The sequence below is a fragment of the Pleurodeles waltl genome, chromosome 7, assembly GCF_031143425.1.
Source record: "Pleurodeles waltl isolate 20211129_DDA chromosome 7, aPleWal1.hap1.20221129, whole genome shotgun sequence".
Lineage (NCBI taxonomy): Eukaryota > Metazoa > Chordata > Amphibia > Caudata > Salamandridae > Pleurodeles > Pleurodeles waltl.
Genome location: NC_090446.1, coordinates 424,087,118 through 424,375,475, shown reverse-complemented (window position 1 = coordinate 424,375,475; position 288,358 = coordinate 424,087,118). Strand labels below are relative to the sequence as shown.

The following is a 288,358-nucleotide window of genomic DNA, read 5'->3' as shown; positions in this document are numbered from 1 at the left end:
GTCTAGTAATGGGCAGGCTAGGAAGTTTCTTTCCTGAATCTTTTCCTGGGGGAGTCCCTGGATCAGATTGGGAACCATTAGCTACTTTTTCAACAGATGGGGCACTTTTAGCCTTATCTTGTTCTCTAAGCATGTTAAGTAACAGTTCCAAGGAAGGATTCTTCCCTACACTCAAACCTCTCTCTATGCAGAGACTCCTTGCTCCTTTCCAGCTAAGGTGATCATATGCAAGTTTGGACAGATCAACATTTTGGCCTGTGCCAGACATTTTTAGAGAGAGTTAAAGTGATAGAAAAAGAGAAAAAAGTTTGTCAGAGCTTTTAGAAAGACAGAGAAAAAAACTTTTAAAACTTTTTAGAACTTTTTAGAAAGTTTAGAAGTACTTTTCAGCACTTAGAAAAGAGTGAAAAGAGGAAATGCAAAACTTTTTGGTTATGTGTATATACACTGAACTTGTTTTGTATATTTTTCTCTTGTGAAAAGTACAATGACAAGAGTGGTAAGTAGTCTCAAAGCACTTATCCCACCGCTGCACAACCAATGTAGGAGGCTGGACTGGCTTGTAGTGAGTACCAAGGGGTACTTGCACCTTGCACCAGGCCCAGTTATCCCTTATTAGTGTATAGGGTGTCTAGCAGCTTAGGCTGATAGATAATGGTAGCTTAGCAGAGCAGCTTAGGCTGAACTAGGAGACGTGTGAAGCTACTACAGTACCACTTAGTGTCATATGCACAATATCATAAGAAAACACAATACACAGTTATACTAAAAATAAAGGTACTTTATTTTTATGACAATATGCCAAAGTATCTTAGAGTGTACCCTCAGTGAGAGGATAGGAAATATACACAAGATATATATACACAATACCAAAAATATGCAGTATAGTCTTAGAAAACAGTGCAAACAATGTATAGTTACAATAGGATGCGATGGGGACACATAGGGATAGGGGCAACACAAACCATATACTCCAAAAGTGGAATGCGAACCACGAATGGACCCCAAACCTATGTGACCTTGTAGAGGGTCGCTGGGACTATTAGAAAATAGTGAGAGTTAGAAAAATAACCCTCCCCAAGACCCTGAAAAGTGAGTGCAAAGTGCACTAAAGTTCCCCTAAGGACAAAGAAGTCGTGTTAGAGGAATAATGCAGGAAAGACACAAACCAACAATGCAACAACAATGGATTTCCAATCTTGGGTACCTGTGGAACAAGGGGACCAAGTCCAAAAGTCACAAGCAAGTCGGAGATGGGCAGATGCCCAGGAAATGCCAGCTGCGGGTGCAAAGAAGCTTCTACTGGACAGAAGAAGCTGAGGTTTCTGCAAGAACAAAAAGGGCTAGAGACTTCCCCTTTGGTGGACGGATCCCACTCGCAGTGGAGAGTTGTGCAGAAGGGACCAGGAGGTCGCAAATTGGACCAGGCGGTAGAGGGGACGTCGAGCAAGACAAGGAGCCCTCTTAGCAGCAGGTAGCACCCGGAGAAGTGCCAGAAACAGGCACTACGAGGATGCGTGAAACGGTACTCACCCGAAGTCGCACAAAGAAGTCCCACGTCACCGGAGAACAGCTTAGGAGGTCGTGCAATGCAGGTTAGAGTGCCGTGGACCCAGGCTGGACTGTGCACAAAGGATTTCCGCCGGAAGTGCACGGAGGCCGGAGTAGCTGCAAAAGTCGCGGTTCCCAGCAATGCAGTCTAGCGAGGTGAGGCAAGGACTTACCTCCACCAAACTTGGACTGAAGAGTCACTGGACTGTGGGGGCCACTTGGACAGAGTTGCTGGAATCGAGGGACCACGCTCGTCGTGCTGAGAGGAGACCCAAGGGACTGGTAATGCAGCTTTTTGGTGCCTGCGGTTGCAGGGGGAAGATTCCGTCGACCCACGGGAGATTTCTTCGGAGCTTCTAGTGCAGAGAGGAGGCAGACTACCCCCACAGCATGCACCACCAGGAAAACAGTCGAGAAGGCGGCAGGATCAGCGTTACAGAGTTGCAGAGTTGCAGTAGTTTTGCAGGCTTCCAGCGCGGTCAGCAGTCGATTCCTTGGCAGAAGGTGAAGAGGGAGATGCAGAGGAACTCGGATGAGCTCTTGCATTCGTTATCTAAAGTTTCCCCAGAGACAGAGACCCTAAATAGCCAGAAAAGAGGGTTTGGCTACCTAGGAGAGAGGATAGGCTAGCAACACGTGAAGGAGCCTATCACAAGGAGTCTCTGACGTCACCTGGTGGCACTGGCCACTCAGAGCAGTCCAGTGTGCCAGCAGCACCTCTGTTTCCAAGATGGCAGAGGTCTGGAGCACACTGGAGGAGCTCTGGACACCTCCCAGGGGAGGTGCAGGTCAGGGGAGTAGTCACTCCCCTTTCCTTTGTCCAGTTTCGCGCCAGAGCAGGGCTAAGGGGTCCCCTGAACCGGTGTAGACTGGCTTATGCAGAATTGGGCACATCTGTGACCAAGAAAGCATTTCCAGAGGCTGGGGGAGGCTACTCCTCCCCTGCCTTCACACCATTTTTCAAAGGGAGAGGGTGTAACACCCTCTCTCAGAGGAAGTCCTTTGTTCTGCCATCCTGGGCCAGGCCTGGCTGGACCCCAGGAGGGCAGATGCCTGTCTGAGGGGTTGGCAGCAGCAGCAGCTGCAGTGAAACCCCAGGAAGGGCAGTTTGGCAGTACCAGGGTCTGTGCTACAGACCACTGGGATCATGGGATTGTGCCAACTATGCCAGGATGGCATAGAGGGGGCAATTCCATGATCATAGACATGTTACATGGCCATATTCGGAGTTACCATTGTGAAGCTACATATAGGTAGTGACCTATATGTAGTGCATGCGTGTAATGGTGTCCCCGCACTCACAAAGTCCGGGGAATTGGCCCTGAACAATGTGGGGGCACCCTGGCTAGTGCCAGGGTGCCATCACACTAAGTAACTTTGCACCTAACCTTTACCAGGTAAAGGTTAGACATATAGATGACTTATAAGTTACTTAAGTGCAGTGTAAAATGGCTGTGAAATAACGTGGACGTTATTTCACTCAGGCTGCAGTGGCAGGCCTGTGTAAGAATTGTCAGAGCTCCCTATGGGTGGCAAAAGAATTGCTGCAGCCCATAGGGATCTCCTGGAACCCCAATACCCTGGGTACCTCAGTACCATATACTAGGGAATTATAAGGGTGTTCCAGTAAGCCAATGTAAATTGGTAAAATTGGTCACTTAGCCTGTCAGTGACAATGTGAAAGAAATGAGAGAGCATAACCACTGAGGTTCTGATTAGCAGAGCCTCAGTGAGACAGTTACTCACTACACAGGTAACACATTCAGGCACACTTATGAGCACTGGGGCCCTGGAGAACAGGGTCCCACTGACACATACAACTAAAACAACATATATACAGTGAAAAATGGGGGTAACATGCCAGGCAAGATGGTACTTTCCTACAGTCTTCCTTGAAGAATTCCCCTATCACGACTTCTGTGCTCTCTGGGGAACTTAGGTGCACTTTACACCTACTTTTCAGGGTCTTGGGGGGGGCTATTTTTCTAACCCTCACTGTTTTCTTACAGTCCCAGCGACCCTCTACAAGCTCACATAGGTTTGGGGTCCATTCGTGGTTCGCATTCCACTTCTAGAGTATATGGTTTGTGTTGCCCCTATACCTATGTGCTCTCATTGCAATCTATTGTGACTGTACATTGCTTGCATTGCTTTCTATTGCTATTACTGCATATTTTTGGTATTGTGTACATATATCTTGTGTATATTTGCTATCCTCATACTGAGGGTACTCACTGAGATACTTTTGGCATATTGTCATAAAAAGAAAGTACCTTTATTTTTAGTATATCTGTGTATTGTGTTTTCTTATGATATTGTGCATATGACACTAGTGGTATAGTGGGAGCTTTGCATGTCTCCTAGTTCAGCCTAAGCTTCTCTGCTAAGCTACCCTTTTCTATCAGCCAAAGCTGCTGGACACCTCTTCTACACTAATAAGGGATACCTGGACCTGGTGCAGAGTGTAAGTACCCTTTGGTACTCACTACAAACCAGGCCAGCCTCCTACATTGGTTGTGCAGCGGTGGGATAAGTACTTGCAATTACTTACCACTTTGTCATTTTGTACATTTCATAAGAGAAAAATACACAAAACAAGTTCAGTGTATGTAAACCTAACCAAAAAATGTTGCTTTTCTTCTCTTACTCTATTGCTAAGTGCTGAAAAGTACCTCTAAACTTTCAAAAAGTTTCTTAAAAGTTGAAAAAGTTTTTTTCTGTTCCTTAAACAGTTCTGAAACTTTTTCTTTCTTTTTCTGTCCCTTAAACCTTTTCTATCATGTCTGGTACAGGTCAAACTCTGGACCTGGCCAGCACAGCTTATGACCACCTTAATTGGAAAGGTGTAAGGAGTCTCTGCATTGAAAGAGGTTTAGGGGTAGGGAAGAATCCCTCTAGAGAATTGTTGGTTAATATGCTCATTGAAAATGATAAGGCCATAGCTGGCACATCAGGTGACAGATTAGCTGATGTTTCACACTCTGATTCTGGGGTAGCCCCAGCAAAGGTTTTAGATGGGAACCTTCCCAACCTGCCCCTTAGCAGGCCACCTAGCATGGCTGTTACTAATGTGAGCTCTCTTCACAGTAGGGATGTCACTCCTTTAGGACAGGTTGTTAGAGTGCCATCTGTTAGGGACAGGTCTCCCTCTGTCCATTCACACCATTCTTCTGTGTCTAAGCATGCCCAACCCACCCACCCTGATGACAGAGTGTTAGAAAGGGAACTCAATAGATTGAGAGTGGAAGAGTCCAGGCTGAAGCTTAAAAAGCAACAGCTGGATCTAGACAGGGAAGCATTTGACTTAGAAAAAGAAAGGCAGAGGTTGGGGTTTGGACCCCATGGTGGCAGCAGCAGTATTCCAGATGGTAATCCTGTGAAAGAGCATGATTCTAGGAATCTGCATAAGATAGTTCCCCCTTACAAGGAGGGGGATGACATTAACAAGTGGTTTGCTGCACTTGAGAGGGCCTGTGTTGTACAGGGGGTCCCTCAAAGGCAGTGGGCTGCTATCCTATGGCTATCTTTCAGTGGAAAGGGTAGGGATAGGCTCCTTACTGTGAAGGAAAGTGATGCCAATAATTTTACAGTTTTAAAGAATGCACTCCTAGATGGTTATGGCTTAACCACTGAACAGTACAGGATCAAGTTCAGAGAAACCAAAAAGGAGGCTTCACAAGACTGGGTAGACTTTGTTGACCATTCAGTGAAGGCCTTGGAGGGGTGGTTACATGGCAGTAAAGTTTCTGACTATGAAAGCCTGTATAACTTAATCCTGAGAGAGCATATTCTTAATAACTGTGTGTCTGATTTGTTACACCAATATCTAGAGACTCCTGCTGATAGGCTCCTTCAGGTGTTAGTAGCCTTTCCTCTCTCCTAGGTAGCCAAACCCTCTTTTCTGGCTATTTAGGGTCTCTGTCTCTGGGGAAACTTTAGATAACGAATGCATGAGCTCAGCCGAGTTCCTCTGCATCTCCCTCTTCACCTTCTGATAAGGAATCGACCGCTGACCGCGCTGGAAGCCTGCAAACCTGCAACATAGTAGCAAAGACGACTACTGCAACTCTGTAACGCTGATCCTGCCGCCTTCTCGACTGTTTTCCTGCTTGTGCATGCTGTGGGGGTAGTCTGCCTCCTCTCTGCACCAGAAGCTCCGAAGAAATCTCCCGTGGGTCGACGGAATCTTCCCCCTGCAACCGCAGGCACCAAAAAGCTGCATTACCGGTCCCTTGGGTCTCCTCTCAGCACAACGAGCGAGGTCCCTCGAATCCAGCGACACCGTCCAAGTGACCCCCACAGTCCAGTGACTCTTCAGCCCAAATTTGGTGGAGGTAAGTCCTTGCCTCACCTCGCTGGGCTGCATTGCTGGGAACCGCGACTTTGCAGCTACTCCGGCCCCTGTGCACTTCCGGCGGAAATCCTTTGTGCACAGCCAAGCCTGGGTCCACGGCACTCTAACCTACATTGCACGACTTTCTAAGTTGGTCTCCGGTGACGTGGGACTCCTTTGTGCAACTTCGTCGAGCACCGTTTCATGCATCCTCGTAGTGCCTGTTTCTGGCACTTCTCCGGGTGCTACCTGCTTCAGTGAGGGCTCTTTGTCTTGCTCGACGTCCCCTCTCTCTGCAGGTCCAATTTGCGACCTCCTGGTCCCTCCTGGGCCCCAGCAGCGTCCAAAAACGCCAAACGCACGATTTGCGTGTAGCAAGGCTTGTTGGCGTCCATCCGGCGGGAAAACACTTCTGCACGACTCTCCAAGGCGTGGGGGATCCATCCTCCAAAGGGGAAGTCTCTAGCCCTTGTCGTTCCTGCAGTATTCACAGTTCTTCAGCCTAGTAAGAGCTTCTTTGCACCAACCGTTGGCATTTCTTGGGCATCTGCCCATCTCCGAGTTGCTTGTGACTTTTGGACTTGGTCCCCTTGTTCCACAGGTACCCTCAGTCAGGAATCCATCGTTGTTGCATTGCTGATTTGTGTTTTCCTTGCATTTTCCCTCTAACACGACTATTTTGTCCTTAGGGGAACTTTAGTGCACTTTGCACTCACTTTTCAGGGTCTTGGGGAGGGTTATTTTTCTAACTCTCACTATTTTCTAATAGTCCCAGCGACCCTCTACAAGGTCACATAGGTTTGGGGTCCATTCGTGGTTCGCATTCCACTTTTGGAGTATATGGTTTGTGTTGCCCCTATCCCTATGTTTCCCCATTGCATCCTATTGTAACTATACATTGTTTGCACTGTTTTCTAAGACTATACTGCATATTTTTGCTATTGTGTATATATATCTTGTGTATATTTCCTATCCTCTCACTGAGGGTACACTCTAAGATACTTTGGCATATTGTCATAAAAATAAAGTACCTTTATTTTTAGTATAACTGTGTATTGTGTTTTCTTATGATATTGTGCATATGACACTAAGTGGTACTGTAGTAGCTTCACACGTCTCCTAGTTCAGCCTAAGCTGCTCTGCTAAGCTACCATTATCTATCAGCCTAAGCTGCTAGACACCCTATACACTAATAAGGGATAACTGGGCCTGGTGCAAGGTGCAAGTACCCCTTGGTACTCACTACAAGCCAGTCCAGCCTCCTACATTGGTTGTGCAGTGGTGGGATAAGTGCTTGAGACTAGTTACCACTCTTGTCATTCTACTTTTCATAAGAGAAAAATATACAAAACAAGGTCAGTGTATATACACATAGCCAAAAAGTTTTGCATTTCCTCTTTTCACTCTTTTCTAAGTGCTGAAAAGTACTTCTAAACTTTCAAAAAGTTCTTAAAAGTTTAAAAAGTTTTTTCTGTCTTTCCAAAAAGTTCTGAAAACTTTTTTCTCTTTTTCTATCACTTTAACTCTCTCTAAAAAATGTCTGGCACAGGAAAAAATGTTGAACTGTCCAAACTTGCATATGATCACCTTAGCTGGAAAGGAGCAAGGAGTCTCTGCATAGAGAGAGGTTTGAGTGTAGGGAAGAATCCTTCCTTAGAACTGTTAATTAATATGCTTAGAGTACAGGATAAGGCCATAAGTGCCCAATCTGTAGAAAAAGTAGCTAATGGTTCTCAATCTGATCCAGGGACTCCCCCAGGAAAAGGTTCAGGAAAGAAACTTCTCAGCCTGCCCATTACTAGACAGTCTAGCATAGTTGGTACAGAGGTTGAATCACACCATACTGATGGTGTGCTCTCACATTATGCTGGTAGCCAAGCTGTTAGGGTGCCCTCTGTAAGGGACAGGTCTCCTTCTGTTCATTCCCATCATACCTCTGTATCTAGAAATGTCCCTCCCACCCACCCTGATGACAGATTGTTAGAAAGGGAGCTCAATAGATTGAGAGTGGAACAAACCAGACTGAAGCTCAAGAAGCAACAGCTGGATTTGGATAGACAGTCTTTAGAAATAGAGAGGGAAAGACAGAAGTTGGGTTTAGATACCCATGGTGGCAGCAGCAGTATTCCCCATAGTCATCCTGCAAAAGAGCATGATTCCAGGAATCTGCACAAGATAGTTCCCCCTTATAAGGAGGGGGATGACATTAACAAGTGGTTTGCTGCACTTGAGAGGGCCTGTGCTGTACAGGATGTCCCTCAAAAGCAGTGGGCTGCTATCCTATGGCTATCATTTAGTGGAAAAGGTAGGGATAGGCTCCTTACAGTGAAAGAAAATGATGCCAATAATTTCCAAGTTCTTAAGAATGCACTCCTGGATGGTTATGGCTTAACCACTGAACAGTACAGGATAAAGTTCAGAGAGACCAAAAAGGAGTCTTCACAAGACTGGGTTGATTTCATTGACCAGGCAGTGAAGGCCTTGGAGGGGTGGTTACATGGCAGTAAAGTTACTGATTATGACAGCCTGTATAACTTGATCCTGAGAGAGCATATTCTTAATAATTGTGTGTCTGATTTGTTGCACCAGTAATTGGTGGACTCTGATCTGACCTCTCCCCAAGAATTGGGAAAGAAGGCAGACAAATGGGTCAGAACAAGAGTGAACAGAAAAGTTCATACAGGGGGTGACAAAGATGGCAACAAAAAGAAGGATGGTAAGTCTTCTGACAAGGGTGGGGACAAATCTAAAAATGAGTCTTCATCAGGCCCACAAAAACACTCTGGTGGGGGTGGTGGGTCCAAATCCTCCTTTAATCAGAACAAGGAAAAGAAACCATGGTGCTATTTATGTAAAATAAAAGGCCATTGGACAACAGATCCCAGTTGTCCAAAGAAAGGCACCACAGCTCCTACCACTACAACCCCTACTGCTACACCTAGTGTCCCTACTAATAGCAGTGGTGGTGGTAGCAAACCTACTAATAGCCAATCCAAGGGAGTAGCTGGGCTCACTTTTGGTAATTTAGTTGGGGTTGGTCTGATTAGGGAGACCACAGAGGCTACTTTAGTCTCTGAAGGGGCTATTGATTTAGCCACTTTGGTTGCTTGCCCCCATAACTTGGAGAAGTACAAGCAACTAACCCTAATAAATGGTGTTGAGGTCCAAGCCTACAGGGACACAGGTGCCAGTGTCACAATGGTGATTGAGAAACTGGTGCACCCTGAACAACACATACTTGGACACCAGTACCAAGTAACCGATGCTCACAACATAACACAAAGCCACCCCATGGCTGTTGTAAATCTCAACTGGGGGGGGTATCTGGTCCAAAGAAAGTTGTGGTAGCTTCAGATTTACCTGTAGACTGTCTATTAGGGAATGATTTGGAGACATCAGCTTGGTCAGATGTGGAGTTGGAGGCCCATGCAGCAATGCTGGGCATCCCAGGGCATATTTTTGCTTTGACAAGGGCTCAGGCCAAAAAGCAAAAAGGACAGGGAAGCTTGGATCCTGGAACAATGGACCAAGTGCTCCCTAAAGCTAGGGCTAGTAGAAGCAAACCACTTCCTACTATCCCTCCCTCTACAGTGGATTCAACTTCTGAGGAAGAAGAATTCCCTCCCTGTGCAGAACCTACACCAGAGGAGCTGGAAGCAGACACTGCTGAGCTTTTGGGTGAAGGGGGGCCTGCCAGAGAGGAGCTGAGTGTGGCACAGCAAACCTGTCCCACATTAGAGGGTCTCAGACAGCAAGCTGTCAAACAAGCAAATGGGGATGTCAGTGACTCTCACAGAGTTTACTGGGAGGACAACCTCTTGTACACTGAGCATAGGGATCCTAATACTGGAGCTGCCAGGAGATTAGTGATTCCTCAGGAGTACAGAAAGTTCCTCCTAACACTGGCACATGACATTCCCTTAGCTGGGCACCTGGGTCAAATGAAAACTTGGGACAGATTGGTACCATTGTTTCATTGGCCTAGGATGTCTGAGGACACAAAGGAATTTTGCAAGTCCTGTGAAACCTGTCAAGCCAGTGGCAAGACAGGTGGCACTCCAAAGGCACCCCTTATCCCACTGCCTGTGGTTGGGGTTCCCTTTGAAAGGGTAGGGGTTGACATAGTTGGCCCCCTTGACCCTCCTACTGCTTCAGGCAATAGGTTTATCTTGGTGGTAGTGGACCATGCCACAAGATATCCTGAAGCTATTCCTTTAAGGACCACTACAGCACCTGCAGTGGCAAAGGCCCTGCTGGGAATATTTTCCAGAGTGGGCTTCCCAAAGGAAGTGGTATCAGACAGGGGAAGCAATTTCATGTCTGCATACTTAAAGGCCATGTGGAAGGAGTGTGGTGTAACGTACAAGTTCACAACACCCTATCATCCACAAACAAATGGACTGGTGGAGAGATTTAATAAAACTCTCAAAGGCATGATTATGGGTCTCCCTGAAAAACTCCGCAGGAGATGGGATATCCTTCTACCATGCCTCCTTTTTGCCTACAGGGTGGTACCCCAGAAAGGAGTGGGCTTCAGCCCCTTTGAACTTCTTTTTGGACACCCTGTTAGGGGTCCACTCACACTTGTAAAGGAGGGTTGGGAACAACCTTTAAAAGCTCCTAAGCAGGATATTGTGGATTATGTACTTGGCCTCAGATCAAGGATGGCTGAGTACATGAAAAAGGCCAGTAAAAACCTTCAGGCCAGCCAAGAGCTCCAGAAGCAATGGCATGATCAGAAGGCTGTTTTGGTTCAGTACCAACCAGGGCAGAAAGTGTGGGTCTTGGAGCCTGTGGCCCCAAGAGCACTCCAAGATAAATGGAGTGGACCCCACACAATTGTTGAAAAGAAGGGTGAAGTCACCTACTTGGTTGACTTAGGCACTGCCAGGAGTCCCCTTAGGGTGCTCCATGTCAACCGCCTGAAACCCTACTATGACAGGGCTGATCTCACCCTGCTCATGGCAACAGATGAGGGACAGGAAGAAGACAGTGATCCTCTACCTGATCTCTTCTCTTCCACAGATCAAGATGCTCTTGTGGAAGGGGTAGTTTTGGCAGATTGTCTTACTGCTGAGCAGAAAGACAATTGCATAAATCTCCTAGGACAATTTTCAGAACTCTTCTCTACTGTGCCAGGCACCACTTCTTGGTGTGAGCACACTATAGATACTGGAGACAGTTTACCTGTCAAAAGTAAGATCTATAGGCAGCCTGACCATGTCAGGGACTGCATAAAGCAAGAAGTTCAGAAAATGTTGGAACTAGGAGTGGTTGAGCACTCTGACAGTCCATGGGCTTCTCCTGTGGTACTGGTACCAAAAACCAATTCTAAAGATGGAAAGAAGGAAATGCGGTTTTGTGTAGACTATAGAGGTCTCAACTTGGTAACCAAAACTGATGCTCACCCTATACCCAGGGCAGATGAGCTCATAGATACACTGGCATCTGCCAAGTATCTAAGCACTTTTGATTTGACTGCAGGGTATTGGCAGATCAAATTGTCAGAAGATGCTAAACCTAAGACTGCATTTTCTACCATTGGAGGACATTACCACTTTACTGTAATGCCTTTTGGTTTGAAAAATGCACCTGCCACTTTTCAGAGGTTGGTGAACACAGTCCTGCAAGGGCTGGAAGCTTTCAGTGCAGCATATTTGGATGATATAGCTGTCTTTAGCTCCAGCTGGGATGATCACCTGGTCCACCTATGGAAAGTTTTGGAGGCCCTGCAAAAGGCAGGCCTCACTATCAAGGCTTCAAAGTGCCAGATAGGGCAGGGTAAGGTGGTTTATCTGGGACACCTTGTTGGTGGGGAACAGATTGCACCACTTCAGGGGAAAATCCAAACTATTATTGATTGGGTTCCCCCTACCACTCAGACTCAGGTGAGAGCCTTCCTAGGCCTCACTGGGTATTACAGGAGGTTCATTAAGAACTATGGCTCCATTGCAGCCCCTCTTAATGACCTCACATCCAAGAAAATGCCTAAAAAGGTATTATGGACAGCAAGCTGTCAGAAAGCTTTTGAGGAGCTGAAGCAGGCCATGTGCTCTGCACCTGTCCTGAAAAGCCCTTGTTACTCTAAAAAATTCTATGTCCAAACTGATGCATCTGAATTAGGAGTAGGGGCAGTCCTATCACAACTTAATTCTGAGGGCCAGGATCAACCTGTTGCTTTTATTAGTAGAAGGTTGACCCCTAGAGAAAAGCGTTGGTCTGCCATTGAGAGGGAGGCCTTTGCTGTGGTCTGGGCTCTGAAGAAGTTGAGGCCATACCTGTTTGGCACTCACTTCATTGTTCAGACAGACCACAAACCTCTACTTTGGCTAAAACAAATGAAAGGTGAAAATCCTAAATTATTGAGGTGGTCCATATCCCTACAGGGAATGGACTATACAGTGGAACATAGACCTGGGAGTAGCCACTCCAATGCAGATGGACTCTCCAGATATTTCCACTTAGACAATGAAGACTCATCAGGTAATGGCTAGTCTTATTGTCCTTCGTTTGGGGGGGGGTTGTGTAGGAAAGTACCATCTTGCCTGGCATGTTACCCCCATTTTTCACTGTATATATGTTGTTTTAGTTGTATGTGTCACTGGGACCCTGGTAAACCAGGGCCCCAGTGCTCATAAGTGTGCCTGAATGTGTTACCTGTGTAGTGACTACTGTCTCACTGAGGCTCTGCTAATCAGAACCTCAGTGGTTATGCTCTCTCATTTCTTTCCAAATTGTCACTGACAGGCTAGTGACCATTTTTACCAATTTACATTGGCTTACTGGAACACCCTTATAATTCCCTAGTATATGGTACTGAGGTACCCAGGGTATTGGGGTTCCAGGAGATCCCTATGGGCTGCAGCATTTCTTTTGCCACCCATAGGGAGCTCTGACAATTCTTACACAGGCCTGCCACTGCAGCCTGAGTGAAATAACGTCCACGTTATTTCACAGCCATTTTACACTGCACTTAAGTAACTTATAAGTCACCTATATGTCTAACCTTTACCTGGTAAAGGTTAGGTGCAAAGTTACTTAGTGTGAGGGCACCCTGGCACTAGCCAAGGTGCCCCCACATTGTTCAGAGCCAATTCACTGAACTTTGTGAGTGCAGGGACACCATTACACGCGTGCACTACATATAGGTCACTACCTATATGTAGCTTCACCATGGTAACTCCGAATATGGCCATGTAACATGTCTATGATCATGGAATTGCCCCCTCTATGCCATCCTGGCATTGTTGGTACAATTCCATGATCCCAGTGGTCTGTAGCACAGACCCTGGTACTGCCAGACTGCCCTTCCTGGGGTTTCACTGCAGCTGCTGCTGCTGCCAACCCCTCAGACAGGCAGCTGCCCTCCTGGGGTCCAGCCAGGCCTGGCCCAGGATGGCAGAACAAAGAACTTCCTCTGAGAGAGGGTGTGACACCCTCTCCCTTTGGAAAATGGTGTGAAGGCAGGGGAGGAGTAGCCTCCCCCAGCCTCTGGAAATGCTTTGTTGGGCACAGATGTGCCCAATTCTGCATAAGCCAGTCTACACCGGTTCAGGGACCCCTTAGCCCCTGCTCTGGCGCGAAACTGGACAAAGGAAAGGGGAGTGACCACTCCCCTGACCTGCACCTCCCCTGGGAGGTGTCCAGAGCTCCTCCAGTGTGCTCCAGACCTCTGCCATCTTGGAAACAGAGGTGCTGCTGGCACACTGGACTGCTCTGAGTGGCCAGTGCCACCAGGTGACGTCAGAGACTCCTGCTGATAGGCTCCTTCAGGTGTTAGTAGCCTTTCCTCTCTCCTAGGTAGCCAAACCCTCTTTTCTGGCTATTTAGGGTCTCTGTCTCTGGGGAAACTTTAGATAACGAAAGCATGAGCTCAGCCGAGTTCCTCTGCATCTCCCTCTTCACCTTCTGATAAGGAATCGACCGCTGACCGAGCTGGAAGCCTGCAAACCTGCAACATAGTAGCAAAGACGACTACTGCAACTCTGTAACGCTGATCCTGCCGCCTTCTCGACTGTTTTCCTGCTTGTGCATGCTGTGGGGGTAGTCTGCCTCCTCTCTGCACCAGAAGCTCCGAAGAAATCTCTCGTGGGTCGACGGAATCTTCCCCCTGCAACCGCAGGCACCAAAAAGCTGCATTACCGGTCCCTTGGGTCTCCTCTCAGCACGACGAGCGAGGTCCCTCGAATCCAGCGACACCGTCCAAGTGACCCCCACAGTCCAGTGACTCTTCAGCCCAAGTTTGGTGGAGGTAAGTCCTTGCCTCACCTCGCTGGGCTGCATTGCTGGGAACCGCAACTTTGCAGCTACTCCGGCCCCTGTGCACTTCCGGCGGAAATCCTTTGTGCACAGCCAAGCCTAGGTCCACGGCACTCTAACCTGCATTGCACGACTTTCTAAGTTGGTCTCCGGCGACGTGGGACTCCTTTGTGCAACTTCGGCGAGCACCGTTTCACGCATCCTCGTAGTGCCTGTTTCTGGCACTTCTCCGGGTGCTACCTGCTTCAGTGAGGGCTCTTTGTCTTGCTCGACGTCCCCTCTCTCTGCAGGTCCAATTTGCGACCTCCTGGTCCCTCCTGGGCCCCAGCAGCGTCCAAAAACGCCAAACGCACGATTTGCGTGTAGCAAGGCTTGTTGGCATCCATCCGGCGGGAAAACACTTCTGCACGACTCTCCAAGGTGTGGGGGATCCATCCTCCAAAGGGGAAGTCTCTAGCCCTTGTCGTTCCTGCAGTATTCACAGTTCTTCAGCCTAGTAAGAGCTTCTTTGCACCAACCGTTGGCATTTCTTGGGCATCTGCCCATCTCCGAGTTGCTTGTGACTTTTGGACTTGGTCCCCTTGTTCCACAGGTACCCTCAGTCAGGAATCCATCGTTGTTGCATTGCTGATTTGTGTTTTCCTTGCATTTTCCCTCTAACACGACTATTTTGTCCTTAGGGGAACTTTAGTGCACTTTGCACTCACTTTTCAGGGTCTTGGGGAGGGTTATTTTTCTAACTCTCACTATTTTCTAATAGTCCCAGCGACCCTCTACAAGGTCACATAGGTTTGGGGTCCATTCGTGGTTCGCATTCCACTATTGGAATATATGGTTTGTGTTGCCCCTATCCCTATGTTTCCCCATTGCATCCTATTGTAACTATACATTGTTTGCACTGTTTTCTAAGACTATACTGCATATTTTTGCTATTGTGTATATATATCTTGTGTATATTTCCTATCCTCTCACTGAGGGTACACTCTAAGATACTTTGGCATATTGTCATAAAAATAAAGTACCTTTATTTTTAGTATAACTGTGTATTGTGTTTTCTTATGATATTGTGCATATGACACTAAGTGGTACTGTAGTAGCTTCACACGTCTCCTAGTTCAGCCTAAGCTGCTCTGCTAAGCTACCATTATCTATCAGCCTAAGCTGCTAGACACCCTATACACTAATAAGGGATAACTGGGCCTGGTGCAAGGTGCAAGTACCCCTTGGTACTCACTACAAGCCAGTCCAGCCTCCTACAATGATAAAGGGAGTAACCAGTCTATTGCAGAGCTACTCTCTACTTATCACCACTTAGACAATAAAGTCTCAACTGGCCAAGGTTAGCCTTATTGTCCTTCATTTGGGGGGGGTTGTGTGAGAAAGTAGCCTCTTTCTAGCCTTGATACCCCCACTTTTGGCCTGTTTGTGAGTGTATGTAGTAGTGAATCCTAGTTTGTTTTAACGGGATAACAGGAGTTAGCTTAGCCGTAGGCTTGTAAACTCGTGCCCCCGTCACCCAGTGACTTTTAACCTACTTAGCTTGCTCTGTCTTAGTCCATTTAATTATTTATTTCTTTTAAGATGGCGGCCTTGTTTATAGTTAGGCCACTTGTTATGGGTTCTATTATCAGTATCACTGCGCCAAGGCGTCAAGATCAAGCACGAAAGACAAACATACAGTAGGTATTCACACTTAGGGATTTTCCCTCTCTATACTTTCGAGGGATTGATGATATTAATTGCCGTCCCAAGCATGCCTGTTATCTATTGTTATGAATAACACTTATGTCAGGGGACCTTGTAGATCTGTATAAATACAACACACTTTAGATAGATAATCAGAGGGATTCCGACCAGAGGGCATCGCCACCATCGCTGATACCAATGCTGCAGTCATCTTGACGCTGACCCAGTCTTCGTGTCCCTGCAGAGTCTGAGATAAAGACCTCTTTCCAAGGTAACGAGGGTTGGGGGCTCCTCTCATGGACACGACTTTGGCAGATTAGGTTTAACGAACCCAGCTCTCCTTTAGGTAGGAGGTTAGACCTATTCTCCTTAGGGTAATAGGGCTTATTCCATCTTTTACATATACATATATTTCTTTCATATATTGCACAATGGTGGGGGTCTTTATAACAATGACTCTCTTCTTCACAATATTGTTGCTTGGTATATTCATTATCCTAATCATTGTAGTTCATGCAACTTATCACAAATTGCAGTTATGTTGAATAAAAACTATTATAACTTCACTGCATCTGTGTTATTGCCTTTGTTTGTATGAGACATAATAAATCTGTGAGAAAAGGGTAATCTCCGTTTAACCACGACAACCCTGAGATATCGTACTTTGAGTCCATGCGTAAGCGACTTCTACAAATCAGCTTTTACTATTGTGTTTTTGGTGAGGTACTGCTAGTAAGCCGGTAAGGTTTGGACAACAGTTACAACTAGTTGTAGGAAGAGACTTAGTCACCTACAAATTAAAGTACTGTCAGCCTGAGACCAGCAGTCTTGCTCAGAGCAAGAGTCCAAACTACGGTGCTCATAGTGAAAACCCTATGTTTTCAGTATGTTTGTTATGTGTCACTGGGACCTTGCTAGCCAGGACCCCAGTGCTCATAAATTTGTGACCTATGTGTGTGTGTTCCCTGTGTGATGCCTAACTGTCTCAATGAGGCTCTGCTAACCAGAACCTCAGTGGTTATGCTCTCTCTGTACAAATTGTCACTAACAGGTTAGTGACCAATTTCACCAATTAACATTGGCATACTGGAACACCCTTATAATTCCCTAGTATATGGTACTGAGGTACCCAGGGTATTGGGGTTCCAGGAGATCCCTATGGGCTGCAGCATTTATTTTGCCACCCATAGGGAGCTCTGACAATTCTTACACAGGCCTGCCATTGCAGCCTGAGTGAAATAACGTCCATGTTATTTCACAGCCATTTACCACTGCACTTAAGTAACTTATAAGTCACCTATATGTCTAACCTTTACCTGGTAAAGGTTGGGTGCTAAGTTACTTAGTGTGTGGGCACCCTGGCACTAGCCAAGCTGCCCCCACATTGTTCAGGGCAAATTCCCCGGACTTTGAGAGTGCGGGGACACCCATTACACGCGTGCACTATTCATAGGTCACTACATATGTATAGCGTCACAATGGTAACTCCGAACATGGCCATGTAACATGTCTAAGATCATGGAATTGTCACCCCAATGCCATTCTGGCATTGGGGTGACAATTCCATGATCCCCCGAGTCTCTAGCACAGACCCGGGTACTGCCAAACTACCTTTCCTGGGGTTTCACTGCAGCTGCTGCTGCTGCCAACCCCTCAGACAGGTTTCTGCCCTCCTGGGGTCCAGCCAGGCTTGGCCCAGGAAGGCAGAACAAAGGAATTCCTCAGAGAGAGGGTGTTACACCCTCTCCCTTTGGAAAAAGGTGTCAGGGCTGGGGAGGAGTAGCCTCCCCCAGCCTCTGGAAATGCTTTGATGGGCACAGATGGTGCCCATCTCTGCATAAGCCAGTCTGCACCGGTTCAGGGATCCCCCAGCCCTGCTCTGGCACGAAACTGGACAAAGGAAAGGGGAGTGACCACTCCCCTGACCTGCACCTCCCCTGGGAGGTGCCCAGAGCTCCTCCAGTGTGCTCCAGACCTCTGCCATCTTGGAAACAGAGGTGCTGCTGGCACACTGGACTGCCAGTGGCCAGTGCCAGCAGGTGACGTCAGAGACTCTTTCTGATAGGCTCTTACCTGTGTTGCTAGACTATCCTCCTTCCTAAGTAGCCAAACCTCCTTTACCGGCTATTTAGGGTCTCTGCTTTGGGGAATTCTTTAGATAACGAATGCAAGAGCTCATCAGAGTTCCTCTGCATCTCTCTCTTCACCTTCTGCCAAGGAATCGACCGCTGACTGCTCTGGACGCCTGCAAAACTGCAACAAAGTAGCAAAGACGACTACTGCAACCTTGTATCGCTGATCTAGCCGCCTTCTCGACTGTTTTCCTGGTGGTGCATGCTGTGGGGGTATTCTGCCTCCTCTCTGCACTAGAAGCTCCGAAGAAATCTCCCGTGGGTCGACGGAATCTTCCCCCTGCAACCGCAGGCACCAAAAGACTGCATCACCGGTCTTCTGGGTCCCCTCTCAGCACGATGAGCGTGGTCCCTGGAACTCAGCAACTCTGTCCAAGTGACTCCCACAGTCCAGTGACTCTTCAGTCCAAGTTTGGAGGATGTAAGTCCTTGCCTCCCCACGCTAGACTGTAATGCTGGGTACCGTGTGATTTGCAGCTACTGCGGCTCCTGTGCACTCTTCCAGGATTTCCTTTGTGCACAGCCAAGCCTGGGTCCCCGACACTCCAACCTGCAGTGCACAACCTCCTGAGTTGTCCTCCAGCGTCGTGGGACCTTCTTTTGTGACTTCGGGTGAGCTCCGGTTCACTCTCCTTTGTAGTGCCTGTTCCGGCACTTCTGCGGGTGCTGCTTGCTTTTGAGTGGGCTCTTTGTCTTGCTGGACGCCCCCTCTGTCTCCTCACACAATTGGCGACATCCTGGTCCCTCCTGGGCCACAGCAGCATCCAAAAACCCTAACCGCAACCCTTGCAGCTAGCAAGGCTTGTTTGTGGTCTTTCTGCATGGGAATACCTCTGCAAGCCTCTTCACGACGTGGGACACCCAACCTCCAAAGGGGAAGTTCCTAGTCCTCTTCGTTCTTGCAGACTCCACAGCTTCTACCATCCAGTGGCAGCTTCTTTGCAACCTCAGCTGGCATTTCTTGGGCACCTGCCCACTCCCGACTTGAGTGTGACTCTTGGACTTGGTCCCCTTGTTCCACAGGTACTCTCGCCTGGAAATCCATTGTTGTTGCATCGCTGGTGTTGGTCTTCCTTGCAGAAGTCCCCTATCACGACTTCTGTGCTCTCTCTGGAACTTAGGTGCTCTTTACACCTACTTTTCAGGGTCTTGGGGTGGGCTATTTTTCTAACCCTCACTGTTTTCTTACAGTCCCAGCGACCCTCTACAAGCTCACATAGGTTTGGGGTCCATTCGTGGTTCGCATTTCACTTCTAGAGTATATGGTTTGTGTTGCCCCTATACCTATGTGCTCTCATTGCAATCTATTGTGACTGTACATTGCTTGCATTGCTTTCTATTGCTATTACTGCATATTTTTGGTATTGTTTACATATATCTTGTGTATATTTGCTATCCTCATACTGAGGGTACCCACTGAGATACTTTTGGCATATTGTCATAAAAATAAGGTACCTTTATTTTTAGTATATCTGTGTATTGTGTTTTCTTATGATATTGTGCATATGACACTAGTGGTATAGTGGGAGCTTTGCATGTCTCCTAGTTCAGCCTAAGCTGCTCTGCTAAGCTACCCTTTTCAATCAGCCAAAGCTGCGAGACACCTCTTCTACACTAATAAGGGATACCTGGACCTGGTGCAGAGTGTAAGTACCCCTTGGTACTCACTACAAACCAGGCCAGCCTCCTACATTGGTTGTGCAGCGGTGGGATAAGTACTTGCAACTACTTACCACTTTGTCATTTTGTACTTTTCATAAGAGAAAAATATACAAAACAAGTTCAGTGTATGTACACCTAACCAAGAATTTTTGCTTTTCTTCTCTTACTCTATTGCTAAGTGCTGAAAAGTACCTCTAAACTTTCAAAAAGTTTCTTAAAAGTTGAAAAAGATTTTTTCTGTTCCTTAAAAAGTTCTGAAACTTTGTCTTTCTTTTTCTGTCCCTTAAACCTTTTCTATCATGTCTGGTACAGGTCAAACTCTGGACCTGGCCAGCACAGCTTATGACCACCTTAACTGGAAAGGTGTAAGGAGTCTCTGCATTGATAGAGGTTTCGGGGTAGGGAAGAATCCCTCTGGAGAATTGTTGGTTAACATGCTCATTGAAAATGATAAGGCCATAGCTGGCACATCAGGTGACACATTAGCTGATGGTTCACACTCTGATTCTGGGGTAGCCCCAGCAAAAGTGTTAGATGGGAACCTTCCCAACCTGCCCCTTAGCAGGCCACCTAGCATGGCTGGTACTAATGTGAGCTCTCATCACAGTAGGGATGTCACTCCTTTAGGACAGGTTGTTAGAGTGCCATCTGTTAGGGACAGGTCTCCCTCTGTCCATTCACACCATTCTTCTGTGTCTAAGCATGCCCAACCCACCCACCCTGATGACAGAGTGTTAGAAAGGGAACTCAATAGATTGAGAGTGGAAGAGTCCAGGCTGAAGCTTAAAAAGCAACAGCTGGATCTAGACAGGGAAGCATTTGACTTAGAAAAAGAAAGGCAGAGGTTGGGGTTTGGACCCCATGGTGGCAGCAGCAGTATTACAGATAGTAATCCTGTAAAAGAGCATGATTCTAGGAATCTGCACAAGATAGTTCCCCCTTACAAGGAGGGGGATGACATTAACAAGTGGTTTGCTGCACTTGAGAGGGCCTGTGTTGTACAGGGGGTCCCTCAAAGGCAGTGGGCTGCTATCCTATGGCTATCTTTCAGTGGAAAGGGTAGGGATAGGCTCTTTACTGTGAAGGAAAGTGATGCCAATAATGTTACCATTTTAAAGAATGCACTCCTAGATGGTTATGGCTTAACCACTGAACAGTACAGGATCAAGTTCAGAGAAACCAAAAAGGATTCTTCACAAGACTGGGTAGACTTTGTTGACCATTCAGTGAAGGCCTTGGAGGGGTGCTTACATGGCAGTAAAGTTTCTGACTATGAAAGCCTGTATAACTTAATCCTGAAAGAGCATATTCTTAATAACTGTGTGTCTGATTTGTTACACCAATATCTAGTGGACTCAGATCTGACCTCTCTCCAAGAATTGGGAAAGAAGGCAGACAAATGGGTCAGAACAAGAGTGAACAGAAAAGTTCATACAGGTGGTGACAAGGATAGCAAGAAGAAAGATAGTGATAAATCTCAGGATAAGCATGGGGATAAGGGTAAAACCAAAGATCCTTCTTCAAATCTTAAACACTCTTCAGGGGGTGGGGATAAAACAAATTCTTCCTCTTCTTCTCAACCCACACACATTAAAAAGCCTTGGTGCTTTGTGTGTAAAAACAGAGGCCATAGGCCAGGGGATAAGTCCTGTCCAGGTAAACCCCGTGAGCCTACCACCACTGATACATCAAGCTCTAGTGCCCCTAGCAGTAGTGGTACTAGTGGTGGGACTGCTGGCAACAGTCAAACTAAGGGTGTAGTTGGGTTCACTTATGGGTCCATCATAGAAACTGGGGTAGTCAGTCCCAAGACAGTTTCTGTCACACCTAGTGGCATTGGTCTTGCCACACTGGCTGCTTGTCCCCTTACAATGGATAAGTACAGGCAGACAGTTTCAATAAATGGTGTTGAGGCCCAGGCCTACAGGGACACAGGTACCAGTATCACTTTGGTGACTGAAAACCTAGTAGCTCCTGAACAACACATCATTGGACAACAGTATAAGATTATTGATGTCCATAACTCCACTAAGTTTCTTCCCTTAGCTATAGTTCAACTTATTTGGGGTGGAGTTACTGGCCCTAAGCAGGTGGTAGTGTCACCTAGCTTACCTGTAGACTGTCTCTTAGGTAATGACCTAGAGGCCTCAGGTTGGGCTGATGTAGAGTTTTATACCCATGCAGCCATGCTGGGTATCCCTGAGGAATTGTTCCCTCTCATTTCTACTGAAATGAAAAAGCAAACGAGAGAAATCCTAAAAACTCAGGATCCCTCTCCAACAACAGGTAACAAGGGTATCACTGTATCCCCTAACCACCCTGCCATTCAGGATACCATTCCTGTGGTGGGAGAAGCCTCTCCTGGGGTGGCACCTGTTCCAAGGGAATCACCAGCTGGCATAGCTATACTCCCTGAGGTGGAAATACCTCTCTGTGGGATAACTAACATTGGTGAGAAAAAGAGCACCATTTTAGTTAACATGGAGCATCCCTCCAACCCTCCCAGAGAAACTTTACTGCAGAAACCCTGCACTACCTCACACCACTTAGGACAGCATCCCTGCCCTAGTGTGGAGCTCATAGTACAGCATCCCTGCCCTGCTCCAAATAAAGAGAAACAGCATCCCTGTTCTCTCTTCCAGCCATATAGACAAAGTTTTTGCCCAGCTATGGCTTTACTGAGACAGCTTCCCTTTCTGGCATTCTCATCACTAGAAATAGGTTCAGTGGATAATTCCCACTGCTCTAAACTAAAACTTACTGATAGAAACTCTGAAAATATATCTTTACATTGTTGCTTAGCTAAAAAACTTCAAACAGGGTGGTTTACATCCCCACAGGGAAGTAACCATATAGTGGATGATAAAGGGAGTAACCAGTCTATTGCAGAGCTACTCTCTACTTATCATCACTTAGACAATAAAGTCTCAACTGGCCAAGGTTAGCCTTATTGTCCTACGTTTCGGGGGGGGGGGGTTGTGTGAGAAAGTAGCCTCTTTCTAGCCTTGTTACCCCCACTTTTGGCCTGTTTGTGAGTGTATGTCAGGGTGTTTTCACTGTCTCACTGGGATCCTGCTAGCAAGGGCCCGGTGCTCATAGTGAAAAGCCTATGTTTTCAGTATGTTTGTTATGTGTCACTGGGAACCTGCTAGCCAGGACCCCAGTGCTCATAAGTTTGTGACCTATATGTATGTGTTCCCTGTGTGATGCCTAACTGTCTCACTGAGGCTCTGCTAACCAGAACCTCAGTGGTTATGCTCTCTCTGTACAAATTGTCACTAACAGGCTAGTGACCAATTTCACCAATTAACATTGGCATACTGGAACACCCTTATAATTCCCTAGTATATGGTACTGAGGTACCCAGGGTATTGGGGTTCCAGGAGATCCCTATGGGCTGCAGCATTTCTTTTGCCACCCATAGGGAGCTCTGACAATTCTTACACAGGCCTGCCATTGCAGCCTGAGTGAAATAACGTCCACGTTATTTCACAGCCATTTACCACTGCACTTAAGTAACTTATAAGTCACCTATATGTCTAACCTTTACCTGGTAAAGGTTGGGTGCTAAGTTACTTAGTGTGTGGGCACCCTGGCACTAGCCAAGGTGCCCCCACATTGTTCAGGGCAAATTCCCCGGACTTTGTGAGTGCGGGGACACCATTACACGTGTGCACTATACATAGGTCACTACATATGTATAGCGTCACAATGGTAACTCCGAACATGGCCATGTAACATGTCTAAGATCATGGAATTGTCACCACAATGCCATTCTGGCATTGGGGAGACAATTCAATGATCCCCTGAGTCTCTAGCACAGACCCGGGTACTGCCAAACTACCTTTCCCGGGGTTTCACTGCAGCTGCTGCTGCTGCCAACCCCTCAGACAGGTTTCTGCCCTCCTGGGGTCCAGCCAGGTTTGGCCCAGGAAGGCAGAACAAAGGACTTCCTCAGAGAGAGGGTGTTACACCCTCTCCCTTTGGAAAAAGGTGTCAGGGCTGGGGAGGAGTAGCCTCCCCCAGCCTCTGGAAATGCTTTGATGGGCACAGATGGTGCCCATCTCTGCATAAGCCAGTCTGCACCGGTTCAGGGATCCCCCAGCCCTGCTCTGGCGTGAAACTGGACAAAGGAAAGGGGAGTGACCACTCCCCTGACCTGCACCTCCCCTGGGAGGTGCCCAGAGCTCCTCCAGTGTGCTCCAGACCTCTGCCATCTTGGAAACAGAGGTGCTGCTGGCACACTGGACTGCTCGGAGTGGCCAGTGCCAGCAGGTGACGTCAGAGACTCTTTCTGATAGGCTCTTACCTGTGTTGCTAGCCTATCCTCCTTCCTAAGTAGCCAAACCTCCTTTTCTGGCTATTTAGGGTCTCTGCTTTGGGGAACTTTTTAGATAACGAATGCAAGAGCTCATCAGAATTCCTCTGCATCTCTCTCTTCACCTTCTGCTAAGGAATCGACCGCTGACTGCTCTGGACGCCTGCAAAACCGCAACAAAGTAGCAAAGACGACTACTGCAACCTTGTATCGCTGATCCGGCCGCCTTCTCGACTGTTTTCCTGGTGGTGCATGCTGTGGGGGTATTCTGCCTCCTCTCTGCACTAGAAGTTCCGAAGAAATCTCCCGTGGGTCGACGGAATCTTCCCCCTGCAACCGCAGGCACCAAAAGACTGCATCACCGGTCCCCTGGGTCCCCTGGGTCCCCTCTCAGCATGACGAGAGTGGTCCCTGGAACTCAGCAACTCTGTCCAAGTGACTCCCACAGTCCAGTGACTCTTCAGTCCAAGTTTGGTGGAGGTAAGTCCTTGCCTCCCCACGCTAGACTGTATTGCTGGGTACCGCGTGATTTGCAGCTGCTCCGGCTCCTGTGCACTCTTCCAGGATTTCCTTTGTGCACAGCCAAGCCTGGGTCCCCAACACCCTAACCTGCAGTGCACAACCTCCTGAGTTGTCCTCCGGTGTCGTGGGACCTTCTTTTGTGACTTTGGGTGAGCTCCGGTTCACTGTTCTTCATAGTGCCTGTTCCGGCACTTCTGCGGGTGCTGCTTGCTTCTGAGTGGGCTCTTTGTCTTGCTGGATGCCCCCTCTGTCTCCTCACGCAATTGGCGATATCCTGGTCCCTCCTGGGCCACAGCAGCATCCAAAAACCCTAACCGCGACCCTTGCAGCTAGCAAGGCTAGTTTGCGGTCTTTCTGCACGGGAACCCCTCTGCAAGCTTCTTCACGATGTGGGACACCCATCCTCCAGAGGGGAAGTTCCTAGTCCTCTTCGTTCTTGCAGAATCCACAGCTTCTACCATCCGGTGGCAGCTTCTTTGCAACCTCAGCTGGCATTTCTTGGGCATCTGCCCACTCCCGACTTGAGTGTGACTCTTGGACTTGGTCCCCTTGTTCCACAGGTACTCTCGCCTGGAAATCCATCGTTGTTGCAGTGCTGGTGTTGGTCTTCCTTGCAGAATTCCCCTATCACGACTTCTGTGCTCTCTGGGGAACTTAGGTGCACTTTACACCTACTTTTCAGGGTCTTGGGGTGGGCTATTTTTCTAACCCTCACTGTTTTCTTACAGTCCCAGCGACCCTCTACAAGCTCACATAGGTTTGGGGTCCATTTGTGCTTCGCATTTCACTTCTAGAGTATATGGTTTGTGTTGCCCCTATACCTCTGTGCTCTCATTGCAATCTATTGTGACTGTACATTGCTTGTATTGCTTTCTATTGCTATTACTGCATATTTTTGGTATTGTGTAGATATATCTTGTGTATATTTGCAATCTTCATACTGAGGGTACTCACTGAGATACTTTTGGCATATTGTCATAAAAATAAAGTACCTTTATTTTTAGTATATCTGTGTATTGTGTTTTCTTATGATATTGTGCATATGACACTAGTGGTATAGTGGGAGCTTTGCATGTCTCCTAGTTCAGCCTAAGCTGCCCTGCTAAGCTACCCTTTTCTATCAGCCAAAGCTGCTTGACACCTCTTCTACACTAATAAGGGATACCTGGACCTGGTGCAGAGTGTAAGTACCCCTTGGTACTCACTACAAGCCAGGCCAGCCTCCTGCACCTAGAGAAAAGCGTTGGTCTGCCATAGAGAGGGAGGCCTTTGCTGTGGTCTGGGCACTGAAAAAGTTGAGGCCATACCTGTTTGGCACTCACTTTATTGTTCAGACAGATCACAAACCTCTACTTTGGCTAAAACAAATGAAAGGTGAAAACCCTAAATTGTTGAGGTGGTCCATATCTCTTCAGGGAAAGGACTATACAGTGGAACATAGACCTGGGAGTACCCACTCCAATGCTGATGGACTCTCCAGATATTTCCACTTAGACAATGAAAACTCATCAGGTCATGGCTAGTCTTATTGTCCCTCGTTGGGGGGGGGGGGGTTGTGTAGGAAAGTACCATCTTGCCTGGCATGTTACCCCCATATTTCACTGTATATATGTTGTTTTAGTCTATGTGTCACTGGGATCCTGCCAGGCAGGGCCCCAGTGCTCATAAGTATGTGCCCTGTATGTCTTCCCTGTGTGATGCCTAAATGTCTCACTGAGGTTCTGCTAACCAGAACCTCAGTGGTTATGCTCTCTCTGCTTTCCAAATTTGTCTCTAACAGGCTTGTGACTAAATTTATCAATTCACATTGGAATACTGGTACACCCATATAATTCCCTAGTATATGTTACTGAGGTACCCAGGGTATTGGGGTTCCAGGAGATCCCTATGGGCTGCAGCATTTCTTTTGCCGCCCATAGGGAGCTCTGACAATTCTTACACAGGCCTGCAACTGCAGCCTGCGTGAAATAACGTCCACGTTATTTCACAGACATTTACCACTGCACTTAAGTAACTTAAAAGTCACCTAAATGTCTAACCTTCACCTGGTGAATGTTGGGAGCAAAGTTACTTAGTGTGTGGGCACCCTGGCACTAGCCAAGGTGCCCCCACATCATTCAGGGCAAATTCCCCAGACTTTGTGAGTGCGGGGACACCATTACACGTGTGCACTATACATAGGTCACTACCTATGTGTAGCGTCACAATGGTAACTCCGAACATGGCCATGTAACATGTCTAAGATCATGGAATTGTCACCCGAATGCCATTCTGGCATTGGGGGGCAATTCCATGATCCCCCAGGTCTCTAGCACAGAACCCGGGTACTGCCAACTGCCTTTCCGGGGTCTCCACTGCAGCTGCTGCTGCTGCCAACCCCTCAGACAGGTTTCTGCCCTCCAGGGGTCCAGGCAGCCCTGGCCCAGGAAGGCAAAACAAAGGACTTCCTCTGAGAGAGGGTGTAACACCCTCTCCCTTTGGAAATAGGTGTGAGGGCTGGGAAGGAGTAGCCTCCCCCAGCCTCTGGAAATGCTTTGATGGGCAGAGATGGTGCCCATCTCTGCATAGGCCAGTCTACACCGGTTGAGGGATCCCCCAGCCCTGCTCTGGCGTGAAACTGGACAAAGGAAAGGGGAGTGACCACTCCACTGACCTGCACCTCCCAGGGGAGTTGCCCAGAGCTCCTCCAGTGTGTCCCAGACCTCTGCCGTCTTGGAAACAGAGGTGTTGGGGGCATACTAGACTGCTCTGAGTGCCCAGTGCCAGCAGGTGACGTCAGAGACCCCCTCTGATAGGCTCTTACCTTTCTTGGTAGCCAATCCTCCTGTCTTGGTAGCCAAACCTCCTTTTCTGGCTATTTAGGGTCTCTGCTTTGGGGAATTCTTCAGATAACGAATGCAAGAGCTCACCAGAGTTGCTCTGCATCTCCCTCTTCGACTTCTACCAAGGATCGACCGCTGACTGCTCCAGGATGCCTGCAAAACCGCAACAAAGTAGCAAGACGACTACCAGCAACATTGTAGCGCCTAATCCTGCCGGCTTTCTCAAATGTTCCCTCGAACACATGAACTCTATCCAAGTGACTTCCAGAGTCGAGTGACACTTCAGTCCAAGTTTGGTGGAGGTAAGTCTTTGCCTCCCCAAGCTAGACTGCAAACCTGTGTACTGCGTGATTTGCAGCTGCTCTGGCTTCTGTGCACTCTTCCGGGATTTCCTTCGTGCACAGCTTAGCCTGGGTCCCCAGCACTTCGTCCTGCAGTGCTCAAACCGCTGAGTTGGCCTCCGATGTCGTGGGACCCTCTTTTGTAACTCTGCGTGGACTCCGGTTCACAAATCTTCCAGATGCCTGCTCAGGTACTTCTGCGGGTGCTGCCAGCTTCTGTGAAGGCTCTCTGAGTTGCTGAGCGCCCCCTCTGTCTCCTCCTCCAAGGGGCGACATCCTGGTCCTTCCTGGTCCTCAGCAGCACCCAAAAACATTTATTGCAACCCTCGCAGCTAGCAAGGCTTGTTTGTGGTATTTCTGTGTGGGAACACCTCTGCAAGCTTCACCGCGACGTGGGACATCTTCCATCCAAAGGAGGAGTTCCTAGTCCTCTCCTGTCTTGCAGAAGTCCAAGCTTCCATCCGGAGGCAGCTTCCTTGCACCTTCATGTGGGGTTTTCTGGGCTCCTGCCCCACCGGACACTGTCACAACTATTGGACTTGGTCCCCTTGCTTTGCAGTTCCTCAGGTCCAGGAATCCGTTTTCAGTGCACTGCTGGTGTTTGTTGTTCTTCCAGAATCCCCCTATCACAACTGTTGTGCTCTTTTGGGGTAGTAGGTGTACTTTACTCCTACTTTTCAGGGTCTTGGGATGGGGTATCTTGGACACCCTGACTGTTTTCTTACAGTCCCAGCGAACCTCTACAAGCTCCCATAGGTTTGGGGTCCATTCGTGATTCGCATTCCACTTTTGGAGTATATGGTTTGTGTTGCCCCTAGACCTATGCTTGCCTATTGCAAACTATTGTAATTCCACACTGTTTGCATTACTTTTCTGACTCTTACTTACCTATTTTGGGTTTCTGTACATTAACTTGGTTACATTACTTACCTTCTTACTGAGGGTATTCACTGAGATACTTGTGGCATATTGCCATAACAATAAAGTACCTTTAATTTTAGTAACTCTGTGTATTGTGTTTTCTTATGATATTGTGCATATGATATAAGTGGTATAGTAGGAGCTTTGCATGACTCCTAGTTCAGCCTAAGCTGCTTTGCCATAGCTACCTTCTATCAGCCTAAGCTGCTAGAAACACCTCTATTCTACTAATAAGGGGTAACTGGACCTGGCACAAGGTGTAAGTACCTTTGGTACCCACTACAAGCCAGGCCAGCCTCCTACACAGCCATGCTGTCTCCAGTGTCAATTGTATGTTCACACCAGGATGTTGTACCTGGTACAAGTGAAAAGAGGTCTGAAAACTGGCTTAAGAGATTGATGCAGTTCTCTTTCTGTTCTGCAGTCAGACAATCTGCTAAGACTACTCCCTCCACTAAGGCATCTGCTTCAGTGGTGGAAAAGAGATCAGGGAGAGGGTCACTCTCTTCTTCCTGTCCCTCATCTGTTGCCATGAGCAGGGTGAGATCAGCCCTGTCATAGTAGGGTTTTAGGCGGTTGACATGAATCACCCTAAGGGGACTCCTGGCAGTGCCCAGGTCCACCAAATAGGTAACCTCACCCTTTTTTTCAACAATGAGATGGGGTCCACTCCATTTGTCCTGGAGTGCTCTTGGGGCCACAGGCTCCAATACCCACACCTTATGTCCTGGTTGGTACTGAGTCAGGACAGCCTTCTGGTCATGCCATTGATTTTGCATGTCCTGGCTGGCCTGAAGGTTTTTACTGGCCTTTTTCATATACTCAGCCTTTCTGGATCTTAGGCCAAGTACATATGGGGGTAATTACAACATTGGCGTGAAAAGCCGGTTACCGTCGTGCAGAAGACCGCCAACACACCGCCGAGGCTGCGGAATTCTGCCATGGCCATTATGACCCACAGCTCGGAATTTGCCAAAATTCAGACAACCACACAAGTCCGCCACACCAAAGGTCAGTGATAAACTGGTGAAAACAAAACCTCCACCGTCACGCCAACAGGAATACGCCCACACTATCACGACCCACGAAACCACGCGACGGTCTTTCAACCGCGGTATTCCATTGGCGGTACACACCGCCGCGCTCAAAATACACACACACTTTCAAAACACATCCACATTGGACAAATCGAAATACACACACCTGATACACATACACACACTCAATACAAAATAAAACACACACACACACATCACCCACAAACCCCTACAACCAAAATCCCGAAAGAAGGCCAGAGAGAGAGAGACACTACAATGTACAACCAAGCATCCACAGGCACACAACACCATCACCCACATAACATCCACGCACCCCACACAACACACCACTAAATATCACCCCACATATCACAACACACTTTCCCCACACATCACCCACACCACCCCATGGCACGGCAAAGACACCCCAGGTTCTCTGAGGAGGAGCTCAGGGTCATGGTGGAGGAAATCCTCCGGGTAGAGCCACAGTGTAAGAGGCTGGCCTGGCTTGTAGTGGGTACCAGAGGTACTTTCACCTTGTGCCAGGTCCAGTTATCCCTTATTAGTGTAGAAGAGGTGTTTCTAGCAGCCTAGACTGATAGAAGGTAGCTATGGCAAAGCAGCTTAGGCTGAACTAGGAGACATGTAAAGCTCCTATTATACCATTGGTGTCACATGCACCATTTAATAAGAAAACACAACACACAGAGTTACTAAAAATAAAGGTACTTTATTTTTATGACACTATCCCAAAAGTATCTCAGTAAGTACCCTCAGTATGAGGATAAGATATATATACACAAGATATATGTACACAAACCAAAATAAGGTAAATAATAGCAAGAAAAGTAATGCAAACAGTGTAGGATTACAGTAGATTGCAATAGGAGCACATAGGTATAGTGGCAACACAAACCATGTACACCAAAAGTAGAATGCGAACCATGAATGGACCCCAGACCTATGTGAGCTTGTAGAGGGTCGCTGGGACTGTAAGAAAACAGTGAGGGTTAGAAAAATAGCCCACCCCAAGACCCTGAAAGGTAGGTGTAAAGTGCACCTACTACACCCAGAGAGCACAGAAGTCCTGATAGGGGGATTCTGCAGGAAGAACAAACACCAGCAATGCAACAACAGTGGATTTCCGGACCTGAGTACCTGTAAGACAAGGGGACAAAGTCCAATAGTCACGACAGTCTCGAGAGTGGGCAGGAACCGAGGAAATGCCAGCTGAGGGTGCAAGGAAGCTGCCACTGGATAAAAGAAGCTTGGAGTTCTGCAAGAAAGAAGAGAGCTAGGGACTTCTCCTTTGGGAGACGGATGTCCCACGTCGCGGTGAAGCTTGTAGAGGTGTTCCCACGCAGAAAGACCGCAAACAAGCCTTGCTAGCTGCACGGTTCGCGGTTAGGGTTTTTGGATGCTGCTGTGGCCCAGGAGGGACCAGGATGTTGCCACTTGGATGAGGAGTCAGAGGGGGCGCCCAGTAAGTCAGGGAGCCCTCATAGAAGCAGCCAGCACCCGCAGAAATACCTGAACAGGCACTTAGAAGAAAAGTGAACTGGAGTCCACCCAAAGTTACAAAAGGGAGTCCCATGACGCCGGAGGACAACTCAGAAGGTTGTGCACTGCAGGTTAGAGTGTCGGGACCCAGGCTTGGCTGTGCACGAAGGAAATCCTGGAAGAGTGCACAGGAGCCGGAGCAGCTGCAAATCACGCGGCACCCAGCAATGCAGTCTAGCATGGGGAGGCAAGGACTTACCTCCACCAAACTTGGACTGAAGAGTCACTGGACTGTGGGAGTCACTTAGACAGAGTTGCTGAGTTCCAGGCACCACGATCGTCGGGGTGAGAGGGAACCCAGTGGACCAGTGATGCAGTCTGCGTTAGCAGGGGGAAGATTCTGTCGACCCACAGGAGATTTCTTCAGAGCTCCTGGTGTAGGGAGGAGGCAGGCTACCCCCAGAGCATGCATCACCTGGAAACAGTAGAGAAAGCCGGCAGGATGAGGCGATACAAGGTTGCTAGTAGTCATCTTGCTACTTTGTTGCAGTTTTGCAGGCGTCCTGAGCAGTCAGCGGTCAATCCTTTGGCAGAAGGTGAAGAGGGAGATGCAGAGGAACTCTGGTGAGCTCTTGCATTCATTATCTGAAGAATTCCCCAAAGCAGAGACCCTAAATAGCCAGAAAAGGAGGTTTGGCTACTAAGGAAGGAGGATTAGCTACCAAGAGAGGTAAGAGCCAATCAGAAGAAGTCTCTGACGTCACCTGCTGGCACTGGCCACTCAGAGCAGTCCAGTGTGTCCCCAGCACCTCTAAATCCAAGATGGCAGAGGTCTGGGACACACTGGAGGAGCTCTGGGCACCTCCCCTGGGAGGTGCAGGTCATTGGAGTGATCACTCCCCTTTCCTTTGTCCAGTTTCGCGCCAAAGAAGGGCTGGGGGATCCCTGAACCGGTGTAGACTGCCTTATGCAGAGATGGGCACCATCTGTGCCCATCAAAGCATTTCCAGAGGCTGGGGGAGGCTACTCCTCCCAGCCCTCACACCTATTCCCAAAGGGAGAGGGTGTTACACCCTCTCTCAGAGGAAGTCCTTTGTTCTGCCTTCCTGGGCCAGGGCTGCCTGGACCCCAGGAGAGCAGAAACCTGTCTGAGGGGTTGGCAGCAGCTGCAGTGGAGACCCCGGAAAGGCAGTTTGGCAGTACCCGGGTACTATGCTAGAGACCCGGGGGATCCTGGCATTGGGGAGACAATTCCATGATCTTAGACATGTTACATGGCCATGTTCGGAGTTACCATTGTGACGCTATACATAGGTAGTGACCTATGTATAGTGCATGCGTGTAATGTTGTCCCCGCACTCACAAAGTCCGGGGAATTTGCCCTGAACGATGTGGGGGCACCTTGGCTAGTGCCAGGGTGCCCACACACTAAGTAACTTTGCACCCAACCTTCACCAGGTGAAGGTTAGACATATAGGTGACTTATAAGTTACTTAAGTGCAGTGGTAAATGGCTGTGAAATAACGTGGACGTTATTTCACACAGGCTGCAGTGGCAGGCCTGTGTAAGAATTGTCAGAGCTCCCTATGGGTGGCAAAAGAAATGCTGCAGCCCATAGGGATCTCCTGGAACCCCAATACCCTGGGTACCTCACTACCATATACTATGGAATTATATGGGTGTACCAGTATGCCAATGTGAATTGGTAAATTTAGTCACTAGCCTGTTAGTGACAAATTTGGAAAGCAGAGAGAGCATAACCACTGAGGTTCTGGTTAGCAGAGCCTCCGTGAGACAGGCATCACACAGGGAACACATACAGGGCACATACTTATGAGCACTGGGGCCCTGTGACACATAGACTAAAACAACATATATACAGTGAAAAAGGGGGGTAACATGCCAGGCAATGTGGTACTTTCCTACACTGGGGTCCTGCCTAGCAGGATCCCAGTGACATAAGGGCAAAAACAAACATACATACAGTGAAAATGGGGGTAACATGCCAGGCAAGATGGTACTTTCCTACAATAACATTCAGTGAGAATCAATAGGTTGAACACACCATGACCTTCTAGTCATCAATAACCACACCAATTTAGTTAAACGTTAGGATATTTATTTACCTATTAGTTACAATCTAATGTCATTTCTGTTAATCTCATTAGCAATTCATCTCATTAGTAAGTCTTCAGATTTGCAAATAGAACGCATTTAATCAATGCATAGAGAATATTCATTCAGTATTAACACGCCATTAATAAGAAGCAACTTAGCAAAGTCTCAGTAGTACATGATTCAACAAAACAAGAACTCAGTCATTTGTCTATTTGCGTAGAATATTTGTGAACACCTTAACTAACCTCAAATTAGCATTAGCATGTTGGGCTTCATGCAAAACATTTTAGCAAACACAAATTTGGAAAACATCTAAACTATGGCCTCTATCAAAATAGCAGTTGGTACCTAGAAAGAGAAGGCAAACAGACAATTACAATTTTGCATCAGATAGCTACCAATCCAACAGCGTCAGTCTTCTTCCTCAGGACATCAGTCGATTCACCCTCAGCAGAGATAGGACGGGGCAAAGTCTCGATATAGCATAGCTAAGGAATAGGATCTTCTCTCATATGGAGGAGAAATTAGCATCAAGCAAAGAATGGGTAGAGGATGGTTCAAAGTATCAGGAAGAATAAACTGCAAAGTCTCAAAAGAATGGCCTGATTTCTCCTTGGGTCATGCGGTTAAATCAAAACTGCCTAATTAGCCCTTAACTCCTCATTGGATAATAATTGGTGCATCGTTATCTCTGTCCAATAATCCTTCATGCACTTCACCAGAATTTTCCACAAACCACAGTTCTCATGTCGAGGATTGGTCCATGTTATTGACGTCTTCATCGGTTGGAATGTCAGGTAAGAAAAGTTACACTTTGCGCTCCAGTCAGTGTCTCCATTGTTTTTCTCTTTACACCAGTAACCTTGCACCTGTTACGAATTACACTGTTGCATTCAGCAAGAACGTCTCCTTGAACAAGTCGATTCTCATGAGAAAGAATTTACTATGGCTACACACACATAACATCTGGAAAAGTACAGCTTTGTGCCCTTCAGGAAAACAGCACATTACACGTTAGAAAAATACAGTTTAACATGAGACCAGGCAGCTAGGCCCAGACCCTCGCTAAGCTAAGGCCTATCAATTAATAAGCAACTTCTTACTACATAACTCTAATTATGATGTGCTAATACAAATTCAAAACATTAGTACATAATTAATTATGAATTAGCAACTTTCATTAGTCTTCGTATACATTGGTAGCCACTCCCCGTGGGCACATTTCAAACATGTGCATTATTTTCTATGTTAACACTTTTTCTATGCAGCATTATCACACAATATTTTGCAAGCTTTTCATGGTAATATTGCTTTTTAAAGACACACTCCAACAACTAAACAGGTAGGCAATTTTCTCCAAAAGGAGTTTCTTTTCTAATATCTACGAGGACTAAGAACAATTCCAGAATGGTGTCATATCCAGCTTCTACAGATAATCTAAGTTATGTGTTGTTCAGTGTTTGAAAGCATATGAGGCCAGTACAGCAGAATTTTGATCTGGTATGCAGGGTCAATTATTGATTGTATTGCAGAGACCGTGACCACAGTTACATTGGCAAGATGGGTGAAATGGCTTCTTAATGAAGCAGGCATCGATACTTCAATTTTTGGAGCGCATTCTGCAAGGGGAGCTATGGCTTCCAAATCATTTGCTTTAGAATCTCGTTTAGAGGACATTTTGAAGGTGGCGGATTGGTCCTCTGAGTTTACGTTAAAGAGTTTTTACTATAAACCAATACTAGATGTGGCCTCAATTGTAACGAATCAGCTTTAAACTAGCATAATCAGAGCCTCCAGTCCTGACATAGAAAAAAAAGATTTCTAGCATTTGTGACAAAGATTTTTTTATTCTATTAAGAACACGGAGGCGAGGATTATCCCGGTGCTCCGGAGCGACTCTTCGTCAAGACTTAGGGGGTCATTATGACCCTGGTGGAAGGCGGAGAAGCGGCGGTAAGACCGCCAACAGGCTGGCGGTCTTTTTTTTTGTATTATGACCATGCCGGTTACCGCCATGGTCATCCGCCGGTTCTCCGTTCTGCCCGCTGGGCTGGAGATGACCGCCGGGCTAGAGACCTGGGTCTCCAGCCCGGCGGCCGTCACTATACCGCCGGCGGTATTTTGACCCGGCTTACCGCAGTGGATTTCCTGCGGTTGGAACCGCCATGAAATCCATGGCGGTAAGCATGATCAGTGCCAGGGAATTCCTTCCCTGGCACTGATAGGGGTCCCCCTCCACCCCCACCCCGACTCCCTCCCCTACACCCCCCACCACCCCTGCCACCCCCAAAAGGTGGCAGGGCCCCCCACCCCAACCCCCAACATCACAGAACTCACACACACACGCACGCAGGCACCACCAACACACACACACCGACATACATGCCTACATCCACACACACAGTCAGACACGCACACCCACATACACGCACACATCCATACAGACATACCCACAGGCATACACGCACTCATTCCCAAAGCACGCATCACCCCCGCAAGCATACACGCACTCACACACCCCCTCTACATACACAGACGCACACCCCCATGCACCCACACAACACACAACACCCCCCCCCAACGGACGATCGACTTACCTGTTCCGTTGATCCTCCGGGAGGGGACGGGAGCCATGGGGGCTGCTCCGCCGACACCACACCGCCAACAGAACACCGCCACGCCGAATCACAGGACGTGATTCGGTGGGCGGTGTTCTGTTGGCGTGGCGGTGAAGGTGGAGCAACCTCCACTTCCCCGCCGCCTGCCAGTATGGCTGTTGGCGGCTCTCCGCCGGAAAAAGGACGGAGAGCAGCCAACAGTCATAATACGCCGAGTGGCAAACTGCCACTACTGGCGGTCTTCCGCACGGCGGTCCCTATGCGGTCTTGTAAAAAGACCACCGAGGTTGTAATGACCACCTTTGTCTTTCTTGGATCGTTCACCCGATTTCATCTAGCAGAGACACTTCATCCGGTGGAGCTTGTTGCTACTTCGATTCCGTTTCTGCTCCTGTAACCTAGAGACGCTCCTTTCCACGTCGTACCGGAACTGTTGCTTCCTTAGCAACCAACGGCATGCCATTTTGCCGCACACAATGTAAATTCAACGTTGTTGCTTCCTTAGCAACCAACGAGACGCCATTTTGCCTCATACAACGCCAACTCAGCGTTTCAGTCTCCTAGCAACCAGGAGACGCATTTCCTCGCCAGATCGGCTATTTCTTTCATAGCGTATCTGTCTGTGATACGGTATTGTTAATTTAACAATTTAACAAACAGTTTTTCTCTGTTTCAAGTGTGTGTTAATAAGATGCAATGTTAGGTTTTTTTTCTTTCTCTCTTTCTTTTCTCTTCTAAAAATATTCACAAATGTTTCTTTTAAGAAATAGTCTTACATGGGTACATATGTATTTCAAATAAATAATGCCCCTCTATAACTTATAGCTTATAATTTAAGTGTCATTGAGAGAAATTGTTCCTGTTTTTGCAATATTTTAGTGTCTTCTGTGAAACAGTCAGTGCCAACTCTTATCTACAAGAAAGCAGAATGTTTCTTCTCCGCCTTTCTTTCTTTCCACTCCTGGTGAACCCCCGATCAAGTGGGCAAAGTGGAATTTTTTTTTCAAGAGATACTCCAGAGGGTGCGGTACTTCTTTGAGCAATGAGAGGAGAACTGCATTATTTCTTCACTGTTTGGGAACGGAAGGTCAGGAGGTTTTCGACCATCTTCCTGATCTTCCAGACAATGAAGCAATTAATCTGAATGAGTATGAGATATGTATTAGGAAACTAGATCTACATTATCTCCCTAAAGTGAGTACAATCTTGGAGAGATATTACTTCGGGAAGTGTTTTCAAACTGAAGGAGAATCTGTTGAAGATTATGTCACAGAATTAAGGCGTTTAGCCTCATCATGTAAATTTGGGTCCACGGTGGAAGAGAGGATCCGTGACCAATTCATGCTAGGGTGCAATATTGAAAAGGTACGAAATTAATTATGGCTTTTGGATGATCCTCAAATTGACCAAGTTATTTCTCTGGCCAAGAGGATTGAGCACTCTCTCAAGTGTGTTGATGTGGTGAAACGCTATGATTCCAAGGATGTAAATGTAGTTAGCAGTACTAAGCCCAGAATGACCAAGCCTTCTGACAAAGAAATGTTCTCCAACACTTCTGGCAGGAAATGTTTTAGATGTGGAAGAGGGGGACATCTTGCTAATAGTAAGCTTTGTCCAGCTGTTAATAGTTTTTGTTTATATTGCAAAAAGAAGGGTCACTTTTCGGTTGTGTGTAACCTCAAGAAGGGAAAACAGTCCGTGAGTGCGATTCATGATAATTTTGATGCCAACAATTTTGAGTCTGACTTTGCCTGTGGTCAAATTGTGCTTCAAATTTCTAGTGATAATGTGTGTGGGCCTCTGGATTATATCTCCCCTCGACCCTCTCTCTCCCCTCCCCCTGTTTTCCCTCCCTTCTTCCTTTGTCTTTTCCTTTTTCCCTTTTTTTCCCCCCTCCCTAGAACCTCTATTTCCCCTCCCCACCTCGAGTTTTGCTCCCATTCCCCCTTCCTCATCTTTGGCCTTCTTTGTCCCCTTCTTTCTCCCTTCCCTTCTCTCTCTTTTCCCCCCCCCTCTTGTTTTGCCTCCCTTTCTCTCTCTTTTCTTTCTCTCCCCCTCTTTTTCTTTTTCCCTTCTTTCCCTCCTTCTCTGTATTGCCTCTTGCCCGCTTTTGTTCCTCTTCTCCTTTCGTATTTCCCTTTTTCTCCCCCCTTTGTTTTTTCCCCCTTCATGTTTCCTCTTGTTTCTCTCCCCTCCTCTCTCCCAACATCCCTCCCTCTTTTTTGTCCGACCCCCCTCTGCCCCGTAGGCATTAAACTATTGGGGATTATCCCCTGCAGAGCTTGCCGGGCACTACCACTCCCGGCAGCCCCCGCGGGGACCGCATCCCATGTAACGCGGCCCCTCGCGAGGGCGCTGACTCTTGGTCTCGTTGGCCGCCGGGAGAACTACTTCTCCTGGTGTCCTCCGCGGGGACCGCGCCCACTATGACGCTGTCCCCTGCGATGGCGCTCCTTCTCTGCCATTCCGGCCGCCCGGGGCACAACGCCCCCGGAGCACACCAGCGAATGTTCTTCCGGGCATGCGTTTACACTTCGTTTGCACAACGTTGGAGCTCTTTGTCACTGGACATACCCACTTCCGCCCGTCATATCCAATCAGAGCCTGGACCACGGGCTACGACGGTGAGCACCAACACCTGATTCCCATTTACAGCAATCTATGGTACTATATCATCCCGTCTCACGCAGGCCACTTTATCCAAGCGGTCCTGTGAGAGGTCGGTTTAGGCGCACAGAGAGCGCCCACCTTTGATGCAGTGAGTGAGCTGACCACCATTGGACATACAGATAAGAATTTTCTTCCCCTCTCCCTCCCCCTTCTATCCCCCCTTTCTCTCCCCAACTATTGTCCACTGCTACACTTTCTAGGCTCTGTTGCGGTGTTCTTGATCTTCTCCTGCCTATATCATTATTAACCCTCTCTGCTACCCTACTTCCACCTTTTTCCTCCCCCTCTCATCCTTCCCTCTTTTCACTACCAGCCCCCACCTTTACTTCTACTTATTCTTCTTGTCCATGTCTCTGCCCCTTTATTTAGGGCCTGGACCCAACTAGGTTTCAATAATTCCAGGGCATTGCCCTCGCTGGTCTAGCGATCTTCTCTTTTCTTGTTTCTCTTTTCTTTTTACGTTTTTCTTTTTTGCTTTCTACTCTATTTTCCTCTCACATGGCTTCTCCCCCTTTGTTTCCCCTTTTTTCATCCTTCCCTCACCTGAGAGTCTGACTATAAGGGGACGCTCCCTCTCCTGGACACCGGAGGCTATTAGCCTCTTGTGATAGGGTAAGATACTCTCCCCGTCTTTGTTGTCCGTCACGCCCAGACGTGTTATATAATTTTTTATGTGAAATATGCCTTACGCACCCAGTATTGTTGCGTTGTGCATGCTTCCTCTCACGTGTGTTGTGGATTGCTGTGTATTGCTGTGCCACTTTGTCATCCTTAGTACCGGACTGATTTGTCTTACTTCTTTTAGGTACTCCCCAGGTATTTCCTCGGCAAGGTAGGCCCTCCGCCCTTCCGGGTGCCACTAGTTTCTACTTAATTGTCACCATCTATACATCGCTTACTAAACATGTACAGCAGGGATCCCGCGCCCTGATGAATGCCCCGAGACCTTCCATACCTCTATTTTGAGGGCAGAAACATGTTGGCTTTTTCATTTTAGATAGGAGACCCAGTGAGTCATTGCTCTCACCTTGGCGTCCCAGTCTTCTTTTTAATCACATCAAACAGAACCTCCTATTAAAATACCTACATAGGTAACTGTTTAGGTGTTTTTATTTCTTAGTCTAGCTGGATCCCGTTCCAGAATCAGAATTGATTTACGCACTCCCTCCTGTTCCTTTAACAGTGAGGTCGAGTCCGCCCAGGTGGCATTGTCCTACCTGGGTGGGGCTAGGTGGTCATATGTTGAAGCATGACACCATTGAGTGTGTGAGACCACCTAGTCCGTAAAGGAAATTCCCCTCCCACCCCATACACCTCAGTCCACACCTTTTCCCGCCTCGAGTTGAGGCCCACGAGGGGCTTAGTACTACAAATGATGCACTACTGATCGGCCCCTGACACAAGAACCCCATACTCCCAATTGTGCTCCTCTGGATTATATCACAGTAGAGGGTAAAAGAACCAAGGTGCTTTTTGACTCAGGGGCCAAGATTTCTATAGTTTCTTATACGTTCTGTCAAAAAGACTTAAAGGGTAAAGTCAACCTGTTAAAACCTGATATTAAACCTTGTGGTTATGGTGGTGAACCCATTGACTTACATGGTTATTTTGCTGGAATGATTGAATATGATCAACGATTCACTTCTGGAAAAGTCTATGTATCGAAAAGAGGTGATAGCATCATTAGTTGGTGGCATCACAAAGACCTTGGTGTGATGCTTGATCCCAACAGTTCACCTACTATTATAGTGAAACAACTGGGAGATGGAGGTAGTGTGAGCGTTCTATCCACAACTGATCTCACAGAGAAACTGCATAACGAATTTCCTAATGTTTTCAGTGGCAAAATAGGATGCATGAAGGGGTATTCTCATAAAATTAAATTGCTTCCTGATGCTATACCGTTCTGTAGCAAAGTGCAGAATGTTCTCTTTGCAGTGAGGGATGAGTTACGATCTGAACTTAAAAAATTAGAGGATCAAGGTATAATAGAGGAAGTGGAGGGAACAGATTGGTTGTCTCCCATAGTCATAGCTAAGAAGGCAAATGGCAATATCAGACTTTGTGTTGATCTTCGTAAGCTTAATAAATGTGTAATGGTGGACAGATATCCTCTTCCCAACATATCTGAGTTACTAACTATGGTGTCAGGTGCTAAGGTTTTCTCTACCATAGATTTAACGTCAGCCTATCATCAGATAATCTTAGATAAATCTTCCAGGAATTTGACGGTTTTTGTTACGCCTTTCGGTACGTTTAGATTCATTTGTCTACCTTTTGGTCTAATCTCGGCCGCATCTGTGTTTCAAAGAGCTATGGAACGTATATTAAGAGGGATCAATGGTGTGTGTGTCTATCAAGATGACATCCTGATCTATGGGAAGAACAATGGTGATCATGATGATACCCTCGGAAGAGTGTTATCGAAGATATCTGAGCATGGTTTAACTATTAAAGCAGAGAAATGCAAGTTTGCAGTGGAGAATATTGACTACCTCGGGGACACTATTACTGGAGGTGGTTTAGTTCCCAAGAAAGATCTTGTTGACACAATTAGGAGTCTAGCTTCGCCAACTTCCGAGGAGGAGCTGATGAGATTTCTAGGCATGGCTGAATATTATAACAAATTTGTTAAAGATTTTGCTAGTTCATGCTACAATATGAGACTTTTATTAAAGAAAGGCAAAGAGTTCTTTTGGGATGAAGAGTGTGAAAAGGAATTCATCATGTTGAAAAATTGTCTATGTAATGCTCCCAAACTGAAGAATTTTAATCCCAATTTACAGTCGATTCTGACAACTGATGCCAGTGGGAAAGGGTTAGGCGCGGCTCTACAACAAGGTTTTCGTAGTGCTGAGAACACTATTGCTTTCATCTCCAGAAGTCTGAAAGAAACTGAGACAAAATACTCTGTAATAGAGAGAGAGGACCTTGCAGTTTATTGGGCAGTTAAGAAATTTAAAACGTTTTTGTGGGGAAGACCTTTTGTTGTTAAAACTGATCACAAACCTTTGTGTGAAGTTTTTAAGTCTAAAGGTGTTGATGCTGTCTCGAGCAGCATTACCAAATGGATCATTGCTTTGCAAGCATATGATTATGTGGTGGAATATGTTCCTGGGTCTGACAATTACTCTGCAGATGTGCTATCGAGACTATTATCACCTAATATGTCAGATTTGGGTGAGATTGAAGATTTCGAGCAATTTGACAGAGTGTGTGGAGTGGATTTTGAAATGATTTCGGAAGAGAAGTGGCGTGAAGATACCAAGTCTGACGGAGTGTTACATGAATTGGTGAATTTTTCGCGTTCTGGATGGAAGAGCAAAAATCAATGCAGTGCGGAGTGCAGGGAGTTCTGGAGTGTAAGAGATCAATTGACTGTTGATCGGGATTTGTTACTTAGAGGGATGAGGCTAATTCCACCATCTAGTGTGAGAGGGCTACTTATTGGTCAGGCACATAACAGTCACATGGGAATATCCAAAACTAAGGAGAGGTTAAGATCATCGTATTGGTTGCCTGGCATGGATACTCATGTAGAAAGGGTTGTTCGTGACTGTGTACAGTGCGCTCTTAGTGAAAAAGCTATGAAGCCTAGAATTCAACCGATGGTAATTAGGGACAAACCGAAGGGACCTTGGGAGGATATATCACTAGATATATTGAACCCTATATATAGTGATGGTTCAGTTGAGTATGTTATCGTGGTCATGGACATGTATTCTAGATGGCCTGAAGTGTCTTTCACCAAGGGGATAGAAACACGGAAGGTAATAGATTTTCTTAAAAGTCTCATTACTAGGGAGGGTATTCCTTCCTCAATGCTTACTGATAATGGCGTGCAACTGACTTTGAGAGAGATGGAGGAATTTCTCAAGGGGTGTGACATAAGACATAAGTTGTGTGCGGTATATCATCCTGAGTGTAATGGGTTAATTGAAAGGTTCAACCGGGTTTTAAAGGAAACTATCTCTTTAGCCAAAGAAAATCATCTCAACTGGAAACAAGAAGTAATTAAAAAGGTGGCGGTATATAGGCATACTCCACACTCAACTACAGGCCAAACCCCTTTTGTCTTGTTTCGTGGGAGACGAGGGAATACTATTCTTGAGCCAAATTGGGTCAATGAATTTTTGGGAGTGAAAGGGAAAGAGGTTATTAATGAGGGTCGGATATTCAGGGAACAAAAGAAATCTCTAATGAGCAAAAGTAATTTTGATAAAAGGAATGTAGTGATGAAGACCATTGTAAATGTTGGTGATTGGGTTATGGTCAAGAATCCTGTTTTGAGGAGTTGTGGGAAGAGACTCTCTTCTCCCATGAAGGTTGTGAAACTTTTTACTAATGCTGTGAAACTTTGTGATGGTCGAATATGGAACCTAAATAGAATTGTTAAATTTAATGGTAACACTTCAAGTTTGGAAACTTTTAAGGGTCAGCAAGATGGAAACTCTTGTTCTGCTGATAACATGGAACCGAGGAAATCAGAGAGGAACATTAAGACTCCTTCACATTTGAAAGACTACATTTTAAAAGGACGGAAGGAAGGAAATTAAAAAGCTGTGGATGACAAGGAATTTCAGAGACCGAGGAGAAACATCAAGACTCCTTCTCGTCTGGAGAACTTTGCGTTGAAGTGACTATCATCATTGTACTTTTATTAATCCTTTTGTCTTTATGATTTTTTTTAAGAATGTTTCAAGATATAAGAAAGTAGGTTTTTAAAGTAGTTGTTATTCGCTTTATTTTTTTTGGGGTTATTTTTTGCTCATTATGCTTATCAATGGAAAGGGGGAGATGTGTTGTATTCCTATGGTTGTAGAATTGGAATCTGGAGAGGTTCTGGAATGTAGAGTGATAGAGCGGTCCGTACTAATAATTTACCTGTATCCGGACGCTCTTTAGGCCGATGAATCTTTTGACTAAGTGGAACTCTCCGTACTCTTATATCGATCAATTACATCAAATCAATAATCAATAACGAACATAATCAATACCCTGAACAACGTAACACTTAACAATTAATCCAGAATACATTTCGGCGAACCCTGACCTTTCAGTCAGGAATAACCACACCAGTTTATTCAAAGTTAGTGAATTTTATTTCCCTATATTAACAAAGCTAACACAATATAGATGTGTCTCAACACCAAATGATAAACATAAATGAACATTAATAGCTGTCCATAGCGACGAAACAAGTGCAATCTATGCAGCATTTGAATCACAAGGCATTCGATATTAGCAATGCAAATCACTAATACGATAATCTGTAATGAACTAATTGCATACATTTAGTCAGCATAACAAGATCTCAAATTGCATCGTGCGACATATGGAATCCTCGTCTAACCTCAAATTAGCATCGGCATGTGGGACTTCATGCAAAAACAATTTAGTAACATAAATTTAGAAAACTCCTAACTAGGGCTCTTATCAAAATCAGCAGTTGGTTACCTAAAGGAAACACAATGCAATTTTACAATTTTCCTTTCATATTTACCAATTACGATCAGCATACAAGGAAGTCTTCGTCTCACAGGTACCGTTTCTCGATCAGCATGGGTACCGTTTCGATCGGCATGGGACGGGGCAAAGGGGCAGGGGTGGACGGGACAATTGCCTCACGGCGGCAAGGTAAAACTACTACTTCATGCAAAGGGATCAAATCAAAGTTAAAGTCTCTAGGGCAAGAATCATTTAAAGTCTCTTTCTCTCGATTAGAGAAAGCATCAAAGTATCTTTCAAAATGGCGTCGCAGTAAGGTGGGCCATAATAGCTGCAATGTCCTGCAAAATGGCGGGTATCGAGCTGGTAATGGCTGGTAATAGCGCAATGGCTACCTTCTTCTCGTGCACCTGGTTTTTTATAGCCAACAGTTCAAATCCAGTAGGGTCTTCCATTGGAGGGTTCATAGGTTAGCTTCAAATTGTCCAATCAAAAACGACAGTTCTCAAGCTTTTACTTAAGCATACATTATCCTTGGAGATGGGTACGCAAGTTGCAACATTTTATACCAATTAGCTCACTTTCAGAGCCTCCATTGTCCGCACCTGCAGATCGACCTTGGAGTAAAGAGAAAAATGCCAAGCTGGCACGAAACTTTAAGATAAGCATGTGAACAGTCTCAGTGGAAAAGTACAGCTTCAAGCAAAAATACACGTTTAATAGCACATTGGAAAAATACGAGCATCTAAACCGTGAGACCAGGCAACTAGGCCAAAGCCTCCACTAAAGTAATGCTAAGCTAAAACATTTCAAACAAGCAAATCATAGCACACGTTTATGATTATGTCGGATTAGTGCAATTCTAATACACCACGTTATATAAAGCACGCTTATAAATGTTGGCAAACTACTCTGAGGGCACATTTTGTCCCCGTACAATCTTTATTAGTTCGGTTAAAGTCACACATGATTATTTCACACTACGTTTACGTGTTAATAAATGTAAAACCTTCATTTTCTGCTTCATCAATCCCTCCTCTGATGACTACTTGTCATCACACCAAATCATGCCCACAAATTTTATTCCATTAAAATTCTGTCAGTTCTCTTTTCCTTTTAGTTCCCCTAGTTTGCGCTTTGTATTCTTCTGCCATTCTTTTCATAATTTTCTCTTCTTTTCTTCTCTTAATTCTTTCCATAATCATTATTATTCCCCTTTTTATTCCCCAAATTCCAAATATGCAAATTATAACTATTAAAATTCCTTCTATTATTTTCAACAATATTCCATTCCAAATTCCCCCAATCCAATGTCCCACTGAAACAATCCCTTTTCCAACCTTCTCCCACACTCCTGGTTCTTTGAATTCCTTCAAATCTGCACTTTCTTTTGTTAGATTAGCAAGCATAGTTTTAATCTTCACACTATTGTCAGGAATATATGTACAACAGTGTCGTGCACCAAGCATTTTGCAAGCGCCACCATCCTTTGCTAAAAGAATGTCTAAAGCAAGCCTATTTTGAAGAGTCACAGCTCTTTCCGCTGCAAGTTCAGCATCTATCAGGATTATAGCACCTGAAAACTTCGTCAACATGTTATCCACTATAGTAGACAACTTTCTTATTTTGATGGAATTCAACACGACTCCCAATGAAGGAATCATGGCTCCAAATATATCTCCTACCACAGCAGCTGCGGTCCCTCTTTTCTGGATACGATGGGATCCAGATGTCTTTTGAATCATCGATAGGTCATCCAGTTGATAAACCTTTGGGAACACTATACCCAAATAACATCTCCCCCACCATCCCTTTGGAAGACGATAATAGGCATTATACCCACAAATGTAATATACACCTGGAATGACAGGGTCAAGTCCGTCCATCATGAATGTCCATTTGGCCTTAAAGATAAACGTATGTTTACACTCACTCGCTCCTACAAAAATGTTATCATAATAAGATTCACCTCGATATATACAAAATTTCCCTACATGCCAAGCATCTAAAGCTATTTTCCCTTGTGTCTTTATTGCAGCAAAATCATAATTATCTACTGAAGTCCTCTTATGTAGCTCCTTTTCTAATTTCGCATTCATTTGTGCCCTTCTATCATCTGTGCGATCTAAAAAGCTTATCTCTACTGCAGAGAGCGAGCAGGTAAGATTTTCCCTATGAGCGTGAGCCGTTTCAAAAGGTTGCATTGGCTCGAAAAATTCCCTCATTATTTTAGCATCCCAACCTTTAGCAATCTGACTTAGCTGCGCTATTATAGGAACATATGCAAAGGTAACATCATAATTTGAGTAAAAATACTGTATGTTAGTTTGACCATAAAATCTAGACATTACTATACTACATGTAATCCCGTATGTAAGAGGCATGTGGTGATATGTCACCCCTTCCTTCACTGATGTCGGTATCTGTGTACACACATAACAATCTTTCGCATCCATAGTCTCAACATATTCTGTTAGCAAGCGATAGAAAACGTTATACGAAAGCTCTTTCTTATCGTGCAAGAGTCTCTCATCCAATGCTAGTCTTTTCAATGCGGTTAGTTCGGTGACAGTAACAGGAGCAAAAGTAGAAGCGTCAATTTTCTCATTCTCACCCTTTCCATGCATTCCAAGCACTATTGCCATTATTATTAGTACACATGCAATTATCAAGCCTATACACACATATTTACAATATTTCTTTCTACTGTTTTGCGTCATGATCTGTATAGAATCAGAGAGCTAGAAGCACCTATAAATGAAACTATTTAGCAATTCAGTTACAAAGCTGAACGAGCACAATGTTCACACCGTCTTCTTCAGGAGGCCAGTCACTTATCGGTTAGCAGCATTTGACTCAATTCGGCAATGACTCAGTCTTTATCAGTTCAGCAAGTGTCTCATCCGGTTTAGCAATGTCTCATCTGGTTGTTTGTTTTCACGTTAGATTGTAGCAAGCAATATCATTTATCACCCTTTCAATCAACAGAGTCCATAAAACTTTTCTTTTCTATTGGTATCTCTTCTTCTTCGTTCTCGATGCTTAGAGATACAAACTCGTCAGTCCAATCGTCATTGACTACATATGCCCATTCAGGACCGGAATATCTCCTGTTTGGTATCCTTTTCCTTTTCAATTTTGCTTCTCTTTTCGATTCTGCTTCGCTGGTACTTTCCTCTTTTGTCAAGTCTTTTTCTTCACTCGAGGTTGGTACCACGACAGACACTTCCTTTCTTTTCTCTTTAACTTTTGGCCTTTCTCCGTCGTTCAAACCCTCTCCAGTCCTTTGTTTTACTGGTGATATACTTAGTCTCCTCTTTGCACCGTGTCCATTTGACGGACCTGCGACCTTTTCTGTAGAAGTTTGAACTTTTTCGTTCTGTTCTTCCTTGTCCCCTTCTTCTGGGGAATCAATCACGTTCTCTTTTCTTTTTTCTGTATCGTCTGCTTCTGGGAAAGCCCTCCTCTGATCAGGCTCTCCTGCTCTTTCACCCTTTTCGAGCCCTTCGTCACCGTTACTTTCGTCAGGCTCTGTATCACTTTCAGCTGCTTCAGGTTCTTTGTCACCTTCAGCTGCTTCAGGCTTTTTGCTACCCTCAGCTGCTTCAGGTTCTTTGTCACCTTCAGCTTCTTCGTCGCTGTCTGAACTTTCTCCTTGGTCTTCCCCAAGTGAGTCGGACTCTTCGCCCTCCAATAATATCCCTCTCTCTCCTGCTTCTGCCTGTTCGCTTTCAATTCGGTTTTGTTCTGTCTCAGCACTCAGCACTGTTTTATCAGGCACTGGCAGTTTCAGCGCTTCAACTTCCTCATCTGTGGGACACAACACCTTCTTTGTGTGACTGGCGTGGATCCAGTTGGGAACCCCCGCACACTTCACAGCGGTAGTTGTCGTCAGGATCACTTGGAAAGGGCCTTTCCAACGGGGTTCCAGACACGACTTTCTCACGTGCTTCTTTACCACGACCCAGTCACCTGCTTTCAGTGCGTGTCCTGGACCTTGGATCGGTGGCAAGGTGGTTGCTTCCACCTGGTGAGAGAAAGAGCGAACCACGTCAGCTAGACCCTTGCAGTAGTCTAACACCATATCATTTGTAATATTCAAAAGCGCGTTTGCGGGAACTGCAGGAAGTCTCATAGCCCTGCCCATGAGAATTTTGTGCGGAGACAATCCAGTCTTTCTATCAGGGGTGTTTCTCATTGACATTAGCACTAAGGGCAATGCGTCAGGCCATTTCAAATTTGTCGATGCACATATTTTCGCCATTCTTGATTTCAGTGTACCATTCATTTGCTCCACCAGTCCTGATGCTTCAGGGCGATAGCTACAATGCAGTTTTTGCTCAATGTTCAGCGCTTCGCAAAGTAACTTTATCACCTCGTTATTGAAGTGACTTCCCCTATCTGATTCTAAAGAGATCGGGAATCCGAAACGTGGTATTAACTCTCTCAACAATAGCTTTGCAACTGTAAGGCTGTCATTTCTACGTGTGGGGTATGCCTCAATCCAATGACTAAAAATGCACACAATCACCAACACGTACTTCAGACCTCCATGCACAGGCATCTCAATGAAGTCCATCTGCATACGACTAAAAGGCCCGCTTGCTCTACCAATGTGGCTCGCGTTCACAACTGTTCCCTTTCCTGGGTTCATCTGCTGGCAAGTGACACATCGATGGCAAACTGCTTCTGCAGCTTGACGAAATCTGGGGTTAAACCAATCAGTTTTGAACAATCTTATCATGGCATCTCTCCCTAGGTGAGCCTGCCCATGATAGAACCGCGCAAGCTGTGATAAGAGACTGTTTGGCAAAACAAATTTTCCCTCATTTGAAACCCATAACTCGTCTGGTCTCTTTATACATTGTGATTTAATCCAGGAATCTCTTTCATCCTCCCTGACATTATTCTGCAATGCTTTTAGTTCATCTATTGTATCTACGACCTTTAAGGCAAATGCTTCAGCTGGTTCGAGTTCTGGTTCACTTATCGAATTCCATTCATCCCTGAGTAATATACAGTTCAAGGCACAAAATCTCGCAACTTGATCCGCATATGCATTTCCCAGAGAAACATAGTCCTGTCCTTTCGTATGAGCACTACACTTTACCACTGCAACTTCGGCTGGCATTTGAATGGCGTGTAACAATTCCCTTTTCCTCTCCCCGTTCTTCACTGGGGATCCTGAAGAAGTCAGGAAACCTCTCTGTGACCATAGTTGTCCAAAGTCATGCACAATCCCAAACCCGTATTGACTCTCAGTGTAAATGGTGACTTTCATCAATGCAGACAGTTGACATGCTCTGGTAAGGGCTACAAGTTCTGCTACTTGTGCAGAATAGACTCCTTGAAGCCATCCCGCTTCCAAGACACCTGTTACAGTACATACAGCATATCCTGCTTTCAAAATCCCCATCCCGTCTCTTAGACATGAACCATCAACAAAAAGAATTTGGTCATTTTCATCAAGCTTAGTATCCTTAATGTCCGGTGGAGGTTTTGTGCAAAATTCAGTCACCTGAAGGCAGTCATGCTCGACGTCTTCAGCGTTCTCAATTTCAGCATTTTCTCCAGGGAGCAAGGTTGCTGGATTCAACGTAGTGCACCTTTTCAGCTGCACATTCGGTGAACCCAGAATTATCGTTTCATACCTTGTGAGTCTTGCTCCAGTCATGTGCTGCGTTCGGCAGCGGGTCAAAAGTATCTCAACTGAGTGAGGGACCATGACTGTTACTGGGTGTCCCATCACTATTCCTTCACTCTGAGTGAGGCTGATACCAACTGCTGCTACGGCGCGCAAACACCCTGGGAGTGCTGCTGCGACCGGATCCAAAGTAGCTGAAAAATACGCTACTGGTCTGTTTACGCCACCATGGGCTTGAGTCAAGACAGACAAAGAACATGCATCACGTTCGTGGCAAAACAATGTGAAAGGCTTTGTGTAATCAGGCATACCTAAAGCTGGAGCCCTGCACATGCACTCTTTCAATTCAACAAAAGCATCCATCTCATCTCCTTTCAACTCAATTTGATCCAAAGCATCCTTCTGGGTCAGCTTCAGTAAAGGCTTTGCTATAGTCGAGAAGTTGGGAATCCACTGGCGACAATAACCCACCATTCCCAAAAACTTCCTCACCTCCCTCCTTGTCTTTGGTGGACTCATTTGAAGTACGCTTGTTATTCTTTCCTTCATTATTCTCCGTGACCCTTTCTCTATTTGGTGACCCAAGTATTTCACTTTCTTCTGACAGAACTGCAATTTGGAAGGAGACACCTTATGTCCATTCCTTCCCAAATGATTCAACAGAGCAATGGTATCGGCTGTGCAGCCACTTTCTGTCTTTGATGCAACCAGTAAGTCATCAATGTACTGTACTAGGGTTGACTCGAATGGCAATTCTAATGCTTCCAAATCTTTCTTTAGAATCTGATTGAAGATTGACGGTATTTGAAACAAAAGAGAAATTGGCTGTCCTCATGAAGAGGCACCGAGAAGAACGCTTGTGACAAATCGATGACTGAGAACCACTCAGCATCGCAAGGGACTTGAAACATTATCACAGCTGGATTCGGTACGACAGGGCAGCACTTGACTATGATGTCATTTATTTTTCTCAAGTCCTGCACAAGTCGGACCTTTCCACTTGGCTTTATTAGTCCCATTATTGGTGAATTACATGGACTGCTTAACACTTCTTTCAGTACCCCCTGTTTTACAAATTCGTCAATAAGTTGAGCAACTTTCATGAGGGTGTCTTGTGCCATGTGGTATTGTGAGGTCTGGGGAAAGATTGCATTGGGCTTTACAGTCACTTTCACTGGTTCCACTCCTTTCATCAATCCCACCTCTTTCCCTGTCATATCCCACACTTCCTTTCCGACTGTTTCCCGTAATTCAGCTGGAATATCTTCTTCAGTTATCATCTGGAAAAGACAAATCAGAGGATACTCTTCATCTACAGTTTCCATCTCATCCCCCTCTACGCTGTCCTCTTCTTCCCCATCACTGCTCGTCTGGATTGTTATTCCTTCGTTCGAACACATGATCGAACAACCCAATTTGCACAATAGGTCTCTTCCTAACAGTGCTATCGGGCTTGAGTCACATACCACAAACTGATGCACCCCTTGATAGTTACCGATGCTGACTGGTACCGGATCTGTTATTGGGTTCGTCAGGTGCCTGTTTGCTACTCCCACCACTTGAACTGTCCTCCCTGAGAGTGGCAAATTTGGTACTTCACTGCTCTTAACAGTTGAACGTGTGGCTCCCGTGTCAACCAAGAACGAGACACGATGACCCATTACTCTTCCCTCTACGTACGGACCCTTTTGATCAACTTCCAAGGATGCTGCAAGCACACAATCTCCTTCTTCTTCTGAGCTTTCACTCTCCCATACATTGTTTATTCCACTCTCACTGTGTAGTGGGAACTGTTGCACGGTGCCATTTGTACTCATTACCTGACCCGAGACCTGTGGAGGAACCATCACTTGCTGCTGACTCATTGGTGCCAAGGGTATTTGCATTTGCTGATTAGGTACCATGGGTAACTGCTGTTGCATTGGCTGCATTTGCGTCATCTGCACACGGGGCATCTGCATCTGCTGCGGCTGCATAGGTTGTAATCCCTGCAACTGATTTACGGTCTGAAAATTTGGGTTTGGACCTCTCATTTTCGGTCCCCTCATTGTCTGAAATGCATTGACATCATTGTTTTGCTGACCAACACCTGCACCTGCACCTTCCTGCACCACCATCGGGCACTCGCGTTTCCAATGACCGACAATTCCGCACACGTGACACGGCATCACCTTCTTCATTGCCTGCACACCAGTCACAACAGTGTTCAAATCCGGACCATTATTCACAAAACCTCCTCTGCCTCTGCCTCTGGCCTGTGGCTGAAACATCATATTTCCCTGCAACTGCGGCTGCGGTTGCGGTACCTGCTGTTGGAACCCTTGCATCCCTTGCAAACCTTGCAGACCTGTCTGAGCTGCCTTAAGCTGCATCATCATCACCTTCTCTTTCAACCTTTTCTGTTTCACTTCAATTTCGTCGCTACAGTATTTAGCATAATTCGACACCTCATCAATCGGTTTCGACTGCCAGCAAATCAAATGCGACTTTATCATCTGACTTATCTCTGGTCTCAGCCCTTCCACAAATCTAAACACAAAATGAAGCATGTCCTTCGCCTCTATTGTTTCTGTGCCACTGTAGTTCTTAAACGCCTTCAACAACCTCTCATAGTAACTATGAATCGATTCTTTAGCCTCTTGGGCAGTTCGATCAATCTTCTGCCAATCCACATTTTTCGCGGCAACCTTCGTCTTCAAATGCTCAATCACCTTATAGTACAAGCTCATCACCATAGGTGATGGTGCACCCGTCTCCCTGTCTCTCTCTGGTTCACTTGTCGGCCAACCTACAGCTCTTTTGCAATCCTCCCACAAATCTGCCGGAACCACAATCTCAAAGAGAGTGTTCAGGTCTTCCCAGAGACATTTTGCAAGCTTCACAAACCTATCAGTCTGTTGATACCATTCGATCGGTTTCTCTCTCAGTTTGGGAAAATCGTCCGTAAAAGACTGAATATTGCTTCTGTGCCATGGTACATGTATTAATTTTCCCCCTGCTGTCTCCCTCATTGGTAACATGGTTACTGTCTCGCTGCTTTGTGGTCTTTTCTCATTATGCTCTGTAGCACTGTCCCTCCTCTTTTCCTTTCTCTTTACCCACCTGCTTTCCCACTTGTCTAAGCACCTCCACACTTGTGCACTCTGCAGCAATTCTCTAAGGTGCGCCTTCATGCCTGCTGACCTCATGTGTTTAAAATCTGTGGCCCCAAAATCCAGCCTGTAGCTCCTGCTCAAATGTTTTGTCTTGTCTATGTCAACCCCATTTTTGTCGGCTATTTCCTGCAAGCTCTTATGTACCTTGTTCACTTCCTTCGTAATCTTTGGACATAGATACCTCAACTCTTCTTCCGAGTAGGACTCTAACCTATTCACACCCATAGTCCCTTCCACCAATTCTTGTGCTTCCATGTTTAACCTCATCCTATTCAGATAATCGTCTCCTTTCCCACTGGCTGAGCCCTGTGTGGAATTCAAACTGTTGAACCACTGTGTCAGCTGTTGCGCATTTACCCCCATCAGTGTAGCGTTCACATCGACTGCCATTGATGGTTGCGGCAACTTTTCAGTGTTCGATGTTAGAGGTATTATCAGGGGGGGGCTCGACCTCACCAGTGTTGACTGAGCACACATGGGACTAAACTCCATCAAGGACCCAGATCCATTTGGCTGAGCCGCTATCAGAGTTATCCCTGGAGTGTTTTCTATGCACCTCCTTTCGGTCCCATTCTGCAGCATTGATCCCTGACCGCTCATACCTAAGTTAGGCTGACTATACAAAGGTACCGGTGGACCTACAGTAATGGGTAGTGATATCGCATCTGGGTTTTGTCCATTTCCCATGTTCTGAGGCATGTTCATTCCCACACCATGGGTCATCATTGCCGGCATGCCCATCTGACTCCCCGTCATTTGAGCATGTGCGTTTCCCCCCTGCATCTGCTTTTGGGGCATCAAAAACTGAGTTGATTCAGCTTGTGCCAATGTCTGGTTGTGACCATTCTGTACTCCCCTTACGGTTTGTTCTAGAATCATTCCTCCACTGTTGTCACTGCTGTAGTACCCTGGCATCTGCGGCTGATAATTTTCTGCTGGTTTCAACATGGGCACATCTGGATATATTCTCCTAACTTGCGGTATCTGCGGGGTGAACAATAAACTCGGGTCCTTAGATCCCGATGACGCTCCTGAACTCTGGGTTTCACTGTTCCGTACCGGTGCCGGAGGGGCAGAACTGGTACTTGGACCTTGTCCATTCTCCGCATAAGGTGGTGGACGGTCGTTCAGCAATTGCATTATTAACTCCTCATCCTCTAACTCCTCTTCTCTTCTCAACTTTTCCTCGTCCTCTCTATCCTTGGAACACTTCCTGTCTGTCTTACAGGTAGCTTTCTTACCTGCCTCCCCTTCTTCCTTAGTAATTGCGGGAAACAATTTTATCCCCTGCAATACATCTGACCTCCACACCTTCTGTGCATTATCCCACCTAGAATCCGCTAGTGTCGTTTCTACCTTTCTCATCCTGGTCTCAAACTTCTTCTGCTGTTGCTGTCTGGCCATTAGTTCCCAAATCGCTAGAGCCTCAAACTGGGCTGGCCTTGGAGGCACCTTCATGTCGTACATCGTGAATCTCAAATTCTCTAGGATCCTTATATTGAATGTCCCATGTATCGGGAACGCTACTCTCCCATGTTTCTCTGTCAGTTTGTGCCATTGCTTTAGCCAAAGACACGGAGCTACCCCCTTCTCTTCCATTACAATGTAAGCTGGTGTGCCCTCGGGCGGCGTCTCCTCTCCTACGCTCGCTTTAATGTAAGACTCCCCCTTCATCGCACTCCTAAATGCTTTAAAGAATTTCATTTTCTCGTCTTTTATTTCACAAAGTTTGTAATCAATAGGTGACTTTAATTCCCGGAATACTCTTCGCTTGCCTTTCCCCTTCCAATCGAGTCCCACGGACTGCGTCCAATCCGTGCGCGACCCTTCTCTGCAACCAACCTATCCCAGCGCGGCTCCTAGTGACGTCACACTCACACACACTGCGGCTGACAAAGCCTCGCGGCTAGTCTTCCTTCACTCAGCTCCTCTCGTAACAACTTCTTGCATGTATCGCGAGCTACAAAAACTAAAACAGATCTGTCGGTTTACTACAGGAAGGGTAACACAGTCGCTTCAGGACCTTAGGGACTTTTCACTAGCCTCGGCCGCTATTCCGTCTTTCTCGATCCCCACGTTCGCAAGCAAATCTGACCCGCAGACCTACTCTCAACTTGTCAATGATCTGTTCTAGTGCACTTAGAATCTTGTCAAAGCCCGAAGTCGAAGTTTCTTTCACTCCCTTACACACGTACCGACTCGTTGACCACGCCCGATCAACCTACTAAACCGCCCAGACCACAACATAGAACAACATACTCCGGAGTCTCTTGACCTCGCAGGGCCCGTCTCAACAACAACAACCACGTGGACCTTTTTATGCACCAAGCGCCACATGCACATGAAGTTCGACGACTTCCCTACTCTCACACTCGGAGTCGCACCTCCGCTATTTCTATGAAGTTCGACGACTTCTCTACTTCTACACTCGGAGTCGCACCTCCGCTATCTTCTAAAAAGAAAAATCCTCGCAACCTTTTCACACACCCTGCGGCAATAAGCTGTGCAAGCGCAAAACCCTAACTTCACTCATACCATCACTAGTACCGCCAACGCCGAATCCACACCTCCATTCTCTCCATTCGCAGGCTCCGAGATCCCGGGAAAGTCGCGGTGGACCTAGCCCATCATCATTCTGTCAATCTATTTTATCCAAGAAAAAATCTAATTCAACTTCTCGAGTGGGGTCTCAAAATGCGTAACCGTTAATTCAACACCATGTACTTTAAGAGTACAGGGTCCCAAAAGACGAAACCATCCTCTGCTACCATCTACTGATAGAGCGGTCCGTACTAATAATTTACCTGTATCCGGACGCTCTTTAGGCCGATGAATCTTTTGACTAAGTGGAACTCTCCGTACTCTTATATCGATCAATTACATCAAATCAATAATCAATAACGAACATAAGCAATACCCTGAACAACGTAACACTTAACAATTAATCCAGAATACATTTCGGCGAACCCTGACCTTTCAGTCAGGAATAACCACACCAGTTTATTCAAAGTTAGTGAATTTTATTTCCCTATATTAACAAAGCTAGCACAATATAGATGTGTCTCAACACCAAATGATAAACATAAATGAACATTAATAGCTGTCCATAGCGACGAAACAAGTGCAATCTATGCAGCATTTGAATCACAAGGCATTCGATAATAGCAATGCAAATCACTAATACGATAATCTGTAATGAACTAATTGCATACATTTAGTCAGCATAACAAGATCTCAAATTGCATTGTGCGACATATGGAATCCTCGTCTAACCTCAAATTAGCATCGGCATGTGGGACTTCATGCAAAAACAATTTAGTAACATAAATTTAGAAAACTCCTAACTAGGGCTCTTATCAAAATCAGCAGTTGGTTACCTAAAGGAAACACAATGCAATTTTACAATTTTCTTTTCATATTTACCAATTACGATCATCATACAAGGAAGTCTTCGTCTCACAGGTACCGTTTCTCGATCAGCATGGGTACCGTTTCGATCGGCATGGGACGGGGCAAAGGGGCAGGGGTGGACGGGACAATTGCCTCACGGCGGCAAGGTAAAACTACTACTTCATGCAAAGGGATCAAATCAAAGTTAAAGTCTCTAGGGCAAGAATAATTTAAAGTCTCTTTCTCTCGCAGCAGACGGTTGTGGTGTGTGAGGAGGCTGGGATGTTATTTACGGAGACTTCATCTAACCAGGAATAAATGTAATGAAATCCTCCAACACTCCCTTTGGAGTCATTATTCTTTACAACACTGTTCCCTTCCTCGTGCAGAAGTATATTATTGCGCATTGTGGCTTTTCATTGCGGGTAGACTGTGAATACCTCAACTTTGTTTTTTCTCATTCCTTTAAGGACCAGAAGATAAGTGATCTAGGATACTTCCTGGATGTATTGATGCCACTGGAGTGCTTGCCACTCAGATTGTTTTAACAGGATCAGTTGCAGGACAGTTCTTCTGGTTTGGATGTCTTCAGGTCACTTGTGAAATGATTTTTCGTTACTGTGTTGAATATGACTCTAATTGTAAGGTTTTGTCCAATGCTATTGCTTTGGATTGCAAAGAAAGAGGAAGTGTTATGAGGGCAAGAGTATTTATAGCCCCTTCTCTATGGTTATCAATGGCTGTTTGTTTACTTTTACTATTGGCTGCTGAAATATTAAAGCATAGAAAGAGAAGCATAATCCTTCCCTCCGTGTCCTTATTAGAATTGAAAATTCTTTGTCGCGAATGCTAGAAATGTTTTTATTGTCACGTCTGTATGCCCAGATGTGTAATGCCAGTCTGTTTTCTTTGTCCATCACGTTCGATTCTTGTCCCTCCTCTATACTGCTCGTTAATCGCCGCTTCTTTACTTTACTATGCGCGCGCAGACTACATAACGTAAGCAAGCTTGATTCCGAACGAATTTGCTGCGAAGTCATGTCTACGCGCCGGCTGTTGAGCACGTTTTTGTACACTATGAACACACTGCTGCAGCAGAAGAAATACCAAGCGGCACTATCCGTGATCAAGGGCTTCCGGAACGGAGCAGTGTAAGAACGAATGGAGTAGAGAGCGAAGGACCGAGCAGGTCGCTATTCTCTTCTCAGCTGCCCCAGTAACAGTGCTGTCGCACGCCCCTACCACTACGTTCAGTATCGACGTCAGTTGCACTCTGATCGTTTTAGTTTGTTCTGCGCCCTCTCAACTCCCTCGCGTAATCACTACACACCCTGCCCCGCTCTGCATTCTGACTAGAATTGAGTGCAGCACCCAGTTCTCTACCCGGAGCTACCACTTTAGTCTGCATATTATTCCAGATTCGCCCCATTACAGAAAGCACAGCATTTTGCGAATGTGTGCCCCTTTGTTGTATTTGGCCCTAGGTTGTGTCCTCAATCGACTCCTGTCCGTGCCCTCCTGCACTGGATTTTTCCGGACCTATTGCATTGCACGTCAGCTGGAACCCTTAGCCTCCATATTCCTAGGGCTACCCTATATTTAGGCGTCCCGGATTTTCCTGGTACTCCTTTTTTTCCACTAGCTGGCCAAGCAGATTTTGACAAATTTGTCTCATATCCTGGTTTTTAGAGAGGATTGGAGGAAAACGGATGGAGTTATTTTTTATGTGCGCAAAGTCAGGACGAGTTAGCAGCTCTTATCAGAACACAATTTAATTACAAGGAGGCAGGGTTTAAAATGTGCTTTTAATTTAGTTCCTTAGTGCCTTGTCTGTGTTTGTATGTTGATGCGCAGTCATTTAAGTTGTTCTGTGCCCCTCGGCTGGTGTAAAAGTGTAGCCTCTCTTGTCGGTTTGCTAAAAGCCCCTGGTTTTTGGTTTTCAAAATCTAGTCACCCTTCTAGGACGTCTACGTATTCTAGCACTTTATCGCAACAACAACCAAATGTTCCCTCAGAGCACCTGTAAATATGCCCCTTTACAGCAAAACTAACAGTAATTAAAATATATAAAGCCACCGTCAGGCAGTTCTTAAACATGAAAATAGTTTACGTTACTTTTACAAACATTATGGTGTTCAGGATAGTGAACTGAGTCTATCATCCCCTAATTTGAACTATGGAAATAGATTTGGATTTGGAGGGAAACCCACCGTGCAGCCCACTACCCCAAGGTACTCCTTGTCACTCCCAAGGTCCATTTACAAGTAGAGAACCATCCTTTTCTGTTCTTTAATGCTTCATGTGGGCTTGCAGCCTTGCTTTTTTTGGCCTAATTGTTTAACTTTCAAGAATATCACCAAACCCTTTGGATAATTGAAGTGTCTGGGGACCAGTGTAAAGTCGGAGGGGATGTGGCTATTATCATGGACATGTGAAACGCAGATGACAAGGGCTGCCAAGTTTTCAGTTTGCTTATATGTGATATTTTGATGATTTCAGGGTACCTATGTGTGACACTTGAACGCCTTATGTATGGCATTTTGAGTGACACTTCATTAATGAGTAAATTAAAGTAGTTAAGTTCCTGTAATGACAAAAATATCAGAAATTACCCCATTTACCTACTTTTCTATTGGCTGTTTCTAAATCACTGTAATGGTTCAGAAACTGTCATAGAAAATCTACAACTCTCCTGAAGTGCTGGTACCAGGCCACAAACCAATCCCTTTTGGAGCATTCACCAGGCATATAGCAACTACCATACCAACATGTTCTTCCTGTTGTGTACTCCTGTGCTAGGGAAAGATTTTAGACCAAAATTCTGAATGTCAGTCACACCCTTTCCAAATAAACATCTGCAGTAAATGACTGATTGCTGTAATTGGCCCTGACTTGCAGTTGCACACCGTTACCTGCCCCCCCCCCCCATCCATGGTGTCCCTCAGCTCAGCCCTGGCAAACAGAGTTATGCCCTTACGACTGTCATAGCATGCTAGCCCTTCTTCTACTATCAATATATATATATATATTTTTTTATTTAAGCCCCCCCCCACACCTCCTCCTGTTATTGTTCCTATTGTGCGGCCATGCATGCCGGCCTCAGGTACTTTGGGTGAGAGTTACCTAGGTTTCTGTTTTTGAACGTTTCCGATGACTGTTTCTCTTTTAATGCTGCCTTCCGCCTCGCTGCAGCGGATGGAGCGCGTTGTGCGCCAGCTGTGGTTCGCAATCCTTGTTCATGTGCTGACATCGGGCAGGGAGACTTTTGTGCGACTAATGGCTGGACATTTTGGGAACCACTTGTGAGGCGTCCTGAGCCCCTGCCAGGTGTTCATGGTTATGCGATGCACAGGGGTTGACTGCACTGATTTCTATTTTTTTGCTCTCGTGTGGTGAGATTTTGGTTGCCTGGCTACGCTATAAACAGGAAGCATGATGCTGCTATAGCACGTTGCTGCTTCCTGGTATCATGTGTATGATTCCAGTTGTGCTCCTGCCCAAAGGGATGCGGAGGAGCTCCTCCATATTTCTAGGGGCGATTTGCAGGCCCTCACTAAGGATGCAGTGGACACTGCTATTCAGGAGAGGGTGATTCTTCCTAAGGGTCCTCATCTTGATGATGATGATGCTGATGAGTCAAACAGCAGATATATTAAAGGTGAGCACCCCAAAGAGGTTTTGGCCCATGTTAGAGTCCTTTTGAAGTCTGCTATTCCGGATCTGGTGGAAGAGGACTTTATGGCTCAATATCATTCTGTGTCTAAGGACGGCCAGCCCCTTCATGATGTGATCTAGTCTTTGCTTTAGAAAGAATGGAAGAACATTGATAAGTCTTCTGTATCCCGTTTTATTTCCAAGAGTTACTTGCTGGAGGGGTTTGATGAGCAGTTCCCTCAGGCACCTAAGGTGAATACTGATCTGGCCTCCATGTCTTCGTCGTCCTTGGCCTCAGAGGATGCTATCCTCTGTGATCCAGTTTATAAGCAAGTTGAATCCGCTTTGAAATGGGCGTATACTGCTTCCAAGTATGGCATTTCGGCGGCCACATATTCTGCCTATGATATTCTCAAGGACTTCCTTGCTCTCTTTGACTGTCTTCAAAGCTAGGGTGATCCCACAGCTCTTCTTTCCAATATGGAAATGCTGTCCCAGTTCTTATCTGATTCTATTTTTGATTGTCTTTTGGCTTCCACAGTGGCAGCCGTAGCATCCATTTCTGGTTGTCAGTCCATGTGGTTAAAGTCCTGGAAGTTTGAGGCGTCCCAGTTCTCTGCGATTCATAAACTTTCTTTTTGGGTCAGAAGCTGTTGGGCCTGAACTGACTGATATGTTGGAGAAGGCAGCAGAGGAGAAGAAGATCCTGAGGCCTTTCCAGCAGGTTCAGAAAAAGAAGTAGCTTGGGTTCAAGCGGCCTGCTTTTCAGCCATCTGGGGGGGGGGGAGGGGGGCTGCCTTTTATAACAAATCCCAGCCTTCATCCTCCTGTGCAGCAACAGCAGAAGTGACTGTATGGTCGTGGGAGGTCGTCTTCAGCTGTTTCTCCCTCCTTGGAAGAAAGAGGTGACAGATGCTTGGGTCCTTTTGATAGTCAAACATGGTTACCATATTCCATTCAAAGGTCTTGCTCCACTGCCTCGTTTCACACCTACTCCTTCTCCAAGGGACCCTGTCAGGCTTCAGTGGCTCCGGACATGGGTTCAGTCTCTGCTTCTCAAAGGGGCAATTGTTCCTGTCGGCCAGGAGGGTTTGGGGGCCCCTTGGTCCCTGTAGTAGTGTCAACAGTCCACAAATTGGAGGTAATTGATGGCTGTCCGGAACACATTGGTGGGGTTCCAAGCCAGTCTGCGGGTCATCAATATTGTAGTCTGTACCAACAATGAAGTGGCAAGGGCGTACTTGACCAGGCAGAGGGGTACAAAGTGCAGGTCCCTGAATCAGATTGCGTCCCTGATCTTTCTTTGGGCAGAAGAGTATGTTCTGGATCTGACTGCAGTTTAAATTAAGGATGAGTTGATTTTTTGGGGGCATACAGCAGTGACCTCCCTTCCTTTGTGACGCGCCATCTGTGTCTTCCCCTCTTCCATCGTCTGTCAGAAGTTCGGGGAACCTTGGCTAGACTTGTTTGCCTCCCAAGACAATGTTCAATCCCTGGCTTTTTGCATGAGTCTTTCACTGCTGGCGTGGGCGGTGGATGACCTGTCAGTCCCATGGCCCCAGGGGCTGCTGTATACCTTCCATCCGATTTCCCCTCCTGCCTCAGGTCCTCCAGAAGATTAGACAAAAGAAGGTTCATGTGATCCTCATTGCCCCAGACGACATTGGTTTCCTCTCCTTCTGACTCTGTCTCGGGATCAGGTGCTCCATCTCCTTTGCTGTCTCGCTCCTCTTCAGTTTTCATTTCTGTCTATTCAAATATTCGTCAGGTGGAATCTGACAGCTTGGCACTTGAGCACTTAGGGTTGGAGTCTCTGGGTTGTTCCTTTTTGCGACGTGACTCTTGTTCTCATGGGGCTGCAGGTTGCTTCTTTTAAACCTTTGGAGAAAGTGGAGTTGGTGTGGCTTTCCGCCAAAGTGGACTTCTTCGTGGCCATTACTTCTGCGAAACGCCTTGGTGAGAGCAGGGCTCTCGTGGTAGTTTTTCCTTATCTGAAGTTCTTACCTGAGCGGATGGCGCTTTGCCTGGACCCTATGTTTATTCTTTTAAAGTGGTTTGTTCCTTTCATTTAGCTCAGGAGGTAATTTTACATATTTTGTGGATTCTTCTTCTATGCTCCCTTCCACTCTGGATGTCAGGAGGGCCCTTCTGATTTATTTGGAGCACTGTCTAGGGTGTCCAACTCTTTGTCTATTGCTTACTGGTCTGTCGCAAGAGGTAAGAAGGTCTCTACTGAGACTCCCAGTCGATGGGCCCGTCAGGTCATTGCCCATGCCTATGAAGTTGTTGGAGAGGGACTTCCTTCTGATATTCAGGGCAGATCCACTAGGGTGGTTTGTACCTCTTGGGCAGAGGCTGGGGTTGTGTCCCTCTGGGACATCTGGAGTGTGGCCACTTGGTCTTCCCCTAATACGTTTCTTCATCATTACAGTCTTTCTGTTGGTGCTGACTTAGAGGGTAGTTTTGAGTCATAAGTTTTGGCTACTGCTGCAGGAGTGGGGGATTTAAGGGAATAAATAATATTTAAAAAAAGAAAATCAAACTTACGTGGCTTGCGATCCTCCTGCCAGCCACCTCCGTCGCTTCTCGCTTCCTGTCGGTCACTGGGGCACAGGCTCCCAATCCAGATGCTGCTCTCATGCTAAAGCATGAAAGCGTTCCCTCTCCCCCGCATTCATGCCATGTTTCCTCTCCTCACAATCTTTTCACTCCATTTCTTTCCTCATTTGCCTTTTTTTTTCTCTCCATTTCTGTGCTTGTCTCAATCTCTTCTCCCTCTTTTATCTTTCTAACCTCCTCCCTCTGTCCTTCTCTGAAATTATCTTTGTGTATCTCTCCTTTACTCTCACTTAACCCATTGCACGCCGCTCAGTCTTTTTCTTTCCTCCTCTCGCCTTATTTATTTTCTTCTTTCTTCAACTGAATCTTTGATTTTACATCTAAGTAACATTGAGATAATCTCCATCACGTGTGGACTACATCCAATATCTTTTACATCTCTAACTGCTTACACATATCAGTGTGACCCCTTCTTGTTTGTTGAACGTCAACTTTGGCAACGGGGCCCAACTTCATGCATGAAAGGGCATGAAGCTACGTAGGTTTGGTCTTATGATTGTCAGGCCTGATTTTTTTGAAGTTTCCCATGATGCCTGGGGGATCATTCAGAGTTTATCTGTGTGTGGGTGGGGGGGGGGAGTTTATGTTAGAGGATTCTCCCCTATGGGGATGCATGTTCTGGGGTCTAATTTTTATGGTGGGAATCTGGAGTGCTTCGTGCTACCGACTTTACTCTCACCTATCTCCTTCCTCTCTATTTCTCTTTCCTCTCTTTCTCTTATTCTTCCAAGTCGCTCTGCCTTCCTCCCTTTGTCCTGCCCCCTCTGTGGTCCTTCTGTTTCTCTCTCTGGGGCTTATTTACAAAGAGCTTGCACTGCAGTTGCATCTTTTTTTGTTTTTTTGGCGCAGCGGCAGGGCTGTGTTACCTCCATATTTTCAACATGACACATTTGGCCAAATGCATCACTTTTCCTGGCCCTGTGTCAAAAAAACTTGCAGTGGATATTGCTGCGCCACATAGATTTTTATCTATGCAGAGTGGGTGTACTGTCGTAAAAGGTCACTTAAAAATGACGCAGTGATATCTACATTTTCGTCTTTTGATGCTGCTTTGAGATGCATCACATGTAGCCTGCAGTGCGTCGGAATTCCTACGCCTCCAAAGCCCAGGCGCAGGGACTGACACAGTGGCTTTCACACAGGAATCTGGCCATTTGAAGTCACTTTACACCCTGGAAGAGAATGATCTGTTTTTTCACATTCCCACTAGTTGTAGTAGGGCTACACTTGTGAAACTCGTGTTGTAGGACCCATTGACCAACCTGTGAGCATAGTACCTGATTTCATCATCCACGCAGCAAGGCTATGTGACATTATGTACTGTTTCTAAGAGACAGGCCAGAATTGTCACTTCTCCATGGAGGAGGGGATTCCCACGTCCAGGTCTGTGTACTCCAAAGGATAACAGGTAACTACACACGAAAGGTAGGTAATACATGTATTGCTACTTCACATTCCAACGCATACTTGTATTCACTTACATTATACTGTCACTCACTATGTCACATATGCTCAGACTCTACATAAACATATGAAGACTACGCCCACTGTAATGTGACACAGACATACTACATACATTACCTCTTACATCCAGGACCAGTGTAGAAGAAGGTGATATTCAGTCATTTTAAAGTTATTTACATTGGTCCTCACACATTGGGCTCCATGCGTCAGTCTGAACGGACGCATCACCTCTGATTTTTGATGCATTGCTGAAGTAGCGTCAGTTCTGACACAAACTTCAGCAATCCTCAGTTTTTGAGTGGATGCGTTGCCGCATCCTTCCCTCGTATGCGTCAGTATTTGACACATCCTGGAACCCTATGCCCTGGAGCGCTGTATTGTAAATACGACACATCCATAGCGTTGTAGACTTTTTTTGACGCATCACATGTTATAACTGCCACAACGCAGAAATACGTCAGTTCTTGTAAATGAAGCCCTCTGTTCTCAAATTTAACTCCTCTTTGTTTTCCCCTTTCGCTTTCCTTGGAATCTCTTATCCTCTTACCTCTTGTTTATCTCCTCCCTCTCCCCTCTTTCATCCCCCCTTCTTTCTCCTCTGCAATTCCTCTCCTATTTCCTCTCTCATCACTCTCTCTCCTCACTGTCCATTCGACTAACATCACATGACAACAAACATACATTTGGATGGAGCATTACTCATTTGCACTATTTATGTTGGCCAATTTACCCCAAAGATATATCTCGTTTGCACAAATAATATTAATTTGTGAAAAGAGTGATTGTGAATCGGAAATAAAACGTCTGGTAGTCTTTACTCGTATTAGTTTTGGAAAACAAAGTTCAGACCAAGAACGTTGCTGGGTTAGGACAGGAATAAATTTGACTAAACGTCTTTTTAATTTGTGTTATTTCGGTGACGCTTAGTGTTCAGTTCACTACTGTTACAATCAGTATAGACCGACGTTTTCTTGTGCGAGTAAAATATATGAATATACATACACACAACAGCACTCCAAAAGCCTCCATCCAGTAGGGCAACCATAGAGGAAGTTTAAATGCGTGACTAATGCATTTCAGTGCGGATATGCAGGGGCAAGCCCTGAAATGCTTTAGTTTAACCCTCGATGCGCGAAGTTTGGTAGGGCTGATGACCCTGTATGTCATGCATCCTTCGGCTCCCTTTATACAGCGCGTAAGAGGAAGCATATTGTAGAAACATCAGATTTTGCCAACTCCAGAGAAGTAAGGGAAAATGCATACAACCAGAATTTATATCTTAGTAGAGGTGTGCTTTGATTTGTTTGTGCAGGGATACTAGTCTTAATTTGGGGCGCTGGATGAAAAACACTGCGAGTGGCAAACTTTTTCACTTCTCTGACTTGAAAAGACTTGTGCCAAGTTTCAATAATGTATCATGGACAGGGACATCGTTAGTTTCCACTATAGAAAAGGCAGCACTGGCGCCTCTCCTGTGGCATCTATACGGTCCTACCTACTCAGTCTCCTGAGGTGCTCGCAGAAGGCTGAGCCTGTTACTAAATTACAAGGAACTTAAAGCACAGACACCACACTTTGGGGCCCTAGTGGTTGTGCAATTATTCTCTCCCATCAGGTTCTCTCTTGATGGTACATGAGTGGATAAATAGATGATAGCGCCGCGTACTCCCTAGGTTGCTAAACTGCTAACATATAGCATAATACACTTGCTGCTGGCTGCTGTGACATTTCTGCAGTCTGTGGCTTTGCAGGCTTCTGTCTTACAACTTAGTCTTTCATTTCTGACACGAGTGGGACTGCAAGTGTTCTAAAAAAACTTTTATGGCCTGCCATTCAGTGTAATAATTATGAGCTGCTAGGTGACCCTGATTTGGAAAACAAACTTGTTTAAACGTAAGGTAACTGAGGTTTGGAGAATTTTGAAAAGTAAAGTGAATTACTCGCTTTGACCATTAATTTTATTAGCTGTTAATTAACATTGTGTGCATGTCTTAGTCTTTTTGCAATAGAAGTCCAAAAAAAGCTACAGTTTTCACAACTGTGGCTCTAACGGGTAACGAATACGATAAAAAACTATAATCAAGGCGAGAAGATAGTTATGGAGTACAGAGATGTGAAATGAAGGGTGAATACATAACAGCATGAATATAAAAAAGGTGAGAAAAAGGAAGGATAAAGCAAAAGAATAGTAAGGAAAGGTGGCTGAATCGAGAGTAAAAGAGTGAATAGAAAGGAAGAGAAGAAAATGACAGTGTTAATTAGGAATAGGAGGGTGATGGTTGTCATAACAGAGAACTTGACGAAGATGGTGTGTGAGGTGGATGAAAGTAGTTGAGGAAGTAAAACATGTTATAAGCGTTTTGGCAAATTCAGCAGCTAAATATCGCAAAACTATACACCCACGCCAAGATCACAACTCATGCTTACAGTTTCAAGATCAAACCCATAATGAATCCCACAGAACTAGTAGTTCCAAAATACAAATTGGTATTGCTTGAAAAAGTCATTAGTCAAGAGAACAGCATCAGGATTGTGGCTGAGGTGTGTGATTGCCTGCTTCGGACACCCTGCCAAACATTTTTTCTGAGACTGCTGCACATGTCGTGTCACAACCTGAGTATAGAGTTGCCTGTCTGAAGGATGGGTCCTTGGTCACTTGTTGGCAACCCACTGGCACAGATGGCTGCTACCTGAGCATGAAGCTTCCTGTCTGAAGGCAGGGTAGTCACGCTGAGCTTTGTCAGCAAGAGGGGTTGTTGGGGAATTCAGCTTCTGTGAGAGGCCTGTGTTCCATTGGGGCTTGCACATATTCTGTCTGTCATGACATTCAGATTGTGAAGGTAGTAGGAGGGACTGTGAAAGGTGTGTACAAGAGCTATCATAAGCACATAGATTGATTTGGGCCTGCAGTAGTACCTTTTAGGCACTTGCACTGAAAGGTTCATAGATTCGCCCATAGTAACTGAAGGCTTCAATAATATTATATATGCAATTGATGAGACAGTGGAGAAGAGTTAGACCTGCATTGACGAGCTGTAATTTGAGTAAAATGAACTATTATAGTCCTGAGAAATCGTAAGGCTTAATCTGCTCAGTATTTGCCTGATGTGAGAAACTCAAAATCAGCTCCTGAAGAGACAACACATGAATAAAAGACCTGGTTGGGAGATAGCTACAAGTTGTAAGGACATGGAGCCATTCATCATGGGTCTTTTCTTCTCCATCCCAGGTACGAAAACCCGGTGGCGTGTCTGGAAAGGGTTAATGGGTTGGGGAAGTGAAGGGGCTCCTGAGGTCAAGCAGAGGTAACTAGCAATGTAGGGAACATCATGCTAAATTTCATCATTTCAAAGTTAAAGAGAATTGATGCTGATCTAGGGACCCAAGGCTAAGAAAGTGAAGGGCAAGGGATCTTCTGTATACTTAGTGTAAGATGTCTATGTGGCAACTCTCAAGCAACAACTTTTGCCTTGTAATGGAGCAGCTGCACTAGGACATCACCCATTACAGAGGGATGTATTAGTTGAACTCAGTTAAGAGCCAAAACTGCTGTCATTAAGTGAGGCTGCAAGATTGCTACCTAATCCTCGCAAAGTTGACCACTAAGATGAGTGGAGTACAGATTTGAAATTCATGGATCAGAAACCAGATATCTTCCTGGATGTTAGATGAAGACAATGTGGAAAAAATGGTGTTCAGTAAAAGACAATAGTTTATAGTATGGAAGATAAGTTGCTTTTATATTCCCGGGAGATACACATGGCGAAGACATGGACTCCCATGATATTTATGTTTACTATATGGTTTTCTTCACTCTGTGTTGGGTCCCTAAGGATTGTTTGGCCTACCTTGAGTGCTTCATGTTATACCATCGGGATAGTTTTTAAGAGTCTGGGTTTGGTGTTTTTACAATTTACAGGGCTTAATGCCAAACTTAGTACATCAAGTGCTTATTAGTGTGTTTAACTGTTCTTCTGATCTGGAAATTCTTATTAGAGCAGGGGGGTAATAAATTGAAATTTGGAATTCACGCATTACAATCTTCTTCTGCTCGTATGGAGTGAGCGTCCTTACTTCGGTCAAGTGGATGAGGATCACAGCCGGATGATTGCCCGATCCCTATTTTTCAAATTACTGTTAAAACTATAATGGGCTTCAACCCCCTCCTCAACAATCAGCTAAAGGTGTGGGGTTGCCTTTGGGATTTTTAAAACTAACTATTTAGGTAGAAACCATTTAAAGTGCTCTTATAATGCTAGATTTAGACCTCAAGTCCATCTTCGTCATACCCTCTGCCTGCAAAACACAGTAGATAGCCAAAATACCACTTTGCTTGTTGAGGAGAAGTAGAAGACGCAAGATGGGAACCCTGGACATCAGGGAAATGACTGTTGCCATAGTGTGTAGTGAAAATGTCAGTCAGGATGCTTTCTTGGCCACTTTTCCAAGGACACTGGATGAATTCTCCACATATGAGATTCGGATTTGACTTTAACCTGGTGTTGGGTTGCTCTGCTAGCTAGATCTGCCTCTGGGATACCCCACAAATAACAGTGTGACTTGGGTCTCAGGAGTGTAGGAAGGGACCATAATCTTAGGCGTAAAACACAGATTTTCTCCCCTGCCCAGGCGAGTTTTGAAAAATCTGGTTGAAAGTTTTATGCAATAATGTGGGAGTTTGCTGCTTCATATAGCCGTCCTTTTTTAGGTCGAACGTAAGCATACAACCTCTTGTATACTTTTGAGTATACGTCTTCTGTAGGCTTTCAGGTATTGCATTTGTTATTTTCATTGTAATTTAAAAATCCTTGCTTGCTAGTGGTCAGTCATGCCTCTTTGTCCCTCCTTCTTCTGTGTGGGAGCAGGGACTAACTACTGTATAATTACGCTTTGATCTGTTTATCTGGTCTGTAGGGTACTTTTTTAAACTTTGTTTCCTGCTCCTGTCCAAGGAGCTTCCCTTTTCATTTGCAGAGCATTCGTCTTCTGAGCTTAGCCGTAAACAAAGTTATAAATCAGGGTGTCTTGGCCAAATGTGGTCTTTGTGGCTCTCAGTACCCTCTCTTAGCTGCCTGGCTTCCACCGTTCCTTAGCTTGAATTTTCTTTAACAAGAATGCCTTCCTGTGTACTGATAGCAATGGCGGAGGATCGCTTGTAATTGCTTATACCCTAGGCACGCAGCTCTACAAGGACTCCGCAATCCTTAGAGACAGTGCCCACTTCTGCTCCCTACTGGGATCCCACTCGCAGCTCCATCAGTGCACTGCAGTTCACACCTCTGAGCCATCAGTGTGCCAGTGCCAGGAACCCCACACGAGCTGTCTGCTAGAGCACCTCAGTTTTTGCAGTCAGTACACTCTGCTGCTCCAGGACTGGGACCTCTTGCGCAGCTAAATCAGTGCACCTCTGTTCACACGATCCAAGCCCTCAGCTGTGCCCGTGCCAGAACAACACACATGCTGTCTGCCAGAACACCTCCGTTTTGGAGCTTAGCTGTAAAACAAAGCTATAAATCAGACTGTTATCTTTGTCACATTTGGCCTGCCTGCCTGTGGTCCCTGGTGCTGAGAGCAAGGGAGGATGGTTTGTAATTGCCTATAGCCTAGCCCCCCAGGGTCTGCAACAAAATTAGCAGTGTTATATGCACACCACAAAATTGTTTTCATGAACTTTGGAATAAAGTGTGACTGCTTGACCTTTCCTACCTTCTTAGTCAGATGTGCTGACCTCTCCTGATTTAAGTAATTCAGTGGCATTGTAAATTAACCTGCTACCTCCAATTGTGTTCCAACAAGCATACAGGAATGTTCCCCCATCCAGAGGCCCTGCTCCCAGATGTAACCTGATGTCACCTAGGAAACCTTTGTATGGTGTCCTTGCCCTTTTAGCTGTGCTACCCACATGCAGCTCAGCCAAAGCACCTCCTTCCAAGCACTCATTTCCCACTGCTGTTCCAGTAAGGGGACCCCTCACCCAGCTCTACCAGGGCTCCTTAATCCTTATAGACAGTGCCCACTTCTGCTCCATACTGGGATCCCACTTGCAGATCTATCAACTCTATTAGTGCACCTCAGTTCTTACAGTCAGTACACACTGCTATTCCTGTACTGGGATCTTGGGTGCAGCTCCATCAGTGCACCTCAGTTCACACACTCCAAGCCCCTCCGCCATGCCCGAACCCCACACTCGCTGTCTGCCAGAGCACCTCAGTTCTTACAGTCATTACACACTGCTGTTCCAGTACTGGGACCTCGGGCGCAGCCCCATCAGTGAACCTCAGTTCACACACTCCAACACCCTCAGCTATGCCTGAACCTCACATTCGCTGTCTGCCAGAGCTCCTCAGTTCTTAAAGTCTGCACACATAGCTGTTCCTGTACTGGGACGTCAGGCGCAGCTCCATCAGTGCACCTCAGTTCACACACTCCAAGTCTCTCAGCTATGCCAGTGCCAGAACCCCACACATGGTGTCTGCCAGAGCACCCCAGTACTTACAGTCAGTACACTCTGCTGTTCCAGTACTAGGACCTCGGGTGCAGCTCATCTCTGCACCTCAGTTGTACCCCTGCAAGTTCACTTCCTTTGCTATACTGGGACCCCGCTCACATACTGTTCCCCTACAGCAGCTCCATTCTAATATTCAGTCCCACGGCCAAGCCAATACTGGACCCAAAAGAAGAAAACAAAGCTCAGCCAGTGCACCTCAAGTCTAACATCCAACGCCACTGTTGATGAGAACCACCAAGAGCTCTGCCAGAATCCATCAATTCTAACATTCAGTGCACATTTCTTCTCAGTACTAGGGCTCAAACACATGCTTTTCAGGACTCCTCCCTTCTGTGGTTCAGAGACAATGCCACTCCCATTCTGGGCCCTACTCACAGCTTCACCAGGGCACCTCCAGGCTAACACTCGGCAACACTGGCACGCCAGTACTAGCTTCCACACAGAGCCCCCTTAACATACCTCACTTCTGACCTTGTGTGACCATTACTATTCCAGTACTTCAGCCCTCACACAACTCTGTCAGTGCACCTCACCCCTAACCTGTATCTCCCCATTATTCCAATACCAGGAATTACACAGTGCTCCGTTTCTCATTCCTCACCTGCTGCCTTTGTTATTCCAGCACTGGGCCGGGACACAGGTCTGTCTATACCCCCAATCCTGATCTGAAGCGCCCCATTTTTGCTGTATTGGGGTTCACATACAACTTTGCTCATGCACCTCCTGCTGTTCTGCAGTGCCCCCTGCTGTTCCACACTCTTCTGTTTGAGGACTTTGGAGAGCCGACTAAATCTATTCTTAGCTGCCACCTTTATTTGGGTGGGTCTGTTTCACCTATCTCACTCCGTTCTTTCCTTTACTCTGTTTACTCTCAATGTTTTCTTTCTCCCCCTTTTTTCTCGTTTCAGCTCTTAAAATCCATTTGTTAACAGTTTCGATCTTTCTTTCAACTGTTTATTTCTACTCCTCTTCCTTTTTTAAAATGTCCCTCTTCTTGCTACCTCCTCTTTCAAACTCGCAAAAACGTGGTTATTTCTTTCCTAATTTCGTTCCTCTCTTGTTTCTTCATCAGGCATTCATTCTTTCGCAATTTTTTTCTCTTCCCTTCATTCTTTCTTTTTTTATTTGCTCTTTCCTTTGACTTGGTATGCGTCCTTTCACTTTTTTTTTTGTAAATCTTTTTTTCCTTCCTTTCTCTAGTGTGTTCTTTAATCTTTATCTGTCTATTCACGTTTTACTATAAATTCCTCTTTTTAACCTGTATGGAAGCCACAAGTTACTTGTCGGGACCCGAAGTGCCAAAGTGGTTTTTCCATTCTTTGTCTGTGGGAAATGTCAGTACATACATTTCCTGGTTCTTTGGCTGCTTGTTTCTCTTACCATCTCTCTTTGTTTCCTAATGTTCATTTTTCTCTTTCTTTTCACACTTCTTTTATTATTGTTTCCTCTTTATCTTTCGTTCGCTAGCTTTCTTTCCCTTCTTTCTTTTATTTCTTTGCGAACGCTCCTCTTTTTTCCTTTTTTCTGTTGTATCTTTTGCTTCTCTTTTTCTGCCCCATCCGCTTTCTCTCCTGAGACCTAGTAATCAATGGAGCAACAGGTGCAGTGGCACCGGGACCCAGAGACCTATGGACCTCACTCAACTCTAATTACTGCTCTATTTTCCTACTGAAATTGCAGTCAACCATTGTCCTTTCTTACTCCAGGGTTTATGACACCGTTAGTACGCCACTTGTCCTCTCCATCTTTACTCAAGACTCTCTCTTTCCTTTCACCCTCCAATCCGTCCCAAATGATATTTTTATTATGGTGTTTTGAGCATTACCCTCTAATGCCAAAAGTTTATTTCAGATAAAGGTTTATATGATAATGGTACATGTTTTAATATAGAGGAAGAAGGCAAATTGAAGTGTTTAGTTAAATACGGTGCCACTGGAATACGGCCAGAAAATATGAAATTATGAGGCAGGGTTGACCGAATTGTATGGCAAGAAAAGTCAGGTTAAGAATTGACAGTGCCAATAGCTCTAACTCATTAAAATGCGAGACCTATTGTGTAACAAATGCTTGTTGTTTGTACTGTTTTGCATCAGACAGCAGCACTTTTTAATGTCTGTTTTTCATATTTTTACTTTTTATTGTATTTCCATATAGATTTTACACGTTATATATCTACCAAAGCAGGTTTGCTTTTAAAGCTTAGTTCTCACTTAAGTCTGAGAAAAATTGCTTCAAAAAAATCTGCAGAGCAATCATCCAAGTATTGGTCATTTTGCGTATTAATGATGGAAGTTGCCACTAAGCAGCCATAAGAACTATTTGCTGTCTTTGCAGTTTGCTATCTTTGCAGTGTGTTCAACTGTAATCACGGTTCAAAATAGTTGAAATGAAAGATCTGAATCTGCTAAGCAATCGTGGGCTGCTCTAAGTGGGATCAGAGCTATTTTTCGTATGACAGAAGTATCGTTTCACATTGACCACATAAGTGATGCCCATTGCAAGCAAGGCAGCAAAACAGAAACCCGAAGTCCATGTCTACCACCGTTTTGGAGTAATAATCAATTGATTATGTTCAGTCTCTGGATTTAACATACCTGTTTACAAACATAAAAGACCATAGGCTTAAACTTTGTTTTCATTCACATAATATATTTGATATAGTAAATTATTTGTGATGTGGGTAAAAGATAAATAATACTTTTACTAAGCGAATAACTGACTAGTCAGTCAGAATTTTGTTTTGTGAAGAAAAACTATTTATATCATTTCATTGTACCTTAGTTGTATTGTGATGTAAAGGATGTATTTCATTAGCAAGGCAAAGTTCTCTGAATGGCACATCAGAGTTATATACTTTGATAAGGGAATCTCACCACAGCATGATGTATATTTAATATGGGTGTACAACAGTCGATTAATAATTTATTGCATAATTAGTTACAGTAGTGCTCGTTTCATGATTAACCAAGTAAACTATGAGAATATAATACACTTTTCTAGATATGTTTTATACTAATTAAAATCTCGACAGTTGTATAGGCTTCTGAGTGCTAACACTTTATTTTTTTACAATAGTTATTGTGTCCAGTGAAAGTTTATTCCCGATTTTGTTCTTCTGTTACTTCATCTTCAATGAAGGAGGCTTGAATGATGTGAAGTGCTATTTGCATATATTTTAAAAAGTAGCTTGTTAGTGGAGCGTCTTCACCTGCTAAGTAAGCATGCATCACCTCTTGCCACGATCCTGTCTGCAGCAAAGAATATTGGCCTTAGGAGGGCCCTTCTTTCTGTTACTAAGTATTTACAGGTGCATCAAATGTGTAGCAGTGATTCTTTAGACTGGCGGAACAGACGATATTTCGTTGATGTCTCTCATCCTTTAGTGTTCTCTATCGAAAGTATTTGATCACTATCTGATAAAATCTGTACCCAACCAGGAAGCACTTCTGGTTGAGGGTGTAGCCTGGAATAGTTGTTTGATGTTGTGTTCATATGTGGCGCTCCCCATCCAGAAATGTCTCAGTTTATCTTAGTTAGGTCCTTGTAAAAGGAGGATAGTTTCATGCTTCATTGCTAATTGCTTTGTCTGTACCGCCAGCATTGTTTTCCCTCAGATCTCAGTGAGATCCATATTTACCTTGTCAGCTCAGGGTCATAACTCAAGAGCAGCAGTTTCTGGCTCATTACAAAACTGAGGCAGAGGCAAGTATTCCACCAATCGGGGAGAGAAGGTCTCCGAATGGTCCTCAATTGTCAGCTTCCTTCCTCCACACCAGGAGGTAACCTAATCCAGTGGACCTCCCTTAGCTGGGGAGAGGGACCGGTTGTTCTTCTCGCCCCTGCATCCTGGGGCAGTTGGGTAGCCCATAGGCTTCACATTACCACCCCATCCTCAAACACCCCTACCCTAACAGCAGTGTGGGAATAATCTGGGGAAGCCTTAAAGCCTCAGCGGGTCCATCCATCCTATTCTGGGTGTGCCAGTTGCACGCCATATGGCAGAGGGACAGCAGCATGATGGAACAGGTACTCTGCCATGGCTTAGCAGTCCTCGAAAATTCTACTTGCCACAGTCATATTTATTTTACCAGGTTGAGCTATTTTTAGGACTTATTTGGCCCCTTCTGGTGAGTTGACATAGAACAGGTGTTCTGTTCAGTCAAACAGTGATGGAGTCCTTTAAATCTTGTTATTGTCACATTTGCTCTGATTTCAGAGACAGAGGTCAAAAGTTAGTTTGTCTTGCAAATAATTTTCATTCTGACTGCACAGTTGCTGGATTTTGTCAGTTTTTACCTAACTCACAACATTTAAATACCTAAGTCATCTGTACAAACATTTCAAAATATATTTCAGTAGTTGTGAAAGCCCATTGTTTGTACTTCTGTGTGATGAAAAATATATTTGAATAGGTCGAAAACAGTTTAGAACACTTGGTGATGTACAGAGAATAAATATGTTTTCTGAAACCAGATTTTCCCAAATTTGTTAAAACATTATATAGGTGGTCATTACAACCTCTGCGGTCTTTTTCCAAGACCGACGAGGGACCGCCGTGCGGAAGACCGCCAGTGGTGGCGGTTTGCCGCTCGGCCTATTATGACCGTTGGCAGCTCTCCGTCCTTTTACGGATGGAGAGCCGCCCACAGCCATACTGGCGGGAGGCGGGGAAGTGGAGGTTGCTCCACCTCCACCGCCACGCCAACAGAACACCACCCAGCGAATCACGTCCTGTGATTCGCCGTGGTGGTGTTCTGTTGGCGGTGTGGTGTCGGCGGAGCAGCCCCCATGGCTCCCGTCCCCTCCCGGAGGATCGACGGAACAGGTAAGTCGATCGTCTGTTAGGGGAGGGGGTGAGGGGGTGTTGTGTGGGTGCATGGGGGTGTGCATCTGTGTATGTAGAGGGGGTGTGTGAGTGCGTGTATCTATGTGTGGGTGTTGTGTGTTTTGGGAATTAGTGCGTGTATGTCTGTGGGTATGTCTGTATGGATGTGTGCGTGTATGTATGTGGGTGTGCGTGTCTGACTGTGTGTGTGGATGTAGGCATGTATGTCGGCATTTGTGCGTGTAAGTGTGTAGGTGGTGCCTGCGTGCGTGTCGTGTGGGTATGGGTGATGTGATTTTGGGGGCGGGGAGGGGGCCCTGCCACCTTTGGGGGGTGGCAGGGGTGGGGTGTAGGGGAGGGATTCGGGGTGGGGGAGACCCCTATCAGTGTCAGGGAAGGAATTCCCTGGCACTGATAGTGCTTACCGCCATGGATTTCATGGCGGTTCAGACCGCAGGAAATCCACGGCGGTAAGCCGCGTCCAAATAGCGCCAGCGGGATAGTGACGGCCGCCGGGCTGGAGAGCCAGGTCTCCTGGCGGGCGGAACGGAGAACCGGCGGATGACCATGGCGGTAACCGCCATGGTCATAATACACAATAAAAAGACCGCTAGCCTGTTGGCGGTCTTACCGCCGCTTCTCCGCCTTCCGCCAGGGTCATAATGACCTCCAGAGTCTTATCAGTAAAGCTGCAAATTATTTGGAAGGATTTTGGACATTTCTTGGAAATTTTCCACCAAAGACACCATTACATAATGTCCTGTACTGCTATCTGATGTCACTTGCAGTGTTTTCAGCGGCATCAGATGTTATATTAATGCCGAATCGACCTGTCCCATCTGTTATCTTGCACCTCCTAACCCTCCACCTCCCCATAAATGTTTTTCTTCAACATCAAATACCTATCAGACCAACCCCAATCTTAGCTCTACAATATTGCTATATTGTTACATGTGTAGTTCATATATTCCTTGTATAGTTTGAAATTGTAAGGATGCAGTCATGTCGGAGAGATGCAGTTGTGCTTTTGGAGCATTTTTTAATAAAGAACAGAGCTCCATTTTCAGGTTATTATTTCAGCTGACCTATTCAAATTCATTGACCAACAATTCATCCAGAAAGCTTGCTTTCTTAAATATATGCACTCAGCACATGTTGCAGTCTCAGGATCTTTAAAGAACATCATCTGGAATTAAGTAACGTCCTGCAGCCCACAGGCTCATTACCCCCAGTCAAAAGCCCTCACAGAAGGCTTTGAAATGAAAGGCTCCAATATCCTGTGGAACCAGCATCTCCCTCACCACCAGTGTAAAGCAGCTTTTAATAAGGAGGTGCATACAGTGTCCTTTATGATGGATCGACACGGTTTTAAGAGAAGGCGGCATGCTCACCTTGTCTTTGACAGCTATGCGCAAAGAGGAATTCAAAAGTACCTCATTGAACCATTCTCTGTCTCCTGCAAACTGAGGTTTTGCCAACTACGGATGGGATTATTTTCTTCATTAAATCTTCTGCCACATTGGGCATCCCAGCCACCTTCTAACAAGTGCCTTTTATGCAATGTGCACCAGGAGACGTTGCCACACATTCTTTGCATTTGACCCCAATTAATAAATGAACGAAGAAGAAGAATACAGTAGAAAAAGAATTAAGGAACACTGCGTCATTAATTGTATCCCCCAGGAATTTAGTCCAATCCAGTGCTGATGTCATACGAGAACAAAGGACTTTCTAAGGCTGTAGCAGTCGGGCTACTATTTGGAAGGTTTTCATTTTATCGTGATTGTATTCATAATCAATATCTGATTATTGTTTTAAAGCTGACAACCCTAACTATCCTGCCGCCATTAGTAACATAATTAAGGATCAGCAATTTTTCTATACATTAATAGCCCATATTGCTCTGCTCTGCTCTGACCAAAGAAAGTTTCAAGTGTAAGGGGTTTAGTAATTTTACTCACATGACCAGGTCAGTGGTGGACAAGACACAAATAAAAACCTTGATGCTGAGTCTGTTTCTGTAGTTTATTAAACTCTTTAGTCATCATTTACCTAGAACAGTTATTTGGCCTCCAAAATGTTTTCCTACGCTTTTCGATTTTCACTAGAATTAGCACTATACCTTTTCAGAGCACAGTACTTTATATAGTATTGTAGTATTTTAAATTTAGGGTCGACTTGTGCAGTTTGTTTGGTAGGCATCAACAAATGCAATCAAATGTTGTCACTTAGCATTAAAAACACTAGGCCAAAAACTATTGAATCTTCCTTTGATCAATGATTCATGATAATCATGCTATTATAAACAGAGATTTGAACTCTATACTGGTAATTGTATTGTGGTTAATTTTTTACCATATTTGAAACAATAAGCACACTTGATTTGTACATCTTTGTAAAAAAAAAAAAAAAAAATGTGTGCTTGCACTTTAATGGACTGTGTTTTCTAAAGTAATCTTCTTCTTTACAGTTCTGCTATACCATAATATCTAATAACAATTCGGGATCTAATGCATGCTCAGTTGCAGATGTAACCTATTCTGAAATAATGCAAAACAAGCCATTATTTCCCAGAACCATATGGTAATAATTGTTTTATTTTATCTTTGAGCTTGCATACAGCTAAGTAATTATTAAATAACTAAAACTGCTGCCAAATATTGTGTACCAAAGAAAAACAAAATGAAAGTCACACTAACTCCCCATAACATTACTTCCTAACTGCTCCCAAGATAGTGAAATGCTTGAAATATTTAAGCCTATTGAATTTGTAAATGCTTGTGTTTTCTGTGCCGTGGACAGTCATAGAAGAAACTCTTTTAACACCTTTTCTTCTTTTGGCATTGGGCTAAGTCTTTAGAGTTCCCCTTTCATTTTCAATGAAAAAGAAATCAGATGTGTGGTACTAAATCCAGGGTGCTATTGCTCTAGACGTTTTTGGATTAGTTCAGGATAAGTCTTTGTTTCCCATCACTGATGAACTCTCTTTTCATGTTGTAGTTTATTTTGTGCCCCTGGTTGGTTTCTGTTTGTATTTTTGTAAAGGAGCAATCATACCAGAATTTAGATATCAACATGTAGATTACTTTTTTTTGTATTTGTATGAAAGTTCCATTTTGCAGTAGGTAGGTTTTTAAAATTGATACTCATTCCTTTTATTTTTTCCTCTTGGGGCTCCATCTTGTTCTAGATTTGAGAGGCAGCCAGATCTGCACAACCAGGCATATCCTGTTTGTTTTATCCTAAGTGTAAGACCTGGCATCCTTGACATGGGTTCCCCTAACATTTTTGCCTTCAGACCTCCTGTTCATGCTGACATTGTTTTTTGCTGGCCTTAGGATTCTGCACACTTTACCACTGCTAACCATTACTTAAGTGCTTGTGCTGTTTCCCTAAAACCTGGTAACATTGCCTTATCCCAAATTGGCATATTTAATTTACCTATAAAGCCCTAGTAAAATGCACTATGTGTGCCCAGGGCCTGTAAATTAAATGCTACTTGTCAGCCTGCAGCACTGATTACGCCACCCACTACAGTAGCCTTTTAAACATGTCTCAGGCCAGCCACTGCAGAGCCTGTGTGTGCATTTTTAAACTGTCATGTCGACCTGGCAAAGTAAACCTTTGGCCAGGTCCAAACCTTCCTTTTTAGGTCGAGACTAGGCAGCCCGCATGCGCTGTCTGCAAGACCTGCTGTATTCAGTAAAAGGACTTTGATCCCGCCTGCTGCTTACCATAGGTTGACTGCAGTGACACCCAATACTGAACTTAAATGAAGGGATTGTCAGTTTAATTTGTTTCTGTGTGAGATATTCTGCTGCACATTTACTCATCTTTGTGTAGCCAAGCTTTTCACATACTTTTTTCCTTCATTACCATATAATTCCGGGCTCTATTTATGCCTCAGACAAATTAGCGTTTCTCTGATTTAAAAGACTTTAAAGGCGCAACACACCCAAGCCAGAGTATTTCAGAATGTAAGTTTCTCTGCCCTTCTCGTTCTCAACCAGATTGTCACGTGGAACTCTGGTTGAGGTCAAACATATGCGTTAGTGATTTGTGTTCCAAGATGACAGACGCCATCAGATCTGGTTTTGTTTTGTCTTAATCATAAGTGTCTTCACTCACATTGTTTTCATTCTGCTATCCTTTCCAGATGAGAAGGAATATTGTTTCATTCATTTCACGTTAGCTTAGGATATTATTTTTAGAGTTCCAGCTTAAAATGTTTGCTTCTAGTCAGTTTTGTTGCTATTCCCTCTTAATATGCACACCAGTCTAACTAACAAATTTCTACTGCAAATTTGTACGTGTTCACCAAATACCCTTATGGTTTTTAATTTATTTTTTAAATGTCTCCATATTACATTTCTATTCCCAGTGTCATACTGCATTAGACTCTTTCTGTCTCTGTGTCCTCCGGACGTATTGCTGAGTCTTCCATTTCTCTTAATACACTATAAAATGTCAGAAACACCTTTACATGTCCAGATTGAGACTTGCAGACATATGTGAAACCTCATTTGTTCTTGTATTGTCTCTTGTACTTGGCTAGCCACACCTGACGAATGAAGCACATATTGCCATTCGGTTTCTCCATTTACATGCATGGTTCATATTGCCCCGTGAAGTCTTAAATCTATGTGGGCTATTTCTGTTTCATGATGTACAGTTTTCTGCTATTAAGTAAGATGATGAAGTTATGAGTCGGGCTTTAGAATTTACAAAGCAATGCTAGAAATATAACATGTGATGCAGAGATGGTCTGTACAACATTGACAGCTTTTGGCATTTAGCATAACCTCCCAAGGACTCATTGTGATATTAGCTGTATATAAATATAATAAAATTACCTTGTCTTTAGGGAATCTCTCAGTGAAATGAATCTAGACTTTTACAACATGCATATTTGTTATAACAGAACTCATAACAAACACTGCAGTAACTGGGCAGATTGATATTTTTGCATATTGCAGGGTGTTTCTCTGCATCTGCGCAAGCGCTTCCACGCACACCCATTGACTTACAGCCGTGTAGTCTCAGTACAATCCATGTAACCATTAATACTTTTGCAGCAGATCCTTTGAAGCGCTCCTTTCTGCCTCCCCTCACAGCCTCTATGTCAGGCTTCGCAAACCAGTAGCTCGTTAACTACTGTAGCTTTCCAGCTACCTGTGAGTAGTTCTTCTGTATGCAGCCCAGCCTATTAAATTAGAAACTTTTGTTTGGTTGAATTAGTATGTATGTATATCAAAATAGAAAAGTGCTTTTTCAAGATGAAAATGTGTGCATTTTTTAAGATCTCATAATTGTAAAAAAATATTTAAATCTAATATTTGGCTGATGAAAATACAACACTGGAGACTAATTATTAATAATATTACCTTGGTGTCACTTTTGTTGCAGCTATTGCTGTTATCTATTACCCATCTAGAGGCACCTCAAACTTACAAAGCCATTTATTCGCATCACTGCTAGCAACCCTGCACTGAGGTGGTCACTGCTGCTAGTCCTGTCTATGTTGGCCACTAATTTATTCTTGTCTGATGGAGTCAACACTAATAGTATTAGTAGCTTGGGGTGATTTCCATTGAACAGAAGTAGTTCTTGATACTTAGGTTGGAGACCACTGCTCTATGTGTTTATATACATGTGATAAATATCAGTTAATCTTCCTCCTAATCGGGATATATCTACTCTAGGACTGACCCAAAGACTTTATCCTGACTGTATTGATGTTTTTCTAATTAGCACGTGCTCCAGATGGCACTCAAGCAAAGGGCCGTTTGCTAATTAGAGAGTGCGGCAAACGCCTAAGTTCGGCAGAGGTACAGAGTGCCTCACTCCAGTGGAAAACATTCTCCCCACTGTATCACTGAGGCTCTGCTAACAAGAACCTCAGTGTTTCTGCTGTTTCTGCTTTTAAAATGGTCACTGCAGGCTAGAGACTAATGTTACCAATTCTTATTGGCACATTGGAACACCCTTATAATTACCTAGTATATGGTACCTAGGTACCCAGGGTATTGGGGTTCCAGGAGATCCCTATGGGCTGCAGCATTTCTTTTGCCACCCATAGGGAGCTCAGACAATTCTTACACAGGACTGCCACTGCAGTCTGAGTGAAATAACGTCCACGTTATTTCACAGCCATTTTTCACTGCACATGAGTAACTTATAAGTCACCTATATGTCTAACTCTCACTTGGTGAAGGTTACGTGGCAAGTTACTTAGTGTGTGGGCACCCTGGCAATAGCCAAGGTGCCCCCACATTGTTCAGGGCAAATTCCCCGGACATTGTAAGTGCGGGGACACCATTACACGTGTGAACTACATATAGGTCAATACCTATATGTAGCGTCACCATGGTAACTCCGAACATGGCCATGTAACATGTCTAGGATCATGGAATTTTCACCCCAATACTATTCTGGTGTTGGGGGGACAATTCCATGCATCTACTGCCAAACAAACTCTCTGGGGTCTTCTCTGCAGCTACTGCTGGCTGCCAGCCCTCAGACAGGTTTCTGCCCCCCTGGGGCCTGGGCAGCCCAGTCCCAGGAAGGCAGAATAAAGGATTTCCTCTGAGAGAGGGTGTTACACCCTCTCCCTTTTGAAATAGGTGTTAAGGGCCTGAGAGGAGTAGCTTCTCCTGGCCTCTGGAAATGCTTTGAAGGGCACAGATGGTGCCCTCCTTGCATAAGCCAGTCTACACCGGTTCAGGGATCCCTCCAGCCCTGCTCTGGCGCGAAACTGGACAAAGGAAAAGGGAGTGACCACCCCCCCTGACCAGCACCTCCCAAGGGGAGGTGCCCAGAGCTCCCCCAGTGTGTCCCAGACCTCTGCCATCTTGAATGCAGAGGTGTGAGGGCACAATGGACAGCTCTGAGTGGCCAGTGCCAGCAGGTGACGTCAGAGACCCCTCCTGATAGGTGCTTACCTCTCTCTGTAGCCAATCCTCCTCTGAGGGCTATTTAGGGTCTCTCCTGTGGATTTCTCACCAGAGAACGAATGCAAGAGCTCACCAGAATTCCTCTGCACTTCTCTCTTCGATGTCAGGACGCCTGCAAAACTGCAACAAAGTATCAAGAAGACTACCAGCAACATTGTAGCGCCTCATCCTGCCGGCTTTCTCGACTGTTTCCAGGTGATGCATGCTTTGAGGGCTGTCTGCCTTCACCCTGCACTGCAAGCCAAGAAGAAATCTCCAGTGGGTCGACGGAACCTTCCCCCTGCTAACGCAGGCACCAAACTTCTGCATCACTGGTCCTCTGGGTCCCCTCTCATCTTGACGAGCTTGGTCCCTGGAACACAGGAGCTGGATCCAAGTGTCCCGACAGTCCAGTGGCCCTTCTGTCCAAATTTGGTGGAGGTAAGTCCTTGCTGCTTCGGCTTCTGTGCACTTCTTCAAGGATTCTTTTGTGCACAGCCTAGCCTGGGTCCCCAGCACTCGTCCTACAGTGCTCAACCCGTTGAGTTGAACTCTGACGTCGTGGGACCCTCCTTTTGGGACTCTTAGTTCACAGAAATTCCAAGTGCCTGCTCCAGTACTTCTGCGGGTGCTGCCTGCTTCTGCGGGGGCTCTCTGAGTTGCTGAACGCCCCCCGTCTCCTACTCCAAGGGGCGACATCCTGGTCCTTCCTGGTCCTCAGCAGCACCCAAAAACCTCTAAAGCGACCCTTGCAGCTAGCAAGGCTTGTTTGCGGTATTTCTGAGTGGAAACACTTCTGCAACATCCAGCACGCCGTGGGACATCTTCCATCCATAGGAGAAGGTCCTAGCCCTTTTCGTTGTTGCAGAATCTTCGGCTTCTTCCACCCGGAGGCAGCCCTTTTGCACATTCATCCGGGGTTTCCTGGGCTCCTGCCCCCCCTGGACACTATTGCAACTCTTGGACTTGGTCCCCTTCCTTTTCAGGTCCTCAGGTCCAGGAATCCGTCTTCAGTGTTTTGCTGGTGCTTGTGGTTCTTGCAGAATCCCCCTATCACGACTATTGTGTCATTCTGGGGTAGTAGGGTAACTTTACTCCTACTTTCTAGGGTCTTGGGGTGGGGTATCTTGGACACCCTTAGTGTTTTCTTACACTCCCAGCGACCCTCAACACACTACACTAGGCCTGGGGTCCATTTATGGTTTGCATTCCACTTTTGTAGTATATGGTTTGTGTTGCCCCTAGGCCTATTGTCTCCTATTGCATTCTATTGTGTTCTACAGTGTTTGCACTACTTTTCTAAGTGTTTTACATACCTGATTTTGGTTTGTGTGAATATTTTGTGTATTTTACTTATCTCCTAAGGGAGTATATCCTCTGAGATACTTTTGGCATATTGTCACCAAAATAAAGTATCTTTTTTTTTTTTAGTAACTCTGAGTATTGCTTTTCTTATGATCTAGCACTATATGATATCAGTGGTATAGTAGGAGCTTTGCATGTCTCCTAGTTCAGCCTAAGCTGGTCTGCTATAGCTACCTCTATCAGCCTAAGCTGCTAGAACACTACTAATCTATTAATAAGGGATAACTGGACCTGGCACAAGGTGTTAGTACCACAAGGTACCCACTATAAGCCAGGCCAGCCTCCTACATCCACCGCACTCCACGCTACTCTGACACTGCACACTGACACTGCAGTCTGACACTGTATTCTACAACACTCTCTGGCACTCAGCTCTGCTCAGCTCCACTCAACTCTGACACTCTACTCCCCCCTACTCCACTCTACAACACTCTTCTCCAACAAATCCGGTCCACAACAGTCTAGTCCTCCCACTCCACTTTATGACACTGGCAACTGCCACATAGCAACAATCCACGTAAATACACGTCACATCATGGCACATAATTTCAATCAGCATAATTTCATGCAATGCCACACAGTTTCACGCAACACAGTTACACTCTACACATTTCCATTCCAACCCACATATTTCGGCAACAAACCACATGATTCAACTCAGCAACACATTTACACAATACACCACATACATAAAATCCACACCACAGAATACCACATCATGCCCTACAATTTAGCCGCACAACACAGAATTAAACTCCACACCCCACAAAATACCTTTCCACATAATTACTCATTATACACAGTCCCACTCCACATAACTCAGTACATTTAAAACCACATAATTACTATCCACATAATTCCACTACACACCAAGTCACATAATTCCACTACATACATTCACTCCACACAATTCCACGCCACCCAGTTCCACAAATAACAATTCCACTCCACACCACATACATCCACTCCACTCCATAACACATGGCAATGGCTCTAAATCCTGCAAATGCCTCACACTGCCACTCCCCCCCTCATCTTGCGATCCCATTGCCCCCTCTCATCCCTCCCTCACACTCCATATTTCCTCTCTATACTTCCTGCTCACACATACTAAGTACAGTTTATTTCTGTGCCTTTTCAATTTCTGTCCCTCAAACACATGCTCTCCTCTCCTTCTTAATGTGTTTTCTGCATACACAGGCCCCCCCTTTATCCGTCTGTGGACTGCTCTCCCCTTCTCACACACTCTTTCTGCTACTCTGTCTTGAGTTCATTCACCAATTCCTGCATATACTACCTATCCTTGTCTTTCTCCCTTTCTATCTATAATGTGCAGCTTTCACCCCTATCTATTCACCATGGCACATAATTCCACTACACAAATACACACGACACCACACAATTCTACCCCATACAATTCCACCATTAACCATTCCAGTACAACCTACATAATTCCTCTCTACACCACATACCTCCAGTGCACTCCAAACCCATACAAATAGGTAAAAGATATTGTCATTTACAACGCCAATAGCTCTTACTCTCGCAAATGCGAGACCTGTTGCATTGCAAATGCTTCTTAATACATATGCCACCCCTAAGGTGGGACCTAGACAGCTCCCAGGGGCAGGGTACAGTGTATTTAAAATGTTAGACATGTTCCTTTAAGTTTTACCTGTCCCGGTAGTGAAAAACGTAAATTTGTTTTTCACTGCTGCAAGGCTTATCTCTCCCATGGGATAACATTGGAGTTGCTTTATAATCTTTTATAAGTATAACTTCCAATTGGGAAGAGAGAGATTTTCCGAGTTTGGTGCCTCTGGAGTCACAATTTAAAATTGCAATTTAAGGTGAAGTTGGATTTTAAATTGCAATTCTGAAAATATCACTTTTTGGAAGTTGCCATTTTTTTTTTTTACTTTAGCCACTTGTTGCCTGTCTCTGCTCTCAGCTAGGGCCCAACTGGGTAGAAGTACTGGACCTCTGACACCACCACCTCAGTACTCTTCTGAACCTGTTGATGCTCTGTCAGGTAGAAGGACAAGGCTGCTGCTGAAGGAGTGCCACTCTGCAGGACTCCTGCTTTGCTGTGCTGACTTGCTGCCCTCTTGCCTGGGAGTGAGAAGGACTGGAGCTACAGCTCTCCAACCTAGAACGCATAGTGACTCCAAGGTCTAGCTGACTAGCCTCACTAGCTGAAGTCTCGGGGACATAAAAGTTTTCCAACCACTCTGCTCCTGCACCTGAATTCTGCCATCTGTGAGTCTGCCCTACCAAATGGTGCCACCCCAGTCCTAGACCCTTGGAAGTGGGCCCAAGGTGTTTGCTCCAGCGGAACCAATGCATCTTCTGCTCCGTGAAGCAGAAACTGGTGCATCACTGCTACTGCGTGGGTCTTTACTGACTCAACACACTTGAACTGCCGCTACACCCCACATCTTGGGACTGATGCATCACCTTTGGAACTGCCACTGCGCGACCCCCTTCACCTGGCAAGCACCTTGCACCCCTCCTCGACGGCAGCCTCAATGACGATGCTACAGCTCTGCATCGCAGCCACAGCATTCATCAGAACTGGAGCGTTGCCTCAGCTATGCTATACATCCCGAAACTGGCCTTCATATCACAAGCCCTGTCAACGGGATCCTCAATAAAGACTCAACAGGACCTCGCACCACAGCCTTGCATCATCTTGGAACCATTGCATCGACTGTGTGCGATGCATCTTCGCCTTGAATCAATGCAACTCTCTGTAACCAGGACTCGGTTTTGGTTCAGCAGGTCTAACTGGGTCCCTGTAGATGGCCTGCGCTCCATTGGGGTCAACGTAAACTTTTGACTTTGTCCTGGTCTGGCGTGATCAAATATGCCTGGTTGGTGCTTCTTTCTTCTAAGAACTATTTTACAGTTTATTCTTTAAAAATTCATAACTCAAGTTCTACTTATTGGATGTTTATCGGTTTGGTCTTGTTTTATTTATTAAATTAAGTTCTATTTTTCTAACCTGGTGTGGGATCCTTTTTGTATGGTGTTTTCACTAATATACTGTTCCACAAATACTCTACACATTGCCTTCAAGTTAAGCCTGACTTCTCTGTGCCAAGCTACCAGAGGGTGAGAACAGGCTAATTTGGGGTTAATGCGGGGTTTGCTTGTACCTTACCCTGACGAGAACTGTGGTTGTTGCTTGATCAGTGCTCACACACCTGTCAACGAACAACCCAATTTCCCATAACAAACTTAAGTGAAAATGCACATCTCACTCTTTATTTACCCTTCTGTTTAAAAGTAGTATTATTTGATGATATTAACTGATAATATTTTTGTTGTAGGTATGGAGCAAAAATACGTGCACCCCATGCCCTGGTTATGACATTCCTGTTTAAAAGCGGAAGGTACAGTACTGTTTGTTATTTTTATCTCATATCTTCTATCCAGTACTTTGGGTACATAAATAAAGCTTTTTCCACTAGTACTTGTGTCCTTCTCATCGAAATTGAGTGAATCACACCCGTTCACCAAAAAAATCTTACTGACTTGGACCCATGATGTCTGCTCTGGGCTCTGCACTACTGTATATGTTTGTAGTTCATGCAGTCTGTACAGTGAGCTGATTATTTTATCAACTTTATTGGCGCTTTGGTGACATGACTGAATTATGGAGAATATAGTACATTATAAAGTTAGGTTATACTGATAGTACATGCAGTTCATTAAGGGTTTTAGTAAAACACTACAAACCTCTGGGTGGCCCCATAGCTCTATGAATCGTTCATATCGGTACAGATTAGTCAACAAAAGTGTGCCAATGGCAAAGAGCGCGTTGTACCAAGAGATCTAATAGAGAATGTGTAAAAGCCTTGTGGGGTCAGCAGTATAGTCCTCGGGTGAGATCTTTGGTTTAGGTATCTGTAGGAGGCTGGCCCTCTATGTAGTGTGAAAAACTTTGAACATTGCGCAGAGGGTGCGGGCAACCACACATTGGTTTACAGAGATAAAAACTAGACCACCTAATGCTCTAAATTTTATGGCAGCTTGGTCGGGCAGTTAAACTAATCTTGGGAAAGTGCAAAGCATTTGTTGTACTCACAGTATCAATAAATGAGAACACAGACTCGAAAGAATAACTCGAGACCAATTTACAAAAATACTTCAGATTTTTATCAATTTTTAATACCAAGATCATGAAAATCGGGTAAGTACTCTTAAGTTATGAATTTTCAAAGTTTCGAAAATGTCTCAGCTCTGTGTATAATAACTCCCCAATTGAGAAATATTTAAAAATGCATATAAAATCAGTCAGTGCGTTTACCAATGTCTCCTCTCGGTTGTTGGTCGAGGTTGTCGGTGTGCCCTGTGGACCAGCTGGAGAAGTTTGGGCGACTCCCGGTTTCGGTGGGAGCAGCTACAGAAAGCACGGTTCAGCTACTGGCGGCTGCAGTGCCACCAAACTTGGCACACTTGCAGGTTTTGCCCACAAGGTCAGTTGGGTGACATTTGTTCCTGCTGCAGTGCCTAGTTCTTTGGTCAGCAGCTGGTCGGACTTCACTGGTCTTTTGGTCTTTGTTGCAGGAGAGTGATGCTTTCATTCTGAAGAGAGATCTTTGGCTATTTTTTAGAAGAGTGGAGGTCCTCTGGGGGGTTTGTAGGGTCCGTCCGATGTCTGAGCAACCCCTCAGCAGCGATTGTCAAGTCCTGGGTGCAGCAGGCAGGGTTTTGCGCCTTTTTCTGGGTGCAGCAGTGCTTCATTTATTGAGCCTTGGGTCTTCTTAGGTCCTTGGAATCTGAATCTCTGGTCTACGGGTGCCCACTAAATACTGTACTTAGTGGGCTTTTACGGGTTTACCTTATAGTGACCAATGGGTCATCTACCTTAGGGTGGCTACACCCACTATGTCACCACTTCCTGTGGGCGGAGGTCACTTTCTTATCCCTGATAGGCTATTTTCCTACCAGGCAAGATGGAGGAAAATGTAATGGAGCGCTCACCTCGCATGCAGCACCTTGGGGGTGGTGCAAGCTGGTTGTGGCTATACCTCCTAACCTCTGTGCGTTTTCCTGATGTTGCTTCCACCAAAAGTTGGGGTTTGCAATGGAGGCAGACATCTGCTGCTAGCAGCAGGCCAGGGGGTCGAGTTTCAAAGGAAGTAAGCCCTTTGAAGCTCACTAGAAAGGCAGTGCACATTTCTGAGCAGTGAGGTGTGACACATTTACCCAGGAAGGGCTTTGTTCTAGGACCCAGAGAGGAGTAGCTCCCACCCCAGGGTTCCGGAATCTTGTTTGGTGGTGGCAGGCTGGTTGTGACTGGCCAGCAGCCATGCCAGTATTGGGTAGCTTTGCGGGGTTCACCTCTAAGGTGGCCTCTGGGTATATTTTGCAATAAATCCAATACTGGTACCAGATTGGATTTATCATTCTGATTTGTTTGATACCAGACAACCTAGGGTTCAGAGTAGCCATCATGTAGCTGTGAAACTCATTCTAACCAGTGTCTAGCACATGCATTTAAAATGTTTGCTCTGTTCACTTACTATGTCCCAAGTTTGGCAAGGACACAGTAGGGGCATATTGCTCATGCATCTTTGCCCACACATACAGTATAGTGCATCCTGCCTTAGAATTGGAAGGCCTGCCCGAGGGGTGACTTACCTATATTGTATGTAGTAGACAAGGCATACAGGCTGTGTGCCATGTCTCGAGTTTGCATTTTAGGAGTGCACCAGGGTACTGCAGTGGCAGTGCTGGGTGCATTTGGATGTATGGCCCATGAGGGTGGCACAATCTGTGCTTCTGCCCTAAGTGGCCTACCCTTAGTACCCCAAGCTCTGGGTACCTAAGTACCATTTACTAGGGACTTATAGTGGCAGATAAAGGTGTTGCCAATTTTAACAATACCTTTGCAATTTTAGGCAAGGAACACTGGTGCTGGGGACCTGCTTAGCAGGATCCCTGTGCATTCCAGTTCAAGTAGCATCCAGAAACCAGCCAAAAAGTGTGTGTGTGGGGGGGGGGGGCGGTACTGCAAAAGGGTGCCGGTTTCCCACACAACTCATCACCCCACCCCCCCCCAGTCCCACAGGCCAGGAGACTCAGCCAATATCTGGGAGAGCCTTCCTAGTCTGGCAGGGAAGAGAAACAGGCTGGTTAGTTGCAGTGCGTACTCTGCCTTACATCCTACTGTCCAGTTCATCCGCCCTGGGGATCTGACCCACCTAAACAGCTATTGGACCCAATCGGAAATGTCTTACACCTTTACCACCAGTGTCTGCACTTTTCTCTTCTGTCTTGGGGTCAGAGGTGTCCACTTCTGCTATCCTTATTTTAGCCAAGGCAACCCCTAGCTTACTCAAAGATGTCACCCATAACTTGAGTAACCCCAACATGACCATCAGGGTCAGGGGACCTAACTTAATATTTGATATGGGGTCAGACCACCATGCCAAGGGCAGAGCAACCATAAAGGCTAACACCCATCAGAGGCCACTGACAGCTGTCAGTCCCCAGAACTACACCTTTAGCTCCACAGCCTCTGGGGACAGGGATAACTTACAGAATTCTTTGGGTTCAGGGTGTTTGTTCGTTGTAATGGAGTGGGGGTTCTCTACACCCTGCAGAGAACACCCTTCTTCCACTCTCTTGTCTGCCAGCTGAGAAGCCACCAACTCAGGTGGAACAGGTGCCTGACTAGTCAGGGCTTCTTGGGGATCAAGCTGGGCTTCACCAATTCCAACAGGGGCTTCTTCCCTAATTAAGCAATGACTCCTAGGCTATCTGGTGCCTTAGTGAAAGGTTGCCGACCTTTCCTTTTTCTTTTTCTTTTTCATTTTCTTTTGGGGCCTACGTGTACTCACTGCAGGGGCATCACCTCCAGAATCCCTGGAAGAGGTCTGTCACTGGACCAGTCCCTTTCTTGGGCTCTGACCAACCTCTGGGTGGTCATTTCCAAGGAGACCGTCAAGGGGGAGGTCTGTACTGACTACCACCCTTTCCAGCTAGGGGAACCAGCCATCTCTAGAGGCACCACAGCAACTGGCCTATCAGTGATCTTTCCCTGGTACACCCCTTACCCTGGCAGTCTGTCCTGGGATATACTGGTTCGGGAGCACCAGCCTGTCATGCACAACTGTGTGACTGGCAAAGGTGTCTCTCAAGGCAGTGGCTGGGATTCCATTCACCAGTGAGTGGTGGAAGTGTCTACTCGCGTCTGGAATCGCCAACTCACCTGTGGGGCCCACTTTCCAGTTAAAGGCAACAAGGACCTTCTCATCTGAGGAGTCATTCCCAATGGCTACCCCTGGGGGTTTATTAGTGGGTTAGGTTTTAAGACAAGAAGTGCCTTTGGTGTGATGCCCAGTCTGTTGACAGTTATGGCATCATGCCTTAGTGGCATCCCAGTTTTTAACCTAGTACCCACCTTTGTTTTGTGAAGTGTCTTTGGTCCCACCCTCCTGGACAGATTTGTGAGGGCCTAAAGGCTCCTTTTCTTTATTTCTAAGGTGATCCCAGTTTTTCTTTTGGGGGGGGGGGGCTTCCCTGACTTTCTTTTGGTCACCCCTTCCAGTTCTGGTTTTGGACACCCTAGTTCTCACCCAGTGATCCGTCTTCCTCCCACACTCTTCGGGGGAGACTGACCCTAAATCTAGTAGGTACTGGTGCAACCTTTCTTGGACACAATTACCCAAGAGGTGTTCTTTCATTATCAACATAGGCAGCCTTTCATAATTATGTACCTTGTTGCCCTCCCTCCAACCAAACACCTAGCATCTTTACTGAAAAGTCCACAAAATTCTACCCAGGACTGACTGCGGTTTTAGAGCCCCCCCTAAATTTTATTTGGTAATCCTCAGAGGTAACTCCAGAGCCCTCAATCAGGGTACCCTTCATGAGGCCATAGGATTTAGCATCTGTTTCACTCAGTGTCAGGTGCCTTTCCTTGCAGTTTCCTGATAATAATTCCTGAGTACCCCAGTGCCTCTTTTGGATTTCCTTCTTAATGCAATCTCTTTCAAAGGCAATGAACCATTTCTGGATATCATCTCTTTCTTGGTAGGGAGTACAACTTCCTTTGGAAGTCGTAGGTTGAAAGGACTTTCTTCCTCCCAATTTATTAGTATGCTGCCACCAGAGATGGGTGGTAAGCCTAGCTGTCTTCTTTTCATTTCAATTTCCAAAAGTTGAGGCCCTAAGGCTAACCTTTGGGAAAACTTCTCTAGCGCCACATCCTCCTCTGAGGCGGCTCTTGGACTTAGGGCAGAGGAGTTACCTTCTCCCCCATTGTCTACAGCTTCTGTGGAGTGGTCTTGCCCATACTGCGCCACGAGAAGTCTAAGTTTATCTGTGTTGGCTTTTTTCCTATTACGAATCTGGTACAGTTTGCAGAGTTTCCTAAACTGGTCTTGGGTATATGCCTGGGCTCAGGTTCTCTGAATCTGTCATGTTTACTTTACTAAAGCTGGGACGTTTTTATACATTTGGAACCCCTTTTTGGATAAGGCCAACTAAAATAAGGACGTCTAAATTCTAACAATTGTTGTAGGGACCTAACCAGGGCCCCAGTAATTGCAAAAATGTTAACCATTTGGAAAATATCCAATTAAGCTAAAGACAATTTGGAGAGTTATTTGTGTGGTCACAAATTGACAAAGTGGTATCAGCAAAGTCTTTATCCCACCGCTGAGGCACCAAATGTAGGAGGCTGGCCCTCTATGTAGTGTGCAAACCGTTGTACACTGTGTAGAGGGTCCGGGCAACCACACGTTGGTTTACAGAGGTTAAAACTAGACCACCTAATGCTCTAATTTTTATGGTAGCTTGGTTGAGCAGTTTGGCTAATCTTGGAGAAGTGCAAAGCTTTTTTTGAACTTGCAGTATCAATAAATGAGAACACACAGAATAACTTGAGGCCAATTTACAAAAATACTTCAGATTAATTTAAAAAAAAAAATGAAGGACCAAGATCATCAAAATCGGGTAAGTACTTTTAAAGTTATGAATTTTCAAAGTTTAGAAAATGTCTCAGTTCTGTGTGTAGTTACGCACCATAGGAATCAATGGAGAAATAATTTAAAAATGCATATAAAATCAGGCAGTGCGTTTACCATTGTCTCCTCTCATTGGTTTTTGAGGTCATCGGTGGGCCCTGTGAGCCAGCTGGAGAAGTTTGGGCAACTCTCTGTTTCAGCAGGAGCATATGCAGAAAGTCTTTGGAGCTGGTGCAAGGCCACTGCGGGGGACCACTTGGAAAAGCTCTGCGCAGGTGGACTTCAAGGTGTGCCAGTGGGGTCCCCTTGGAGTGTTGAGGTCGCAAGGGGTGAGGGACCCTTAGAGCACAGCTGGTTCTTTGGTGTAGGGCACAAGGCGGCCGGGTGTAGAGTGAATCGGTGAGCCAGGAGCTGTGCGCAAAGGTACCCCTGAAAGCAGGAGGTAAGCCACTTTGAGGGTCGCTTGCAGGTCAGCAGGGGCACTGTGTGGGAGGTCCTGGTGTTTTCTGCAGTCCTTCGACTGTAGCTTCCTCCTGGCCCTTTTGCAGTCCGGAGTGGACTGTCCTGGTTGTCTGTGAGTGACCAGTACCTGGGGCTATTGCATGGTTCGACAACTAGAAGTCACAGTGCCACCAAACTTGGCAGACTTGGAGTTTTTGTCCTCGCTGCCAAGTGGAATTTCTGTGGCACCCGGTTCCTTGGTCAGCAGCTGGTCAGTGAACTGGACTTCATTGGCCCTTTGGTCTTTGTTGCAGAAGGGTGATGCCTTCACTCTGAAGGGAGATCTTCGGCTATTTGTAGAAGAGTGGAGGTCCTCTGGGGGTTTGTAGAGTCTGTCCTATGTCTGAGCAACCCCTCAGCAGCGATTGTCGAGTCCTGGGTGCAGCAGGCAGAGTTTGGCACCTTTTTCTGGGTGCAGCAGAGCCTTGGATCTTCTTCCAGGACCCAGTGAGCAGGATCTCTCGCAACGCGGTTCCAGAATCTTGTCTGGGTGTGGAAGGCTGGTTGTGACCGGCCAGCAACCATTCCAGTGTTAGTTAGCTTTGCAGAGGGGCGCCTCTAAGGTGGCCCCAGTGTACATTTTTCCCTAAATTCAGTGCTGGTACCAGATTGGATTTATCATTCTGAGTTGTTTGATACCAACCAACAAAGGGTTCAGAGTAGTCATCATATAGCTGTGAAACTCATATTGACCAGTGATCAGCACATGCATTTAAAATGGCTGCTCTGGTCACTTACTATTTCCCAGGTTTGGCAAGGACACAGTAGAGACATGTTGCTCATGCATCTGTGCCCACACATACAGTATAGTGCACCCTGCCTTAGGGCTGGAGGGCCTGCCAGAGGGGTGACTTACTTATATTGCGTGAAGTGTGTAGTGGACAGGGCACACAGACTGTGTCATGTCCAGTTTGCATTTTAGGATTGTACGAGGACACTCAACCTGCAATGGAAGTGCTGAGTGCATCTGGATGCATGGCCCATGATGGTGGCACAATCTGTTCTGTTGTCCCCAGGGGCCTACCCTTAGTTCCCCATGCCTGGGTACCTAAGTACCATTTACTAGGGACTTGTAGTGGCAGCTAAAGGTGTTGCCAATTGTATCAATGCCTTTGCAAATTTAGGGAAAAGAAATTGGCACTGTGAACCTAGTTAGCACGATCCCAGTGCACACCAGTCCAAGTTGCATCCAGGCAAAAAGTGGGTGTGGAGGGGGGGATACTGTAACATGGTGCCAGTTTCCCACAATATCTAACCAGCAACCCTAATCATAAATGTCATGTGGCTAATTGTCAGGGATGCTATGCAGCCTCCAGCCTGGTTGCTAGCCATAGGTCTGGCAGAAACGATGGGGTTTATAAAAGTTTCCTGAATCTCATCTACCATTCTTAGATGAGATTGAAGAGTGTTCAATAAGGCTGATCCATGTGTGTGGTGTCACTTTCAATCATCCTGAGGTGGAATGAGTGAACCAAGAGTAGATTCTGCTAACCTGGAATTTAGACTTCTGGGTGAATAGTATAGGGCAAATGCAGTAAACAGGTTGTCATTTCATGAGAGGCTTAAGAAACGAACAAAAACATTATGGCTTTTACTCTATTCTTTTTAGAGAGCTAGTCGTTGGCTTTCAATGCAGGAATGCGGCGGTCATGTCAATTCTTTCTAATAAGAAGGCAGGCTGCATGACTTTGAACCACTTTTAGTTTAGTGGCTGATTTGTTGGACAGGCCGATCTACATACTGTTTTAATAATCCATGCAGTAGATTACAAAAGGTGTCACCAGGGAGTCTTGCAGGAGTCATGTTAAGATGCAGTTTGGTTGTATTGTTTCCAGAATGTCCAGAGTATTCTACAACTTGGTCTTCATATTGAATTTCCTAAAACTGTCAGTTATTAGGTAGGTCAGGTGGTTGCTTGAAGGTTATATAAGAAGTAGATTCTTGCTTCTATTGGCATCCAGTATGAAATGATCAGTATGGACCCTGCTGATAAACTGGCTACTGCATGTAAGATAGCATTAAATGAAGAACTGGAGCTTTTGGGGCAGACCGGTCAGGATAGCATTCTCAATACAATGGTGAGACAAACCTAGCAAACCTAGCAAGTTTGGTTATTTTTGCAATAAATGCCTATAGATTTAAGAGATGCTTTAGGTGAGCCAGAGAGAGTTGCCAATGGTGAAATAATTTGTGTAATTCATTTAGATTTTATTATTTCATGCTTTTTTTGGATCTCTGCTGGATGTGCTGCCTCACAGAGTAGTGAAAATGCAGCCATTGCTTCCTTAGACCTCAGTTATTATTATACCATCCAATTTTCTAGCATAAGACTCATTGTCAACACAATATCATGGCCATCACAGGGATGTAGAATTCAATAACATACCCACTTGTCTGTGGGACAATTTTTTTTTTTTAAAGTATTTTTATTGAGTTTTCAATGTAGGTCCAAACAGCATAAATATGTGGTTACATTCTTAGGATTTTGTGGATCTGTTATGGCTTTACTTCCTCACTTAATAACAACTGAAAGAAAAATACAACAGGACAAAGAAAAGAAAAAAAGTATATGTGCAATAAGAAAAACAAAAGAAAACCCCATCACACTTATTACATAACTTAGGTCTTATTATTGCTTACAGTGCGTATATTTATCTGCCATGCATAGTTGAGGGAGTCTGCTTTATGGCATCTGATGGACCCATCTCAGGGCTCCTGGTTGATTTATACCCTGAGAACACTTATTGGTTGTATTGGGAGGAGGGAAGCTGAGCTTGTATCTGGTTATTAAGTGTGGTGTGTTAGTGTACATTGTGCGCGTGCTGCTTGTGCGTACCTCATTGATTGCTCGTTATGAGTGACGCCTCTTCCGCATGACGCTCTGGGGATATTATATAGGTAAGCTGCCACTAAGTGAGTGCTGGCCAGGACAACCCCCACACCAGATCTCTATCTGGTTCATGGCGGCCTCTCGTCATTTTTTGCCTCTAGTCGGGCTGCCAGTGTTTCCCAGGTTTCCTCCCCCTGTGTTGTTGTCCCCCGCGTGCTAATTTGCCCAGAGCCTGGGATTCTGTCCGAGTCCAGCACAAAGTAAGGGAGTGCCAAGATTTCAGGTCGGGTGCCCTGGGCGCTTTCCAATTCATCGCAATCAGCCTTTTGTACATCACATATGCTAGGTCTACAAACTTGTGTAAATACCTATGTTTCTTTTCTCTGGTTCTCAGCCCTAGCAAGCAGGATTTAGGGTCCACTACAAGTGTCAGACCTGTCAGTTTCGAGACCTCTTCTACCACTCCACTCCATTCCCTGTGTATATGTGCACACTCCCATACCATATGGTAGAAGTGTGCCTCTGAGGCATCACACCGCGGACAGGCAGACGTCGAGCCAGGGAACATGCAGTGATTCCTGGCTGGAGACAGGTACGTTTGGTGCATGTAGTTAAATTGCGTGTAGCGAAACCTGGGATTTCTGGATACCCCTCGGGTGTGATGGAGGGCTTTCAGCCAGACTGTTTGCGATATTGGATCAGTAAGTACTGCGTTCCATCTATCCCTTGTTCTCTCCAAATTAAGCTCCGGGGGTTTATTCAGGGTTTTGTACAAATTTGTCACTACTTTTGTTTGGTCATCGAATTGCAGCATGTGGTGCATTGTGGGAGAAATCAAGGGTTCCTTATCTCCAGCCGCCCATGTCTTTTTAATTAGATGGCATATGGCCTAGTAGGACAGGACGTGCCCGGGGTTCACTGCCGTTAGGGCTTGGATGGATTCAAATGACATTAGTTTCCCCTCTTCGAAGCAGTCCCCAACCATTGCTATTCCCGCCTCGTTCCAAGTCTTGAGTGCGTGAGCTCCCACTGTGTTAGACCAGACCGGGATCAATCCGAGTGGGAGGAGTGGCGAGTATGGGAGTGCTTTATAGCCCTTTTGTATATACCTTTGCCAACACGTGTGCGCCACTGCCATTAACGGGCTGCCAGGTTCCCCCCTCGGTATTTTATTAGTTAGCCATGTAATCAAGGGTGCCCCATTTAGCCGTGCCAGAAGCCACATGGACTCCGCCTGTGTTGGCCTGTGCAACCAGTTCAGTATCCACTGTAGCTGTGCGGCAGCATAATAGAGTTCAAAGTTGGGAGCTCCCAGCCCTCCCGCAACGAGCGGGCGCTGCAGTGTGGTGAGTGCGACCCTTATCCTGCCACTGCCCCATATAAGTTGCAGTAAGACTGCGTTCAGATCTCTGAAGAAGCTTCTGGGGACCCAGAGTGGCAGCGCCGTGAAGTAATATAATAACCTAGGCAGCAGCAACATATTGGCCACCGCCACTCTGCCCAGGGGCGACAATGGAAGTTTGGTCCAGAACCATAGCGAACCCTTCATAGAGGCTAGTGCTCTCCCTAGGTTCCCATCTCGAAGATCTTCATTTCCGTGGTATATGGGCACCCCAAAGTATTTGAACGTGTCAAAACACCATTTCAAACGTCCGACCGGTGCATTCTCTTTTTTTGCCGGGGACCATCTAGTTAGCGGAAATATACACGATTTATCACAGTTCACCACGAGCCCTGATAGGTCCCATACTTGGGTAGGAGTGACATTACTAAGGGTATTGTCTCGTTTCCATTGCATACATATATTAGGGCATCATATGCCTACAGTGATATGCTGTGGAGAAGCCCACTCCCCATCTCTCTTACATAGCGCATATTCGGGTAGCCAAAGGTTCCATTGCTATGGCAAATAGCAAGGGGGACAAGGGACAGCCCTGTCTAGTGCCTCTTGTGATCAGAAAACTCTCGGATATGACCCCACCCGTTTTTATCCTGGCTTGTGGCTTGGCGTACAATGTCTGGACCCATTGTATATAGTTAGGCCCTATTCCCATGCTCTGCATAGTGGCAAACAGGAAATCCCACTCCAGGGTATCAAATGCCTTCTCAATATCCAACGACAGTACCATCTTGTTATGAGCCTCCGGGGGTGGGGGGTGTCCCCCATGACCCCCAACAGCCTACGGATATTTAAGAAAGTATTACGTTTTGGGATGAAGCCATTTTGGTCTTCATGTATCCCAGTATGTATAAGGGGGGCCAACCTGTTGGCCAAGATTTTGCCTAATATTTTGCAGTCTAGATTCAGGAGGGATAATGGTCTGTAGGATTTAACGTCTGTGGGGTCGCGCCCTTGCTTAGGGAGGACCACTACCATTGCCTCTCTTAATGTTGGAGGCAGAATTTTGCTAGACCATGCCTCCTCAAACACTTTCAGCAAGTGAAGCTTCAAGTTTGTCAAGTGAGTGGAGTAGTATTCTATTGGGATTCCATCTGTTCCTGGGGCTTTATTCCTAGGCATCTGCGATACTGCTCTGTCTATTTCTTCCAGTGTTAGTGGAGCCTCTAGTGTCTGCCTGTCTGTCCGCGATAGTTTCGATATGGGGAGCCCTCTAAAAAAGACCCCAGCTGTAGGGGTGTGCATGTTGTACGTTTGGTGTAAAGGTTTGTGTAGTATTCCCTGAACGCCCCATTAATCTCTTCCTGTGTGTTGGACATTTTGCCTGCGTCTCCCCTTATGATCCCAATAGGGGAGTGCTGCCGGTTTTCGCGGAGGAGCCACACCAGCAACCTGCCCGACCTGTCACCCTCTGTATGTAGGCGCATTAAGCGGTATTTATGGTCGTGTCTCCGAAGGCGAAAATCCGCTTTGTTGTATTTTGATCGTACCTCTTTTAGTGCTGTGTATGGAGTCTTGCTGCTTGCCACCGCTTTTTCCATTTCTCTCAATTCCTTTTCTAATTTATTTATCTCCGCGTGTAACGTGCGCCTGACTCCCCAGCTGGTTGAAATACAATGCCCTCTCACTACAACCATGTGTGCCTCCCATTCTAATGCTCTGGAGCTAGTTGATTCCTTGTTAATTTCCCAATACTGTTTCACTACTGCGTTCAAACCTTCACTGAACGCTTGATCCTGGAGAGCCTTCCCCTGCATTCGCCAGGTGGGGATCTGTGAGCGTCTCCTGCCCCAGTTCAATGTTATTCTAAGTGGAGAGTGATCGGATAGTGTTTTGGCCAGGTATTCTGACTTATTTGTCAGATCGCAGATATCCCGGGTCCCCCACATTATGTCTATTCTTGTGTATACTTTGTGCGGTATTGAGTAAAATGAGTATTCCCTCTGCTGCTGGTGTTTTGTACACCATAAGTCAAATATTCTCATGTCTGCCGCCCAGGCGAGCAAGGGGCTTCTGGCAGTTCTATTTAGTGTTGCTTTCGGGGTAATGTTTGACCTGTCTGATTCTGCATTTGGTACGCTATTGAAATCGCCACCTCAAATAGCTGGGGCTTTGGGGTTTGCTAATAGTGCTGGGGTGAGTATGCCCAGGAATACACCTATCGCACTATTGGGAGCATAGATACCGATTATTGACAGTTGTTTCCCGTCTAGGTGCCCCTCTATTACCACATATCTACCACATATCTACCCCCCTGATCTATTCTCTGTGAGGCTTGGACAAAGGGTACCCCGTCTGCTATCCATATCAACACTCCCCTGGCGAATGCCGAGTACGTTGTGCCCACCACCTGTCCGCCCCATCTTTCCCGTAGTTCCCATAAGTCAGTTTTAAGGCAGTTTGTCTCCCGTAGAATGGCGAAGTGTGCGCCCAGACATCTGAGGCGGTCATGTACCTGGATTTTTTTGCTTGGTGCACCCAGGCCTCTCACATTCCATGTTATTATATCATATTGATGCACTGAGGGGTTTACGTTTAACGCAATTTAGCATTGTATGGAGCACCTGCCCGCAACGCTGTTCTGTTGTCTATGTCCTCACGAGTCCCATCCAACCCAATTTGGTGTGGCCTTGTGTATCAGCATTAGCAGAATTACCTGTGTATTCTGGGCATGAGTTTCAGCCCCATAAGTGTTTCTGTAAGCTTGGAGACCGAGCTGACCGAGTCTGAGTCTGGACTGTCCACTGGTGCTTCCTGCAGAGCCTCAAAGGTGTTTTGCGTGTACAAAGGAGTTTCTTTCAAGGCTTTTGCCCTTTCCTCAGCTGCCTGCTGTTCAGTAGGCTGACCCTTGGTTCTTTTCTTGGTGCGCTTCCACAGAGGAGTGGTGAGCCATTCCTCTCCTTCATCTGTTCTGGTTTGGGGTTGCGCCAGACCATTTGCATGCAGCCACATCCAGGCATCCTCAGGAGAAGTGAATACATGGGTACGTTCGTCTGATATTACTCTCAGCTTAGCAGGGAACAGCAGGGCATATTTGATGTTATGCTCACGGAGGCGTTGTTTGATTTTCACGTAGGAATTGCGCTGTCTCTGTACTTCCTGAGTGAAGTCTGGGTAAGCATTAACTTCTGAGTCCTCGTGTCGAAATGGGCCTTTGCTGCGGAATTGCTGTAAAATTAGGTCACGGTCCCTGTAGTTGTAGCGGTCTAGGTGGGTGACCTGGGGCTGGGGGCCTCCCCGGTACCCTGTGTGCCCTTTCCACAGAGAAGAACTTCGACGGGGCCCCATTTAGCACCTCCTTGATCAGCCATTGCTCTAAGAATATTTCTGTATTCTGCTCTGTTAGCTTTTCGGGAAATCCTAAGAAGCGTACATTATTCCGCCGGGATCTACCTTCCGCCTCCTCGGCACGGCGCCATATTGTTTTTACCTCTGCATCCAGCCGTTGTATTTGTGTTTGGTTAGCCAAGACCGATGGGTTCAAATCTTTTAGCTCCGCTTCCGTTGACTTCACTCTCTCCGCCAAGTTACGATGATCCACTCTAAGCAAGTTCAGGTCTTGTGATACTGAATCTATCCTGTTCTCCAGGAAGGTTTTAGTGTCCATTATCGCTTTTAATACTTTTTCGAATTGGGTGGAGTGGGCCTGCAGTGTACTTTCCAGTGCTTGCAGAGTCGGTGCTAGCTGCTGGTCGCTTGTTGGCTGACCCTGCGTGAGTCGGTCTTGATTTTTCGCGGATTTAGTTCTTCTGGCCATGATGTACTGTGGGTGGGTGAGTTGCAGTAGGCAGGGCGAAGTAACGGTGCGCCGGCCGGCCGGTAGGTTCCTCAATTAATGCACTTGTGTGCCGACAGTCTGCGTCCCCCCCCCTACGCCACAGCCAGCTCAGTTCGTAGTCCTCACCGCACAAAAGAGGGGGGGCGGTGGTTCAGCACGGCCCAGGGGCACTTCTTGTCTGCAATACTTCTAGGCCTCCCTTTGGCCCACTCGGGGATCCTTGGTCTGTCCACTCTCCCCGCTGCCGCAGTTTACCCCGCCCCTCGGTAGGTGTAGGGGGGGGAGCCAGAGCTACTCACAATGCCACCTAGACAGCGGGGCGGTGGGGGAGGACACAACTCCACGAAGCCTGCCCCCCCTCCCTCGACCAGCCGCAGCAGTCACCTTCGCCCCCGCCGGGGGGGTGGAAGAAAGTGCCCCCCGATGGCAGTCTCCGGCCACCTCCACGTCACCACCTCAATGTTGCAAGGTCCAGGTGGATTTTTAGGATGAGCCTCTGGGGTCGACCCCACGCCTCCTCTGCTTCACTTTAGGCTTCAAGGAGGGTGCCTCGGACACCTCCAGGGCGCCTCAGCCTCTCGTAACCTGGGACAATTCGGGGCCGCCGGGACACTCCGCCGCTCTGGCAGCAGTGCGACGGCAGCCGCCGGATCACAGAGCAAGCAAAGAGAACGGGGGGAGGGGTGGGAAGCACGCGGGCCTCCTCTCCAAGTCCGGCTCCGTCAACAGGGTGGCACCCTCAAAGCCTCGCCCCTCTCCTCGATGCGGGACCCTCCGCGAGCGTGCCGCAGCATCACCTGCGCCGATCGCGCCTTCAGAGCGCCGCCAGGGGAGGGTTACGAGGCCGCGGTCACCGGCTTCTCCAAAGCCCGCACAACATCTATCCTCGTGCGTCGCCTCGCACAAACTCACCTGGCTCCTGAGAACCGCTGAGCGCCCGTACCGGCTTTCCCCTTCTTGTATGCTCCGCCCGACAGCCCGGGAGCGCCTTCCAGGATATTTTGTGTGGGCTCGGATCAGAGCTCTGATTTAGGCTTCCGTCCCGGCCGCCATTTTGGCTCCTCCGGCCTCTTGTCTGTGGAACATGTTGCTTCATGAATCCACTTGTCCCTTTGGTGCCACATAGTGAGTCGACAAATTATGGCAGCAATCTCATTATATGTAGGAGCTTTGATAATAGCCTCTGATTATGCAGGGCTCATACTACAGTATGGTTTGAATACTAGCAATTCCCTTATTTTACCACCTTTCAGCAGATCTACATAATGGGGCTTGAGGTTTGGCTAAGCAATAGTTCCAGGACCGGAATGCCCTTTTGAGTCTGTGCAAACCTACTTGCATGTTTTAGGGGTATCACCAGGTCTTTTCAAATATTTTCTCATACTGGGAAATGTTGGAAATGTACTCCTGCACAAGGCAGAAGTATAACTTCTTCCAGGATTGGGGCAAGAAACTGGAAAGAGATAAAGGTAACCAGGCCTCCAGAAATCTACTGCTCCACTCGCAATGACAGTCAGATTTTAGTAGGGTGAGCTATATTTAGGATCTTCTTGTCTGTTCTGGGGAGCTGACAAAGAACAGGTGTTCAGTTCATTCAGAAAGTGAAGGAGCACTAAAGATGCCTTTGAACACGGAGCAGATGTGACAAGATAAAAACAAGATTTAGAGATCAAGGTCAGAAGTCAGTTTAAATCTTCTTACAATTTTCTTTTTCTGACTGCAGACTTCTGGAATTTTGTAAATTGAACTGTCAAGTGCTGTACAAAGAGTGTGAAATGACAGGCTGTAAGGTGTCAGGTTTTTTCCTAACAGCACAACTTTTAAATACCTAGTAAGTGGAGTGTACAAGCATTCCAAAATACAGTTAAGTGGTCATGAAAGCCGTTGTGAAAAAAATATATTTTAATAGGATGAAAACAAATCTAAAAAAATGATGTGCAAATAATAAATATGTTTGCTGAAACCCAATGTTCACAGGTTATTCAATTTCAGCTTTATTTCGGTAAAACAATACCATAAAAGCATACCGACACAATTCATACATTTCTAAAAGAAAACAAAAGCAATTTGGTTAAAACAGTAAAACCAGACCCATCATAAGATTAAAAAAAATAATAATCCAGGACTCCCCCAAGGTCATACAGTACAGTTAGATAAAAGAAAAGAATAAGCAAATGATCGATTAAAACACTGTAGAAATACACAGTACACATCACTTTACAAAACACCAAGAATATTATAGAATAACCATAAATACAATCTGTGTGCACAAAACAAATGGGATTGATATCTGACTGTTAATAGCAATGGCACTTATTTTGCTTTGGTAGGGGAGGACTATTTAAAATAAAATGAATAAATAACTGAATCCTAGAGCCTTAGGCCCGCCTTGTCTCTAATAAATGAAATTGCTAGTAAAAACCGGCTTAAACCAAAAACAACATATGGTATCGTACTAGATCTCACAGGTTATTGTTCATACACTATATAGTTTTATCAATCAAGCTACACACTAGTTGAAAAGATTTTTGGCCATTTCAGTGAGAAATGTAGTGTCTGTAAATGACACTGCGCTACCACATTGTTCTTTAGAAATATATTTATTAAAAGTGAGTTTTTAAACGTGAACTAAGATACACTTTTGCCCCTGCCCTGATGGCAATGCTGTTAGTGTACTAAGAGGCAAGTCTGGGGTCATGTGTACCCTAAAAGAGGGCTAGTTTTTTATTACACATGGAGCAAATGTTTAGTCTATTTAATCAAACAAGTTTTTTTTGCTCAGAATGAGCTCTTATAATTAAAGGTGCTTTCAAATGTGACAGTGAAGACAAATGTGACTGTGAAATAAAATATTTGCTTATCCTTATGAGACTACTGGATTTTTGGGTGGCAGGATCGTTCACAGTGTGGGGGAATAAGTCTAACCCACGGTGAAGGACCCTTGTCACCCCCAATCCGGTTTTGCTCCGTCTAACTAGCAGTGCCTCATCTCTCCCAGAGGGAAGAGGTAATTGGGCTGCCGAGCGCATGACATCTTAGTGCTTTCCAGGGAAGTCGTGGTCCCTCAGATCCCAACCAGTTCTCTCATACACAGTGTGGTCTCCTATACCAATGACAGAGGCAGTTTAAGTTTTACAGATTAATTTAATAAAACGACTGCATTTTAGATAACAAGGCGTGAACCGCAATAACCAGAACCATACAACACAGTAGGATTGAAATAGTAACGAAGAGAGTGAAACATAGCGTTATTTCTATCATAGTGCTACTAGATTACGTTCTCTCTTCTAAGTTCTATTTTGAGCACAGCGTGTTAAGCTCTAAGCCTGCCTTTCAGGTTCCCCGGGAGGACATCAACCCTCATACCTGAGCAAAGGCCTGTGATCTGGATCAGCATCTGCAACAGGGCAGTCAGCGTCTTGTTGTGGTTCCCTGGTCAAAATCTCCCTCTTACGTGTACCAGGACTAGAAAGTGTTTTTATAATTAACACGCCGGTGTTCTAAGAAACGTCCCTACGTAAGAATGTGTACTGTCTACGAACCCTAAAGACTAAACTCCTACCACGTCTATCGGCAATGTACTAGACTGTATCCTTGACTGAAGCACAGAGCGAGCAAGAATGTATTGCTTTAGAACTCCAGTGCTGAAGTAAGCTAAACAGTGTGATAGAAGAAAATAAAACAAGACCGTGAAACTGGTTATTGAAAAATAACAGTGCGAGGCTGAATAAAATGCATCTAGAACAAAGTGCACAGAGGCCTAATGCTTTAAGCAAACGTGCAAAGGCTATATTAAAAATGGCTACACTACACCCTCCCCTTGTCGGTAGAAAGTGGTTCAAATCGAAGCTTAAAAAATGCCCTATGTTAAAACAAAAAAAATTAACAACCTTATATAATTTCAACAAGTCAAGAGGACACCAAAGCACAATAATCCTAAATTTAAAAATAAGCATGCGGCTAAGAGCCAAATTCATATAACAGTGTCAATTTAGACCAAATCCAATTCAAACGGTGGTCATTGAAAGCAGGAGGTTCTCCACTTCGGCAGATGACAAGACTGGAAAATCCACGCCAAAGACTATTAAGGAGCAGGTGTGTTCCAAAGCCTCAGAACCAACCAAGGCGGCATCCCGTGCAGGGCCTGTGAACGAGTTAATATCTACTTCCTCCAGGAAGGGTATTTCATAATCAGCCTCACGAAGCAAATGCAGCCGCAGCGCGCATGTCTGGGCATGAGCCTTCATCGGCAACATCAACAGATCAGCATCAACCACTGGGGGTCGTTGCTGTGAGAGACAGACGACCAGTGCATGTTCAAACGAGCACCAACGGCACCGAAACACAGGCTGCACACAATCCAAAACCGGTCTGAATGACAGAGACCAGTCACACTCCAAATATCCCAGGAGTGTTGCTCCGAAGTGCTGCATCATTCGTTCACGACACAGCTGCGCTGAAGGGAGCGCCCACATTCGTTCGTGTTGCGGCGGGACAGCCATTGCGGAAAAACAACAGCAAAACGCCGGCTAATAAAAAAGCCAAAGTGATTGGAAATCCCCCCAAAATGCTTCCGAAAATTGAATGACTAGCCGAAGGTATCAAACCGAATATGGAAAAAATATTTTTTTTAAATGTGCTAATCCAGTTGTGCTGGACGCATTAAATATACGTCCCACAAGTTCACCAAAGTGGCTCGGAAAGTTGGTATTTAACAGGGACTGTATTTCTGCTGATGACCTTGCCACCTGAAGTGCGTAGGTCTTGCGCGCAGATATAAGGGCCACATGCTTTTGAAACAATAAAGCCTTTAGTCTACTTAACTTGTCGAAATTCACCTTGGAAGTAGCAATGTGAGGCCAGATATCTGCTACCTCCCTTAATTTAGTGGGGGGAAACAACACATTCCCGCAGCAAGTAACGACCTTGGTGACCGAAACAACGTAAACTATTCCGGCCCGCATGCCACAACAGTCTTCACTATTGAGGAGGACATAGCTGCCGTTTGAAAGCACCTGGAATGTGCGTTTAATCAAGGGGACCGGAACTCCCTTCAGATAGCAAGCCAGGTTCGCAACCGAGGCATTACATGCCCCATGCAAGGACAGCTGCTTAAAAATCATCGAATGGCTGACTGAAGTCTCGCATTCACTACCGCTAAGAAAAACCTCTCTCATGCCATTGAGACATTTGTACAAGAAGGGAAGTTCCCACACCTCATGTATATAACTATCTCCCAGCTTTTCATATCTGCCTACCGGAACATGTTTTAAACAAGAAGTGAATTGTAGTGTACAAATGGGCAGATTAATAACCCCGTGTATCAACCACTCAGCTGAGGGAATCTCAGCCACGGTAAAAGGCAATCTTTCCAATTTTCAATGTTAAGCATGACATAAGTCGCCTCCTTCTTAGCCATCAGTTGTTGTTGACGTGTCAAATTAAAGGAAAAAAATATCTCCCTGGCTCTGATGTGCTGCCACAGAACACGACCCGCCTTCAGTGTCTGAAGTGTTCAACCCAACTGCATAATGGACCTTGTTTGACTTTGTCCATGATATAAAGAAAACATGTCAGATCGTATAATGTCTATGGCAGAAGAAACAATGTTGTCAATGGTATATATTCGGTCGGACAGGGTGTGAATCCCATTATCCACAACAGCTAATGCCTTTTTCAAATTTTCCTGATCCATCTGCCTTAACTGTGCCGCAGCCTCTTGTTGGGAAAGTTTCCATATTTCATTGTACACCTTCGTACAAAAAACGTTTCCTACGTGGTGTCTTTGGGCCTGACAAAAAATCTTGCAAGTCAGTGTTATTAGACAGAAGAGTGAGATGCGTCTTAACTGCATCTAGCGTAGATGATTTGAACCATTGTTGACACAATTTTTCCATGCTATATGTAGTTATAATTTCAGCATGTTCAGGTGATATGTAGCGAGGGTCTGCCCTACTCGTCCTGAAACCCCCCCGAGGAGGTGACAAAACGTTGATGACACTCGTTGGTGTCTATAGACCACAATAACCACCTGCCCTGACGTGACAATGAAGTGTTACATGTACCATTTTGGACTCAGTCTGTAAGTTCACTAAAAGTGGCATTGATATATTTCTGCCAATCCTTCATTTTGGTAGGGACAGGTATACTAGGCATATTCAATTCTCTAATCGTTGCTAAGCCCAAACAGCTAGTCTGTTGCACAGTTTCATTTAAAAAAAATAATTTGGACGGGAATGAGACATGCTCTAAACAATGTTTCTCTACCCTGTATCTGCCAATGTTTTGTTCCCCAAACACTTTTCAAATCAACATTTTGTGACCAATATTCCTAACCTTCAATTGATAGTCGGGAAACAAAAGAATCTGAGTATATGAATTTTGTATTAGTCAACAACATTTGCTTATCTTTATATGGAGTTAACTTAAAATAATATGACTTAGCATTCATTTGATGATGCCCAGAAAAATACGCAAATTTGTCAGAATATGTTTTAGAACTCCCTTGCGGGGGAGTTGGGCAATGCTCCCATTGCGTGTAGTCAAATATTGTCTTTGGACTACTGGCTTTATGTATAAAGTGGTGCCCATAATAATTATAACAAAACATGTCACCATAATTGTCTTTAAACTGGTAAACATCTTCATTCTCATAGACAGTATAATATTGTAACTCAGTCATCATGGAATCAACTGTCTTCACGTCCCAATCATCAGATACAATGCCTGGTATCACGATATCATTCATAGATAACTTTAGAACGTACGGTATTTGAATTATTTCAGTGGGACCGTATATATCAAACATTACTTTATACCACATAATACCATCCGGAATTGGCACTGCAGAAATGTTCACAAAGGACAAGTCTCTTCGAACCTTATGTGATGACAAATGTGGCTTCAACACCTCCTGCACCTGTTAAACCGCTGATCTCTCAGGAAGAAAATGACCATGTATCAACAGAAAAAAGGTAACGACAAACCCTATCCAGAGAAAAAATGCTATCATAGTCAATAAGAGCCACAGATAGTTCCAAGGAAAAACAAAATACGTATCTTTAAGCCAATAAATCCGCTTATGTGGACCTGGGTCAGGTGTTGAAGAGGCAAATGAGTCCGACAGACCATCGTTGTTGTTGGAAAAGTACCCAGAGGCAGTTCTTGCAAAAGGTGCCGCCGTATTCAATGGAGGAGTAGGTGTTTCTCGCGGTGGTACACTGTAGATAACACCACCCGCAACATCAGCAGTCATTGTGACTCGACCAAATGTTTCCAAATTATTAATCGTCAGTGGAACTATCGCAAGATCATCTTCCACCCTCCCCAAGCTCGGAGAGGCAACAGTGTTGGTGTAAATGACTTGGAGCGGAACATCTTCCCCAGTAGTGAGAGGGATTCGGGAACTACTGGACGTTCCTCTTGGTCTGCTGTGCAGAATCGGCCACATGTTGTAACTTGACATTGTCGATGGAGACAAAGCGAGTTTCTTTGGCCCCTGGCAAAGGTGGTAAAATAACAGTTCTTGTTCCGCATATCCCCAACACCGGAACTGGAGCTCGATAAGAAGGGCCAAATTCTTTTTTCACTGCAACCTTTTCACGCACAAGATCCCCAACTCTGGGAATCCAACCAGTAGGCGTTACTGGCACATCCTTAATTCCTGTGGAGGCAGCACTTTTAGAAGAGTTATCTTCACGGAACTGTTGTAATTCCTGCAAAACAGTGACACGATCATTTATGTCAAAAGGCGTTTCCGCCGCCTCCACACCAGGACCATCTAGATCTGGAACAAACATTCGTGTTCCAAACAGGCACTCATATGAAGTACAACCCCACAGGGACCTTCTAGGCAAGTTATTCAGTGCTCTCTGTACTCCATACAGGTGGGTTAGCCAACTACGACCCGTACCTAAGACTCTTGCCGTTAAAGATTGTTTTAAATCACGATTTAATCGCTCCACAACAGAATTTCCCTCTGGATGAAATGGAGACGAGAACTGGAGTTGGACCCCCAACGAAACCATGGTGTTCCTGAATGCCCTTGAGGCAAAAGCAGGGCCCTGGTCCGAATGGAACGCCGCAACTGCATATGTACCGACAAAGACATGCAAATCTTTAATAACAGTTAGAGCAGCAGGCGAGCGCTGTGGCCATACCCACACAAATCTGGAGCAAGAATCAACAGCGACTAGTATATATTTGTATGCACTGTCCGGTGTGAGTTGACCGCAATGATCCAAGTACACACATTGTGATGGTCTGTTTGATATTAAGAGGGGAGTCTGCGGCGGGCGCTTAGCCGTTGAAACTTAAATTTGTTGACAGATGTCACAACAAAAGACATACTGCTTAGTCTCCTTTTAGAGGCAAGGCCACCAAGAACGGGCCTGTAATAGCGAAATTGTGGCTGCCACGCCAGCATGTGCAGATGCCACCCCTTCATGCGCTGCATTAATCAATTGTGGTCTTACAACTGTATTGGGGATCTCGCGTACGCCTATGCCTGGAATTTTAACCTCAGCATTCAGCATACTTCCCATAAAGTATTGATATTTAGTAGGAAATCGTTTAGGATAAGGGGTGCCATCAACCGTAGATTTTATGGCAGCCAAAATCTCTGTGTCTGGTTTGGAACTCGAACGAGTAACTGCGGCCACAGTGGCAACTGCCCCTGCCGACTTTGCGGCTTCATCAGCCAAATTATTCCCAGCAACGTGTATTCCAACGCGCTGGTGTCCAAGAGTATGTACAACATGGACTTTGGGTAGCGTCTCCTTCAGGTCTTCTACCTTCCCCCACAGTAGTCTGTGTTTTATGGTGTTGCCCTTTGAATCTCTGAACCCATTCAATCGCCAGTAATGTAGGTATTCATTAAAAGACTGGACACAATAATATGAATCACAAACAATCAGTGTAAACTGTGTCGGATCTGTATGTTCTAGAGCCATCAATAGAGCTTTCAGCTCAGCCAATTGTGCCGTACAGTCCCCCAATGTTTGTGTATAGGTATGTTGGGGGCAGAATTTCTCCCCCTCCATATGGCTGCTCACTACTGCACATGCAGCAGAATATTGGTGTTTTGTCCCCACCGCCGGTTGCGCAGAGCCATCGGTGTACATGACTACTTAATAGTGATCAATAGGCAACGTGTCAGCGGGAACTGGATATTCAATTTCATATTGTAGAAATTCCTGTGTCTGTAGCTTTGGGTCAAAAATGTAATCTACATCAGTGGCTGTTAAAGACGTAGCCCATTGTATCCATCGCGGGTGTAATGCTTTTGCATTAGGAACACTCGCTTTCGTAACAGCCTCTAGGGCCTGAATGGGGGAAACAACTATAATGCGTTTGCCCTGGGCAAGAAGTCGTTCTATATAACAGCCATCTGTACAGCAGTGAGAATTTTCTCTGTTGGTGCGAATCGTTGTTCAGCAGCCGAATACAAGTGAGACTTGTATCCTATCGGGACTGTCTCACCTTCATTAAAGGTGACATACGTAAACCCAATGGCCCCAGCTATTACCCTGATGACCAAATGTGTCTTATTGTCCTGTGTATGTAAATGTTGTGCAGCTAGGAGATCTGCTTGCAACTCTCGAAGAGTATGTGTATGCTCAATCGTCCAAAATTTGCTTGAAAAATCAGGACGTATCAATTCGTATAAGGGTTTTATGCGTGTAGTATAATCAGGAATGTATGTTCTGCCAAAATTTAGAAATCCCAACAATCATTGGAGTTTCTTAATCGTATTAAGAGGTTGCAATTGTGCACATTTTTCCAAAAATTGTGGCGCTAGGCTCTTACTTTCATTTGACAGCTCATATCCCAGGAATATGACGCTGAGGAAGGCAATTTGTAACCTATTTTTGCAAACCCTACAACAATGCGGGCTACTCGTCTTAAATGTTGTAGTAACTCATCATCCTTGAGATATATATCATCTACATATGACAATGCTTCAGGGTCCAACCCGTGCAATATTTCAGTCACACGAGCCGCAAACAGTCCTGGGCTATTCTTATACCCCTGAGGCAAACAACAGAATTTTGTCTGGGAGCCTAACGCCTGTAAAACTTGTGAGGTCCCTACTTTCGGGTGCTATATTCTGGCAGAAGAAACCATTCGAGATATCTAAGGTTGTTTTGTACTTTTTCCGCACAATGTTGTTCATTAGTGCTGCGCTATGTGAATTTTGTATAGCATATGTACGTGGATGTCCGTTCAAATGTCTGTAGTCTAAGACTATTCTATATGAATGGTCCGGTTTAGCTACAGGGATATAAGTGACTATTCATCGGCGAGACACAGGGTTCAATTACTCCCTGTTATTCTAATTGTGTAAGTATTTCTCTCACCGGTGCCCTTGCTTCATGTTTTATTGGATCTTGCGGTTGTGGCTGAGGTTCACCTTTAATCGGAATTACATGGTATGGAGAATCCCTATCCCACCCTACGTGATTTCTATATAAGGCAGGTGCTTGTGCTAGAGCCCATTTGATGCTATAGGACTCTACGTGTTCCCCTGGAACAAGTGGTGAGAACGAAGGTTTAATAACCTCCTCCCCAACTGGGCATGTGCGAACAAATTCAGGCGGCCAATCCTGTTCAGCCAATAAAATGTCATATATCTTTACTACACAATCCCAAAAAATTGCATTTATAGTGCGTTCAATGTCTCCTTCCAATTGTAAAGTCACAGTATATACCCTATCGGGTTCAGAGACACGCATATCTGCTGTTTCAACTTGTATGAAGTCATCAGTTGCTTTCACCTCCAGATGCTCTAGAAGATTCCGGCGAACTATTGTGACCTCTGCCGCCCTGTCTAACAGTGCTAGTGGCTACGTCTTGGTCTTCAAGAGAACTCTCTTCCTGTGTGGCATGTCTAATTGAGACTCCCGCCACCTTTTTCTTTTTAAACTGTTGTTTTTGTTGTATCGGTTTCTCTTCCTTCTTGACCAAAACCTCCTAGGAGCGTTGTGATTCCTGTCTCGGTTTCACGTACTTTGTTCTTCGCTCTGACCGCCCACCTCTCTCATTTCTCTTTTTCGATGAGTCCTGAAAGGAACGAGATTGGCGTGCATCAGTGTATTGATATCTATCAGGCATTTTCAAGCTATCCTTATTTCTGAGATTATACCTATTCTGCGGGGTCTCCGCTCTCGGAGATTCTCCCCTTTCTTTTTTAGGTGTATGTTGTTTTTTCTCCCAGCGCTTTTTATTACCCTCCGGTTGCTGTTTAGTATTATCTTTCGAATTTTTCCTTGAAACTGTGGTTTCTGTGGTCTAGCCCCTAGGCTATCTCAACCGATACTAGAATATGTTTCCGCTATTATTTTAGGCAGTTCCCGCTCCTGATCTAGTTGCGGGACGTCACGGAGGCGCATACGCACCGCTAATGCAACTGCCTCCCCTTTAAGATTACTTAGTATTATTGAAGAAACCGTGGCAAAATTGCCCATCAGTTGCATTTCCAAATCTAAGGCTGGGGCAGCCCCATATTCATCCTGAATCTGTTTAAGCACTTCCGGTAGATTTGCCAATGTTGGTGTACTGTGTGCTGTTGTGTAGAGCGCGGCAAAGACCGTGACCCATGTATTACAATGTTCCACTGTGGGAACCATGCCAAACGGTAAACACATTGTTAATATTCTATGTTTATCCTGAGGTCCCGTATGGGGAAATACCGCTTCCAGCGTATTCATTTTTTGCGCCAGCCAAAATGGAGTCTCTTCCCGTTTGGCTGGAAGCTTACCCATGATAGAGTTGACAGTCACCGGGTTTATACCTGGAGCTACTGCATGTTGTTGTGCTGGTGCAGCACGTGCTGGGTTTGTATTTAGTGTCTGCATCACAAATTGTACTAAGCGTCTATATGTAGCCGTTAAGTCTGTATATAAACGACGAACTTCAGCCACCGGCATATTTGCAACCGCAGGATGTGGTGTATATGTGGCCAATAAAGGCCAGGTCGGACCATCATTACTCAGTGGACCTAACCTTACTGGTAATATTGTATGGGGTAGTGCGCCATCAAGCCAATTATTATGTTCTTGATAAGATAGAGGTATCTCTAAATATGCGCACGCCCTGTATTGGCCAGGCGCGTTCGCAATCGTATATGTGTGAAATGTATTTGTATTCCCATCAACTGCTGGAAATGTGACCCAAGAGTAAAAAAGTTCTTTCTAGAGGCTGCATCGGCGGCCACCACAAACGTGACTGGACCCCCCTGGTTCGGAAGACCATGTGCAAGCAAATGCGCTGTGAGCGGTTGTCTCATATTAAGAGCTATTTGTATTACCTGGGGATTCGCCATTTAGAAAAACAGCGATGGCTTAGAGAAGGCACACCAAAATCGGGGTTTTTCCTTTTAAGGTTCAAGCTTGAACAACCATCCGCTATTTCTAGGATTACCTATATCGCAGTGGTGGAAATCCTCAGTGCCACGGACGTCTCCGTTAAAGGAACTGAGGGATCATTATAATATATGAGACCGAGAGATACCGGTGGACCCGAAAATTAGAGCCAGACCAATCGTTGGCGGCGCCATGTCGCGTAGGCTCTCATTATCCTAATGAGACTACTGGATTTTTGGGTGGGAGGATCGTTCACAGTGTGGGGGACTAAGTCTAACCCACGGTGAAGGACCCTTGTCACCCCCAATCCGGTTTTGCTCCGGCTAACTAGCAGTGCCTCATCTCTCCCAGAGGGAAGAGATTATTGGGCAGCCGAGCGCATGACATCTTAGTGCTTCCCAGGGAAGTCGTGGTCACTCAGATCCCAACCAGTTCTCTCATACCCAGTGTGGTCTCATATACAAATGACAGAGGCAGTTTAAGTTTTACAGATTGATTTAATAAAACAACTGCATTTTAGATAACAAGGCGTGAGCCGCAATAACCAGAACCATACAACACAGTAGGATTGAAATAGTAACGAGGAGAGTGAAACATAGAAATAACGCTATCATAGTGCTACTAGATTACGTTCTCTCTTCTAAGCTCTATTTTGAGCACAGCGTGTTAAGCTCTAAGCCTGCCTTTCAGGTTCCCCGGGAGGACCTCAACCCTCATACCTGAGCAAAGGCCCGTGATCTGGATCAGCATCTGCAACAGGGCAGTCAGCATCTAGTTGTGGTTCCCTGGTCAGAATCTCCCTCTTACGTGTACCAGGACTAGGAAGTGTTTTTATAATTAACACGCTGGTGTTCTAAGAAACGTCCCTATGTAAGAATGTGTACTTTCCACGAACCCTAAAGACTAAACTCCTACCACGTCTATCGGCAATGTACCAGACTGTATCCTTGACTGAAGCACAGAGCGAGCAAGAATGTATTGTTTGAGAACTCGGGTGCTGAAGTAAGCTAAACGGTGTGATAGAAGAAAATAAAACAAGACCGGGAAACTGGTTATTGAAAAATAACACTGCGAGGCTGAATAAAATGCATCTAGAACAAAGTGCACAGAGGCCTAATGCTTTAAGCGAACGCGCAAAGGCTATATTAAAAATGGCTACACTACAGGATCACACAATTCCGTTTACGGTTCAAGTACAGGAAAGTTAGATTGAGTAGATTATTCATGTTACTAGATCTGCCGGGCTAGTAAAAGTTTATGATTTTTGTTAGGCCTGTTTTACTTGTAAACGGTCAACAGCTTTTCCATTGAGCAAATATACATATGCATATCTGCTCTTGCTAAAATGCATTTCACAAATATTTTCCAGGAGTATGGTATCCTGGCCTACTTCAGTAAATTCTTGTGAGTTACTGAAGGCCATAAATCTGCATTCATGCTAGGGTATTTGCCAGGGGTCCACTTTTGTGACTTTCCTTAAGAATTGGGCCCCTAGTTAGGTCTGGCATTAACCAAAACATTTTTGTTTTTATTAAAATTCTCTATGTTGGCTGGTTTCACTGCGATTCACAGCATTCTGCTCTTTCACAAAAAGCAGGTTTTTTCAGTGCTAGTGACTATTGTTGCAGCGTTTGCTTTTTGAGACCAAAAAATATATTCGCTTTTTTCCAGTTTTTGTTATACTGGTGAGGGTCCGGCAGCTCCCACAACAATAAGGTTTTCAAAAACAGCGTCAAAACACGACACACATTGAGAAAAACAAAAGGCTGACCACCAATGTCGGACCTATTGGCTTTGCCATTGCTTGCTTGTTTTCATGTTTCCCATAATGTTGTCTGAGTATATTTTTTAACTACTAGCATTCATCAACCCATTTTACTAAATGATGCTTCAGAGAAATAGTATATAAAACTTCACAGTAGTTTAGCAAAATAACTTGTTACCTATTTGCATTTTTTTTGTGAGCATTTTATTTTGAACGTGAAGAATGATCAATCTTGCTTTCGAGCTTCTGGAAATATTTGTATCTCATTGGAGAACGTTCTGTGAGCATTAGCCATAGCCTCGTATTGTTAACCCTTCCCTGCCAAGGACATAGTGGTTACGTCCAGTGGTGCGGTGCTGAGGCGCCACGGATGTAACCACTACGTTCTGGTATAGGCCCTCGGGGGAGGCGCTGGCACTCCCCCCTTAGGGCCCCCCGAGGGCAGGGCTGGAAGGGGAATCACTTCCCCTTCCAGCCCGAGCGCCCCCCCCCCCCCCTGTCCTCCCCCAGTGACGTCTGATGACATCCACACGCGCTGACCTCATCAGAGGTCAACTCCCATCCCAGTGCGACCCGAGAAGAAACTGATTAGTTTCTCCTCTGTACATGGGGCAGAGGAGGCAGAGAGGCATGAAAAGGGAAGGAAAGGCTTAGCGATCGTGCTGCAGGAATGCCACTAGACACCAGGGATTTTGATTTTGTTTACTTTGACCTCTGTGGCCACTGGATCGCTCCCCGCACGAACAGAGACACCCAGCTGTCCCCGTGTCCCGTCCCCCCTGCCCTCGCTGCTCCCTACTGGCCATCCCTGGTGTCTAGTGGTAAGTGCTGTCCTGTATCCACTGTGTGTGTTTACCTTGTTCAGAGTTATCGTGTCTCAGCTGTTTTCTCTCTCCGTGGTTTCCCTTGTCTCACCTGTCTGTTTCCTCCGTGTTTTGCCCGGTCTTAGCCCGTCTGTCTCTCCGTGCGCCTTTGCCGTGTAGCAGCTCCTTGTATTGTGCCGTGTCTTAACCTGTCTGTCTCTCCGTGTGCCTTGCCTTGTCTTAGCTCTTTGTAGCCTTTGAAGCCTGTCTTTGTCAGTTTTTTGCCTTCTCTTAGCCTGTTAAGTATTACTTTTTTCTACCGCCCGTGTGACCCCCTGCCCCCCCAGCGCCTTGGCTCCCCCGAGCCGTCTCCTTTTCCCGCCCCTGCGGCACCCCCCCTCTAGCCCCCATTCGTCCACGCCTCCCGCCTCCCAGCTGCTCCTCCCTCCCTCCTCTCCTTCTTAATGGCGGTCGCGCGCAGTCGGCGCCGCTGGCGCGCCAGAGACGCGCCAGAGGCAAGCCCATCTGCGCCCGTCCGTGCCTGGACCGTGCCCGGACCGCACCCCCCCCCCCCTGGTCCTCGTAACCCCCGCACCCCCAGACACCTCTACACTGCCAGCGACCTCAACGCACTCAACCCTGGCCGCTCCAAAGCATGCTTCCAGTCCTCACCAAGAAATAGCCACAGCCCCTTCACCTGCCACGACTGCAGATTCACCTGCGACAGAACCACCAAACCTCCAACAACCAGAACCAACCACCTCCACTGCTTACTCCTAAACACCTGCTCCGCACGCAAGCACGCCATCGATCTCTGGGACCTGCTCAACACCTCAGCCCCGGATGTGGCCTTCCTTACCGAAACCTGGTGGAATGACTCTTCGGCACCAGACATCGCCATAGCCATCCCAGAGGGCTACAAAATCACCCGCAGGGATCGCACAAATGGAATCGGAGGAGGAATAGCCATCGCCCACAAAGCCACCCTCGAGGTCCTCACCCACACAGACGACACCCTCAAGACTGCCGAACATCTGCACTTCCAAATACACACCGACCCCAACACCACCCTCAGAGGAACACTCGTCTACAGAACCCCTGGACCACGTGCACCCTTCAGCGACTCCATCTCGGACCTCGCCAGCACCCACGCACTCGCCTCTACAGACTACATCCTCCTCGGGGACCTGAACTTCCACCCCGAGAACAACAACAACGTCAACTCTACCACCCTGATCGCCAACCTCGGCCTCAGACAACTCGTCACCGCTCCCACCCACGCAGCCGGCCACACGCTTGACCCCATCTTCTCTACAGGCACCCACATCACCTTCGACCACACCACCAAACTCCACTGGACTGGCCACCACTGCATCCACTTCACCTTCCAGAAAAAGGTCAAGCACCACCGTACCCTACAGCCACCCCGCCGCCACTGGAGCAAAGTCACCCAAGACCAGCTGACCAACGCCCTTGCCCAGAAGCCGCGTAACGACCCCGCCGACCCAGACACCGCCGCCCACAACCTCAGACAGTGGATCAACGACTGCGCCAACTCCCTCGCACCACTCAAGAAGTCCACCCACAACCAAGTCACCAAGAAAGCCACCTGGTTCACCAAAGAGCTCCAGACCTCCAAGCGTATCTGCCGGAAACTCAAGAGTAAATGGCTCGCCGAACACACACCTGACAGCCTCACTGCCCACAAAGACGCCACCCGCAGACACCACCAACTAATCAGACTAGCCAAAAGATCTTCCTTCAAAGACCGCCTGGATAACAACGCATGCGACAGCAAAGAGCTCTTCAGCATCGTGAAGGAACTCTCCAACCCCAGCGCCACCATCAACGACATTCCACCCTCACAAGAACTCTGCGACTCTCTCGCCACCTACTTCCACCAAAAGATTACCGACATCCACGACAGCTTTGACACCGCAGCCGTCCCCACCCCGGCTAACACCACCCACGCCAATCGACTAACTGCCTGGACCAACGTCAGCAACACCGAGACACGCAAACTCATGAACTCCATACACTCCGGATCACCATCAGACCCATGCCCTCACCACGTGTACAACAAAGCAGACGCAGCCATCGCTCCCCAACTACGGAAGGTCATCAACATCTCCTTCGAAACAGCAACATTCCCTGAAAGCTGGAAACACGCCGAAATCAACCCCCTTCTTAAGAAACCCAAAGCAGACCCCCAGGACCTAAAGAACTTCAGACCCATCTCCCTACTCCCGTTCCCTGCGAAGGTCATAGAAAAAATTGTCAACGCACAACTGACTTGCCGTTTCGAACAACATCCTGGACCCCTCCCAGTCTGGCTTCCGACAAAATCACAGCACCGAGACCGCACTCCTCGCCGCCACAGACGACATCAGACGCCAAATGGACAACGGCGAAACATCAGCCCTCATCCTCCTGGACCTATCAGCCGCCTTCGACACAGTATGCCATCACACTCTGAGAACCCGCCTCCTCGAAGCCGGAATACAAGAGAAAGCCCTCAAATAGACTACATCCTTCCTCTCCGACAGAACCCAGAGAGTCCGCCTTCCGCTCCAGAGCCACCAAAATCATCTGCGGCGTACCCCAGGGCTCATCCCTCATCCCAACATTATTCGCCCAAGTAGCCCGCCGATACAACCTCAACATCATCTCCTACGCCAACGACACCCAGCTCATCCTCTCCCTCACCAAGGACCCACACACCGCCAAGTCCAACCTCCACGAGGGAATGCGGGCCGTTGCTGAATGGATGAGAAACAGCCGCCTGAAACTGAACTCAGACAAGACGAATGTCCTCATTCTCGGACCCAACCCCTCCGCCTGGGATAACTCATGGTGGCCAACATCTCTAGGAACCCCACCTACACCGACCTACCACGCACACAATCTGGGCTTCATCCTAGACTCTTCACTCTCCACGTCAAGACAGCTCAACACAGTCTCCTCCTGCTACAACACTCTCCGCATGCTCCGCAGGATCTACAAGTGGATCCCAACAGACACAATAAAAAACTGTAACACAGGCCCTCGTCAGCAGCAGGCTAGACTACGGCAACGCACTGTACACAGGCATCCCGACAAAACACCTACGACGCCTCCAACGCATCCAAATCACATCCGCACGACTGATTCTCAGCGTACCTCGCCGCAACCACATCACTCCCCACCTGAGAAAACTCCACTGGCTCCCCATTGACAAGAGGATCACTTTCAAGCTCCTCACCCACGCACAAAAAGCACTCCACAACACCAGACCTGCGTACCTCAACAACAGACTTAACACCCCCACCCGACAGCTCCGCAGACGTCGCACTCGCCACCGTCCCCCCGCATCCACCGAAAAACATCCGGAGGCAGAACCTTCTCCTACCTCGCCGCCAAGACATGGAACACCCTCCCTACCAACTTACGACTGACCCAGGACCTACTCACCTTCAGGCGACTCCTCAAGACCTGGCTCTTTGACCAGTAGCAGCGCTCCCCCCGCCCCCTAGCGCCTTGAAACCCTAACGGGTACGTAGTGCGATTTATAAATAGATTGATTGATTGATTGACCCCTTGGGCAAGGGTCGCTCCCCAAAGGGGGGACATTTAATCTAAGGCCATTCAGGTCGGCTATATTAATTATGCTGATCTGCCCCCAGAGGGGGCAGAAACCCCTTAGGAACCAGGGATTGGTGTGTGTGTGTGTGTGTGTGTGTATGTGTGTGTTTGTTTGGGGGGCAGCCCCTTGGGCAAGGGTTGCTCCCCATGGGGGCACATTACTGTTGCCCATATCTGCCCACCTTGGGGGCAGATCGACCTATTTGTGGAAGGCCTGGAAAGACCACCAGAGACCAGGGAAGATTTCTTTTCTAAAATAAGAGGGTGGGGGTATGGCAATACCCCCACCCCAAATAAATGGGGCCAAAGTTGTTCTGCTCACCAGTGTGAGATGGGCAATTACCCCAATCCACACCCGGGGGAGGAGGGGGAGAGCTGTGGGGGGGGGGCAGAAAGTCTACTAGATGCCAGGGAATAAAACAAATAAAAAATAGTGTGGTGGTGGCTACCAACCAGGACGGGTATGGTTATACCCCTACCCCATATGAAGGGGGTTACAGTCTTTCAGCTCTCCCCCGCACACTAAAACATCTTATCCCACGGCAAGCAAGAGGACATTTGATTACTTTGAGTTTTGGTTTTACATTTGGGCCATGAGAGCTTGGCTAATTCTCAAAATCGTTCCACTTGGAATGGTGAGGGCTGCACTTTTAAAACTTTGGGACGCTGCCATGTAGAAAAATCCACAAGACCTAGACACATCTGAAAACTAAACATCTGGGTGAGCCCAGGGTGGTGTGCTTCACAGGTACCCCAAACCATTTTCTTACCCATAATGCTCTGCAAACCTCCAACATTGCTGGAAAGCACAACTTTTTTCCACATTTTTGTGATGGAACTTTCCGGAATCTGCAGGAATCCACAAAATTCCTACTACCCAGCATTGTCTCACCTATACCGATAAAAGATCTGCCCCACTTGTCAGCCTAAAATGTTTTTTTTTTTTTCTTTCAAACTGCCCTTTTGGACCCGGTTTGGTTCCACTCAATTTTGACATGTTTTTGGCTCTTCCCTGTCACAGGCACTTGGCCCACCTATACAAGTGAGGTATCATTTTTACCGGGCGACTGAGGGGAACTTTGGGTGGTAGGACATTTTTCCCGGTGCGGTGATCCCACACAGAAGTGTGCGAAAAATGTGTTTTTCTTTTTTAGCAAAGTTTGAGGTTTGCTGAGGATTCTGGGTAAGAAAACATTGGGGAATCCCCGCAAGTCACACCTCCCTGGATTCCCTCGGGTGTCTAGTTTTCAGAAATGTTTGGGTTTGGTAGGTTTCCCTATATGGCTGCTGAGTCCAGGACCAAAAACGCAGGCACCCCCCTCCCCCAAAAACGGGTAGTTTAGTATTTGATAATTTTGATGTGTTCACATAGTGTTTTGGCGCATTTCCTTTCACGGACACTAGGCCTACCCACACAAGTGAGGTATCATTTTTATCGGGAGACTTGGGAGAATGCTGGGTAGAAGGAAATTTGTGGCTCCTCTCAGATTTCAGAACTTTCTGTCACTGAAATCTGAGGAAAAGGTTGTTTTTTTTTGGCCCAAATTTTGAGGTTTGTAAAGGATTCTGTGTAACAGAACCTGGTGAGAGTCCCTCAAGTCACCCCATCTTGGATTCCCCTAGGTGTCTAGTTTTCAAAAATGCACAGGTTTGGTAGGTTTCATTAGGTGCCAGCTGAGCTAGAGGCCAAAATCCACAACTTGGCACTATGCTAAAAAACAGCTCTGTTTTCTTTGTAAAAATGTGATGTTTTCACATTGTGTTTTGGGGCATTTTCTGTCGCGAGCATTAGTCCTACCCACACAAGTGAGGTACCATTTTTATTGGGAGACTTGGGCGAACACAGAATAGCAAAACAAGTGTTATTGCCCCTTGTCTTTCTCTGCATTTTTTCATTCCAAATGTAGGACAGTGTGTAAAAAAGACGTCTATTTGAGAAATGCCCTGTAATTCACATGCTAGTATGGGCACCCCAGAATTCAGAGATGTGCAAATAACCACTGCTTCTCAACACCTTATCTTGTTCCCATTTTGGAAATACAAAGGTTTTCTTGATGTCTATTTTTCACTTTTTATATTTCAGCAAATGAATTGCTGTATACCCAGTATAGAATGAAAACCCATTGCAAGGTGCAGCTCATTTACTGGCTCTGGGTACCTAGGGTCCCTGATAAGCCTACAAGCCCTATATCTCCTCACAACCACAAGAGCCCAACTCATGTAACGAGGTATTGCTTTAAAAAATCTGACATTACAGGAAAAAGTTACAAAGTAAAATGTTGAGAAAAATGGCTGGTTTTTTTGCCTCAATTTCAATATTTTTTTATTTCAGCTGTTATTTTCTGTAGGAAAACCTTATAGGATCTACACAAATTACCCCTTGCTGAATTCAGAATTTTGTCTACTTTTCAGTTTAGCTTTCTGGGATCCAGCATTTGTTTCACACCAATTTCTTTCACTAACTGGAAGGAGGCTGAAAGCACAAAAAAACAATAAAAATGGGGTATGTCCCATTAAAATTCCATAATTGTGTTGAAAAATGGGTTTTTCTGATTCAAGTCACCCTGTTCCCGAAAGCTGGGAAGCTGGTGATTTTAGCACTGCAAACCCTTTGTTGATGCCATTGTCAGGGAAAAAAACACAAGCCTTCCTTGCGGCCTTTTTTTCTCATTGTTTTGAAAAAAACTAAATTTTCACTGTATTTTGGCTAATTTCTTGGTCTCCTTCAGGGGAACCCACAAAGTCTGGGTAACTCTAGAATCCCTAGGATGTTGGAAAAAAAGGACGCAAATTTGGCGTGGTAGCTTATGTGGACAAAAAGTTATGATGGCCTAAGTGTAAAAAAAGCTTTGGCACCTGAGGGGGAAAAGGCCTGGCAGCGAAGGGGTTAAACTTTGCAAACGTGTGTACACATTTTTATAAAGGACCACTGTCAGTAGTGCAGTCCAAGCTTGCGACTTTTCCTTAGAGCGCTTAGCCTAATAATAACGGACTTGCGTTAATGAACCATAAATAGAAGTTTGCCACACATTTAACATATGGGCACAAGTATTACCTTACCTGCAGCCAATGCACTTCCCTGATACATAATGTGGTATTGTAAACTGGCAGGCAAAGTGTTTGTGCCGTAGGGGGTTTGGCCTTGTACCAAGGACAAAATAAACATAAAAAGTTGTTTTCCAGTGTTGGGGCATTTCCTGATGGTTATGGGCATGTCGTTTCTCATTCTGGATGTATAAATGGAAAAGACCTTCTACCTTGTTTTTTCTTTTACGCTTCCTATTCTGCAGTCTCATGGTATCCTGGCTGCCTGAGTGCTGAGAACCACCCAAGGTGGTAAGGTTGTATTTAAGATTGGTAGGGGTGCTGCTTGTGATGGCTTTGTAAATGATACAGATGCTTTTGAAGATGATGCAGGTCACCAAGGGTAGCATTGGAGTTTTGTCACGGTAGAGGTGTTGTGATCACATTACATCTTGTTGTATATGAGACCTGCTTCGGTGTGTAGCTTGTCCCTCAAGGGGTACCAGTGTGTGGATCTGGCGGGCCCTGAAGCAGGGCACTACTGTCATCTAGATGTGACAGTTTGAGAGCTTGAACAGCAGTTCTTAAGTGAAAAAATGGTTCACTTTTTTATTTTTATTACAGAGCTGGTACCAGGTATTTTTTTTTTTTGTTTGTTTTGTTTTTTTGTTCAATAAATGTAGAATGATGGTTGCCAGTAGATTGTTGGTACAGTGTTTCAATGTAAATTAGACATTTTATGTGATTAGACGCTGAATAAAATGACATTTTACAGTATGTTATTTTGGTGTCAGTGCATGTTGGACTTTCCTCGTGTGGGTGTAAGAAAGTGTATGTTCAACGGCATGTGTGGCTGTATGTAGATATACGTTCTCTGCATACTCCTGCCATCTAGTGTTGGCTCCAGAGTGTAATACAACTTGTTTTTCTTCTAAGAAATGTTTTGAGTCACGAGAACAAGTAGCTCCTTCTCTCAGTGATATTGCACATGGGCATCAAATTCTTTGTTAGACTGTTTTCTCTTCGCTGTCAGGTTGGGATGTGTGTGCCTCTGCTCCTTCTTATGACTCCATTCGGTTCTGTTTTTTCAATCTTTCCTTTATATTCTGACGGTATTGTTGTTGCTCGCGCCTCTTCTAGCTGAGTGCTTTGGCGTTTGCGTTGGTTCGGGCATTGACCAACTACCCTCCGGGCCGCCAGCACCCGTTTTGGGTATACTTTCCACAAGGCTCTGGCATTCATGGGAAGGGTTCCCTGATGGAACGGCTCCATTCTGCTTCTGTTCTCGGTATCACACCAAGTTCCCATGCACTGATCAACACCTTGTGTGCAACCTCTGTCTCTCACCAGACCACTGTGAGCCTGACTGACGACTGCAAGTCTTTCCGTTCGAAAATGACCCTTCTGGATTGATGAGCTCATCGGCTGGGAATGACTCAAAAGACGCCAGACAACACCCGTGAACCTCTTTGGAGAAGAGCGTGCTTAGGAGGAACCAACAGCGCAGGAGGAGAAAACATTTTAGATCCAGGATAACTCTGAGTCTGATGTGCAGTTAGACATCAAGAGCAAGAACTTTCCTCTGCTAAGCGAGTGAGTACTGTGGCCCCTGTTCTTCCACAGAAACCATCCAAAAGGCCCCACAGCCTACTTTGGAGGTCGCTGGTCCACCACTGCCATCCGGTCATGGTCGATACCGAAAAACAGTTTTGGCCAGTCTGCCGTCTCGCTCGCGCACAAAATGAGCCATCAGCTTCAACCTTCACAGCCTCGGACTGAAAGATCGTTTTGGTGGGCCCGACCCGACATCCGCCACCTGCGACATCCGCGTCAACCAAACTTCCGAGGCACAAGACTTGGGCACCAGAGCCTTCGGAGCTGAAAACATTGGAAGCAAGAGTTTTGAGCCAGTCCTCCACCAGCCACTCTCCGGTAGAATGGATTCTGGAGGAAATGGATGCTCAACAGTGCAAGCTACAGATCAAGATTATAGCCACACCCACACCTTCCTCTTCTGTGCTCCTATAGAGGAAGCTCTCATTTCAGGAGGACCTGGACATTCCTGACCCTGCCAAGAGGGCGACCAAGGACAATGCTACTAGCCCACCATGCGAGCCTTCTTCCATACCTCCAACTCCTCCTCCTGCACTGCCCTCGCCACCTCCTTCCCCTCCTCAGTCTCCACTTCAGTCACCCATACAAGAGGATGATACACCTCAGGGGTCACCACAGTCTTACACTAGAGGCTTAGATGGTCCTTCTGATGATTCAGAGCCATGGGATGGTTATGACCCTGACAATTTTCCCCAAAGGACCCTGACCTTAACCTTGCACACCCCTCACCTCTGTAAGAAACTACCTCCTATTAGCTGGTAACCTCTAGGGCAATCGTATTCCACCACGTAGAGCTTAACAAATGTACTATAGAGCAAGATTTCTTGTTTGACACACTACGCATAGGGAGACACAATACCTTCCCATGCTCCCTGGTATGCTTAGGCATGCAGAGGATATATTGAAGGAGCCTGTCTTCTCCAGGGTGATCACTCCACGGGTGGACAAGAAGTACACAGCAACCCCATCCGGCCCACTTTACATCAGGTCACAAGTACCACCCAATTTGATAGTGGCTACGATGCCCGTAAACGGGCTAACAGCCAGGCCATTGGGGACTCTCCCAGGAAGAGAACTGATGCCACAGGAAAGAGGGTGAGGGCACAGGCTGCAAACCATTGGCGTATAGCCAGTTCTCAAACCCTTTGACTCAGTGCAATCTTGCCTATTGGGATGAGATGAATGAGTTACTACAGTACCTCCCTGAGGTGCACCGTAAGCAGGGACAGCAAATTATCTCAGAAGTTCAGATCATTATCAATAATCCTTTTTGTTGCGCCCTTGATGCAGCAGAAACCGCAGGGCAGGGGATTAATATGAGCACCCTTCTAAGTAGGCATGCCTGGCTTCGGTGCTCCAACTTGAACCCTGAGGTCCAACAGGCGGTTCTGAATATGCCTTTTGACCGAAAGCACCTGTTAGGATTACAGGTGGGCACCACACTTGAAAAAAAACGAAGACCGCCAGTGCCATGGATGCCTTCCAATCTACCACGCAGAGGGGCTCCTTTTGTTGCCCAGGGAATATGGGGACATACAAATCCTCCGCATCAGAGGCTTCTACATCACTCACCAGACAACCTTAGTCTTTCTATACTTGAGGCTTCTCCAGAGGCTCCTACAGGGGTTCCAGTAACCAGGGGAGAAGCATGCCACACATGGATCTTCCTCCACTGCCAGGCTGCAACTACCCACACCTTCCCCCCGATCATCCAACACCTGTCAGGGGAAGAGTCCAATTATTCCACACCATCTGGGACACCATCACCACGAACCAATGAGTCCTTGCCTTTATCCAACATGGCTATTGTCTGGAACTCACTGCCACACCTCCCAATATTCCCACTTACAGGCTATCACAGGAACATTTAACCCTTCTCAAACAATAGGTACAAGCTCTTCGCGAAGGGTGCCATAGAACCTGTTCCACCAGAACATCAGGGCTCAGGAGTATACTCCCTATATTTCCTAATTCCGAAAAAGAACCGGTTCCTCAGACCAATACTTGACCTGCGATCTCTAAACACATATATTCTCTCAGAACACTTTGACATGGTCACTCTTCAGAATGTCATTCCACTTCTACAGCAAGGTGACTTTGACAGCTGTAGATCTTTAGGACGCTTACTTTTACATACTGATTCACTCTGCACACCAAAAGAACTTAAGATTTGTCATTGCAGGCAAACATCAGTTCAAAGTCCTTCCCCTCGGATTTACTACCACTCACAGGGTGTTCACAAAATGTCAGTGGATCTCCTCACACAAACTGGGTTTCACTCTCACCATTCCCAAATCACATCTCCAGGCTCTACAAGTTCAGGCTTAGCTAGGGGCAATTTTGAACGCAGAGTTAGGACTGGCGTACCCCTTTCCAGCTTGCATCCAAAATTTCAGACACTTTTCCCTTGGGTTTTAAGAAAACCAGTTCTGCACTGTAAGGGCCATTATGCGTATGTTGGGAATGATAGCTTCTTGCATTGCCATAGTTCCCCATGCCAGGCTACACATGCGTCCCCTATAGCAGTGTCTCTCTCACTAGTAGTCTCAGTCACAGGGTCACAGAGAAGATCTAGTGTTAGACTTGCAAACTCACCATTCTCTGCAGTGGTGGAACTCCAACAACCTCATGTAGGAGTGGCCTTTTCTAGACCTTGTGCCTCACATCACATTCAATCAATCAAACATTACTTGTAGAGTGGGGCTTATCTCCTGTGATTGTATCCAGGCACTGAGTTACTGGGTTTAGTTGAAGAGCCAGATCTTGAGTCTCTTCCTAAAGTCTGTCAGCGAGAGTGATCTTTGGAGGTGGAGGATGTTCCAGGACTTAGCGACGAGGTGGAAGAAGGAGCGTCATCTGCTGTGGCTATGGCGCCAGGCAGGAGGGAATAAGGAAATAGGCGTCCTGCATGGATGGCTGGTGGAAGTTCAGACGGTGATTGATGTATGCTGGTCCTTGGTCATGGGGGGCTTTGTATGTGTGTATCAGTAATCTGAATTGGCATCTTTTCTCGATGGGGAGCCAATGGAGGTTTCTCAGGTGTCTGGTGATGTGGGTCTGTTTGTGCAGGTTGAGGAGCAGTCTGGCTGGTGAATTTTGTATCGTCTGGAGCCTTCTCTTGAGTTTGGTGGTTCCTGCGTACAGTGCGTTGCCACAGTCCAGGCAGCTGGTGATTAGGGCTTGTGTGACTGTTTATCTGATAGAGACTTCTAGTTGCAGATTCCTTACCTTTGAATTTCCCCCAGGCGTCTGACTGGATCTGAAGATTTTTGCTTCGAGTAGTATCCCTGCGCACCGCTAGGTGGCGTCAGTCGACTCCGTGGGTGTCGTTGGCATTGTGGTTGCCGTGAGGATGTTGTGGTCATATATAGGCGCCACCCCGGCGCTCTGACGTCAGTTCTTTTCTTTCCGCGCCAGCCTCTGTGCAAATCCAGAGAAGAACTACCCCAGTCATTTTTTGACTAACAGCGACATTTTGTCGAGTTTGTTTTTGACGAGTTTTGGTGCATCGAGGGATGTCCTGTAAGCCCTGCGACTCCTGTCACTGCATGATGTCGGTGTTGTATCCACACCTCGTGTGTGTCTGGTGTTTGAAGCGCAACCACGACCCGGAGTTGTGTTCTGAGTGTTGGGTCATGAACCCGAAAGCTTTGAGGGAGCAGTCCCTGAAGCTCATGGCGGCCCGACACGCAACTCTGCGTCGTTCCCAGTCCCGTTCGAGAGGAAGGTCAGGAGACCGGTCATGGATTAACCACCATTCTTCTTTGTCCATGTCATCTGGACATTCGGGTAAGAAGAAGAAGTCGAAGAAGGTGAGACGTTCTTCAACTTTGCCCCATCGCTCGCACAACGTGATGTGGGAAGAGCGTCGATGCTCTAGGCCTCTGTCCTCGGAGCCTCACCCTGGATCCGCTCCGCTCCTCCCTGAATTCCCGGGAGCCGGGCTATCCCTGCACAAATTAAGGAGTTCAGTGAAACCATGCGCCTCATATTTGGGCAGTCGGACCCACCTTCGGGCCCAGGTGAGTCGGTGACGGCCTCCTTGGGTTCAAAGCCAGCGACTTCGGTCCTTTCTCCGGAGGACATCTCAGGAATGCTTCCGGATCCGACACCAGTCCTGCCAACCCTACCTTCCCTGTTGTTGGGTCATACGTCGACACTCTCGGCGCGACCCTATACTCATTCCCGACAACCTGGAGCCGGAATGACGTCGCTCAACGCCGATTCCATTTTCTGCTGTGCTCAGGGTTGATCCTGAACCCTATTACTATTAGAAGACCAGCTTGAGCCTCAACTGGACTGGGTACAGGATTTGGGTGATGCCAGTGGATTAGACACCTCCCCTGACATGACATGTTCTCTCCCGGTCCCGTGGCTACAGAGGAGGGAGCGTCTTATTCTATGATGGTGAGAAGGGCGGCTGAGGTTTTGAACCTCAAGCTTTCTTCTGTGGAGGTCAGGCCTAACCTCCTGACCGAAGTGCTTCAGCCTGGGGCCTCCAACTCAGAACCCCTTCTTCCCTTCAACAAAGCACTTACAGATGTCCTACTAGGGACCTGGTCCAAACCCAGTACAGGGGCTCCTGTGAATAGGACAATTGCCCGCCGCCATCGGCCTGCGCCGAATGACTCAAATTTCCTTACCAAACACCCTACTCCTGAGATCCTGGTCATCCAGGCTTCTTCATCCTCTGGCACATTCCCTACCACTCCTATGGACAGGGAATCAAAAAGATTGGACAATTTAGGGAAGAAGATGTTTTCTTCTACCAGTCTAGCGCTGCAATCTGTGAACACTGGATGCCTTTTGGGCCGCTATTCCCATATTCTCTGGGATACGGTCGCGCAAGTGCTGCCTCAAGTTCCGGAAGAGGCCCGGAAAGTTCTCTCCAAGCCATGACCGATGGGAGAGATTCAGCCAAGTTCATGGTCCGTTGTGGACTGGATACGACCGACTCACTAGGCAGATGGGTTGCATCGATGGTGGCACTGAGACACCACGCCTGGTTGAGGACATCTGGCTTTTTGGGGGATGGCCAGCAATCTTTGATGGCAGTCGTCTCTTCTGAGACAATGCGGACTCCGCGCTCAAGCGCTTTAAGGATTCCCGGGCTATGGCTCGCTCCCCTCAGCCCGCCTCTCGCTCCTTTCATGGCTACGGAAGGGGCACCCAACTGCGTCAATTACCACCGGGCCACTGACCTGCACATGCTGTACAGCCCATGCACGGTCACAGGATCCACCGAGCTGGTGGATCAGGGAGTCAGTTGGCCGCCCAGTCCACCCCCTCCTGTCTAAAAACCTTCCTAGTCCATTTGGTCATCCTGGTCCAGTTGGCGGCATCATCTGCCCCCACTGGAAATCCATTACCACGGACCGGTGGGTTTTACAGATCATCCAAAGGGGCTACTCCCTCCCCTTCGAGACTTCTCCTCCAGCCATGCCACCATCATTCGATCACTTGGCGGAGAATCATTTGGCACTTCTCCACGGAGAAGTCAGTGCTCTCTAGGCCTAGGGAACCATAGAGAGGGTCCCTGCGCAATAAGTAGGTCGTGGTTGCTATTCCCACTACTTTCTGGTGCCCAAAAAGGAGAAGGGTCTTCATTCTATCCTAGACCTACGGTCCCGCAATCTTTTCCTCAAGAAGGATAAGTTCAAAATGTTAACCCTGGCTCAGGTCCTTTCTGCGTTGGCCCTAGAGACTGGATGGTTGCGTTGGATTTGCAGGACGTCTATTTCCTTATTCCCATCCTGCCGGCCCACAGACGTTACCTACGATTCGAGGTTGGTCACGAGCACTTTTAATGCACCGTGCTCCCCTTTGGCCTTGCCAGTGTCCTTTGGGTGTTCACGAAAGTGATGGTAGTGGTTGTAGCTCATCTGCACAGGTTAGGGGTCCAAGTCTTCCCCCTACCTCGATGACTAGTTGCTGAAGGCGGACACACCCCAGAAAGTTGCCTCCCACCTCCATACTACGGCGAACCGCCTTCATTCGCTGGGGTTCACTATCAATGTGCTGAAGTCACACCTGACTCCCTCTCAGACGCTCCCTTTCATCTGAGCTGTTCTGGAAGCAGTGCAGTTTTGGGCGAGTCTTGGAAATTCAGGCTATGATTCCGATGTTTCAGTCCCTATCCTGGATTTCAGTGAGAATGATGTAGGAAGGTAGCCTCTTTCTAGCCTTGTTACCCCCACTTTTCGCCTGTTTGTGAGTATATGTCAGGGTGTTTTTACTGTCTCACTGGGATCCTGCTAGCCAGGGCCCAGTGCTCATAGTGAAAACCCTATGTTGTCAGTGTGTTTGTTATGTGTCACTGGGATCCTGCTAGCCAGGACCCCAGTGCTCATAAGTTTGTGGCCTATATATGTTCCCTGTGTGGTGCCTAACTGTATCACTGAGGCTCTGCTAACCAGAACCTCAGTGTTTATGCTCTCTCTGCTTTTAAAATTGTCACTGCAGGCTAGTGACTAATTTGACCAATTCTGATTGGCACACTGGAACACCCTTATAATTCTGTAGTATATGGTACCTAGGGACTCAGGGTATTGGGGTTCCAGGAGATCCCTATGGGCTGCAGCATTTCTTTTGCCACTCATAGGAGCTCTGATAATTCTTACACAGGACTGCAACTGCAGCCTGAGTGAAATAACGTCCATGTTATTTCACAGCCATTTTACACTACACTTAAGTAACTTATAAGTCACCTATTATGTCTAACCCTCACTTGGTGATGGTTAGGTGCAAAGTTACTTAGTGTGTGGGCACCCTGGCACTAGCCAAGGTGCCCCCACATTGTTCAGGGCAAATTCCCCTGACTTTGAGAGTGCGGGGACACCATTACACGCGTACACTACATATAGGTCAACACCTATATGTAGCGTCACAATGGTAACTCCGAACATGGCCATGTAACATGTCTAGGATCATGGAATTGTCACCCCAATACCATTATGGTATTGGGGGGGGGGGAACAATTATTTGCATCCCCGGGTCTCCAGCATAGAGCCCAGGTACTGCCAAACTAACTTTCTGGGGTCTCCACTGCAGCTACCGCTGCTGCCAACCCCTCAGACAGGTTTCTGCCCCCCCCCACCCCCGGGGGCCTAGGCAGCCTGGTCCCAGGAAGGCAGAACACAGGATTTCCTCTGAGAGAGGGTGTTATACCCTCTCCCTTTGGAAATAGGTGTGAAGGGCCTGGGAGGAGTAGCCTCTCCTGGCCTCTGGAAATGCTTTGAAGGGCACAGATGGTGCCTTCCTTGCATAAACTAGTCTACACCGGTTCAGGGATCCCCCAGCCCCTGCTCTGGCGTGAAACTGGACAAAGGAAAGGGGAGTGACCACTTCCCTGACCAGCACCTCCCAGGGGAGGTGCCCAGAGGTCCTGAAGTGTGTCCCAGACCTCTGCCATCTTGGATGCAGAGGTGTGAGGGCACAATGGACAGCTCTGAGTGGCCAGTGCCAGCAGGTGACGTCAGACCCCTCCTGATAGGTGCTTACCTTTCTCAGTAGCCAATCCTCCTCTGTGGGCTATTTAGGGTCTCTCCTGTGGGCATCTCACCAGATAACGACTTGAGAGAATTCACCAGAGTTCCTCTGCACCTCTCTCTTCAACTTCTGCCAAGGATCGACCGCTGACTGCTCCAGGACGCCTGCATTTTTTTTTTTTGAAGATATCTTTTATTGCTTTTATGATAATGTAATAACATACACTTAATAATAATATACTGCTCCGAAACCCCCCAACTTTGTACTTCATCCCTCCTCCCCCCATTCGGCACAAGATTTGTTCATAAAAGATCTGAGGTCAACAATTCTCGTAAGCAAGCATTAATTCGCAAACGTGCAACGCTCTAAGTTATGGGTGCAGAGGACTGTTCAGTTTCAGATTCCGAGGTAATATTCTCTTCTTCTGATATGGGGGCGTCTATAGTTCTCAGATTCTCTAGGATCATGTTCCATTGTGTAACATTGTCTCTGGGTCTTTGTCCTTGTATAGCTTCTTTCAACAGCACCGTTCCCTCAGCCTCTGCCCATTTCTCCAATGCGTTTTGCCATCAAGTCACTTGTGGGCCCACTGAGTCCTTCCAATGTGAGGTTATCTCTCTTCTAGCTAGAATCAAAGCAAGGTCCATGAATCTGTTGGATATTTTGTGAACTGAGGGATGTGTAAAATCCCCCAATATTGCCATGATTGGGGAGGGAGATAACGTTCTCTCAGTGCAGGAGGAAAACTTCCTAAAGATCACTACTCAGTAGTCCTTAAGCAAAGGACAGACCCACATCATGTGTAGTAGACCTACTGCAGGCTCAGTGCATCGAGGGCAGCAGGAGTTGGTCGCACCATAAATTTTAGTTATCATTTGGGGAGTTAGGTAGGCTCTATGATATATATACAAATTTATCAATTTAAATCTTGCGTTTCTTGACACTGTGTAGATGTAGGAGGTTATCCTGGTCCACTGTACATCATCTATAGTAGTTTCTAACTCTCTCTGCCATTTGGTTTTAAGTTTGCTTAGGGGTAAACATGTGCTGTTCAGTAGAGATTTATATATTCCTGAGATCCCCAATCGAGCATATAAGCTTACAGCCCTCATGGGTAGATGGTTCAAGCAAACCCGCTCCCCATCTCTTATTAATGGCTCTAGTTATGGCGTTATGGGTAAGGAACATTCCAGATGGAAGTGCAAACTGTTCTTGTAGTTCTGCGTAGGTGCATAGCTTCCTGTTTTTATACAGATCACCCAGTTTTGCAATGTTATATGTCATTAATTTAGTAATGCCTATTATCATATGGTCTCCTGTAATGTGTGTCAGGCAGGTTATGGGGGCCCCAGGTGTGTATGGTGCCGTAGTGCGGGTGCGTTTTAGGTATTGCTCCCAGCAATATCTGGTTGACTTCACTCTGTTTTTTAGGATTCAGTAATATACCCAGGATTTGTGCAAGTGGGCAGTTCAGTGGGATCCGTAAATCCCCAGGCACTGGGGGCTCAGTAAGTATTTTTGCCAACCATTGTAGTTGTCCTGCCCAGTAGTAAATCTTCAAGTCTGGGACAGCCAGGCCTCCCTCAGCGGTAGGTCTCTGGAGAGTATTTAATGCAATTCTGTGTCTACTCAATCCCCATATGAAACTCATGACCATAGATTCTATGTTTTTGAACACCGCTTTCGGAATTGAAAGTGGAATAGTGGAGAAGTAATAGAGCAGTCTGGGCAGCACTATCATTTTAAGCAGGGCGCTCTTCCAGAAACTGTCAGGGGGAGTGTCTTCCAGAACTGCATACTTGCTCGGATCCCTCTAAGTGTGCTATGTATGTTCCCGTCTAAAAGGTCGTCCGTGGTGTGGTATATGTTAACCCCCAAATATTTAAACGTATTCGGAGTCCAGGGCAGACCCTTGGTGTCTATAGGTTCTGCGGTGCCCTTAGTCGCCGGGAAGATGGAGGATTTTCTCCAGTTAATGCGGAGGCCAGATGCTACTCCGTACGTCTCCAACATGTCCATTGCTCCCGGTAGACCTACTTCTAGGTTCTTAAGGAAAAGCAGCATGTCATCCGCATAAAGAGCAATATGATGTGTCCAGCGATTAATCAAAATACCCTCAAAGTATCCTCGGGTTCTGCCCATTTGGGCAAGTGGTTCTACTGCCACTGCAAAAAGAAGGGGTGATAATGGGCAGCCCTGCCTGGTACCTCTACCTATGGGGAAAGAATCAGACACAGTGCGACCTGTTCGCACTCGTGCAGTGGGGTTGGTGTATAGAAGTCTCGTCCAACGGACAAAGCCCTCTCCGAGCCCCATCTGCAGCATGACTTGCTCCAGATAGTTCCATCTCAAGCTATCAAAGGTTTTCTCGATGTCCACCAATATGATCGCTGCCTGTGGTGTAGTTAGAAGTATGTTGTGGAGGACCGATAACACTCGTCTAATATTTTGAGCAGTGCTGCGTGATGGAATAAAACCCGACTGATCCTGATGGATCAGCGAGGTCATATGAGGTAACAGCCTGTCCGCTAATACCCTGCTAAGTATTTTATAATCAAGGTTAAGCATGGATAACAGACGGTACGATCGGACATCAGTGGGGGGTTTATCGGGTTTCAATAATGGAATCATTATGGCTTCGGAGGTTGATTGGGGTATGCTATTATTATTGCATGCTTCTGCATATAGTATACAAAGTTGTGGAGCTAGTAAATCTTGGAATCGGAGATAAAACTCCATTGGAAGTCCGTCCGCCCGGCACTTTGCCTCTTGCCATGCTTTGAATTGCCGATTTGACTTCTGCAACCGAAATAGGCGTCGCCAAAGTCGAACAGTCCTCGGCCCCCAATTTAGGGAGGGCGAGGGCTTCCAACTCCTGCATTTGGGTCTCAGTTATTATATTAATGCTGAGTAGTAGTTAAAGAAGCTCGCATTTATCTCCCTCTGTCCGTAGACACTATGATCTGGAGTGTCTTCAATCTCCACTATAACCGTTTGCTGCGTATGGGGCCTGGCAAGCCAGGCTAATAGGGCTCCTGATTTATCCCCCTCTGCATGTTGTCTACTTAAATAGAGTTTATAATCGAAGTGAGACATCCCAATATTCGCCTCAGCTATCTTATTTCTAGTTTCGAACAGTAATGGAGACAAATCAGGTTGCGTAGGGTGATTACGCTCGAGATCTCGGAGGGAGTCCTCGAGCCGTTTGAGTTCCCTTTCCAGTACTTTCCGGACTCTCATACTTTCACTAATACATTGACCCCTGGTGACTACTTTGAACGTTTCCCACTCGATGGATCTAGGGGAGGCAGTCCCTGCGTTTTGTTTAAAAAAGTCATTAATGGTTTTATGCAAGACTTGTTTAAATGTTTAGTCTTCCAGAGTATCCGCCCTCAAGCGCCAAGTTGGTATTGAGAGTCTCTTCCCCACTCCAAGCTAATGAGAGCATTAGGGGGTTGTGGTCCGATATGGTGCGACTAAGATATTCAGCTGTCATCACCGCATTGTGCACCTCCAGCGACGCCAAGATGGTGTCAAGCCTAACATATAGAGCATGTACAGCTGAGTAATATGAGTAATCTCTAATGTGTGGGTTGAGTCGTCTCCAGCAGTCTTTCAGGTGCCAGTGTACTTGCCAACTTTTGAATAGTATGGCAGTTTTACAGATCGGGGATTGCAAGAGAGGTGAATGTGATCTATCCAGATCAATGTTAGCTATGCAATTAAAGTCACCCCCGATTATTTTTGGGCCTATCATGAGTGGGCCTATATCACGTGATACCCTGTAGAAGAATTTCCCTTGGTCTTGATTTGGGCGTATATTACACTAAGGGCTATCTCTTTTCCTTGCAATCTCCCGGTGACTATTACATACCTCCCATCTTTGTCTATGATCTTGTGTAACACCTGGAAGGGCACCCCAGGACGGATCCACAATAACACTCCCCTTGCAAACGCTGAGTAAGTAGTGGCAAAGATTTGGCCTCTCCATCTTTTTTTCAGGGCATTAGCTTCTTGCTCTACTAGGTGTGTCTCCTGTAAGATAGCAATGTGGATACCCTTTCGTTTAAGGTAATTGTGTACTTTGTACCTTTTAGACATATTATTTAGGCCTCTAACATTCCAGGTTATAATTTTATATTTTGTAGCCATGATCTATATTGGTGGTGTAATGTGGTTAGAACCTGTATTCCTGTTGCAGCGTTTGGAACCATAATGATAAGTCCAATTTTTTAAATCGAGAATTGCTTGGAACATTACCTACTTGTGCACTTACTACCCCTAAAACTAAATTAACTAACTCAGTCCCCAACTCCCACTCCCCAGGACCGGTATCTATAACTCTCCCCGTCCAAACCATATTAACAGTCTTAGTTAGTGTCCTATTGGGGGGGGGTGTGCCAAGGGCCGAGAGCTGTCGCCCCGGGCTGTTCCCCGGGCCCATCTGTGTTACCTCTGCTGCCCAATGAAGTGTATTTGAGAGGCTTCATTGGTATCCGCCTCGGATATTCCTTCACCTGATTTATGTGATAGTATCTCGCACTTCAAATCCGTATTCACTGCGTTTTCAGTTCATTCAGGGAAATTTCAGATAATCTCATCTGCTGTTCTCGGGGTCACCGGAGGCAGACTGACGAGGGTGTCCCGCGAAGATCCCGAGGAGACTCCACTGCACGAGTCCATATCTGAAACATTACCAGAGGTTGGAGATAGTGGAGGGACCCCTCCGCTCAATGTCGCCGCAGTGTTTATGGCCTCTCTCATCTCCTGTAGGGATTGATGTCTTGGAGGGGCTGCCTCTGTGATCTGTTTCCTAGATCTACTGCGCTTCCGAGGGCTGAGGGCCGGTTACGCCAAGTTCAGGGATTCTAGCCAGTCTTCCACTGATTGCGGAGATAGAAAGAAGTGTGTTGCATTGTTATATTCTACTCTGAGTTTGGCCAGGAAGAGCATTGCGTATTTTATACCATTCTCGTGCAAGATCCGCTTAGGTTCGTTGAAGGAGGCCCTTTGCTCTTGTGTTCCCCTGGTGAAGTCAGGAAATATCATGATTCTCCGGTTCTCATATAAGACCTCACCTCGTAAGCGAGACTGAGTTAGTATGTGGTCTCTGTCTTTATAGTGTAACAGTTTTACCACTATTATTCTCGGTCTGGTTCCGGGAGGGGGTGGTCTGTTGGGTATTCTGTGGGCTCTCTACACCGCAAAGAACGCCGAGAGGCCCTCAGGCGCCACCTCACTTCTAAGCCACTGCTCCAGGAAAGATTCCATGTTGACTGCTGATGACTCTGCTCCTTCTGGTATGCCAGCTAGTCTAAGGTTACTCCGACGGGCCCGGTTTTCAGCATCTTCTGCCCTTGTTTCCAGAGTTTTGACCCTTGATGTGAGGTCCACAAGCTGAGGATGTAGGTTTTTACGTTGCGGTCACAAGGGTGATAGTTTTTCCGTTCGTTCCCACTCTTTCAGCTAATTTCCGATGGTCGTCCCGCAACAATGAAAGGTCTATTGTTAGGTTGTCTATCTTGCGGTCAAGCGCTTAGCGGGATTCTTTAATGGCGAGGAGAACGGTGTCTAAAGTCGTCACCTGTGGCTCCTGGTCCTCTTGTGGGCCCATGGATTGGGATTGCCCAAGCGGTCTGGTAGTAGAGGTGCCATCTTGACGGTGCTCTTCTTGTTTTTTGAGCTTTCCCATTGCTGGAGCAGGAAAGCAGGCCAGAGACAAAACAAGTTTGCCCACACAATTTTAATTGGGTCACTTCGTGATAGGATCGCCCGACAGTTCTTTTGGCTAGTTCTGGTGATCACCACCACCTACAAATGATGTGGACTCCCAGTCACTTTAAAAGTTGGTCCCAACCCATCGCCTCCTCCGGCATGTTGTTGCTCCGTGGGCGGTGGGGGAGTAAAGAAGCAAACAAAGGGTCCAGAGGGGGGCTAGCAATTACAGCACCTTCGCAGCACCAGTGGGCCCGCCAGCGCAAGGTGCTCAGCTTGTGTTACCTCCCCCTCCAGGGATGCGGATAATCTTCCGACTGCTCTTCTCCAAGTGGAGCAACTCGGTATGGGAGCCCGTGTTCGGGCTCCCCGGTGCGCACCGCCCGAACCGCTGCCAATACGTACTTCACTGGTTGGGGCACGCCCATTGTCCGCGACCCATCATCGCTCTCAAGCTTCTCGCTGGAGGGTAGGCTGCCCTCCGCTGATGCAATCCGTTAGTAGGCCCCCTCCGTTCCTCACTTGCACCCTTGAGCCACTCGGCTCGCGCCCTCACCGTAATTTGTTGTCGCCGTCCACGACAGGTAAGGGGGTCCGTTGTTTGCAGGGGGGCACCTCTCAGGATCGGTGCTGGGTCTCCATTCAAGCGGGGGGAGCTTGGTCCCCCCTCGCCTCCTCATCGCCCCAGCTGAGGTTTCATTTGGGCCCGATTTCCCTGTCACTCCAGGTCAGCAGCGGTTCCGCTTTACTCTGCCGGTTCCCCGACAGCAGATCCGTTTATTTCCATTTGCAATTGAGTTTTATTTGTTGTGGATATACTGGCCAGGCCCGGTTCTCGGCCCCGGAGCTCCACACTAGACGTGCTGCTGCATCGGCTTCAGGCCACGCCCCCATCCTCCAGGATGCCTGCATAACCGCAACAAAGTAGCAAGAAGAATACCAGCAACATTGTAGCGCCTCATCCTGCCGGCTTTCTCGACTGTTTCCTGGTGGTGCATGCTCTGAGGGCTGTCTGCCTTCACCCTGCACTGGAAGCCAAGAAGAAATCTCCTGTGGGTCGACTGAATCTTCCCCCTGCTGACGCAGGCACCAAAAGACTGCATCACAGGTCCTCTGGGTCCCCTCTCATCCTGACGAGTGTGGTCCCTGGAACACAGGAGCTGGGTCCAAATGTCCTCGACAGTCCAGTGGCCCTTCTGTCCAAATTTGGTGGAGGTAAGTCCTTGCCTCCCCACGCCAGACGGTAATCCTGTGTACTGCGTGATCTTCAGCTGCTAGGGGGGACTGTGCACTTTTGCAAGAATTCCTTTGTGCACAGCCTAGCCCAGGTCCCCAGCACCCCGTCCTGCATTGCCCAACTTGCTGAGTTGGACTCCGACGTCGTGGGACCCTCTTGTGTTACTCTGAGTCGACTGTCGTCCTCAGATCGTTTGTGTCTGTTCAGGTGCTTCTGCGAGTGCTGCCTGCTTCTGCGTGGGCTCTCTGTGTTGCTGAGCGCCCCCTCTGTCCCCTCCTCCAAGGGGCGACCTCCTGGTCCTTCCTGGGTCCTAGCAGCGCCCAAAATCCTCAACCGTGACTCTTGCAGCTAGCAAGGCTTGTTTGCGGTCTTTCTGCGTGGAAACAACTCTGCATCCTCCAGCACGCCGTGGGACATCTTCTGACCAAAGGTTCCTGGCACCTTCCGTTGTTGCAGAATCTTCGGCTTCTTCTACCCGGAGGCAGCCCTTTTGCACCTTCATCTGGGGTTTAATGGGCTCCTGCCCCTCCTGGACACTTGCGTGACTCTTGGACTTGGTCCCCTTCCTTTACAGGTCCTCAGGTCCAGGAATCTGTCTTCAGTGCTTTGCAGTCTGTTGTGGTCTTTGCAGAATCCTCTATCACGAGTTTAGTTTGTTTCTAGGGGAAGTAGTAGCAGTTACTAATACTTTTCATGCTCTTGGGGTGGGGTATCTTGGACACCCTTAGTGTTTTCTTACACTCCCAGCGACCCTCTACACACTACACTAGGCTAGGGGTCCATTTGTGGGTCGCATTCCACTTTCTTGGTATATGGTTTGTGTTGCCCCTAGGCCTATTGCATCCTATTGTATTCTACAGTGTTCGCACTACTTTCTGACTGTTTTACTTACCTGATTTATATTTTGTGTATGTTGCTTACCTCCTAAGGGAGTATATCCTCTGAAATATTTTTGGCACTTTGTCACTAAAATAAAGTACTTTTTTGTAGTAACTCTGAGTATTGTCTTTCTTATTAATATATAGTACCCATATGATATAAGTGGTATAGTAGGAGCTTTGCATGTCTCCTAGTTCAGCCTAAGCTGCTCTGCTAAAGCTACCTCTATCAGCCCAAGCTGCTATAACACTACTAATCTACTAAAAGGGGTAACTGGACCTAGCACAAGGTGTAAGTACCATCAGGTACCCACTATAAGCCAGGCCAGCCTCCTTCAAGAGGGAGTCCAAGAGGATGGAGCAAGCGGCCAAGAAGACATTCTCATCTTGCAGGATGGCCCTGATATCGGTCAATGCTACCTGTCTGTTGGGTAGATGTGTGCACACCCTGATGGACACGGCTAGAGCTGTAGTGTCCAACTTGCCGCAGGATATGCAGGGGCAGTTCGACAAGCTCTTGTTGGACACCTAAGCTGTGGTCGAACAGATCATCCAGCCTGGTCTGGATACTACAGACTCAGTGGCCAGGGCAGTGGGTACTTCAGTTTCCACCAGGAGACATGCTTGGCTAAAGTATTGTGGGTTTTCAACAGATGTCCAGACAACTTTATTGGACCTCCCTTTCGACGGTGAGAAGTTGTTTGGGACCAGAGCAGACTCTGCCTTAGAGTGCTTCAAAGATGGTAGGGCCACGGCGAAGTCTTTGGGACTGCAAGCTTCCACATCTACTCCTTTCAAATCCTTTCGGAGGTTTAGTGGGTTTTGCCATGGAGCTGCTTATCGTGGAAGACCTCAATCCATGACTCAACCATCTGCCAACCTTCCATATAGCTCCTTTAGAGGGCGAGGGAGGGTTAGGACACGAGGAGCCACCCAGCAGCACCCTGCCTCATCTTCTTCCTTTGGGGGAGCACAACAAGGAAAGCACCCTTAGTTTTCCATCCATTTTAAGTCATGCTTCTCCCGTAGGGGGAAGGTTATTTCATTTTCTCCACGAGTGGGAGTTAGTCGCATCGGACTCCTGGGTACTAAATATTGTGGGGAAAGTGTATGCCCTTCCCTTTCAGGAGTTTCCCCCTCCCATACCTTCCTGTCCTTCGTTTTGTTCAGAAGATCATCTCTTGTTGTTGCAGCAGGAGGTTCAAGTCCTTTTATCAAAAAGCACAGTGGAGTTGGTTCCAGAGCAGGAAAGGTGTCATTATTGCTATTCAAGATAGTTCCTGATTCCCAAGAAGGATGGTCGATTGAGGCCTATCCTGGATCTGAGGATTTTGAATTGGTTCCTCAAACAGGAGGAATTCAAGATGCTGACTCTAGCGCAGGTACTTCTGGCGTTGAACAAAGAGGATTGGATGGTGACTGTAGACTTGCAGGATGCTTACTTTCATATCCCCATTCTCAAGTCACACAGGAAGTATCTCCAGTTTGTGGTGGGGTCGCAACACTACCAGTTTGTGGTCCTTCCTTTTGGTCTTACTTCCACACCTCAAGTGTTTACGAAGGTGATGGCGGTGTTTGCAGCAAATCTCAGAAGAAAGGGAATATCGGTATTCCCTTACCTGGTCGATTGGCTGACCAAAGCCAAGACCCCAGAGCTTGTGCTGCATCACCTAGAAATGACAACGCAGTTGTTGTTCAGTGTGGGATTTACGGTAAACGTGCCCAAGCCTCACCTGGAGCCCTTTCAATGGCTCCTGGGCAGTACTGGATACAACATTGAATCAGGCCTATCCTCCGCCTCAGCGGATCCAGGACATTCAGGCGTTGATTCCAATGTTTCGAATTGGAGCGGTTGTTCCAGTCCTCAACGTCCTACGTCTGCTCGGTCTGTTCCCTTCTTGCATTCTGTTGGTCACTCATGCATGTTGGGACATGAGGGCTCTCCAATGGTGCCTCCGCAAGCAGTGGTTTCAACACAAAGGGGATCTTGAAGAGTCAATAACGATCTCCAGTGAATCTGCAAAGGATCTAAGATGGTGGGCTGTGGACTGCAACCTTTCACAAGAAAGGCTGTTTTATCTACAACCTCCAGTGGCCACTGTCATAACCGATGCTTCCACTCTAGGGTGGGGTGCTCATCTGGAGGACCTGGAGATCAAAGGTCGTTGGTCTCCAGTGGAACAGATGTTTCACATCAATCTGTTAGAATTGCGGGCGAAACGTCTGGCTCTCAAGGCCTTCCTACTGTCCCTTCGCGGTCTGTCAGTTCAAGTCTTGATAGACAACACTACCGCGATGTGGTACATCAACAAGCAGGGAGGTGTAGGGTCATACCTTCTCTGCAGAGAGGCTCTGCGGCTTTGGTTCTGGGCGCAGGACCATCAGATTTGGCCGGAGTTCTCAACGTACATGTGGACAGTCTTAGTCAGCATTTCTCGGTTGATCACAAGTGGCTTCTCCATCTGGATCTGGTCCTTCACATCTTCCGGATGTGGGGTTTTCCACAGATAGATGTGTTTGCCACTCGGGAGAACACGCACTGCCCGTCGTTCTGCAGCCTCCAGTATACAGTGCAAGGAGCGTTGGGGGGACACATTTCAGATGTCTTGGTGCGACCAGTTACTTTGCGTATTTCCCCCCCATACCTTTGATTCCTCTGGTTCTGAAGAAGATTAGGCAAGATCGGGCTCAAGTCATTTTAATAGCTCCGGATTGGCCGAGAAGGTTGTGGTACACAGACCTTCTCCAACTCTCACTGTGCCCTCCGCTCAGTCTTCCTCTCAGGGCAGACCTCCTTTCGCATTCGCAGGGGAAGGTTCCACATCCGCATCTCCAGAGCCTGCACCTGCATGGAGATTGAACAGGGCAATCTGAGTACTTTTTCTCTCCCGCCAGAAGTGGTGGATGTTATCTTATCAGCCAGGCAACACTCCACCAAGACTGTTCATGCTGGCAGCTGGGCGAAATTTGTGACAGGGTGAAGAGAGACATATTGATCCCTTGAAAGCCCATTTGTCTGATGTTCTATTGTTTGCCTTTACTTTAGCACAGAAGGGTTGTGCAGTTGCGACTGTCAAGGGCTATTTATCGGCGCTGTTGGCCTTTCTGTGCCTTCCTGATCAACCTTCCTTCTTCAAATCGCCTATAGTTGTTAGGTTTTTGAAAGGCCTAACTAATATGTTTACTCCCACTCTGTTTCTCATGCCTCAGTGGGATTTAAGTTTGTTTTTGACTTTTTTTTTTAGTGGGTTCACCGTTTGAACCTATGCATTCTTGTTCTTTAAGGTTGTTGGTCTTAAAGACAGTTTTCTTTGTTGCTATCACATCTGCTATGCGTGTGAGTAAGCTTCAGGCTTTTAATGTCAAATCTACCTTTACGTCATTCTATGCTGACAAAGTGGTGTTGAGAACCAGGGCAGCTTTCCTTCCTAAGGTTGGCACTCCCTTCTATATGGGGCAGTCTATTACTCTTTCATCCTTCTATACTCCTCCTCACCCTTCAAAAGAGGAAGAAAGACTCCATCGCTTAGACCCGAGAAGGGTTCTCAGTTTCTATGTTGAAAGAATTAAGGACTTTCGTTTGGATGACCAACTCTTTGTTGGATAATGTGGGCAAGATGAAAGGCAGATCTGTCCATAAAAGAACCATATCCAGGTGGGTCATTCTTTGCACTAAGATCTGTCATTCTTTGGCAAAGAAGGTTCCTCCTGAGGGTATTAGAGCTCATTCCACCAGGGCTAAGTCTGTCACTTCAGCATTGGCTAGAAGTGTTCCTGTAGTGGATATTTGCAAGGCAGAAACTTGGGCTTCCCTCCATACTTTCGTGAAGCATTATTGCTTGGATTCGGAAGTTAGGAGGGACGGCCATTTTTCACGTTCTGTGCTGCAGGATTTCTTGTTGTGAACGGTCAGGCACCCGCCTCCGAGTGCGGTACTGCTTTGGAATTCTATTCATAAGTTGACGGAACCACAGGTAGTTGTATCCATCAGAAGAACAAATTAATTACCTTCGGTAAAGTTTGGTCTACTTTATCCACCAGAAAAAATGTTACCGAAGGTAAGTAACTTGTTCTTTTGTGACACAAGGCCAAAAATATCTCAGAGGCAATACTCCTTCTGGAGGTAAGTATTATACACAATATATACACTAGTGACCAAAATCAGGTAAGTAAATAGTCACAGAATAGTGCAAACAATACAAAATACCATAGAATGCAATAGGAAGAAATCGGCCTAGGGGCAACACAAACCATACACTAAGAAAGTGGAATGCGAATCACAAATCCCCCCCTAGGCAAATGTAGTGTATAGAGGATCCCTGGGAGTGTAAGAAAACACCAAAGGTAAGTAAAATACCCCACCCCAGAGCCCAGGAGTGTAAGCGTAAAGTACTGCAAGTTTCCTTAGGACACACTACAAGTCGTGATTATGAGTTATTGCAAGACTGCAAGCAACAAATGGTGGATTCCTGGACCTTAAGACCTGTAAAGAGAGGAGACCAAGTACAGAAGTAGCAGAAGATTCCAGGAAGGACAGGAACCCCTGCCAACCTAGAAGATGGTGCAAAAGAGGATTCTCTGGTTAGAAGAAGTCTGCAGAAGTGCACTACAGAAGATGGCTGCGGGTTCCTGCGTGATGCAAAGGATGTCCCTGTAGGAGGCTGGCCTGGCTTATAGTGGGTACCTTGTGGTACTTACACCTTGTGCCAGGTCCAGTTATCCCTTATTATTAGAATAGGGGTGTTTCCAGCAGCTTAGGCTGATAGAGGTAGCTATGGCAAAGCAGCTTAGGCTGCACTAGGAGACATGCAAAGCTCCTATTATATCACTTATATCATATAGCACTATATCACAAGAAAACACAATACTCAGAGTTACTAAACATAAAGGTACTTTATTTTAGTGACAATATGCCAAAAGTATCTCAGAGGATACCCTCACTTAGGAGGTAAGTAATATACACAAATTATATGTACACAAACCAAAATCAGGTAAGTAACAGTAAGAAAAGTAGTGCAAACAATTTAGAATCACAATAGGATGCAATAGGTAGAAATAGGCCTAGGTGCAACACAAACCATACACTCCAAAAGTGGAATGCGAATCACTAATGGACCCCAGGCCTATGGTAGGTTGTAGAGGGTTGCTGGGAATGTGAGAAAACAGTAAGGGTGTCCAAAATACCCCACCCCAAGACCCTGAAAAGTAGGAGTAAAGTTACCCTACTACCCCAGAAAGACAGGAATAGTCAAGAAAAGGGATTCTGCAAGAACAACAAATGCCACCAAAACACTGAAGACGGATTCCTGGACCTGAGGACCTGTAAAGGAAGGGGACCAAGTCCAAGAGTCACGCAAGCGTCCGGGGGGCAGGAGCCCACTAAACCCCGGATGAAGGTCCAAAAGGGCTGCCTCCGGGTGGGAGAAGCCGAAGATTCTGCAACAACGGAAGGTGCCAGGAACTTCTCCTTTGGTCAGAAGATGTCCCACGGCATGCTGGAGGTTGCAGAGTTGTTTCCACGCAGAAAGACCGCAAACAAGCCTTGCTAGCTGCAAGAGTTACGGTTGAGGATTTTGGGTGCTGCTGGGGAACAGGAAGGATCAGGATGTCGCCCCTTGGAGAAGGAGACAGAGGGGGTGCTCAGCAACTCAGAGAGCCCACGCAGAAGCAGCCAGCACCTGCAGAAGTACTGGAACAGGCACTTAGAAGATCTGAGGACAGCGGTCGACTCAGAGTCACAAAGGAGGGTCCCATGACGTCGGAGTCCAACTTAGTGAGTTGGGCAATGCAGCACGGAGTGCTGGAGACCCAGGCTAGGCTGTGCACAAAGGAATCCTTGGAAAAGTGCACAGAAGCGGGAGCAGCTGCAGATCACGCAGTACACAGGATTACTGTCTGGCGTGGGGAGGCAAGGACTTACCTCCACCAAATTTGGACAGAAGGGCCACTGGACTGTGGGAGACACTTGGACCCAGCTCCTGTGTTTCAGGGACCACGCTTGTCCGGAAGAGAGGGGACCCAGAGGACCGGTGATGCAAAAGTTTGGTGCCTGCGTTGGCAGGGGGAAGATTCAGTCGACCCACAAGAGATTTCTTCTTGGCTTCCAGTGCAGGGTGAAGGCAGACAGCCCTCAGAGCATGCACCACCAGGAAACAGTCGAGAAAGCCGGCAGGATGAGGTGCTACAATGTTGCTGGTAGTCGTCTGGCTACTTTGTTTCGGTTTTGCAGGCATCGTGAGCAGTCAGCGGTCGATCCTTCGGTAGAAGGTGAAGAGGGAGATGCAGATGAACTCTGATGAGCTCTTGCATTCGTTATCTGAAGAATTCCCCAAAGCAGAGATCCTAAATAGCCAGAAAAGGAGGTTTGGCCACCTAGGAAGGAGGATTGATTGACTACCAAGAGAGGTAAGATCCTATCAGAAGGAGCCTCTGACGTCACCTGCTGGCACTTGCCACTCAGAGCAGTCCAGTGTGTCCCCAACACCTCTGTTTCCAAGATGGCAGAGGTCTGGGACACACTGGAGGAGCTCTGGGCACCTCCCCTGGGAGGTGCAGGTCAGGGGAGTGGTCACTCCCCTTTCCTTTGTCCAGTTTCGCGCCAGAGCAGGGCTGGGGGATCCCTGAACCGGTGTAGACTGGCTTATGCGGAGATGGGCACCATCTGTGCCCATCAAAGCATTTCCAGAGGCTGGGGGAGGCTACTCCTCCCCAGCCTTCACACCTATTTCCAGAGGGTGTAACACCCTCTCTCAGAGGAAATCCTTTGTTCTGCCTTCCTGGGCCAGGGCTGCCTGGACCCCAGGAGGGCAGAAACCTGTCTGAGGGGTTGGCAGCAGCAGCAGCTGCAGTGGAGACCCCGGAAAGGCAGTTTGGCAGTACCCGGGTACTGTGCTAGAGACCCGGGGGATCATGGAATTGTCCCCCCAATAACAGAATGGTATTGGGGTGACAATTCCATGATCTTAGACATGTTACATGGCCATGTTCGGAGTTACAATTGTGACGCTATACATAAGTAGTGACCTATGCATAGTGCACACGTGTAATTGTGTCCCCGCACTCACAAAGTCCGGGGAATTCGCCCTGAGCGATGTGGGGGCACCTTGGCTAGTGCCAGGGTGCCCACACACTAAGTAACTTTGCACCCAACCTTCACCAGGTGAAGGTTAGACATATAGGTGACTCATAAGTTACTTAAATGCAGTGGTAAATGGCTGTGAAATAACATGGATGTTATTTCACTCAGGCTGCACTGGCAGGCCTGTGTAAGAATTGTCAGAGCTCCCTATGGGTGGCAAAAGAAATGCTGAAGCCCATAGGGATCTCCTGGAACCCCAATACCCTGGGTACCTCAGTACCATATACTAGGAAATTATATGGGTGTACCAGTATGCCAATGTGAATTGGTAAATTTAGTCACTAGCCTGTTAGTGACAAATTTAGAAAGCAGAGAGAGCATAACCACTGAGGTTCTGGTTATCAGAGCCTCAGTGAGACAGTTAGGCATCACACAGGGAACACATATAGGCCACCGACGTATGAGCACTGGGGTCCTGGCTAGCAGGGTCCCAGTGACACAAATCAAACATTCTGACAACATAGGGTTTTCACTATGAATACTGGGCCCTGGCTAGCAGGATCCCACTGAGACAGTGAAAACACCCTGACATGTACTCACAAACAGGCCGAAAGTGGGGGTAACAAGGCTAGAAAGAGGCTACTTTCTCACATTACTGTACTTTTTTCCTTCACAACATGTTTAAATACAACATTGACCTCCTCCTCCTCCTCTCAATTCTCTCAATTCTGCTATCATTATTCACCATTGCCACTTCACTATTTCCTTTATCCCTCCTGCTTAAACCCTTCATATATCTTTGAGATTCCTCTATAACTTTTGCCATCTCTTCTGCCTCCTTAAGCGATGGATCTTTGGCAGCCCATACCCTTTCTTTTAACTTCTCCTTACACAAATCACCTCTTCTGTCATAGTTCCAGAACAACACTTAACAGAAATTACTCTAAGTCTTGCCACAAACTCATCAGTTGACTCATGTTCAGCTTGAGGCTGTGTATAAAATGTGTACCTTGCAATGACTAGGTTAACTTCTTTGGCAAATATAGTTGCTAGTTGTTTTATTGTGTTTTTATAGACACTATCCATAGGCTGACCATTTAGCTCTTAGGCCACCGGCAAATATTTAAAGATGCGCTGACCTTCACTTCCCAATGCACTCAATAATATTGCTTTTTTCCTCGCAAGAGAAAAAAACTGGCCATCCAAAGCAGTGATATAATTCTCTAACATTTCTACCCTATCCTGCCAAATTATTGCAGGGGCACCCGGTTGTGACAAAAATAAAGGTGGAGTAATGATATTGTTTTATTAAGCCATCTTAAGATACAGTAATATTTAAAAGATAAATTCACCAAAATAGGACTACACCATTGTGAAAATAACTGACACTAAAGTCAATATGATTAAAAAAATAATCCAATATGGTGTTCACATGGCCAATGGCTTGGACCTCCCAGAATCTTGCACATGAACCTTTACTCCTAAAAGACAGGATTACTTGTCAAAAGGTGTGCAAATCACAGCTGATTTGATTTGTAGTCAGTTTTCCTCTCCTCCAAATATTTCTTCTAAAATACAGGAACATCTATAAAAAATGGATGTGCCTATTACACAAAATAGATCTGCACAAATTGATGACTTATAAAATAACTCCGATCTTTGATGTGAACAATCCTTGATCACACCCTTCAAGGGGGTACTGGCTTGAAAATTAATGTACTCAGTTAGTAATCTGTTCCTGCCACAAGATGGCGTCCTTAACGTGCATTACTCTTCTTTTCACTCAATGCTCCACCGCACTGCTTTCCGAAGATGATGTCCTCCAAATGATGGGGTTACAGTTACGTGTATTGAGTAGCGTTGCTACTGTCCTTCCAGCTTACATCACACAGCGCGTCAGCTTTAAACACTAATCACCAAGAAGGTTTGCGTGTGCTTAACTGCACGCACTAGTGTTTGGGAGACTGTGTTTGGTTTAACAGTGAGATGTTATAGAGCTGTGCAGCCTTTGTGCTTGATATTTAAAAGGTTCAGTACCATATGCTAAGCACCAGTGTGATTCACTGAATGCCGACACTGCTTACACGAGGTAAAACATCCATTTGACACTTTTCTTCGCACGTAGATTTTTTCTCTCCTTCACCATAAATATGTTCTGTGTCAGGATCAACCACGTTGTGTGCCGTCTCTCCTTCAAAAGCTTGTCCCCAAATTATGGGTATAACTGTTGTGGTGCTTCACCCAACGACTGCTCGGAGATTGTTTGGAATTGTACTGGATTTGCACTGGATCAGCACAGTTTTTCATCCTGTATTATTGTTCATATTAACTCTGGGCATCTGTCCCCACCCTTGCTAAAGGAACTTGTGAGTATAATACTGAGTCCACCACACAGAATACGGATGTAAACAAGATTTATTCATGACACAACCTGGCATGGATCCTGTCTCCAGAGCCAGGCAGTAACTGACATTCTTCGAAATAATGGACCTTTTAGCACCTCACGTTCTATGGGTGCCTCGTGCAACATACTATATAACAAGTGGGCTAATGACAGTAGTAAATAAGAGTAGTACCAACTGCCCTAGAATCTCTATGAGCGAAGTGTGAGGATTGAGTTTCTCTGTAGGCTGCACACCCCACACTCTCAGGGCCTTAACCCCTTGAGGGCCATGGACGTAATGGTTAAGTCCATGGCTGTGCCTCTCAGCCGCCACGGACTTAACCATTATGTCCGTTTACCGGCCCTCAGGGGAAGCGCTAGCGCTCCACCCGAGGGCCGCTGCCCCACATTAGGGTTGGAAGGGGAATCGCAGCAGGTGACGTCAGAGGCTCCTTCTGATAGGCTCTTAGCTCTCTTGGTAGCCAATCCTCCTTCCTAGGTAGCCAAACCTCCTTTTCTGGATATTTAGGGTCTCTGCTTTGGGGATCTCACCAGATAACGAACGCAAGAGCTCACCAGAGTTCCTCTGCATCTCCCTCTTCACCTTCTGCCAAAGGATCGACCGCTGACTGCTCAGGACGCCTGCAAAACCGCAACAAAGTAGCAAGACGACTACTAGCAACCTTGTATCGCTTCATCTTGTCGACTTTCTCGACTGTTTCCAGGTGGTGCATGCTCTGGGGGTAGCCTGCCTCCTCCCTGCACCAGGAGCTCTGAAGAAATCTCCTGTGGGTCGACGGAATATTCCCCCTGCAACCGCAGGCAACAAAAGACTGCATCACCAGTCCTCTGGGTCCCCTCTCTGCATGACGAGCGTGGTCCCTGGAACTCAGCAACTCTGTCCAAGCGACTCCCACAGTCCAGTGACTCTTCAGTCCAAGTTTGGTGGAGGTAAGTCCTTGCCTCCCCACGCTAGACTGCATTGCTGGGTACCGCGTGATTTGCAGCTGCTCCGGCTCCTGTGCACTCTTCCAGGATTTCCTTTGTGCACAGCCAAGCCTGGGTCCCCGACACTCTAACCTGCAGTGCACAACCTTCTGAGTTGTCCCCCGGCGTTGTGGGACTCCTTTTTGTGACTTCGGGTGGACTCCGGTTCACTTTTCTTCTAAGTGCCTGTTCAGGTACTTCTGCGGGTGCTGCCTGCTTCTGTGAGGGCTCCCTGACTTGCTGGGCGCCCCCTCTGTCTCCTCATCCAAGTGGCGACATCCTGGTCCCTCCTGGGCCACAGCAGCATCCAAAAACCCTAACCGCGACCCTTGCAGCTAGCAAGGCTTGTTTGCAGTCTTTCTGCATGGGAACACCTCTGCAAGCTTCTTCACGACGTGGGACATCCATCCTCCACAGGGGACGTTCCTAGTCCTCTTCTTTCTTGCAGAACTCCAAGCTTCTTCCAACCGGTGGCAGCTTCCTTGCACCCTCAGCTGGCATTTCCTGGGCTCCTGCCCACTCTTGACACTGTTGCTACTATTGGACTTGGTCCCCTTGTCTTACTGGTACTCAGGTCCGGAAATCCACTGTTGTTGCATTGCTGGTGTTTGTTCTTCCTGCAGAATCCCCCTATCATGACTTCTGTGCTCTCTGGGGGTAGTAGGTGCACTTTACACCTCCCTTTCAGGGTCTTGTGGTGGGCCATTTTTCTAACCCTCACTGTTTTCTTACAGTCCCAGCGACCCTCTACAAGCTCACATAGGTTTGGGGTACATTCGTGGTTCGCATTCCACTTTTGGAGATTTGTGTTGCCCCTATACCTATGTGCTCCTATTGCAATCTACTGTAACTTTACATTGCTTGCATTACTTCCTTTTGCTATTACTGCATATTTCTGGTATTGTGTACATATATCTTGTGTATATAACTTATCCTCATACTGAGGGTACTCACTGAGATACATTTGGCATATTGTCCTAAAAATAAAGTACCTTTATTTTTAGTGTATCTGTGTATTGTGTTTTCTTATGATACTGTGCATATGACACCAGTGGTATAGTAGGAGCTTTACATGTCTCCTAGTTCAGCCTAAGCTGCTTTGCCATAGCTACCGTCTATCAGCCTAAGCTGCTAGAAACACCTCTTCTACACTAATAAGGGATAACTGGACCTGGCACAAGGTGTAAGTACCTCTGGCACCCACTACAAGCCAGGCCAGCCTCCTACACACTGGAACACCCTTATAATTCCCCAGTGTATGGTACCTAGGTACCCATGGTATTGGGGTTCCAGGAGATCCATATGGGCTGCAGCATTTCTTTTGCCACCCATAGGGAGCTCAGACAATTCTTACACAGGACTGCCACTGCAGCCTGAGTGAAATAACTTACACGATATTTCACAGCCATTTTACACTGGACTTAAGTAACTTATAAGTCAACTATATGTCTAACCCTCACTTAGTGAAGGTTAGGTACAAAGTTACTAAGTGTGAGGGCACACTGGCACTAGCCCAGATACCCCCACATTTTTCAGGGCAATCTCCCCGGACTTTGTGAGTGCGGGACACCATTACAAGCGTGAATTACATATAGGTCAATACCTATATGTAGCTTCACAGTGGTAACTCCGAACATGGCCATGTAACATGTCTAAGATCATGGGATTGTCCCCCCAAGCCAAATCTGGTATTGGGGTGCCAATCCCATGCATCCCTGGGGCTCCAGCATGGACCCCGGGTACTGCCAAACTAGCCCTCTGGGGTTTTCTCTGCAGCTACCGCTGCTGCCAACCCTCAGACAGGTTTCTGCCCCCCTGGGCAGCCCAGTCCCAGGAAGGCAGAACAAAGAATTTCTTCTGAGACAGGGTGTTACACCCTCTCCCTTTGGAAATAGGTGTTAAGGACCTGAGAGGAGTAGCCTCTCTTGGCCTCTGGAAATGCTTTGAAGGGCACAGATGGTGCCCTCCTTGCATAAACCAGTCTACACCGGTTCAGGGATCCCCAGCCCCTGCTCTGGCGTGAAACTGGACAAAGGAAAGGGGAGTGACCACTCCCCCGTCCATCACCACCCGAGGGGTGGTGCCCAGAGCTCCTCCAGTGTGTCCCAGACCTCTGCCCTCTTGAATGCACAGGTGTGAGGGCACAATGGAGACCTCTGAGTGGCCAGTGCCAGCAGGTGACATCAGAGACCCCTCCTGATAGGCTCTTACCTGGTTAGGTAGCCAATCCTCCTCTGAGGGCTATTTAGGGTCTCTCCTGTGGGTTTCTCATCAGATAACGAATGCAAGAGCTCACCAGAGTTTCTCTGCACTTCCCTCTTCAACTTCTGCCAAGGATCGACCGCTGACTGCTCCAGGATACCTGCAAAACCGCAACAAAGTAGCAAGAAGACTACCAGCAGCATTGTAGCGCCTAATCCTGCCGGCTTTCTCAACTGTTTCCTGGTGGTGCATGCTCTGAGGGCAGTCTGCCTTCACCCTGCACTGGAAGCCAAGAAGAAATCTTCTGTGGGTCGACATAGTCTTCCTCCTTCTAACGCATGCACCAAACTTCTGCATCACCGGTCCTGTGGGTCCCCTCTCACCTTGACGAGTGTGGTCCCCGGAACACAGGAGCTAGATCCAAGTGACCCCGACAGTCCAGTGGTCCTTCTGTCCAAATTTGGTGGAGGTAAGTCCTTGCCTTCCCACGCCAGACTGGGAGGTTAGGGCAGCTGCTAGGGCTTCTGTGCACGTTTGGAAGACTTACTTCGTGCACAGCACAGCCCAGGTCCCGAGCAGTCCGTCCTGCATTGCCCAACTCGCTGAGTTGACCTCTGGCTTCGTGGGACCCTCTTTTGTTGTGTTGAGACAACCGCTGTGCTCCGATTTCTTGAACGCCTGTTAAAGTGCTTCTGCGGGTGCTGCCTGCTTCTGCGTGGGCGCTCGGTGTTGCTGAGCGTCCCCTCTGTCTCCTCCTCCCAGGGGCAACCTCCTGGTCCTTCCTGGGCCCTGGCAGCACCCATAATCTTCAACCACGACTCTTGCAGCTAGCAAGGCTTGTTTGCGGTCTTTCTACGTGGAAACAGCTCTGCATCCTACAGCACGCCCTGGGACATCTTCTGACCAAAGGAGAAGTTCCTGGCACCTTCCGTTGCAGAATCTTCGGCTTCTTCCACCCGGAGGGAGCCCTTTTGCACCTTCACTGGGGTTCAGTGGGCTCCTGCCCCCCGGACACTTGCATGAGTCTTGGACTTGGTCCCCTTCCTTTGCAGGTCCTCAGGTCCAGGAATCCGTCTTCCGTGCTTTGCAGTAAGTTGTTGTCTTTGCAGAATCCCCTATCTCGACTTTACAGTCTTTCTGGAGTAGTGGGGTAACTTTACTCCTACTTTTTAGGGTCTTGGTGTGGGGTATCTTGGACACCCTTAGTGTGTTCTTACACTCCCAGCGACCCTCTACACACTACACTAGGCCTGGGGTCCATTCGTGGTTCGCATTCCACTTTTGGAGTATATGGTTTTTGTTGCCCCCAGGCCTATTGTCTCCTATTGCATTCTATTGTGTTCTGCAGTGTTTGCACTACTTTTCTAAGTGTTTTGCTTACCTGATTTTGGTTTGTGTGTATATTTTGTGTATTTTAATTTCCTCCTAAGGGAGTGTATCCTCTGAGATACTTTTGGCATATTGTCACTAAAATAAAGTACCTTTATTTTTAGTAACACTGAGTATTGTGTTTTCTTGTGATATAGTGCTATATGATATAAGTGGTATAGTTGGAGCTTTGCATGTCTCCTAGTTCAGCCTAAGCTGCTCTGCTATAGCTACCTCTATCAGCCTAAGCTGCTAGAACACTACTAATCTACTAATAAGGGATAACTGGCACAAGGTTTAAGTGCCACAAGGCCCCCCGCTATAAGCCAGGCCAGCGTCCTACAACTTGTCAGCTATTTTTTTTTTTTTTTTCAGATTTGCCTTTTGGACCCGCTTTGGTTCCCCCTCAATTTCTACATGGTTTTGGCTTTTCCCCGTCACAGGCACTTGGCCCACCTACACAACTGAGGTATCATTTTTACCAGGAGACTGAGAAGAACGTTGGGTGGTAGGAAATTTGTCTGTGATCCCACACAGAAATGTGGGGGAAAAGTGTTTTTTTTTTTTTTTTTTAGCTAAATTTGAGGTTTACTTAGGATTATGGGTACGAAAACATTGGGGATCCATGCAAGTCACACCTCCGTGGACTCCCTCGGGTGTCTAGTTTTCAGAAATGTCTGGGTTTGGTAGGTTTCCCTAGATGGCTGCTGAGCCTAGGACCAAAACTGCAGGTGACCCCCCCCCCCCCCAACAAAAACAGGTAGTTTTGTATTTGATAATTTTGATGTGTCCAGATAGTGTTTTGGGGCATTTCCTTTCGCGAGCACTAGGCCTAACCACTCAAGTGAGGTACCATTTTTATCGGGAGACTTGGGGGAAACTCTTGGTGGAAGGAAATTTGTGGCTCCTCTCAGATTCGTGAACTTTCTGTTGCTGAAATGAGAGGAAAAAGTGGGTTTTTTTTGGCAAAATTTCAAGGTTTGAAAGGATTCTGGGTAACAAAACCTGGTGAGAGCCCCACAAGTCACCCCATCTTAGATTCCCCTAGGTGTCTAGTTTTCAAAAATGCGCAGGTTTGCTAGGTTTCCCTAGGTGCCGGCTGAGCTAGAGGCCAAAATCCACAGCTAGTCACTTTGCAAAAAACAGCTCTGTTTTCTTTGAGAAAATGTGATGTGTCCACGTTGTGTTTTGGGGCATTTCCTGTTGCAGGCGCTAGGCCTACCCACACAAGTGAGGTACCATTCTTATTGGGAGTCTTGGTGGAATGCTGGGTGGAAGGAAATTTGTGGCTCCTCTCGGATTCCAGAACTTTCTGTCACCAAAATGAGTGGAAAAAGTGTTTTTTGTTTTTGGGCAAATCTTTAGGTTTGCAAAGGATTCTGGGTAACAGAACCTGGTCAGAGCCACACAAGTCACCCCATCTTGGGTTCCCTAGGTCTCTTGTTTAAAAAAAATGCACAGGTTTGGTAGGTTCCCCTAGCTGGCTGAGCTAGAGGCCAAAATCTACAGCTAGGCACTTCGCAAAAAACATGTCCGATTTCAATGTAAAAATGTGATGTGTCCATGTTGTGTTTCCTGTTGCGAGCATTAGGCCTACCCACGAAAGTGAGGTACCATTTTTATCGGGAGGCTTGGGGGCACACAAAATAGCAAAACAAGTGTCTTTCTTTACATTTTTTCCTTCCAAATGTAAGACAGTGTGTTAAAAAGACGTCTATTTGAGAAATGCCCTGTAATTCACATGCTAGTATGGGCACCCCGGAATTCAGAGATGTGCAAATAACCACTGCTTCTCATCACCTTATCTTGTGACCATTTTGGAAATACAAAAGTTTTCGTGATACCTATTTTTCACTTTTTATGTTTCAGCAAATGAATTGCTGTATACCCGATATAGAATGAAAGACCTTTGCAAGGTGCAGCTCATTTATTGGCTCTGGGTACCTAGGGTTCTTGATGAACCTACAAGCCCTATATATCCGTGCAACCACAAGAGTCCAGCAGACATAACGGTATATTGCTTTAAAAAATCTGACATCGCAGGAAAAAGTTAGAGTAAAACATTGAGAAAAATGGCTGTTTTTTTCACCTCAATTTCTATATTTTTTTATTTCTGCTGTTATTTTCTGTAGAAAACACTTGTAGGATCTACACAAATTACCACTTGCTGAATTCAGAATTTTGTCTACTTTTCAGAAATGTTTAGCTTTCTGGGATCGAGCATTGGTTTCACACCCATTTCTGTCACTAACTGGAAGGAGGCTGAAAGCACAAAAAATAGTAAAAATGGGACATGTCCCAGTAGAATGCCAAAATTGTGTTGAACAATTGGGTTTTCTGATTCAAGTCTGCCTGTTCCTGAAAGCTGGGAAGATGGTGATTTTAGCACTGCAAACCCTTTGTTTATGCCATTTTCAGGGGAAAAACCACAAGCCTTCTTCTGCAGCTCTTTTTCCCTTTTTTTTGTTTGTTTTTTTTAAACAAACTTTTTGCTGTATTTTGGCTAATTTCTTGGTCTCCTTCAGGGGAAGCCACAAAGTCTGGGTACCGCTAGAATCCCTAGCACGTTGGAAAAATGCAAATTTGGCTTGGGTAGCTTATGTGGACAAAACTTTGAGGCCCTAGGCGCAAACTGCCCCAAATAGCCAAAAAAAGGCTTGGCACCTGAGGGGGAAAAGGCCTGGCAGCGAAGGGGTTAAGAAACACCAGGCTTGCACTGCTTTATTCAGAGTGCAGGCTGTCACGCAAAGCTACACTTCGAATGAAAACACCTAAGCGCGTCGATTTCCATGGTGGGATGCACGCCCACAAGTGTTTGTTCTTGGGCCTAGGTGTAGTGAAGTACCATCTTGCCTGGCAAGTTACCCCCATATTTCACTGTATGGATGTTGTTTTAGTCCTTGTGTCACTGGGATCCTGCGAGGCAGGAACCCAGTGCTCATAGTATTTGCCCTGTATGTGTTCCCTGTGTGGTGCCTAACTATCACTGAGGCTCTGCTAACCAGAACCTCTGTGTTTATGCTCTCTCTGCTTTCTAAATTTGTCACTGCAGGCTAGTGACTAAATTTAGCAATTATTATTGGGACACTGGTACACCCATATAATTCCCTTGTATATGATACTGAGGTACCCAGGGTATTGGGGTTCCAGGAAATCCCTATGGGCTGCAGCATTTCATTTGCCACCCATAGGGAGCTCTGACAATTCTTACACAGGCCTGCCACTGCAGCCTGAGTGAAATAACGTCCACGTTGTTTCACAGCCATTTACCACTGCACTTAAGTAACTCATAAGTCACCTATATGTCAAACCTTCACTTAGTGAAGGTTGGGTGCTAAGTTACTTAGTGTGTGGGCACCCTGGCACTAGCCAAGGTGCCCCCACATCGTTCAGAGCAAATTCCCCGGACTTTGTGAGTGCGGGGACACCATTACACGTGTGCACTATACATAGGTCACTACCTATGTATAGCGTCACAATGGTAACTCCGAACATGGCCCTGTAACATGTCTAAGATCATGGAATTGTCACCCCAATACCATTCTGGTATTGGGGGGATAATTCCATGACCCCGCCCTCCCCCCCTACAGTCCCAGCGACCCTCTACAAGCTTCCATAGGTCTGGGGTCCATTCGTGATTCGCATTCCACTTTTGGAGTATACGGTTGTGTTGCCCCTAGACCTATGTTCACCTATTGCAACCTATTGTAATTCTATACTGTTTACACTACTTTTCTGACTCTTACTTACCTGTTTTGGGTTTGTGTACATATAACTTGTGTATATTACTTACCTTCTTACTGAGGGTACTCACTGAGATACTTTTGGCATATTGTCAAAAATAAAGTACCTTTATTTTTAGTAACTCTGTGTATTGTGTTTTCTTATGATATTGTGCATATGACACCAGTGGTATAGTAGGAGCTTTGTATGTCTCCTAGTTCAGCCTAAGCTGCTTTGCCATAGCTACCTTCTATCAGCCTGAGCTGCTAGAAACACCTCTATTCTACTAATAAGGGATAACTGGACCTGGCACAGGGTGTAAGTACCTTTGGTGCCCACTACGAGCCAGGCCAGCCTCTTACACTAGGTGAGTGTTATTTCAGCCCTTCATTGTCTCTGTGCTCGTCTTCAAAGTGCTTGTTTTTCCTGCTCCAGCAGTGTCCGCCAACAACCATTGGCAATGGTGCCTTCTGTTCCCCTGTGGTCAATGCTAACAGCTGCCTCATCCCCTGGGATCATCATCGTCATCAAAATCTTTGTTCGGTATAAAATCATAAAAGACACATACACCAACAAAATCATAACGATTCTAAAAACACGCCAATAAAAGTTGTTTACCTTTATTAATAGAACTTGCAGATTTCATTAGTTCATCTCACACAAATTAGAGACTGCTGAGATAAACGTAATGCCACAAAACAAATGTGACTAGTAGGCAATTTTTGTAAGTACGGAATGGCAGAATTTTAGTGTTTTCCGAGTTCTGTTCGCAGAGGCGGAACCAGAAAGCGTTTCCTCGGTAATGTATAAATAACAGCATTAAGTGAGCTGTGGACTGCTTATCACATCAACATTAAGGTAAATTGTGATTCAGCAGACCTTTTTTCTGAAATGAAAACAACTGGCGAACGATTTTTAACCTAAATCATGTTAAAAGAAACCTGCAACTGATATTACTTATAAATACAAAATATGGCTTAATAGCCCAGCTGGTAAATGGCTGACATAGAATAAACAAATGCTAATACAGGTGGCTTTCTGAGTTAATCTAAACTCCTTTCGCTAATCGCTCTTTCCAGGTTTTTATGGATTTTAGCCAGGTAATCTTTCCCTCTGCCTCTAAGGCCAGAGAGCCTTTATGGTTAACCAATTAAACCCTGTTTCAGGTTTTATCCATAAAGAACACCAAAGACCAATCAGCGGAATGTAATATAATCTTGCAGATACAGGATTCCCAGCTCTAAATGGCATGTGCAGGGATACATGTAGGGACAGCTGATAGCCTTCTCAAGAACATGGTCTCTATAACTTGGATTTCTTTAAGATTTAATATTTACAAAGCTCCGTAGACCTGCCCCATATGTCAGTTGAGCATCATAAATCTTGAGCATTTCTATGAGAGGCCTTGAGCCCAATGTTTTGGAAAACCTAAATACACCCTCAATTGGTCTAGAAAATTGCTGTAGTGGATGGTTAAAGATGATCTCATTTAAACCCAGAATCAGACAGTACCCCCCAAGTACTGAAAGCTACCAACTTTCTGAATGAATGTGTTATCCACAAAATGAGTACGTGTTTTTATTGCACGGGGACCACAGATCAGTAAATATGATTTTGCTAGATTTACTTTTAGGTCTAGATCCCTCATACAGTTTGCAAAAGCTCCCGGAAGCCTCTGTAGCCCATTTGGTGTTCTGGCTATTAAAACAGCATCAGCAGGATGGAGAAGTACAGGAATCGGGCATGAGCAATGAATGGGCGTTTCCTGCCTCTCAGCCATAAAAAATGTTTCCAAGTTATTAATGTAAAGGTTAAAAAGAAAAGGAGCCAGGACACAGCCCTGCCCTAGTGCCCTTTAAATATTAAAGTGCGTAGTGCATTCCCCACTGGCACCATATCTAACACGTGATAACTGAATGAGGCTGCCTCAGTAAATGCACTGTGGAGATGTCTACATCCATTGAAATTATTAAAGGCCATAATTTAGAACGATTGACTAGGCCAAAGGCTCTCAACAAATCCATAAATGCCAGTTGTGTACTGCCTTGTTTAGTATATGTGTATTTGGTTCAAGTAAAGAATAATGCATTGTTTCACTGTGCCTAAACCATGGGGCAAGCCATATTAGACATCGAGTAATATTGTTTTCTCCTCAGCCCAAGATTTTAATTTAGACAACAGGACCCTATCTGTAACTTTAACAACAGAGTCCCATAAAAAGAAAATTGGCTTGCAACTTGTGGGGTTGGCTTTGTCCCCTTTCTTAAGTATGAGAACAGTTGAGCAGCACCAAGATGGTGATTATTTGCTCTCTGTAGCAGCCCTTAACAATTTCGTACGAAAAGGGAGCTCGCAGATCGATGTTACCCTTGATACATGTCAAGGGAGACTCCATCTGGACCCGGCGCCTTTCCAGTTTGCATCCCTACTGATTGGCAATTTTACCTCCTCTCATGCAGAATTTACCAGACATATGTTTTCAAGTTTGTAGTGCATTGTAGAGATGTTAGCCACAGAAGTGATCCATTCTAGGGTATAAATCTTGCTAAAATGGTCTTCCCATTTGTGAGGAGATACAACTGGGGCTGAGGGCATTTTAAAATATGATGCACTTTCCAAAAAAGGCGAAAGTCACGCAGGCAGCTCACTGTTTGAGCTTTGCCCCTTGCTTCTTCCGTATTAATATCTTCTGGTGGTTTACCACTGTCTCATAATTCCTTCTGCAGGCCTGTACCTCAGATGGAGCTCATGGTTTCTTTTTTAAGGCAAGCATTGAATTCTTATTTGCAGAATTAAACCTGGAAAATATTTTGGCCTTGATGGAGCAAATTTGAGCCAATAGCAGTTTCTTTATTGCCTCTGTGAATTTTTTTCGAATAACGACGAGGTTGGATCAAGAGGTGGTTTCTCTGATAGACACAGGGAAATCTCTTCACTAACCGCTTCCACTATTTAGCCATTTACTTACCAGACCCTTATTTTTGACAAAATCTAGGTGAGCTTGTATTTCGTTTTGTTATAAATCTTCCATCTTCAAGCAAACAGTCTGAGATAAAGGGTTATGATGGCCACTACAATCTGGAATTACATGAAATCTTGGCAAGCATTACCTAAGTCTTTAGAGAGGATAAGAAAACCTACAGTAGATGTGGCTCCCCTGCCTATAAAACTGGTACATTCGTAGGAGAAGATAAATCGAAGGCAAAAAATACATTGTATTTCAAGAGCAGACTGTTAAATGTTTCGCATGGATCTTGTGCTTGAAATGTGACTGATTCTCTCCTAATACATTTGTAAACCCACATATAGCTTCAGAGAGCCATTCACATTGGTGCAAATTAAAATCACCAATCCACATGAATGACCCCACTGTCTTTTCCTGGTCAATGACCTTAATCAAAACAAATGATATATCCTTGACAGTGTTGGGGTTACTCTTATTAAAATAGTTATAAAATGAATCAACAAGAAGTTCCATGATCCACTAGATTTCAGACATAATAATTGATAAAAAGGAGACCGCACTGGTTCCATAGTATCTTCATGGGGAAACTCACAGAGCTTACAGTACAGAGGCAACCCTTCGCACATCTTGTGCTTGTTGAACTTGTTGAAGTACACCAAGTGATATAAACTTTAATAAAGTATTGTTCTATGGACCTAGTCTCCTGCAGGCACATTTCTTTAGAAATGGTACTCAGTCTGAATTATCAAGTTTAGAGCGGAACAATAGGGGGCTGTGCCCTCTCCTTTCTCACAATAATAGTCAGTTGTTACATGTAAATCCATTGACTCCAGTGATTCCAGTAGTAAAAAATGATTTATTCCTGATTCATTAAAAGTGGGTAGTCGATAAAGTGCCTTACACTGTAGGGCAAAGGGAATATGGGATGTGTAATTCAATTTTTTTCTGAAGTAATAGCCCAGCAGAAGCGTCTTAATATGGCCTTTTTCTGCTAGGCGATAAGCTAACCTATACACTGAATTGGAGACAATGTAAGTATTTCTGAATTTAACCATTATACAATCACCAGCTGTGGTTTTTGCCCCCCTGCCCACCCACGGGGTTCTTCTTACCATAACGATATTATAAATACAGACATTTGGACCCACATTCCTCCTTACCTATTTGTGAATCTTATTTTTAGTTCAATCCTTTTTCATTTTTTTAGAGACACAGCAGGAGTACTGCCACAACAATAGTGCTATCCCAACCCCTCCCAACACCCACTCCACCCTCCCTTCAACACCAATATAGCTTAGAGAATAAAAATCTTGTCTTCGGCACTGGTTTTACTATAGGAGAGCAGACCCAAGGCTCGCAGATGGCTAGGTCAGTCAGTTCTTTGTCTCGGTTAAGGTACTCCAGAATTGGGTCCCACAGTTTGGCAAATTTGTTCAATGTTTCTTGGAGGTTGTGCGTTATCTTTTCGTATGCCAAGAATTGCCAACATTTTCTGCAGCCACATCATGCTATTTGGGATGTGGTCTTTTCCCCATAGACTCAGTATCATCTGTGTTTGGCTGCTTGTAGGAGGTGGGACATTCTCTTCCCCTTAAGGGAGTGCAAGGGGTATGTACACTCCTGGAGGAGCCCAGGAGGATCAGTGCAGGATTATTAGTCAATGTTGCCTCTTCTGTGTCTGCTATTGTGGTTAAGACTTCCTCCCAGAATCAACCCTGGTGTGGGCAGGACCACAGGATGTGGTAGATGGTCCCGTCTCTCTGCAGCCTCTCCAGCATTCTCTGGCTGTGTTGCAGTCCATATATGAAGCAGTGCTGTTGTGTAGTGCCATCGATATACTATCTTATAGAGTGCCTCCCTGCCCTGGGTGTGTTTGTCATCTAATGCCACCCCCAGCTCCTCCTCCACCTGTAAGGGGTGTTGTTTTGAGTGGCCTTATGGAGTAGAGTATATTTGGGAGATCAGGTGATGTGAAGACTTAGGGCCCTGTAAGAGCTTCTCCAAATATGGGAGAGGTCTTGAGGCTGCGGCCTGTATAGGATGTTGAAGCACTCAGTGTCCAATCTGCAAATAGTGGAACCTCGCCCACTCTGGGATACGGTATGCCAGTTTGATGTCCTCTAAGGGTTGGATGGAGTCACCATTGTTGAATAGGTCTGAGAGCCAGTGTAGGAAAGTAGCCTCTTTCTAGCATGGTTACCCCCACTTTTTGTGAGTGTGTGTCAGTGTGTTTTTACTGTGTCACTGGGATCCCGCTAGCTAGGACCCCAGTGCTCATAGATAAAAACCTATATGTCAGTGTGTTTTGCCGGTCTTGCTGGGATCCTGCTAGCCAGGACACCAGTGCTCATAGTTTGTGGCCTAATGTGTGTGTCTGTGTGGTGCCTAACTGTGTCACTGAGGCTCTGCTAACCAGAACCTCAGTGCTTATGCTCTCTCTGCTTTTAAATTTGTCACTGTGGGCCAGTGACTTCATTTACCAATTTCAATTGGCAAACTTGACCCCCCCTTATAAGTCCCTAGTATATGGTACCTAGGTAGCCAGGGCATTGGGGTTCCAGGAGATACATATGGGCTGCAGCATTTGTTTTGCAGCCCATAGGGAGCTCAGACACACCCTTACATAGGCCTGCCATTGCAGCCTGTGGGAAATAACGCACACATTATTTCACAGCCATTTTTACTGCACTTAAGTAACTTATAAGTCACTTATATCTCTAACCTTCACTTGCTGAAGGTTAGGTGCAAAGTTACTAAGTGTGAAGGCACCCTTGCACTAGCAAAGGTGCCCCCACATTGTTCAGGGCAATCTCCCCGGACCTTGTGAGTGCGGGGACACCATTACAAGCGTGAATTACATATAAGTCAATACCTATATGTAGCTTCACAACGGTAACTCCAAATATGGCCATGTAACATATCTAAGATCATGGGATTGTCCCCCCAAGCCAAATCTGGTATTGGGGTGCCAATCCCATGCATCCCTGTGGCTCCAGCATGGACCCCGGGTACTGCCAAACTAGCTCTCTGGGATTTTCTCTGCAGTTACCACTGCTGCCAACCCTCAGACAGGTTTCTGCCCCCCTGGGGCCTGGGCAGCCCAGTCCCAGGAAGGCAGAACAAAGAATTTCCTCTGAGAGAGGGTGTTACACCCTCTCCCTTTGGAAATAGGTGTTAAGGGCCTGAGAGGAGTAGTCTCTCTTGGCCTCTGGAAAGTTGGAGTAAAGTGCACCTACTACCCCCAGAGAGCACAGAAGTCGTGATAGGGGGATTCTGCAGGAAGAACAAACACCAGCAATGCAACAACAGTGGATTTCCGGGCCTGAGTACCTGTAAGACAAAGGGACCAAGTCCAAGAGTCGCGACAGTGTCGAGAGTGGGCAGGAGCCCAGGAAATGCCAGCTGAGGGTGCAAGGAAGCTGCCACCGGTTGGAAGAAGCTTGGAGTTCTGCAAGAACGAAGAGGACTAGGAGCTTCCCCTTTGGAGGGTGGATGTCCCACGTCGTGAAGAAGCTTGCAGAGGTGTTCCCACGCAGAAAGACCGCAAACAAGCCTTGCTAGCTGCAAGGGTCACGGTTAGGGTTTTTGGATGCTGCTGTGGCCCAGGAGGGACCAGGATGTCGCCACTTGGATGAGGAGACAGAGGGGGCGCCCAGCAACTCAGGGAGCCCTTGCAGAAGCAGGCAGCACCGGCAGAAGCACCTGAACAGGCAAAAAGATCTGAGGACAACGGTCGACTCGGAGTCACAAAAGAGGGTCCCACGATGCCGGAGTCCAACTCAGCAATTTGGGCAATGCCGGACGGAGTGCTGGGGACCTGGGCTAGGCTGTGCACAAAGGAAGTCTTGCAAAAGTGCACAAAAGCCCTAGCAGCTGCAGTTCACGCAGTACACAGGATTACTGTCTGGCGTGGGGAGGCAAGGACTTACCTCCACCAAATTTGGACAGAAGGGCCCCTTGTAGGAGGCTGGCCTGGCTTATAGTGGGTACCTTGTGGTACTTACACCCTGTGCCAGGTCCAGTTATCCCTTATTAGTAGAATAGAGGTGTTTCTAGCACCTTAGGCTGATAGAAGGTAGCTATGGCAAAGCAGCTTAGGCTGAACATGCAAAACATGCAAAGCTCCTACTATACCACTTATATCATACAGCACAATATCATAAGAAAACACAATACTCAGAGTTACTAAAAATAAAGGTACTTTATTTAAGTGACAATATGCCAAAATTATCTCAGAGGATACCCTCACTTAGGAGGTAAGTAATATACACAAGTTATATGTACACAAACCCAAAACAGATGAGTAACAGTAAGAAAAGTAGTGCAAAAAATGTAGAATCACAATAGGATGCAATAGGTAGACATAGGTCTAGGAGCAACACAAACCATATACTACGAAAGTGGAATGCGAATCACGAATGGACCCCAGACCTATGGGAAGTTGTAGAGGGTCGCTGGGACTGTAAGAAAACAGTAAGGGTGTCCAAAATACCCCATCCCAAGACCCTAGAAAGTAGGAGTAAAGTTACCCTACTGCCCCAGAAAGATACAATAGTCGTGATAGGGGGATTCTGCAAGAACCACAAGCACCAGCAAAACACTGTAGGAAAGTACCATCTTGCCTGGCATGTTACCCCCATTTTCACTGTATGTATGTTTGTTTTTGACCTTGTGTCACTGGGATCCTGCTAGGCAGGACCCCAGTGCTCATAGTGTATGCCCTGTATGTGTTCCCTGTGTGGTGCCTAACTGTATCACTGAGGCTCTGCTAACCAGAACCTCAGTGTTTATGCTCTCTGCTTTCTAAATTTGTCACTGCAGGCTAGTGACTAAATTTACCAATTCTCATTGGCACACTGGAACACCCATATAATTCCCTTGTATATGGTACTTAGGTACCCAGGGTATTGGGGTTCCAGGAGATCCCTATGGGCTGCAGCATTTCTTTTGCCACCCATAGGGAGCTCAGGCAATTCTTACACAGGACTGCCACTGCAGCCTGAGTGAAATAACGTCCACGTAATTTCACAGCCATTTTTCACTGCACATAAGTAACTTATAAGTCGCCTATATGTCTAACCCTCACTTGGTGAAGGTTGGGTGCCAAGTTACTTAGTGTGTGGGCACCCTGGCACAAGCCAAGGTGCCCCCACATCGTTCAGGGCAAATTCCCCGAACTTTGCGAGTGCGGGGACACCATTACACGCGTGCACTGCACATAGGTCACTACCTATGTGTAGCGTCACAATGGTAACTCCGAACATGGCCATGTAACATGTCTAAGATCATGGACTCGTCAACCCAATACCATTCTGGTATTGGGGGGGGGACAATTCCATGATTCCCCGGGTCTCTAGCACAGAACCCGGGTACTGCCAAACTGCCTTTCTGGGGTTTCCACTGCAGCTGCTGCTGCCAACCCCTCAGACAGGATTCTGCCCTCCTGGGATCTGGGCAGCCCCGGCCAAGGAAGGCAGAGCAAAGGGTTCCCTCTGAGAGAGGGTGTTACACCCTCTCCCTTTGGAAATAGGTGTGAAGGGCTGGGGAGGAGTAGCCTCCCCAAGCCTCTGGAAATGCTTTGATGGGCACAGATGGTGCCCATCTCTGCATAAGCCAGTCTACACCAGTTCAGGGATACCCCAGCCCTGATCTGGCACGAAACTAGACAAAGGAAAAGGGAGTGACCATTCCCCTGACCAGTACCTCCCAGGGGAGATCAGATTGGCAGAAGATGCTAAACCAAAGACTGCATTTTCTACTAGAGGAGGGCACTACCAATTCACAGTAATGCCCTTTGGTTTGAAAAATGCACCTGCCACTTTTCAGAGGTTGGTGAACACTGTCCTGCAAGGGTTGGAAGCTTTCAGTGCAGCATATCTTGATGATATTGCTGTCCTTAGCTCAACCTGGGATGAGCACCTGGTCCACATTTGGAAAGTTTTGGAGGCCCTGCAAAAGGGAGGCCTCACTATCAAGGCCTTCCTCAAAGTGCCAGATAGGGCAGGGAAAAGTGGTTTATCTGGGCCACCTGGTAGGTGGAGAACAGATTGCACCTCTACAGGGGAAAATCCGGACAATCATGGATTGGGTTCCCCCTATAACTCAGACCCAGGTGAGAGCCTTTTTAGGCCTCACAGGGTATTACAGGAGATTCATAAAGAATTATGGCTCCATAGCAGCCCCTCTTAATGATTTCACAAGTAAGAAAATGCCTAAGAAGGTGTTATGGACAGCTAGCTGTCAGAAAGCTTTTGAGGATCTCAAAAAGGCCATGTGCTCTGCACCTGTCCTAAAAAGCCTGTGTTACTCCAAGAAATTCATTGTTCAAACTAATGCATCTGAATTAGGGGTAGGGGCAGTCTTATCACAACTGAATTCTGAGGGCCAGGATCAACCAATGAGCCTGTGTTACTCCAAGAAATTCATTGTTCAAACTAATGCATCTGAATTAGGGGTAGGGGCAGTCTTATCACAACTGAATTCTGAGGGCCAGGATCAACCAATTGCTTTTATCAGCAGAAGGTTGACCCCTAGAGAAAAGCGTTGGTCTGCCATAGAGAGGGAGGCATTTGCTGTGGTCTGGGCACTGAAAAAGTTGAGGCCATACCTGTTTGGCACTCACTTAATTGTTCAGACAGACCACAAACCTCTACTTAGGCTAAAACAAATGAAAGGTAAAACCCCTAAATTGTTGAGGTGGTCCATATCTCTACAGGGAATGGACTATACAGTGGAACATAGACCTGGGAGTACCCACTCCAATGCAGATGGACTCTCCAGATATTTCCACTTAGACAATGAAGACTCATCAGATTATGGCTAGTCTTATTGTCCCTTGTTTTGGGGGGGGTTGTGTAGGAAAGTACCATCTTGCCTGGCATGTTACCCCCATATTTCACTGTATGTATGTTTGTTTTTGCGTATGTGTCACTGGGATCCTGCTAGTCAGGACCCCAGTGCTCATAATGTATGCCCTGTATGTGTTCCCTGTGTGGTGCCTAACTGTATCACTGAGTCTCTGCTAACCAGAACCTCAGTGTTTATGCTCTCTCTGCTTTTAAAATTGTCACTGCAGGTTAGTGACTTATTTTACCAATTCTCATTGGCACACTGGGACACCCTTATAATTCCCTTGTATATGGTACCTAGGTACCTAGGGTATTGGGGTTCCAGGAGATCCCTATGGGCTGAGGCATTTCTTTTGCCACACATAGGGAGCTCTGACAATTCTTACACAGGACTGCCACTGCAGCCTGAGTGAAATAACGTCCACATTATTTCACAGCCATTTTTCACTGCACATAAGTAACTTATAAGTCACCTATATGTCTAACCCTCACTTGATGAAGGTTAGATGCCAAGTTACTTAGTGTGTGGGCACCCTGGCACTAGCCAAAGTGCCCCCACATTGTTCAGGGCAAATTCCTCGGACTTTGTGAGTGCGGGGACACCATTACACACGTGCACTACATATAGGTCACTACCTATATGTAGCGTCACCATGGTAACTCCGAACATGGCCATGTAACATGTCTAGGATCATGGAATTGTGACGCCAGTACCATTCTGGTATTGGGGGGACAATTCCATGCATCTCCGGGTCTCTAGCACAGAACCCGGGTACTGCCAAACTTGCTTTCCGGGGTCTCCACTGCAGCTACTGCTGCTGCCAACCCCTCAGACAGGTTTCTGCCCCCCTGGGGCCTGGGCAGCCCAGTCCCAGGAAGGCAGAACAAAGAATTTCCTATGAGAGAGGGTGTTACACCCTCTCCCTTTGGAAATAGGTGTGAAGGGCTGGGGAGGAGTAGCCTCCCCCAGACTCTGGAAATGTTTTGATGGGCACAGATGGTGCCCTTTCTGCATAAGCCAGTCTACACCGGTTCAGGGATCCCCCAGCCCTGCTCGGGCGCGAAACTGGACAAAGGAAAGGGGAGTGACCACTCCCCTGACCAGCACCTCCCAGGGGAGGTGCCCAGAGCTCCTCCAATGTGACTCAGACCTCTGCCATCTTGGCTGCAGAGTTGTTGGGGCACATTGGACAGCTCTGAGTGGCCAGTGCCAGCAGGTGATGTCAGAGTCCCCTCCTGATAGGTGCTTACCTTTCTCAGTAGCCAATCCTCCTCTGGGGGCTATTTAGGGTCTCTCCTCTGGGCTATTCCTCAGATAACGAATGCAAGAGCTCACCAGAGTTCCTCTGCACTTCCCTCTTTGACGTCTGCCAAGGATCGACTGCTGACTGCTCCAGGACGCCTGCAAAACCGCAACAAAGTAGCAAGACGACTTCCAGCAACAGTGTAGCGCCTCATCCTGCTGGCTTTCTCGACTGTTTCCTGGTGGTGCATGCTCTGAGAGCTGTCTGCCTTCACCCTGCACTGGAAGCCAAGAAGAAATCTCCTGTGGGTCGACGGAATCTTCCCCTGATAACGCAGGCACCAAACTTCTGCATCACCGGTCCTCTGGGTCCCCTCTCATCCTGACGAGCGTCATCCCTGGAACACAGGAGCTGGGTCCAAGTGTCTCCCACAGTCCAGTGACCCTTCTGTCCAAATTTGGTGGAGTTAAGTCCTTGCCTCCCCACGCCAGACAGTAATCCTGTGTACTGCGTGATGTGCAGCCGCTCCGGCTTCTGTGCACTTTTCCAAGACTTCTTTGTGCACAGCCTAGCCCAGGTCCCCAGCACTCCGTCCTGCATTGCCCAACGCGCTGAGTTGGACTCCGACATTGTGGGACCCTCCTTTGTGACTCTGAGTCGACCGCTGTCCTCAGATCTTCTAAGTGCCTGTTCCGGTGCTTTTGTGGGTGCTGCCTGTTCTGCGGGGGCTCTCTGAGTTGCTGAGCGCCCCCTCTGTCTCCTCCTCCAAGGGGCAACCTCCTAGCCCTTCCTGGGTCTTAGCAGCACCCAAAACCCTCAACAGCCACTCTTGCAGCTAGCAAGGCTTGTGTAGCCGGCTATCGGATATCCAGGCTCCTGGAATCTCAGAATCGGGAACGGTGTCCTAATTCTGCTGCGTAGACGACACCACACCCGGATGCCATGACAACGTGACGCCGGAAAACTCCCAGGGAACCCGGATATCCGGGTTCCCGAAAGGATAGAAAAAGAAAACGGACTTCGCGCGCTGCGCGCAGGGCAAGGAGAAAACGGAGACGAAAGAAAGGCGAACGAACGAAGGACCTCAGAAGAAACCGGAACAGCGAGGACATCCTTGAGGCAAGCAACCAAGCTCGGACCGAGAGGAGAGCCGAAGGACGCGAATTCCGCCACGTCCCAGGAGGGACGTGGCTAACCAAGGTACGGTCCTTTATAAAGGAGAGTGACGGCAGGAGAGAGGAGGGGAGGGATCTGGAGAGGGAGGGGGAGAAAAGGGACAGTAATAAGGTGAAAGAAGAGTCTGAAGAAATAAGACAACCATAAGAGAAAGAGCCAAAATACAGAACCAAAGAACACTACTCAGCAAGACTTAAAGAGCACTCAGGGACAGAAATCTAGTTCTAAGAAGACACTAAGAGGTGATTGTTTTCTGCACACGCTGATTTCAAACTTGACACACTTTCCGAAGGTGTGTGTGTCTCTCTCTCTTTCTCTTTCTCTTTCTTTCTCTTTCTCTCTCTCTCCTTTCTCTCTCTTTGTCTCTCTCTTCCTCTCCCTCCCTGTACTATTAATAAGACTTCTACCTCTATACCATCTCGACTTACCCATTTCTCCGTTCCTCCTATTTCCGGTGCGTCTGGGAGCCCGAGAAGAACATCTTCGCCAGTCAAGAGGTGACCTGGAAAAGTGAGAAGAGACATTCTATTATGAAGAGCACACCACCCATATATTTCTTGGAAAGAAAATTCACATATCCTTAAAGAACTTTAAATAAATTCACTAATTCTCACCCACTCAAGCATCTTAGTCCTTATTATCGCCATACCCACTGCCACAGCTTGTTTGCGGTCTTTCTGCATGGAAACAACTCTGCATCCTCCAGCACGCCGTGGGACATCTTGTGACCAAAGGAGAAGTTCCTGGCACCTTCCGTTGTTGCAGAATATTCAGCTTCTTCCACCTGGAGACAGCCCTTTTGCACCTTCATCCGGGGTTTAGTGGGCTCCTGCCCCCCCCTGGACACTTGCGTGACTCTTGGACTTGGTCCCCTTTCTTTACAGGTCCTCAGGTCCAGGCCCCTAGGCCTATTTCTACCCATTGCATCCTATTGTGATTCTACATTTTTTGCACTACTTTTCTAACTGTTACTTACCTGATTTTGGTTTGTGTACATATAATTTATGTATATTACTTACCTCCTAAATGAGGGTATCCTCTGAGATACTTTTAGCATATTGTCACTAAAATAAAGTACCTTTATTTTTAGTTACTCTGAGTATTGGTTTTTTTGTGATATTGTTCTATATGATATAAGTGGTATAGTAGGAGCTTTGCATGTCTCCTAGTTCAGCCTAAGCTGCTCTGCTATAGCTACCTCTATCAGCCTAAGCTGCTAGAACACCTCTATTCTACTAATAAGGGATAGCTGGATCTGGCACAAGGTGTAAGTACCACAAGGTACCCACTATAAGCCAGACCAGCCTCCTACAATGCCATGAAATAAAACAAATTAAAAAAACAAATAGTGGGGTGGTGACTACCAACCAATATGGGCCTGGTTATGCCCTCACCTGAACTGAAGGGGCTAACAGTCATTCAGCTCTCCCCCACACACTAAAACATCTTATCCCATGGCAAGCAAGGGGACATTTGATTTTTTTGGTTTTTGTTTTACATTTGGGCCATGAGAGCTTGGTAACTCTCAAAATCGTCCCACTTGGAATGGTGAGGGCTGCACTTTTTTTCACTTTGGGATGCTGCCATGTAGAAAAATCCACAAGACCTAGACACATCTGAAAACTAAACATCTAGTTGACTCCAGGGTGGTGTGCTTCACATGCACCCCGCACCATTTCCTTACCCAAAATGACCTGCAACTTTGCTGGAAAGCACACATTTTCCCCATATTTTTGTGATGGAACCTTCCGGAATCTGCAGGAATCCACAAAATTCCTACCACCCAGCATTGCCTCATCTATACCGATAAAATTTCTGCTGCACTTGTCAGCCTAAAAATGTTTTGTTTCAAACTGCCCATTTGGACCCACTTTGGTTCCCTCTCAATTTCGACGTGTTTTTGGCTCTTCCCTGTCACAAACACTTGGCCCACCTACACAAGTGAGGTATCATTTTTACCGGGAGACTAAGGGGAACGTTGGGTGGCAGGAAATTTGTCCCGGTGCGGTGATCCCACACAGAATGTGAATCTTTAGCTAAATTTGAGGTTTGCTGAGGATTCTGGATAAGAAAACATTGGGGGATCCACGCAAGTCACACCTCCCTTGAATCCCTCGGGTGTCTAGTTTTCTGAAATGTCTGGGTTTGGTAGGTTTTCCTAGATGGTTGCTGAGCCCAGGACCAAAAACGCAGGTGCCCCCCGCAAAAAGAGGTAGTTTTCAATTTGCTAATTTTGATGTGTCCAGATAGTGTTTTGGAGGATTTCCCGTCGCGGGCACTAGGCCTACCCACACAAGTGAGGTACCATTTTTATCGGGAGACTTGAGGGAACGCTGGGTGGAAGGAAATTTATGGCTCCTCTCAGATTCCAGAACTTTCTGTCACCGAAATGTGAGGAAAATTGGTTTTTTTAAGCCAAATTTTGAGGTTTTCAAAGGATTCTGGGTAACAGAACCTGGTGTGAGCCCCACAAGTCACCCCATCTTGGATTCCCCTAGGTCTCTAGTTTTAAAAAATGCACAGGTTTGGTAGGTTTCCCTAGGTGCCTGCTGAGCTAGAGGCCAAAATCCACAGGTAGGAACTTTGCTAAAAACACCTCTGTTTTCTTTGAGAAAATGTGATGTGTCCACTTTGTGTTTTGGGGCATTTCCTGTCACGGGCACTAGGCCTACCCACACAAGTGAGGTACCATTGTTATCGGGAGACTTGGGGGAACGCTGGGTGGAAGGAAATTTGTGGCTCCTCTCAGATTCCAGAACGTTCTTTCACCGAAATATGAGGAAAAAGTGTTTTTTAGCCACATTTTGAGGTTTGCAAATGATTCTGAGTAACAGAACCTGGTGAGAGCCCCACAAGTCACCCTGTCTTGGATTCCCCTAGGTCTCTAGTTTTAAAAAAATGCACAGGTTTGGTAGGTTTCCCTAGGTCCCGGCTGAGCTAGAGGCCAAAATCCACAGGTAGGCACTTTGCAAAAAACACCTCTGTTTTCTTTGGGAAAATTTGATGTTCCACGTTGTGTTTTGGGGCCCTTCCTGTCGCGGGCGCTAGGCCTACCCACACAAGTGAGGTGCCATTTTTATCGGGAGACTTGGGGGAACACAGACTAGCAAAACAAGTGTTATTGCCCCTTGTCTTTCTCTACATTTTTTCCTTCCAAATATAAGACAGTGTGTAAAAAAGACGTCTATTTGAGAAATGCCCTGTGATTCACATGGTAGAATGGGCACCCCAGAATTCAGAGATGTGCAAATAACCACTGCTCCTCAACACCTTATCTTGTGCCCATTTTGGAAATACAAAGATTTTCTTGATACCTATTTTTCACTCTTTATATTTCAGCAAATGAATTGCAGTATACCCAGTATTGAATGAAAATCCACTGCAAGGTGCAGCTCATTTATTTGCTCTGGGTACCTAGGGTTCTTGATGAACCTACAAGCCCTATATATCCCCGCAACCAGAAGAGTCCAGCAGACGTAACGGTATATTGCTTTAAAAAATCTGACATTGCAGGAAAAAGTTAGAGTAAAACGTAGAGAAAAATGGCTGTTTTTTTCACCTCAATTTCAATTTTTTTTTTATTTCAGTTGTTATTTTCTGTAGGAAACCCTTGTATGATCTACAGAAATTACCCATTGCTGAATTCAGAATTTTTTCTACTTTTCAGAAAAGTTTACTGAAAATTCTGGGATCCAGCATTGGTTTCACCCCCATTTCTGTGACTGACTGGAAGGAGGCTTAAAGCACAAGAAATCGTAAAAATGGGCTATGTCCCAGTAAAATGACAAAATTGCTTTGAAAAAATTGGTTTTCTGATTCAAGTCTGCCTGTTCCTGAAAGCTGGGAAGCTGATGATTTTAGCACTGCAAACCCTCTGTTGATGCCAATTTACGGGGAAAAAACACAAGCCTTCTTCTGCAGCTCTTTTTTCCAAATTTGTTTTAAAAAACGAAATTTTTACTGTATTTTGGCTAATTTCTTGGTCTCCTTCAGAGGAACCCACAAAGTCTGGGTACCTCTAGAATCCCTATGATGTTGGAAAAAAAGGACGCAAATTTGGCATCGGTAGCTTATGTGGACAAAAAGTTATGAGGGCCTAAGTGCGCCCTGCCCCAAATAGCCAAAAAAAGGCCTGGCACCTGAAGGGGAAAAGGCCTGGCAGCGAAGGGGTTAAACGCAGTAGCACTACATCAGTGTATACATGTAAAATCAAGTGTGAAAATGTATTTTATTCACTGTTAATGCACACAAATATAAACCTATAAAAATCTCGTACACTAGCAAGTAGTACAATTACTGCCTTCTTACCCTTAATTCACTGTGGATGCATAATAACAGTGCCTCATCACTTTAATTAGTGTAGTTCCTATGTAAACATTTCTTAGGCTTTGTGCACTGATGGAAAAAATCCCCCGCCATACAGAAGAAAATACAGTTTCTGCTATAAACCTACAATGCAGGCTGTCCTCATGTCAAAATTATCAATGGGTATGAAGTGGTCTGCCGAGGGGTAGAGGCAGCTTTTCCGATATGAAATGTACTTTCCATTAGGTGTCCCTTATGTAATATGAAACTGTATTTTCTGAATATACCATTGTGATGTTTTCTATTAAATGCATTTTTTTAATAGAGAGAAAAAGCATTTCAAGAGTTTTTTTTCCTCTGTCTTCAGTCTAGATAGACTGTTTACAACGGTATTAGTCATTGCCCCCTTGACATTCCGGTACCATGTGATGTACATTACTGGGTTTTCGTCTCTCATGCCACCTCAGTATATAAAATTATGTTTTAGAAGTGGAACGTTCTAAGTATGCACTGCAATTTCTTTTTGTTTTTGCTTTTTCTAGTTTGCAAGACAAACTGAAATCCATTGCACTGGCCACATATACGCATTCCCGAAACCTGGCTTATTTTGTCTTCACATACAAGGGACTTCTTGCACTTCAGAAGTATCTGCGGGGGGAAAGGCTACAGATTCACTCATTTCTGGCGGCCTGCGTAGGTGGCTGGTTAGTGTTTGGAGAGAACAATCATATCAACAGTCAGGTAAGTGAAACTTGTAACTTTCTGCATAACTCAGAGTCGCTCGTGGAGCAGAATTGGTGTTTTTAGTGTGGAAATCTTAGCATTTTTACTTCAACAATTGTTTGTTGTTTCTTTAGACAAACCTGCCACTGACATTAAAAATCTGATTTCTGCCTCAGATATTATGCCGACCAGCCATCTGCTGCCTCCACGATTTGCTTGCGAGGCAGCTCGCCAGTAAAGTGTGTTTCTCCCGCATTCATGTAATTCAAAGTTTGAGCTTGCCAGGCTGGGAAACTCCAACTTGAATTAATGGTCATTTTAGAGACCACAGAAAAACGGTAGCTCATCACCCTCCTCTTTTGGGCAGTTTATTTTCATACAATGGGTTTCAGTATCTGCTCCTGGAGGTCTCGCAGATCAAATTCCGTTAAGTGAGGGACTTTTTAGTGAGTGCTCTCACATTTATATGCCGAAAGCAAAAACACATTTTTTAGGGTTGAGCCTGCGAGTGCAAGTGTGTGTAGTAAAGGGCTTGGTGCCCGCCTGTTTGTGTGGCACTCTTCTTTACAGCCTCGTAATTCGTCAAGGCACGTCTGGCATCATTTCCGGTCCTCTGCTGGAACAGGGATCAAGCACTAATTGATTTCACTTAATTAGTGCTCCTCCGCTGCTCCCAACGCTATCCAGGTACTATTTTGTTCTAAATTCCAGTACCCAACAAACATAACGCGTGTGGACTGGCAAAAATGTCCCCAGCAACACAAACAACATTGTAAAGTTTTATTTTTTAAAGCTAACTTTATTTTATTTTGTTTTCTTTTCTCAGTTCTCACTCATGTTTTTTTGTTTTTACTCGTGGGCGCTGATGTCAAAACATGACAATTAACTTGTTTGAAAAATGCGAGTCCCATTGCATTGCAAATGCTTGTTTTCTTTTTCTACCAAAGCACTTGGTTTGCTGCAATCTAACTTTTTTCTTAGCATTGCGGCTGGATTTGGCACCAGGTGTACATAGCTTATGGTTTGCAGTTACCAAATAGCAAATGTTTGCGATTTGCTTTTTGGTAATCGCAAACATCCATGCAGAAAGTGTGTTCAGCACATTTTGCGATTCCCAGTATATTGCAAATAGACCTACCTCATGAATAATAATAAGGTAGGTATCAGTTTGCGACCCATTGGAAATGACAAAATCACAGGGATGGTGGCCTGCTGGGGTCAGCAGACCGCCATGTATGTGACTGCTTTACAAAAGAGCAGTTTAAAAAAAAAAAATGCAACCCGTTTTCCTTAAAGGGAAACAGGAATATGTTTCAAAAAGAAAAATGAAAGGTTTTATTTTCGTTTTTTAAGAGTAGACCATGGTTCTGGGGACCACTGCCTGCTCTTAAAAAACATTTGTACAACTATTCACAAAGGGGAATGGGTCCTTGGGGACCACTTCCCATTTCCGAATGGGTGACCACCAACTTGAAGTTGGTGGTAAAATGCAAATGTTTTGCAACCGTATTTTGTTTGCAAAACATTCATACATACTGTAGGAAAGTACCATCTTGCCTGGCATGTTACCCCCATATTTCACTGTATATATGTTGTTTTAGTCTATCTGTCACCGGGACCCTGCCAGGCAGGGCCCCAGTGCTCATAACTATGTGCCCTGTATGTGTTCCCAGTGTGATGACTAACTGTCTCACTGAGGCTCTACTAACCAGAACCTAAGTGTTTATGCTCTCTCTGCTTTACAAGTTTGTCACTAACAGGCTAGTGACTAAATTTACCAATTCACATTAGCATACTGGTACACCCATATAATTCCCTAGTATATGGTACTGAGGTACCCAGTGTATTGGGGTTCCAGGAGATCCCTATGGGCTGCAGCATTTCTTTTGCCACCCATAGGGAGCTCTGATAATTCTTACACAGGCCTGCCAGTGCAGCCTGAGTGAAATAACGTCCACGTTATTTCACAGCCATTTACCACTGCACTTAAGTAACTCATAAGTCACATATATGTCTAACCTTCACCTGGTGAAGGTTGGGTGCACAGTTACTTAGTGTGTGGGCACCCTGGCACTAGCTAAGGTGCCCCCACATCGTTCAGGGCAAATTCCTCGGACTTTTGTAAGTGCGGGGACACCATTACACGCGTGCACTGTACATAGGTCACTACCTATGTACAGCGTCACAATGGTAACTCCGAACATGGCCATGTAACATGTCTAAGATCATGGAATTGTCATCCCAATGCCATTCTGGCATTGGGGGGACAATTCCATGATTTCCCGGGTCTCTAGCACAGAACCCGGGTACTGCCAAACTGCCTTTCCGGGTTCTCCTCTGCAGCTGCTGCTGCTGCCAACCCCTCAGACAGGTTTCTGCCCTCCTGGGGTCCAGGTAGCGCTGGCCCAGGAAGGCAGAACAAAGGATTTCCTCTGAGAGAGGGTGTAACACCCGCTCCCTTTGGAAATAGGTGTGAAGGCTGGGGAGGAGTAGCCTCCCCCAGCCTCTGAAAATGCTTTGATGGGCACAGATGGTGCCCATCTCTGCATAAGCCAGTCTACACTGATTTAGGGATCCCCCAGCCCTGCTCTGGCGCGAAACTGGACAAAGGAAAGGGGAGTGACCACTCCCCTGAGCTGCACCTACCAGGGGAGGTGACCAGAGCTCCTCCAGTGTGTCCCAGACCTCTGCCATCTTGGAAACAGAGGTGTTTGTGGCAAGCTGGACTGCTCTGAGTGGCCAGTGCCAGCAGGTGACATCAGAGGCTCCTTCTGATAGGCTCTTACCTCTCTTGGTAGCCAATCCTCCTTCCTTGGTAGCCAAACCTCCTTTTCCGGCTATTCAGGGTCTTTGCTTTGGGGGAATTCTTCAGATAACGAATGCAAGAGCTCACCAGAGTTCCTCTGCATCTCCCTCTTCACCTTCTGCCAAAGGATCGACCGCTGACTGCTCAGGACGCCTGCAAAACCGCAACAAAGTAGCAAGACGACTACTAGCAACCTTGTATTGCTTCATCCTGCCGGCTTTCTCAACTGTTTCCAGGTGGTGCATGCTTTGGGGGTAGCCTGCCTCCTCTCTGCACCAGGAGCTCTGAAGAAATCTCCAGTGGGTCGACGGAATCTTCCCCCTGCAACCGCAGGCACCAAAAGACTGCATCACTGGTCCTCTGGGTCCCCTCTCAGCACGACGAGCGTGGTCCCCGGAACTCAGCAACTCTGTCCAAGTGACTCCCACAGTCCAGTGACTCTTCAGTCCAAGTTTGGTGGAGGTAAGTCCTTGCCTCCCCACGCTAGACTGCATTGCTGGGTACCGCATGATTTGCAGCTGCTCCGGCTCCTATGCACTCTTCCAGGATTTCCTTCGTGCACAGCCAAGCCTGGGTCCCGGACACTCCTTCCTGCAGTGCACAACCTTCTGAGTTGTCCCCCGGCGTCGTGGAACTCCCTTTTGTGACTTCGGGTGGACTCCGGTTCACTTTTCTTCTAACTGCATGTTCAGGTACTTCTGCGGGTGCTGCCTGCTTCTGTGAGGGCTCCCTGAGTTGCTGGGCGCCCCTTCTGTCTCCTCCTCCAAGTGGCGACATCCTGGTCCCTTCTGGGCCACAGCAGCACCCAAAAACCTTTACTGCGACCCTTGCAGCTAGCAAGGCTTGTTTGCGGTCTTTCTGCGTGGGAACACCTCTGCAAGCTTCATCGCAACGTGGGACATCCATCCTCCAAAGGGGAAGTTCCTAGTCCTCTTCTTTCTTGCAGAACTCCAAGTTTATTCCAACAGGTGGCAGCTTCCTTGCACCCTCAGCTGGCATTTCCTGGGCTCCTGCCCACTCTCGACACTGTCGCGACTAATGGACTTGGTCCCCTTGTCTTACAGGTACTCAGGTCTGGGAATCCACTGTTGTTGCATTGCTGGTGTTTGTTCTTCCTGCAGAAACCCCCTATCACGACTTCTGTGCTCTCTGGGGGTAGTAGGTGCACTTTACACCTACCTTTCAGGGTCTTGGGGTGGGCTATTTTTCTAACCCTCACTGTTTTCTTACAGTCCCAGCGACCCTGTACAAGCTCACATAGGTTTGGGGACCACTCATGGTTCGCATTCCACTTTTGGAGTATATGGTTTGTGTTGCCCCTATTCCTATGTGTTCCTATTGCAATCTAATGTAACTTTACACTGCTTGCATACTTTTCTTGCTATTACCTGCATAATTTTGGTTTGTGTACGTATATCTTGTGTATATAACTAATCCCCATACTGAGGGTACTCGCTGAGATACTTTTGGCATATTGTCATAAAAATAAAGTACCTTTATTTTTAGTACTTCTGTGTATTGTGTTTTCTTATGATATTGTGCATATGACACCAGTGGTATAGTAGGAGCTTTACATGTCTCCTAGTTCAGCCTAAGATGCTTTGCCATAGCTACCTTCTATCAGCCTAAGCTGCTAGAAACACCTCTTCTACACTAATAAGGGATAACTGGACCTGGCACAAGGTGTAAGTACCTCTGGTACCCACTACAAGCCAGGCCAGCCTCCTACATTGGTTGTGCAGTGGTGGGATAAGTACTTGTATCTACTTACCACTTTGTCATTGTGTACTTTTCATAATAGAATAATATACAAAACAAGTTCAGAGTATGTACACCTAACCAAAACATTTTGCTTTTCTCCTCCTAAACTTTTTACAAAGTACTGAAAAGTATTCTAAAACTTCCAAAAGTTTCTAAAAAGCTAGAAAAAGTTTTTTTTTCTCTGTTCTTTAAAAAGTCCTGAAACTTTTTCTTCCTTCTCACTATTTCTAAACCTTTTACTATCATGTCTGATGTAAAGTCTGCTCTTAAAATGGTCAATACTACTGATGACAATTTGAATTACAAGAGCCTAAGCAGTCTCTGCTTAGATAGAGGTTTAGTGATAGGAAAGAACCCTACAAAAGAATTTCTATTTAACATGCTTATTGTGAATGATGAGTCCCAAGCAGGCACTTCAAATGAGAGGTTAATAGAAGGCTCCCATTCTGACTCGGGGGATCTCCTTGAGGGAGGTGGGGAGGGTTCTGTTCCAAATCTGCCCCTTAGCAGGACACCTAGTAAGGTTGGTAGTAATGGAGGTTCCTATCATAGTAGGGGAGTCTTAGGGTTCAGTCAGTTAGGGACAGATCTCCCTCTGTTGTTTACAATTTATCTTCTGTGTCCGAGCATTCCCAACCCACCCACCCTGAAGGCAATATGTTAGAAAGGGAACTCAAAAAGTTGAGAGTTGAAGAGACCAGACTGAGGCTTAAACAGCAACAGCTGGCCTTAGATAGGGAATCCTTAGACCTGGAGAAGGACAGACAGAGATTGGGGTTTGGACCCCATGGTGGCAGCAATAGCAGTATTCCTGATAGTAATCCTGTTAGAGAGCATGATTCCAATAATCTGCACAAGATAGTCCCCCCCTTACAAGAAGGGGGATGACATCAACAAGTGGTTTGCTGCACTTGAGAGGGCCTGTATGGTACAGGAGTCCCTCAAAGGCAGTGGGCTGCTATATTGTGGCTGTCTTTCACTGGAAAGGGTAGGGATAGACTCCTTACTGTTAGAGAAAGTGATGCTAACAATTTTACAGTTTTGAAGGATGCACTCTTGGATGGATTTGGCTTAACCACTGAACAATACAGGATTAAGTTCAGAGACACCAGAAAAGAGTTCTCATAAGACTGGATAGACTTTGTTGACTGTTCAGTGAAGGCCTTGGAAGGGTGGTTACATGGCAGTAAAGTTTCTGACTATGAAAGCCTGTATAATCTTATTCTGAGAGAGCTTATTCTGAATAACAGTTTGTCTGGATCTGTTACACCAATATTTACTGGACTCAGATCTGACCTCTCCCCAAGAATTGGGAAAGAAGGCAAAGAAATGGGTCAGAACAAGAGTGAACAGAAAAGTTCATACAGGGGGTGATCAGTGTAGCAGTAGGGAAAGATGAGGAAGACATTGTAACGCGAAGGGTTAATTAGCTTGAACAGTGTAGATGAGCGTGATGCCTGCCGAAGCCAGAACAACGTGAAAGAAATTCACGATGTTCGCTTTCAAGCTTGTTTTCATTTGACATTCCGTAGATAAACTTATTTGCAGCTGCATGTGTGAGAAACAGGCTGTAAAGGAGAGTCAGTCTCAACCTTGAGAACGAGACCACAGTAAAAGATGGAATGAAAACAATGGCCAGGGAATGGCAAGGCAGCCAAGAGACATGTACTGATAACTTAGCTAGAAAATACTGGAAGGGGGTAGATTTCAAGCTTCAGGTTATTTAAACACTGAAAGGTGGGTGAGGGATTTGAAGCTCGCAGATGGAGTTATGAAACTGTCATCTTCCGACCCAGCGCTGCCTCCTTGTTTTGCTGTTCCAAGACCGTGACGCTCGAGGGGGAGAGAGGTCCAAGCGGGCGGTAGAGGGCTTCCCAGCACTCGTGGACTAAATGACTAAGTTAAATTCCACCCAGGGATGAAAGGCTTTTCGTTTCTCTGCTCTATTATTATGATTGATTATTATATTTGCACTGTGTTTATAATCTGAGAAATTCAGCTCATTTATAGTTTTTCCTGCTTTACTGAACATCGTAGTGTAAATCTGCCACAGTAATTGAAATGTGCATTTTCGTGTGCAGTAAATCAAAGCTTATCTGAAGTATTCAACTCGTTAATATTCTGCTCCCTGAACATCATAGTGTATCGCATGTTGGTATACAGTTATTCCAAGTTTATATCTGTCAATGAACTCTTTACTCAGATGTATACATAGATGCTCTTTGTAGTGTACTTATATATGAACATTTATATAGATTTTTTATTTTATTTACTATTCTTACTCGGTCAATGAACTCTTTGCTCATTCGTATACATAGATACTATCTGTAGTGTACATATATATGAATAGATGCTTTTCATTGCCATTCTTATTTCACTATTGTTAATGTGCTAAATGCCTGCATTTATCTGAAATTATAGTCAAGCTAAATTTATTCATAATTGGCGTGTGGTCCTTCATTGAGCGTCCTTCTTGACTTATACCGAACAGGTGTCAACCAGCCACCTGGATAGAACAGGGGGTGACAAGGATGGCAAGAAGAAGGATGGTAAGTCTTCTGACAAGGGTGGGGACAAAAGTAAAAATGAGTCTTCATCAGGCCCACAAAAATCTTCTGGTGGGTGTGGTGCGTCCAAATCCTCTTCCAATAATCAAGTTAAAAAGCCTTGGTGGTGTTTGTGTAAAGTCAAAGGCCATCGGGCAACTGATGCCAGTTGTCCAAAGAAAAACACCAAACCTCCCACTACCACAACTCCTACTGCAAATTCTAGTGCCCCTAGTAATAGCAGTGGTGGTGGGAGCAAACCTACTAATAGCTAATCCAAGGGAGTAGCTGGGCTCACTTTTGGTAATTTAGTTGGGGTTGGTTTTGTTAGGGAGACCACAGAGGCTGTGTTAGTCTCTGAAGGTGCCATTGATTTGGCCACCTTGGTTGCTTGTCCCCTTAATATTGATAAGTACAAGCAACTTCCCCTAATAAATGATGTTGAGGTCCAGGCCTACAGGGACACAGGTGCCAGTGTTACCATGGTGATAGAGAAACTGGTGCACCCTGAACAACACCTACTTGGTCACCAGTACCAGTTGACAGACGCTCATAATAACACTCTTAGCCACCCCATGGCTGTTGTGAATCTCAACTGGGGGGGGTTACTGGTCCAAAGAAAGTTGTGGTTGCCTCAGATTTACCTGTAGACTGTCTACTAGGGAACAATTTAGAGACATCAGCTTAGGCAGAAGAGAAGTTGGAGGCCCATGCAGCAATGCTGGGCATTCCTGGGCATATTTGTGCTTTCACAAGGGCTCAGGCCATATAGCAAAAAGGACAGGGTAACTTGGATCCTGGAACAATGGACCAAGTGCTCTCTAAAGCTAGGGGTAGCAAGGGTAAATCCCTACCCATTATCCCTCCCTCTCCAGATGATTCTCCTTCTGAGGAAGAAGAATTTCCTCCCTGTGCAGAACCTTCATCAGATGAGCTGGCAGCAGACACTGCTGAGCTTTTGGGTGGAGGGGGGCCTGCCAGGGAAGAGCCGAGTGTGGCACAGCAAACCTGTCCCACATTAGAGGGTCTCAGACAGCAAGCTGTCAAACAGCAAAATGGGGATGTCAGTGACTCACATAGAGTTTACTGGGAGGACAACCTCTTGTACACCGAGGCAAGGGACCCAAAACCTGGATCAGCCAGAAGATTGGTCATTCCCCTGCAGTACAGAGAGCTCCTCCTAACTCTGGCACATGACATTCCTTTGGCTGGGCATTTGGGCCAGATCAAAACGTGGGAAAGGGTTGTCCCCCTGTTTCACTGGCCTAGGATGTCAGAGGACACTAAAGATTTTTGCAAGTCTTGTGTGACCTGCCAAGCCAGTGGCAAGACTGGTGGCACACCAAAGGCTCCACTTATTCCACTACCTGTGGTTGGGGTCCCATTTGAAAGGGTAGGGGTTGACATAGTTGGCCCCCTTGACCCTCCTACTGCTACAGGCAATAGGTTTATCTTGGTGGTTGTGGACCATGCCACAAGATATCCTGAAGCAATTCCTCTAAGGACCACTACAGCACCTGCAGTGGCAAAAGCCTTCCTGGGAATCTATTCCAAAAGAGGTTGTATCAGACAGGGGTAGCAACTTTATGAGCCCTCGTCAAAGCAAAAATATGCCTAGGAATGCCCAGCATTGCTGCATGATCCTCCGACTCCACTTCTGCGAAGCTGATGTCTCTAAATCGTTCCCTAATAGACAGTCTACAGGTAAATCTGAGGCAACCACAACTTTCTTTGGACCAGTAACCCCCCCCCCCCCAGTTGAGATTCACAACAGCCATGGGGTGGCTAAGAGTGTTGTTATGAGCGTCTGTCACTTGGTACTGCTGACTAAGTAGGTGTTGTTCAGGGTGTACCAGTTTCTCTATCACCATGGTAACACTGGCACCTGTGTCCCTGTAGGCCTGAACCTCAACACCATTTATTAGGGGAAGTTGCTTGTACTTATCCATGTTAAGGGGACAAGCAACCAAGGTGGCCAAATCAATGGCACCTTCAGAGACTAACACAGCCTCTGTGGTCTCCCTAACCAGACCAACCCCAACTAAATTACCAAAAGTGAGCCCAGCTACTCCCTTGGATTGGCTATTAGTAGGTTTGCTCCCACTACCACTGCTATTACTAGGGGCACTAGAATTTGCAGTAGGGGTTGTGGTAGTGGGAGGTTTGGTGTTTTTCTTTGGACAACTGGCATCAGTTGTCCAATGGCCTTTGATTTTACACAAATAACGCCAAGGCTTTTTAGGTTGATTTGAAGAGGATTTGGACCCACCACCCCCACCAGAGGATTTTTGTGGGCCTGATGAAGACTCAGTTTTACTTTTGTCCCCACCCTTGTCAGAAGACTTACCATCCTTCTTTTTGCCATCCTTGTCACCCCCGTATGAACTTTTCTGTTCACTCTTGTTCTGACCCATTTGTCTGCCTTCTTTCCCAATTCTTGGGGAGAGGTCAGATCTAAGTCCACTAGATATTGATGTAACAAGTCAGACACACAGTTATTCAGAATATGCTCTCTCAGAATAAGATTATACAGGCTTTCATAGTCAGAAACTTTACTGCCATGTAGCCACCCCTCCAAGGCCTTCACTGAACAGTCAACAAAGTCTATCCAGTCTTGTGAGGACACTTTTCTGCTGTCTCTGAACTTAATCCTGTATTGTTCAGTGGCTAAGCCAAATCCATCCAAGAGTGCATCCTTCAAAACTGCAAAATTGTTAGCATCACTTTCTCTAACAGTAAGGAGCCTATCCCTACCCTTTCCATTGAAATATAGCCACAAAATAGCAGCCCACTGCCTTTGAGGGACCCCCTGTACCATACAGGCCCTCTCAAGTGCAGCAAACCACTTGTTGATGTCATCCCCCTCCTTGTAAGGGGGGACTATCTTGTGCAGATTCCTGGAATTGTAGTGTGGCCATTTTTTAATGTAGCTTTTGCGCGTTTGCTTAAAGTATTAGGCCTCTGTGCACTTTGTCCTAGATGCATTTTATTTAGCCTCGCACTGTTATTTTACAATAACCAGTTTCACGGTCTTGTTTTATTTTCTTCTATCACACTGTTTAGTTTACTTCAGCACTGGAGTTCTCAACCAAGACATTGTTGCTCGCTCTTTGCTTCAGTCAAGGATACAGTCTGGTACATTGCCGATAGACGTGGTAGAAATTTAGTCTTTAGGGTTCGTAGAAAGTACACATTCTTACATAGGGACGTTTCTTAGAACACCGGCGTGTTAGTTATAAACACACTTCCTAGTCCTGGTACACGTAAGAGGGAGATTCCGACCAGAGAACTACAACTAGACGCTGACTGCCCTGTTGCAGATGCTGATCCCGATCACAGGCCTTTGCTCACGTATGAGGGTTGATGTCCTCCCGGGGGTACCTGAAAGGCAGGCTTAGAGCTTAACATGCTGTGCTCAAAATAGAACTTAGAAGATAGAACGTAATCTAGTAGCACTATGATAGCATTATTCTTATGTTTCACTCTCCTCGTTACTATTTCAATCCTACTGTGTTGTATGGTTCTGGTTATTGCGGCTCACGCCTTGTTATCTAAAATGCAGTCTTTTTATTAAAACAATCTTTAAAACTCAAACTGCCTTTGTCATTTATATATGAGACCACACTGTGTATGAGAGAACTGGTTGGGATCTGAGTGACCACGACTTCCCTGGGACGCCCTAAGATGTCATGCGCTCGGCTGCCAAATTGTCTCTTCCCTTTGGGAGAGATGAGGCACTGCTAGTTAGCCGGAGCTCAACCCGGATTTGGGGTGACAAGGGTCCTTCGCCGTGGGTTAGACTTAGTCCCCCACACTGTGAATGATCCTGCCACCCAAAAATCCAGTAGTCTCATTAGGATAATGAGAGCCTACGCGACATGGCTCCGCCAACGATTGGTCTGGCTCTACTTTTCGGGTCCACCAGTCTCTCTCGGTCTCATATATTATAATGATCCCTAAGTTCCTTTAACAGAGACGTCCGTGGCACTGAGGACTTCCACCACCGCGATATAGGTAACCCTAGATATAGCGGATGGTTGTTCAAGCTTGAAACTTAAAAGGAAAGACCCCGTTTTTGGTGTGCCTTCTCTGAACCATCGCTGTTTTTCTAATGGCGAATCCCCAGGTAATACAAATAGCACTTAATATGAGACAGCCGCTCACGGCACATCTGCTTGCACATGGTCTTACGATCCAAGGAGGTCCAGTCACGTTTGTGGTGGCCGCCCATGCAGCCTATAGAACAGAACTTTTTTACTATTGGGTCACACTTCCAGCAGTTGATGGGAATACAAATACATTTCTCACATATACTGTTGCGAACGCGCCTGGCCAGTACAGGGCGTACGCATACCTAGAGATACCTCTATCTTATCAAGAACATAATAATTGGCTATATGGCTCCCTACCCCATACAATATTGCCAGTAAGGTTAGGTCCACTGAGTAATGATGGCCCGACCTAGCCTTTATTGGCCAAAAATACACCACATCCTGCAGTTGCAAACATGCCGGTGGCTGAAGTTCGTCGTTTAGATACAGACTTAACGGCTACATATAGACGCTTAGTACAATTTGTGATGCAGACATTAAATACAAACCCAGCGCGTGCTGCTCCAGCACAACCACATGCAGTAGCTCCAGGTATAAACCCGGCGACTGTACACTCCATCATGGGTAAAGTTCCAGCAGAACGGGAGGAGACTCCATTTTGGCTGGCACAGAAAATTAATACGCTGGAGGAGGTATTTCCCCATACGGGACCTCAGGATAAACATAGAATATTAACTATTTGTTTACCATTCGGCATGGTTCCCACAGTGGAACATTGTAATACATGGGGCACGGTGTTTGCCACGCTCTACACAACAGCACACGGTACACCGACATTGGCAAACCTACCGGAAGTGCTTAAACAGATTCAGGATGAATACGGGGCTGCCCCAGCCTTAGATTTGGGAATGCAACTGATGGGCAATTTTGCCATGGTTTCTTCAATAATACTAAGTAATCTTAAAGGGGAGGCAGTTGCACTAGCGGTGCGTATGCATCTTCGTGATGTCCCGCAACTGGATCAGGAGCGGGAACTGCCTAAAATAATAGCAGAAACATATTCCAGTATCGGTCGAGATAGCCTAGGGGCTAGACCACAGAAACCACAGTTTCAAGGGAAAATTAGTAAAGATAGTACTAAACAGCAACCTGAGGGTAATAAAAAGCGCTGCGAGAAAAAACAGACACCTAAAAAAGAAAGGGGAGAATCTCTGCGAGCGGAGACCCCGCAGACTAGGTATAATCTCAGAAATAGGGATAACTTGAAAACGCCTGATAGATATCAATACACTGATACACGCCAATCTCGTGCCTTTCAGGACTCATCGGAAAAGAGAAATGAGAGAGGTGGGCGGTCAGAGCGGAGAACAGAGTACGTGAAACCAAGACAGGAATCACAACGCTCTTCAGAGGTTTCTGTCAAGAAGGAAGAGAAACCAATACAACAAAAACAACAGTTTAAAAAGAAGAAAGTGGCGGCAGTCTCAGTTAGATGTGCCACACAGGAAGAGAGTTCTCTTGAAGAACAAGACATGGGCCCTAGCACTGCTAGACAGCGCGGCAGAGGTCACAATAGTTCGCCGGAATCTTCTAGAGCATCTGGAGGTGAAAGCAACTGATGACTTCATACAAGTTGAAACAGCAGATATGCGTGACTCTGAACCCGAAAGGGTATATACAGTGACTTTACAATTGGAAGGAGACATTGAACGCACTGTAAACGCAATCTTTTGGGATCTCCTAGTCAAGATATATGACATTTTGCTGTCTGAACAGGATTGGCCATCTGACTTTGTTCGCACCTGCCCAGTTGGGGAGGAGGTTATTAAACCTTTGTTCTCACCACTTGTTCCAGGGGAACTCACAGAGTCCTATAGCATCAAATGGGCTCTAGCACAGGCACCTGCCTTACATAGAAATCACATAGGGTGGGATAGGGATTCTCCATATCATGTAATTCCGATTAAAGGTGAACCTCAGCCACAACTGCAATATCCAATAAAACATGAAGCAAGGGCACCGGTGAGAGAAATACTTACGCAATTAGAATACCAGGGAGTTATTGAACCCTGTGTCTCGCCGATGAATAGTCACTTATTCCCTGTAGCTAAACCGGACCATTCATATAGAATAGTCTTAGACTACAGACACTTGAACGGACATACACGTACATATGCTATACAAAATTCACATAGTGCCGCACTGATGAACAACATTGTGCGGAAAAAGTACAAAACGACTTTAGACATCTCGAATGGTTTCTTCTGCCACAATATAGCACCCGAAAGTAGGGACCTCACAAGCTTTAGTGCGTTAGGCTCCCAGAAAAAAGTCTGTTGTTTGCCTCAGCCCGGGACTGTTTGCGGCTCGTGTGACTGAAATTTTACACGGGTTGGACCCTGAAGCATTGTCATATGTAGATAATATATGTATGTCACGGATGACGAGTTACTACAACATTTGAGACGGGTAGCCCGCTTTGTTGTTGGGGTTGCCAAAATCGGCTACAAATTTAACTTGAAAAAATCAAAAATTGCCTTCCTCAGCGTCATATTCCTGGGATATGAGCTGTCAAATGAAGGTAAGAGCCTAGAGCCACAATTTTTAGAAAAATGTGCACAATTGCAACCACCTAATACGATTAAGAAACTCCAATCATTGTTGGGCTTTCTAAATTTTGGCAGAACATACATTCCTGATTATGCTACATGCATAAAACCTTTATACGACTTAATACGTCTTGATTTTTCAAGCATATTCTGGACAATTGAACATACACATACTCTTCGGGAGTTACAAGGAGATCTCCTAGCTGCAAAAAATTTACATACACGGGACAATAAGACGCATTTGGTCATCAGGGTGATAGCTGGGGCCATTGGGTTTACGTATGTCACATTTAATGAAGGTGAGACAGTCCCGATTGGATACAAGTCCCACTTGTATTCGGCTGCTGAACAACGATTCGCACCAACAGAGAAAATTCTAACTGCTGTACAGATGGCTGTTATTAAAGAACGACCTCTTGCCCAGGGTAAACACATTACAGGGAGTGCAGAATTATTAGGCAAATGAGTATTTTGACCACATCATCCTCTTTATGCATGTTGTCTTACTCCAAGCTGTATAGGCTCGAAAGCCTACTACCAATTAAGCATATTAGGTGATGTGCATCTCTGTAATGAGAAGGGGTGTGGTCTAATGACATCAACACCCTATATCAGGTGTGCATAATTATTAGGCAACTTCCTTTCCTTTGGCAAAATGGGTCAAAAGAAGGACTTGACAGGCTCAGAAAAGTCAAAAATAGTGAGATATCTTGCAGAGGGATGCAGCACTCTTAAAATTGCAAAGCTTCTGAAGCGTGATCATCGAACAATCAAGCGTTTCATTCAAAATAGTCAACAGGGTCGCAAGAAGCGTGTGGAAAAACCAACGCGCAAAATAACTGCCCATGAACTGAGAAAAGTCAAGCGTGCAGCTGCTACGATGCCACTTGCCACCAGTTTGGCCATATTTCAGAGCTGCAACATCACTGGAGTGCCCAAAAGCACAAGGTGTGCAATACTCAGAGACATGGCCAAGGTAAGAAAGGCTGAAAGACGACCACCACTGAACAAGACACACAAGCTGAAACGTCAAGACTGGGCCAAGAAATATCTCAAGACTGATTTTTCTAAGGTTTTATGGACTGATGAAATGAGAGTGAGTCTTGATGGGCCAGATGGATGGGCCCGTGGCTGGATTGGTAAAGGGCAGAGAGCTCCAGTCCGACTCAGACACCAGCAAGGTGGAGGTGGAGTACTGGTTTGGGCTGGTATCATCAAAGATGAGCTTGTGGGGCCTTTTCGGGTTGAGGATGGAGTCAAGCTCAACTCCCAGTCCTACTGCCAGTTCCTGGAAGACACCTTCTTCAAGCAGTGGTACAGGAAGAAGTCTGCATCCTTCAAGAAAAACATGATTTTCATGCAGGACAATGCTCCATCACACGCGTCCAAGTACTCCACAGCGTGGCTGGCAAGAAAGGGTATAAAAGAAGGAAATCTAATGACATGGCCTCCTTGTTCACCTGATCTGAACCCCATTGAGAACCTGTGGTCCATCATCAAATGTGAGATTTACAAGGAGGGAAAACAGTACACCTCTCTGAACAGTGTCTGGGAGGCTGTGGTTGCTGCTGCACGCAATGTTGATGGTGAACAGATCAAAACACTGACAGAATCCATGGATGGCAGGCTTTTGAGTGTCCTTGCAAAGAAAGGTGGCTATATTGGTCACTGATTTGTTTTTGTTTTGTTTTTGAATGTCAGAAATGTATATTTGTGAATGTTGAGATGTTATATTGGTTTCACTGGTAATGATAAATAATTGAAATGGGTATATATATTTTTTTGTTAAGTTGCCTAATAATTATGCACAGTGATAGTCACCTGCACACACAGATATCCCCCTAACATAGCTAAAACTAAAAACAAACTAAAAACTACTTCCAAAAATATTCAGTTTTGATATTAATGAGTTTTTTGGGTTCATTGAGAACATGGTTGTTGTTCAATAATAAAATTAATCCTCAAAAATACAACTTGCCTAATAATTCTGCACTCCCTGTATAGTCGTTTCCCCTATTCCGGCCCTAGAGGCTGTTATAAAAGTGAGTGTTCCTAACGCGAAAGCACTGCACCCGCGATGGATACAATGGGCTACGTCTTTAACAGCCACTGATGTAGATTACATTTTTGACCCAAAGTTACAGGCTCAGGAATTTCTGCAATATGAAATTGAATATCCAGTTCCCGCTGACACGTTGCCTATTGATCGCTATCAAGTAGTCAAGTACACCGATAGCTCTGCGCAACCGGCGGTGGGGACAAAACACCAATATTCTGCTGCATGTGCATTAGTGAGCTGCCATATGGAGGGGGAGAAATTCTGCCCCCAACATACTTATGCACAAACCTTAGGGGACTGTACGGCACAATTGGCTGAGCTGAAAGCTCTATTGATGGCATTAGAACATACGGATCCAACACAGTACACACTGATTGTTTGTGATTCGTATTATTGCGTCCAGTCTTTTAATGAATACCTACATTACTGGTGCTTGAACGGGTTCAGAGATTCAAAGGGCAACACCATAAAACACAGACTACTGTGGGGGAAGGTAGCAGACCTGAAGGAGATGGTATCCAAAGTCCATGTTGTACATACTCTTGGACACCAGTGCGTTGGAATACACGTTGCTGGGAATACTCTGGCTGATGAAGCCGCAAAGTCGGCAGTGGCAGTTGCCACTGTAGCTGCAGTGACTCGTTCGAGTTCCAAACCAGACACAGAGATTCTGGCTGCCATAAAAGCTACGGTTGATGGCACGCCTTATCCTAAAGGATTTCCTAATAAATACCAATACTTTATGGGAAGTATGCTGAATGCTGAGGTTAAAATTCCAGGCGTAGGCGTACGCAAGATCCCCAATTCAGTTGTAAGACCTCAATTGATTAATGCAGCGCATGAGGGGGTGGCATCTTCACATGCTGGCGTGGCTGCCACAATTTCGCTATTACAGGCCCGTTACTGGTGGCCTGGTCTCTATAAAGAGACTAAGCAGTATGTCCTTTGTTGTGACAACTGTCAACAAATTTAAGTTTCAACAGCTAAGCGCCCGCCGCAGACACCCCTCTTAATATCAAACAGACCATTACAATGTGTGTACTTGGATCATTGCGGTCCACTCACACCAGATAGTGCATACAAATATATACCGGTGGCTGTAGATTCTTGCTCCAGATTTGTGTGGGTATGGCCACAGCGCTCGGCTGATGCTCGAACTGTTATTAAAGATTTGCGTGCCTTTGTCGGTACATATGCAGTTGCGGCGTTCCATTCGGACCAGGGCCCTGCTTTTGCCTCAAGGGCATTCAGGGACACCATAGCTTCGTTGGGGATCCAGCTCCAGTTCTCGTCTCCATTTCATCCCGAGGGAAATTCTGTCGTGGAGCGTTTAAATCGCGATTTAAAGCAATCCTTAACAGCAAGAGTCCTAGGTACGGGTCATAGTTGGCTAACCCACCTGTATGGAGTACAGAGAGCACTGAATAATCTGCCTAGAAGGTCCCTGGGGAGTCGTACTTCATATGAGTGCCTGTTCGGAACACAAATGTTTGTTCCGGATCTAGATGGTCCTGGTGTGGAGGCGGCGGAAACGCCTTTTGACATAAATGATCGTGTCACTGTTTTGCAGGAATTACAACAGTTTCGTGAAGATAACTCTTCTAAAAGTGCTGCCCCCACAGGAATTAAGGATGTGCCAGTAACACCTACTGGTTGGATTCCCAGAGTTGGTGATCTTGTGCGTGAAAAGGTCGCAGTGAAAAAAGAATTTGGCCCTTCACCAGTCCCTGTGTTGGGGATACACGGAACGAGAACTGTTATTTTACCACCGTTGCCAGGTGCCAAAGAAAATCGCTTTGTTTCTATTGACAATGTCAAGTTACAACATGTGGCCGATTCTGCACAGCAGACCAAGAGGAACGTCCAGTAGTTCCAGAATCCCTCTCGCTACTGGGGAAGATGTTCCACTCCAAGTTATTTATACCAACACTGTTGCCTCTCCGAGCTTGGGGAGGGTGGAAGATGATCTTGCATTCATTCCACTGACAACAAATAACTTGGAAACATTTGATCGAGTCACCATGACTACTGATGTTGTGGATGGTACTATTACAGTGTACCACCGCGAGAAACACCAACTCCTCCATTGAATACGTCGGCAGCTTTTACACGAACTGCCTCTGGGTACTTTGCCAACAACAACGATAGTCTATCGGACTCGTTTGCCTCTTCAACTACTGACCCAGGTCCACATAAGATGATATATTGGCTTAAAGATACGTATTTTGTTTTTCCTTGGAACTATCTGTGGCTCTTATTGACTATGTCAGCATTTTTTCTCTGGATAGGGTTTGTCGTTACCTTTTTTCTGTTGATACATGGTCATTTTTTTCCTGAGAGATCAGCGGTTGCACAGGTGGAGGAGGTGTTGAAGCCACATTTTTCATCACATAAGGTTCGAAGAGACTTGTCCTTTGTGAACATTTCTGCAGTACCAATTCCGGATGGGATTGTGTGGGATAAAGTAATGTTTGATATATATACGGTCCCACTGAGATAATTCAAATACCGTATGTTCTAAAGTTATCTATGAATGATATAGTAATACCAGGCATTGTATCTGATGATTGGGATGTGACGACAGTTGATTCCATGATGACTGAATTACAATACTATACAGGGAGTGCAGAATTATTAGGCAAATGAGTATTTTGACCACATCATCCTCCTTATGCATGTTGTCTTACTCCAAGCTGTATAGGCTCGAAAGCCTACTACCAATTAAGCATATTAGGTGATGTGCATCTCTGTAATGAGAAGGGGTGTGGTCTAATGACATCAACACCCTATATCAGGTGTGCATAATTATTAGGCAACTTCCTTTCCTTTGGCAAAATGGGTCAAAAGAAGGACTTGACAGGCTCAGAAAAGTCAAAAATAGTGAGATATCTTGCAGAGGGATGCAGCACTCTTAAAATTGCAAAGCTTCTGAAGCGTGATCATCGAACAATCAAGCGTTTCATTCAAAATAGTCAACAGGGTCGCAGGAAGCGTGTGGAAAAACCAAGGCGCAAAATAACCGCCCATGAACTGAGAAAAGTCAAGCGTGCAGCTGCCACGATGCCACTTGCCACCAGTTTGGCCATATTTCAGAGCTGCAACATCACTGGAGTGCCCAAAAGCACAAGGTGTGCAATACTCAGAGACATGGCCAAGGTAAGAAAGGCTGAAAGACGACCACCACTGAACAAGACACACAAGCTGAAACGTCAAGACTGGGCCAAGAAATATCTCAAGACTGATTTTTCTAAGGTTTTATGGACTGATGAAATGAGAGTGAGTCTTGATGGGCCAGATGGATGGGCCCGTGGCTGGATTGGTAAAGGGCAGAGAGCTCCAGTCCGACTCAGACGCCAGCAAGGTGGAGTACTGGTTTGGGCTGGTATCATCAAAGATGAGCTTGTGGGGCCTTTTCGGGTTGAGGATGGAGTCAAGCTCAACTCCCAGTCCTACTGCCAGTTCCTGGAAGACACCTTCTTCAAGCAGTGGTACAGGAAGAAGTCTGCATCCTTCAAGAAAAACATGATTTTCATGCAGGACAATGCTCCATCACACGCGTCCAAGTACTCCACAGCGTGGCTGGCAAGAAAGGGTATAAAAGAAGGAAATCTAATGACATGGCCTCCTTGTTCACCTGATCTGAACCCCATTGAGAACCTGTGGTCCATCATCAAATGTGAGATTTACAAGGAGGGAAACAAGTACACCTCTCTGAACAGTGTCTGGGAGGCTGTGGTTGCTGCTGCACGCAATGTTGATGGTGAACAGATCAAAACACTGACAGAATCCATGGATGGCAGGCTTTTGAGTGTCCTTGCAAAGAAAGGTGGCTATATTGGTCACTGATTTGTTTTTGTTTTGTTTTTGAATGTCAGAAATGTATATTTGTGAATGTTGAGATGTTATATTGGTTTCACTGGTAATAATAAATAATTGAAATGGGTATATATTTGTTTTTTGTTAAGTTGCCTAATAATTATGCACAGTAATAGTCACCTGCACACACAGATATCCCCCTAACATAGCTAAAACTAAAAACAAACTAAAAACTACTTCCAAAAATATTCAGCTTTGATATTAATGAGTTTTTTGGGTTCATTGAGAACATGGTTGTTGTTCAATAATAAAATTAATCCTCAAAAATACAACTTGCCTAATAATTCTGCACTCCCTGTACTGTCTATGAGAATGAAGATGTTTACCAGTTTAAAGACAATTATGGTGACATGTTTTGCTATAATTATTATGGGCACCACTTTATACATAAAGCAAGTAGTCCAAAAACGATATTTGACTATACGCAATGGGAGCATTGCCCAACTCCCTCGCAAGGGAGTTCTAAAACTTATTCAGACAAATTTACGTATTTTTCTGGGCATCATCAAATGAATGCTAAGTCATATTATTTTAAGTTAACTACGTCTAAAGATAAGCAAATGTTGTTGACTAATACGAAATTCATATACTCAGATTCTTTTGTTTCCCGACTGTCGATTGAAGGTTACGAATATTGGTCAAATAATGTTGATTTGAAAAGTGTTTGAGGAACAAAGCATTGGCAGACACAGGGTAGAGAAACATTGTTTCGAGCATGTCTCATTCCCGTCCAAATGATTTTTTTAAATGAAACTGTACAACAGACTAGCTGTTTGGGCTTAGCAACGATTAAAGAATTGAACATGCCTAGTATACCTGTCCCTACAAAAATTAAAGATTGGCAGAAATACATAAATTCCACTTTTAGTGAGCTTACAGACTGGGTCCAGAATGGTACATTTAACACTTCATTGACACATCCGGGCGCGTGGTTATTGTGGCATATAGACACCAATGGGTGTCATCAATGTTCAGTCACCTCCTCGGGGGGTTTCAGGACGAGTTGGGCAGACCCTCGCTACATATCACCTGAACATGCTGAAATTATTACTACATATAGTGTGGGAAAATTGTGTCAATGGTTAAAATCATCCTCGCTAGATGCAGTCAAGACACATCTTACTCTCCTGTCTAGTAACACTGACTTGCAAGATTTTTTGTCAGGCCCGAAGACACCACGTAGGAAGCGTTTCTTGTACGAAGTGTACAATGAAATATGGAAACTTTCCCAACAAGAGGCTGCAGCCCGGTTAAGGCAAATAGATCAGGAAAATTTGAAAAAGGCATTAGCTGTTGTGGATAATGGAATTCACACCTTGTCCGACCGAATATATACCATTGACAACATTGTTTCTTCTGCTATAGACATTATACGATCTGATATGTCTTCTTTATATCATGGATAGAGTCAAACAAGGTCCATTATGCAGTTGGGTTGGACACTTCAGACATTGAAGGCGGGTGGCGTTCCGAGGCAGCACATCAGTGCCAGGGAGATATTTTTTTCCTTTAATTTGACACGACAACAACAACTGATGGCTAAGAAGGAGGCGACTTATGTCATGCTTAACATTGAAAAATTGGAAAGATTGCCTTTTACCATGGCCGAGATTCCCTCAGCTGATTGGTTGATACACAGGGTTATTAATCTGCCTATTTCTATACTACAGTTCACTTCTTGTTTAAAACATGTTCCTGTAGGCAGATATGAAAAGCTGGGAGATAGTTATATACATGAGGTGTGGGAACTTCCCTTCTTGTACAAATGTCTCAATGGCATGAGAGAGGTTTTTCTTAGTGGTAGTGAATGCGAGACTTCAGTCAGCCATTCGATGATTTGTAAGCAGCTGTCCTTGCATGGGGCATGTAATGCCTTGGTTGCGAACTTGGCTTGCTATCTGAAGGGAGTTACGGTCCCCTTGATTAAACGCACATTCCAGGTGCTTTCAAACGGCAGCTACGTCCTCCTCAATAATGAAGACTGTTGTGGCATGCGGGCCGGAATAGTTTGTTGTTTCGGTCACCAAGGTCGTTACTTGCTTCAGGAATGTGTTGTTTCCCCCCACTAAATTAAGGGAGGTAGCAGATATCTGGCCTCACATTGCTACTTCCAAGGTGAATTTCGACAAGTTAAGTAGACTAAAGGCTTTATTGTTTCAGAAGCATGTGGTCCTTATATCTGCACGTGAGACCTACGCACTTCAGGTGGCAAGGTCATCAACAGAAATACAGTCCCTGTTAAATACCAACTTTCCGAGCCACTTTGGTGAACTCGTGGGACGCATATTTAATGCGTCCAGCACAGCTGGATTGGCACATTTTTTCAAAGCCGTAGGTGTTGGTTTCGTTCACACCTTCTCTTCCATATTCGGTTTAATACCTTTGGCTATTCATTCAATTTTCGGAAGCATTTTTGGGGGATTTCCGATCACTTTGGCTTTATTAGCCGGCATTTTGCTGTTTCTGTTGTTTTTCCGCAATGGCTGTCCCGCCGCAACAAGGGCGAATGTGGGCGCTCCCATCAGCGCAGCTGTGTCGTGAACGCATGATGCAGCACTTTGGAGCAACACTCCTGGGACATTTGGAGTGTGACTGGTCTCTGTCATTCAGACCGGTTTTGGATTGTGTGCAGCCCATATTTCGGTGCCGTTGGTGCTCTTTTGAACATGCACTAGACGTCTGTCTCTCACAGCGACTCCCCCCAGTGGTTGATGCTGATCTGTTGATGTTCCCGATGAGGTCTCATTCCCAGACATGCGCGCTGCGGCTGCGTTTGCTTCGTGAGGCTGATTAGGAGATACCCTTCCTGGAGGAAGTTGATATTAACTCGTTTACGGACTGTGTACGGGATGCCGCCTTGGTTGATTCTGGGGCTTTGGAACACACCTGCTCCTTAATAGTCTTTGGGGTGGATTTTCCGGTCTTGTCATCTGCCGAAGTGGAGAACCTCCTGCTTTCCATGACTACTGTTTGAATTGGATTTGGTCTAAATTGACACTGTTACATGAATTTGGCTCTTAGCCGCATGCCTATTTTCAAATTTAGGATTACTGTGCTTTGGTGTCCTCTTGACTTGATGAAATTATATAAGGTTTTAGTTAATTTTTTTAATTTAGGGAATTTTTTAGCTTTGGCTTAAACCACTTTCTACCGACAAGGGGAGGGTGTAGTGTGGCCATTTTTTAATGTAGCTTTTGCGTGTTTGCTTAAAGTATTAGGCCTCTGTGCACTTTGTCCTAGATGCATTTTATTTAGCCTCACACTGTTATTTTACAATAACCAGTTTCACGGTCTTGTTTTATTTTCTTCTATCACACTGTTTAGTTTACTTCAGAACTGGAGTTCTCAAACAAGATATTCTTGCTCGCTCTGTGCTTCAGTCAAGGATACAGTCTGGTACATTGCCGATAGACGTGGTAGATGTTTAGTCTTTAGGGTTCGTAGAAAGTACACATTCTTACGTAGGGACGTTTCTTAGAACACCGGCGTGTTAGTTATAAAAACACTTCCTAGTCCTGGTACAAGTAAGAGGGAGATTCCGACCAGGGAACTAGAACTAGACGCTGACTGCCCTGTTGCAGATGCTGATCCCGATCACAGGCCTTTGCTCAGGTATAAGGATTGATGTCCTCCCGGGGGAACCTGAAAGGCAGGCTTAGAGCTTAACATGCTGTGCTCAAAATAGAACTTAGAAGAGAGAACGTAATCTAGTAGCACTATGATAGCGTTATTCTTATGTTTCACTCTCCTCGTTACTATTTAAATCCTACTGTGTTGTATGGTTCTGGCTATTGCGGCTCACGCCTTGTTATCTAAAATGCAGTCCTTTTATTAAAACAATCTTTAAAACTCAAACTGCCTTTGTCATTTATATATGAGACCACACTGTGTATGAGAGAACTGGTTGGGATCTGAGTGACCACGACTTCCCTGGGAAGCCCTAAGATGTCATGCGCTCGGCTGCCCAATTGTCTCTTCCCTTTGGGAGAGATGAGGCACTGCTAGTTAGCCGGAGCTCAACCAGGATTTGGGGTGACAAGGGTCCTTCGCCGTTGTGAGAAGGTAGCCTCTTTCTAGCCTTGTTACCCCCACTTTTGGCCTGTTTGTGAGTGTATGTCAGGGTGTTTGTCACTGTTTTCACTGTCTCACTGGGATCCTGATAGCCAGGCCTCAGTGCTCATAGTGAAAACACTATGTTTTCAGTATGGTTGTTATGTGTCACTGGGATCCTGCTGGTCAGGACCCCAGTGCTCATAGGTTTGTGGCCTATATGTATGTGTCACTGGGACCCTGTCACACAGGGCCCCAGTGCTCATAGGTGTGCATGTATATGTTCCATGTGTGGTGCCTAACTGTCTCACTGAGGCTCTGCTAACCAGAACCTCAGTGGTTATGCTCTCTCATTACTTTCAAATTGTCACTAACAGGCTAGTGACCAATTTTACCAATTTACATTGGCTTACTGGAACACCCTTATAATTCCCTAGTATATGGTACTGAGGTACCCAGGGTATTGGGGTTCCAGGAGATCCCTACGGGCTGCAGCATTTCTTTTGCCACCCATAGGGAGCTCTGACAATTCTTACACAGGCCTGCCACTGCAGCCTGAGTGAAATAACGTCCACGTTATTTCACAGCCATTTTACACTGCACTTAAGTAACTTATAAGTCACCTATATGTCTAACCTTTACCTGGTAAAGGTTAGGTGCAAAGTTACTTAGTGTGAGGGCACCCTGGCACCAGCCAAGGTGCCCCCACATTGTTCAGAGCCAATTCACTGAACTTTGTGAGTGCGGGGACACCATTACACGCGTGCACTACATATAGGTCACTACCTATATGTAGCTTCACCATGGTAACTCCGAATATGGCCATGTAACATGTCTATGATCATGGAATTGCCCCCTCTATGCCATCCTGGCATTGTTGGTACAATTCCATGATCCCAGTGGTCTGTAGCACAGACCCTGGTACTGCCAGACTGCCCTTCCTGGGGTTTCACTGCAGCTGCTGCTGCTGCCAACCCCTCAGACAGGCAGCTGCCCTCCTGGGGTCCAGCCAGGCCTGGCCCAGGATGGCAGAACAAAGAACTTCCTCTGAGAGAGGGTGTGACACCCTCTCCCTTTGGAAAATGGTGTGAAGGCAGGGGAGGAGTAGCCTCCCCCAGCCTCTGGAAATGCTTTGTTGGGCACAGATGTGCCCAATTCTGCATAAGCCAGTCTACACCGGTTCAGGGACCCCTTAGCCCCTGCTCTGGCGCGAAACTGGACAAAGGAAAGGGGAGTGACCACTCCCCTGACCTGCACCTCCCCTGGGAGGTGTCCAGAGCTCCTCCAGTGTGCTCCAGACCTCTGCCATCTTGGAAACAGAGGTGCTGCTGGCACACTGGACTGCTCTGAGTGGCCAGTGCCACCAGGTGACGTCAGAGACTCCTGCTGATAGGCTCCTTCAGGTGTTAGTAGCCGTTCGATGGCATATGTTGCTGCAGATACACATGTTTGGCACAGTCCGCTGCCTGGTGTTGGGCTCGGAGTATTACAAGTTGTTTTTCTTCGAAGAAGTCTTTTTGGTCACGGGACCGAAGGACTCCTCCCTCTTTGGCTCCATTGCGCATGGGCGTCGACTCCATCTTAGATTGTTTTTTTCCGCTGTCGGGTTCGGACGTATTCCTTTTCGCTCCGTGTTTCGGTTCGGAAAGTTAGTCAGAATCTCGGAAGAAAGCGTCGGTATTGTTCCGTTCGGTATCGGGATAGTTAGGTACATCGACACCGATCATCGGAAGACTTTGGGGCAGTTTCGATCCCCCATCGGGGCCTGGTCGGCCCGACCGCGTGCGACATCGAAGCCGATGGAACGGACCCCGTTTCGTTTCTGCCCAAAATGTCACAGTAAGTATCCTTATACAGATCAGCACTTGGTCTGTAACTTGTGCTTGTCCCCCGAGCACAAGGAGGATACCTGTGAAGCCTGTCGAGCCTTCCGGTCCAGAAAAACACTCCGGGACCGAAGAGCCAGGCGTCACCAAATGGCGTCCACGTCGACAAAACAACGTTTCGACGACGAAGAGGAAACATTCTCGGTTCCGGAATCAGAATCCGGAGACTCCGACGTCGAACAACAGCAACAAACTGTGAGTAAGACGTCGAAAAGTAAATCCATCGACAAACCGAAAGCCCAGGGGACGCCACTGCCAACAGGCCATGGCTCGACCCATAAATCAGGCGACCCGTCGAAGGGGCCGAAAAAGGGCACGCCCATAGCGAAGACACCCGACTCCGGTCGAGGGACCGCCATGGAGCAACCTCGGAGCCGAGAAAGCGGCTCCGAGAGACAAAAACAAGATACCAGCACCGAAAAACATCGGCACCGAGAATCCATGCCGAAAGGAACAAAAATTCTGTCGGTGCCGAAACCGAAAAAAGATTCTCTCTCGGCGCCGAAAAATACCACACCTTCATCCTACTCAGAGGAACAAGGACTAAGTGGCCAAATGCACAAATTTGGACAAGAGCTCCAAAGTGTAGAATCGGACTACACACAAAAGAGACTGTGCATCCAGCAAGATACAGGGAAGATATCAACCCTTCCCCCAATCATGAGGAAAAGAAGGATCGGACTTCCAAAGGATGACACACAACCACAAGCCAAAGTGGTTAAAAAAGTCACGCCTCCGCCCTCTCCTCCACAGGCATCGCCGGCACAAACACCGCCACAAATGCACTCACCAGCGCAAACTACCATAAGTCATTACGATCAGGATCAAGACGCCTGGGACCTGTATGACACCCCAGTGCCGGACAATGATCCCGAGTCATACCCCACAAAGCCGTCACCGCCAGAGGACAGTACCTCATACTCGCAACTGGTGGCTAGGGCTGCAGACTTCCACAATGTCCAACTGCATTCCGATCCTATAGAGGATGATTTCTTATTTAACACCCTCTCGGCTACACATAGCCAATATCAATGTCTCCCAATGCTACCAGGGATGTTACGGCACGCGAAACAAATTTTTGAGGAGCCCGTAAAATCAAGAGCCATCACCCCAAGGGTGGATAAGAAATACAAACCACCACCCACAGACCCAGTGTTTATTACTTCGCAGTTACCACCCGACTCTGTGGTAGTAGGGGCAGCTCGCAAAAGAGCAAATTCACATACATCTGGCGACGCCCCACCTCCGGACAAAGAAAGCCGAAAATTTGACGCGGCAGGGAAAAGAGTGGCGTCACAGGCAGCCAACCAGTGGCGCATCGCAAATTCACAAGCGCTGCTGGCCAGATATGACCGCGCACACTGGGACGAGATGCAACTTCTCGTAGACCATCTTCCCCAGGAATACCAAAAAAGGGCGCAGCAAATAGTGGAAGAGGGACAAACGATCTCAAACAATCAAATCCGCTCTTCACTAGACACAGCCGATACTGCAGCAAGAACAGTCAACACTGCTGTCACCATAAGGAGACACGCTTGGCTACGCACTTCAGGCTTCAAACCTGAAATCCAGCAGGCTGTCCTTAATATGCCCTTCAACGAGAAACAACTGTTTGGCTCGGAAGTGGATACAGCCATTGAAAAACTTAAAAAGGACACAGACACGGCCAAAGCCATGGGCGCACTCTACTCCCCGCAGAGCAGAGGCTCTTTCAGAAAAACTCCATTTAGAGGGGGGTTTCGTGGCCAACCCACAGACACCACCAGCCAACAATCAAGAACCACACCATATCAGGGTTCCTTCCAAAGGGGTGGTTTCAGGGGATATCGGGGGGGTCAATTCCCAAGGAGTAGGGGAAGATTCCAGACTCCAAAAACACCTCCACCTAAACAGTGACTTTCAAGTCACGCAACCCCTTCACTCAACACCAGTGGGGGGAAGACTAAGCCAATTCTACCAATCTTGGCAACAGATTACAACAGACAATTGGGTATTAGCAATAATCCAACATGGCTATTGCATAGAATTCCACAACTTCCCACCAAACATCCCCCCCAAAACACGCAAAATGTCACAACATCATTTAGAACTTTTAGGACTAGAAGTTCAAGCACTACTGCAAAAGGATGCAATAGAATTAGTACCAGTACAACAAAAAAACACTGGAGTTTACTCCCTGTACTTTCTAATCCCAAAAAGAGACGAAACATTGAGACCAATATTAGATCTCAGGACACTAAATACCTACATCATATCGGGCCATTTTCACATGGTCACACTACAAGACATCATTCCACTGCTCAAACAGCAAGATTACATGACCACATTAGACCTAAAGGATGCGTACTTTCATATACCAATACACCCTTCTCACAGAAAGTACCTACGGTTCGTATTCAAAGGAATACATTACCAATTCAAGGTGTTGCCATTCGGAATAACAACTGCACCAAGAGTGTTCACAAAATGTCTAGCAGTAGTAGCAGCACACATCAGGAGACAACAGATACATGTGTTCCCTTACCTAGACGACTGGCTAATCAAAACCAACACAGTAAAAAAATGCGCAAACGACACCACCTTTGTCATACAAACCCTTCACAAACTGGGGTTTTCCATCAACTACACAAAATCACACCTATAACCGTGTCAAACACAACAATATCTAGGAGCAACCATCAACACATCAAAAGGAATTGCCACTCCAAGCCCACAAAGAGTGCAGGCATTCCACAAGCTAATAAGTGCTATGTTTCCAAACCAAAAGATACAAGCAAAATTTCCGCTAAAACTTCTAGGCATGATGTCATCATGCATAGCCATTGTCCCAAACGCAAGACTACACATGCGACCCTTACAACAGTGTCTAGCATCACAATGGTCACAGGCACAGGGTCAACTTCAAAATCTGGTGTTGGTAGACCGCCAAACATACCTCTCGCTTCTATGGTGGAACAGCAAAAATTTAAACAAAGGGCGGACGTTTCAGGACCCAGTGCCTCAATACGTTATAACAACAGATGCTTCCATGACAGGGTGGGGAGCACACCTCAATCACCACAGCATTCAAGGACAATGGGATATACACGAAACAAAACTTCATATCAATTACCTAGAACTGTTGGCAGTATTTCTAGCGTTAAAAGCCTTCCAACCCATAATAACACACAAATACATTCTTGTCAAAACAGACAACATGACAACAATGTAATTTCTAAACAAACAAGGAGGAACACACTCAACACAATTGTGCCTCCTAACACAAAAAATTTGGCAGTGGGCGATTCACAACAACATTCGCCTAATAGCACAATTTATTCCAGGAATACAAAACCAACTAGCAGACAACCTTTCGCGAGACCACCAACAAGTCCACGAATGGGAAATTCACCCCCAAGTTCTGAACAAGTACTTTCAAATTTGGGGAACACCCCAGATAGATTTGTTCGCAACAAGAGAAAACTCAAAATGCCAAAACTTCGCATCCAGGTACCCACACCGCGAATCACAAGGCAATGCTCTATGGATGAATTGGTCAGGGATATTTGCGTACGCTTTTCCCCCTCTCCCTCTCCTTCCATATCTAGTAAACAAGTTGAGTCAAAACCAACTCAAACTCATACTGATAGCACCCACATGGGCAAGACAACCTTGGTATACAACTCTACTAGACCTTTCACTAGTACCGCATGTCAAACTACCCAACAGGCCAGATCTGTTAACACAACACAAACAACAGATCAGACATCCAAACCCAGCATCATTGAATCTGGCAATTTGGCTCCTGAAATCCTAGAATTCGGACACTTGGACCTCACACAAGAATGCATGGAGGTCATAAAACAAGCTAGAAAACCTTCCACTAGACACTGCTATGCATCTAAGTGGAAAAGATTTGTTTACTACTGCCATGCCAATCAAATACAACCAGTACATGCCTCTACTAAAGACATAGTAGGATACTTACTACATTTGCAAAAAGCAAATCTCGCTTTTTCATCTATAAAAATACACCTCGCAGCTATATCTGCTTACCTACAAACTACTCATTCATCGTCTCTATTTAGAATACCAGTTATTAAAGCATTCATGGAAGGGCTAAAAAGAATTATACCACCAAGAACACCACCAGTTCCTTCATGGAACCTTAACATCGTCTTAACAAGACTCATGGGTCCCCCTTTCGAACCCATGCATTCCTGTGAAATGCAATATCTAACCTGGAAGGTCGCATTTCTCATTGCAATCACATCCCTCAGAAGAGTAAGTGAAATACAGGCATTTACCATACAAGAACCATTTATTCAAATACACAACAATAAAATAGTTCTAAGAACAAATCCAAAATTTCTGCCAAAAGTAATCTCACCATTCCATTTAAATCAAACGGTAGAATTGCCAGTGTTCTTCCCACAACCAAATTCTGTGGCTGAAAGGGCACTACATACATTAGACATCAAAAGAGCACTAATGTATTACATTGACAGAACAAAGCTAATCAGGAAAACAAAACAACTGTTCATAGCTTTTCAAAAACCACACATAGGAAATCCAATCTCTAAACAAGGCATTGCTAGATGGATAGTCAGATGCATTCAAACATGCTATCTTAAAGCCAAAAGAGAATTGCCTATTACACCAAAGGCACACTCAACCAGAAAGAAAGGTGCTACAATGGCCTTTCTAGGAAACATTCCTATGAGCGAAATATGTAAGGCTGCAACCTGGTCTACGCCTCATACGTTTACTAAACACTACTGTGTAGACGTACTAAATGCACAACAAGCTACAGTGGGCCAAGCTATACTAAGAACATTATTCCAAACTACTTCAACTCCTACAGGCTAAACCACCGCTTTTAGGGGAGGTAACTGCTTTATAGTCTATGCCAAACATGTGTATCTGCAGCAACATATGCCATCGAACTGAAAATGTCACTTACCCAGTGTACATCTGTTCGTGGCATTAGTCGCTGCAGATTCACATGTACCCTCCCACCTCCCCGGGAAGCCTGTAGCCGTTTAGAAGTAGATCATGAACCTTAAACATCTGAACATTTGTAAATAATTATTAGAAACTCTTATCATACATACATATTCACTCCATTGCATGGGCACTATTTATACCAAACAACTCCATCCTCACCCTCTGCGGGGAAAACAATCTAAGATGGAGTCGACGCCCATGCGCAATGGAGCCAAAGAGGGAGGAGTCCTTCGGTCCCGTGACCAAAAAGACTTCTTCGAAGAAAAACAACTTGTAATACTCCGAGCCCAACACCAGGCAGCGGACTGTGCCAAACATGTGAATCTGCAGCGACTAATGCCACGAACAGATGTACACTGGGTAAGTGACATTTTCATTTCCTCTCTCCTAGGTAGCCAAACCCTCTTTTCTGGCTATTTAGGGTCTCTGTCTCTGGGGAAACTTTAGATAACGAATGCATGAGCTCAGCCGAGTTCCTCTGCATCTCCCTCTTCACCTTCTGATAAGGAATCGACCGCTGACCGCGCTGGAAGCCTGCAAACCTGCAACATAGTAGCAAAGACGACTACTGCAACTCTGTAACGCTGATCCTGCCGCCTTCTCGACTGTTTTCCTGCTTGTGCATGCTGTGGGGGTAGTCTGCCTCCTCTCTGCACCAGAAGCTCCGAAGAAATCTCCCGTGGGTCGACGGAATCTTCCCCCTGCAACCGCAGGCACCAAAAAGCTGCATTACCGGTCCCTTGGGTCTCCTCTCAGCACGACGAGCGAGGTCCCTCGAATCCAGCGACACCGTCCAAGTGACCCCCACAGTCCAGTGACTCTTCAGCCCAAGTTTGGTGGAGGTAAGTCCTTGCCTCACCTCGCTGGGCTGCATTGCTGGGAACCGCGACTTTGCAAGCTACTCCGGCCCCTGTGCACTTCCGGCGGAAATCCTTCGTGCACAGCCAAGCCTGGGTCCACGGCACTCTAACCTGCATTGCACGACTTTCTAAGTTGGTCTCCGGCGACGTGGGACTCCTTTGTGCAACTTCGGCGAGCACCGTTTCACGCATCCTCGTAGTGCCTGTTTCTGGCACTTCTCCGGGTGCTACCTGCTTCAGTGAGGGCTCTTTGTCTTGCTCGACGTCCCCTCTCTCTGCAGGTCCAATTTGCGACCTCCTGGGCCCCAGCAGCGTCCAAAAACGCCAAACGCACGATTTGCGTGTAGCAAGGCTTGTTGGCGTCCATCCGGCGGGAAAACACTTCTGCACGACTCTCCAAGGCGTGGGGGATCCATCCTCCAAAGGGGAAGTCTCTAGCCCTTGTCGTTCCTGCAGTATTCACAGTTCTTCAGCCTAGTAAGAGCTTCTTTGCACCAACCGCTGGCATTTCTTGGGCATCTGCCCATCTCCGAGCTGCTTGTGACTTTTGGACTTGGTCCCCTTGTTCCACAGGTACCCTCAGTCAGGAATCCATCGTTGTTGCATTGCTGATTTGTGTTTTCCTTGCATTTTCCCTCTAACACGACTATTTTGTCCTTAGGGGAACTTTGGTGCACTTTGCACTCACTTTTCAGGGTCTTGGGGAGGGTTATTTTGCTAACTCTCACTATTTTCTAATAGTCCCAGCGACCCTCTACAAGGTCACATAGGTTTGGGGTCCATTCGTGGTTCGCATTCCACTTCTGGAGTATATGGTTTGTGTTGCCCCTATCCCTATGTTTCCCCATTGCATCCTATTGTAACTATACATTGTTTGCACTGTTTTCTAAGACTATACTGCATATTTTTGCTATTGTGTATATATATCTTGTGTATATTTCCTATCCTCTCACTGAGGGTACACTCTAAGATACTTTGGCATATTGTCATAAAAATAAAGTACCTTTATTTTTAGTATAACTGTGTATTGTGTTTTCTTATGATATTGTGCATATGACACTAAGTGGTACTGTAGTAGCTTCACACGTCTCCTAGTTCAGCCTGAGCTGCTTTGCTAAGCTACCATTATCTATCAGCCTAAGCTGCTAGACACCCTATACACTAATAAGGGATAACTGGGCCTGGTGCAAGGTGCAAGTACCCCTTGGTACTCACTACAAGCCAGTCCAGCCTCCTACATTGGTTGTGCAGCGGTGGGATAAGTGCTTTGAGACTACTTACCACTCTTGTCATTGTACTTTTCATAAGAGAAAAATATACAAAACAAGGTCAGTGTATATACACATAGCCAAAAAGTTTTGCATTTCCTCTTTTCACTCTTTTCTAAGTGCTGAAAAGTACTTCTAAACTTTCAAAAAGTTCTTAAAAGTTTAAAAAGTTTTTTTCTGTCTTTCCAAAAAAGTTCTGAAAACTTTTTTCTCTTTGTCTATCACTTTAACTCTCTCTAAAAATGTCTGGCACAGGCCAAAAAGTTGAACTGTCCAAACTTGCATATGATCACCTTAGCTGGAAAGGAGCAAGGAGTCTCTGCATAGAGAGAGGTTTGAGTGTAGGGAAGAATCCTTCCTTAGAACTGTTAATTAATATGCTTAGAGTACAGGATAAGGCCATAAGTGCCCAATCTGTAGAAAAAGTAGCTAATGGTTCTCAATCTGATCCAGGGACTCCCCCAGGAAAAGGTTCAGGAAAGAAACTTCTCAGCCTGCCCATTACTAGACAGTCTAGCATAGTTGGTACAGAGGTTGAATCACATCATACTGATGATGTGCTCTCACATTATGCTGGTAGCCAAGCTGTTAGGGTGCCCCTTGTAAGGGACAGGTCTCCTTCTGTTCATTCCCATCATACCTCTGTATCTAGAAATGTCCCTCCCACCCACCCTGATGACAGATTGTTAGAAAGGGAGCTCAATAGATTGAGAGTGGAGCAAACCAGACTGAAGCTCAAGAAGCAACAGCTGGATTTGGATAGACAGTCTTTAGAAATAGAGAGGGAAAGACAGAAGATGGGTTTAGATACCCATGGTGGCAGCAGCAGTATTCCCCATAGTCATCCTGCAAAAGAGCATGATTCCAGGAATCTGCATAAGATAGTTCCCCCTTACAAGGAGGGGGATGACATTAACAAGTAGTTTGCTGCACTTGAGAGGGCCTGTGCTGTACAGGATGTCCCTCAAAAGCAGTGGGCTGCTATCCTATGGCTATCATTTACTGGAAAAGGTAGGGATAGGCTCCTTACTGTAAAAAAAAATGATGCTAACAATTTCCAAGTTCTTAAGAATGCACTCCTGGATGGTTATGGCTTAACCACTGAACAGTACAGGATAAAGTTCAGAGATACCAAAAAGGAGTCTTCACAAGACTGGGTTGATTTCATTGACCAGGCAGTGAAGGCCTTGGAGGGGTGGTTACATGGCAGTAAAGTTACTGATTATGACAGCCTGTATAACTTGATCCTGAGAGAGCATATTCTTAATAATTGTGTGTCTGATTTGTTGCACCAGTACCTGGTAGACTCTGATCTGACCTCTCCCCAAGAATTGGGAAAGAAGGCAGACAAATGGGTCAGAACAAGGGTGAACAGAAAAGTTCATACAGGGGGTGACAAGGATGGCAATAAGAAGAAAGATGGTGAAAAATCTCAAGATAAGCATGGGGATAAGGGTAAAACCAAAGATCCCACTTCAAATCTTAAACACTCTTCAGAGGGTGGGGATAAAACAAATTCTTCCTCTTCTTCCCAACCTGCACACATTAAAAAGCCTTGGTGCTTTGTGTGTAAAAATAGAGGCCATAGGCCAGGGGATAAATCCTGTCCAGGTAAACCCCCTGAGCCTACCACCACTAATACATCAAGCTCTAGTGCCCCTAGCAGTAGTGGTACTAGTGGTGGGACTGCTGGCAACAGTCAAGCAAAGGGTGTAGTTGGGTTCACTTATGGGTCCATAGTGGAAACTGATGTAATCAGTCCCAAGACAGTTTCTGTCACACCTAGTGGCATTGGCCTTGCCACACTGGCTGCTTGTCCCCTTACAATGGATAAGTACAGGCAGACAGTTTCAATAAATGGTGTTGAGGCCTTGGCCTACAGGGACACAGGTGCCAGTTTCACTTTGGTGACTGAAAACCTAGTGCCTCCAGAACAACACATCATTGGACAACAGTATAAGATTATTGATGTCCATAACTCCACTAAGTTTCTTCCCTTAGCTATAATTCAGTTTAGTTGGGGTGGAGTTACTGGCCCTAAGCAGGTGGTGGTATCACCTAGCTTACCTGTAGACTGTCTCTTAGGTAATGACCTAGAGGCCTCAGGTTGGGCTGATGTAGAGTTTTATGCCCATGCAGCCATGCTGGGCATCCCTGAGGAATTGTTCCCTCTCATTTCAAGTGAAATGAAAAAGCAAAGGAGAGAAGGCCTGAAAAATCAGGATCCCTCTCCATCAACAGGTAAAAAGGGTATCACAGTATCCCCTAACCACCCTACCATTCAGGATACTATTCCTGTGGTGGGAGAAACCTCTCCTGGGGTGGCACCTGTTCCAAGGGAATCATCAGCTGGCAAAGCTGGACTCCCTGAGGTGGAAGTACCTCTCTGTGGGATAACTAACATTGGTGAGAAAAACAGCACCATTTTAGTTAACATGGAGCATCCCTCCAACCCTCCCAGAGAAACTTTAGTGCAGAAACCCTGCACTACCTCATAACACTTAGGACAGCATCCCTGCCCTAGTGTGGAGCTCATAGGACAACATCCCTGCCCTGCTCCAACTCAAGAGAAACAGCATCCCTGTTCTCTCTTCCAGCCAGATGGACAAAGTTTTTGCCCAGCTATGGCTTTTCTGAGACAGCATCCCTGTCTGGCATTTCCATCACTACAAATAGGTTCAGTGGACAATTCCCACTGCTCGAAACTAAAACTTACTGCTAGAAACTCTGAAAATACATCTTCACATTGTTGCTTAGCTAAAAAACTTCAAACAGGGTGGTTTACATCCCCACAGGGAAGTAACCATATAGTGGATGATAAAGGGAGTAACCAGTCTATTGCAGAGCTACTCTCTACTTATCACCACTTAGACAATAAAGTCTCAACTGGCCAAGGTTAGCCTTATTGTCCTTCGTTTGGGGGGGGGGTTGTGTGAGAAGGTAGCCTCTTTCTAGCCTTGTTACCCCCACTTTTGGCCTGTTTGTGAGTGTATGTCAGGGTGTTTGTCACTGTTTTCACTGTCTCACTGGGATCCTGATAGCCAGGCCTCAGTGCTCATAGTGAAAACACTATGTTTTCAGTATGGTTGTTATGTGTCACTGGGATCCTGCTGGTCAGGACCCCAGTGCTCATAGGTTTGTGGCCTATATGTATGTGTCACTGGGACCCTGTCACACAGGGCCCCAGTGCTCATAGGTGTGCATGTATATGTTCCCTGTGTGGTGCCTAACTGTCTCACTGAGGCTCTGCTAACCAGAACCTCAGTGGTTATGCTCTCTCATTACTTTCAAATTGTCACTAACAGGCTAGTGACCAATTTTACCAATTTACATTGGCTTACTGGAACACCCTTATAATTCCCTAGTATATGGTACTGAGGTACCCAGGGTATTGGGGTTCCAGGAGATCCCTACGGGCTGCAGCATTTCTTTTGCCACCCATAGGGAGCTCTGACAATTCTTACACAGGCCTGCCACTGCAGCCTGAGTGAAATAACGTCCACGTTATTTCACAGCCATTTTACACTGCACTTAAGTAACTTATAAGTCACCTATATGTCTAACCTTTACCTGGTAAAGGTTAGGTGCAAAGTTACTTAGTGTGAGGGCACCCTGGCACTAGCCAAGGTGCCCCCACATTGTTCAGAGCCAATTCACTGAACTTTGTGAGTGCGGGGACACCATTACACGCGTGCACTACATATAGGTCACTACCTATATGTAGCTTCACCATGGTAACTCCGAATATGGCCATGTAACATGTCTATGATCATGGAATTGCCCCCTCTATGCCATCCTGGCATTGTTGGTACAATTCCATGATCCCAGTGGTCTGTAGCACAGACCCTGGTACTGCCAGACTGCCCTTCCTGGGGTTTCACTGCAGCTGCTGCTGCTGCCAACCCCTCAGACAGGCAGCTGCCCTCCTGGGGTCCAGCCAGGCCTGGCCCAGGATGGCAGAACAAAGAACTTCCTCTGAGAGAGGGTGTGACACCCTCTCCCTTTGGAAAATGGTGTGAAGGCAGGGGAGGAGTAGCCTCCCCCAGCCTCTGGAAATGCTTTGGTGGGCACAGATGTGCCCAATTCTGCATAAGCCAGTCTACACCGGTTCAGGGACCCCTTAGCCCCTGCTCTGGCGCGAAACTGGACAAAGGAAAGGGGAGTGACCATTCCCCTGACCTGCACCTCCCCTGGGAGGTGTCCAGAGCTCCTCCAGTGTGCTCCAGACCTCTGCCATCTTGGAAACAGAGGTGCTGCTGGCACACTGGACTGCTCTGAGTGGCCAGTGCCACCAGGTGACGTCAGAGACTCCTGCTGATAGGCTCCTTCAGGTGTTAGTAGCCTTTCCTCTCTCCTAGGTAGCCAAACCCTCTTTTCTGGCTATTTAGGGTCTCTGTCTCTGGGGAAACTTTAGATAACGAATGCATGAGCTCAGCCGAGTTCCTCTGCATCTCCCTCTTCACCTTCTGATAAGGAATCGACCGCTGACCGCGCTGGAAGCCTGCAACATAGTAGCAAAGACGACTACTGCAACTCTGTAACGCTGATCCTGCCGCCTTCTCGACTGTTTTCCTGCTTGTGCATGCTGTGGGGGTAGTCTGCCTCCTCTCTGCACCAGAAGCTCCGAAGAAATCTCCCGTGGGTCGACGGAATCTTCCCCCTGCAACCGCAGGCACCAAAAAGCTGCATTACCGGTCCCTTGGGTCTCCTCTCAGCACGACGAGCGAGGTCCCTCGAATCCAGCGACACCGTCCAAGTGACCCCCACAGTCCAGTGACTCTTCAGCCCAAGTTTGGTGGAGGTAAGTCCTTGCCTCACCTCGCTGGGCTGCATTGCTGGGAACCGCGACTTTGCAAGCTACTCCGGCCCCTGTGCACTTCCGGCGGAAATCCTTCGTGCACAGCCAAGCCTGGGTCCACGGCACTCTAACCTGCATTGCACGACTTTCTAAGTTGGTCTCCGGCGACGTGGGACTCCTTTGTGCAACTTCGGCGAGCACCGTTTCACGCATCCTCGTAGTGCCTGTTTCTGGCACTTCTCCGGGTGCTACCTGCTTCAGTGAGGGCTCTTTGTCTTGCTCGACGTCCCCTCTCTCTGCAGGTCCAATTTGCGACCTCCTGGTCCCTCCTGGGCCCCAGCAGCGTCCAAAAACGCCAAACGCACGATTTGCGTGTAGCAAGGCTTGTTGGCGTCCATCCGGCGGGAAAACACTTCTGCACGACTCTCCAAGGCGTGGGGGATCCATCCTCCAAAGCGGAAGTCTCTAGCCCTTGTCGTTCCTGCAGTATTCACAGTTCTTCAGCCTAGTAAGAGCTTCTTTGCACCAACCGCTGGCATTTCTTGGGCATCTGCCCATCTCCGAGCTGCTTGTGACTTTTGGACTTGGTCCCCTTGTTCCACAGGTACCCTCAGTCAGGAATCCATCGTTGTTGCATTGCTGATTTGTGTTTTCCTTGCATTTTCCCTCTAACACGACTATTTTGTCCTTAGGGGAACTTTGGTGCACTTTGCACTCACTTTTCAGGGTCTTGGGGAGGGTTATTTTGCTAACTCTCACTATTTTCTAATAGTCCCAGCGACCCTCTACAAGGTCACATAGGTTTGGGGTCCATTCGTGGTTCGCATTCCACTTCTGGAGTATATGGTTTGTGTTGCCCCTATCCCTATGTTTCCCCATTGCATCCTATTGTAACTATACATTGTTTGCACTGTTTTCTAAGACTATACTGCATATTTTTGCTATTGTGTATATATATCTTGTGTATATTTCCTATCCTCTCACTGAGGGTACACTCTAAGATACTTTGGCATATTGTCATAAAAATAAAGTACCTTTATTTTTAGTATAACTGTGTATTGTGTTTTCTTATGATATTGTGCATATGACACTAAGTGGTACTGTAGTAGCTTCACACGTCTCCTAGTTCAGCCTGAGCTGCTTTGCTAAGCTACCATTATCTATCAGCCTAAGCTGCTAGACACCCTATACACTAATAAGGGATAACTGGGCCTGGTGCAAGGTGCAAGTACCCCTTGGTACTCACTACAAGCCAGTCCAGCCTCCTACAGCCGTGGGTTAGACTTAGTCACCCACACTGTGAACGATCCTGCCACCCAAAAATCCAGTAGTCTCATAAGGATAATGAGAGCCTTCGTGACAGAATCATGCTCTCTAACAGGATTACTATCAGGAATACTGCTGTTGCTGCCACCATGGGGTCCTAACCACAACCTCTGTCTCTCCTTATCAATGTCTAGGGATTCCCTATCTAAGGCCAGCTGTTGCTGTTTAAGCTTCAGTCTGGTCTCTTCAACCCTCAACTTTTTGAGTTCCCTTTCTAACAAGTTATCCTCAGGGTGGGTGGATTGGGAATGCTTGGACACAGAAGATAAATTGGAAACCACAGAGGGGGATCTGTCTCTAACTGAAGGAACATTAGCAACTTGGCCTCTAGGAATAAAGACTTCCCTACTGTGATGGGAACCTCCATTACTACCAACATTACTGGGTGTCTTCTTAGAGGGCAAATCCTGATCAGAACCCTCCCTACCTCCCTCAAGGAGATCCCCTGAGTCAGATTGAGAACCTTCTATTAACCTCTCATTTGATGTGCCTGCTTGGGACTCATCATTCACAATAAGCATGTTGAATAGAAATTCTTTGGTAGGGTTCTTTCCTATCACTAAACCTCTCTCTAAACAGAGACTCCTTAGGCTCTTGTAATTTAAATTGTCATCAGTAGTATTGACCATTTTAAGAGCAGACTCTACATCAGACATTATAGTAAAAGGTTTAGAAATAGTGAGAAGGAAGAAAAAGTTTCAGAACCTTTTAAAAAACAGAGAAAAAAACTTTTTCAAACTTTTTGGAAACTTTTAGAAGTTTTAGAATACTTTTCAGTACTTTGTAAGAAGTTTAAGAGGAGAAAAGTAAACCTTTTTGGTTAGGTGTACATATACTGAACATGTTTTGTATATTACTCTCTTATGAAAAGTACACAATGACAAAGTGGTAAGTAGTTACAAGTACTTATCCCACCGCTGCACAACCAATGTAGGAGGCTGGCCTGGCTTGTAGTGGATACCAGAGTTACTTACACCTTGTGCCAGGTCCAGTTATCCCTTATTAGTGAAGGAGAGGTGTTTCTAGCAGCTTCGGCTGATAGAAGGTAGCTATGGCAAAGCAGCTTAGGCTGAACTAGGAGACATGTAAAGCTTATTCTATACCACTGGTGTCATATGCACAATATCATGAGAAAACACAATACACAGAAGTACTAAAAATAAAGGTACTTTATTTTTATGACAATATGCCAAAAGTATCTCAGTGAGTACCCTCAGTATGAGGATAAGTTATATACACAAGATATATGTACACAAACCAAAATTAGGTAAGTAATAGCAAGAAAAGTAATGCAAACAGTGTAGAATTACAATAGATTGCAATAGGAGCACATAGGTATAGGGGCAACATAAACCATATACTCCAAAAGTGGAATGCGAACCACAAATGGACCCCAAACCTATGTGAGCTTGTAGAGGGTCGCTGGGACTGTAAGAAAACAGTGAGGGTTAGAAAAATAGCCCACCCCCTAGACCCTGAAAGGTAGGTGTAAAGTGCACCTACTACCCCAAGAGAGCACAGAAGTCGTGATAGGGGGATTCTGCAGGAAGAACAAACACCAGCAATGCAACAACAGTGGATTTCCGGACCTGAGTACCTGTAAGACAAGGGGACCAAGTCCAGTAGTCGTGACAGTGTCGACAGTGGGCAGGAACCCAGGAAATGCCAGCCGAGGGTGCAAGGAAGCTGCCACCTGTTGGAAGAAGCTTGGAGTTCTGCAAGAAAGAAGAGAGCTAGGGACTTCTCTTTTGGAAGACGGTTGTCCCACGTCGCAATGACGCTTGCAGAGGTGTTCCCACGGAGAAATACCGCAAACAAGCCTTGGTAGCTGCAAGGGTCCCAGTAGAGGTTTGTGGGTGCTGCTGCGGCCCAGGAGGGACCAGGATGTCGCCACTTGGAGGAGGAGGAGACAGAGGGGGCGCCCAGCAACTCAGGGAGCCCTCACAGAAGCAGGCAGCTCCCGCAAAAGTACCTGAACAGGCACTTGGAAGGAAAGTGAACCGGAGTCCATGCAAAGTCACAAAAGGGAGTCCCACGACGTTGGAGGACAACTCAGAAGGTTGTGCACTGCAGGAAGGAGTGCCGGGGACCCAGGCTTGGCTGTGCACGAAGGAAATCCTGGAAGAGTGCACAGGAGCCAGAGCAGCTGTAAATCATGCAGTACGCAGCAATGCAGTCTAGCGTGGGGAGACAAGGACTTAACTCCACCAAACTTGGACTGAACTGAAGAGTCACTGGACTGTGGGAGTCACTTGGACAGAGTTGCTGAGTTCCAGGGACCATGCTCGAGTCGAGAAAGCCAGCAGGATGAAGCAATACAAGGTTGCTAGTAGTCGTCTGGCTACTTTGTTGTGGTTTTGCAGGCGTCCTGAGCAGTCAGCGGTCGATCCTTTGGTAGAAGGTGAAGAGGGAGATGCAGAGGAACTCTGGTGAGCTCTTGCATTCGTTATCTGAAGAATTCCCCAAAGCAGAGACCCCAAATAGCCAGAAAAGGAGGTTTGGCTACCAAGGAAGGAGGATTGGCTGCCAAGTGAGCTAAGAGCCTATCAGAAGGATCCTCTGACGTCACCTGCTGACACTGGCCACTCAGAGCAGTCCAGTGTGCCCCCAACACCTCTGTTTCCAAGATGGCAGAGGTCTGGGACACACTGGAGGAGCTCTGGTCACTCCCCTTTCCTTTGTCCAGATGCAGAGGAACTCTGATGAGCACTTGCATTCGTTATCTGAAGAATTCCCCAAAGCAGAGACCCTAAATAGCCAGAAAAGGAGGTTTGTCTACCTAGGAAGGAGGATAGGCTAATAACACAGGTAAGAGCCTATCAGAAGGAGTCTCTGATGTCACCTGATGGCACTGGCCACTCAAAGCAGTCCAGTGTGCCAGCAACACTTCTGTTTCCAAGATGGCAGAGGTCTGGAGCACACTGGAGGAGCTCTGGGCACCTCCCCTGGGAGGTGCAGGTCAGGGGAGTGGGCACTCCCCTTTCCTTTGTCCAGTTTCGCGCCAGAGCACGGCTGGGGGATCCCTGAACCGGTGTAGACTGGCTTATGCAGAGATGGGCACCATCTGTGCCCATCAAAGCATTTCCAGAGGCTGTGGGAGGCTACTCCTCCCCAGCCCTTAACACCTATTTCCAAAGGGAGAGGGACACCCTCTATCAGAGGAAATCCTTTGTTCAGAAACCTGTCTGAGGGGTTGGCAGCAGCTGCAGTGGAAACCCCGGAAAGGCAGTTTGGCAGTACCCGGGTTCTGTGCTAGAGACCCGTGGGATCATGGAATTGTCTCCCTAATACCAGAATGGTATTGGGGTGACAATTCAATGATCTTAGACATGTTACATGGCCATGTTCGGGGTAGTGACCTATGTATAGTGCATGCGTGTAATGGTGTCCCCGCACTCAAAGTCTCGGGAATTTGCCCTGAACGATGTGGGGGCACCTTGGCTAGTGGCAGGGTGCCCACACACTAAGTAACTTGGCACCCAACATTCACTAAGTGAAGGTTAGACATATAGGTAACTTATAAGTTACTTATGTGCAGTGGTAAATGGCTGTGAAATAACTGGTTCTGGTTAGCAGAGCCTCATTGATACAGTTAGGCACTGTAGGAAAGTACCATCTTGCCTGGCATGTTACCCCCATATTTCACTGTCTATATGTTGTTTTAGTCTGTGTCATTGGGACCCTGCCAGGCAGGGCCCCAGTGCTCATAAGTATGTGCCCTGTATGTGTTCCCTGTGTGATGACTAACTGTCTCACTGAGGCTCTGCTAACCGGAACCTCAGTGGTTATGCTCTCTCTGCTTTCCAAATTTGTCACTAACAGGCTAGTGCCCAATTTCTCCAATTCACATTGGCATACTGGTACACCCATATAATTCCCTAGTATATGGTACTGAGGTACCCAGGGTATTGGGGTTCCAGGAGATCCCTATGGGCTGCAGCATTGCTTTTGCCACCCATAGGGAGCTCTGACAATTCTTACACAGGCCTGCCACTGCAGCCTGAGTGAAATAACGTCCACGTTATTTCACAGCCATTTACCACTGCACTTAAGTAACTTATAAGTCACCTATATGTCTAACCTTCACCTGGTGAAGGTTGGGTGCAAAGTTACTTAGTGTGTGGGCACCCTGGCACTAGCCAAGGTGCCCCCACATTGTTCAGGGCAAATTCCCCGGACTTTGTGAGTGCGGGGACACCATGACACGCGTGCACTATACATAGGTCACTACCTATTTATAGCATCACAATGGTAACTCCGAACATGGCCATGTAACATGTCTAAGATCATGGAATTGTCACTCCAATGCTATTCTGGCATTGGGGAGACAATTCCATGATCCCCCGGGTCTCTAGCAGAGAACCCGGGTACTGCCAAACTGCCTTTCCGGGGTTTCCACTGCAGCTGCTGCTGCTGCCAACCCCTCAGACAGGTTGCTGCCCCCCCTGGGGTCCAGGCAGCCCTGGCCCAGGAAGGCAGAACAAAGGATTTCCCTGAGAGAGGGTGTAACACCCTCTCCCTTTGGAAATAGGTGTGAAGGCTGGGGAGGAGTAGCCTCCCCCAGCCTCTGGAAATGCTTTGATGGGCACAGATGGTGCCCATCTCTGCATAAGCCAGTCTACACCGGTTCAGGGATCCCCCAGCCCTGTTCTGGCGCAAAACTGGACAAAGGAAAGGGGAGTGATCACTCCCCTGATCTGCACCTCCCAGGGGAGGTGCCCAGAGCTCCTCCAGTGTGCTCCAGACCTCTGCCATCTTGCATTCAGAGGTGTTGCTGCCACACTGGACTGCTCTGAGTGGCCAGTGCCAGCAGGTGACATCAGAGACTCCTTCTGATAGGGTCTTACCTCTCTTAGTAGCCAATCCTCCTTCCTAGGTAGCCAAACCTCCTTTTCTGGCTATTTAGGGTCTCTGCTTTGGGGAATTCTTTAGATACCGAATGCAAGAGCTCACCAGAGTTCCTCTGCATCTCCCTCTTCACCTTCTGCCAAAGGATCGACCGCTGACTGCTCAGGACGCCTGCAAAACCGCAACAAAGTAGCCAGACGACTACTAGCAACCTTGTATCGCTTCATCTTGCTGGCTTTCTCGACTGTTTCCAGGTGGTGCATGCTCTGGGGGTAGCCTGCCTCCTTCTTGCACCAGGAGCTCTGAAGAAATCTCCCGTGGGTCGACGGAATCTTCCCCCTGCAACCGCAGGCAACAAAAGACTGCATCACCGGTCCTCTGGGTCCCCTCTCAGCACGACGAGCGTGGACCCTGGAACTCAGCAACTCTGTCCAAGTGACTCCCACAGTCCAGTGACTCTTCAGTCCAAGTTTGGTGGAGGTAAGTCCTTGCCTCCCCACGCTAGACTGCATTGCTAGGTACTGTGTGATTTGCAGCTGCTCCGGCTCCTGTGCACTCTTCCAGGATTTCCTTCGTGCACAGCCAAGCCTGGGTCCCCGACACTCTAATCTGCAGTGCACAACCTTCTGAGTTGTCCTCCGGCGTCGTGAGACTCCCTTTTGTGACTTCGCGTGGACTCCGGTTCACTCCTCTTCCAAGTGCCTGTTCCGGTACTTCTGCAGGTGCTTCTGTGAGGGCTCCCTGACTTGCTGGGCGCCCCCTCTGTCTCCTCATCCAAGTGGCGACATCCTGGTCCCTCCTGGGCCACAGCAGCATCCAAAAACCCTAACCGCTACCCTTGCAGCTAGCAGGGCTTGTTTGCGGTCTTTCTGCGTGGGAACACCTCTGCAAGCTTTTTCACGACGTGGGACATCCATCCTCCAAAGGGGAAGTTCCTAGTCCTCTTCGTTCTTTCAAAACACCAAGCTTCTTCCATCCGGTGGCAGCTTCCTTGCACCCTAAGCTGGCATTTCTTGGGCTCCTGCCCACTCTCGACACTGTCGCGACTCTTGGACTTGGTCCCCTTGTCTTAAAGGTACTCAGGTCCGAAATCCACTGTTGTTGCATTGCTGGTGTTGGTTTTCCTTGCAAAATCCCCCTATCACGACTTCTGTGCTCTCTGGTGGTTGTAGGTGCACTTTACACCTACCTTACATGGTCCTGGGGTGGGCTATTTTTCTAACCCTCACTGTTGTCTTACAGTCCCAGCGACCCTCTACAAGCTCACATAGGTTTGGGGTCCATTTGTGGTTCGCATTCCACTTTTGGAGTATATGGTTTGTGTTGCCCCTATACCTATGTGCTCCTATTGCAATCTACTGTAACTTTACACTGCTTGCATTACTTGCTTTTGCTACTACTGCATAATTTTGGTATTGTGTACATATATCTTGTGTATATTTCTCATCCTCATACTGAGGGTACTCACTGAGATAGTTTTGGCATATTGTCATAAAAATAATGTACCTTTATTTTTAGTAACTCTGTGTGTTGTGTTTTCTTATGATATTGTGCATATGACACCAGTGGTATAGTAGGAGATTTACATGTCTCCTAGATCAGCCTAAGCTGCTTTGCCTTAGCTACCTTCTATCAGCCTTAGCTGCTAGAAACACCTCTTCTACACTAATAAGGGATAACTGGACCTGGCACAAGGTGTAAGTACCTCTGGTACCCACTACAAGCCAGGCCAGCCTCCTACAGGCACCCCAGAGGGAACACATACAGGGCACATACTATGAGCACTGGGGTCCTGCCTGGCAGGATCCCAGTGACACAAGGACTAAAACAACTTAGTGAAATATGGGGGTAACATGCCAGGCAAGATGGTATTTTCCTACACTAATAAGGGCACGAACAATGAAACTTGTTTGGCACAGTAGTAAAGTACCGCAACATGATGTCTAGGGTTAAGTAGTTCCTAAATTTAAACCAAAACCTAGAAACCTACAGAAATGGCCTTGTAGTTCTCATCCTGGACTATGAAAAATGCAAGATGTTGACCCATTTATCACGTGATTCTCAGTCCAGGTCAGACTAGGCAATAAGCACTCATTCAGTATGAGGTTGACGTCCCCCAATTTCATTGCCATGTGTCTGAGGTTTGTCTGCACTTGGTGTATGGGTTGGGGAGGGAGGGTAAAGATTTATGACACAGCATCCACCGCAAAACTGGGCTTTAAACGCATTAGCTGTCTGCTGTCTCAAATAGCTTCTTGGGCGAAATGTGAAGCAGGATACATAAAATGCAGCCTGTGGTGCGAAGTACCAAGAAAAATGAGTTATTGATGTTAAAACTGACGGTCTCCTGGTTGCTAATCCAGACAGTTTTGGACATCTTGCATTTGGTTTCACGAAGCTAATTACGTAGCAATTTTAAAAAAAGGAAAGGCTGGTCGTAATCCACTACTATGTGCAAGAATTTTTTCTAAAGCAGAGGAGATATTTCAAATTCTTTTAAGGGCAAGACAGAGATTGGATAGTGAAAAAGGTTTTCCTCCACATACCTCGGTTACACTTTTTGTGTTTAAGGTCGTACTATTATTAGAGGCGACTGAAGCATTACCACAAATTCCTCAGCAGAAAATGGCCATAGTCTGATTCCTCCAAACCTAATCCAAAAATCATGCCCGACTTCTGACTGTACTCCATTCTCCCGGTAACAGGGAGGATCACCAACTTCTTTTCAGCTTATAGTAACTGATAAGACCTTGGCCTTGTTATTGATGATTGACAAGGCAATTATCCAGCAGAAAAAAACTCCTTACATGCTTGTTTTCTCAAGTCACCGTTTCATATTGTCAACAGACACTTACTTCAGAAAAAGTTACATATATTGAGGATTTATTTGAAATGTTTTTGAGCTGTTCAGTTGCTGTCCTCACAGTTGGTTCAAAATTGGGCTGGCAGCATTGTCCATACTGCCAAAATGGTCTGTGCACACTGGTTTGAATCAAGAGTGTTTTGGCTCCCCTGCTCTTCTCCGATAACTCTGCTAACAAAGGCCCTCCTCCGTTTGAGTCAAAATACAATTCTGTTTCTATTGTTGATGATTCTTTAATCTTTAACCACACCTCAACTTGCAAGCAAAGATCACTAAAAGCTTTAACAAATTGCACCGTATCAAACTATTTTTGCGCAATGTAGGCAAAATGAAGATACAAGGTCATGTATGCAGGAAAGTGAAACAATACTGGTGTGTGTCAGATGCCATAGTTGAGGTATGCTAGGTTATTCCTATTCGGGGTGTGGCTAAACACAGTGTGGAGCCATAAGTTGCATCAGAATATGCCCGGCTCTTTCAGTGGCTGCCCAGGCTTCAATGATAACATTTTCAAGGTCATCCTTCTTTGCCACTTGCAGCATTTGTTTTCTGTGATGAATTAAGTTCTTTGGTTGTCAACGCTGGACAATTTTCCTCCCTCTGCCCTTAGAAATTATCACAGCCTTCCGTCTTGGGTAATCAGGATAAACTTTATTTCAGAGGCGGGAGACCCACTGTAGTGCTGCATGTACAAGGGACATTCTCAAAGATAATCTGCCTGCATCCAATATTTATACACTTCAACAGGCATTGAATACAAATAGCTGTTACTATCCAGCAAGCACATCTGTTATTCATGTGGTTTTTTTCTCAACCTCTAGTTTTTTTTGTAAATGACACCCTACTCTCCCTTGGCTGGGGGTGTTCTCCTACTTCTAGATAAGATAACCCGTATTTCTTGGAACTGTTGTGTCCTTTCTCTGCCTTGTGATTATCTGTGTAGTGAAACTGAGGGTGTAGCACATACTTTGAGTTTGCTTTTATACTTGTTTGGTTGAATAGCACAAAATGGATCTCTTCACAAGATGGAGTTAAGGTTCAGTTTCTCATCTCCACATTCCCTCTCTTTTTGAATTTTCAACACTTATATCCTTCTGATCTATCTTTGTGTCCTGTATGATATTCTTTCCTAGAGTACCTATCTTTGTTACTCCTTTCTGGCAGCATTGTAGTATTGTTTGGACCCTGGGGAGAGACGAGGACTGCCGTCACGGCGAGCAAGTGTCATCTTTAGAAGCAAGGGACTGGATATCCCCAATTTTCTTAGTAGCAGTTTAGATGCTAGCCATGCTTGATGGGTTCTGCTAGGTTCTAATGAATGTTTGGAAATGTTATTTTACTCATGGCATCTATTAATGGATTTGCCGGCCGTGTTTAGCCCAGGTCCCTGATGATGCTGATAAATAAGGCCGAAATGCGTCAGCATGACTGTTTTCAAGGAGCCAGTGTGAAAGAGATAATGTTAAGAATCGGTGTTTCTGTGTTAAATTAATTGGCACTCAAAGAGAGATAGATGTGTGTCATGCACAAAGCAATCTGAATGGTGGATTGTATTGCTGAATTGATATGTATAACCACTTTTGTGGCTAAATATACTCCACAACAACAGTGGATTGACAGTCTAAATGAATGTTTTATGGAATGTTTTTGAGGAGAGATGTAAGAGATGTTGTTTATATATTATTTTTAAAGTAGCAGAAGTTAAATCCAGAATTTGAAGAATTGCGAACATAGATGTAAAACTGAATTCAGAGATTATGAGTGTTGAGTTTGAGATTTAAGAAAATGTTTTTTGAATTAATTCTTGAGACAGTTAGGTTGGTATGTTCAAACACACTTGTAGGTGTTTTTAGGAGAAAGCGTTGTTTTTCATAATTAGCCCTCCTCATTGCTTAGTTTTGTTGGTTACTATGGTTACTATCCCAGGGATGCAGTGATTAAAGGGGTACCCCTATAGCTTCTATTATTGTTTGGAAGCAGCAGCAGCAGCATAATAATAAGACTATTATTATTGGTAATAAGGCTTTTAACAGGTCTGATAGCCAGGGTGTTATCCTTAAGATCCACACAGAAAACCAGTCATTGAGGGCCTTCTGCTCCCCCACCATGGTGTCCCTTAAAGTATGTAGGGCTTGAATAGCCTTGGTCACTGTTCCATTTTCTGTGTCATTTCCTGGGATGAATGTACAACAAGAAGACCCTATTTTGCTGCATACCTGTAGGAGGCTGGACTAGCTTATAGTGGGTACCTTGTGGTACTTACAACTTGTGCCAGGTCCAGTTATCCCTTATTAGTAGAATAGAGGTGTTCTAGCAGCTTAGGCTGATAGAAGGTAGCCATGGCAAAGCAGCTTAGGCTGAACTAGGAGACATGCAAAGCTCCTACTATACCACTTATATCATACAGCACTATATCATAAGAAAACACAATACTCAGAGTTACTAAAAATAAAGGTACTTTATTTTAGTGACAATATGCCAAAAGTATCTCAGAGAATACCCTCACTTAGGAGCTAAGTAATATACACAAGTTATATGTACACAAACCCAAATCAGGTAAGTAACAGTAAGAAAAATAATGCAAACAGTGTAGAATTACAATAGGATGCAATAGGCAAACATAGGTCTAGGGGCAACACAAACCATATACTCCAAAAGTGGAATGCAAACCACGAATGGACCCCAGGCCTAGTTTAGTGTGTAGAGGCTCGCTGGGTGTGTAAGAAAACACTAAGAGTGTCCAAGATACCCTACCCCAAGACCCTGAAAAGTAGGAGTAAAGTTACCCTACTACCCCAGAAAGAAAGTAAAGGTGAGATAGGGGATTCTGCAAGGACAACAACTGACTGCAAAACACTGAAGACAGATTCCTGGACCTGAGGACCTGTAAAGGAAGGGGACCAAGTCCAAGAGTCACGCAAGTGTCGGGGGGGGGGGCAGGAACCCACTAAATTCTGATGAAGGTTCAAAAGGGCTGCCTCCGGGTGGAAGAAGCCGAAGATTCTGCAACAACGGAAGGGGCCAGGAACTTCTCCTTTGGTCACAAGATGTCCCACAGCGTGCTGGAGGATGCAGAGTTGTTTCCACGCAGAAAGACCACAAACGAGCCTTGCTAGCTGCAAGAGTCGCGGTTGAGGATTTTGTGTGCTGCTAGGGCCCAGTAAGGACCGGGAGGTCCCCCCTTGGAGGACGAGACAGAGGGGGCGTTCAGCAACACAGAGCCCCCTCGCAGAAGCAGGCAGCACCCGCAGAAGCACCTAAACAGGCAATTAGAAGATCTGAGGACGACGGTCGACTCAGATACACAAAAGAGGGTTCCACGACGCCGGAGTCCAACTCAGCGAGTTGGGCAATGCAGGACGGAGTGCTGGGGGCCAGGGTTAGGCTGTGCACAATGGAAGTCTTGCAAAAGTGCACAGAAGCCTGAGCAGCTGCAGTTCATGCAGTACACAGGATTACTGTCTGGCGTGGGGAGGCAAGTACTTACCTCCTCCAAATTTGGACAGAAGGGCCACTGGACTGTCGAAGACACTTGGACCCAGCTCCTGTGTTCCAGGGGCCACGCTTGTCAGGATGAGAGGGGACCCAGAGGACCGGTGATGCAGTCTTTTGGTGCCTGCGTTAGCAGGGGGAAGATTCCGTCGACCCACGGGATATCTCTTCTTGGCTTCCAGTGCAGGGTGAAGGCAGACAGCCCTCAGAGCATGCACCACCAGGAAACAGTCAAGAAAGCCGGCAGGATGATGCGCTACAATGTTGCTGGTAGTCTTCTTGCTACTTTGTTGCAGTTATGCAGGCGACCTGGAGCAGTCAGCGGTCGATCCTTGGCAGAAGTCGAAGAGGGAATGCAGAGGAACTCTGGTGAGCTCTTGCATTCGTTATCTGGTGAGATACCCACAGGAGAGACCCTAAATAGCCCACAGAGGAGGATTGGCTACAGAGAAAGGTAAGCACCTACCAGGAGGGGTCTCTGACGTCACCTGCTGGCACTGGCCACTCAGAGCTGTCCATTGTGCCCTCACACCTCTGCATCCAAGATGGCAGAGGTCTGGGACACACAGGAGGAGCTCTGGGCACCTCCCCTGGGAGGTGCTGGTCAGGGGAGTGGTCACTCCCCTTTCCTTTGTCCAGTTTCGCGCCAGAGCAGGGCTTGGGGGATCCTTGAACCGGTGTAGACTGGCTTATGCAAGGAGGGCACCATCTGTGGCTTTCAAAGAATTTCCAGAGGCCAGGAGAGGCTACTTCTCCCAGGCCCTTCACACCTATTTCCAAAGGGAAAGGGTGTAACACCCTCTCTCAGAGGAAATCCTTTGTTCTGCCTTCCTGGGACTGGGCTGGCCAGGCCCCGGGGGGGCAGAAACCTGTCTGAGTGGTTGGCAGCAGCTCCAGTGGAGACCCCGGAAAGTTACTTTGGCAGTACCCAGGCTCTATGCTGGAGACCTGGGGATGCATGGAATTGTCCCCCCAATACCAGAATGGTATTGGGGTGACAATACCATGATCCCAGACATGTTACATGGCCATGTTTGGAGTTACCACGGTGACGCTACATATAGGTATTGACCTATATGTAGTGCACGCATGTAATGTTGTCCCCACACTCACAAACTCCGGGGAATTTGCCCTCAACAATGTGGGGACACCCTGGCTAGTGCCAGGGTGCCCACACACTAAGTAACTTTGCACCTAACCTTCACCAAGTGAGGGTTAGACATATAGGTGACTTATAAGTTACTTATGTGCAGTGTAAAATTGCTGTGAAATAACGTGGACGTTATTTCACTCAGGCTGCAGTGGCAGTCCTGTGTAAGAATTGTCTGAGCTCCCTATGGGTGGCAAAAGAAATGCTGCAGCCCATAGGGATCTCCTGGAACCCCAATACCCTGTGTACCTAGGTACCATATACCAAGGAATTATAAGGGTGTTCCAGTGTGCGAATGAAATTTGGTAAAATTAGTCACTAGCCTGCAGTGACAATTTTAAAAGCAGAGAGAGCATAAACACTGAGGTTCTGGTTAGCAGGGCCTCAGTGATACAGTTAGGCACCACACAGGGAACACATACAGGGCATACTTTATGAGCACTGGGGTCCTGGCTAGTAGGATCCCAGTGTCACATAGGCAAAAACAAACCTACATACAGTAAAAATGGGGGTAACATGCCAGGCAAGATGGTACTTACCTACAATACCCCACCTTCAATGAAAGTTAGGATGTCCAACACCATCCTGTTTTGCATAACGGTGATGTGCACAGCCTGAAGCTTGTCTTTGATGAAATTGAATCCATCCTCTGTGCCGTTTACTAGTAGCATTAACTCATATCTGGTCAGTTGTAGCCAGTGGGCATTAGCTATGGATTGTGGGGCAGGCATCAATCTTCCCAGAGGTATGCTACCAAACCATACCTCAGCTCTGTTCCACAACTTGGACTCATCTGCCACTGATTGCATATCTAGGCAGAAGTATTGGCATACATCCCTCTTCCATCTGTGTACTAGTTCATGTTGGTGCTCCTGTGCACGCATATAGATATATTCCACTGTTATATTGTCGTGTAGTGGAACTATCAATATCTAGGACACCAGTATGGCAATGGAGCAAAGGCCCTTTCAGCTATATGGCAACTAGACTTTCGCTAATGTACCACATACCCAATAAGTATCCATCAATGCTGCAAGGCCCTCCTGTAGGGATGTCATATCCATTATCAGTTTGCAGTTCTTATTCATTCCTACTCTGTGTCCCATTTTCTCTAAAACACACTGAGCATTCTTTGGAAGGCAAAATGTGTGTAGAGGGAGGAACTTGATCCCAAAAGGTGTATGAAAATACCTCGGAATACCATATATGGGTACAATTCGTACATATCTGATTATATACTGTATCATGATTATACCTTTCTTTTAACACCCATAAGGGGCAGTCTATCATCATATTTTCCTCACCACTTCCCTCTGAGGCCAGTGTTGACAGGTGGAGTCACTCTTGTTATAATATTTCCTAGTCTTAAGCTCTCCATCTGCCACCCTATTAGGTGCGTATTACAGTTGTCTGAGAATTCCTGGCTTTTCAAGTTGGCTAAAATCCTAAAACATTGGTTGAGCTCATTCTTCTAATATTGCTTTGGAATTCCATTTTGGTGTTGAAAAATTTCAACCATGAAATTGCACTCATCCTTTGATGTAACATGTTATCAAACATATGGTGAATGGGCATTCTTAAACCCTTCTTGACTATCAACAGCGTGTGGTATAAGGGTGCAATGAAAGCATGATGCATTGAAATGTGGTGTAACTTTTGTAACACATTTTCTGGCGCCACAGGGGATGCATAGAGTGCTGAGAAAGTTCTGTTTTTTACCTTAATAAGTTGTCCGTTTCATCCGTAAGTTCCCAACAGGAGCGCTTGTGGTGCTTCATTTATCAGACTACCTGGCAGACCCTTGTCTCTTAAGGAGGAAGTCAGCAAGATTTCATTAATCAGACCACCTGGCAGACCCTTGTCTCTTAAGGAAGGGGTCAGAAACATTTGATTCATCAGACTACCTGGCAGACCCTTGACCCACTGGGTAGTCAAATGTTGCTGACCCCCTCCTTAAGAGACCTTATCCTTTAGGAGGGTAAGCACCAGCAACAACACAAAGGCAAACAAATACAAGCATTAATAGAAAATAGAAACAATATTTCAGACTAGAAGACTTATTGTCCCAAAGAAGATCCCACCATGCCTAAGACGATAGTCTTTTAAGTCTCCTAAGGGAAGTCCATACCCCCCTTTCCTTACTCCTAGCAAGGAAGAAGGACATTGTGTTGAGCTTGTCTGATATTTGTCCTGTGTATCCAGTGTTTCAGCTCGTGGACCTTTACAGCTGTTTGATGTAGGAGGCTGGCCTGGTTTGTTGTGGGTACCTAAGGTACTTACACCTTATACCAGGTCCACTTATCCTTTATTAGTAAAATGTAGGCAGTGTCTAGCAGCTTAGGCTGTCTAGGGGTAGCTGTAGCAGAGCAGCCAAGGCTGAACTAGGAGACATGCAAACTTCTTGCAATACCACTATAGTCACACAGTACCCATATACAATAAAAGATAATAGTCAGTGTTACCAAAAATAAAGGTACTTTATTTTAGTGACACAGGGCCAAAAATATCTTAGAGGCAATACTCCTTCTGGAGGTAAGTATTATACACAATATATACACTAATAACCAAAATCAGGTAAGTAAACAGTCCTAAAACAGTACAACCAGTGTAAAACACAATAGATTGCAGTGGGCCTAGGGGCAACACAAACCCAATACTAAAAAAGTGGAATACGAAGGTCGGATTCCCCCCTTAGCAGTTTGTGAGAAAGTAGCCTCTTTCTAGCCTTGTTACCCCCACTTTTCGCCTGTTTGTGAGTATATGTCAGGGTGTTTTCACTGTCTCACTGGAATCCTGCTAGCCAGGGCCCTGTGCTCATAGTGAAAACCCTATGTTGTCAGTATGTTTGTTATGTGTCACTGGGACCCTGCTAGCCAGGACCCCAGTGCTCATAAGTTTGTGGCCTATATGCGTTCCCTGTGTGATGCCTAACTGTCTCACTGAGGCTCTGCTAACCAGAACCTCAGTGGTTATGCTCTCTCTGCTTTCCAAATTTGTCACTAACAGGCTAGTGACTAAATTTACCAATTCACATTGGCATACTGTTACACCCATATAATTCCCTAGTATATGGTACTGAGGTACCCAGGGTATTGGGGTTCCAGGAGATCCCTATGGGCTGCAGCATTTCTTTTGCCACCCATAGGGAGCTCTGACAATTCTTACACAGGCCTGCCAGTGCAGCCTGCGTGAAATAACGTCCACGTTATTTCACAGCCATTTACCACTGCACTTAAGTAACTTATAAGTCACCTATATGTCTAACCTTCACCTGGTGAAGGTTGGGCGCAAAGTTACTTAGTGTGTGGGCACCCTGGCACTAGCCAAGGTGCCCCCACATCGTTCAGGGCAAATTCCCCAGACTTTGTGAGTGCGGGGATACCATTACACGCGTGCACTATACATAGGTCACTACCTATGTATAGCGTCACAATGGTAACTCCGAACATGCCATGTAGCATGTCTGTGATCATGGAATTGTCACCCCAATACCATTCTGGTATTGGGGGGGACCATTCCATGATCCCCAGGGTCTCTAGCACAGTACCCGGGTACTGCCAAACTGCCTTTCCGGGGTCTTCACTGCAGCTGCTGCTGCTGCCAACCCCTCAGACAGGTTTCTGCCCTCCTGGGGTCCAGGCAGCCCTGGCCTAGAAAGGCAGAACAAAGGACTTCCTCTGAGCGAGGGTGTTACACCCTCTCCCTTTGGAAATAGGTGTGAAGGCTGGGGAGGAGTAGCCTCCCCCAGCCTCTGGAAATGCTTTGATGGGCACAGATGGTGCCCATCTCTGCATAAGCCAGTCTACACCGGTTCAGGGAACCCCCAGCCCCACTCTGGGCCGAAACTAGACAAAGGAAAGGGGAGTGACCACTCCCCTGACCTGCACCTCCCAGGGGAGGTGCCCAGAGCTCCTCCAGTGTGTCCCAGACCTCTGCCATCTTGGAAACAGAGGTGTTGGGGGCACACTGGACTGCTCTGAGTGGCCAGTGCCAGCAGGTGACGTCAAAGGCTCCTTCTGATAGGCTCTTACCTCTCTTGGTAGCCAATCCTCCTTCCTAGGTAGCCAAACCTCCTTTTCTGGCAAATTTGGGTATCTGCTTTGAGGAATTCTTCAGATAACGAATGCAAGAGCTCATCAGAGTTCCTCTGCATCTCCCTCTTCACCTTCTACCAAAGGATCGACCGCTGACTGCTCAGGACTCCTGCAAAACCGCAACTAAGTAGCGAAACGACTACTAGCAACATTGTACCGCCTCATCCTGCTGGCTTTCTCGACTGTTTCCAGGTGGTGCATGCTCTGGGGATAGCCTGCCTTCACCCTGCACCAGAAGCTCCGAAGAAATCTCCCGTGGATCGACGGAATCTTCCCCCTGCTAACGCAGGCACCAAAAGACTGCAACACTGGTCCTCTGGTCCCCTCTCAGCCCGACGAGCGTGGTCCCTGGAACTCAGCAACTCTGTCCAAGTGACTCCCACAGTCCAGTGACTCTTCAGTCCAAGTTTGGTGGAGATAAGTCCTTGCCTCCCCACGCTAGAGTGCATTGCTGGGTACCTCGTGATTTGCAGCTGCTCCGGCTCCTGTGCACTCTTCCAGGATTTCCTTCTGCACAGCCAAGCCTGGGTCCCCGACACTCCTTCTGCAGTGCACAACCTTCTGAGTTGTCCTCCGGCGTCGTGGGACTCCCTTTTGTGACTTCGCGTGGACTCCGGTTCACTTTCCTTCCAAGTGCCTGTCAGGTACTTCTGCGGGTGCTGCCTGCTTCTGTGAGGGCTCCCTGAGTTGCTGGGCGCCCCCTCTGTCTCCTCCTCCAAGTGGCAACGTCCTGGTCCTTCCTGGGACACAGCAGCACCCAAAAACCTCTACTGCGACCCTTGCAGCTAGCAAGGCTTGTTTGCGGTCTTTCTGCGTGGGAACACCTCTGCAAGCTTCATCGCGACGTGGGACATCCGTCTTCCAAAGGAGAAGTCCCTAGTCCTCTTCTTTCTTGCAGAACTCCAAGCTTCTTCCAACCGGTGGCAGCTTCCTTGCACCCTCAGCTGGCATTTCCTGGGCTCCTGTCCACTCTCGACACTGTGGGGACCATTGGTCCCCTTGTCTTACAGGTACTCAGGTCCGGAAATCCACGGTTGTTGCATTGCTGGTGTTTGTTCTTCCTGCAGAATCCCCCTATCACGACTTCTGTGCTCTCTGGGAGTAGTAGGTGCACTTTACACCTACCTTTCAGGGTCTTGGGGTGGGCTATTTTTCTAACCCTCACTGTTTTCTTACAGTCCCAGTGACCCTCTACAAGCTCACATAGGTCTGGGGTCCATTTGTGGTTCGCATTCCACTTTTGGAGTATATGGTTTGTGTTGCCCCTCTACCTGTAATTCTACACTGTTTCCATTACTTTTCTTGCTATTACTTACCTAATTTTGGTTTGTGTACATATATCTTGTGTATATAACTTATCCTCATACTAAGGGTACTCACTGAGATACTTTTGGCATATTGTCATAAAAATAAAATACCTTTATTTTTAGTAACTCTGTGTATTGTATTTTCTTACGATATTGTGCATATGACACCAGTTGTATAGTAGGAGCTTTACATGTCTCCTAGTTCAGCCTAAGCTGCTTTGCCATAGCTACCTTCTATCAGTCTAGGCTGCTAGAAACACCTCTTCTACACTAATAAGGGATAACTGGACCTGGCACAAAGTGTAAGTACCTCTGGTACCCACTACAAACCAGGCCAGCCTCCTACATTGGTTGTGCAGCGGTGGGATATGTACTTGTAACTACTTACCACTTTGTCATTGTGTACTTTTCATAAGAGAATAATATACAAAACAATTGAGTGTATGTACACCTAACCAAGAAGTTTTGCTTTTCTCCTCTTAAACTTTTTACAAAGTTCTGTTAAGTTTCTCTAAACTTCTAAAAGTTTCTAAAAAGTTAGAAAAAGGTTTTTCTCTGTTATTTAAAAAGTTCTGAAACTTTTTCTTCTTCTCACTATCTCTAAACCTCCTGCTATCATGTCTGTAGAAGATTCAACTCTTAAAATGGTCCAAAATACTTATGACAATTTGAATTACAAGAGCCTAAGGAGTCTCTGCTTAGATAGAGGTTTAGTGATAGGAAAGATCCCTACAAAAGAGTTTCTATTTAACATGCTTATTGTAAATGATGAGTCCCAAGCAGGCACATCAGATGACAGGTTAATAGAAGGTTCCCATTCTGACTCAGGTGAACACCTTGAGGGAGGTGGGGAGGGGGGGGGGGTCTGAACAGGGTCTGCCCCCTAATAGGACACCCAGTAATGTTGGTAGTAATGGAGGTTCCCATCACAGTAGGGAAGACTTTATTCCTAGAGGCCAAGTTACCAGGGTCCAGACAAATAGGGAGAGATCCCTCTCTGTTGTTTCAAAATTGTCTTTCGTGTCCAAGCATTCCCAACCCACCCACCCTGAGGATAACTTGTTAGAAAGGGAACTCAAGAAGTTGAGGGTTGAAGAAACCAGACTAAGGCCAGCTGTTGCTGTTTAAGCTTCAGATAGGGAATCCCTAGACATTAAGGAGAGACAGAGGTTGGGGTTAGGACCCCATGGTGGCAGCAGCAGTATTCCTGATAGTAATCCTCTTAGGGAGCATGATTCCAGGAATCTGCACAAGATAGTCCCCACTTACAAGGAGGGGGATGACATCAACAAGTGGTTTGCTGCACTTGAGAGGGCCTGTATGGTACAGGGGGGTCCCTCAAAGGCAGTGGGCTGCTATTATGTGGCTATCTTTCACTGGAAAGGGTAGGGATAGGTTTAGGAGGCTGGCCTGGCTTGTAGTGGGTACCAGAGGTACTTACACCTTGTGCCAGGTCCAGTTGTCCCTTATTAGTGTAGAAGAGGTGTTTCTAGCAGCTTAGGCTGATAGAAGGTAGCTATGGCAAAGCAGCTTAGGCTGAACTAGGAGACATGTAAAGCTCCTACTATACCACTGGTGTTATATGCACAATATCATAAGAAAACAAAATACACAGATATACTAAAAATAAAGGTACTTTATTTTTATGACAATATGCCAAAAGTATCTCAGTGAGTACCCTCAGTATGAGGATGAGAAATATACACAAGATATATGTACACAAACCAAAAATATGCAAGTAATAGCAAAAGGAAGTAATGCAAGCAATGTAAAGTTACAGTAGATTGCAATAGGAGCACATAGGTATAGGGGCAACACAAACCATATACTCCAAAAGTGGAATGGAACCATGAATGTACCCCAAACCTATGTGAGCTTGTAGAGGGTCGCTGGGACTGTAAGAAAACAGTGAGGGTTAGAAAAATAGCCCACCCCAAGACCCTGAAAGGTGGGTGTAAAGTGCACCTACTGCCCCCAGAGAGCACAGAAATCGTGATAGGGGGATTCTGCAAGGAAAACCAACACCAGCAATGCAACAACAGTGGACTTCCGGACATGAGTACCTGTAAGACAAGGGGACCAAGTCCAATAGTCGCGACAGTGTCGAGAGGGGGCAGGAACCCAGGAAATGCCAGCTGAGGGTACAAGGAAGCTGCCACTGGATGGAAGAAGCTTGGTGTTTTGCAAGAACGAAGAGGACTAGAAACTTCCCCTTTGGAGGATGGATGTCCCACGTCGTGAAGAAGATTGCAGAGGTGTTCCCACGCAGAAAGACCACAAACAAGCCTTGCTAGCTGCAAAGATCGCTGTTAGGGTTTTTGGATGCTGCTGTGGCCCAGGAGGGACCAGGATGTCACCACTTGGATGAGGAGACAGAGGAGGCGCCCAACAAGTCAGGGAGCCCTCACAGAAGCAGGCAGCACCCGCAGAAGTACCGGATCAGGCACTTAGAAGAGGAGTGAACCGGAGTACAGCCGAAGTCAGAAAAGGGAGTCCCACGACGCCGGAGGACAACTCAGAAGGTTGTGTACTGCAGGTTAGAGTGTCGGGGACCCAGGCTTGGCTGTGCACGAAGGAAATCCTGGAAGAGTGCACAGGAGCCGGAGCAGCTGCAAATCACGCGGTACCCTGCAATGCAGTCTAGCGTGGGGAGGCAAGGACTTATCTCCACCAAACTTGGATTGAAGAGTCACTGGACTGTGGGAGTCACTTGGACAGAGTTGCTGAGTTCCAGGGACCACGCTCGGCGTGCTGAGAGGGGACCCAGAGGACCGGTGATGCACTCTTTTGTTGCCTGCGGTTGCAGGGGGAAGATTCCGTCGACCCACAGGAGATTTCTTCAGAGCTCCTGGTGGAGAAAGGAGGCAGGCTACCCCCAGAGCATGCACCACCTGGAAACAGTCGAGAAAGCTGGTAGGATGAAGCGATACAAGGTTGCTAGTAGTCATCTTGCTACTTTGTTGTGTTTTTGCAGGCGTCCTGAGCAGTCAGCGGTCGATCCTTTGGCAGAAGGTGAAGAGGGAGATGCAGAGGTACTCTGATGAGCACTTGCATTCGTTATCTGAAGAATTCCCCAAAGCAGAGTTTGCCCTGGACGATGTGGGGGTACCTTGGCTAGTGCCAGGGTGCCCACACACTAAGTAACTTAGCACCCAACCTTCACCAGGTGAAGGTTAGACATATAGGTGACTTATAAGTTACTTAAGTGCAGTGGTAAATGGCTGTGAAATAACGTGGATGTTATTTCACTCAGGCTGCAGTGGCAGGCCTGTGTAAGAATTGTCAGATCTCCCTATGGGTGGCAAAAGAAATGCTGCAGCCCATAGGGATCTCCTGGAACCCCTATACCCTGGGTACCTCAGTACCATATACTAGGGAATTATAAGGGTGTTCCAGTATGCCAATGTGAATTGGTGAAATTGGTCACTAGCCTGTTAGTGACAATTTAGAAAGCAGAGCGAGCATAACCACTGAGGTTCTGGTTAGCAGAGCCTCAGTGAGACAGTTAGTCATCAAACAGGGAACACATACAGGGCACACTTATGAGCACTGGGGCCCTGGCTGGCAGGGTCCCAGTGACACTTACACTAAGCAACATATATACAGTGAAATATGGGGGTAAGATGCCAGGCAAGATGGTACTTTCCTACAGTGGGCACCCTGGCACTAGCCAAGGTGCCCCCCACATAGTTCAGGGCAAATTCCCCGGACTTTGTGAGTGCGGGGACACCATTACACGCGTGCACTATACATAGGTCACTACCTATGTATAGCGTCACAATGGTAACTCCGAACATGGCCATGTAACATGTTTGAGATCATGTTACACCCTCTCCCTTTGGAAATAGGTGTTAAGGGCTGGGGAGGAGTAGCCTCACCCAGCCTCTGGAAATGCTTTGAAAGGCACAGATGGTGCCCTCCTTGCCTAAGCCAGTCTACACCGGTTCAGGGATCCCCCAGCCCCTGCTCTGGTGCGAAACTGGACAAAGGAAAGGGGAGTGACCACTCCCCTGTCCATCACTACCCCAGGGGTGGTGCCCAGAGATCCTCCAGTGTGTCCCAGACCTCTGCCATCTTGAATGCAGAGGTGTGAGGGCACAGTGGAGGCCTCTTAGTGGCCAGTGCCTGCAGGTGACTTCAGAGAACCCTCCTGATAGGTGCTTACTTTGTTAGGTGGCACATCCTCCTCTTAGAGCTATTTAGGGTCTCTCCTGTGGGTATCTCACCAGATAACAAATGCAAAAGCTCACCAGAGTTCCTCTGCACTTCCCTCTTCGACTTCTGCCATGAATCGATTGCTGACCGCTCCAGGATGCCTGCATAACCGCAACAAAGTAGCACGAAGACTACCAGCAACATTGTAGGCCTCATCCTGCTGGCTTTCTCGACTGTTTCCAGGTGGTGCATGCTCTGAGGGCTCTCTGCCTTCACCCTGCACTGGAAGCCAAGAAGAAATCTTCAGTGTGTCGACTGAATCTTCCCCCTGCTAACGCAGGCACCAAACATCTGCGACACTGGTCCTCTGGGTCCCCTCTCATTCTGACGAGCGTGGTCCCTGGAATACAGGAGGTGGGTCCAAGTGTCTTCGACAGTCCAGTGGCCCTTCTATCCAAATTTGGTGTAGGTAAGTCCTTGCCTCCCCACACCAGACAGTAATCCTGTGTACTGTGTGAACTGCAGCTGCTCGGGCTTCTGTGCACTTTTGCAAGACTTCCTTCATTCACAGCCCAGCCCAGGTCCCCAGCACTCCGTTCTTCATTGCCCATCTCGCTGAGTTGCAGTCCGGCGTCGTGGAACCCTCTTTTGTGACTCTGAGTCGACCGTCGTCCTCAGATCTTCTAAGTGCCTGTTCAGGTGCTTCTGCGGGTGCTGCCTGCTTCTGAGAGGGCTCCCTGTGTTGCTGAGCGCCCCCTCTGTCTCCTCCTCCAAGGGGCGACCTCCCGGTCCTTCCTGGGCCCTACCAGCACACAAAATCCTCAACCGCTTCTCTTGCAGCTAGCAAGGCTTGTTTGCAGTCTTTCTGCATGGAAACAACTCTGCATCCTCCAGCACGCCACGGGACATCTTCTGACCAAAGGAGAAGTTCCTGGCACCTTCCGTTGTTGCAGAATCTTCGGCTTCTTCCACCCAGAGGCAGCCCTTTTGCACCCTCATCCGGGGGGTTTAGTGGGCTCCTGTCCCCTCCCCCCCTCCCCCGGACACTTGCGTGACTGTTGGACTTGGTCCCCTTCCTTTACAGGTCCTTAGGTCCAGTAATCCGTCTTCAGTGTTTTGCAGTCAGTTGTTGTCCTTGCAGAATCCCCTATCTCGACTTTACTATCTTTTTGGGGTAGTAGGGTAAATTTACTCCTACTTTTCAGGGTCTTGGGGTGGGGTATCTTGGACACTCTTAGTGTTTTCTTACACTCCCAGCGACCCTCTACACACTACACTAGGCCAGGAGTCCATTTGTGGTTCGCATGCCACTTTTGGAGTATATGGTTTGTGTTGCCCCTAGGCCTATTTCTCCCTATTGCATTCTATTGTGAGTCTACATTGTTTTCACTACTTTTCTAACTGTTACTTACCTGATTTTGGTTTGTGTCTATATATTTTGTGTATATTACTTACCTCCTAAGGGAGTATATCCTCTGAGATACTTTTGGCATATTGTCACTAAAATAAAGTACCTTTATTTTTAGTAACTCTGAGTATTGTCTTTCTTATGATATAGTACTTATTTGATATAAGTGGTATAGTTGGAGCTTTGCATGTCTCCTAGTTCAGCCTAAGCTGCTCTGCTATAGCTACCTCTATTAGCCTAAGCTGCTAGAACACCTCTAATCTACTTATAAGGGATAACTGGACCCGGCACAAGGTGTAAGTACCACAAGGTACCCACTGTAAGCCAGGCTAGCCTCCTACAATGGTTTGTGTTGACCCTAGGCCTATTGTGTCCTATTGCATTCTATTGTATTGTTCAGTGTTTGCACTACTTTTCTAACCGTTTACTTACCTGATTTTGGTTTGTGTGTATATTTTGTGTATATTACTTACCTCCTAAGGGAGTATATCCTCTGAGATACTTTTGGCATATTGTCACTAATATAAAGTACCTTTATTTTTAGTAACTGAGTATTGTGTTTCTTGTGGTATAGTGCTATATGATATAAGGGGTATAGTAGGAGCTTTGCATGTCTCCTAGTTCAGCCTAAGCAGCTCTGCTATAGCCACCTCTATTAGCCTAAGCTGGTAGAACACTACTAATCTAATAATAAGGGATAACTGGACCTGGCACAAGGTGTAAGTACCATTAGGTACCCATTATAAGCCAGGCCAGCCTCCTACAGCTCCCCAGTACCAGATTTGGATTGGGGATTCAATTTCACAATCTTATACACCTCCCATGGCCATATTCGGAGTTACCATTGTGAAGCTACATATATGTATTGACATCTATGTAGTGCATGCTTATAATGGTGTCCCCGCACTCACGAAGTCTGGGGAATTGGCCCTGGACAACGTGGGGGCACCTTTGCTAGTGCAAGGGTGCCCTCACACACAGTAGCTTTGCAACTAGCCTACAGTAAATGGAGGTTAGACATATATGTGCCTTATAAGTTACCTGGTGCAGTGCAAAATGGCTGTGAATTAGTGTGTGCACTATTTCACTCCAGCTGCAGTGGCAGCCCAGAAGAAAGGTTTGTCTGAGCTCCTTATGGGTGTCAAAAGAAATGCTGTAGCCCCTAAGGATCTCCTGGAACCCCAATGTCCTGGGTACCTAGGTACCATATACCTGGGACTTAAAAAGGGGGTCCAGTGTGCCAAATGAAATTGGTAAATGAAGTCACTTGCCTATAGTGAGAGATGTAAAAGCAGAGAGAGCACGAGCACTGAGGTTCTGGTTAGCAGTGCCTCAGGGACACAGTTAAGCACTACTGACAACACACACACATAGGCCACAAACTATGAGGACTGGGGTCCTGGCTGGCAGGATCCTAGTGAGACAGGCAAAAAACACTGACATGTAGGGTTTTCACTACGAGCACTGGGGTCCTGGCTAGCAAGATCCCAGTAACACAGTAAAAACACTCTCACACACTGACAGACAGGCCAAAATTGGAGGTAACCGTGCTACAAAGAGGCTACTTTCTCACACTAGTCTTCTTTCTAAACAGAGACCCCTCAGACATTTGAAATTAAGATTTTCATAAGTGGTCTTGACAACCCTAGGGGTAGCCTCTGTAGAAGACATAGTGATAGAAAAGTTAGAGAGAAGAGTAAGAAGTTAATAAACTATTTCACCTAACTTTTAAGAGGAAAAGAACAACTTTTCAGAACTTTGTAAAACTTTTAAAAAGTTTGGAAAAACTTTTTGGAAGTGAGAAAAATGACTGCTATGTATAATTGTATATAGCTGTAAGTATTAGAGTACACTTTTATTGTGAATAGCACAAGTAACAAAGTGGTAAAGCAATTGCAAGTACTTAGCGTGACTATCAACAGCGTGTGGTATAAGGGTACAATGAAAGCATGATGAACTGAAATGTGGTGTAACTTTTGTACCACATTTTCTGGCGCCACAAGGGATGCATAGAGAGCTGAGAAAGTTCTGTTTTTTACCTTCATAACTTGTCAGTTTAATCTGTTAGTTCCCAACGGGATACTGGTGCTTGTGGGGCTTCATTTATCAGACTACCTGGCAGACCCTTGTCTCTTAAGGGAGGGGTCAGAAACATTTGATTCATGAGACTACCTGGCAAACCATTGACCCACTGGGTAGTCAAATGTTGCTGACTCCCTCCTTAAGAGACCTTCTCCTCTAGGAAGATAAGCACCAGCAACAAAACAAAGGCAAACAAATACACACATTAATAGAAAATAGAAACAATATTTCATACTAGAAGACTTATTGCCCCAAAGAAGATCCCACCATGCCTGAGACGATAGTCCTTTAAGTCTCCTAACGGGAAGTCCATACCCCCATCTCCTTACTCCTAGCAAGGAGGAAGGACATTGTGTTCAGCTTGTCTGATATCTGTGCTGTGTATCCAGTGTTTCAGCTCGTGGACCTTTACAGCTGTTTGATGTAGGACAATGGCCTGTTTTGTACTGTGTACCTAAGGTACTTACACGTTATACCAGGTCCAATTATCCCTTATTAGTGAAATGTACGCAGTGTCTAACCTAGGGGTAGCTGTAGCAGAACAGGCAAGGCTGAACTAGGAGACACGCTAAGCTCTTGCAATACCACTCTAGTCACACAGTATTTATACACAATAAAGACAATACTCAGTGTTACCAAAAATAAAGGTACTTTATTTTAGTGACACAGGGCCAAAAATATCTTAGAGGCAATACTCCTTCTGGATGTGAGTATTGTAAACAATATGCACACTAGTAATCAAAATCAGGTAAGTAAACAGTCATAAAATAGTGCAAACAGTGAAAAACACAATAGATTGCAATGGGCCTAGGGGAAATACAAACCATATACTAAAATATTGGGATGCGAAGGTCAGATTCTCCTCTCCCCCCCCCCCCCCCCCCCTTGGCAGGTGTAGTGTGTAGAGGGGCACTGGGAGTGTAAGAAAACACCAAAGGTAAGTATAGTACCACACCCCAGAGCCCAGGAAAGCAGGAGTAAAGTACACAAAGTTTCCTCAGAACACATTACAAGTCGTGATGAAGAATTCTGCAAGAACCGAGCAAGACTGCAAGCAACCAAAAATGGATTCCTGGACCTGAAGACCTGAGGAGAGAGGAGAAGAAGTCCAGAAGTCGATGAAGAGTCCAGGAAGAACAGGAGCCCCTGCCCGCCTGGAAGAAGGTGCATAAGTGGATTCTCCGGTTGGAAGAAAAGTACAGAAATGCGCCAAAGAAGATAGCTGCGAGTTCCTACTTGGTGCAAGAAATGCCACCACATAGTTGTTGGATGCAGGCTGTTTACGTTGCTGGATTCCGCCAACAAGCCTTGGTTCAAGCAAGTACACGTTTTGTGTCAAAGATGAGCTGGCCAGACCCAGGAGGGACCTTTGAGGGGGCTCTCAGCACTTCAGAGAGCCCTCAGAATACCAGGCAGCACCCACGGGAGTCCCAGGACACGGGGACAAAGGAGTTGCAAAGTGCAGTTGTCGCAGCACTACACAGGAGGATCCCGCGCTGCTCATGGAGCTGAGCGTCGCAGGATAGAGTGCTGGGGTCCTGAGTTACACTGTGCATGAAGAACTTTGGAAGAAGTGCACAGAAGCCCAAGGAGCTGCAGAAGACGCAAAGCACATGGGTACTGTATGGCATGGGGAGGCAAGCTCTTACTGTAGGAGGCTGGCCTGGCTTGTAGTGGGTACCAAGGGGTACTTACACTCTGTACCAGGTCCAGTTATCCCTTATTAGTGTAGAAGAGGTGTTTCTAGCAGCTTAGGCTGATAGAAGGTAGCTATAGCAGAGCAGCTTAGGCTGAACTAGGAGACATGCAAAGCTCCTACTATACCATTGGTGTCATATGCACAATATCATAAGAACACACAATACACAGATATACTAAAAATAAAGGTACTTTATTTTTTTGACAATATGCCAAAAGTATCTCAGTGAGTACCCTCAGTATGAGGATGCCAAATATACACAGGATATATGTACACAATACCAAAAATAAGCAGTAATAGCAAAAGGAAGTAATGCAAGCAATGTAAAGTTACAGTAGATTGCAATAGGAGCAGATAGGTATAGGGGCAACACAAACCATATACTCCAAAAGTGGAATGCGAACCACGAATGGACCCCAAACCTATGTGAGCTTGTAGAGGGTTGCTGGGACTGTAAGAAAACAGTGAGGGTTAAAAAAATAGCCCACCCCAAGACCCTGAAAAGTAGGTGTAAAGTGCACCTACAACCCCCAGAGAGCACAGAAGTCGTGATAGGGGGTTTCTGCAAGGAAGACCAACACCAGCAAAGCAACAACAGTGGGTTTCCGGACCTGAGTACCTGTGAAACAAGGGGACCAAGTCCAAGAGTCGCAACAATGTCGAGAGTGGGAAAATGCCCAGGAAATGCCAGCTGAGGGTGCAAAGAAGCTGCCACCGGATGGAAGAAGCTTTGGTTTCTGCAAGAACAAAGAGGTCTAGGAACTTCCCCTTTGGAGGATGGATGTCCCACGTTGTGAAGAAGCTTGCAGAGATGTTCCCACGCAGAAAGACCGCAAACAAGCCTTGCTAGTTGCAAGGGTCGCGGTTAGGGTTTTTGGATGCTGCTGTGGCCCAGGAGGGACCAGGAAGTCGCCACTTGGATAAGGAGACAGAGGGGGCGCCCAGCAGGTCAGGGAGCCCTCACAGAAGCAGGCAGCACCTACAGAAGTACCAGATCAGGCACTTAGAAGAGGAGTGAACCAGAGTCCACCCGAAGTCAGAAAAGGGAGTCCCACGACGCCGGAGGACAACTCAGAAGGTTGTGCACCGCAGGTTAGAGTGTCGGGGACCCAGGCTTGGCTGTGCACGAATAAAATCCTGGAAGAGTGCACAGGAGCCGGAGCAGCTGCAAATCACGCGGTACCCAGCAATGCAGTCTAGCGTGGGGAGGCAAGGACTTACCTCCACCAAACTTGGACTGAAGAGTCACTGGACTGTGGGAGTCACTGGGACAGAGTTGCTGAGTTCCAGGGACCACGCTCGTCGTGCTGAGAGGGGACCCAGAGGACCGGTGATGCAGTCTTTTGTTGCCTGCGGTTGCAGGGGGAAGATTCCGTCGACCCACAGGAGATTTCTTCAGAGCTCCTGGTGCAAGAAGGAGGCAGGCTACTCCCAGAGCATGCACCATCAGGAAACAGGCGAGAAAGCCAGCAGGATGAAGCGATACAAGGTTGCAGTAGTCGTCTTTGCTACTTTGTTGCGGTTTTGCAGGCGTCCTGAGCAGTCAGCGGTCGATCCTGTGGCAGAAGGTGAAGACAGAGATGCAGAGGAACTCTGATGAGCACTTGCATTCGTTATCTGAAGAATTCCCCAAAGCAGAGACCCTAAATAGCCAGAAAAGGAGGTTTGTCTACCTAGGAAGGAGGATAGGCTAATAACACAGGTAAGAGCCTATCAGAAGGAGTCTCTGACGTCACCTGATGGCACTGGCCACTCAAAGCAGTCCAGTGTGCCAGCAACACTTCTGTTTCCAAGATGGCAGAGGTCTGGAGCACACTGGAGGAGCTCTGGGCACCTCCCCTGGGAGGTGCAGGTCAGGGGAGTGGGCACTCCCCTTTCCTTTGTCCAGTTTCGCGCCAGAGCAGGGCTGGGGGATCCCTGAACCGGTGTAGACTGGCTTATGCAGAGATGGGCACCATCTGTGCCCATCAAAGCATTTCCAGAGGCTGGGGGAGGCTACTCCTCCCTAGCCCTGACACCTTTTTCCAAAGGGAGAGGGTGTAACACCCTCTCTCTGAGGAAGTCCTTTGTTCTGCCCTCCTGGGACAGGCCTGGCTGGACCCCAGGAGGGCAGAAACCTGTCTGAGGGGTTGGCAGCAGCTGCAGTGAAACCCCGGGAAAGGCAGTTTGGCAGTACCCGGGTCTGTGCTAGAGACTCGGGGGATCATGGAATTGTCTCCCCAATGCCAGAATGGCATTGGGGTGACAATTCCATGATCTTAGACATGTTACATGGCCATGTTCGGAGTTACTATTGTGATGCTATACATAGGTAGTGACCTATGTATAGTGCATGCGTGAAATGGTATCCCCGCACTCACAAAGTCCGGGGAATTTGCCCTGAACGATGTGGGGGCACCTTGGCTAGTGCCAGGGTGCCCACACACTAAGTAACTTAGCACCCAACCTTCACCAGGTGAAGGTTATACATATAGGTGACTTATAAGTTACTTAAGTGCAGTGGTAAATGGCTGTGAAATAACGTGGGCATTATTTCACTCAGGCTGCAGTGGCAGGCCTGTGTAAGAATTGTCAGAGCTCCCTATGGGTGGCAAAAGAAATGCTGCAGCCCATAGGGATCTCCTGGAACCCCAATACCCTGGGTACCTCAGTACCATATACTAGGGAATTATAAGGGTGTTCCAGTATGCCAATGTGAATTGGTAAAATTGGTCACTAGCCTGTTAGTGAAAATTTGTAAAGCAGAGAGAGCATAACCACTGAGGTTCTGGTTAGCAGAGCCTCAGTGAGACAGTTAGGCATCACACAGGGAACACATACATATAGGCCACAAACTTATGAGCACTGGGGCCCTGGCTAGCAGGGTCCCAGTGACACATAACAAACATACTGAAAACATAGGGTTTTGACTATGAGCACTGGGCCCTGGCTAGCAGGATCCCAGTGAGACAGTGAAAACACCCTGACATATACTCACAAACAGGCCAAAAGTCGGGGTAACAAGGCTAGAAAGAGGCTACTTTCTCACACTTACCTCCACCATATTTGGACAGTTGGTCAGTCAGGGTCACTTCAGTCCACCACCTGTGTTCCCGGGATCACGTTTGTTGACAGGAGAGGAGTCCCAGAGTACCAGTCATTCGTCGCAGAGAGGTGCCTACTGAAGCAGGGAGTGACTCCATCACTCCACTGGAGATTCCTTCGGTTCTTCTGGTGCAGGGTGAATACAGGCAGTCCTCAGAGTCTGCACACCTTGGAAACTGTTGCAGTTGCTGGCTGGAGCTGAAGTTGGACGTCACAGTAGCCCTTTGTAGCAGTTACAGCGGTTCCTGGAGCAGTCTGCGCTTGAGCTAACGGTCAGAAGCTGAAGCAGAGGATGGAGAGGAGTCTTGGTGGAGTCTTGCAAACCAAAACTGAGGAAAAACCCAGAGGAGAGACCCTAAATAGTCCTGAGAGGGGGAGTGGCTACCTACCCGGGTATGCACCTATCAGGAGGGGTCCCTGATGTCACCTGCTGGCACTAGCCACTCAGATGCTCCCAGAGGGTCCCCACACCTTGGAATCCAAGATGTCTAACGACAGGGACACTCTGGAGGAACTCAGGGCACCACCCCTGGGGTGGTGATGGATAGGGGAGTGGTCACTCCCCTTTCCTATGTCCATTTTCGCGCAATAGCAGGGACTGGGGGTCCCTGAACTGGTTTAGACTGGATTATGCAAGGAGGGTACCGTTTGTCCACTTCAAAGCATTTCCAGAAGCTCTGGGAGGATACCCCTCCCGTGCCTGTAACACATATTTCCAATGGGAGAGGGTGTAAGACCCCTCTCCTAAAAGAAACACATTACTCTGCCTTACTGGGATTGAGCTGCTCAATCCGCAGGAGGACAGACACCTGTCTGTGAGGTGGCAGCAGCTGAGGGTGCAGTGGAAACCTCAGAGAACTGGTTTGTCAGTACTGGGGGTCTATGGTGGAGCCCCCAGGGTGCATGGATTTGGCCCCCCAATACCAGTTTTGGATTGGGGGTTCAATTTCACCTTCATAGACACCTCACGTGGCCATATTCTGAGTTACCATTGTGAAGCTACATATACGTATTGACATATATGTAGTGCATGCTTATAATAGTGTTCCCACACTGACGAAGTCCAGGGAATTGACCATATACTAGAGACTTATGGGGGGGGGGGGGGTCTAGTGTGCCAATCAGAATTGGAATATGGAGTCACTAAACTAAACTATAGTGACAAATTTGGTACAAAGAGAGAGCATAAGCACTGGAGTTCTGGTTAGCAGTACTCCAGTGCCACAGGCAAACAATATAGCCACTTTCTGTTCAGTGTTACTGATATCGTCCTTATTTTAGCTTTTAAGAAGCCATTCAGGCGTTCCACTATCCCATTGCTTTGCGGGTGATAGTCAGAGACAAGGGTGTGCTGTACTCCCAGTATTTGGGTAATGCATTCAAAGATCTCATTAACCAAGTGCGTCACGTTATCCGAGCAGATGGCCTTGGGAATGCCCGATCTTGTTACTACTTCGTTTCAAATGATTTTAGCTGTGCTTTTTGCACCTGCAGCCTAGCATGGGCCTGCTTCTATCCTCCTTGAGAAAGGACAGACTATCACTATCATGCACCTCATAGTGTTACATCTGTTGACCATATCTACAAAGTCAATGTATATTTCTTGGAAAGGACCCTCTGGCCTAGGTATGGATGGTGGTGGTAAGGCTGAAGGTCTGGATGAACTGTATTGTTTACATATAAGACATTGATTTATAAAATAATTAAATAGTTTCAGAAGGTCTGGAACAAACCAGTCTGCTGACATGGCATCTGACAATGTCTATTTAGGGCCATGTGTTGGTAAGTGTAATTGTGTTAATGCTAAATGAATTAGTCTCTGGGGTATCACTAGTTTGCCTGTATCTATATGTCTATACAGAAAATCAGTGAATACTGGGGTACCATCACTCTTCTGAAAACTGCTTCTCTGCCACCTTGTTAGCCCAGAATGTACTCTAGAGGCTACATATGATTAGTCCGTATATATTGTAACATCATCTGGGTACATCAGTTGTAATGTCTGTACCAGGGCGTGTAATTCCTGTGCTTGGGCTGAGAAGTGTGAAAGCAATGGTAAGTGCTGCAGTACTGAGTACATCACATTAGGTAAATTACCTGTCTGTCCCACTATGTCTGCACTTGTGTGTCTAAGTCCTGTCGCCTGATCCATCATAGAAGACCCATCAATATATAGTACTGTGCTTCCTTCAGTTGGTGTCTCTGTACTACACAAGGAACATGTTGCCCTAGCACAAATCATGGTCTGTGCCTTTCAACGATTCTGCTAGAAATTGCGCAGGGTTGACAGAGTGAGCAGCATTGGAAAGTATGACTTCATACCCAGATGCCCTTTGAGTTGTTCGAGTGCTCTTAGCATTCTGTAAATCTGAAAAAGGGGCAGGTTCAACATACAGTGTAGTGGGGCTACCAGCTGTTATTGCTGATGCCTTCTCTGCAGCCTAGGCTGCTGCTGCTAAGGACTGCTCACAGGGAAAATGTCCTCTTATTAGGCTGTCTAGTTGACCACTAAAATACACAAATGACTTATGCCCCATTGGATGTTTCTGTGTATGGACAGCTGTCATAGTTGTCCTGTTTGTATGTGAGAACAAAAATAACTTATTTGCATTGTCTGGTGTTGCTAACACTGGTGCAGAGGAAATGGATTATTTCAAGTCATTGAGTACCTGTATCAATTCTGGTGTCCATAGGCGCTCGGTGAAATTGCCCCTTTAACTATTTGGTATAAGGGCACTATCCTGGAGCTGTAATCAAAAGCCCACTGTTTCACAAAATTTCACAATCCCAGAACTGTTTGCATTTCTTTTACAGTTTGAGGCAGTGGCTGTCTGTGGACAGCTATCACTCTGTCTTCAGTTATCTGTCTGCCATTTGCTGAGACCAGTTGCCCTAGATACTGCACTTATTCCAATGTAAACTGTTATTTTTTTCCTCTCATCCTTGAATCCCTTGTGGCTAAGACTGTTAACAAGTTCACAGTATCTTGGATGCACTCCTTACGGGTGGGGCTACATACAAGTAAATCATCGTACTGTAAAATTGTGCTGTCACATTGAAAATTGGACAGATCATTTTCTATGGACTATGTTAAACACTGACGAGGACTGCCAATACCCTTGAGGTAAACGACAATACAAATATTGTGTCCCAAAAATTGTGAAACTATTCAAATAATTACTCTCTGGATGTAATGGCACTCCATAAAAGGCATTTTCCAAGTCAATGACAGAAAAATACTTAGCATCCTTGGGTATGTTTGTGAAGATAACTGAACGGTCACGAACCACTGGAAATGTTGGTACCATAAAAGAGTTTAAAGGTCAGAAATCCTGGCCATCCTCCAGGAATTCCCATTAGCTTTGCGCATGGGAAAAATCGGTGTATTACATTGTGACGAAGAGGGATACAAAACCTTTTGTCTAACCAACGCTTGTATAGTTACACGTATTCCTTCCTGGGCTTCACAAGAGATAAGGTACTGTCTTACTCTAGGTAGTTGCACAGGATCATTTAGTTTTATTTTTAATGGTTCTGCACTTAATATCAGACCTACATCATTTGGATCCAAGGACCATGGCTAGGATGGCATGCCAGCAAGACAGGCATTCACGTCCTCTATTGTGGTCCTTGGCAATTCAGGGGGCCCTGTCTCCAGCTGTATTTCTGTGTCTACTTCTTCTTCGAACACAATCTCTGTGGATCTCAAATCAACATTAAGCAATATAACTTTTGTTATGTCTGATACTCTTGTCCCTGACATGGTGAATATTATAGCTGACCATCTTCCCTGACAGTTATCAGCTGCTTGCAATACACCAAATGTGCTTGTCATCCTTATGCACATCAATGAGAGTACTAGTACCTCTCCTACTTTAGTTTTTGGGTATTCTGATCTGAACAGAATGTTAGGTGGTGTCTGTAACCCTTTGCTTGTCAGTATAGTTCAGTATTATAAAATGTTATATCCCTGCTTGAATAAGGGACATATTCAAAGGGACCCCTCTTATTTGCGGGTCCCTTTTCTCTGGTGCTTTTCTGAGGCTCATGAGTAGAACAAAGCATTGATCCATCTGGACAAAATGTTACTGTCATATTACATTTATGTAACAGGTTTCTACCCAATAAATTTGCAGACGCCTGAGGGACACAACTATGATTCAGAAATGATCGGATCCACAATTTGGACTGGAACGCCACAGGTATATGGTACTTTCATTATTTCACCTGAAAATCTCTGTGCGGCCATATATTTATTTGAAAGCGGCAATCCTAGGTCTCTGATCCATGATTTTGTTGCCCCTGGGTCAATCAAAAACTTATATTTTTTCCCCAGTATGCATATTTGTGCTGTTAGCTCCTGTTGGTAATTGGAGGTCCTAGATATTACTGGGCACTTTAGGGTCTCAGATCCTGACTGTCATTGTGTACCTAGAAATGGATTGCCTCCTTGTACAATCGTTCTTCCCATCATTTGTCAGGGCATCACCTGGGGTGCAGCCATTTGCACTGATCCCGCAGGAGGAGGCAAGGTCTGCTGGTGAATTTGCTGGTAGCACATCTGTGTTTGCGGCTGTTATTGGGCCGTCACTTGCTGCTTAGTGGGTGCTGTTGACCTAAAGGTGCCTGAGGACCATAATATTAGGTGCCTTGTTGTGGTTGTGCATATTATTGTTTTGCTGGGACTTCCTAAAGCGACATTCTGCTATAAGGTGTCCTTTCCTCCCACAATAGAAGCATGTCATACTTCTTTGATCTCCTCCTCTCATTTGTCCCCTTCCTCTGCCCATACCTTCTTGTTGTAATTGGGAATGCTGCGGGTATGGCACTGTTTGGGCTGCAGGCACCACAGAGGCTGTATACAATGGTTGAGGTTCCACCATTAGAGGGACCGCAGCTTGAACTGCTTGAGTTACAATATTCGCTCCCAATAGCCTTTCTTTTTTGACCTGCTTTTCTAACTTTTGAGCTGCCAGCTTAGAAGCAGTGCATTCATACGTTTCTTTCTCCTTCTTCTCTTTCTTTTTTATATAATGTAAAATAATGCCTTGTATCTCTGCCCAATTCTTAGTTTCAATTGCTACTACAGCATCTAATTTATTTTGTTTATCTTCAGGCAGACCATTCTTGACAATGTGAAAAAATATCCTACAGTTCTGCGGGTTGAACTCCCCCATCCTCATCGTCCACATCTTTTTTGTTTGGTCCATATATTCTAAAACCGTCCCAACTTTTCCCATTGTCTGACTCATCATACCTCCCACATCAGGAATATCTGGATACCTTCCTCTCACCTGATTCCATACGGCCGTGTGTTTACTATTAAATTTGTCACCATCTCTGTTATTACTTGTTAATGTGATCCTATTGTTTGGCTGCCCTGTTGCTACTGTATGGTGAAATATAGTATTAACATTGTCTCCTACAATGTGGCAAGAAGGCTCTTCACATCCCCTATAGCCAATACCATGCCTGGTGTGTGTTCAAAGGCGACTATCCATTTGGATGCTCCTTCTAGTAATGGTGATAATTGTTTTCGTAAGTTCTCCTTATCCATGTCAGTTATGTGTAATTTATTAAAATATCTGCTTGTCCATGGGACAGGTTGCTTTATAAATCTACTTGTCATGTAACCAAATCTACTTGTCCCTTTGGTGCCATGTAGAGCGGCGACAAATTGTCAGCAGTCTCATTATGTAAGGGCTCTGATAATAGCCTCTGTGATTATGTCAGGGCTCCTACTATAGTAGGGTTTGAATACTAGCAAATTCCTTATTTTGCCACCTTTCCACAGATATTGGGGCTGTAGGAGGCAGTAAGCACTAGTTTCGGGGTTGGAATACAATTTTGAGTTTATGCAAATCTACAAACTTGCGTATTTTAGGGCTTTTTGATAGCTCTTCTCTAATCTTTTTCCCATACCAAGAAAGCTCGAAAATGTAATCCTAACAGTTGGGAAAAAAGTAACTGAAGGGAAAGTGAACTTGTTCATGCTCAACAGATTTTTGCACAAGCAAATCAACACATACATATTTGCTTGAGCTTCCATGCAGTTCACAAACATTTTCTAGAAATTTCCGTTTTCTGGCCTACCTCCGTAAACCTGCACTAATGCAAGAATATATACCATGGGTGCCCATTTGTTACTTATTTTAAGAATTGGACCCCTAATTTGGCCTAGCATTAACCAAAACCTCTTGTTTTTATTAAAAGTCTGTCTCTCTCTATCTATCTATGGGCTGGTTTCACTGTGAGTGATAGCATTGTGCTTTTTCACAAGGAGCATATTGGCATACAAAATAGTTTTGTTAAATGCCAAAAACTACTGTAGCAAAAGTGTGCTTTTTGAGACCATAAATATTTTTGCTTTTTGCTAGTGTTTGTTATAATAGTGGGGGCCAGCAGCTCCCACAACAAAGTTTTACAAAAAAAAATGTCAAAATAAGACACTCATTGACAAAACCAAAAGGCTGGCGACCAAGGTTGAACCTACTGGCTTTGCCAATCCATGTTTATTTTTCATGAATCATCCAAGCTGACACCTAAAATCAAGTTCTTGTGATTTCCAAGAGAGTTGCCAATTCCTGGGTCTCGTAATTACTGTTTTCTGACAGTTTGTAAACTTTTGAAAAGTTAAAAACATTCTGGAAAATGTTTGTGAAAGTTTGCCAAAGTTTTTGCAGAGTTCCTCTAAGTTGCCAAAAGGGCTAGGAAACATTGGGTTCTGACTTGGCTACCCTGTACACCCTCCTCTCCACCAATCTGAATGTCCTTTGCAGAGATGGGAGGATCAGGATGGGGGACTCAGCAAAGAATGAGGATCTCAAGAGAGCCCCAAGGGCTTGGGGGAAGGCCCGCAGAGCCCAAACACAGTTGGAAAACGAGATCACCCAGATAGTGGGGAGGATGATGATAATAGGCTCATGGATAAGGGGGGCCATAACACCCCGACCTCTGACATCCACCAGGTGCCTCCTCAATATCTGGCAGGGAGAGGAGCACAATGACATGTCAGAGATTGAGCCAGGAGACCTTGAGGCCCAAGTAACCCCCTTGGAACAAGAGCAGAGGAGACTGTCTTTGGAGGAGAGGAGGGTCATGCTGGGCTTGGAGCTCAAGAGAATGGTGGCAGCAACAAAGACACTGAGATGACTCCAGGAGGTACCTGTGTTTCTAGATTGCCAAAAGAATAGTGCCTAAATATGTCAAGGAGGGTGACATGCATGTGTTGCTGGAAATATATGAGAGAGGTTTCAGGATGAGAAATGTGGGTGCCTAGCACTGGGGGTCCTTAATGTGAATTCTGGTTCCAGTGGTGGGTGGAGATAGGCTTCTGACACAAGAGGATGATAAGGCAGAGTCTTACTCTCACACGTGAAGGCAGCACTAATAGAGCGATTTGGTCTTACCATAGAGGAGTATCGACCAACGTTTGGGGCAACTCCGACATGGGTGGAGTAAAGTAACTGAATTGCTGGATTAGAGGTAACAATGTAAAGGTATATACCTAAGACAAATTGTTCTTCAGAGAAATTACACCAGCATCTGGTAGATTCTAAGTTGTGTAGTTCAAGAAAGTAAGGCAAAAAATGGCTGATGAATAGGTATGTGCTAGGGTCCCCAAGCCTGTGGAGCTGATCCTAAGAAAGAGGTACAGGCCTCTCCTTCAGGCAAAAGAAGTGGGCAAGGATAAAAAGAAAGAGATCTGTATGCCAGAGGGGAGGGGGGCAGGAGTCCCAAAGTCCCTCGGTCCATCCCATCCCCACGGGACGGCGGTACCTGGGAAACAATTATGACCCTTCAAAGGCAGTAGTGTTAGCAGCCAGGACACAATAGGAAAGATTCTGTGTGCACCAAGAAGACACCTATTGTTGACCCACCCAAGGGCATTGCTAGTGTGGGGGTGGGTGTGGAAGTTGTCCCTGGGAAACCAGAGGGTACACTGAGGTCACCTTAGTTTCAGAGAGTGAGAAGGACAGCCTCCAAGCATAGAAATGTACAGCTAGTGGTCAAGAAAGAGTGAGGTGGAGGAAAGGCTCTGAGGAATACAGGCGCCAGCATAATCATAGTAATGGCCAAGCTGGTTTCCTTATAACAAAACATTCTCAATGTGGTGTACCAGATAGTCAGCTCTTACAATGACACAAACTCCCATCCCATGGCAATGGTGGACTTTTAGTGGGGAGGGGCCACTAACCTGAAAATTGTGACTGTCCCCCGCCATCCCAGTGGAGTGTCTGCTCGGCAATGACGTGGAACCTCCTGCCTGGGCAGGTGTGGACAGAAAGGTTTGTGAAGCAATGCTAGACCTCTCTGTGTGGGTGTGTTCGACTATTAGAGAACATGCGTCCTTGCAGGGAAGTCAAGGGACTCTGGAGTCTGGGAAAAAAAAAGACCCAAATCCCTAGTAACGAGAAAGGGCAGGAAGTCTGGTTAGCCAGCTTCCCAAAGTCCATAGGCCCAGAAGGAATGTAACCCTGAGGGGGAGGGTCTGGTGCCTGAAGAGGAAGATGTCCCCTTAAGAGACATGCCAGAGCTGGCAGAATTTCAGGGGGCAGAAGCTTCCTTCAGAGAGGACTATTGCCAGGGGCAGAGAACTTGTCCCACTCTTGACAGCCTGAGGCAGCTAGCTGAAAGTCAAGACATAGGGGATGACAGTGGTACCCAAAGCTATGATGGGAGGAGGGAGTCCTGTACAGTGAAGAAAGAGACCACAAACTAGGGACAACTAAGAGAGTGGTGGTCCCCAACAATACAGATAATTCCTTATTCACCTAGCCCAAGATATCCCCTTAGCTGCCCGTTTGGCACAGACCAAAACCTCGGACAGGTTTATCGACATCTTTTATTGGCCTCAGATGTCAGAGGAAGTAAGAGTTCTGTCCCTTCTGTGTCCTTCAAGAGGGCAAACAAGAATTACGAGGCCAGCCAAGAGGTTATCAAGCACTTGTATGTCCAGAAGTCCTCATTGGTAGATTACCAATCAGGGCAATTGGTGTGGGTTTTGGAAGTGGACTTTTTTTTTTTTTTTTTTTTTTTTAAAGAAGGGGAAGTTACCTATCTGGCAGACATAGGTACCCCAAGGAACCCTCACAGGGTCATTCATGTCAAAATGTTAAGACTCCACCATGACAGAGCAGACATGACTATGTTCATGTTGACAGAAAAAGGGGAAACAGAGGAAAGTGAACCTCACCCTGATTTAGTATCAAGCATTGCCAAAGCTGGCTCAGTGGATGGAGTAGTTCTCTCTTCCGTACTAATGTACCAACAGCAAAGTGACTGTTAAATCTTATTTACACAGTTTTCTGATCTGTTTTCCTTGAGACTAGGTCTCGCAACTTGCTGTACCTGTGATGTGGAAACAGGTGACAGCTTGTCTGTCAACAGCACAGCTTATAGGTTGTCATACCAGGTCAAAGCTGAAGTTGACAAGATGCTAGAGCTTGGGGCAGTTGAGGGCTCTAATAGTTCTTCGACCGACTCAGTGTTGCTGGTACCAAAGTGAAACCCAGAAGGTCAGAAACCTGAGATGAGATTCTCTGTGGACTACAGAGACCTAAAAGCAGTCACCATGACTGATGATCACCCCCATACCCAGGACTGATGAGCTGATGGATAAGTTAGGGGCTTCCAAGTACATTTGATCTAACTGGGTTACCAGCAGATATCCCTCACATCAGGAGCTAAGGGAGAGGTCTGCCTTTTCAAACCTTTAAGGTCACTTTCAGTTTAAAATGTTACCCTTTGGTTTTCAAAACACCTTGCAATTTCCAAAGGCTGGTGAAAATAGTTCTTTCAGGATTGAGAAATTCATAAAAATAAGAACTGTTTTTGTAAATTGTTGTCAGATTTTCTTTTGTGTCTTGTTTCTTTTTTATTTGGCTGTTTTGCTACTTCTAAATGCTTTGCACTTGTTCCTTTGACAAAGCCTAACTGCTTGACGCCACAGCTTCTCAGGGTTAAGCTAAGGTTTTTCAAAGGAGCCTGGGTTGATCTAAGGTGAAGTTGTGAGTTTATTATGCTGTGAAGTTGCACAACCACACAATCTAATAATTCCCTTTCCTCACAACCTGCTATTAATTGTACCCATAGCTAATTGTGAACATCTCTTTGTGCAAACACTGAATGCAAAATGGAGCACAGCTGCTGACTATAACACAGGACAGACCACCTTCCACTACTTCTCCAGTGCCTTTCTGGCAGTAATACATACGGTTTCCAATCAGAACAGCCCCATAAGCCATCCTTTTGCATGGCATCAAATACATTTCAACAATGCATCCCGAGAGCAGGGAATTCATGCTTTGGTCAGCATTCCCTTTGAAGAAGGAACACCTACCATTACTTGGCTAGTTGGATTTTTTTTTTTTTTACTGTGAAGATACACCTAAACTGACTGTACTGACAGCAGACAAATGCCAATCTAAAATCCCACTTTCCACATTGAAGCCTTACATCAACATAGACCTAACTGGACCATGCTGCAATGATTCCTGTGTCTGAACCTGAGTGACCTGAATTTCGCCAAAGCTGGGACTACTAAGCCCGATGCTCTGCTGGCCTGCCATGCTTGCTGCTGAAGTTGTCTATGTGGAAGTCCTTACCCAGCATATAGGGCCCAAAATACTGACCTAGAGTACCAAAAAGCCCTCTCTTCTGCTTAACAGAGACTCGGGATGGCTTCCCTAGATCCATGTGTAATTGGAAGTGAGTGAGCAATGACTCTATCTTTTAAGTACTCTCCCCTGTGTGTCCTTGTTTCGATTGCCCAGCTTTCTAGGTACCTCCTTAAACCTCGTACCTTTTCTAAGCCCTTTAGTCTGCATTTGGCACGGTTTTGAAAACAGGTCCATAACCACCCTTAGTGGCCTGAAAATGTGTCCTAGAGACACATTTGCAGAGTTCCATGACCTTGGTTTGCTGTGCAGAGGCAAAACATCCGGATGGCCTGCTCTCCAGCTGGACAAAGAGCTTTTAAAAGGTTCTAATATCCTTATGTCTGTCTGTGGGTCGACACCCCAGTGTCCACCATGGGTCATAGCCAAGTAGCTTTTGTTACATTGTGGGTCTTTTGCAATTTTATATATTGTGCACTCGACCCAAAGGTATTGGAACACTTTACATGAGGACTAATTACATTACACAAAGATTGTGTAATGATGTAATTTTCATAAGTATAGTGTTCAGCTAGTGATTTTGAACAGCATAGTAGGAATTATGCATTACCTTTGGAGGATTATGACTCTCATTGTTTGTAAGTGTGTTATACTACATGCGGTCTAAAATTTTACCAGAATGCAAGGAGCCAACTTTCCATTGCGGGCTTCAGTGCTCGTCTACCTGAATGAATGCATGAATAATCTTTATTGTACAGTTAATTAAAACCATTACAATGGTGTGCTGTATATTGCCAGCGTAAAAAAAAAAAAAATCATATATAAAACAATGCATAAATATTACACTTATTAAATAAATACAGTATAAAAGGGAAAAAATGTCCATAACCTTGATCTTTGTTTGTCCCCCTCCTGTCTCTTCGTTATATCCATTTCCCTAAAAATTTCTTCTCAGCCTTCTTTAAAATTTTCACCATATGTGAGTTCAGGATGGGGGTCACCTGGTTTTAGGCATGCTATTACTGCTTGTCTGCATGTCCTTAAACCACGTTGATTAAATAGAGATTTTAGCAAGCATTTTTTCTCTTGCTGTAAGGCAGGGCATAGACATAAAAGGTGAATTGTATTCCTCTTCCCCTTATTACATAACCTACAAATTTCATTAGGGCTCTCCTTCCCCCCCCCCATGAATAGTCTTTATTATCACCAGGTAACTTTACTAGTCGAATATACAGAAATTCCATTCTTAGAAGAGGGGACCAGCCTTCTTCAAAATGAAGCTGCTGTCGTAGGCATTTATACTCATTTAGTACCCCCCAGGTATGCAACCTTTTCGATAATACTTCTTGTCCTTCAATAGAGATAGCATCTTGGTTTTGTTCTTTACTACTCTTTTGAAACATGCTACAGATAGGTTACTTTCCCAACTTTCGTGCAGCCTTAAATAATTTTTTGCCTTGTTCAGATAGAGTGCAGCCGGATGCTCACTATTTCTTTGGAGTTCTTGCCACAGAACCTGACACAGTTCATTCCTCTTATTAGTTTTTATTCTATGCCAAGTTTTCATGTAGGCCCCTTTCCTATCTATTGCCTGGTTTATTAGCCCGAACTCCAATTGTATCTGTGCTGGCGATGCATTTGGAGGTAGGCGAAATAGCTGTCTATATGTTCTTATTATACTTGTATTTAGACATTGTGCATCGCGCCCTCGCAGTTCAACACTGCCATACGTTAAGCTAGGTGCTAGTTTGTCTGATATCACCTTTAATAATGGTAAGATGCTAGGGCCGTTCAGGGTTCTTTTTAGGATTGAAAGAGCTATGCGCAGTGTTAGACCTTTCCTTTTTAACTCCTCCCTATGTTGGGTAAAGCACCCCCGTTCATCAAACCGTACTCCCAGGTAGCAATAGGAATGAACTAATTCCACCTGTTCTCCGTTCATGAACCACCTATATTTTTTTATTTATCCTACGGCTACATTCCATTACCTTGGTCTTTTCTACGTTTACTATCAAACCATTTTGCTTTGAGTAGTTTGCTAGCCCTCCAAGTAGTCTTTGAAGCCCAACCTGCATTTGGCTTATCAGAACAACATCATCTGCATATAGCAGATTATATATAATCATCGGTGCATGTGAGTTCACTGCTTTTAGTTCTTGTAAAGAAATGGCTCCCTGTTGCAGTTACCCCCCACTTTTTGCCTGATACTGATGCTGACTTGACTGAGAAGTGTGCTGGGACTCTGCTAACCAGGCCCCAGCACCAGTGTTCTTTCACCTAAAATGTACCATTGATTCCACAATTGGCACACCCTGGCATCCAGATAAGTCCCTTGTAACTGGTACTTCTAGTACCAAGGGCCCTGATGCCAAGGAAGGTCTCTAAGGGCTGCAGCATGTCTTATGCCACCCTGGAGACCTCTCACTCAGCACAGACCCACTGCTTGCCAGCTTGTGTGTGCTAGTGAGGACAAAACGAGTAAGTCGACATGTCACTCCCCTCAGGGTGCCATGCCAGCCTCTCACTGCCTATGCAAGTATAGGTCAGTCACCCCTCTAGCAGGCCTTACAGCCCTAAGGCAGGGTGCACTATACCATAGGTGAGGGTACCAGTGCATGAGCATGGTACCCCTACAGTGTCTAAACAAAACCTTAGACATTGTAAGTGCAGGGTAGCCATAAGAGTATATGGTCTGGGAGTTTGTCAAACACGAACTCCACAGCACCATAATGGCTACACTGAAAACTGGGAAGTTTGGTATCAAACTTCTCAGCACAATAAATGCACACTGATGCCAGTGTACATTTTATTGCAAAATACACCCCAGAGGGCACCTTAGAGGTGCCCCCTGAAACTTAACCGACCATCTGTGTAGGCTGACTAGTTCCAGCAGCCTGCCACACTAGAGACATGTTGCTGGCCCCATGGGGAGAGTGCCTTTGTCACTCTGAGGCCAGTAACAAAGCCTGCACTGGGTGGAGATGCTAACACCTCCCCCAGGCAGGAGCTGTAACACCTGGCGGTGAGCCTCAAAGGCTCACCCCTTTGTCACAGCACCGCAGGACACTCCAGCTAGTGGAGTTGCCCGCCCCCTCCGGCCCCGGCCCCCACTTTTGGCAGCAAGGCCGGAGAAAATAATGAGAATAACAAGGAGGAGTCACTGGCCAGTCAGGACAGCCCCTAAGGTGTCCTGAGCTGAGGTGACTCGAACTTTTAGAAATCCTCCATCTTGCAGATGGAGGATTCCCCCAATAGGGTTAGGACTGTGACCCCCTCCCCTTGGGAGGAGGCACAAAGAGGGTGTACCCACCCTCAGGGCTAGTAGCCATTGGCTACTAACCCCCCAGACCTAAACACGCCCTTAAATTTAGTATTTAAGGGCTACCCTGAACCCTAGAAAATTAGATTCCTGCAACAACAAGAAGAAGGACTGCCTAGCTGAAAACCCCTGCAGAGGAAGACCAGAAGACAACAACTGCCTTGGCTCCAGAAACTCACCGGCCTGTCTCCTGCCTTCCAAAGAACTCTGCTCCAGCGACGCCTTCCAAAGGGACCAGCGACCTCTGAATCCTCTGAGGACTGCCCTGCTTCGACGACGACAAGAAACTCCCGAGGACAGCGGACCTGCTCCAAAAAGACTGCAACTTTGTTTCAAGAAGCAGCTTTAAAGAACCCTGCAACTCTCCGCAAGAAGCGTGAGACTTGCAACACTGCACCCGGCGACCCCGACTCGGCTGGTGGAGAACCAACACCTCAGGGAGGACCCCCGGACTACTCTACGACTGTGAGTACCAAAACCTGTCCCCCCTGAGCCCCCACAGCGCCGCCTGCAGAGGGAATCCCGAGGCTTCCCCTGACCGCGACTCTCTGAAACCTAAGTCCCGACGCCTGGAAAAGACCCTGCACCCGCAGCCCCCAGGACCTGAAGGACCGGACTTTCACTGCAGAAGTGACCCCCAGGAGTGCCTCTCCCTTGCCCAAGTGGAGGTTTCCCCGAGGAAGCCCCCCCTTGCCTGCCTGCAGCGCTGAAGAGATCCCTTGATCTCTCATTGACTAACATTGCGAACCCGACGCTTGTTCTAACACTGCACCCGGCCGCCCCCGCGCCGCTGAGGGTGAAATTTCTGTGTGGGCTTGTGTCCCCCCCGGTGCCCTACAAAACCCCCCTGGTCTGCCCTCCGAAGACACGGTTACTTACCTGCAAGCAGACCGGAACCGGGGCACCCCCTTCTCTCCATTATAGCCTATGCGTTTTGGGCACCACTTTGAACTCTGCACCTGACCGGCCCTGAGCTGCTGGTGTGGTGACTTTGGGGTTGCTCTGAACCCCCAACGGTGGGCTACCTTGGACCAAGAACTGAACCCTGTAAGTGTCTTACTTACCTGGTAAAACTAACAAAAACTTACCTCCCCCAGGAACTGTGAAAATTGCACTAAGTGTCCACTTTTGAAATAGCTATTTGTGAATAACTTGAAAAGTATACATGCAATTGAAATGATTCAAAGTTCCTAATGTACTTACCTGCAATACCTTTCAAACGAGATATTACATGTTAAATTTGAACCTGTGGTTCTTAAAATAAACTAAGAAAAGATATTTTTCTATAACAAAACCTATTGGCTGGATTTGTCTCTGAGTGTGTGTACCTCATTTATTGTCTATGTGTATGTACAACAAATGCTTAACACTACTCCTTGGATAAGCCTACTGCTCGACCACACTACCACAAAATAGAGCATTAGTATTATCTATTTTTACCACTATTTTACCTCTAAGGGGAACCCTTGGACTTTGTGCATGCTATTCCTTACTTTGAAATAGCACATACAGAGCCAACTTCCTACAGTTCTTGTGATAGGTCAGCTAAAAACAAATTAAAAAGATAGGGTGCCAGGACACAGCCTTGCTTTAGTCCTTGGAAAGTATCTATTTTTCTTAACAAGACGGACCCGTCCCCTAACCATATCCTCACGCAAGTATCAGTATACAGGAGCTGTACATCTTTAAGAAGGCTGGATGGAATGCCCAATGCTGTGAGCTTCCTCCATAGTAAATTTCGATTTACAGAGTCAAAGGCTGATTTAAAATCAACGAAGCAAAGGAACATTGGTAACTTCTTTTGGGTTTGTTTGTCCATTAACAAGGATAATGCTAATATATAAGTTTCTGTTCCTATTCCTTGTGTGAATCTGGTTTTATTTAGTGGGACAATCCTTCTCTCCATTGCCCATTCTCATAGTTCACTTAGAAGTAGGCTAGCTAAATACTGTGCTTCTATATCTTGTAACGTAATTAATCGGTAATTTTCTGGTGCATCTCGGTTACCTTTCTTATAAACAGGGTTTATTATAGAACCCCGCCATGAATCTGGTACTATCTGCTGTTGTAGCACACAGTTATAAACTGGGGTTAATACTGGTATCCATAAGTCTGTGTTTGACAAATTCAAAGCTTGAGGAAGCCCATTTGGGCCTGGAGCACCATCCTTCCTAGATTTGTTTTTTTTAAATTGTTTTATTGTAAGCACTGCAAGATGGTACACAATCCAAGAGGGACCAAGGTCCCAACATTTATAAACAATAATACATAATAAGTCAAAGTATATAGGCAACAAATGGTGCAATGGTACATTGTCAGTTGTTCTTTGAAACCGTTGCCATAATGATCATGGTAGTCACAATGATAACAACAATCGGAAAAAGCAAGAGAGAGAACGGAGAGTAGAGGGGAGAGGAAATATGGGTCGGCCTGGGGTTTAGGCAGTACTTCGTGCTATAAGGCATCCTTGTACGGGGGGGCAGAAGAAGAGGGGTGGGGGGGGGTAGACCCTTATATAGGGTGGCGGGAGCTAGGTTATAATGTTGTCTAACCCCTTGGGGTGGGGGGTTCGCTCCTCGCTGTGCTGGTAACCGGCTTGTAGGTAAGTCGCAGCGCCTGCATACAGTGTGTTATCAAATTGCGGTCGGATATCTTTACGGTGGGAAGCGGCCTATCGGAATGGTAGTATGCACCTGGATAGTGAATTGTAGATTGCCGGGATAACGGGTCAATCGGGGTATGATGGTCTGAGTTCCTTAGCTTCTCTCGGCACCGCCATTGCTTGTTACTTAGTGTTCTTATGCCGACTCTGATGTATGGGTCTACGGCCGAAGGTTACTGATAGGAGTGTAGGGGGCCTGGGTCGTGCCCCTGGTGGAGCTGAGGAAGAGAGAGAGGGAGAAAAAAGACAGAGAGAAAAGAAAAAAGAGGCTAATGAGAAAAGAGGGAGAAAGGTAATCCTTCAAGGGGAAAAAAGAGGAGTGGAGGGTGGGGGATGGGAAAGGGAGGGGGAGGATGAAAGTGAAAATGGGGAGGGAGGAGGGAGTGGTGGGTGGTTTCAGGCGACCTACGGACATCCCCCAGTGAGGAAGGGGGCCCACACCTGGTTGAATATTTGGGCTTGGTCTTGCAGGTTATAGATGATTCTTTCATGCGTGGCGATGCGGTTCATCGCTATGATCCATTCTTCCGGGGTTGGAGGGGCAGCCGATCGCCAGTGGCGTAGTATGCAGATTTTTGCAGTGGGTAGCGCTGTGTGTAGCAACCTCTTGTGCGGTCTGGTTAAGTCTGGGAGAGAGGTCGTGTCGTGCAGAAGTATGAGGGGGGGGGGAAGTGGTGCCAGGAGTATCATAGATTCAGCCAGGGTAGAGCCCACCGTATCCCACAGTGAATGGACCGTTGGGCAATCTATTAAGATATGTTTGAGATCGCAGTATGACTCTGGGCATCGCCAGCACTTCGCATGTGGGAGGAGTCCTGTCCTGTGCAGTTTTGCTGGGGACCAGTACCAATCATGTAGGACCTTGAAGAGGCAGAACTTTAAACATGCCTCTCGGGTATCTCTGTCCAAAGCCTCTAGGATGTCTTCCCAGTCTTCCAGGTCTAATGTCTGTTGTAGTCGGGTTTGCCATTTTAAACGTAGCGTGCCTGAGAGGGGATGGGAGTAGAGCTGTCGGATAATTAGGTCATAGAGACCCACCATGACTCCCCTATGTTGCCCCCACTGTTGTAAGTAGGCCACTATGGGTGAAGACCGGGATCCCCATTGGGTAACCTCGGTCCCTCGACAGATGCAGTGTTTGAGTTGCAGATATCGCCACTCTTGGCTCGGTTGGAGATTGAATTCCTCCAGTAGCCTGGGGAAGGATTTAAGCGTGTCATTTTCTAGAATCTGGGAAATAGTATGGATACCAGTCCTCCTCCACTGCGGCCAGTCCAGCACTTCACCGCCTATCCGGAGCCCGCCGCGAAGAAGAGGGTGGGCCCGAGCAGGTGGTGGACCCTATGCCAGGCCGCTCGTGTCGCCTTCAAGACAGGGTTCACCGAACCGATAGATGGGAGATCGTCGCGGTAAGGCCCTCCGAGCCCCCAGCAGTAGTGTCTCCACAGCTATCCATTGGGGTGGGTCCGGTACTCCGGACAGAGTGTGTGACAGCTGGGATAGGTGTAGTGCAAGTGAATAATGCTCTACCGACGGTAGTCCCATGCCCCCGTGGGAGCGTCGGGCTAGGAGTTTAGCGGGTGATAGGCGTGGTCGCATTGACCCCCCCTGCAAATGATCTGATGAGTGTATCTATGTTTCTCAGCGTATGGAGAGGCACCTGTAGGGGGAGAAGCCCTAGAATATAGGTGAAACGGGGCACCGTGACCATCCTTACCGCTTGTACTCTACCGCACATGGACAGGCCCAATTGGCTCCATTTTGCAAAATCAAGCTTCGTCTGCGCAATGAGGGGGTCAATATTGTCCGCCACCATATGCACTAGGCCCGGATTGACTAGCACTCCCAGGTATTTAAGGCGTTTTGGTGTCCAACGGAACGGGAATCCTAGAGAGCTGCTCTTGTAGTCATCCGTGAGAGGGGGAGCGCCTCGCTCTTATCCCAGTTAATGCTGTAGCCGGAGAGAATTGCAAATCCATCGATAATCTCCAGCAAGGCTGGTATGGATCTTTCTAGATCCATGAGTGTTAGTAGGACATCATTGGCATATAGATAGATTTTAGAAATGCCGACCGGTAGTGTGAGACCCGTGATGAAGGGGGAGGAGTGAATAGCCGCAGCAAGGGGCTCCATTGCTAACAGGAACAGGAGTGATGAGAGGGGGCAGCCCTGTTGTGTGCCTCTTCGGATAGGGAAGGGGTCTGAGAGGAAGCCTCTGCAATTGACTCTTGCCGCGGGTTGGTCGTAGAGTAGCCGTACCATTGAGATAAAACTGTCTCCCAGACCAAATCTCTCCAACGTTGTAAACAGATAAGACCACTCTATGCGATCGAATGCCTTTTCCGCATCCAAAGACAGGGCCAGTGCCTCCTCTTGCAGGTCTCTAGTGGCCCAAAGGGTATGGCATAGAGTGCACAAGTGGTTCCTTGAGGTGCGACCTGGTACGAATCCCACTTGTGTGTGGTGGATCAAAGACGGTATGACTTTGCGTAGTCTATTGGCCAGGATACTCACTAGGATTTTGATGTCACTGTTTAAAAGAGATATGGGTCGATAGCTGCCACACAGCAGAGGGTCCCTCCCGGGTTTTGGTATGACGGCTATCATGGCGTTGTTGGATATGGCCCCCAGGGTCTGTGCTGAGCAAGCTTCGTTCAGAGCCGCGTGTATTATGTCAATTGCATCCCTACCTATCCATTTATAAAACTCCGCCGGGAATCCATCCTCCCCCGGTGATTTGTGGTAAGGGAGGTTTGAGATGACTCTACTTCCTGCCTGCTTATTTCCCCTTCTAGGAGGTTGCGTCCCTCCTCGGACAAGGAGGGTAGGTCAATACCCGTCAGGAAAGCTGTACACTGTGCTGGATGTATTCTCCGATGTATAAAGATATTTTTAGAAGGATGCAAATTTGTTAGCGATGGCTTGTGGGTGTGTTAGTATTTCTCCAGAGGAGGCGCGGATGGCTGGGATGGCAAGGGCAGCTGTCCTCTGCTGAAGCTGGGCTGCCAGCAGGCGCCCTGCCTTCTCTCCCTGTTCGTAATGTCTTCCTTGTAGTCTCTGTAGAGCATACTCTGCCTGAGAGATATGCAGCTCGTTGAGGGACATTTGGGCACGCTCTAAGTTTCTGCGCCCCGGGAAAGAGGAGTGTGCAGTATATTGTCTAGTGAACCGGCGTATGTCAAGTTCCAGAGCTGCCTGTTTCTCTCTTCTGTCTCTATTTGCCAGTGCCGCGTCTCGCAAAAGTTGCCCCCGCACCAAGGCCCTGGCTGCGGCCCACATAATTCGGCTAGAATCCACGGAGCCTAAGTTATTTTTAGCGAAGGAGGTTGCGTGGTCCTGTAACTGCAGTTTACCCTGGGGCGAATGGTAGCGATGGACCGAGAATCTCCAAGGTTTACGGCCCGGGGATACAAGGCCCAGGTGGATGGCTATGCAAATCGGGGAGTGGTCCGAAAGGCTGCCCTCCAATATGCGAGTATCGTGGGTGCGGGCCATGAGGTTGTGGGACAGGAGAAAGTAGTCAAGTCGGGATTGGGTACCATGTACCGGTGAGATGAAAGTGAATTCTCGTTCTGTGGGGTGGGTCAGCCTCCAGTGGTCCACTAGGCCATTGTCCGATAATATATCGGTCTGTAGGGCTCTATCTGCGTTGTTACTAACATCTAAGGGGCCCATTCTGTCGAGTATTGGGTCTCTGGTTATGTTCCAGTCCCCTCCTATTACGTAGCGGGATGCCCCTATCTCGGTCAAGAGTGGATTGATTTGTAAGAAAAAGAGGCGTTTCGGGCCCGTTGGTGCGTATATCGAACCCACGCACAGTGAGGAGTCACCCATCTTTAATTTGGCAAACACGTAACGGCCCTCGGGGTCGGTCCATGACTTAAGAACGGTATGCAGGAGGGTTTTGTGCAGTAGTAACGCCACGCCGCATTTTCTTGGGGTGGTCTCTGTGCTGGGGGGGGCGGTACAACTAAACGGGGCGGTGCCCACCCAGTCGCGTCTCAATTTATCAGATTCCGGACCATCTAGATGTCTCTTGTAAGAGGGCAATGTCAGTCTGTTTGGAATTGAGATAGGATAGAACCTTTTTCCGCTTTATGAAGTGGGTAAGGCCATTTACGTTCCAAGATATGATTCGCAGGGGCGGCGCTGGTCCTCTGCTTGTGTCGGACATCCTCGTGCCTTATTGAGGTCTACCCGGGTGTAGGAGCACTTGGGACAGGGCAGAGAGGAGGTGCCGAAGGAGGGTTGGGTAGAGAAGGGGAAGGGACTTGACAGAAACTCGAAAGCTGGGGAGGATGAGTTATGGGGGTGAGGGGGGGAGAGGGCGGGAAACAAGTGGGAGGTGGAAGATGGAGGAGGAAAGGGATTAACTTCTAAAGGATAAGACAGGTAAGCGTAGCTGAAGGAGAGAAGGAGAATTAAGAAAGAATAAGAGAAGGAAGAGAAAACGGGATACAGGTCCCGACGGTCTAAGACTGTAACCTGCGCGTCTAGTACCCAGGCCTATCGAGCTCCGTTGCCCGGCCGGCGGGCCCCGGACCGAGGGAGGCGGCGCCTCGGCCCCCATAATCTGGCTCTCCCATCTACCCGTAGATCCAGGTGGCATATGGGGGGGGGGGGAGGGAAGGGGCCGTTCGTGGGGTGCGTATGGCTTACGCAATGTGTTATCTGGGGTGCGGGGGACAGGGGGCCAGTGCTGCATGGGTCCATAGCAGTTTTGGGTGGTAGTGTCTGTACCTTGTTTGCATCCGGGGGAAGGGAGCCACCGGGAAGCGTAAGCCACTTTTGTCGGTTTTTTCGAGTTTTGTCGGGGGGGGGGGGGGAATGTGGGGGTAGAGGTGCAGGTGGGTTGCTGTTGTGGAAAAGAGGGGTGCCACGCTACTGTTGTAAATCACTCAACTCAAACACAATGATGCTTTGTCAATCGTAGTAAACACTTAGCAACCATTATTGAAGGTAATCTAAATTAAAACAAATTATTAATGGATGAAAACCGCGTAACAGTTCTGAATAGATGCTCAAAATCTATTTGAACGACAAACGGGGATTATGCTATTGAAAGAGGACATTTTACCAGGTCTCTAAAAAGAGGGAGAACAAAGGAGGATACGCTAAAGCATGTAATAATAAGCAAGAGGATTCAAACACTATCTAGAACAAGCTGAGGCTTCAGCTCCTTATGACAATATGTCTATGAGTTCACGAAAAACAGGTATTCATCTCTCCTTTTTGTCTTCTCCGTAGCCATGGCTCGTCGGCGCGGTCGTCCCGGCTCTTAGTTGATTGTAGGGAGGGTCCTGAGGGGCCTGCTGTTCTTTTGGTCCTCAGGGGGGGGGGGCCATCGTGGGTTTCAGGGGGGAGCGGGATTTGTCTCTTTCTGATAGTTATGTGTGCATCACCACCGCTTGAAGTACTTGGCCCCTGTCGTCGTAGCTTTTCGCAAGTCTCTCAAAGTCTCTTCCCCTGCTTTGGGGGTCTGTGGAAGGGCGCATTTCAGGTTCAGGTGCAGGTATCGGGTGGCCAGCGCTCCGCGTGGTCTGGAGGAGTTGGGCGGTCATTTCCATGGACTGGGTTTGATCTTGCAGTCCTTCTAAGAATGTTCTCAAGTCCTCCGGATCGTAGAAGTTCTGTGATTCCCCATTTTTGGTGATCCACATCCTGGCGGCTCGAATAGACCAAATTTCACTTCTAGGCGACGGAGTTGGGTGCGGAAGGACAGGAAGGCTTTTCTCCGATCAGCGGTCTCCTTGGAAAAGTCAGCTGACATCCGGATCTCCAGGTTACCCGATCGGAACGACCCTTGTGTGCAAGCCGTCTGTAGTAGTTGGCTGGCCTGCAAGTGTCGCAGCATGCAGACTATAATTGGGCAGGGCGGCCATTTCCATCCTGTCTCTTGGGACCCAGACTGTGTGCCCTCTGGAACTCTAAAGGGGGATTAAATGTTATATCTGTTAGCTTGGGTAATATGTCCCGCAAGTAGGAGAATATGTCTGCGCCCTCAACGCCTTCCGGGAATCCAAGGAGGCGAACATTGTTCCTGAGACTCCTGTCCTCCAAGTCCGTCAGCTTGCTACGAAGGTGTGAGTTCTAGGTCTCTGTCGGTCCAGGAGGCTACTTGAGTTTCCACCGTTGTCACTCGTTGATGGAGCCCGGACATCTGCGATTGAAAGCCGGCCATGTCCAGCGCATAGATCTCGTCTCCGCTGTCAGCGCCACCATGGCATTGTCCATGCCCTCCAGCTTACGGCTCACCGCCGATATCTCCTGCAATATACGGTCCATTGTCGCACCTTGTGTGTCATCCGCCATGTTGGCGCGAGGGAGGGGTGGAGAGTCCTCTACTGAGGGATGTTTCTGCTGTCAAAGGGCTTCAGAGAATAGTAGTTGGCGGGCTGGTTTACCCGTTACTTTGCTCGTCGTCTTGCCCCTGGGCATTGCGGGTTCCCCCGTTCAGGTAGGGAGCCAAAAAGTGTCGGACTGTGACGCGGTTGGTGCTTGGGACACAGTCTCAAGAGTCGAACCTCTGGGCATCCGGTGAGCGTGCGGATCCAGGCACAGGTACAGACCCTGGTGTTCCCCCACTTGTCCGAGGCATGGAGGGAGGGGGTCAATGCAGCGGTAGGTCCGGGTGGGCGTTGGTTGGAAGTGTGGGGGTCATAGGAGTTCTCCACGTAGGCACCGGTGGTCTCCTTGCTCACCCGGAGGTCCCGGAGTGTACGTGGTCACCAGGGGGGGGTGGAAGCCCTATGGTCCTGTGTTCCCGGCTGGGAGAAGGAAAGGGGGGGGGGGGGGGTCCCCGGTGCTGTCCCTGTTCCCCCATGCCGTCCAGGCACCAGCTCTGTGGTCGTCGAGAGAGGGGTCCACTACGACGCGCCAAGCGAGGGGGCACGTAAGACCATAAAGAAAATTATGAGGCGTCCGCGCTCCTGGATACCTGAGGCCGCGGCTGGCCCTCTCGTCTCTGGTCTCAATGGCAGTTGGGGGTTAAGCCTAGTGAACAAGTGCCCCAGTAGGATGGCTCCTGTGGTGCTCCGTGCCATTGTGGGGCCAATGCAGTGCTCTCCACCCCTCACCGTTCGCCCGTCCGGGGGGGTTGCGCTACCTGCTCCCTGTCAGTCAGGGGGTCCGGCGGGCGTTTGACGTAGTTAGGTATGGGGGAGAAAAGAAAGAGTTCTCCTCTCTGTTTGCTTTTTGTTGCAGGGGCAGATGTGTTTTGTTACTAGTGCTCCTTCTTTTTTTTTTTTTTTTTCTTTTTATTGTTCCTTTTCCCCTCTTTCCCCCTCCGTCCTTCTCCCCTCCTTATTTCCGATCTGCCCCGCCCCCGTTGGCGCCACTGTCCTTGCGCAGTTGGTGTGTGGGGGGGGAACCAGCGGGGTGCCACCCGCGATGCCCCCCACTCTCCCAAAAGCAGCAGCAGCCCTGGGGTTGCAGTCATTGATGGCGGAGAGAAAGGGACTCCCCGGGTTCTGCAGTGGGGGGAGGGAGGGTTGCGCGATGTTGCTGCCGTACTCTCTCTGCGGGCGCCCAGGTCTCCGGCACGCCCGCGAAGAGCCCTCAGTCCTCAGGAGAGGGAAGGAATGAGAGGAGCGAGGCGAGCGGTGGAAGCCACCAGACTCCCACCTCTTCCGGTGAACAGAGGGGAAGAGGTGCGGTCCCCGGTCCAGGTCAGCCAACTACCTGAGGCCGCGGCTCAGCACTCCGCCGTAGGTCCCAGCGCCATCTTCCTCACTCCCTGTGCACACGGAGGGGGAGAGCGCGCCCCCTCCGCAGTCGGCGCGTCGTCCGCTCGCCACCCAGCGCCGGTCCTCGGCGCTCGATATTACTGATGGTTTGGGGGGCTCCCAGCACCGCCACCCCCGGCCCGCAGCCCGCCGCCTAGCAGAGCTCAGCTCCTAGGCAGCCATCTCCGTTCGTGGCCAGACCACACCCCCATCCCTTCCTGGATTTTAATACTATTTTCCTCATTTGATTCTCCTGGAAGCTGTCTATAATGCTATCTTTGGTTTCTATACCCCCCTTCCTGATGTCTTCACTTTTAGGCATTTCCTCTCTAGGTCCTATTGCTGTAGGTTTAAATATTCCGTTTAAAAATTGGACCCATGTCTGTTCTGCTATATTGGAATTTACTACTGGTCTTTGTGGCCGATTTATTCCATTTACAGTTTTCCAGAACTTCTTTGCATCTTTTTGTTTAGCCAAAAATAGCATCTTTGCCCAGAACTTATCATTTCTTTCCCTTTTTTCTTCCCAGGCCAGTCGTTGCAAACTCTTATTTACTTTACGGAAGACATGCTGTAGATCTTTATTTTGTGAGTCTTTCCTAATTTTCCTTTGCAGTTTGTTCCTTTCTTTTCGTAACTTCTGAGCAGATATGGATAGTTTTTTTTTCTTCCCCGGGTCTCCTCCACTTGTCTTCTTCGCCGGCCCTTATGGGGCTTCTTTGCAACCCCCTTTTCTATTATACTGTTTAGGAAAATCCCCCCACTGTTTAACTTTATTGCCATATCCATTTGCTAGGGTATTTTTCTTTTACTACAGTTTCGGCTATCTCTTTTACTTGGGCGTTTACTTAGCTAGACCATATTAGCCTTCTGTAGTTTATTGTGGTGTCCTCCCCCGCCCACGTGGGTATCTGTTGGTGATATTGTATTTGTGTTGAGAGCACCATTCTCTGTTGTGCATGATCGCTACTTGATGTTTTTTTTGTACTAAAGGATTTTATCCTTCCCCAAAGATTTAGCGTTACTATTGTGTAATCTATTATGGAGCAAGCAGAGAGTGAGAAATAGGACCACTCCGGTGGGGTGTCTGATTGAAATCTCCCATTTAGGGTTCTCATACCTAGGGACTCCAAGTCGTTTATTAAGGAGTTTGCCCATTTATCTATGTTCTTCTCAGGTGGCCCCTATTACTTTGGGGGAGAATTGACCATACATAATCTTGCTGGATTACTTGTTTTTCACGCTCCGAAATGTGCATCAGGTCCATATTGAAGTCTCCCGTTAATATTATGTCTGGTACATTTGGTTCCTGTAATACGCCCATTATAACCTCATGTAACTCATAAGCTATAGTAGACTTTATTTTTTCATTTGGGGGAAAATACACATTCATTATATATAAAGGAGTGTTTGTGTCTTCTCTCCAATTACTTAGTTTTAGTACCAGAATATTATTATTTGCTATAGGTACCTGGATTGCTTCTATTCTGAGCACTATTTCTATAAAAATTGCTAAGCCTCCTTTTGGTCTTCCCTGTTTTTTAGGGTTGAGCCTGTGTTGCATGCACTTGCGCATGCATATCGCTAGCGAGACGCTTTAGGAATTAGAAAAGGGCTCAGAGCCCCGTCGACGTCACGTCAGTGTCTCATCGGTTCGTTGGCTTGCCTGTTAGAATCTGCTTGCTTTGATTAGTGGAAGGCATGCATACGTCATGCCTTTTCCAGTAGTTAGCTCTCCTCGAGCGCATTGACCAAGTACAGAAAACCTGCGAGGCTCGCTGTTTCCCGTCAGGTTTGTGGACTACTTTTTCTCTATTTTCGCAGCACGATCTCGGTTGGCAGAAGTCGAGCGCTTTGCATACTATCGACCCTGTTACACAGTTAATTGCACTTTTGCCGATAGGTATTATTATGAGTAAACTGTAGCAGCACGATCGTGCTGTTTTTTTCTTTTAACACAAGAAAAATCCAGTTGGGAGTTTACAACTGGTAATAGCTGTAACTTGGACAAATGCGAGACCCTAGTGCATTGCAAATGCTTGTTTATTTTTGTTGCTGGTCTATAATGTCCTGCGTACCCTACTATATCGAAAGGTTCAGTCGCCCATGTTTCCTGGAGGCATATTATTTGGCTTCCTTTTAGCATCCCGGATAAATCTTTCTACTGGGACTTAGTTTGGGCTCCGTTAATGTTCCATGAGCTAATGTCTAAAACGTCATGCCGTCTATTTGCCTCATTATACCCATTAGTTCATGTCCTGCACTTTCCATGTAGAGCCTCAGTTATCGAACCTCCGTTTACTATTTTTGGTCTTTCCTTTCCCTCTAAGCTATATGATTCTTGACTCTCCTTGAGCTTTTCCATCCTTCCTCTCGCATCCCTAAGAACTGAATATAATTGACCTCCCCCATTCTTGGTTCTTACTAACATAAATGGTTCTGGATACATTTTGGGAGTAATAAATTGTATTCCCCAGGCTGCAAAAATAGCTTTTTCTCTCATCACTGCTTGGGCCAGTGAGCTATTTTAAAATGAAGCCATAGTGGCTTCATGCACACTCCCCTCTGTGAGATTCAGAAATTCAATTGACAATATATCATACGATGTTATATTTGTCAGTGATGGAATTTCATGCAGTAAATTTAATATGTTACCCCTGTTCAAAATGTCATGTGCACCTCTAGAATTATATGTGGCTATAAAAATTATTTAATCTGAAACATTCGGGCTTTCTATGTCAGTGTTCTGATCTTCCCTTTCCCTTGAACTTCTCCCTGGATCGTCTTTCCTGACTCGTTTTTTCCAGTTGCCTGCTTCCTTCCTCTTTATAATCCAGTAGTCGGCACATCGTGTCTTTTCCGATTATACTTTGTACTTTTAGTGCATAATCATTTGTGCCCGAAGGTTGCATATTCCTTTCCTTATTATTCTCCTCGCTGTTTGTCTTCTGAGGTTGGTAGTCAATTCCTTATATTTCCTGTGATTCCCATAATTTTAGGAGCTTCGATTAGCTGATGTTTTTAGGGGTCAGTTCCGAGATTATGTCATCCCCGTTGCTTGAGGGAATTGTAATGCGCGACTGCTATGGTTTCATTATGTTCTTTGCAAGACTAGTTTCCCTAGTTGCTTTTACATCTACTATCTTTCCGGTATTCTCCTCATTTTTCTTCTTGTGCCTTTGAAAGATTGGAAAGGATTTTATTTGTTCTCTCTCTTGTGTAGCCGTTTCTGATGTCGTCTCACAGGTATTTTCCATCTTTTGCCTCGCAATTAGGAGTTCTAATTTTGCTGAGCTTATTTGTTACTTTTTTTCTTGCTTTATGCAATTTCCTTCTCAGTTTTTTTGTTGTTCCCACTGCCGTTGCAGGTTTTTTTCTTGCTGCAGGAGTACCGTGGGTTTTCCCTGATTTCCTGCTTTGTCATTATGTTTATTGATCCCCTCGATTCCTATATTGTTCTGCTTAGCTCCTATATTGAGATTTCCAGGCGAGTCATCTTTATCGACTTTTGTTGCTTCATTAACTTCCATTATTATTTCATAATCTTTCCTCCTTGGATAATAACACATATTCCTTTTGTTCTCTGTTTTTCTATGCCCTGTAAGATTATTCTTTTTTTATATCGTCTATAATAGTACTTAACACTTCAGGGATTTGTTTCAGTTTTTCCACTATTGGGGCACATGCACATTCTATATTTGTTGTTTCTGCCAGGGTTTGTGCTCGAATAATCAGATTATTTAGATCCACCAATTTCTGATCAATACCTGATATTGAGGTTGCTATTATGTTTAATAGATCGATCTGGACATGCATTTTATTTGATTGGTATGTCAGTGCCTCGAGTGTCAGTTGTGATGCTTTAAAAACCACTTCCCACGCATCTACTGTCTTACTTTGTTGGTCTATTAAATTTTCTTGGCTAATGTGTGTGACCTGCATCTCTTGTCGAATCTTTGCCTGCATGTTGTTTTGGAGATGCTCATGTTTTTCCATTTCTTTGTTGTCACCTTCCATTTTCCTTTTAGTTATTTCAGTATTATCCTTTCCCTCTGATTTTATTACTTGTCCCTTTGTTCCCCCTATCTTGTTCCCAGTCACTTCCACGTTCACTTCTGTTGGCGCAGGTTGTCCATTTCTCAACAGGGCGGTTTTATTCTCCCTCTTGTTGCTTTGCTGGAATGGTGACTCTGGCAAAATTGATAAAAGATCTGTGTCACTTACTGACCCCCACCCTAGCATTGCACTATCTTCAGTTTCCTCCTTATTTTCATGTACTTGCTTGTTTGAAGAAGTCTTTAGCTCACTTTACTGTGAGTTCTCTCTTACATTGCCCTTTTGATCCTTCGCCTGCACTGGGCTGGATTTTATTGGAGTAATTGGGGCAGTAAGTAAGTTTGTGTTCTTTGGGGTAGAGAAGATTATTCCTACTGGGTCCTTTAGGAAATTAATATTTTCTGGGATTTTCTGTACCTTATCAAACATTCTTGCGACCGGGTGATATTAGAGCTGTATTTTCCCTTGCTACGTTTGCCTTTACTTTTTTTTTTTACGTTTGCCCCGTCTGCATCCCTCTCCTCTTGTTTACTCGTGTAGAAACTTGTTTTTCACGCCCTGATCTCATTTTTGCGGGCTGGACTACTCTGACTTAGATGACTCTAACTGATTGAGCTGTGACTGCGTTTTTCTTGAGCTACCATCTTATGAACTAGTCTCCATAAGAAAAATGCAGCTGTTTGATTACAACAAACTTTCCATGCTGTTTCTGTCTGAGTCTATTGGTAGAGAAATTGGAAAAATATTTTCCTTTGAAGCTTGTCCACTTAAAAGGCAGCAATGTGTAAGTATTGGACTGCTGACCCCACAATTATAGACTCCTGGATCAAGAGGAACCTTGAAACTTTGGATAGCGCTCCCGCCGCCGCGGGAAGCGCGTCACTAACTGGGAGGAGCAGGCAGGGCAGGAGCCCTTTAAACTTTGGATAGCGCTCCCGCCGCCGCGGGAAGCGCGTCACTAACTGGGAGGAGCAGGCAGGGCAGGAGCCCTTTAAACTTTGGATAGCGCTCCCGCTGCGTGGGACGCGCGCGGGCGAAGCCCGGGCCAAGGGCGGGCCCGTCCTGCGCCCGTCATCGCCAGGAGGAGACTGGGCTGGGCCACCCCCCCCCCGAAGTTCTGTTCTTTTGAAATTTGGTCTGGTATAGAGGCCTCAGGAATTTCCTTTGCATAGTTTGTCTAGTATTACTTGACCACGAGCTCCACTTAGCACCAAAGGGGCCAGTGGAGCAAGCTACTATTTCCTCTCGCTTCTAGGGGCTTCTTTTCTTCCTGATACCACTTGTTCTTGATACTAGGAACCAGGGCTGGGCCATCTTTTTCTTTCAGACGTGTTTGAAATTTTTTCAGCTGGGCCACTGGATAGACGATATGGGGAAGAGGAAGGCCGATGATGTATCAGTACCCCAGTCTCTGGTTAAAAAAACCAAGAAACGTTCTGTTGGGAAAGTGGAGGGATGTCCTACTACAAATCTACAGCAATTTAAAACAATCGACTCATTGTTTGAAGAGGTTGAGGCTATACTGGGGAGTCCTTCTGTTGCGGGTCTTTCCATACCGGATACCATTCCTCCCAAAAAGATTCCTGATCTCTTTAAGAAAAAAACTCAGATGCATAGAATAGAGGTCAAGGCTGATTTACATCCCCCTCCCCACTCCCAGGGTGTAATTCCTTCACTCTTGGAGATTTCACCATCCTTGGTGGAAACTAATGGATGTTTATCTGTAGAAGGTGCACCTTATTTGAGGTGCACGTCCCCACCTCCTATTATCATTCCTTGTTCAAATAGGTTTTCGGTTTTGTCCTCTGATTCTGTAAGTCCTGGACATGCACAAACCTTACTTGTAGAAGGAATTGACAAAGACTCTCTGGATGGAAAGATGGGCAACCACGAAGCTTCTCAATTGACTATCATTTCTCAGAAAATAGATGACGTTAAGTGTTTGTTGGTATCTTTGATGAACAAAATTGCTGGACTCTATGATCAAAAGTCTTGTTGTAATTGCATTGTGCCATATGAGTCTGTTCCTTCCTCTGATTTATTGATGGAAACTAAAAAACCTAGTCCTCCTACCGTAAGTGATAAATTGACATCTTCTTCTACACATAACATCGCTAGGGGAAGAAATGGTAGCTCCCCAACGCATGGTAGGTCTGCTTGTCAGACCATGTCTTCCACCCATGAGCGAGTTCCAAAATTAGGCGTAAACAAGTGTGGATCCATCTCTGGACGGGGGGACAAAGGTACTCCTCGCCCAAAAACCTCTCAGTTAAACCTAGGAGGATTGCCCTCTGCAGCAAGTTGTTGTGTTAGTTCCCGTTCTGCCACTCACCCTGATCATTTGTCACTCTCGCAGACCTGTGACATCAAGGGAAGGTTAAGAAGGAGGAGGGAAGATGCCATCATATATTTGACTAGGGTGCCAAAGCTACCTCAGGGCAATAGAGAGTCGAGTGACTCTCTAACTAACAAAGTCATTCATTGGATACGCTCCCAGAGGAAAAGTCTCTCTGTTATCCGGTCTGATATACGTGAGGCACACAGATATAATCAGTGAGGGTCGGAATTTGATTATATTTCGATTCTTTTTAATGATAGTAGTCTAGTTAATGATCTCCTGGCCTTTGATACACGGACAGGTACATTATGTATAGGTAGGGAATCGAATCTTAGACTTAGTAGTCAGCCGCCTGGGGCCCCGCTATGTAGAGGATGTTGTACATCTGGAACTATTGTAGCCGGGGTTATTTCCTCTTCAGATAATTCTGCAACATCTAAATCTGAGAACCCTTACCCCTTACCTTCTGAATCAGACTGACTGATTACCCCCTGTATAGTACTTCCTAAAATAGCAAATGATGAGTGTCACCTTATAGGGACTCCATCTCCCGCCTCTCTAATGAGATCCAAATTAATAACTACGCCTCCTAAAATCAATATTATATCTTGGAATGTAGCAGGAATCAAGTCAAAGTTGGATGACACGGAATGGGTAAGCCTTGTTAATAAACAAGATATCTGTCTTTTTCAAGAAACCTGGACTGCAGAACAGTTATCCATACAAGGCTTTACAACCTATTTTTCTGCTGCCCAACCTGCCTCCGGTGGCTTTGGAAGACAGATAGGAGGGTTAATGATTTTATTGAACAACAAGCTAGAATGTGACCACTCTATGATAAAGTTTAATTCCTATGATCTGCTGGGTGTGCAACTCACATTCCGACCTGGATTCAGGTTGATAGTTCTGAATACCTATGCAAGATCCGTTCCCCGTGGGTCAGAATCAATTGTTCTCACCCAGCTGACGGACTACATAGAGCTTCTGGACCCTTTAGATCTTCTGTTCATAGCAGGCGATTTTAATTGTTCCTTTGTGTTGGACAACACCATCAGCAATCTGACTACTGAAGAGGACGAACATTGGGGTATTCCCCAATCTAAGGAAATGGCGTTTTCTCCCGTTTCCTGTGTTGCATCTCAGTTGTCTTCCCTTTGCCTGAAATATGGCCTGAGAGAATGTAACGGCCGCACTAAATCTGATTCAGAGCGAGCCATCACTTTCAAGCGAGGGCTTTCCTTTAGTACTATTGATTATATTCTGGTGGACATTAGGCTATGGTCAAGTTCACTGGACATGGAAATTTTACCTCGCTTGGATAGCGATCATAATCCTCTGTGCCTTGTACTGACCAACCATGCATTTTTAAGAGTCCAGCACACAACGATCACTAATGTCCCACTCCCTTACCTGAACCATAGACGTTCTCGGGTCTGTTGGCCTAAGGTTGAATCCAATCCGTACTTGATTGGGGAAATATATTCATCATTTTTAAAACTCTTCGTAGATTATGAGGAACAAGAAGCCTCTGACATTCCCATTACGGCTATCCACATTAAATTGGTGGATTCCCTACAGGGTATCTTCTATAGGGAAATCCCTTCCAAACCGAGACCTGCTGATACCCCCCGTAGGGATTGGTATAATCAGGATTGTGTGCGAGCAAGATCTAATTTAAACGAGGCTGTAAAAAACTCTACCCAAGTGGCTATTAAAGAGGCCCGACGTAGGTATGCTAATGCCCTGAAACAAGCAAAAAAAGACTGGGATAATGAGATATGGCAGAAGCTGCTTGCAGCAGTCAAATACAAAGATGATAGTTCCTTTTGGCGGCTGTTGACCTCTAGTTCGAAAAGGGGCAATGATGACATTGGTATGTACATACAGCCCGAAAGATGGGTGTCCTATTTTTCTGGAATATACGCTCTGCCTGCACCGCAAGCTCCGGAGGATCCTGGATACGATGAGTGTTGGGCTGTTAACATGACTTCGACTGAGAGCATTGTTTTTACCTTAGCCGAAACAACAGCTGCAATCAATTCTTTGAGGCCAGCTAAAGCCCCTGGTCCAGATAAGATCCCAGGGGACCTGTTTAAATCAGAACCAAAGATATGGGCATGGTACATCAATTTATTGTCTAATGCCATAGCAGCTGGTAGCCCTATTCCAGATTCTTGGCGTGGCGCAGAAATAATACCGATTTATAAAAAGGGTGATGTAGGTTCACCTGTAAACTATCGACCAATCAGCCTTATTGATATCCTTCAGAAGACGTTTGCTAAGCAAGTCTTAGATAGGCTTACCGATTGGATCCAAGACAACCAAATTTTATCCCCCTTACAGGCCGGTTTTCGGCCTAAAACTAATACCATGGACCAAGTCTTCAGACTGTCATTACTATTTTGGAAGTATGTTACCCTATCCAAGCAAAAACTTTGTTGCCTTTGTTGATCTGAGATCTGCATTCGATCTTGTCCCAAGAGAGAAACTATGGGGAGTATTAAACAAAATCGGTATCCCAGGAAACTTAGTGCATTTAATTCAAAGATTACATGAAAAAACATTTGCACAAGTCAGATGGGGTAATCAGGGGGAACTCACCGACAAAATAGATATTAGGAGAGGAGTGCGTCAGGGCTGTGTTCTTGCCCCAACGCTATTTACATTGTTTATCAACGAGGTGGTGCAAGTCGTTACCAACTGCCAAAATGATGCTCCTTCCTTGAATAACCACAAAATTCCAATTTTGCTATTTGCTGATGATTCCCTCCTGATCTCCAGAACTCCTATGGGTCTCCAGGTACTTGTGGATAAGTTTAGTTTGTTTTGTGTTGACTATGGACTTGAACTCAACCATAGCAAAACTAAACTTATGACCCTGGGCTGTGGCCCCACTAAGAGATACTCAATTTTCTATAATGGAACCCCCCTAGGTATGGTAAGCTCCATAGATTATTTGGGGGTGAGAATTAGCAACAACCTGCATTGGGGGCCCCAAATCGATAAAAGCTTAGCTCTTCTGGCACAGAGATCTGGGGCCATTTTACGCTTCCACAAGTCTACCTCTGAGAGAGTGATTACTCCAACTATTAAAATTTACCGAGCAAAGGCACAGAGCGCTGCGGTCTATGGGGCAGAAATGTGGGGGTCCTCGAACACTGGCAAGCTAGCAGTGGGGGAAAACAACTTTGTAAGGTCAACCTTGGCCTGTCCTCGCAGTACCCCACTGCTGCCAATGTTCTGGGACCTTGGCCTTCCACGCATCTCAGATGTAATTGCCCTACGACCATTGCTTTTCTGGTTCCGTGTATGGACCACCCCTGAGCTATCCACATACAAGGAGTCTATTCAAGACATTCTAGATAGACCAAATGTACTTACCATTTCCTGGTTTAACCACATCTCAAAATGGTTTCATAGATTGGGTCTTAGTGAGTTTTGGAGTCATCCAGAAAGTATAAGGAAGGATCAGAACAATCATCTGAAAACTGTTTACTGGATACATGTCAGGGAAAACTACCTGCTGTGCTCAACACACGGTAGATTGACGTCACAATTCTTTGACTTTAAATGGTATCCATATCTGGAACCATTTATGGATACAATTCTTGATCCATTAAGTAAGAGTCTATATATTCAGTTCAGATATGGTTGTCTGCCTCTCAAATCCTATGGCAGTACGCGGAGTGCGACCCCAAGTCCTGATATTTGTCCGAGTTGCAATCAAATTTCAGAATCTATTGTACATTTTATGTTTATATGCCCTGCTTATTTGATTGCGCGACGGAAGTGGTTACGACCTGTGTGCAGTAATATGGGGGTAAGACATTGTATTGTTGCCTTAAGGATCATGATGAGGGAAACTTCTCTCCCTCTATCTTGTGCGGTTAGCAAGTATATTGTAGCTGCTTGGCATATACGTACTACATTTTTGGGGAAATAATGATGATGAGGACCAAATGTTTTTAAAAAAAAAAAAAGTGCTTTAGTTGCTAAATTTTACCTAGACTGAAATAAAACCCCATGTTTAATTTTAAATGTTAGGTATTAGGGGGTTAGGTGCTTTTTCTAAGGAAAATAATTTTATGTGTTTTAAGGCTGAAATATATGTTTTTATCTTATTCTTATCCTTTTTAAACCTAATTTCTATTTCCTTTTTCATTCAATTGTTGGTTGTTTTGCTTTTATGGTTGAAAGTAACCGAATAAAGCTATGTGTTGATGATGACTCTAACTGACTATGGTCCACTCTTCAGTGAGATCCTGGGCCAATCACGCTACTATCCCACTATCACAGGGAACACCACATTGAGCACCTGCAAGCTGCACCCAGACGTTTTCTGGACCGTGTCCGCAGAACTCTGTTCTACTAATAACTCCACTTTGTTGGATAGACAGCTGATTGTGTGGGTTATGTGGCCGGTTGTGCAATGAATCTGTTGAATATGATGTTGTGATGCAGGGGCGGCAGCAGGGGTGGCAGGGGCAAGGTCAGTTCGTATCTTATCCCCTAGTCGATCCCCCGCCTGCTCTCTGCTCCTCCCTCCCCCCCCCCCCCCATCTCAGCTCCTCACCTCCTTGTGCCGGTCTGTACTGCCGTCGTCCTTCTTGCTTCTCCTTGCTCCTTTCGGTGTAGCAGCAGTGTGATAGCGGTCACAATAGCTGGCACAGTTTCATCAAGCCCACTAAGGTTATACAACTTCCTTGTCGCTCTCTCCTTGCTTCCTTGGCTGATTCCTGCTTGCCTGTTTGCCTAGATCTGGATTATATTTTATTTACATGCTTCTGCGCAGTATGTTGCTCCCCCTGATGAAACGGGCCCCGTCCGTCCAAGCCCCCTGCCTCTTGCAGATAATAGGGCAGATGACGGGGCCTGCTGGCGGGGACCCCGCTGGTGACTGGCGGTTTGTAGTTTGTGTCTCTGGACACGAGCACAAACTGCAGCAGATAACTCCCACAAACTGCAGCAGCTAACTCCTGCAGCTAACTCCTGCAGCTAACTCCTGCGTTGAGCTTGTACCTGATGCCTATGGTAGCCCCCATTTTGAGTTGAGGAGGGACCTTGCCACTTTGCCCTCCCGCAAGCCGCACCTGCAATCAGGCCGCTTCCGCAGGGGGTCCGCAGGAGGTCCGCCACGGGGGTTGCTGCCGCATCTACTGCATCAACTAGGGCTCTGGCAGCGGGCAGAATCGGCAGAACCGTGCTCTGCGGCTCTCCGACGTGGATAGGGGGTGCTCAGGTGCCGCTGCCCAGAGGCCACTCCACTAAGGCCACTCCACCAAGCCCTGCAGTATTTCAACTCTCCAATACTCCGGTGTGGCGTAGCGCAGCGGCGGCTCTCCGACGCGCTGCTCTGCGCTGAACCGGAACGGTTGCGGCATCTCTCACAACGACGTCAGCTACCTGATCACCAGGAAACACCTGCAACTTCACCTCAAATATTGCTTAGTTATTCATGTGACTTCACAGACCAGGGGGAACCCTTAGTGGATATACACAGGTATTTTGCATAGTTGCTTTAAAATATATCAAGCCAAATGGATAGCTAAATAGCTTCTCCTCACATTAGCCGTACTCCACACGTACTCACTTGTTTCGAAACCCCACTTTTATCCCTTTTACTCCAATTAATGTTATCATGTTTTTAAAACGTTGATGTTCTCTGTTTTTTATGTGTGTATCCTTTGACGTGGGTTATAATGTATGGACATGCTGCTTTCTTATTTTCTTGTTTGTGTTTTGCTTGCCGCATTCTTGCATAATCCACATGACTCTCCTCTTCCAGATAAACATGTACCTGCTGTCTCGTATCTTGTTTGGTTTGTCCCGGCTGGCAGTTGAGAAGGGCTACATCATCGAGCCTGAGCACGACCCCTTTCCCATCTTTGCAGCTGCTGTCTGGGGCATCGTCCTGTGGCTTTTTGAGCATCACCGACAGACGCTGCAGCCCTCACTGCAGTCCTCCATGACATACCTGTATGACGATAGCAACGTGTGGCACGATGTCTCGGATTTCCTTATTTACAACAAATGCAGGGCAGGACAGTAATTCATCTTCCTGCTTCATCGAAATGACCTTTTTATTTGACGCATTCCGATATAAGGGAAGGTGAAAGCCCTTCCTCCGTAGTTCTCGATATACAGAAATGCCATTTTAATTGTTTTTCCCTTTTATTGCATTGTACTCATTCTTATGTTGTTCCCATTTCATTTTTTAGTCCATGTCTACCTAGCTGTAGTTTGGTTTGCCCTTGTTTTATCTTTTGTTTGCTTTACATCTTTCACAATTTTCTCGTGCACACTTTTTTAAAAGTCTTGTTTTTTATCTCTGCCTCTCTTTTTCATGCTGTTTTGCCTAATTTCTTTTCTTTTCTTGCACACTTGTTGTGCTGAACATTCAGAAACGTTGGGAGAGGTGCCCAGATGCAGGCTTTTTCCTTAGCCAGTATAGTCTCAGGTGGGATCATGTACTACTTTCTCCACTTCCTTAGTGGAGTCTAGCAGGCGTTCGTAAGTCTGCAGCGATCAGCGATGCTGTGCAGCTCTTCCAATTTAAGTAGCATCAGTGCTAAATGTGAAGTAACCAAAGCCCAGAGAGCAGCAGTTGTATGTTATTGGCAATTACTTAATGGTAAAGTAGGAACTATTTAACGGTCACGCTTGTGAAAATGACTAGATGATGACACTAGACACCCGACTTGAGTTCACATTAAATGGAAAATGTATTATTTGGACAATAATTGTTGTTTCCTCTAATTCAGATAAAGGACAATATCACTAGAGTTGAACATAGGAACATGACAGACTGTTAATGTGATAAATTGTTGTTAGACAGCTGAGTAAATGTATGGTACAGGTTCCTGGTTTATTCTGCCTGGGATAGGTGTACACAAATGCTTATTGATCCTCTGTTGGCCCATTCAGTTAGGTTTTTGGGATGGACACCACATAGGTAAATAGTCCCTTCTGAAAGCTCATTGCATGTCATTTTGTTTCACACATATTCATTGTGGATAAGCTGAAAACGTGGCAGAGTTTTACTCTTATGTTGGTCAAAAAGGCTACTATTTACACCCTAAATGGTTAGGTATACGGTAACAGTTGCCTTCGCCTTCTCATGGGTCCTGTTACAAAGTCAGAGCTTTGTACGTTGTTGATATTGTTTGTATGTCACCACACTAGAAAAGCCCCTGCGTCATACTCTACTTCTAAGAGTGTGTGACCTTACTACCTTGCATGCTGGGGCCTGCTCATCCACCACTGGAAATGACCCTGCAGCACCTCAGTCTTCCCTCTATTCTTACCTGTCTCTATTGTTGTTTGCTTAGGTACAGGATCCAACATCTGTTTGTGTTTTCCCCATCTTTCACTATGTTGCTTCCAAACACGGCTTGCACTCTAGAAATGCCAGTACACAAATCAAGTGGCTTCTCAAGACTGAATTTATGCTCTGCCCATTCATTGGCGCCATCAGAGAAGCTCACAGTTTATTACCCTCTTAAGTAGTGTTACTAGAGAACTATACACTTCAGATCAGCCTTGCGACCTGCTCTCAAATGGGAGCTAGTTGAGAGATCTTCTCTTCTTGAACCGTGAGTCCAACAAACCCACTTTCTCGTTGACAAGATCCAGCCTTGTAATTCAAGCCCTGTTAAATGGAGCACCCTTGATATCACTTCTTGATAAAGATATGGTCACCAAGATCACACTAGAAAGCTGCATGTCTTGTGACTTGATTACATTTTAACATCTCTAGAATAATGGTGAAAAGTATCGTTCTTCTTATGGCACTCATAGGTGATGGTTTAGTCTTGGAATTCATCTAAGGAAAGGATTATAACGCCTATTTTTTGTACTTCTGGGCATAGGAGTATTTGGCATCTTACACAGGCCATTTTAGACATGACTCTATACAGCATCACATTAGATTGTATGTTGCTTTTGTTATCTACATCTTACTTTAATGATATTGCAATAAACTAGCATAAAAGTATTGTCAGTATGGAGATAGATAAGTAAAAATGTCAGGTTTGCATCCGTTTTTCCATTAAAAGATAATGAATCAGTCAATACTGAGACAGAATAAGTGTAGTCCAACGACAATAATTGATACTGTATGCATGTATGGCTATACGCAGAGACTGAACAGAAGTCATGAATTGCTAGCAGTACCTCTGAAGTCCTACATTTCACAGTGGTTCATCTGCCGGTATATTAGACATCTCTGTAATGTACAGTGATAAATTCCAGGACAATGTATTGGTATCACATAGCAAGGTATATTGGCCTAGTGGAAGAAGGTATTTTTTTTGTGTGAGAGATCTATTTTGTTTTTATAATTTAAAGACCATCAAACGCTTACAATAAACAGTAATATGGATGCATGTGTTTATCAATTTATTCCGGAATTACTTCTGTTAAAATATATGTTTTTCCTTTTATACATTTTTCTGCCTTTCTACTTCATAGTGAAGTTTAGAATTTGGCTGTCTGTCAAGCATTAGCAAGTGAACTAAGCAGGGAAGTGACTGCTTGAAGCCTAACAGCCTTTCAAGGAAGGTGTATGCCATTTTAGCGAACAAAGGGCACAGCAGAAGGGTACGTTCTGTGTGCGACAGGCATGATTTGGCTAAATCCCATTCCTTGTATTTCCGGTGCTGCTGAATACTGTGCAGAAACTGCCTTGTTCTGATTGTGTAATAAGTAGGGCTTTGCCAGATATTTTCAAGTTTCGAAACATAACCATAACATCACTGAATCTTTTATTTTTTTAACCAAGCAGTGTGTATACTGTTTTTGTAGTTATAACATGCACTGGTAAGGGATCTTAGCGCAGAACCATAAAGTCCATACATTAGAGGTTTTCTTTAGTGTTTTTTTTTAATTATGTACTTCGACGTCTGCTGGCAGTATACATATGGGCATATTTACTTGTCCTGATCTGTGTGCTGTACCCATGCTTACAGTACACACATCTTGCAAGTGACGTGTTATTTGGCATGGTCTGGGGTCATGCTCTGGGTAGAAAGCCTAGGCTTGTGCTCCAGCTCCAGTCTGCAGTATCCTGTTTGCAGAGTATTGCCTGCAGCCTTCTCCAGTCGTTACTGGATTCTAATATGTCATCACCTCTGCAGCCAACTACCACATCCACCATTACATCTCCAATTTTTTCTCAACATAGTGTATTCTTGAGCTATCAAATACCCTTACCTGAACAATATTAACTCGTTTTAGCCTTTGGTTTGTCACTAGACTTTTATCCTTTCCCTAAAAAGTAATTATGCAATTCTAAGACTACATAGTGGTACACAATGTTCTGGCAAGCGAGGTAATAGTACTGATGAGGTAAAGGTATCTTCTATGTGCCCAAAAGCTCCTTTTGTATTGAAACATCTTCCTTGATGTCACCCAACCTCCAAATAAAACATATGGAGCACAAACAGACTGTTAAAGGGCAGGCTGCGCAAAATGCTTATTTTTTGGGATCCTATTAGCTACTTGGTGAACAAGCACTGGCAAAGCTAATAAGTCTCGCCTGTGCAAGAGCTATTGACCTTGCCAATATGTTTTAGCCATGTTATACACCAGCTTGGTAGCTGGTCAGCATGGCTAAAAGTTAGTGACGTAAAGGAGAGTGGCATGGAGTGGAATGTTGTAAAGTTGAGTGCTGTGGAGTATAATGGAATGGCGTAGCGAGTCATTGAATGGAGCAGTGTAGAGTTGAGTATTGTGGAGTGTCATGGAGTGGCATAAAGTGGAATGGGTAGTGTTGTGGAGTGTCATGGAGAAAGTAGAGTGTTGAGTGGAGTTAAAAGGCATGGTGTTGTGGAGTGGTGTAGAGTGGAGTGGTGTAGAGGGTGTTGTGTAGAGTGGTGTAGAGTAGATTGTCATAGAATGGAGTGGCATAGAATAGAGTAATGTAGTACAGTGGAATGGCATAGAGTAGCGTGGAGTGGCATTGAGTGTCAGAATGGAGTGGCAAATAGAGGTGGGAGTGGTGTAGAGTGATGTACTGAAGTGGCGTGTAGTGAAGTATTGTACCATAGAATAGAGTGGTGTAAAGTGGCATAGAGGGAGTTGCGTACAGCATCATAGAGCCGAGTAGTGTTGTAGAGTGGCACAGAGTGGAGTGGCACAGAATGGAATAGAGTACCTTAGAGTAGGACGTCATAGAGTGGAGTGTAGTACAGTGGCCTAGAGTGAAGTGACATAAAGTACAGTAGTGCAGAGTAGATTCACATAGATGGTAGTGGCTTAGAGTGTATTGACTTTGAGTAAAGTAGTGTACAGAGCATTGGAGTAGAATAGAGTGGTGTGGATTTGAGTGGGGTAGCGTAGATTGCAGTGACGTAGAGTGGTGCAGGGTGGAGTAAAGTGCAGTGGCCAAGAGTAGATTGTTTCAGAGTAGAGTGAAGTGGTTCAGGGTGAAGTGGCATGGTGCAGGATAAGTGCAGAGGTCTAGGTAAGAGTGGCATAGAGTTCAGTGACGTAGAGTAGCATAGAGTGCAGTGGTATAGAGTCTCAGTGCAGTAGCGTGGAGTGCAGGGGTGCATAGTAGATTAGAATGGCATAGAGTAGTGCGGTAGAGGTGAGTGGTGTAGAGTAGAGTGCAGTGGTATAGAGGGCAGTGGTGCAAAGTAGGATAGAGTTAAGTGGCAGAGAGTGCAGTCTTGCAGAGTAGTGTGTCTTTCAGTGTAGTGTAGACTGCAGTGGCGTAGAGTGGAGAGTTGAGGAACAGACTGCTGTAGAGAGCTGTGACACAGTAAAGTATAGAATACAGTGCTGTAGAGCGCAATGGTGTAGAGTTGTGTAGAATGCAGTGTTGCAGATTAGAATATAGTGGCGTAGTTGATGTAGAGTGCATTGGTTTTGAGTAAACTGTAGGGTGTGTTTTGTAGATGGCAGTGGTTTAGAATATATTGGGGTAAAATTCGAATGGAGTAGTGTTGAGTAGATTGTTTCAGAGTAGAGTGAAGATTGGAGTGCTGCAGGGGTTGAGTAGAGTGTAGTTGTATAGAGTACTGGTGTAGAGTGGAGTGATGCAGGGTAGATTGGCCTAGATTGAAGTAGTGTAAAGTGCAGTGGTAAACAGTGCAGTATTGCCAAGTAAAGTAGAGTGCATTGGCATACAGTAGAGTGGTGTAGAGTAGAGTACAGAGGTGTAGAGTGCAGTAACCTAGAGTACAGTGTTGCACAATAGATTCGAGTGGCACAGAGTAGAGTGTTGAATGGTGCAGAGTAGAGTGGTGGAGAGTTCAGTGGCGGAGAGAGCAGTTATGCAGAGTAGAGTGGCTGAGAGTGAAGGGGCATAGAGTGTCGTAGACTGCAGTGGTGCAGAGTAGACTAGAGTGGGTTAGAGTGGATGGCACAGGGTGGAGTGCAGTAGGGTTGAGTGGAATGATGCAGAGTAGGGTGGCGTTGAGTGTAGTAACTCAGGGCCAGATGTACGAAAGGATTTTACCCATTCTGTGTCTATGGGAAAAAGCTTTCTTACATATGGCCCTTGGAGTGGTGCAGAGTGCCGTAGAATTCAGTGGCAGAGTATAGTGCTGCAGACTAGACTGTCGTAGAGTGCAGTGATGTATAGTAGAGTGGCGTAAAGTGCAGTGGAATAGGGTGACGTAGAATACAGTGTTGCAGAGTAGAACAGATTGGCGTATAGTGCAGTGGCATAGAGTACAAGGGTGTAGAGCTCAGTGGTATAGTGTTGTAGAGTATAGTAGTGTAGAGTGCAGTGGTGCAGAGTAGATTGGGGTAGTGTGCATTGTTTTTGAGTAAAGTGGTGTGGAGTGCATTAGCGTGGAGTGCAGCGGCGTACAGTGGCTCAGTGTTGATTGCAGTGGTGTAGAATGGAGTGGGGCAAAGTGGATTGTTTCAGAGTTGAGTAAAGTGGCATGGAGTGGAATGGTGCAGGATAGAGTGCAGTGGTGCAGATAAGAGTAATGTGGAGTGGTTGGCGTAGAGTGCAGGGTTGCAGAGTAGAGTGGCATGGATTGGAATGGTGCAGTGGCGCATAGTAGAGTTGGCGTAGAGTGATGCAGAGTAGAGATGCGTAAACTGGAATGATGCGGAGTACAGTTCAGTGACACAGTGGGAGTGGCTTAGAGTGGATGGGATAGAGTTCACTGGTGTAGGGTGGAGTAGTACAGAATAGAGTGCATTGGCATAGGGTACAGTAGCATAGAGTGCAGTGGTGCATAGTAGAATAGAAGGCATTAGCATAGAGTGATGCAGAGTAGAGAGAGGCATAGACTGAAGTGGAATAGAGTGAAATGGTGTAGAGTAGCATGCAGTGATGTGGAGTGGCATAGTGTGGGTGGTGCAGAGTAGAGTGCAGTGGCGTGGAGTCTTACAGAGTAGAGTGGAGTGGAGTGGAGTGGGGTAAACATGGTATACATGGTGTGTTAGCGTACTGCCATTACAGACAATCAGCTTTAATTGAAATGACCATTATATTTGCAAAGACATACAGTTTTACTGATAACATTATACAGCACACAAGCTATAATAAATGGGAATGTTATCACCTAGCGTATTGATTTGTTTTGATGAATTTATTTTATATTTGTTTCCACCACACTTCAGAATTACTCGCTGTAGCCAGCATGATTGTCACATAAATCCTCTCACTTGGAAGTAAGTCGGAAAAAGAAAAGTAAACCCCAAGGTCCCTCAGGAAGACTGAGCCAGATGTTTGACCTCTGTCTTTGAATGCACAACAAATGTGACAAGATAAGAACAAGATTTAAAGGTCTGTAGACAGATATGGAGCAGTCGTAAGGATTCTGTAAATAAGGTTTGGGCAAGGGAAGAGACAAACACAAGCCTAAACAAATAAAACCAGCAAATAGCAAGAAAATGTGAGTTAAAAACTAAAAACCTAGTGGTAAGCAATGGGCAGAATGCATTCCCAAGGAAGCTTTCCAAATGTCCCCAAGATGTTTTTAGTCACCCAGACAGCTATGCTGTCTGGTAGTCTTTGACCTAAAAATGAGCGTAGTGGTCTGAGGACCACACTTTGCAGCCATTTCTTCCAGAGTGGAGCGCTGCTGGACTTTTTCCCCACCTGCTCTTGTGTATCTTCTAGTGTCTATGGGTCCCAAACTTGAACATAAACAGTGGAATAAAAAGTTCTATTTCTCGTAGCCAATTACATTGCCAGCTCATATTTAAATTTTAGTACTCAAACCTCTTTAAAGCACCAACTGCCAAAAGATTTCTGTTTTGTATGATGGTCTTAACTTTTTTTTAATTTTGACAAATCCTGAGACAGAGATACGCCCATTCAAAATAGTCTATACAACGCAGTGGGCTCTGCTTATCTGTCACTTTCAGTGTTCATCCTCGAAAAAAATCCGAAGCAATACATAAATTGGAAATTCAAGATTCAGGTCCTTTCTGCAAAGTTCTTGATGGGTGTGCTCAGATCTTTCCAAAATTCAAACATAATTTCAGATAGATTTTTAGGCAAAGTTTGTGCAAAGTCTTCAACAGGGCTACAGTTATTAGCAATCCAAAAGAGCCTTTGCTGTGGATTACCCAGTGGGTGTGAGGTGTACTGTGATTTATTGATATATGTAATATATTTATAATTGCATTCTTCCCTTTCAACCTCATGGTCCATTAAAGATCACATGACCACAAATATTTTACCACGGACAGATTTTCAAATCAGTTTTTCACTTTGCCAGTCTACACATAATCATGCATCAGACCTCTCATAAAACTTTTCCAGTTGTGTACTGAGCTATATTCAAATGAGGGCAATAACAGGGAAACACTCTCACACCCTTCACATCAAAGAAAATCCTTTTCCCCTTTTTGTTCATTCCACATCTCGTTCAGAATGTGAGGCACAATGGCAGATCTGATGATGGATTCTTCATCATGCATCCCCATCGGAGTCTTGTATGCCGCAACGGAACCTGCTAAAGCTGATTGCACATTGACTGCTCAATTTCGCGTAACAGTCTGTGTAGGAGGCTGGACTGGCTTGTAGTGAGTACCAAGGGGTACTTGCACCAGGCCCAGTTATCCCTTATTAGTGTATAGGGTGTCTAGCAGCTTAGGCTGATAGATAATG

At 46.2% G+C, this 288,358-nt stretch overlaps 1 protein-coding gene across 5 annotated transcripts; it reads left to right on the top strand.

The window, feature by feature from the left end:
* Positions 1 to 57,086: 57,086 nt before the first annotated feature.
* On the top strand, positions 57,087 to 282,655 carry PXMP4 (peroxisomal membrane protein 4). 5 transcript variants are annotated; one of them, XM_069243927.1, is made up of 5 exons: positions 57,087 to 57,278; positions 86,827 to 86,889; positions 174,312 to 174,510; positions 247,694 to 247,759; positions 280,061 to 282,655. In XM_069243927.1, exons 1-5 carry the CDS (start codon positions 57,166 to 57,168, stop codon positions 280,322 to 280,324), a joined length of 705 nt encoding a protein of 234 aa, XP_069100028.1. In that variant the 5' UTR covers positions 57,087 to 57,165; the 3' UTR covers positions 280,325 to 282,655. The 5 variants fall into 5 exon arrangements, with proteins under 5 accessions (XP_069100028.1, XP_069100030.1, XP_069100029.1 ...); XM_069243932.1 differs by having other exon boundaries at positions 57,097 to 57,316; XM_069243929.1 differs by lacking the exon at positions 247,694 to 247,759.
* Positions 282,656 to 288,358: the final 5,703 nt, after the last annotated feature.

Bases quoted from the DNA above. Each gene is read 5' to 3' on its own strand.
- PXMP4 (XM_069243927.1), top strand. From the start codon at position 57,166: ATGTCTACGCGCCGGCTGTTGAGCACGTTTTTGTACACTATGAACACA. The intron at 57,279-86,826 runs GTAAGAACGAAT...TTTTTGTTGTAG, and splicing joins GGCTTCCGGAACGGAGCAGT to GTATGGAGCAAAAATACGTG. The intron at 86,890-174,311 runs GTACAGTACTGT...TGCTTTTTCTAG, and splicing joins TTCCTGTTTAAAAGCGGAAG to TTTGCAAGACAAACTGAAAT.